At 43.1% G+C, this 288358-nt stretch overlaps 1 protein-coding gene and 3 long non-coding RNA genes across 9 annotated transcripts; 3 read left to right on the forward strand and 1 right to left on the reverse strand.

Moving 5' to 3' along the window:
• The first annotated feature begins 2517 nt into the window (after positions 1-2517).
• Positions 2518-7447, forward strand: LOC114116168 (uncharacterized). Its single transcript, XR_009601555.1, has 2 exons — positions 2518-2571; positions 3678-7447. It is a non-coding gene; the product is annotated as an uncharacterized LOC114116168 (long non-coding RNA).
• Positions 7448-28277: 20830 nt separating this feature from the next.
• LOC105608368 (uncharacterized) lies at positions 28278-33339 on the reverse strand. Its single transcript, XR_006060683.2, has 3 exons — positions 29878-33339; positions 29560-29664; positions 28278-29217 (listed from the first exon to the last, which is right to left on the reverse strand). It is a non-coding gene; the product is annotated as an uncharacterized LOC105608368 (long non-coding RNA).
• A 16756-nt stretch (positions 33340-50095) lies between these two features.
• Positions 50096-57261, forward strand: LOC132660216 (uncharacterized). The gene is made up of 2 exons (XR_009601560.1): positions 50096-55498; positions 56240-57261. It is a non-coding gene; the product is annotated as an uncharacterized LOC132660216 (long non-coding RNA).
• An 8101-nt stretch (positions 57262-65362) lies between these two features.
• QKI (QKI, KH domain containing RNA binding) lies at positions 65363-222910 on the forward strand. Of its 6 annotated transcripts, none has more exons than XM_027972641.3 (8): positions 65363-65791; positions 114125-114267; positions 135074-135190; positions 179737-179880; positions 208422-208509; positions 209813-210112; positions 212916-212990; positions 216946-222910. In XM_027972641.3, exons 1-8 carry the CDS (start codon positions 65650-65652, stop codon positions 216960-216962), a joined length of 1026 nt encoding a protein of 341 aa, XP_027828442.1. In that variant the 5' UTR covers positions 65363-65649; the 3' UTR covers positions 216963-222910. The 6 variants fall into 6 exon arrangements, with proteins under 6 accessions (XP_027828442.1, XP_027828446.1, XP_027828444.1 ...); XM_027972642.2 differs by having other exon boundaries at positions 65452-65791; positions 209837-210112; XM_027972645.3 differs by having other exon boundaries at positions 212127-222910.
• The last annotated feature ends 65448 nt before the right edge of the window (positions 222911-288358 follow it).

Raw genomic sequence — 288358 nt, forward strand, 5'->3', positions numbered from 1 at the left:
TTTCATGGAGCAAACTAAGACCAAATGCCACAGCGAGAGAGTCCAGGCACCGTAATGAAAGGTCCTACACGCAGTAACTAAGGCCTGACACAGCCAGATAAACAAATAAAAGTAGCAAGCAACGCAAACATCAAATATGATTATAATAATGGAGATGCTGGTAAAACTACTGGCAACTAGGAATATACAGAAATTTCCAAGCACAAATTTATTATTTTTGAAGAGAATTTAGTAATTGTTGTCAAGAGCCGTAATAGTCTATAGTTTGGTGCCGTAATTCTATTCCTGAGGATGAGATTATTCTCATTCTTATTCAGAGAGATCTTCCTGACCCAGGGTTCAAACCCTCCTTGTCTCTTGCATCTCCTGCATCAGATTCTGCACCATTCATGCCTCCTGGGAAGCCCTGGACCAGTTTAGCGCCACCCTAATGGCCTCGACTCGATGACACCTACGAAGATCCTATTATGATAAAGCGGCCCTCACGGCACTGGTGGTTAGGGCTTCCATCTGACTTCTGGGGAGACCTCTGAGTCGTAACAAGCAGAGTCTGCCTTTGGCCCCTACTGCAACACGCGGCTCTGGGTTCCCATCCCCATCCTCACCAGAAGTCCTCCTTTCCGTGGGTTCCCTCCCCGCTCTCCAGCCCTCTTCAGAATGGACCCCAGCATGAAGCAGGAGGCAAGATCAGTCTGTGATGGGATAGGATCAGGGTTAGGTCTTACACCAAAAACTGATACACTGGTAATGGAGCTTTCTGCATCTATGAAGGAAGATTGTGTATATGTGGGAATAGGGGGGATGGATGTCAGGGGGTCTTGAAACCATTTCAGGTTTGCTGGCACAGAGGCCACACTGATGCTGGGACGTGGATGTCCCCGGGCTCTGAGCGGCCCTCCCGGCTCTGCTCCGCGCATCAGGCTGGAGGACTCATCCTCTGGGTTGCAGGTCTGGGAACACGAGAGACACAGGCTGGTGGCAACTCTCAGCAGCCGTGAGTCCCGAGCTTGAGGCAGCTCAGACGTCCCTGCTGTGCCTTTCCTGGGACCTAACACTGCAGACATGGCCCTCAGCATCCCAGGCGCCTCCATGGCCAAAGCCTGGCCTCCAGGAAGACCAGAGAGGACAGTCCTCTGCAGGCAGGAGGAGGGAGGGGGTGGGGAGGCCTTGAGTCAGGGTCACCCCCGCCCCGTGCCCCCTCCCCACACCCCTCCCTGTCCTCCTGGAGGCTGGCGGCCCCGCCTAGGGCTCCCCGAGAGTTGGGGTCCCCTGGCCGCGCTGTGCCAACACCCGGGTCTCAGTGGCATGTTGAACATGTCACATCCAAAGCTTCCTAAAAATAAGAGCTGACGTCATGCAGCTCACGGATGGAAAGCTCGAGGTGGAAGGTCAGAAAGAACGCAAACCCCCTGCAGTGGTTTCACTCTTCAGTCTCTGGGGACAGGGAAGACCCCCCCCCCCCCCCCACCACCAACCCACCCACCCACAAGTGCCTGTGATGGTGCCCTTTGACCTCAGAGAGACCCAGGGGGGCTATCACTGTCCACACGGTTCTCAGGGACACTGCCCAGGGAGTTCACAGAGGAAAGGGTCCCCAGCATCGTTCTCCCCACCCCTCGACACGCGGACAGGGGTGGGGTCAGCATCCAGGAGAAGCTTCTGGTGGGTGAAGGCCTGGCACACTGGCTCTCGGAATATTTTATTTTCTGAACCTTAGCACACTGGAAGCTTGTAACATGGCCAAGCGGTTATGAGCTCAAAAGCTTTGCGAGAGATTTCCTCTGAGGACTCGTTAATGTGGTCCTTGAACGCAACCTCGGAATCGGAGTCCCCAGCTGGAGCTCTAAACAGGCCTGCTGAGCCGTTGATAGTGGAGCAGCTCCAGCTGAAGGGCCGCCTTGTCCAGGGCTTCTGCCCGCAAAGCCCGTCGAGAGAAGGGTGCAGGGGAGGAGGGGGACACAGACAGCTTTGGAAAATGTGTTTCCTGGCTTTAAAACCTCAGGGGTGCAGGGCAGGAGTGGACCATACCCAGAGGGAGCCTCATGGAGCGTTTCAGTCACATTCTAATTAATAAGCACTGCAGAGCCACCTCCCAGCTCTTAGCTGGCATAAATCCCATCAGTTAACCCATCCATGGAGAGGAAGGGCTTCCCAGGTGGCACTCGTGGTAAAGAACCCGCCTGCAATTTCAGGAGACGTAAGAGACAAGGGTTCAAACCCTGGGTGGGGGAGATCCCCTGGAGGAGGGCATGGCAACCCGCTCCAGTATTCTTGCCTGGAGGACCCCATGGACAGAGGAGCCTGGCGGGCTGCAGTCCGTGGGGTCACACAGGGTCGGACACAACTGAACTAACTTAGCACGCACGCAGCACGTGTGCAGAGAAGCCTGCCCACCCAAGGTTCTCCGTCAGCTTCACCTGGTGACTCACAGTGGGCTGTGCCCTCCTGCCTAGAGCCCGCCTTTGGGTGACCTTCCGGAAATGTATCTAGTTTAGAGCGGCTTGTAGGGATATTCTGGGGAGACAGCTGTTGATGATCCGAGCCTAGAGGGCGGGCCTGCAGGCAGAGCTGGTGAGTGTGGGCAGAGGAGGGGGGACAGCAGGGGTCCCCAGCAGAAGGCCGCCCAGTTCCCCTGCTGAGTGAAAGGTGGGCGAAGGCTGGCCTCTCCACTGCCGCAGAGGGTGGAGGTGAGGTCAGGCGGGTCCTACTCAGGTATTTCCCAAGATGAAATTTCAGATCCTAAATGATCCTAATTCCTCCTCCCAGGGCTCTGTCACTCACTCAGCAGCAAGTGGTGGCTGCGGACACAGAGCTCAGGGCAGGAGCCCCTACCATCTATTGCAGCGGCACCCCAAACCTTCTCCTGCGGGGCCTTCTTCCCCACTTGGCCAAAGCGTGTTTCCTGAGACTTTTTTCCCACTTTATCCCGAAATGTTGGGGGGCGGGGAAAGGATGAGTAGAATCTTTGGTCAAATAAGATCAGGAAATACTACATATTAAATTTCTCTTTGGGGTTCTATAATGTACATTAGGACATTTTAAAAAATCCAAAAATTTGTACAATAAAGGAACCTATTTAACTTTTACTTAAACCCAATATTTCTGAATTTATTTATTAAGAAAGGATATTTTTCGGGAAACTGGTAGACAGAACAACATCCCCTCAGGGACGTTCATGCCCTGATTCTCAGAACTTATGACGTTGTGACCACATGTGGCAGAAAGGATTTTGCTGATATGATAAAGGTAAGGGTCTTGAGATGGGAAGATTTCCCCAGATTGTCCTGGCGGGCCTGAAAGTGAAAAGTGAAAGTTGCTCAGTTGTGTCAGACTCTTTCCCCATGGAAAGACCCCATGGACTATGCCATCCATGGACTATGCCATCCATGGAATTCTCCAGGCCAGAATACCAGAGTGGGTAACCTTTCCCTTGTCCAGGGGATCTTCCAAACCCCTAGATCGAACCCAGGTCTCCTGCAATGCAGGAGGATTCTTTACCAGCTGAGCTACCTGGTGGACCTAGTCCTGCGAATGAGTCAGAGCATCTGCCCCAGGCCCCTGGCCAGGATCTGGGTGGTTTGCTGGCCATCTTTGTGACCTGGGCTCATAGCACCGTCACTGCAATCTCTGCCTCCATATTCACTTGACTTTTGTGTCCAAACATCCTTTTTCATAAGGACTCTGGCCACATCAGATTAAGGACTACCCAAGGACCTCAGCCAACTCATTGGAAAAGACCCTGATGCTGGGAAAGATCGAAGGCGAGAGGAGAAGAGGGCGAGATGGTGCATCATCAATTCAATGGATTTGAACTCCGGCAAACTTGGAGATGGCTTCCCTGATAGCTCAGCTGGTAAAGAATCTAATGCGGTCATTCCAATGCAATGCGGGAGACCTGGGTTCAATCCCTGGGTTGGGAAGATCCCTTGGAGACAGGAAAGCTTTCCACTCCAGTATTCTGGTCTGGAGAATTCCATAGACTGTATAGTCCATGGGGTCACAAAGAGTTGGACACGACTGAGCGAGTTTCACTTTCTTTTTCAAACTTGGAGATAGTGAGGGACAGGGAGGCCTGACGTGCTGCAGTCCATGGGGTCACAGAGTTGATACGACTTGGCAACTGAACACCAACACACCTGTGATGGGTCTGTTTTCAATCAGTTTTACATGAAAAAAAGAAAAGGATGAGTTGACTCTTTGGTCAAGTGAGGCCCTTGTGCTCAGGGCTTAACTTAACGAAGGGGGTCTCGGGGTACTCAACTCAACCCCTCATGCTTAGTGACAGAATCCTCGCTTCTGCTGAAGTGGCAACATGGCCAGTGAGAATTACTTCTCTTTCCACAAGTCCCTTGATCTGGAAGTGGCTGCAACACCCAGAAAAGGAAGTGCAAGTACAGTTCCTTGGGGAGGGCTGTCGGAAGGACCAGGGCAGCTCTTCACCGGTCGCCTCTTCCCTTCCTGAGCCCAAGGTAACATGGCTGTCCTGCCGCAGTCGGGATAAAAGCCGCGAGTGGAAATGGTGGGCGAGGCTCAGGAGGAGCCGGGGAACCTGGGGGCTTCTGTGAGCCTCTGCTCTCTCCGGATGGACGCCTTGTCACATGAGGTGACAACTTCTCCTTTGTAGGTCAGTGGTTGTCAGCCAGGAGCAGTTTCCCTCCACCCCAGAGAGACCGATGGAGGCATTTGTGGCTCCCACAGCTGGCGAGGGTCCTGCTAGTATCAAGCATGCTATGGATCCAGAAGCCCTCCACCCCGTTCAACAGAGCAGTATCTGCCCCTGAAGTCACAAGGCCAAGGTTTGAGAAAGACAGTTTCAAGTCACCTGGCAGCTTTTTTGTTAGCCCTCATTTAGGAAGTAGTAGGAGACACAGGAAGAAGTTTCCTTACAACAAAAAAAATGGATCCTCTGTTTGGGAAGACTCATTGGGTGTTCCCTCAGAGGATAATTTGGCATCGCAGCCTTGAGTATGGAAAGAACACGCTCGAAGGTCGGATAAGGAGTGGTCCCCATGATGCGGACACAGCACGTGCTCTGAGCCTGAGGGCCTCCATCACTGCGTGGTGTATTTAGGGGTCTCAGGGCATATCTGGGGGGTTAGGAAGAAACCCTTTCCCATGATACACTAGAGATTAAAAGTAAGTGCCCTCCCTCCACACGACCCCAGCAATAGTTACCAAACTCTTTTTCCCCAAGTTTCCAGAGTCCTTTGACACAGATAGTATATATGTTGGACTTTTTCCAGGTTAACAGGTGGACCCATCACTTTAAATTTAAAGGTTCTCCACCTGGAGAAACATCAGAGTTTGAATAACAGTATACTGAGCATATCTTGCTCCTTGGAAGAAAAGTTATGACCAACCCAGACAGCATATTAAAAAGTAGAGACATTACTTTGCCAACAATAGCCAAGGCTATGGTTTTTCCAGTACTCATGTATGGATGAGAGAGTTGGACTATAAGGAAAGTTGAGTGCCAAAGAATTGATGCTTTTGAACTGTGGTGTTGGAGAAGACTCTTGAGAGTCCCTTGATTGCAAGGAGATCCAACCAGTCCATCCTAAAGGAAATCAGTCCTGGGTGTTCATTGGAAGGACTGATGCTGAAGCTGAAACTCCAATACTTTGGCCACCTCACACAAAAGAGTTGACTCATTTGAAAAGACTCTGAGGCTGAGAAAGATTGAAGGCAGAAGAAGGGGATGATAGAGGATGAGATGGTTGGATGGCATCACTGACTCAATGGACATGAGTTTGAGTAAACTCTGGGAGTTGGTGATGGACAGGGAGGCCTAGCGTGCTGCAGTCCATGGGGTCGCAAAGAGTCGGACATGACTGAGAGACTGAACTGAACTGAACTGAGCATATCAGTTGAAAGCAACTATTTACTATTTAAAAATAAGTGCACCCTGAGTCTCACAACACTGAATCTTGGTAATTTGCTCCTTGAGCCCCTCCCCCACTGGGCCCACCCCAGCCACCATCTTCCAATCCCAGCTTCCTTCCGGGCCCCCTAACCCTAGGCCATTGGCCAGCCAGTCAGCCCTCCGGTGTCAGGATTCTTCCCTCGTCCCCTAGCCCCATTCTCACTCCACTCCTTCAAACCCATCTGCCAGTTTGCCAACTGTCGGAGCCCTGCTCATTAACTGACTGGTTAACCTGATAATCTCAGTTCAAACAAAGGTGTTTCCAGCTGGGAGTGGGTTTCTTTCCCAGTGCCCTCTCTCCAGCCCCTGGAGCATGGTTTGTGTTTAAACAGGACCCTTCAAAGGACACAACCTCTCCACCGAGTGGTGGCTGGAGTTTCATTCATCGATGTAGGTCAGAGGGGAAGATAACTTTGATTGAGGAGCTTCTCCAGGACCCACCAAACCTTAATGACAGACCCACGTGTTGAGTGGACTTCCCAGGTAGTTCGGTGGTATAGAACCCGCCTGACAATGCAGTACATGGGCATTTGATCTCCGGGTCAGGAAAATCCCCTGGAGGAAGAAATGGCAACCCACTGCAGTGTTCTTGCCTGGAGAATCCTGTGGACAGAGAAGCCTGGCACACTATAGTCCATGGGGTCACAAAGAGTTGGCACGACTGAGTGCCTGTTGAGCACCTCCCAGTGCCAGACCCCAGGCCGGGCACGCACATGCAGTGCCACATCCTCACAGAGACCAGGAAGGGAGGACAAGTGCCTACATTTGGCAAATTTGGAGAAAGAAGGTCACAGGGATTGACCAGTTTTCTTTCCCAACAAACCCAGGTGTGTCTTTTACCCCAGGCAAGCCCTCCACCCGGCCTTGTGTCCAGTTGGCCTCTTGCTGGATCCCCTTTAGCAGTAAACACATGTGCTTTTGTCCAGCTGTCCAGCCGTCCAGCCCAGGTGGGCTCACAACATCTGCTTCCATGTTGCAGAGGAGGCCTTGGTCCATGGTGAGCCGTCAGCGGTGCCTCCCTTTTTGCTCCCCTTTGACGTGACCTCCTCAGCCGTCCTTCCCAGCTCTCTGCCTGCTGAGACCTGCTAAGATGTTCAGGTGAGACAGAAGCTGATTCGCCAGTGCCCTGTCTCTTCTCCTAGGTTATCCTCACGTTCATGTATGAACTCTGCAGCCCAGAGAAGACTTGACAAAGCTGGGGGGCCACTGTGCCTGTAGGCTCCCCTTCTGGGGGGCCACCACTCAGCCCACCTAAGGAATTACACACAGGGCATGGTCCTGTGTCAGCCAGCCTTCACCAGCACCCCTCATCCCTCCCACCATGCGGACCATCAGAATCAAAGCCCATGGTCAGGCTGGAATCCTGAACTTCTCTCTCCCCCAAAATACCTACCTTGAAAGAAATTTTGCAAATCAAATCATAAGCGCATTAGAGTTAATTATATACTATTAAATTCACTGCTGTGGCAAAGCCTTGGAAAATGAAGAATCTTTTTCTAATTAAAATAAACAAATTTCAGTTCACCTCTTTGCTTTCCTTCTCTGTAACACCCTCTGAGTGAAAATGAGACACAATCCTATACCCAAAAATGTTGCCAAACAAAGGTAAGACATCTAAGAAACATCTGGTGAACCAGAACTCTTGACCCTTTTTAAGCATCTTCAAGAATGGATTTCAGCCTGTACTTTTCTTCCAGAAGATTTCAAGGGTTTGGGGAGCCGGAAGGAGTGGAGGTTTGGAGGGAGGGCGGGGGCGGTGGCTGTTAAGTCACTTCAGTCGTGTCCGACTCTGTGCGACCCCATAGATGGCAGCCCACCAGGCTCCCCCATCCCGGGATTCTCCAGACAAGAACACTGGAGTGGGCTGCCATTTCCTTCTCCAATGCATGAAAGTGAAAGTGAAGTTGCTCAGTTGTGTCCGACTCTTAGCGACCCCATGGACTGCAGCCTACCAGGCTCCTCTGCCCATGGGATTTTTCCAGGCAAGAGTACAGGAGTGGGGTGTCATTGCCTTCTCCGGGGGGCGGTGGGGGTGGACACAAAATAGCTAACGATACACTCTCCATCCTGGGATTGGAAACATGGCTATAGTCAGAATATCTGAAGAATGAACCAGAGTCTTCCCTGAGTCCAGGGGAGATAAGCGTGATAATAAAGCCTGAATATTCAATTCTGCAACTGCGCCTGGGCTCCATTTATGTAATTTGCATAGGAATTTGGGGAATGTGAGGGTGTGAACTATTAGCAACTCCCTATATAATTATTAAGGGACTTTTTTTTTTTTTGCAGAGTCAAAAATTGTTACGGAGCTTAAATTCAGGCTCAGAGGAATATTTCATCAGGTTTTCTTTAAGTTTCAGACCAGTGGAAATCAACTAATAATGGAGCTCACTTTGGCAAAAAGTGATAAGGCTGAGGTTTCTGATTAGAGCTCCAAATGCCTTAAATAGCTCCAGTAATTAATTATTAAGAGAAGTAGCTTTCTTTTCCATGGAGAAGACTAGAGCTGTGAGAAAGGGGGAAATAGAAGATGTCAGTACAGGAACTTTAAGGGCAGCGAGAGCTTTAAATGGGATTCACGTGGGTCAGCATTTCAGGACTGGAGATCCTCCTTGTGAGGAAGTGCCTCCAGGAGACATTTTCACCCTCAAAATGTCATGAGAAAGAAAGTGCTGTTCTTCCTTTCAGCTGAAACTGTTCAGTGCTGGGGGCCAGGAGGGAAATCAGACCCTCATTCTTGTGTTTCCTGGCTGTGGTTCCCAGACACTGGTCTGCCTCACAGAAAACACGTGCCAGACACAGGACAACTGGTCCCGAGGCCGCACTGGAGGGTCTAGACGGTGCCCGAGGGCAGCGCCCAGGGTGTGAAGGGGTGAAGAGCCAACGCAGCCAGCTAGATTCACTTCCTATTTTTTGATTCTTGGAGGCCAACTTTCATTTCCCCAAAGTACATGCCGCATTGGCATGAAGCTCCCAGCCCTGCCACCCCCGTCAGGAGCTGTGCACAGAACCTTGAGGTGTGGTACAGACTTAGAGAGTGGATTTAGAGTGTGCCAAGAGGGAAGGAACGGGGGGAAGGGATAGTTAGGGAGTTTGGGACAGACATGTACACGCTGCTGTATTCAAGACGGATGACCAACAAGGACCTGCTGGGCAGCACAGGGAACTTTGCTCAGTGTTATGTGGCAGCCTGGAAGGGAGGCAGGTTTGGGGGAGACTGGATACATGTATATGCACAGCTGAGTTGCTTTGCTGTCTGCCTGAAACTATGACAACCTTGTTAATCAGCTATGCCTGCTCAGTCGCTGCGACCCTATGGACTGTAGCCCATGAGGCTGCTCAGTGCATTGGATTCCCAGGCCAGAATACCAAAGTGGGTTGCCATGCCCTCCTGCAGACTCTAACTGGTTCTACTCTAATATAAAATAAAAAGTTTAAAAAACAAAACAAAAACAAAATCAAACCCTTGAGATTTGGGACTAAAGGCTTTTAGAAGCACAAAATCCCGCCAGCTCCTGGACCTGAGACCCAGAGGCATTGTCTCCTAGTGGCCACACTTCCGGGAACCTGGCTGGACAGCAGATTCTGGGTGGATGGAGCTAGGACAGCAGGTGTCCTGGGGCTGGTGTGCGCACGTGTGCCGCTCTGCACATCTGTGAGGCACGTGTGCTCTGGGCTTTGTTAGCAAGAATTAAAATCATGACGGCCTTCCGACACCCTCGGGCTCAACGTGTAGCTCTTTTCTTTTTTTCCTGGTTGGCTGCAAATGTGCAGAGGAAGTGAATCTCCACTGCTGATGACCTCATTTCCACTGTTTCTCAATGAGGTGCTGACCTGCCAGGAGGGCGCTTACTCAGCTGGTCACTGGGCTGAGGGGCGTGGAAGGGGCTGCAGGCAGGGAGGGTGGCCACGTCGCCCTGGGCTCTGCTGACCCCAGCCCCACAGGCCTCTGCCCTCAGGAGTGCAGTTGGCTGGGGGCCCTTCCTGAGATGAAGCGGTGAGGGGTAGCTATTCCCAAACATGAAGAGGGCAGGTGGACGGGATCCGCTGGACGGGGCGGGGGCTCTGGTTCTGTGCAGAAATACCAGCGCCGTGATGTTGACAGAGGTTTCCTGTGTTTATGCCGTGGAAATGAATCACCCAACAGAATCAGGAAAACATCTATTATTGATGATGTTGGCCAAACCGGAGCTAACCTGACTGCTTTATCCAGACCCAGTGAGCATGAAAAATGACTTCTATTAAATCAATAGATCAATTCAAAGCCAATAAGTCAAGGCATCCAGAGGTCGATCAAAGCAGTGTTTTAGCACGGGGAGCACAGAGATCAGGTCCGCACAAGGTTGAACATTTCCTACACACCAGGACCACCTACGAGAGAGAGGAAAGTTAAAAATGATACGCTTTTAAATGAACTACACTTCAGTAAAAATTTTTAAAAAATCAATTTTATCTCAATAAAATATTATTTCTTCAATTTTGAAGAAAAATAAGGACAGGCACTGATTTGTAGTTACAGACATTGTATACATGATGCAAAGAGGTGATACACGCCGAGGGCTCTGTAGAGAGCAGCTCTCGCTGATGGTAAAGTGCTTCTCCCTAGCCAAGCCCCGTGCCAGGCATTTTCCGTCTCATCCAGTCCTCCCGCAGCTTGCGTTCAATTTGCAGTTGGTAGTGGCCCCACTTCACACGTGAGGAAGTCGGGGCTCCAGGCAGGGTCTGGGGGCAGCAAAGAGCAGAATGTGGACACACGGAGGCCAGATTCTTGACCAGTTGGGGGGTGCTGTGTGCAGCGGTTCCCTGCTGCGGCCGGGGGCCGAGGGGGAGGAAGTCTGCGCCTCAGGATGCCCCGAGGCCCTCCTCCCTGCCCCTCCACCTCCCCACACGCCCCTCACCTCCCCACCTCCCCACCCCCTCCTCCCTACCTGCCCCCAGCCCCTCACCCAGCCTGCTCACCACAGGCCTCTTGAGGCCTCTGGTCCCAGCCGACTGGACCCGGCCTCTCCAAAGCTGGTGTGTGATCCTCTCCACCACACACTCACATTATCTCACACACATACACACATACATACACGGTCAGACACACATACTGCCTTACACACATACACATGCATAGGCCAATATGCACACACTCACTCTTACAAACACACACTCACACTGTCTCACACACATATACACCTACATACATGAACAGGCACACAGACGCACACTCAGTGCCTCACACACAGACACACACACACTCCATCTCACACACATACACACACAGAGGCCAACACACACCCTGTTTACACACACACACACTGAGACTGTTTCACACATACACGCATACATACATGGACAGGCACACAAGCACACACATCCACTCACACTGCCTTATACATATACACACTCACAAATGTAGGCACACACACGAGCACATGCACACCATCAACACGCACTGTCACACCCCAGCCACGCACCCACAGGGGCTCCCTCTCACAGCAGCCAGGACCCCAGGCCGTCCAGTGAGACCCGGGCGCTTTCCTCCTTGCATCCCTCCCCTCATCCCTGCCCCACGTCGTGGGCTCGGATCGCAGGCAGAGGATTGAGAAACACCATGACTCTCTCATGTGAACACTTGGAAAGGAAAGGACCAACGGGGGCGATGTTGAAATAAGAAAGGGGAGCGGGCTCTGAGGATGGCCCTGGGTAAATCAGAGAGAGACCGACGCATGCTGAGGGCCGGGGGAGCTGGGTGAGTGTGATCAAGAAAGAAACAGAAAGGCTATGACAATTTCTTTCTAAGCTGACATCTGAGAAGAGCAGGGTTTTGAAGAGGGGATTGGGCTTTCTGAGGACAAGCTCTGCTCGGGAACCTAAAAGCTTCTGTGAGAGCATTAGTGAGCTCACAGGCCAGGCAGTGGTGTAGACACTGAGTCTTACGCTCTTCAGCAAGGCCTCTCATGAGGGGCTTTATGGATCTCTGTTTGTGCAGTGGATTCAAACCCATTTGGGTAATCCTCAGGTTGGCAGATGAGACCTCGGGTGAGACAGTTAGACAGAAGCCACAGGGTGGAGGATAAGCCTCAACGAAGATCCAAGCAACATGGGTCCTTGTTGTAGGGAAGGGGCAGGTTGGAGGAGGTGCTTGAAACTGTTGCCCATGTAAAGACAAACTGAAGAAACTAACATTGCTCCTTATTAGACACTCACATGCTCAATCAATACTTCACCAAGCAACATAGAGGGGAAAATTTGCCCAAATAACGCTTTGCCAAACCCATATATAAAAATAAAACATGACGTCCTTAAAAAGACCCTGAACCCAAAGAGCTTATGTTCCAATCAAGTCCTGAAAACAAGAATGGCAGAAACAGAGGAACACATATATTCTTTATCGCTGTTCATAAATGTCAAGGAGTTGCTGAAATAGTTGGAGTGTCTTGGAGTCCCGAGTCCCTGAAGTTTCCAAAGCTTCTTCAGGGAGTGTGATGAGGTGTGGGAGGAACGTGGGTCAGTGTCTGGGAGGGAGGCAGGCAGGCACACCCGGGAGCACACACAGCCCCAGACAAGCAGGGTAGCAGGGGCGGTAACAGAATCTCAAGGGTGGGCGGAGCCAAGGAGGATGTAGTGGAGTTGGGTGGAGCCTCCACTTTGCCTTAGGTAGGAGGGAACACCCGTGAAGATGGTAATTAAGGGAAAAGTCACGGCTGGTCTTCGTCTGGATAAGCACAGTGGAATGCCACAGCCTTGGAAGTGTAGAGTTCTGGAGCTTGCCACACCCACATACCATGGGGTAAAGTCCCAGCTTCGTTGACTGGGGAGAGTCCAGTCATGGGTGGGGGCCATCATGCCCACAAGAAGGGAGCTCTGTGATCAGCCCAAAAGCAGTAGATGATGTTGGACCAACACCATCCAGCAAGCGGTCACTAACAGAATATCAGATCCCTTGTGCTTGCCTGTTGAATACCATTTTAAAGTTATGTATGTGCCTTTCCTTTATTTTTATTTTTAACCATTTGGAGGAGAAGGCATTTTAGATACAGAAAACATGCATAGGTACTAAATTTGGTTGTCATCTTTCCCCAGCCTCCTATGCTCCGTGACAGTCCCCAGTCTTTCCTTATTGCTGATGGCTTGACAGTTTTGAGCATCGCTGGTCAGCTGTTCTGTAGAGTCTCTCCATTTGCTTTTCCTGATGTTTCTTCATGAATAGACCACAGTTAATGGATCTGGGGAGAGGGGAGAGAACACAGAGGTGAAGGGCCGTTCTCATCACAGCGTATCAAGAGCGTGCGCTGCCTCCCTGATGTGTAAATGATGACAGGAACGCAATCACCTAACCCCAGGAGCGCTTGTCAGGCTTGTCCAGGAGGAATGACATTGTCCCCTCCTCCAGAACTCCTTCTTTGTAAACAAGTCACTAAGTCCAGAGGTCTGGGCTGGGGGTGTCTGTGTAAATTATTTGGAGCTGATCTGTAAGGGTGCTCGTCCCTTGCCTCCTGTCTCTGTATATATTTTCTTTATGTCCACACAGACTTGGGTAGGTGCATTTTGGACTTTGCGTTATAATGCAGTACTGTGCTATTTGCTTTTGCTCCCATCAGGACAACTCTGGCTATTCCAGAGCTTTGAGGTGGCCTTGGGTTGACGCATGTGTCCCTTTGACGTGCTCCTGACTTGTGGTGAAGGAAGCACTTCCTCACTTTCTGCGGCTACAACATGGCTCAGGCTCATCTTCCATTTTCCCTGACCCAGTCCTGGAACGAGCCCTTTCTCCCAAAAGCCCGGGTGCTTTTTATCAGAGAACTACATTTCGAAACCAAGTAGTGGACCCTGCGTGGGCTTCCTGCTCCTGGAATGTCCCTATGTCTGGGCCCCCCTCAACCAACAGAGCCGGGAAATGTATGTATGGAAGCTAGCTTGTGTGTGCACACAAGTCTATCAGTGCTTCAGAATCCATCCCTTAGCATCTGTGCTAGGCTGCACCTGAGCTCACCCCGAGGTCTCTGGCCCTAATCTAGCCCCTCTTCCACACCATGTATCCACAACCTCCCATCCCCGCTGGGGAAACCTGGCTTCCGCCACCCACCACCCACCACGTCTCTACTTGATCCCAGTGCACGTGCGAAACTGCTTCAGAGCTGTGAACCCACACCCCGACCGCTCACTTTCATCTATGCTTTTGAAGCACAGAATCTTCACATATTAAACTCCGTGCACAATGAAAGCTTGGAAAAGTAAAGGCCCATGAAAGAGTCAAGATTCATAAAGACATCAGGTGCCAGAATAAGGAATCCAAGCAAAATAGGAATGAACAGAATGCATGAGGGTTTGGAAACAGGTGAGTCGAGAATAGTAGGGACCAGGCTGAACAGCCGTTTGTAGGAGAGGGGACGGCGTGGACTTGTTCAGTTGACCGCAAGCCCGGGGTGTGGACATGCAGCTGAACAAAGCCCATGGCTGGAGCCGGCAGCGCTGAAACAGCTTGTTCCAGCCAAGGCAGGGAAGTGGCTTGGGGCCTTGCACAGGTCAGACTACGCATGCAGGCGCTTCTATCCACCCTCTGCAAGAGTGCCCGGGAGAGCGAACAAGAGGCATGGGGTCATGTTCCTAAAATACTACCAGGGATTAGATGTACCCGGGGCCACTCCAGGGGACAGAACTGAGACCTGCACATCTGAGGATCGCTCCCAAACCCCTGAGACCGAGTGAGGGTGGGGGCAGGCCAGAGCTCCAGGAGGCCAGGGTTCCACACTGGAGGTCATGTCCTGGAAGAAGCTGGAAGGACCGCCCCACTGGGTCGCTCATGACAAAGCTTCGGTGCAAAACTGAAAGTGGAGTTGGAGCAAGGGAAGTCGGAGGTCAGGAGAGCCCAGATCTAGGGCCAGGAGAAAGAGGGGCCAGGAGAGACTGCTCAGGTCAAAGTCGTCTGTGGCTCAGCCCCAGAGCACTGTGTGTGCACAAGGTCACAGAGCAAAATGGACCCCTGGTGAGGACAGCAGAGGAAGGCAGAGTTTTGTGCGATTAGCAGGAAAACTTTCTAACAATGAGGGCTGTCCAAAAATAAAACATAATCCCCATCAAGAGAGACATTCAGACAGACTCAGGCAACATTAGCGGGCCTGGCTGCCAATGACAAACCACAGCAGACCCACTGTGATCACGAGAGATTAGCATGCTGGGAAGAGAGACCTGGGTTCTGTCGGGCTCGGAGGACAGCTGAACCAGGGTGAGCTGGAGGGATCCCTGGGAATGAAAGAACGCCCCTCAGAGGTTAAGGTGTCTGGGAGGAATCGCACATTTAGGGGCCGCAGGGTGCTGAAACGTGCTTGATCGGCATGGTCTTCGGTTTACCTTCTGGTCTTTATTTTGCATCTATATTTTTTATTGGAGTATAACTGCTTTACAGTGTTGTGTTAATTTTTGTTGCACAAGGACATGAATCAGCTATATGTGTCCATATGTCCCTTCCTTCTCAAACCTCCTTCCCACCCTCCTGCATATATATTTTTGATTAAAAAAAAGAAAAGATAATATTTAAAAGGAACCTCCCCCCTGCCCCACTGAATTGAGTCCAGAGGCCCGGATTCTAAACCTGACTCAACACACACTCCCCGCAGGAGTTTAGACTGAATGAGAATTCTCAGATCTCATTCAGCTCCAAATTTTTTCAAAGGGAGAGTTTGTCATTTAAAACAAGGCTATCTAAGTGGTCACTTTATTAAAATGTCATTGAGCCTCTTTTCCAAGTGAGGCTAACCTTTCCTTAACAGTTTTGTTAGCAGAAGGAAAAGGGATTGAAAAGCAAGCATCTGACTTCCCACCAGGGACGCAATTCAAATCGTGGGGAGGAGAAACATGTGAATGGATCCAAAGCTCACAAATAAAGAGGCCAAAAAAAATCAACTTAGATCTATGACAGCACCTCACAACGTGTGCCAGAAAGTGGCAAAAATGTGTGAGAGGTGAGACCAGACGTTGTGTCAGGACGAGTTTAGAAAGGAATACAGCCGCACAAAGGCCAGGGCTATTTTGGTTTGCACATGGAAAGACATCCTGTCATGGGATATTATATTTTGTGTGGGCACCTCGGAGCACAGTGGTAAGAAGGACTTCTGAGGGTTGAAAAGGAAAACAGAAAGCAGAGAATTAGCACACGAGCTCAGAGCCCGATGCCTTGGAGGAGCTCAGCAAATGTTAGTTGGATGAATGACTCAGGAGCTCAGCAAATGCTAGTTGGATGAATAACTCAAAGCTGATGATAGAATGGAGGGGTGCGCATGGGAGGAGATGTTTAGTTTGCAAAAGATGAGTAAATAAGTACATGTCCATGGGGAGAGTAACCCAGTCTGATACTGATATTTATATCCACATGTGTTTGCAAGTCATTTAGGCAAAGGTGTAAGGTCAGCACTTGAAACAAGATTCTGAGCAAAACATGTGGATAAAAGTAAATATAGGAAGAATCACGAACAGAAAGTACACAGTGGTTACCAGGGAAGAGACAAGTTATCTCCCAAAAGGATTGAGGGCAGCCCAGAGCACAGTGGAACGCCATCCCGGGGAAACGAGCAAGTCCACACGGTGAGCATCTGTCCATGAGTCAGGCAGTACTGCGGTACTGCTTCCCGGGCCATTTCTGCATCTCCATCGGTTAGCATGTTTCTCTAGCCCTGGTCATCCCTCTGGCCCACCCAGATCTTGGAGGTCTCACCTGACTCCGCAGTTCTGGGGTTTGGGGAAGACTGTGAGTTATTTAAAATGAAAGAGAAAACTTGGGTTTGGGACATTTTGATCATTCTGTTAGTCCGTCAGCAAGCTTCCTGGGCTTCTAAGGTAGAAACATGGCATTGATAAGAGAGTCTGCAAAAGAAACTCATCCCTTGGAAACTCAAATCAAGACACACATAAAATTCAATATGAAAAGAGGCAGCTTTAAAAAAAAAACGTTGAAATAAAGACAATACAATAAAATGTGGAAAGGAAATAATAAAACAATAAAGAGATACATGAACTGAGTTTTCAATAAGATAAATGATTATTGGGGATGACTGAAGTGAGTTCAGACACAACTTGGGAAGAAGTCTGGAAAGCCTTGGGTGAACACCTCCCAGGACCCAGCGCTCTGTGCGTAATCACCTCTACCCTTGAGCTCCTGGGAGCCAGGGTGGGCAGGATCACCTCCGGTTTGCAGATGGGGCACTGAGCCTCTCAGAAACGAGGTCACTTATCCGAGTTCCCTCGGCTCTGAAGTGGAGGAGACAGAGGCAGTTGCACATGGCCCTCACGGTGCCTGTTCCTCTCGAGCGTCTCCGGGGTCACGTGATGGGTGAAACGATGGTGTAGAACAGAAGTCAGGTTTAAAATGTGTCAGCTTCGGTAACAACAAACCTGAGTGTGGGAAAGCCAGCCTTGAAGAGCTTTCCTGAAAGTGAAAGTGAAGTTGCTCAGTCGTGTCCGACTCTTTGCGACCCCGTGGACTGTAGCCTACCAGGCTTCTCTGTCCATGGGATTCTCCAGGCAAGAATACTGCAGTGGGTTACCATTTCCTTCTCCAGGGGATCTTCCCAACCCAGGGATCGAACCCAGGTCTCCCGCATCGGAGGCAGATGCTTTAACCTCTGAGCCACCAGGGAAGCGAAGAGCTTTCCTGAGCAGGTTACAAAGGCAACACTTCCTCTGGGGCTCTGCCCGTGGAGCGGGCCTCCCTGTCAGTTCAGTTATTTGTTTTTTTTTTTTTTTTTTTTTTTAAATTTTAAAATCTTTAATTCTTACATGCATTCCCAAACATGAACCCCCTCCCACCTCCCTCCCCATAACATCTTTCTGGGTCATCCCCATGCACCAGCCCCAAGCATGCTGCATCCTCAGTTATTTGTTTTTGAAGTAGTTGATTTACCGTGTTGTGTTAGTTTCTGGTGCACAACAAAGTCAGGTGTGTGTGTGTGTGTGTGTGTGTGTGTGTGTGTGTCTGTATATATGAAAAAATGAAAGTGTTAATTACTCAGTTGTGTCTGACTCTTTGTGATCCCATGAACTATAGCCCGCCAAGCTCCTCTCTCCATGGGATTCTCCAGACCAGAATACTGGAGTGGGTTGCCATTCTCTTCTCCAGGGCAATCTTCTCGGCCCTGGGATTGAATCCAGGTCTCCCGCATTGCAGGCAGATTTTTTACCATCTGAGCCACCAGGGAAGCCCACAGATATGAAAACCCCCATATGTATATATATATATTTTATATATATATATAATATATATACATATATACTTTTTTATATTTGTTTCCATCATGGGTTATTGCAAGATGTTGAATAAGTTCCCTTTTATTTACTGTAGGTCCTTGTTTTGTTTTGCTTTTTCAATCTGTTTTATATATAGTGGTATGTGTCTGTTAATCCCAAACTCCTAATTTATCACTCTCCACACCTTTCATCTTTGGTAAATATAAGTTTTTGGTTTGTTTTTTTTTTCTATGTGGGTGGGTCTATTTCTGTTTTGTAAATAAGTTCATTTGTATTATTGTTTTAGATTCCACATATAAGTGATATTGTATGGTATTCATCTTTCTCTTTCTGGCTTACATCACTTAGTATGACAGTCTCTAGATTCTTCCATGTTGCTACAAATGGCCTCATCTCATTCTTTCTATGGCTGAGTAATACTCCATCGTATATGTGTACCACATCTTCTCTATTCATTTATCTGTTGATGGACACTTAAGTTGCTCCCATGTCTTGCTATTGTAAATAGTGCTGCAATCTTTGAGCGTATCTTTTTGAATTAGAGTTTTCTCCAGATAAATGTCAAGGCTCTGTTTTTCACACACTTCCCTTTCACTGCAACATGCTTAAGCAAGGTCAGCCTTAGGACTCAGGGAAAACCCAGTGTGAAATAGCATAGATGTTTCCATCAGACCATAAATCAGTTCCTGGTGGAGAGATGCCTGTCACCCTGGATTCTACTTGCTCTGCTTTCCAAAGATTTGGCCTATAAATCAGAGACCAGGAGCCCACAAGGAAAAATTTAAGAAAGAGTTGTTTTTGTTAATTGTTTGTAAATTGTTTTCTTTATAAATGTGGGACAAGCAGCATAGCCAGACCCCATGGACTATACGAGTAGTATTCCCGCCCACCAAGAGAGAGAAGGAGCGAGGCTCTGGGAGGGGCTGTCCCCTCTCCCCAGCTCCATCATCTTTTCTCTGTTTCCCACAGAGATCTGGGCCACAGGGATGACTGATCCTGAAGACAGAAATTCTATCTTCCCCAAGAGGGAACTTGCCGCATACCCAGGGTTGAGCTGAAGTCACTAGTGAATGGGAATATCATGTTGAAGAGTCATTCTGATTCTGATCATTCTACATATGATTTCACCATTGAAATACCAAGTTCTGGAAGTCAGAAGTGAGTCAAAATGCAGCTCTTGTTATCATGGTTCCCCGGGTGATTCTGCACTTTGGACCCCAAGCTTTGCAGACTCACTGGTCAGAGGCCTGCCCTAGGGGTCACATCCTACTTCCAATCTTTACCATGGGACAAGATGTCCCCTGGAACAAGTGACTTCACTTCTCCAAACCTCTATTCAAGCTCTAAAATCTAGAAATTCTGTTACTTGATCTTCAGAGGACTGACTGTGTGCTAAGTTGCTTCTATCTGACTACATGTCCGACTCTGTGCGACCCTATGGAGTGTAGCCCACCAGGCTCTTCTGTCCATGGGGAGTCTCCAGGCAAGAATACTGGAGTGGGTTGCCATTTCCTCCTCCAGGGGAGAGGACTGACTACAGTGCTCCAAAGGTGGCCCTTCTGCATGAAACATAGACACTGACAATTAAAGATCTCCTTAAACATCTGTCAAATTCATGAATGATTGGACGCTCGAGTGCCACTCAGGGCTCAGAAACCATTTTCCTGAAAACTTTGAAGGAATCATCAAAGGCAAAGTTCAGCAACCAAAAACTGGAGACTTTGATTTATTGTCACCGAACAAGTTGAAAAATCTTAGTAAGAGACACTCGAACCTTTTAAGTATCATCTCGTGGTGATAATGACCTCTCATGCATATTTATGCACTTAGCTCTGTAATAACCACTTGAAAGACTAGGTTTTTCCCCACCCCTGGGGAATGAAGCTATGTGAAAACGTGACAAAATATTCCAAGTTCAAATGTCCAAATATGGAAACCTACAAGATGTTGGAATTTCTCCCCCAAGTAGAAAGCACCTGAGTGTTTATTGACTCAGGGACCATTCAGACACTCAGGTCAGCCTTGAGAATCCTAAAAACTTACCTGCCCCTGCTGCTCAGCATTCTTCCTGGGGAACATAGGCTTGACTCATTGACGTGTAGGTGGGTTAGTCTGGGTTGAGACAGGAATGTTTGGAGACAGGGTAAACTGGCCAGCTGTTGGGTATTTAGCAAAGAATTCCAAAAGGGCTCAGTAGCCAGAGTTGCTCTTCAAAACCTCATTACTGTTGTTCAATGTCATTCATTACCCTCGGAAAGTAAAATCATATGACCCCATTTCCTCAGTAAGTTAATTATTTTATTTCTTTGTATGAGGCAAAAACACTACTTTTATTGTTAATTAATATGCTAAAATTAGGTTATACCATTCTGGACATGCAAAATTGAATTTAGTACTTTCCAATATGTTTTTTAAAAGCTGGTCAAAAATAAATGCCTTCAACATCTTTTCTTTTTCCAACTGAGTATAAATTTCCTTCCTATGAAATTTCATTCCTTCCTGCTGTTCTAAGTGACATAATGCCACTTATTTTCCAAAGGGAGGAAAGAATAAAAATGAGACATTCAGCTAGCATTTTGAAATTCAGATATTTAATAGGCAAGCCCCCCCCCCAAAAAAAAAAAAGAAAAAAAAAAGGAAGGAAGGAAGAAAAGCAAAAATACAACAAAAAGGTATAATCATCCACAAGTTCCAGGACCAAAATAATTAAATGGAACAATAAGGAGAATTATTTATTTGGGGACTAATTTCAGATTTTTCTCTTCCCTGTTGATTAAAGTGAAGGTAGGAAATTCTGAAATTTCTTCTCTTGCAGAGGTGGAGCATGAGAGCCCCATCGGATGCTGGGACACAAAGTGACTTCCTGGTTCCCTCTGTTGTTCTGCTGTAATGAAATCCCCTCTGATATATCTGCCATCGCCCACTGTTAATTACTTTTCTATTTATTTAGTAGACCTACAAGTGGAAGGCAATCTATTGCCAGGGAATTGTTTGACTTCTATGCTAAGTAGACGGCATTCCAATCCAGTGAGGTTGGCAGCAGCCTGAGAGGACTTCTATCTCATTGCCACATTAAATTAGCACCCAGCATGTCCTAGACACAAGAAGGGTATTTTTTTTTTTTCTTCCTTCTCCAGAAGGTTAATAGTCCTTGGGAGTCTATAAACTGGTCCTGGGCATCCTCTGTGGTAGGCCCTGCTTCTGTTTCCCTGGAAATGATAAGAAGGAAGAATTAACTGGAGGGTTCACATGCCTGGAGGCTGGAGTCGGGTGGGACTTCACATAAAGTGTCTAACTCTTAGTATGGACGCAACTCTTTACATCCATCAGGTAAAGTGTCTCGTGGAGAGGAACAGAAGAAGGTTCAAGTCTAAAGAACAAGGATGATTACAAGTCTATGACGTGGCTTTGTTCCTTGGCACCAGCTTTTACCGGGCAGATGCGTGAATTCAGTTCAGTCCCTCAGTTGTGTCCAACTCCTTGTGACCCCATGGACTGCAGCATGACAGGCCTCCCTGTCCATCACCAACTCCCACAGCTTGCTCAAACTCATGTCCATGGAGTCGGTGATGCCATCCAACCATCTCATCCTCTGTCATCCTCTTCTCCTCCCGCCTTTAGTCTTTCTCAGCATCAGGGTCTTTTCCAATGAGTCAGTTCTTCCCATCAGGTGGCCAAAGTATGGCAGTTTCAGCTTCAGCATCAGCCTTTCCAATGAATATTCAGGACTGATTTCCTTTAGGATGGACTGGTTGGATCTCCTTGCTGTCCAAGAGACTCTCCAACACCACAATTCAAAATCATCAGTTCTTCAATGCTCAACTTTCTTTATAGTCCAACTCTCACATCCATACATCACTACTGGGAAAACCATAGTTTTTACTATACAGACCTTTGTCAGCAAAGTAATGTCTCTACTTTTTAATACTCTCTCTAGGTTTGTCATAGCTTTTCTTCCAAGGACTGAGTTATGTGTGAAATACAGCCACATTAATATGGGTCTGATTTTCCTTCAGGCTTCCCTGGTGGTTCAGACAGTATAGAATCTGCCCACAGTGCAGGAGACCTGGGTTCGATCCCTGGGTCGGGAAGATCCCCTGGAGAAGAGAATGGCAACCTACTCCAGTATTCTTGCCTGGAGAATCCCATGGCTAGAGGAGCCTGGTGGACTATAGTCCATGGAGTCGCAAACAGTCCGACATGACTGAGCGACTAACACTCGACCTTCCTTCTCCACACCAGGGTCATCTGGTGGTCAGCTAAGAGGAAACAGAGGCTGGGGGAAGACTGATCTCCGCAATCTGCTTTGGGAGTTTTGGGGGAGCCGAGGGAGAAGCAGATTCCACGGATGTCCTGTTAAAGGCAGTTATTTGAAGCAGGGAAGCACAAGCCCCGCGAAGGAACGGTCCGTCCAGACACCTCTCCGGTAGCCGTGGCGGGTCCTCCCATCCAGGAGCAGAAGGGAAAGCCCGTCTCTATTTCAGTCGCCTCTCACTGTGCACCCTGCTTGTTTCAGTGAGACTGCAAGGGGCCCGGTCCCCTGGGACATTACAGGAGCCGAGAGGAGCGGCCCCGTTAGGGGAGCTGCAGAGGACAGGCTCGCGATTAGAATTCCACTTCCTGTTTCCACCGGGAGACTTCCGTCAGTCAGGTCCCGCCTCAGTGGCAGGCCGCACTCTGTTCCGACGGCTACCTGCGCTGGAGGGACTGCACCCCGTGGAGTGTGGACCCCGGAGGGCACGATCTGAGGAGGGGGCCCTCTCCTGGCCCCCCGGCCCAGGCGCGCTTGCAGCCCCGGAGCCTGCCTCTGGCCTTCCTCCGTCACAGCAGCTTCCTCTCTGGTCCGCTCATCATGGCTGTCATTTCCTGAGACCGTCAACTTCGAGAAGCATGTCCTGACCCTCCAGGGCTCACCCCGGTGACCCCCTGGCTCTGAGACTTGGGAAGGCTCGCCCTGCCCTCCTCACCAGCCTGGAAAACGGGCTCCCATGTCCTACAGGAGAGGTCATTCTGTAGGTACTGGTGTAAGCTCCCGGGACTGGGAGCTGCAGGCATCTCTCTCCTCCAGGCTCCACTGACACCAAACTGGAAGCCTAGTCCATCCACCACCTTCCTTGCTGGGACCCCACTGTCCTTGGGTGTACCTCCTAGCCCAGGCTGAAACCTCCCTGCCCCGATTCAGCTCTGGCTCCGTCCCACGGGCTCGGCAATTAAGTCTATTTTCCACGAAGTCCAGTCAAGACATTGCGAAAGGAGAGCATTCCAGACTACCCTCTGCAGGGCGACCCCACTCCCCAGCACCCCTCTGCACCTTGGTGTCAGGGATACAGACACTGTCTTCTGATGGCAGGGCCACTTTTGTGAGGGTAGGATTGGATCTCTCTCTTTTTTCTTCCCCAGTGGGAGAGTCAGTTATGCCTTGGAGTCTATTAATCTTACAAACAGTTATGGAGCCAAAGAGGCTGAATCGAACGGTTGAGGGTTTAAAGAAGTTGGAGCACCATAGCTATTATTATAATGAAGTTCCCTGATATATAATCATGGGTCTGGGTGACCAGGCACAATTCTTTTAAGTCTGAGAAATTGTAAATGATGCGGAGGAGTTTTTTTATGGTTACCAACCAGCCTCTGACAAAACCAGGTGGGTGAGAAGGGACCTTCTCTTGCCTCCCTGTGGGCGCAAGGTCCCGGAGGGGCCAAGGACAGCAGGACAGGAAGAGGAATGCGCTGCTGGCCCCTCCTACCAAGGCCTGTTCGTTTGTCTGTCTCTTAAATTTGGTTCCGTGGCATGAAAAATAGGATTTATCTTTCTCCACAGATGCCACAAACAGATGCTGAGAACCAGAGACCTTGCAGAGTTAATAAAAGATAAGTTATAAAATCCATAAAACTGTGGAAAGAAATCAGAATTTCAGCAACTTCCAGGGTGCTGGTTTTTTTGTTTTTTGTTTTTTTTTTCCCCAGACTGCTCCTTTGATCAACTATAGGGAGATGGGGGAAGCCAGCCGTGCATTAATTCCATCTGCTGTTTCTCATGGCATGAGTGGGGCCAGAAGAGGGGCCGAGGTCTCAGCGATGCTGGAGCTGAGATAGTGACAGAGTAGAAATGGAGAACAGTGCCCGGGATGGAGACAAAGCTGTCATAATCAATTAGCATTTCACTTTTGTAAAGATCTCGGAGGCGATGGATTCCTTAGATTTTAACGTACGTCTTCAAAGTAATTTTGTAAGCTATTTAAACGATGCTCCCTTTTTACAACTCTACATAATTTGATTATACGAACCATCCTCCAGTCCTTGGATATGCAAATGCAGCGTCAAAATGATTTTTCCCATATTTTGATAGAATTGGAGGTTCATTGCTGTGATAGGAAGTGACAAAGACTGCAACGGGGCGTGGGTAGCCTGCTCATCTGGAACCCTGAGGCCATTCAGATTTTAAACAACCACTTCTTGAGAATCATCCATAAGAATAAACTTTGGAAAACCAAAGACAGGGCAATGATTAGGGTCTGGAGTCTAACTGCTTTAGATCTAATCCTAGAGCTGCCCGGATGCTGAATTTGTGAATTAATCTCTCAGAGCCTCAGTTTTCCCACCTATAACTTGGGAATAATAAGACATAAGCGTGTAGAAATATTAGGAGGATTAGCAATTAGAATGAAAACACCTGGCAGAACTTGGCAAAGACACTCATGACCCAGCCACTGTCATACTCTATTGTTACTACTGTTACTATGACCAAGTGATGAAATCTGGGTTTGTTGGCAGAGTTATTTTTCAAGCAGCCATCAAGTGACATGGCAGTCCTGAGGTGATGTCAGTGGCTGAGCTGCACAGTGATCTTAGGTGAGAGGATAATTGTTTTGCTTCTCGGAGGGCTCATCACCATCCTTGGCACTAGCATAGACTGGCAGATCGCTCATTCACTCAGCACTTCTGTCCCTTCTGTGGATCAGATATTGCGCTGTGTTGAGGATTGAAGAATATAGATTTGGAGCCATAATCCTTGACCTCTAGGGGTTTACAGTCATCATGGAGATTAAGAGGAGATAAACAAAATTATACTGCTAGGGAATCAGCACCCAATGAGGGTGCCAATCACTAAGGCTCAGAAATCAGCAGAAGGATGTCTGGTCCTGCTCCTCTGGCAGGTGGAGGCCAGCTTTGGATGCAATGCAGAGAATCATGCTGCAACAAAGAGTTACCCAGCCCCAAACATCCAGAATGCCCCGCCTGGACCCCCCTCCAGGTGCAGCGATAAAGAATCCATCTGCCAAGGCGGGGGACACAGGTTCCATCCCTGGCCTGGGAAGAGTCCATGTGCCACAAAGCAACTAAGCCTGTGAGGCAGAATTCTGAGCCCACACCCTAGAACCTGTGTGCCCAGCTACTAAAGCCTGGAGCCTGTGGTGTGCAAAAGGTGAAGCCACTGCAAAGAGTAGCCGGGGCCCCATAGCTAGAGAGCAGCTCATGCTTGCTTCAACTAGAGAAAGTCTACAGGCGGGAATGAAGGCCCAGCGCAGTTCAGTTCAGTTCAGTCACTCAGTAGTGTCCGACTCTTTGCGACCCCGTGGACCTGCAGCATGCCAGCCCTCCCTGTCCGTGACCAACTCCCAGTTTACTCAAACTCATGTCCATTGAGTTGGTGATGCCATTGCAGCCCAAAATTAATTAATTAATTTTTAAGAAGAGTGCCCAGTTTGAGATGAGCTCAGGGCCCCGCATGAGCAAGCACCTGGGGGACAAGAGACACAGGGCATCTGGGGAGGACCAGGCAATTTGGTGTAACTGGACCGTTGGGTCCCAGGAGGCCAGTCCCATGTGCAAGGCAGGGGTCCAGTCAGGAAGGACCTCACTGCCAGCATGGGCTAAGGTTGACTCCTGCCTCTATGTGCCTCGAACTTCTCCAGAAGAGCCCCAGAACCAGAGCAAAGTCAACTCAGTCCACCACATTGGAACCAACAGCCTGAAAGAACCAGAATTCTTGTATCATCCTGCAAAGTCAAGGAAGCTTGGTTTCTTTTCACAATGAACATATAAGCGAATGACGTGGTCTTTTCCCCTTGCAAGTTTAAAATCAGTGCTTCAGGACGCCCAAGGCCATCCAGGATGAGAAGCTTGAGAGGACAGGGCTGGCCCTGGAGAATTTTTGAACCAGGGGGGTGACCTGAGCAGACGTAGGGGCTTGGGTCCTTCCCTCACAGGGGGGCTGCCCCAGAACAGGGCTGATGATGCCCACCTCCCTTGAGGGCTGATTCTTGAGCTGACGACATTGAGACCCAAGGTCACGGCTCGTCTGGAGCTGTCTGCCAACAGCAGGGGTGTCAGAGGAGCAGGGTCCATTAGCAGAAGGAACACTGGGCTGAGCCGCTGGGAGCTCCTGCAGACTGCCTGAGCTGCCATGAGCTGGTGACCTAAAGGAAACCACTTGCCCTCTCTGGTCACAGGTAAAGGGAGGAACGTGGGTAAGAGTGCTTGTGGGCTCCAGTGCTCACGTCCCTTGCCTGTTGGCTGCAGGGTGCGCCTTCCTGCTGGCCGCCCCACAGTGGGCCATCTGTTGGGCAGGTCAAGACCTCCTGACCCTACTCACCAAGCAGCATGGTGACGGGCTGGGGGAAGGCCCCGTGGAATCTAGCAGCAGTGGGTTTAATTTTCCACTTTCATAACTTCATTCCTTTGAGTCTTGAGAACTCCTGGGCCTTCAAGAGTCCCTTATTATTATGCAAATCTCCAGGATCCCTTATCAGCTGACATCTTAGGCTGCAGAGAACCCTTTGGCGAGTATTAACAGGAACAAAACTTAGGAGAACGAGAGGGAGAAGCCAGATTGTGTTACAAGAGTATAAATACTGTCCATGTTTTTTCCAAATGTGTTTCCTTCCCTGTTCATTTAGGTAAGGCTTTTTCTCTCTGGTGGAGAAGGGAATGGCACCCACTCCAGTATTCATGCCTGGAGAATCCCATGGACAGAGGAGCCTGGCGGGCCACAGTCCATAGTGGTCGCCAAGAGCCAAACACGACTGAACACAACTCAGCTTTCTCCCTGAAGTCACAAAGTATTTCACAAACCAGAGGTGGATGCTTTCTACCTGCCCGGCGGGCCACAGCTGGACCAGAGGCATGCGAGGAGGGAGGGGAGAGTCTCGGAACTTGGGACCTTTGTCCCCACATCCAGGCAGGTGGTCACGGGCTTGGAAATGCCTTCATTGTTATCTGCACATTCTCGAGTAAATCCTTAACTGCTCCAACCCATCTCCTCATCTGTAATCTCGGTGGTCTCGGTGGAAAGAGATGGTCTCTGCACCTCTGTCAACTCTACCCTCTTACGACCATGAGCGGGGCGCCCAGAGCTCCACAGGAAAAACTGGAAATGTAACCCTGCTGACAAAGAACGGGCCGGGGAGGCAGGGCAGGGAAGTGAAACCGGGGGTGCTCTGTGGGCATCTCAGGGTTGAAGTCGCTGCTTCTGCTCAGTAAACATTGATGAGGAAGAATGGCCCCAAACTGAAAGTTTCCCTGTTGCAGGGAGGGAACCAGAGGTCATGGGTGGGAGCAGGCATGTTGGGGGTGAGAGAGCCAAAGCAAGGCTGGGGGTGTCACTGGACCCTCAGGCGGCAGATCCTGTGTGATTTGCGGCCAATAATGGATGGATTGCCCTAGACTCGCAAGCACGAGGGAAACGCGTTCTTCCCTCTTCTTCTCAGTTCACAGCAGTTATTCTAAAAGTAAGGATGGCACGGTCACAGCGCCAGGCAGGAGCCCAAGCAGGGCCCCTTCGTGTCTCTTGCACGTGCACGTCCCCCCAGCATCACCTCCCAGCCCCCTTCTTCCCTCGGATCCGTCCCCTGGCCTAGCCTGTATCCCCTCTCAGAGCCACCTGATGGATGATCTGGGCTCCAGGTTCTCACTGGAAGGAAGCTGGAGGTGCCAGCAGGGGCAGGCAGGCCCGGGGAGGGGACACAGGAGATACAGGCACAGCCCGGGGCAGACACGGCCCCCAAGGCTGGGCTCTGGTTGAGCTGAGGGTCCGAGAAGCACTCCGGAGGCAGGAGGCGCATTGCAGAACTTCTATCATGTTGAGCATTTGAAAGCCTGTATTCATTACACATAATATAGTCAAAAATTGGTCCAATTTCATGTTTTATTGATTGACACAGAGAAGGATGTGTCTGATCAACACAAGACTCGGGAACCATAAGAAAGATACTTTTTGAGAATTGTCTTTGACGGGATATCGGACCTCATCTCAGCTCCATGGGCTGTTGACCTCACCAGCTCCCGAGGATAAGGACCACTGAGGCCCCAGGGCACACCCAGCTGGGGGCACCGAGCCCTCTCCCAGGGGTTGGGGGGTGGGTGGGAGGAGTCTGGCACCAGAAACGTTCATGGAACAGACTTCCCAAGGCCAGTCCTCAGACCGGGGCTGGCTGGCCCATCAGAGCTGCAAAGTTTAACCTTGTGTGCTGGGCGGGGGTGAGGTGCTGTGCTTCCCATCTTCAGAACAGGACATGGAGCCCCGAGGGGTGAGAAACTTGTCAAATAAGCCTAGGTGGAGCAAGATCCAAACTCAGGCCGCCCAGCTCCGGGCCCACATTCTGAATCACTACACGAGCTGCTCCCTCAGCATGGACCCGGGCTGAGAAGACTCCAGGCTCTTTTGGAACATCCCTGAGGTCAGGGCTAATTTCATAAGAACACTGGGATGTCTTTTCATAGTGTTCGTGTTCATGGGGTTCTCTCAGCAAGAGGGAATGCAGGGGGGTTGCCATTCCCTTCTCCAGTGGACCACCGTTTTTCAGAACTCTCCACTGTGACCCATCCGTCTTGGGTGACCCTGCATGACATGGCCTGTGGCTTCAATGAGCTATGCAAGCCCCTTTGCCAGGACAAGGCTGTGATCCATGAAGGGTAAAGACATCAGTTTGCTGACTAAGGTCCGTATAATCAAAGCTATGGTTTTTCTAGTAGTCATGTATGGATGTGAGTGTTGGACCATGAAGAAGGCTGAGTGCCAACGAATTTATGCTTTTGAGCTGTGGTGCTGGAGAAGATTCTTGAGAGTTCTGCGGAATGCAAGAAGATCAAATCAGTCAATCCTAAAGGAAATCAATGCTGAATACGCATTAGAAGGACTGATTCTGAAGCTGAAGCTCCAATACTTTGGCCACATGATGTGAAGAGACAACTCATTGGAAAAGACCCTGATGCTGGGAAAGACTGAAGGCAGGAGGAGAAGGGGATGAGAGGATGAGATGGTTGGATGGCTTCACCGACTCAATGGACATGAGTTTGAGCAAGCTTCAGGAGATGGTGATGGACAGGGAAGCCTAGCGTGCTGCAGTCCATGGGGTCGCAAAGGGTCGGACACAAGTTTGTGATTGAACAACAACTAGCATGTCACTGACCTTCTTCCTTCTTACTCTCAGGAGCGGACCGTTGAGGCTTCCAGAGGCTGCCTGAGGCATGGTAGCATCTTCACTCTAATGGCCCAGGTGCTTGGGTCCTTGTGTCTGAAAAACATCTGGGGTTTAATTTCTAACAAGGTCAATGTTGCTAGATACTATAACCCACCTGTGTCTCTCTGGGATTTGAGATCTGCTGCTCCATACCAGGCACCCCCAAGGCTTCTTTGCTCCTGCTCCCAGGCCCCACCCAACCCACTCATACCCTGCACACTTTGGCCACCTGCTGCCCACCTGTCCCAGACCCCAGCTCATGCTTACACCGTGGCTGGTTGCTCTCACACTTCACTGGAGCCAGATTCTCCTTGGGGAACCTGAAACTTGACAGTGGAGCAAGCCTGGATGTCACTGGAGCAGGAACAGCAATGACAAATAACAGAAAACGTCAGTTCAATGATACCACTGGCGCTGGACTCTGTGTGGGCAACTGGAGTGGGTTGTTGGGCTGCTGTGTTAATTCTCTGGCCTTCCCAGATGGCTCAGGGGTAAAGACCAATGCAGGAGACAAAAGAGACATGGAGTTGATCCCTCTGTTGGGAAGATTCCCTGGAGGAGGAAATGGCAACCCACTCCACTATTCTTGCCTGGAGAATCCCATGGACAGAAGACCCTGGAGAGCTACAGTCTATGAGGGCGCCAAGAGTCAAGAGTCGGACATGACTGAGAGAATGAGCATGCCCAAATGTTAATTCTCTGAGCTACCCCAGGAACTGTCAAATATCCATTTCTCACTTAAGGTTGCTCGGAAAAAACCTGAAGCTTAACTAATAGGAGACATTGGCTACACCTTTTCTGGATTCCCCAGTTCACCTGCTTCTTATAATCTACTAGCTTGCCTCTGGACCCCTGCAGATGGCAAATCACCCAGCTCCTGCCTGGAACAGCCGTGGGTCCTGCTCATCATGGACCCCCCAGCCAGCCTCAGCAGCACCTTCCTTGTCTCCCCCAGGCCCTTGAAGGAAGTGCCATGCCTCTGGCTTCAGTGTTAAGATGGGGCAAATGGGACTTGTGATCTGACTGGCCTAGCCATCCTTTGGAATATCTTATTCTTTGGGCTCAAACCCCCTTTGAGAAGCTGGGGTGCCTTTCCCCCCTGAGAAGCCCAACTGACAAGCATAAAATCCTCCCCTAGAAATAAACTAGGCCCGAGGCCCTAGGTAGCAAGAGAAACTGTAATTAAAAGAAGATTAACAGACACTAAGAATGATCGAACAGGGAATCCCTGGTGACAGAGTGGATCGAAATTCTCCTGCCAATCTAGGGGACACGGGTTCAATCCCTGGTCTGGGAAGATTCCACACTGTTTTTGTTCAGTCACTCAGTTGTGTCCGGCTCTTTGCAACACCATGGACTACAGCATACCAGGCTTCCTTGTCCTTCACTGTCTCCCAGATCTTGCTCAAACTCATATCCACTGAGTCGGTGGTGCCATCCAACCATCTCATCCTCTGTCCTACCTTCTCCTCCCACCCTCAATCTTTCTCAGCATCAGCGTCCTTTCCAATGAATTAGCTCTTCACATCAGGTGGCCAAAGTATTGGAGTTTCAGCTTTAGCATCAGTCCTTACAATGAATATTCAGGACTGATCTCCTTTAGGATGGACTGGTTGGATGTCCTTGCAGTCCAGGGGACTCTCAAGAGTCTTCTCCAACAGCAGAGTTCAAAAGCATCAATTTTTTGATTCTAGGAGGTGCCCCCAAGAGCTCCTGGAAGCCCTGACTGGCCCACCTTGTACTCCTCAGCCTGTTCTCTCCCCTTCCCACAGCCTCTAGGAGGAGAAATGTCCCGTGTGGTAGGAGTTGCTCTTGGGTTGCTCTGCTGTTTCCAACATTTGGGAATTGCCAGTGGGCTTCCCTGGTGGCTCAGCTGGTAACGAATCTGCCTGCAATGTGGGAGTCCTGGGTTTGATCCCTGGGTTGGGAAGATCCCCTGGAGAAGATAAAGGCTACCCACTCCAGTATTCTGGCCTGGAGAATTCCATGGACTGTATAGTTAGTCCCTGGGATCGCAAAGAGTTGGACATGACTGAATGACTTTCACTTTTTCTTTTCCAGTGAGGTCCACATCTCTCCTATATCACTGGGACTAGTTAATGTGTTTTATTGGTGGACAGATCTTGGCCCATGTGTGTTTCAGCATAAAATAAGGAGGAGTTTCTTCTTTAGATAAACAGTGCCCAAGGGAGGGTCAGAAAAGACCCTGATGCTGGGAAAAATTGAGGGCAGGAGAAGAAGACGGAGATGGAGAATGGAATGATTGGAGAGCATCACGACTCAATGGACATGAGTTTGAGCAAATTCCAGGAGATGGTGAAGGACAGGGAAGCCTGGTGTGCTGCAGTCCATGGGGTCGCAAAGAGTCGGACATGACTTAGCGACTGGGCAACAAAAACAGCAAGGGCCAGAAGAATAGTTCAGTCTTGCAAAGACCAAGAGCAAATGCTGATAAACCTTCAGATCCCAGGCAGTCACTTGATCACTTATGGTTTCCCGTCCTCTTCATTTCTCTGCCTATAAACCAGCTCTCCCTGCCCCGGGTCAGCCAACAGTGGCCACCCTGAATAGCGTCCATCCCAGCTTCCTGACTTGCCTCTCTCAGATCTTGTAAGCAGCAGAAAGTTGGTACCACTACTGCTGGTTTCAAATTCCGGGGGAGAGAAGCTGAGTGGGAGAGACGTGTGGCTGGGACCATTGGACAGAATCACGCGGTGTAAGCCCGAGGGGGAGTGAGGACTTCTCAGAGAAGGGGTCCACGGGTTTGTTGGACCTGGCAAAGTAGCCAGGACTGGCCCGCGATGCCCGCTCCTCTGCAGAAGGCGCAGCCCTTGCAACAAGGTGTCTCCTCGTCTGGACCCTCTGCAGGCACAGAAGACTGCATATACCTGTTTGCCTTTCTTCCTGCATGTCCTCCCACTGGGTTAATACATAACAATTTATCCTTAATCAGTCCTGGGTGTTCATTGGAAGGACTGATGTTGAAGCTGAAGCTCCAATACTTTGGCCACCTGATGCAAAGAGCTGACTCATTTGAAAAGACCATGATGCTGGGAAAGATTGAAGGTGGGAGAAGAAGGGGACAGCAGAGGATGAGATGATTGGATGGCATTACCGACTCGACGGACATGAGTTTGAGTAAGCTCTGGGAGTTGGTGATGGACAGGGAGGCCTGGCGTGCTGCAGTCCATGGGATTCCAAAGAACTGGATATGACTGAGTGACTGAACTGAACTGAATTTATCCTTAAGGGAATGACCTTGACTTACTTGGTTCCATCCACTCCTGTGCGCTTTCGGCAGCCCCAGCTGGATGGAGCATGTTTTAGGAAGAGCCAGCACACCCTTGTAGATCTTCCCTTATAGTTTAGTGGGTAAAGAGTCTGTCTGCAGTGTAGGAGACCCGTGTTTGATCCCTGGGTTGGGAAGATCCCCTAGAGAAGGACATGGCAACCCACTCCAGTATTCTTGCCTGGAGAATCCCATGGACAGAGGAGCCTGGTGGGCTACAGTCCATGGGGTCACAGAGTCAGACACGACTGAGTGACTAGACCACCACCAGCACACGCTGCCTCCAGCTCCACCCCACTTCCTGCCCCGCCTCGGTCCCATCAGACGCAGGGCCCAGCGGGGACAATGCAGGGGGCGCTGAGCCCACCACACTCCCTCTTCGTGGGGGCGCAGGCAGGAGCGATCCCTCTAGGGTGTGTCCTAGGTGTCCATACCTGGACACTCACCTTCATGTTTCTGCCGTATGCCACCAAGGAAGTCAGGACTCGGCGGGGTGCCCAGGGAGACCATCCGTGAGGCCTGGGGACCCTTAAGAGAAACCACATCCGGTTTGCATGTGTGCGAATGCGTGCAGCTGAACACGCAGGCTGAACGTTGAATTCCAAATTCCTAAGGAAGTGAGAGAAGCTACCGCAGCGCACCGGAAAGCGGGAAAGCCTGTGCCCGTGGCCACTCAGGTGGGCCTCTGCCTTCTTCTCTGCCCTGGCTGGCTTCACGGTAGGCTGCCCCCGGAAAATGGAATCTGAAACTGCTTCCCAAGCAAAGGGCGCTGCACCCTGCTAGGTCTGAAAATGAATAATGATGAACCCCGGGGCTTAGTCCTGGTTGGATAAGGATAAATACAATTTAAAATTAGAAATTCGTTTTAAATGGGCTGTTAATTGCTGTTGAGCTTTAAATATTTGAGTTTATTAATTTCTCCCTCACCCCCTGAATTATATTTCAGCAACATTCCCCTGTTATTAGGCTATTAAATCAGACATATCAAAAAGGAAGCATTTATTTATATCTTCAGAGACATGTACATCTAATTAAGATAGTGTTACTGTGCATATTTTATATGGGGCAGATGCCGCCTGTGCTTTGTCTCATCAGCTCTGAAGGGCCTTAATAAGTGTTTGGAAGATTTGACTTGAGCTGGAGGAGGACGATGCCCTATGTCTGTCTGAGCAGTGAATTCTTAAGAACCTTGACCCTGAAAGAACAGAGAACGAGCTGTTCCTAGACACTGTAATCACCCTTTTAAAGAATCCAAAATGGATAAACTAGGGATCTGGAATTAACGTATAAATGTGTGTGTGTGTTAGTCGCTCAGTTGTGTTTGGCCTTTTGTGACCCCGTGGACTGTAGCCCGCCAGGCTCCTCTGCCTGTGGAATTCTCCAGGCAAGAGCACTGAAGCGGCTTGTCATTTCCTTCTCCAGGGGATCTTCTTGACCCAAGGACTGAAGCCGGGTTTCCTGCATCGCAGGTGGATCCTTTACCACCTGAGCCACCCAGGAAGCCCTAACGTGTATATATACTACTCTATATAAAGTAGGTGAACAAAAGGACCTCGTCTATCACACAGGGAGCTATGTCTAATGTCTTATAATAACCTATAGTGGAAACGAATCTGAAAAAGAATATATATATATAATACACACACATATGGGCTCCCCTTGCAGCTCAGCTGGTAAAGAATCCACTTGCCATGTGGGAGAGCTGGGTTCGATCCCTGGGTTGGGAAGATCCCCTGGAGAAGATAAAGGCTACCTACTCCAGTATTCTGGCCTGGAGAATTTCATGGACTGTATAGTCCATGGGGTCGCAAAGAGTTGGACATGACTGACCAACCTGCACTTCGCTTCACACACACACACTCATATGTATTAACTGAATCACTTGGCTACACACCTGAAGCTAACACGACATTGTAAATTAACTCTATTAATTTTTAAATGACTATTGGGGAAAAAAGAGAATCCAAAATAGCAACCTTTGTAAACAAGAGGTTGGAAAATCGGCTGTAATGCCAGAATGAATGTGATGAAACCAGCCAACATCTGGAAAGTACCTAGTGTGTGCCACAAGCTCTTAATGAATCCTTGTCACCCCATGAAATAGTTTTATTCCCATTTTACAGATGAGCAAGACAGAAACTTAGAGATGAAGCTTCCCATGTGGCCCTAGTGGTAAGGAATCCACCCAGCCAATGCAGGAGATTCGGTTTGATCCCTGGGTTGAGATGTTCCTCTGGAGGAGGAAATGGCCACCCACTCCAGTATTCTTGCTGGAGAATCCCATGGACAGAGGAGCCAGATGGGTTACAGTGGGGTGTGGCAAAGAGTCAGACACGGCTGAAGGGACTCAGTACACAATTTGCCCCCAAGAGGCAGAGCCAGGACTAAAGCTAAAACCTGACTGGAACCGGTGCATGCCTTTTTGACTTCACCCCTCTTTGTTGCCAAGAAGACTTAGTCCATTCTAGAACATTCTCAACCAAGGTGATATTACCCCTTCCCCCTACAAGGTGATGAAAATCGGTTCTTGGGAAGCAAGAAATTACACTGGTTTTATGTAAAAGCACAGATACGTATAGAGCACGTGGTCAGGTAAACAGCGCATCTGTGGTACTAAACTTGCAGAACGTGTGTCCAACTCTTTGCAACCCCATCAGCTTAGCCCGCCAGGCTCCTCCGTCCATGCGATTTTCCAGGCAAGAATACTGGAGTGGGTTGCCACATCTTTCTCCCTGGGATCTTCCCGACCCAGGGGTGGAACAAGGGGCTCCTGCGTCTCCTGCACTGGTAAGCGAGTTCTCTACCGCCAGCATCATCTGGGAAGCCCTCCAGGTACACTGGCCACATTTCAAAGGCTCAGTAGCCACAGGTGGTTGCCACCAGGACAATACAGATAAAGAATCTTTCTATCCAACAGAAAGTTCGATGCCACAGAGCTGTCCTAGAGACAGGAAACAGGTACTTTTCTTGCAACAAATTTTCGTTGAGAACCAGCTTTGTGTAGACCCTCTTAGAAGCACAAGAGACGATCAACCCCAAGGTCCTATGCTTGAAGGAGTGCTGCTATTATTCTTCCTACAGGTTTCTGCGGTTTCCTCAGCTCTGGGCCCTGAGATGGGTGTCCACTCAACACCACACGGCCTTTGAACTACGCTGAGAGCGCTGCCGTGTCTGTGGCGATGGTGGTCCCACAGCCCTGAAAGCCAGCGTGGCCGGTGGCCAAGGGACCGCTGGCCTCCCGTGCGCTGGGTGCTGCGGGGTTCTTGCCCCTCCATCACCTCAGAATCTCTCCCCTAGGCGACAAGCCTGGGAGGGGAGTGGCTTTTCCCGCAGTGTGGTTATTCTGTCCACAGAGGGCTAGTTATCATCTAAGAGAAGGCATGTGTCCGTTAGTCCTCTCACAGCCACTAGATAGAAAAGAATCCTGTGCTTTCGAGAATGTTTTGTGACACACTCAAATTTTGATAGAAAGAGAATTAACATTAAGAGAAATCACACATGGAAATCCTTGGACACAAAGAAAAGGCTATAACCCGCAGCCAGGTTTGAACTTCCCTGCCAGAAAATGAAATGTTTTACAAAAGTGATCAGTTTCACTCCATGGGCAGTGAGGTTGTGAATAAGGAAGTCTTTTTTTTTTTTTTTTTTTAAAATAAAAAGGGCTTTTTCTTGTTTTCTTGTCCTCCAGAGTCCAGAACTTTGTTATATTCCCATCAGGAAACCCCAAGAATGAAAGTTACAGTCGACTTGGGATTATTCATGGGTCACCTGGATCGGTTCCATTTCCTGCCGCCAAGTGGGTCTCTGTCCAATTACTCAGTTCAGGCGGCGAGGGAGGTGGGCTTCCCCCTCCTTCCTTCCCCTCTGGCAGTGAGAGGAAAGGAGGGAGAAACAGCAGAGAGAGAGAGAGAGAGAGAGAGAGAGAGAGAGAGAGAGAAGGGGAGGCATCAGCATTTCAAAGCAGAATAACAGACCAGGAATAATTCAATCACCAAACGACCGGAATTGCTAATGCCTGCGAACCTCCGGATAGCTCTATTGTTGGATTTTTTTTTTTTTTTTGGTCAGAAATGTTTCTGAAAGAATTAAGCAATTTGACTTTTTCTAAACTTTTAATTTATGATGTTATTTTATTTGCGATAGCTCCAAGTGAACTGCAAAGGGACTCTGCCATTCATATCCTTGTATCCAAACTCCCCTCCCATCCAGGCTGCCACATAACATTGAGCAGAGTTCCCTGTGCTGTACAATAGGTCCTTGTTGCTTACCTATTTTAAATACAGTAGTGTGTACATGACCTTCCCAAACTCCCTAACTGCCCCATGGCCCCAAGGAACTAAGCAATTTAATGTCTAAGTAACAGGGACCAACATAGTTTTGTCTTTGCATGAGAAGGGTATGTAGTTATAACTCAATGCCACATAGAAGCAATTAGGTTATTCTTGGGGGTTGAGAAGCTTTCTTTTTTTAAGGCCTGCGGTTGGTTTTTAGGATGTGATTAAATGTGTGACCGAAAGCCTGGCCCTGCGCTCGGACTCTGGTTTAGACCGTCATAATGTGCTTCTACTTCCTTTAGGATCGTGGGGCAGCTGGGCACGTATGGAAACGTCCCACAGGAAGCGGAGGGAAGCGGAGGAAGTGTATGGATGGTGAGATAAAGCGTGGAAACTGTCACAAAGCAGCGTTACCCCCTCCCCCCGCACGGGCATGGAGGGCACCGAGCGAGTGGGCCATCACAGCCTCATCCGTAAGGCACAGTGTGGGCTTCCTTGCTGCAGGCTCGCCTCTGCACAAAGGCACTGTGGAGGGGGCTTCACGACGATGGGGGCTGATTCCTATTTGGATAAAGGTAACAGCTGGTGCAGTGGGAAAGAACCCGCCTGCCAATGCAGGAGACGCATGTTCGATCCCTGGGTGGAGAAGATCCCCTGGAGGAGGAAACACAACCCACTTCTGGCATGCTTGCCTGGAGAATCCCCAAGGACAGAGGGCCCTGGTGGGCTACGGTGCATGGGGTCGCAGAGAGCAGGACATGACTTAATGGCTAAACAACAACATGAATAAACCTGGAGTTGACTCTGCATGTGTCGCGGCTTGTCTGGGGTTAGAAAAACCACGGGAGAATGGAATTTCCGGCTCACCTGTGAAGAGCTGCAAAGCAGAGGCCAGAATTAACTTGGGGGTCCCTGGGAACACATGGAGCTCCTAGTAACTGAGCAAGGAGACCCTGACTCGCATCTGGGGGCCCATTGCCTCCCTCCCTCCCTCTGCTCCAGGCAGCTCTGAGGCTCTGCACTGCTCCTTCTGGCTCCGTTAATGCAGCCCCAGATTTCCAACACCTACTTTAATTTATGACATGGTTTGGACACACTCTCCGGCCGTGACCTTGGCCCTCACCCTGGAATATTATTTTCAGCGCTGCCCTCTGGCTCTCCCACTGCGACCACGGGCAGGAGGTGCTCCATCCAGTTTTGGCTGAGAGGGACAAAGGCCCACGGAGAGCAGCCATTTCCCACCCCCATCTTGGGTGGGTGAGGGGCCCAGTTGGGATGGGGCAGAGGGATGAAGCCAGCCATGCTGAGTTCCTACTTTGAGGATGATAATGCCAAAAAAATGCCTTTTTTTTTTTTTTTTTTCAGGTTGCACTTCTTCGAACCTGACACTCACTCAAGTCTCACCTTTGCGGAGACAAAACCTGCACACGTAGTGACTTGAGATGCGTGAAGCTCTGCCTGAGAAGTGCCTACGGATAAGCTCAGGTCACACTTCACCCAAAATAGAGCCACACGCCTGAAGAGAGGGGATTCCCAGGGGGTAAAGGCTCTGCCTGCCAATGCAGGAGATGTAAGAGACGTGGGTTCAACCCCCTCTGGGGTTGGGAAGATCCCCTGGAGGAGGAAATGGCAACCTGCTCCAGTATTCTTGCCTGGAGAATCCCATGGACTGATGAGCCTGGTGGGCTACAGTCCTTGGGGTTGCAAAGAGTCGTGCACAACAAGGCACGCATGCCATCAACATCATCCTGATGCCTAAAGAGAGAGGGTCAAGGGAACAGCAGTCCACCCTTGAGTGTGACGTTTGCTCTAGTCTTCAAGGACATGGTGGACACAGCCCAGGACAGGCAGTGGGGAATAAACAGACGTCCCGCACAGGTGGACAGTACCCACGGGCACCAACACAGAGAAGCTGGGTCCAGCTGACACACCAAGTAACTGAATATGGGATGTAAGTTCCCCATCATGGGGCCAGAAATAAACCCCATGCAACGGGCGACTGCCAGTCAGAACAGTTCCCACGGCAGACGAGAGTCGCCAGAGCAAAACCGCTCAGGAACAGGAAAGCTCTACCAACAGACCCAAAAGGAACAGGAGGATCATTTAAGCCAGCGCGATGTCAAAGAACCTATCTTTGTGTGGTTTTATCCTGCTGCTGTTTTCTCAGGTGATTCTCTAAAACACAGTTGACTACGTATGCATTGTAAATAACGTATCTGTAATTTACATTTTTCTAATTGAAAAAATTTCAGTCATAGCCCCAAGTAAATCATATGCACGGTTTAACAGCAGATGAATAAAACTTTGTGGGGAAACAAAACAAAACAAAACTCTGAAATAGTGCCGTTTCCTAACAAAATACAGTCTGGTTTTGATCCTTGGTCCCGTAGTTCTTTCGTTAAGACTATAAACTGGAATGGTTTAGGTTACAGGCGCCAGAATAACTTGGTTTACCTTTTATTGCTGAGCACTTTCAACTCAGAGGCGCCTTTCAACCTGTTCTGGACTGTGTTGCCCGTGTTGGCCACACGTGGGTTTGACCACGAGCTTCCCCCACCAGCCTAGGGTCCTGCTCACCAGGGGGCGAAGCAAGAAGAACAATGACCCCCTTGGCTTCAGTGTGAGCACGTATCGCTCTGACTGCCTCCGACGCCTCCTCATTTCTGGGGACCCCCCTCTCTTCTTGGGGGAGACTGCTTCTCTCTCACTGCAGCCTTCTGCTTCCATCGGGGACTGGATGTCAGAGGGCGCACCCCCACCCGGGGCCTCTCACCCGACCTGAGTCCTGGGGCGGCTTTCCCTGGGACTTTCCAACTGGCGTCAGGCTGAGGGCGAGGAGGTGGGCAATTTTAGTCAAGTGGCTTTTTTATTTTCTTCTTTTCTTCTCGTAGCAAAATTGTGAGATAGGGGACACAGGAGTTGCTGGTAGCAGTGTGTCCAACCACATGCAGGAAGTCTGTCTGAGGAAAGAAAGACAGTATTCAGTGAGAAAAGAAGAGAGGAAGTCTTGTTAGCATTCTGATTTCTGGCTCCAGGGGTCTGTGAGGCTCGATTGCTTCTTTTCATCCGGGATTTTCCCGATAGCTCAGCAAGTAAAAAAACTAAACAAAACAAAAAACCCACCTTCAATGTAGGAGACTTGGGAGATGCGAGTTCAATCCCTGGGCACGAAGATCCCCTGGAGGAGTAAATGGCAACCCAATTGCGTATTCTTGCCTAGATAATTCCATGGACAGAGGAGTCTGTGTTATTTGAGACTGTCAGTAAAATTTTTTTATCCTTAAACTATTTCCAGTTGAGTTTGTTTCTTAAAAAACCAAAGGAATCGTAACTAACCTATCTGTCTGCAGTGTTACACCACACACATTTGTTATAATCCACTGTCATATCTGAAGGAACAAGACTCAGTGAAGTTATCCCAAACCTTACACTGAGGTGTTGGTATAATTCTGTCATTCCCCAGTATATGTTATTAGGAGCCTATATATGTAATTAATAAAGTTTCACACATACCATGTCCTTTGATTTCTATAACAAGCCCTTGAAATGGGTTGGACTTGGACAAGCATTAGTGTGTTAGCCGCTCAGTTGTGTCTGACTCTGCAATCCCCATGGACTGTAGCCCGCCAGGCTCCTCTGTCCATGGGATTCTCCAGGCAAGAATATTGGAGTGGGTAGTCATTCCCGTCTCCAGAGGATCTTCCTGACCCGGGGATTGAAGCCGGGTCTCCTGCATTGCAGGCAGATTCTTTACCACTGAGCCACCTGGGAATCCCAGGTTACACAAGCCTTGTTAGCCTTAATTTTAGATGAGAAAACTGAAATTCAGAGACAACAGGCAATTTCTCTCCTGTCGGACAATCAGTCAGTGATGGGACAGGGCTTGGACCTGTGCCTTCTGATCTAACATCCAGCGGCCCCTCCAACCACACCTCGCTGCACATCCGCACATTCATCGAGACACACATAGACAGGCATGCACACCAAGGTTCCAGTCAATCAAAACTGAAAACCGAATTCAGCCAAATAACTGTTCCAAGGAATATTTTTTACAATATTAAAAAATATTAATATTTTAAAATATTACTGTTTATAATTATTTGTACTTTTATTTTCTGCCAAAACATTAGTTTAGAAACCTTCTAACTTCTGCAGATCTAACTGTGATAAAATATTTTCCATTATCTTGAGAATTGATAGCATATAAACAGCTTCCCCTGTGTCTCTTTTGGTTTTGATTCCTAATGAAATGTGAAAAAGCAAGATGACACATAAAAGAAAAGCAAAAGATAACTAATTCAGGGATTAACTTTGGAAAAGTTGCAAAATTAGATCGTGTAATTAGTTCACAGTTTAGAAGACTTTGGTGGAATTAGATTTATGCAAATTCCATTCACATAGTTTAGGAAGACGGAATGATTTTGTAGGTGAATTCTGCTTAAAGTTGAGGATTACGTAAGTCTTAGTCCTCATATTCTCTATATATCAACTGGTTTTAACAATCAAGAAGACCCAAGAACAGACATTAAATTATTCACTAGTGGACATGAAAATGGTAGAAGACAGGCCGTAACAAGGCCAAATCATAGCTACTCTTAAAGACGTAAACAATCCTGGAAGGCAAAGTAGCCAAGGTAGGTAAGCGCCAAACTTGATTGCTTTGGTTTTCACATCTTTGTGCAACACGGTACAGGTCTGGAACAAGTAAAAGGCTCCAGGGGATCACTGGTTTTTAAGTTGTATTTTTTTGTTGTTTCAGAAAATGTAACACAAAAAACAGTCAGAGGTGGGATTGCTGTCCTTGCAGGGGTCAGGGAAGGGAACACAGAAGCCCAGGGCGCTGTCAGTCCCTGCACACGATAAGCACTATGGGCCTTTCTCACTTGGAGCATTTACTATTCAACATGGTGCTAGTAGTAAAGAACCCGCCTGCCAATACAGGCGATGTAAGAGACGAGGGTTTGATCCCTGGGTAGGGAAGATCCCCTGGAGGAGGGCATGACAACCCACTCCAGTACTCCTGCCTGCAGTATCCCATGGACAGAGGGGCCTGGCGGGCTAGGGTCCATAGGGTCACAAAGAGCTGGACACAAATGAAGCGACTTAGCACACAGCACATTAGCTGCATTTAACCATATGTTCAAATCTGGAATATGGTAATCGGATCATAACTTCAGACATTAACCCACCAAAATGCCTCCTTGGGTTATGAACATTCAGGTCTAAGATGCAACTATGTAAATGACTAACCAGTATAAATAAACCACCCAACGGAGTTAAGTCAGCTCATCGGGTGCTACAGAGAAAATGCTCACTTTTTTTTTTTTAACCGAATTGATTGGTTGTCTGTCTATATGGCAAAATAAAATGATTATTTCATTGTGCAAATATTTCTTGGACGGTTTCCCCCCTGTTTGCGCAACCAGCTATTTTCAGACGAGTTGGTACATGTACACACTGTCAGAGTGTAGAGGAAGAGACAGGTCAGGGAAGTTTTGAATTTGGCATTTAGCCAGAACACTTTGAATTCAGTCTGGATTCAGGCTCAGCTGTGAAGTGTGTGCCTTGGTGTAGGGCAGTAACAGTTTTAGGTTGCAAAAAACATCGTGATATGTAACAGCTGCCACCCCCAGCGCTTCCATGAAAACAGTGGGCCGGCCTGCCAGTTCACATCATGTGTGAGGACTGTGTGTAAACACTCTGAGACAGGCCGTGTTTTTAGACTTTGCAATGAGTCGGGTGAAGGTTTCGAGGATCAAATATTCGTGAAACAAAACCCACAAACCTGGTGAAATGCGAGACTGGATGCGAGACTGTCGCTTTTAAGATTTCAGTTCCGAGTTAAGACTTCATAGAGATGCTTTCATTTATTCCTTGCTGTTTTAATACAGATTCAGATCAGTTCTGGTTTGAGAAAAGATGATGTTCTGCAATGCTTTTCTATTTGCATGAAACTCCGTGGTAATGAAGCTGAACTGGAGAGAAACAGAGGTTGGATGAAGGAGGCGGGCTCCAAGGTTTTGCGAGGATGAAATGCTAAGAGCTGCCTGTAGTTACTGTGTTATTTAGTTGTATTTTTTAAAAAAATTAAAAATTATAAACTGTTTTCCAAACATATATGCATATATATTTAAATTAATCAAAAACTTCAAATTTTGCCTATATTTCTCCACACATGACCACTTCTCTGACATTTTGCATGCTTTGCTCTGATGCCAGGAGAGGTTTTGTCTCAGGATGATTTGCGCACAGGCTTTCCACCCATCCTTGGACCCCAGCATTTCTGTGACCCTGGAGTAGTTTCCATGAAGTTCCTGGAAGGGATCCTCAACTGATAGACACCACAGAAGCTACCTAACCAGGGACAAACTATTTTTCTTATCAGATTTTATTGCTGATTTCTTATTCCATAATTAATAAATATTTTCTAATTATAGAAAATATTGCTCAGCAAGAATAAAATAATAACAAAATAAAAATTCTTTCTTCTAAAGCAGCGGTCCTCAACCTTTTTGTCATCAGGGACTGGTTTTGTGGAAGACAGTTTTTCCATGCACTGGAGTGGGGAGGGTGGTTTTGAGATGATTCAAGTACATCACATCTATTATGCATTTTATTTATTTATTTATTTAATTTATTTATTTTTTATTACATCACCTCCATCTCAGATCATCAAGCATTAGATCCCAGAAGTTGGGGACCCCTGCTCTAAATCTTCCACATTAGAGATAATATTGCTGTATCTTTGTACATGTATGATTATTTACACAAAATAAATTCCCAGAAATTATGGCCCAAAGGCAAACAAAATTCCATATCTCTTGATTATCTATTATTATTGAAAGACATAGTAGAAATCTTCTATCAATTAATAGTATTATCGTTAGCATTTGAGAAAGCCTTTTTCCTTGGTTTGTTAACAGTGGCTTATATCATTAAGACATATTTTTCAATTTTATGGGCAAAAAATACTTTTCCTTTTCTTGGACACTCTTCTACACTGTACAGGGTTTGTCTTTTAAAGGTTATAACCAACAGGCTATAAAAAAAAAAAAGGAAGAGAATTCCAGAAAACCATCTACTTCCGCTTGTCCTCTATGCTGTTAGATGTTTCCTTTACGTGTTAGTCTCTCTGCCACCACCAGATAAAAAAATAAGTATTCCATTTCACACGAAACCCTGTTCTAGAACATTCTAGCGTATTCTTGTGCATTCTTCTATAGGACACTGTTGCAACGGCCTGAACTTTCCTCCCTTAGTGTATTCTGTGTGTTTAAATACAGCTTTTTTCCCCTCTGCACTGAGGTGAATCCAATACAATAATTTCAGTCAGGACTTAACAACTGATGGCATTCTCTCAGGACACATAAATGTTTTTTTAAAGGCTATAACCAATAGGCTATTAAAAAAAAAAAAAAAAAGAAAGAGAGTTCCAGAAAACCATCTACTTCTGCTTTATTGACTATGCCAAAGCCTTTGACTGTGTGGATCACAACAAACTGTGGAAAATTCTTCAAGAGATGGGAATTCCAGACCATTTGACCTGCCTCCTGAGAAATCTGTATGCAGGTCAGGAAGCAACAGTTAGAACTGGACATGGAACAATAGACTGGTTCCAAATGGGGAAAGGAGTACATCAAGGGTATATTGTCACCCTGCTTATTTAACTTTTATGCAAAGTACATCATGTGAAATGCCAGGCTGGATGAATCACAAGCTGGAATCAAGACTGCTGGGAGAAATATCAATAACCTCAGATATGCAGATGACACTACCCTTATGGCAGAAAGTGAAGAAGAATTAAAGAGCCTCTTGATGAAAGTGAAAAAGGAGACTGAAAAAGCTGGCTTAAAACTAAGCATTCAGAAAACTAAGATCATGGTATCCGGTTTCATCACTTCATGGCAAATAGATGGGGAAACAGTGGAAACAGTGACAGACTTCATTTCTTTGGGCTCCAAAATCACAGCAGATGGTGACTGCAGCCATGAAATTCAAAGAAGATTCCTCCTTAGAAGAAAAGCCATGACCATCCTAGACAGCATATTAAAAAGCAGAGACATTACTCTGCCAACAAAGGTCCATCTTGTCAAGGCTATGGTTTTTCCAATAGTCATGTATGGATGTGAGAGTGGACTATAAAGAAAGCTGAATGCCAAAGAATTGATGCTTTTGAACTGTGGTGTTGGAGACGAATCTGGAGAGTCCCTTGGACTGCAAGGAGATTAAAGCAGTCAATCCTAAAGGAAATCAGTCCTGAATACTCATTGGAAGGACTGATGTTGAAGCTGAAGCTCCAATACTTTGGCCACCTGATGGGAAGAACTGACTGTTTGGAAAAGCCCCTGATGCTGGAAAAGATTGAAGGCAGGAGGAGAAGGGGACAACAGAGGATGAGATGGCTGGATGGCATCACCAACTCAATGGATATGAGTTTGAACAAGCTCCAGGAGTTGGTGATGGACAGGGAGGCCTGGTGTGCTGTAGTCCATGGGGTCGCAAAGAGTCAGACCTGACTGAGCCACTGAACTGAACTGATAACAGATAGGAATTTTAAGAAATTAAATAGACTTGTGAGGGTGTGTTTTCAGTCAAGGGAGCTCTGACTTGGAGACCCTGAACTGACTGCAGGCAGACCACGGCCTTCTGTGGTGGTTGCACAGACAGTCGGCTCTCCTGTTTCTGGTCAAGCTGTGACTCAGATGCTAATCTGAGTCTCAACTGGGTGGTGACTGTGGGAGGCCTCCTTGCGGGGTCTCCTCAGAGCCTCCAGCAGCTTGAAGGATGGGCCTTAGTGGGTTTGAGCCACATACCACCAAGAGGGGTAATGATTCTGTATCTATTTATGCATAAATTAATGAAATTTGTGTGTTTAATTTTTTTGATCAAAGCCATGCAACATCATTTTGAAACATTTCCTGAATATTCACACTGCTTTCCTGAGTTTTATACAAAATGCCCTTCTGAAATACTTTCTAAGCAATGCATTCCCCCTTCCCCCCAGAGGCAATCTGAAACACTTTTGTGACCCTTTCACTAAATTTTTCTTTAAAACCTAGATACAGTTCCTTTAAACTTAGATATAGTCAGGTGCCTATGCCTTCAGAAAAGAAATAAGTGACTATGAAATAATGCTGAGCTGATACAATTCCCTGTCTTTGCATCGGATGAAAGATTGTTAGCAATTTCTCTGTGAACAGTTTTTGTCTTCATTTTTAATGATGAAACTGATTTTAAAGACACCCTGGTTGTAAGCTAAGCTAAGCATACGTAATGCTTAGATCATAACAACAGTTACATAAATAGACCATGGTCAGTTATTATTATATGGACTTCCAATAACCAAGAATCAAGAAATCAGATTTTTTTTTTTAATTTTGTATGGGAGCTAGGAAACCATGTTCTGCATCTTACTCTAAATGTGAAGTAAACAGATAAGCATCCACAATTAACAACTGATTTTCAGTCTATCACGCCAGTGTGTAGTGGAGTCTTCTCTGTGTGGAAAGGGAAGTTGGAGACTCACACTGGGCTCTCTGTCCCTTCCCCTGGAGCTGCAGCCAGGCTGTGAAGGCTGAGACAAGATTTCTCAGCCTTCTTTACACCCTCTGAAGATAACTGACGAGCCAGGTCCAGTACGTCTCAAATTCATCACGAAGTTTCAATAATAACAAACACGACCTTACTCTTTTTATATATTACGACTTACAAATAAATACCAGGTGAGGGCTAATGTTTTTTACAAAAGAAAAAAAAAAAAGTACACTTTTAAACCTAACACCTGAGGCACAAACATTCAAGATGGTTACAGAGCCAGCAGTTGGTGCCAGCAGGGTCTTGACCCTCTGCTCTGGTATTCTGTGTTCACAGGAGGACAGAACAGAAGATGATTAAAGGTTGGAAAGATGGCTGTTCCTGGCAGTGTGGTATTAAGGCCATTAATACGTCTGCATTTCAGCTCCAGTGTGCCCATACATTATTCTATCTATTAAAATATCATAAAGATTCCCTATAATTAAAGATGACTTAGAGTCTAAGCCATAACTAGATGTAATTTCATGCAAACACATTTAGGGTGAATTCATTTTAAAGTAGAATTTAGCTAGTCTAATGAAAACATTATCTACTGGGCACTGAAAAAAAAAAAGAGACATTCTATATGGTCAATGCAATATAAACCCCGACAACCTTCTTACGCATTCATACTCAATTCATCTGTGCTGAAGGAATATGTACAGAGCACTGCCTAAAAGAAAATGTTGGCCAGTTCTTTGTTTTCCAATAAAAGATTTATTTCCAATATGGAAACGTTGTCCTTAATTTTCTTCATCAGTGGGAATAGCCGGGCAGCCCGCCCTCATTTTTCAATCATGTTTTATTTCACATTTGTACCGACTTGACACCACAGTTACATCTGCAACTCCTGAAAGCAAAGATGAAACTTTGTTCCTGCTTTTGTGTTGAGCTGTACAATCTATTTCTCTCCTGGCAACAGATTTTAAATCTCTCTTCCTCCCCCCTCCCTTTTCTTCCTTTTCATGGGAACTGTTTGGTGAGCGCCGACAAAGCGCTGTGTGTGTGTTTTTTTCCCCCTTTGCCTGGTTTCTGTGTCGGTGTGTGCAGGCACGCATTCATTAACGTAATTCCTCAACAGCCAACAAGAGCGCATCATAAACCCGGGAGGAAAAAGCCTCATAAATATTTAGATGCTCCTTCTACCTTCCAAACGAGAGTGAAAAAGCGTCTTTAGCGAGGAGTTGGTCTGGGTTAATCTGCATGTGAATCAAGAAGAGGGACAAAAGGATGAAAAGGTGATGGAAACTCGAATACAAACCCTCTGGTCTCCAGGGGGTCATTCATCTTGTTCACGTCGATACCCTAGCGAGGCTTGGCTTTTTTCTGCGCATGAGCAAACAGAGCGGCTTCCAAAGACAGCTGGCGCAGGGTGTGTGTGCTTTGTTCTGTCTTGTAGTTTTTTAAGCCACGAAATTGCTGGACACTTTATATTTGATTTCTTCATTCTTCTTCGTCGCTGCTATACATAGGAACGATGCCTCTCTCTTTAGTGATGTATGCAAATATACGAGGCAAGAAGTATGCACAAGATTTTTCTGTGTGGCAAAATATACGTGAAGCTTACCACTGTAACATTTTTTTTTTTTAATGTGTACAATCCAATGGCATTGACCACAATCACAGCGTTGTGTAACTGCCACCGCTGTCTATTTCTGGAACTTTTTCATCACCCCAAACAGAAGTTCTGTACACATTAAACAACTCCAGACTCTCCCCTCCCCCAACATGAACAGCATTTTTTTTTTTTTTTTTCCTCTCTTAAACTCTGTCTCTAAAGTCCCCATATAGAGTTAGAACTCCTGGCACTCGATTTGGAAGGGACTTGGGTGTGCAAAGCACGGAAGAATGGAAGGTAAAGATAAAGAAGTGACATAAAACTGGAAAAGTCTTTTCCCTTAAGTGTGATTTCCCTGAGCGAATGAGCTCAAAGCCTGGGAAGGAATATGCGGAAAGAAAAGTTGGGTGCCAAATGGCCTGTCGCTTTCACCAGAATGAAAGAGAATGATAGTGGAAGGTTAGCAGCTTCTGAAAACGCTCCATTTATTTTTCTAAGAAATTGGTTTAAGTAAAATTTTCAAAACAAAATTCAAAGAGAAAACCTTGTACTACCTGATATTATTTGAGACAAAAAGCTGGATTTTATATTTTATAGAATTACTCCACCAAATATTGGGGGGGCACACTACACTTGACTGAAAACTGAAGTGAAGGCCAGGAAGATAACCAGCTGTAAAAGATTCAATTAATTTATGTTGTTATTTCTCATTTTGCAAATCTCTGGAGTTGCAAATATGTTTCTTTAAATGAAAAACATATTTAGGTGTTATTGGTCAAATTCCGTTACAAGGTAACATATTATGTAGGAAGTTTGCAATCCCCACCCCCAAATTCACCACTTATTTTAAGAAATTTTTAATATAAGTTTGGTGTAATTAAAAAAATACATCTTGTAATAACCTATAATGGAAAAGAACTGAAAAACACACACATACGAATTCTTTGTGTGTGTATATATGTATATATAAACTGAATCACTTTTCTGTCCACCTTAAACTAACAGAAAGTTGTCAACCAACTAAACTTAATTTAAAAAAAAAAATTTGGGCAGTCCGATTGAGTTTGTTTTAATGGCATTTTGTTTCTGTAGAACCTAGAGACAGTCTCCCTTAGAATGAGTATGAATTGAGACCACATGAAAGAGACTAATATTCTTCTTTCCTCAGTGGAAGTCATGCTTGTTACTATCACTAATTATTTAAGGAATTTTAATATTTTATATAATGTGAAGATAGGATTATCAAGAGGATTTTCGAGGCCAATGTGGGTGGGGGTTGTTGGAGAGAACTTGCAGTCAGAGGACCCAGGGAACTAGCCGAAGGGGTAACGATGGTAAATTGGGAACTTGCAGTCATTACTATTATTTAATGGCGGAGGGGGGGAAACCAGTTTCCAATTAGCTTAACCAAAAAGGCTCACTGATCAAGGTGACTGGGAAACAGGAGTCAGACAATAACAAAGGCGGGAGCTCAAAGGGTGTAAGGAAGCATTCTGCCGTACTGGCGCGCTCTCCATGTGGGCATCTTTTTTTGATGAGCTCTTTCCATGTAGCAGTTAACACCGTGCCCACTACTTCCCTAAAATATCCTTTCCCACAACCACCAAGAAGTCCTGTTTTCCTAATGCTTCCGGTGGGCATGGTGGTAATGATTGATTAGCCTGCCTCGGTCCGGTGGTTCTGTGGGAAAGGTGGGGAGTCCTGTGTGCCCTGCTGAGGGTGGCAGAGGTATTAAGCCACACCAAAATCACATGCATTTCCCACTCTATGGGGGGGTCTTCACGGAAAGGCGGAGAGGGGGAGAGGAAATATGCTGAGTAGACAGCTATCGCTCCAACAGTTCACTACAAAATCGATCCTTCATTCAGCTCAGTATTCATGAGCTGTATTGGTAAGGACGAGCTGGGATGCTAGCCAAATGCATATTAATTTAACTACAATAAAAATGTCTCCTTTCTAGGTAACAGAATTGTGCAGGTGAAGAGGTCTGTTGAAAGGGCCCTTCTCCAGGCAGTGCTTTTGGGACGCAGACCTTCAAGTGTCCATCTACAGGCCCCAGACGATGGTGGAGGACACCCCTCAGCTCATATTCTAGAGATGAGAACTCAGTCATGTGGCCCATATGTAACTTCAAGAGTGGTGGAAGTGTAGATGAGCTGCGTGCCCAGGAAGAAGAGGAAATCGTTTTGATGAACCGCTACTGATCTCTGCCTCATCAGTCACCACTGTCCTACACATGGGCTGCAAACCAGAGACACGTGTAGTGGCCTAATCCAGGCAGCTACTCAGTTCTTCCTCTGTGCCAGGGGCTGTTTCAGGGGCTCTGCATGTATCACCTCACACCTTCCCCCTCATCAGCCTGAGATGAAGAATCAGTAGCACAAGGGAGGCTGCCAACTTGCCCAAGGTCGCAAAACAAGCAACTGCTGGAACCAGGATCTGATACAAAACAGGCTAAAGACACAGGTGATGTTTGTAAAAGTTGTGCAGGGAAACAGTGGTAGTCCCGAGGCTCCAGAAGGCTCTTTCCTACTGAGTCCACAGGACCGCTGTGGGGGCCTGGATCCCTTTTTTTAATCAGAGCACTTGTTGAACCAGCCAAATTCACACCAGGGCGGGATGAACTGTCAAGGCCACCTGCACAGGTCACCTTCCGACCACCTTTCCATCAGGATCTGCGCACCCTTTCCCTGTCCCGGGCCTCAGGCTGAGTTAGTCGCTCCCTGCTCCACATCCTGAAGGACTTCAATCGTAATCCCATCAAAAGCCCACTGCTTTGTAACTGTTTACTCCTCCCTTTTGCCACCATGTAAATTTCTTGAATGCAGAGACAATGACTCACTTTGTCTCATCAACGATGCGTCGTATCAATGCATGAAACCGAGAAACGTGCCCTAATAGTGGTAACTGGATGTTGACAATAATTCTAATAGCCAAGGTGTGTTGAGAGACGCTTTCTTCCCAGCATGGCTGAGGGCTCCATCATCATTGTCTTCCTTTATCTTCGCAGTAACACTCTGAAAAGTGAAAGTGAAGTCGCTCAGTCGTGTCTGACTCTTTGTGACCCATGGACTGTAGCCTACCTCACTCCTCCATCCATGGAGTGGCCATTTCCTTCTCCAGAGGATCTTCCCAACCCAGGGATCGAACCCGGGTCTCCCGCGTTGTAAGCAGACATTTTACTGTTTGAGCCACCAGGGAAGTCCTAACACTCTGAAGGGGGTATTGTCAGGGTCCTCCTTTTGTAGCCGGGGAGAATGAGCATGGCTGAGCTCATGAGGTCTGCCCAGCCTCACAGCCGAGCTGGAGGTTGTCATCACAGCATCACCCTGCTGGGCCAGCTTTGGTCATGGAGATGCCCCAGAGAAGCAGGGAAGCAAGCACAAGGTCAGTGAAGAGGGTCCAGCGGGTAGCCTGGGGTTTCTGTGTGTGTGTAGGTGGGGCGGTAAGCCTAGATCCCCATGGCCTCCACCAAGAGGGGCTCCGTTAGGCAGACTGAAAGTCAGAACCAGCAGCTTCAAGTCCAGGAGAGAAGCCTTGGAGAGGAAGGAAGACAGGAGACGGTGTGCCTTTGTTGGGGGGTCAGAGAGTGGGCCTGGACTCCCCAGGTGCTAGGGCAGCACCCCCATAATGAGAAGGTGTCCTGGGGACCGCCCCTCTGGGAGAGATTAATAAGCACGTTCCGGAAGTCTCGGAAATGGTTGACCCAGGTCTTCATTGAAATGTAAATGAGGTCAGGCTCTGAACTCCTGGTGGACTTTCCTGAGAGTCTCTTCCAACCTTGTACTTTTCCCGTTTGTAATTTTTACGATGACCTTTCTGTAATGAAGACTCCTTCGTGCTTTTCCTAATTGGTGTTTGTTTTGGAGGCCGAGGGCCCGAGGGGAGGTTGAGGGCTGTGCTGTTCTCTGTGGGCCCCCGGGAGGACGGCCGGAGCTGGTGGAGAAGTAGGGAGGAGCTGGACAGGAGAAGTGAGTGGCCTCGATTCCAGGGGCTGACTGGGAGTAGACAAGGGGACAGGTGGGGCTGAGGGGCCAGCTGGGGACACAGGGGATGGGGTGGGGGGGGAGCTGGTGCTCTTCGGTCACTTCTAGGACTCACTTCTCAGACCCAGGACGCATCCGTATCACAGTGGATTTCACGTCGGTATCAGGCAGGAGCCAGAGCATGCACTTACCTCTTTATTACAAGTGCAGTTGACAGTAAATTAGGAGGGAAAGACACAAGCTTTGCAAATCTCCTTTGAAAGGATTTGGGGATCAGAGACACGGGACAGCTGAAATCACCTGAGGCTTAGCGTCACAAAGCGGGGAGTTCTGTTCTGTTTGCAGAGGCGGGGACAGGGGGGCACCGTTCCACAGGAACTGCTGGACCCTGGATGCTTCTGGCTGCTATGCAGATAAGGCCCAGGCAAAACCAATGATGAGGTTTAATTAGCATGAAGATCTTCCTTTGGACGCTTAGGAGGGAGAACATATAGTGAATGACAGCATTTTTCTTGTTTAGTCTTATGAGGTTGATCACCAATTTAATAACTAGATTCCAATAAGAAATGACAGGTCTGAGGACCCTTTTATTTTCATCTTTTCAGAAATGCTTTCTAATATGTTGCTATCATTAACCAGGACTTTTTCCTCAACAGTGTAGATCTCACCAACATTTTCAGTAACAGCACAGAATCTTAAAGCCCTCTGAGCCACCTCCAACCAATCTGAACTTGAAGGTCTATGGGAAGACCACAGCCACTGGGGCAGTCTGGGATTGAGAGTCGGATGGGCTGAAGACTGGGCCAGCAGGCAAGGACTGGTAGTTTTGTGTTTAGAACTTGAAAAATAAAACTGCTGTTCAGCTCATTTCCTGGCAGATTCGCCTTTTGGAAGTTGTTTCCTCGGTTTCTTTTCTTTCTCATGCAAGTGCCCTTTCCTGCCTTTATAGAATGACGTCGTTAATGAATGTTGCACAAAGTTGAGACTCCTGAAGATGGTTCAAATGAAGGATCAATGACAAATCTTCCACTAAGGATTTTTTTTTTTTTTTAAAGCTGTATTTGTTGGAAACCCAGCAGAGCTTCCCATCTAGAAAATGCAATGATAGACACTGAGAACAAAGTTATGGGATGCACACATCAGAGGGCCAACGTGCATAACTTAAGTCACGAACAGACGATTCTATGACATCGTACCAACAAGTTTCACAATTAAAGTAACTCATGGCACCTCTGAGACCGGGTAGACAGGCAGCTGGGGTGATAGGAAGTGACCCTCTGACCAAGATGACAGAGAAAACAAGAGAAGGCACAGGCAGAAAGGCAAGATATTGAACTTGAGACTGAATGGGGCAGGGGACCCACTGGAGAGAGGGTCTCTGAGCACTGAGCCCAGATCTGTGTCATCTGCAGGACAGCTCAGTGATGTGGTCGAGATTTTGCCTTGGGGAAGTCTGGTCTGAAAATAGGAGACTTAAGTTTTTTGCTGTGGTCTATAGCTTGACCCTCGCTTGGTGCATAATTGTTGTATACTAATTGTATACTAGTTACTAAGCCAGTTTTATAAAACTAGATATCCAGAGGAAGATTCTTATCAAGCCCTTATAACGTCAGGGATCCAGTTATAGCTCAGACTGACTCACACCCCCTAGGAATCTATTGATAATAACTCTGGCCCTCCTGCTAATAAGAAAACATGAGATGCAAATGTAAATTTTGTTCAGCATTAGTATTACAAGGGGCATGCGATTCACTGTGAAGCCAGACTCACAATTACAACACTGTCTATCTGAAAGATTCTTTTTTCAGCCACCTTGATTCATGTGTCCTGGCCTTCACTCTGAAATGATGCGCTGAAACCATTTGGCTACATTTGGCTACCCTGAAAACCTCTTAAGAGAAAGTGTTCGCTCCACTGGTAAACTGCTTGGAGGCTACACACACAGCCTGGGGCTGGGAGGTGACCGATCCATGGGACACTCCAGGCAAGAATACTGGAGCTGGTTGCCATGCCCTTCTCCAGGGGAACTTCCCGACCCAGGGATCGAACCCAGGCCTCCTGCATTGCAGGCAGCTTCTTTCCTCTCTGAGCCACCAGGGAAGCCCTACAGATCCCAGGGCAGTGGGCATCCTGGTCTCAGAGATCTAGTCTGGCTGACGCTGAGGCTCCTGGAGGTTCTCTTGCAGAGGTCAAGTTCACCTCCGGGAACCCAGCGCTGCCACGGTTTTCCAGCTGCTTCACGTGTAATTGAACAGCCTGGCTTGCAGGGGCCACCTGTGAATGTTTGCCTGCTCCCACCCTACTTGGCGATTTTAAGTTCCTCAAAACATGAACTATTTTTTTCCCCTTGATGTCTGATTTAAATAACGAGGGTGGTATTCATTGCTTTGCTTAGCGATGTCTGCTGGGACATAAGGAAGCATGGTTTTGCTTAGAGGGCCGGTGGGGCAGACGCCCCTACTCCTTCACTCAGCTGTGCCTGCTGGTTCGAGCCGCCCATGCTGGGCACTGGAGAAAGCCCCTGACCTGGCCCCGTGCAGTCCAACAGTTGCCCGGACGTCACATTTTAAGCCCTGGGCAGGCTCTCAACTGTCAGTGGAATGGAGGTTGCTGCAGGTACCGTGGGAGCCAGAAGGCAGGATCTTCCCAGGTCCCTCCTCTAACTCCAGCCTGGGGGTGGGGGACTCGAGACAGGGTGGGAGGGGACAGCGCCTCCTCTTCCCCATCTGCCCCACTGCTGCAGAGCTGTTTCTACCAGGTCTGGGAGAGCATGGAGGCCCTGGGCCAGCTCTGGATCTCCCGGGTTGCAGCTGACAACCCAGCCAGCCGGGGATCAAGGCTCCTTTTCATCAGGTTATTGTCCTTTTGCTTCCTAGTGTCAGCAGTCCTGGGAACAGGAAACGGTTTTGTGCAATGGGAAGTGACAGGAAACTGATGACTAACTACTTTTGAGCTTTGCAGATACAGTTTCAACGTACACAGAGATACTGACACACTTTCCGAGACACATGTGCATGGATAAATAAGAGCTAAATCTAGACCTTACTCTGGTCAGTTTTTAAGGCAGTGCTGTTTATTGACAGCTTCCTGTGCTCTTGGGACTCTGCTAGGCCCTTCAGTCCTTCACAGAATCCTGACAACCTCCTCGGGTTCCACGGTCAGCTTTTACAGGGGAGAAGAGAGTCCAAGGCAGCTGACGTCCTTGCTGGTAAGTGCCAGGACGTTCTCGGCTCCTGGTCTAGACGCCTGTCCTCAGCTGCCTCCTCTAAGGGCTGGCAAACTTCAGGCTGAATGTTCTGGGGCATGTTGCACTGCATGGGGGTGAAAGAATTCCTCCAAATCATCCGTGAGAAGAGTGTTCCCATGGCTTGGCAGGTCACTCCGTGGCCGGTATTATGGTATTATGATTTCATATGTTCACTGTGCAGAAGGAAGTACTTCTCAGGTCCCTGCTGGCACCGTCTTGAGTCTAGAGATGAAAGGCCTCTGTACCCCCACCAGGCCCCGAGCTTGCAGCCCGGATAGGGAGATGGCCAGCTCCTCCCATTCTGCTTGGTGTCTGCTCTGAAGCTCCAGCTGAATGGCCAGGCCCTGGTGATTAAGTGAAAGCATGCCTTCCTGAAATCAGGCCTCACACAGGCTGAAATGCAGAGACCTGGTCAGCTGCTGGGGAGGAGAAAGTCAAGTCCGGCCATCGGTGCCTAGAGGTCAAAGAGCCTGGTGTAGGGAAGGACCTGGGGCTTCCGCTCACCAGCAGCCAGGCGGCTGGAGAGGAGGCTGGTCCCCAGGGTGGGTGGTGGATTACCGCTGGCCTATCTGCTGATGGGACAGCTTAGGAGAGCGCCTCTGAACACCGTGAACCCGAGTCTTTCTTCCCTTTCCTCATTTCACAATTTAACAGTTTCGTGTTCTCGATTCCCTCCTTATATTCTCTCTGCTTTCCTGATAGCCTTACCTGGATGGGGAGATGACGGTAGCCCCGCCCACTGTGTGCTACCAAGCCGGCAGGCAACTTCCTGCTCCGACTTCATTCCAGACGACGCTAGAAATACAGGGCACTGGTTTTAGAACTGCGGGCACAAAATGCATTACTCATTTCACCAAGGTATGTTTTATTTCCATCTAGAAATGATGCCTACTGCCAATGGATATGAAGAAAATTTCATTGTAATTAATGCCAGTTATTCAAGTTGGTGGCCCTTGAAGATCTATAAAAGGCAGCTGAGACACAGTTTTACACGTGGATTTGAATAGAGTATTTAGGAAGCAGTAAATGCTGTCATCATCAGCCTGACTTTGGACAGTTCAGCCAGGGTATGTGAATGGCTCTATAGGACTGGGGAGAAAGCCAGGCAGCTGTACTTCTTTGGTGGGAACTATAAAGAGTTCACCATAAAGAGGATGAGTCATCATTTTTCAGCTCTGGAAACCTGTTTCTGAAAGCATTATTTGGTGAAAAGTAGAAAATAAGACTGAAGACTTTGGTATTTCATTGTAACCCAGTAAATATGATTTCTAGAAATCTTCTAATTTTGGATATGTGCTCAAAGAACTTACGCATATTTTAGGAAAAAATCTATGCATTTTAGGTGCAGTTAGTAGAAACTAGCAAACTCAAGCTTAATGGACGTGAAGACATGAAGCAAACAACCTTCCGACATGTAAATAAGCTGACACTAACAGAGATAATATTGAAAATGTCTTTAACAACTGGTATGGCAGGTGCGCAGATGAACTGAGAGCCTGCTGGCCAGGTGGGAGCAGGGTGCCAGGTGTCAGGATCAGGGGATTCTTGGGGGTTCTGGGAGAAGGGCTCGGTCTTGTGGCTAAGAGCTCAGAGCAGTAACTACGCTCTAGGGGGTGCTGAATATCAGTGTTGTTAATAATTACTTTTTTTTTAGTGTATTAAATTTTTGTGAATAATTGCTATTAATTTTATATCTAAATAAAGTTAAAGTGTCTCTGATAAAATATCATTGCTATACAAGTACTTCAATATTAAATCAAGAGGTACCACAGATTCAGGGGACCGTGGATGCTATGGGCCCACTGTCCCAAGTAGTCTGTTTCTTGCGGACTGAGACCATCTCACACTCTAGGAACCATTGCGTCACGTTGCAAAAGCTCTTCCCACAGTGACAGACACTGTGGCCCTTCCCTGTACTTCTGTTTCCTTGGTCACCAAGGGCAAGGATTTTCAGATGCTACTGTTTACTTAGGTAATTATTCTGGGGTGTGAGGAGATTAACAGCTGCTTGCCTTCTCTGGAGCTCAAATATGTCTGTGTTTCTTTTTGTTTGTTTGTTTGATTTATTCAAACAAATAATTATTGAAAGGAGATTACTTGTAAAGTATTTAAAAAGCAGAAAGAGCAACAGGCCTTGAAGTCTACCCTCTAGGAATTTTTACGTTCTCCTAGTATAGGTTTTCCACTAGAAACCCTAGATGCAATTGTTTAGTGTTCTGCTTTTATTAAGTTGTAATATGATTTTAAAAAAGGAGAAGATTTGGTTTTAACCCTTTGGAAATTATAAAAATAAGGCTGTCAGTCAAATGCATTATATTATTTAAGGGAGACAAAAATCCATACATATAATTTTATTTCAATGAGGAGTACAAAATTGGACAGCTAAGATTTTAAAATACATTTCTTTTTTTAAAAAATACATTTCTTATTGCTATTGCAAGACTACCCATCTGTACATGGGGTTATCCTAGGCACAGAAATTAAATGACAACAAAGTACTTGTGGATGTGGATGAAAACGCCTTATACAGAGTCACAGGATTTCAGAACCTCTAAAGACTTGCAAGATCACTCAGTTCAACTCTCAGGGACTGAGCTTCTCCTTCAGTGCCACACAGCTCCTTCGGCTACAACTGATAAAGCCTTTTTATACCCAGCCCAGCATTCCTTTCTCTATGTGACACCAGCAGTATTTCAATTAGACAGAAGAACTTGACATTTGAAAAGCTTGAGTATCACTATTGGTTAGAATACTGAAAAAAGACAGGCAGAGTTAGAAGATGACAGCACTTTAGCTATGAAAAGACAGACTGCTCAGGGCACCCAGATTTAAGTCGTAACAGGGGGCAGCAGGGTGCTGGAGGAAGTCACCCGGGACTTGGAAGGTCTGGTTTGAACATTGTCCCCAGAATTGTCCCCTAGTTGTGTGATGCATCATGTCATTTCGTTAACTCTCTGACCTGCTGGTTTTTCGCTATGAAGTAGGGGTAATACTCAGTTCAGAGCTGCTATGGACTCAGCGAGGTAGTAACTGAAGTGCTTGGGACTCCCTAGGGATTCAGTAAACATCAGCCCTCTGTCTCCCTGGTCCCACTGGGAGCGTGGCTTAGAAAGTACAATACGGAAGAGAAAAACTCTGGAAAAACAGAACCATCTACCATCAGTTGAATTTCAGTAAAGGATAACGGCATTTGACTAAACGGCTGGGACGTTAGTAGGCACACTTCCCATGCTCCTAAAATGTTCACTCACATGAGCTATTTAAAACTTAGTGCAGAAATTAGGAGTTACACAGTATCCGTTCAATATGTCAAAAAAATTTAACCACAGATTCATCCTGAAGGAAGGAGATCCTAAAGAACAACAACACATGAACCCGATCCAGGGAAACACTATGGAAATCGTTGCAATCATAAAACCTTGAATGTCGGAAAGGTGATCAAAACACAGCGAGCATTTAATTGACTACCATAGCCCTATAATTAACAGATAATTGTCTTTTTAGTTAGTGTCTGTCAAAATATGGAATGAAGATTGGATTTCATGGCACAAGGGCCTGCATCTTGGCTGGGAATGGTTTTACCTCTAAAGTTTCCTTCAGGGTCAAATGAGTAGAAACCTGATACTACCAGCTAACATCTAACCCCAGCAGACGTTTAAACTCAGTGTTAGTATTACATCTTCAAGGATCCTGTTAGTGGTTTAAAAGGTGGCACAGTTAACATTAGACGGGAGTAGTGCCTTTTATTTTACAAATGCTATATTTATGCTAGGAGATATAAATATACCTCACTGAAGGAATCCAAATCCACAGTACCATTTTATTGATCTTTTTTTTTGTATTAAAAACAATTCCCAAAGCTCTTCTCTAGGAACACACTAGCTTGTTCTTTACAGAAACTCCTATTGTAAAGTTTGTAAGTCTATACTTTCCCATTTTCAAAGTTTTTCTCTATGCCCTTCCTCAGTTCTGTTGCTCTTCCCCAAGCAAGACAGCAAACTCAGCTCCCCATGCTGCTACTGCTGCTAAGTCACTCCAGTCGTGTCCGACTCTGTGCAACCCCATAGACGGCAGCCCACCAGGCTCCCCCATCCCTGGGATTCTCCAGGCAAGAACACTGGAGTGGGTTGCCATTTCCTTCTCCAATGCATGAAAGTGAAAAGTGAAAGTGAAGTCGCTCAGCTGTACCCCCCTCTTCGTGACCCCATGGACTATAGCCCACCAGGCTCCTCCGTCCATGGGATTTTCCAGGCAAGAGTATTGGAGTGGGGTGCCATTGCCTTCTCCGCCCCACGAAGACTCACTCAGGTACTCATTTCCATTTGTAAGGCACCGTGTCTTAAGCATCCGCACTTTTCATATGTATGTGATATTGGCTCCCAGCTTAGTCTGTAAGCACCTTAGGGTTAATGAGAGGTATTTAGCTATAACGGGAACTCAAATATTTGTTAAGATATTCACGCTTAAAATGTGTCATTTTCAACCTTTTAAACAGCAGCTGGTAAACCATCTCACAATTTAAAAGGATACTCACAAAATCTATTCAGGTGATAAACTTTACAAAGATATTGGGAAAAGTCCATTCCCTTTTTGGACACTCTAAGGATTAAGACTTAAAAACAGAACATTTAGGACAAAAAGCCGTCAGAGGCTGATGCTTAACGTAGAAGAAGCATTTTCCTTCCTGTGAGAACTCCATGGTGCTGATGCAAAAAAAATACTATAACTTTTTATTTTTAAACGTCAAGAATGGCAACAAATAACGCCAGTCAAATTTAAGAGAACAGAAAGTGTTATTTCCACTCATGGTTAATTACTGATAGATATGGGAACATTTTTAGTGTCAATATATTAGATGACATGGGCCTCCAGGGTAGCTCCAGACAGTAAAGAATCTGCCTGGCTTCTCAGGTGGTGCTAGTGGTCAAGAACCCGCCTCCCAACGCAGGAGACGCAAGAGACGTGTGTTTGATCCCTGAGTCGGGAAGGTCCCCTTGAGAAGGAAATGGCAACCCATTCCAGTATCCTTGCCTGGAAAATTCCAGGGACAGAGGAGCCTGGTGGGCCATGGTCCATGGGGCTGCAAAGAGTGGGACACGACTCAGTGATTGAGCAATATTAGATGACATAATTTCTCAGTGAAAAAAAGTTTTATAAGGATCTTCAAATAGGAGCTCACTCACATATATTGTAACTTTCTGTGTAACATACAAATATGTTGTATCTTATTATGAATATCAAAAAGATGTTTTTGTAATAATATAGTCTTTTCACCGGAGAAGGCGATGGCACCCTACTCCAGTACTCTTGCCTGGAAAATCCCATGGACGGAGGAGCCTGGTAGGCTGCAGTCCATGGGGTCACTAAGAGTCGGACACGACTGAGCAACTTCACTTTCACTTTCACCCATTGGAGAAGGAAATGGCAACTCACTCCAGTGTTCTTGCCTGGAGAATCCCAGGGATGGGGGAGCCTGGTGGGCTGCCGTCTATGGGGTTGCACAGAGTTGGACACGACTGAAGCAACTTAGCAGCAGCAGCAGCAGTCTTTTCCACATTAACTTTTAGCTTTTTAAGCTACTGCAAGGCAAGCAATGTATTTCAAGAATTTCTGTTCCTCACTGTACTTGTCATTTGTTGTGTAATTAATGGTATAATACGTACACATCAAATATGTGCCAGGTAGGTAGGAGTCTGAGATAAAAGGAAGAGCTACTGTGGATACTGGTGGACAGTTGGGAGGCCTCACCCTGTCTGGACCCCGTTCTTCCCTGTATGGTCCAGCTACTTACTGCTCTAAAGCACTCTCTCTCTTTCTGAAATCTGGCTATTCACACCCACCCCAGATGTTTGCTCTGCGGATTATAAGAAATAATGTAGGTAAGGGTTTTGCATAGATCCTGGTGCATAACAAGCACTTAATATTTTTTGTAACATATGTTTAATGTGCCTACATGAACATTCAGTCTTGAGGGGTTGGGAGTTCCAAACAGAACAAAGTAAAGTCTTTGCTCTCAAGGAGCTCACAGTGTAGTGGGAGGAGACAAATTTACCCATAGGTAGACAGTGTCATGTACATATGTGAGAGTTGGACCATAAAGAAGGCTGAGTAGGGAAGAAGTGATGCATCTGAGCTGTGGTCTTGGAGAAGACTCTTGAGAATCCCTTGGACGGCAAGGAGATTCCATCAGTCCACCCTAAAGGAAATCAGTCCTGAATATTCATTGGAAGGACTGATGCTGAAGCTCCAATAGCTTGGCCACCTGATGAGAAGAGCAAGCTCATTGGAAAAGACTCTGATGCTGGGAAAGACTGAAGGCAAAAAGAGAACGGGGCAACAGAGGATGAGACAGTTGAATGGTATCACTGACTCAACAAATGTGAGTTTGAACAAGTTCCGGGAGATGGTGAAGGACAGGGAAGCCTGGTGTGCGGTCCATGGGGTCGCAAGGAGTCGGACATAACTGAGACTGAACAGCAACAAAGACAGTGTCAGGTGGAAATAAACGCCATGAAAAGAATTATAAGAGGGGTGGATGCGTAAGCAGAGAGCAAATGGCAGGTGTGCGTGTCTTAAATACACACATACACTATTTTATACAGGGTGGCAAGGGAAGCCTTCTCTTGTAAGTCTTGAGAAAAAGTGTATGGGAGGGCGGTGCTTTGAGATGTGTGCGAAAAACTCAGCAAGGAGAGGAAACACTGAAGCAAAGTCCTGGAGTAGGACTTTGAACAGAAGGGGCTAGGGGCTGGAAGAGCCCAACACAAGGCCACCAAGGCAGCAGGAGGCGAGGGCACCTGGACCCACAGGCCTCTCTGGGCTTTTTTCAACTGTGGCGGGGGACCACTGAAGAACTGTGGGCAGAAAAGTTATCTTCAAATATTTAAAAAGGCAGAACAGAGTAGCTATTGTCAAATGGTATAACCATAAGGGATTTGATACATAAGGAAATGAATACTGTCTATCACTTTTCTCAACTCTGATGTGGTTCATCTCGACTGTAAGTACCAGTTAGTCATATGAAACTGCCGTTTCTATGGGTCAAAAATGGTGGACACCATCGAAAGTTCCCACCTTACTGGACAGGGTTAGTAGAGGGGCACAGAGCACAGGCTTTAGAATACAATATAACTGGATTTGAATTCCACGTCTAGGACTCATGAGCTATAACCCTGGGCAAGTTATTCAATCTCCTTCTTCTTGGGTTTCCCCTTACGTAAAATGGGACTAATAGCATAACCTAAGTTACAAGGCTGAACTAAAAATTAAATGAGATGTACATTCAGCACAAGGCCTGGGAGCTTAATAAAGAAGTGAACAGATTACGCAGACTGAACATTTTACACTAAAGTCAAATGAATAACTTAGTACCAAAACCCTTCGCAACTATCATTCTGCCAGCTACTAAGGAAACACACCTTATCTTAGTTTTTGAAGAGACAACAGCTTTTGATTAAATTACTATACCCTGCATTTAGAATATTCATCCTTTAACAGATAATTAGGTGAATATTCTTGGCAACCCACTCCAGTCTTCTTGCCTGGAGAATCCCTGTGGACAGATGAGCCTGGCAGGGCTACAGTCCATGGGGTTGCAGAGAGTCGGGCAAGACTGAGCCACTAAGCACAGCGCAGTTCGGGTCAGTCTTCTATAGCTCCACTAACAATGATGGGTGTTGGTGAACTTAAAATATTTCAGTTTAATGTTTTCAACTTTGTCTAGCAAAGCAATTCCATTTCCTCTATCGACTTAGCTTGATTTTAAAAGCAAACTCACTTTATGCTTTTAAAATGAATAGGCCAGAAGCTACTTGCCACTCGAGTTTTTGTTTGAAATTCATTTAATAGTTTCAATACAATTCAAAAAGTGTATTCAGATTCCTCAGAATCTGAAACAAAATTTTATAAAAGAAACCAAAACCACCCAACAAACCCAGTTATTTAGAACACGGTAGACATGACTACGGACATGAAAGTATTCCAGCATATGTCACTCATACAATGGTCGGTTTTTGTATACATTATTTTGTATACATTATCAACTGAACATGTCACAAAGGGCTTGCAATAAAACCCAGATGCCATTTGGTGGCTGACCACATTCTGCAAACCCAATTTTTTGAACAGCAGTGTGGCAGAAAATTCCTTCCCAAAGAAATAAAAATGTTTGAAATGTACTCTAACTGCAGGAAAATCCTCCTTGCCCAGTGTACGGTTATTTCTGCATGTGTGCAAATACCAGTGTTGACTTTGCGCTTTTCCAACTCAAGCACCCGCTCCTCGGTCCGTCTCGCCATGGGACACCGAAGCCGTCTGGAAGCACTGCAGACGGCGCTCCCGATCCACTCTGGACTCGGCCCCGGAGGTGCGCGCGCCTCGCCGCAGCGGCTCTCGGGAGGGCTGGGGGCCACGGAAGCGGGCACGTCCTCCACGCCCGGACCCCGCCGCACCGCCCCGGCTACGCCGTCGCGGGGGCCAGAGGCGCCCACGGTTGGGGGAGAACCCGCCGCGCGACCCCCGAGGCCGGAGGCGACCGCGAGGAGCCCGGGGGGTGGCGGGGCTCGCCGTGCGCGCCCACCGTGGAACCCGTCCTGGCGCAGGACAGCCCGGGGGCCGGGAGCGGAGACTACGCTAAGTCGCAGCCTCCGCGGGCCCGACGGCCCGGCCACCGCGCAGTGGTGGTGATGGTGGGGATTCCCCACACCGGGACCCCAGCCCACCCCCGCACGCGGCCCTCCCCCTCCCCCTGCCGGGGCGCGCCCCCTCCCCAGTCCCGCCCCGCCTCACGCAGGCGCGCGGCAGGTCCCGCCCCTTCCCCCCTGGCTCGCGGGGCCCCGGCGGGGGCGGGGCGACCCTCGGAAGGGGCGTGGCCGCCGGCCTCGACGCACGCACGCACGCGCTCTCGGGCCTCACGGCTACGTGTCGGGCCACGTGACGCCCACCCCGAAAGTCCCCCCGTGAAGCAACAGGACGTTAAAAAAAAAAAAGAATTTGTTTTTGGTGGGGTGGGGGCGGGGAGGGTGGCTGAGTGGCTTTTAAAAAACCTATAGTAACGGGGGAAGGGGACGGGGCCGTGCGGCGGCGAGCGCGTCCCGCTGGAAATCCCACTCCCCCTAACGCCACAGCCCGACCGCGCCCGCCAGGAAGAGCCGGCCCGGCGGCGCCCCCTCAGCCCCCACACGCCCCAGTCCAAAACACCGCCGCCGCCCTCTCCTGTCCAGCGGCCCCGCAGCGGCCCCTCCCTCCGCTCTCCCGAAGCGGCGACCCCCCGGCCCGGAGCCCAGGCCGGGCTTCCGTGCGCCGCCTCCGTCACGCCGGCCGCCGCCGTTCCCCTCAGGCCGCCTGAGGGAGACGGCGCGGCGGCGGCGGCGCCTGGGCCGGGGGCCGCGGGGGGCGGCGGGAGGAGGAGCGCGCCGGCCGGGCCCCGCTAACGGCCGCCCTGCGCGGCCCCGCCCGCCGCCCGCCCCCGGCCCTCCCCGCGCCGCCGCCCCTCCCCCCGCGCCGCCGCCGCCGCCGCCGCCGCTGGCAGCGCCGCCTGAACTGAGGCGAACTCCGCCGCCAAGTGAGTGAGGAGGAGGAGGCGGCGAGGAGGAGGAGGAAGAGGAGGAGCGGAGTCAGAGCGCGGCGGCAGCGGCAGCGGAGAGGCGGCCGCGGCGGGGACCAGCCCAGAGAGACCCCGAGCCCGCGGCAGAGGCGGCGGCGGCGGCCGAGCGGGCGCGACCAGCTGAGCGAGCGAGCGGGCGGGCGAGCGGCGGCGGCGGCGGCCCGGCTCCTCCTCGTCCGGCGCCGAGCGGCCCCGCGCCCGCACTCGGCCCGCGGAGACCCGCCTCCCGCCCGCCGGCCTCGTGAGGGACGCGCCGAGCCGGCGGCCGAGGAGCGGCGGCGGCGGGCCGGGAGCGCGTCGGGCCGCGGGCGGAAAGTGCCTGCGGGGGCGGGGAGAGCGCGGCGAGCGCGCGGTCCGGCCGCCCGGGCGCCCGGCGCGGGAGCGGAGCGGAGCGGAGCGGGACGCCGAGTCCCGAGCGGCCGGCGGCCGGGGCTCCCCGCCCCTCCCTCCCTCTCCGGCGGCGGCGGCGGCGGCGGCGGCGGGTGGAGTGAGCTGCGGAGCCTGGAATATGGTGGGGGAAATGGAAACGAAGGAGAAGCCGAAGCCCACCCCAGATTACCTGATGCAGCTGATGAACGACAAGAAGCTCATGAGCAGCCTGCCCAACTTCTGCGGGATCTTCAACCACCTCGAGCGGCTGCTGGACGAAGGTGAGTCCTGCCCGGCCCGGCCCCTCGCGGCCCGCGCCCGGGCGGCGGCCCCTCTCCCCGGGACCCGACGCCCGCTGGAGTGTGGGGAGGGCGGGAAGGTCGCGCGACCGCTGGCGGGGGGACCGTGCACCCGGGGCCGGCGAGGCCCGGGCGGGGCGCACGGAGGCGGCGCCGAGGCCGGGGGGCGCGGGGCGGGCGCGCCGGGGCCGAGGCTCGGGCGGGACCCGCGGGCGGGACGCCCCCCCTCTACCCCGGGCTCCCTCAACCCGGCCCGGCCCTGCGCCGCCGGCTCCCCGGCGGGTGCGCTCGGGGAGGCTGCGGGGCCGCCGGCTCCCGGCCCGGCCTCGAGCTCCGCGACGGCCCCGAGCTCCGCGGGCCTCCTGGGGAGCAGCCCGGCCTCGCCCGCCCCTCGCCTCGCGGGCGCCTGAAGGACACCGGCCTCGGGCCCGCTGCCGGAGGGGCCGTCCCCCCTCCGCCCCCCAACGGAGGTCCTGGCGGTTCTCCGAGTGGGGCTTGTGCTTTTGTTTTTGGAAGTTTGCGCAGCTTGTAAATACTCGAGGGGACCGAGGAGCATGGGGCTGGGTGAATTGAAAGGCATCCCAGAGCGGACCGAAAGTACAGCCGCCGTAGCCGAAGGCGAGAACAAAATGACAGCGGAAAGCACTGTTCTGTCCTTTTGTTTGGGGAAGCGAGCCCCGTCGGGGAGTTTTAAGTTCACTTTCGGGGGGGTTGAACGCGAAATACCGCGAGGACGCGTGCGGGCGGCGTCCGACTTGGAGAGAACTTGGGCGGAGAGCTTTTCCCCGGGGCCGCGGCCGCCTCGGTGTGTAGGACAGGAAGCCGAGGCGCCCGAAAGGGCGAAGACGGAGCAAGCAAAAGTTTGCAGCAGAGCTTCGTCGGCGGAGAGCTGCGAGGAGCGAGGACCTCCGAGGACGTGCGTTCTGGCCGACTCGAAGAGGGCTCGACCGAGGTTCGCCGGCGCGGCCGGGCCGGAGCGTACCCGTCCGGGGGCGTTTCCGTGGCCGCCAGGAGAAAGGCGGCCACCACGAAGGGGGTCATTTTTGAAAATCGAGTAGCGTGGAGTTTCTTTTTTTTTTTTTCTGCTTAGAAGCATCTCTGGGAGGACTGTTTGAAGAAAACGGAAAACTGCTGCATAGCGATGAACATTGGATTGTAGGTTTTTCGCAAGGATTTTGAGAGATTTGTACAACAGACCTGGGAGAAAGGAATCTGAAGGTTGGGGAGTTGGAATGTCACGCAAGAACAAAAGACCGGAAATATCTGCGGGATAAAAGGTGGTTGAAGAAGCATCCCAGGAGCTTTGGTTACCATGAAAGTCTCAGAAACAACTCGAAAGCTACAAAACTGTTGGATATTACTGTGGACTGTTTTTTTTTTTTTTATTTTTGGTGTGTGTGCTTATATGTTAAATATACAGCAGTAGATAGATCTCATTGAGATGAGTTTTTTCCACCCCGTAGTTGAAACAGCAAATCTGTTCACATCAAATTGTTCCGGGGAAAACTTGAGCTGTGCCTTTAAGGAGTTCTGCTTTTCCTATTTGTGTTGGCATTTGAAAGATTGTGGAGGCAGAAAACTTTCTGGAATGTCAAAAAAAAAAAAAAAAATAATTGCTGGAACTCTTAAATTGAGTATTTCCAATTGTGGGCGCTAAGGGGCGCCAGTTATTTTTTTAAGCATAAGAGATGTTTGGAGCAAAATGTGTAACATTGTCAGTTACCTGACCTATATTAAATTTAGTTGAAACTTAAATCATAGGTCATTTTGTCATTCTGTGTCTATATATATATTTGAAAATACTTCGGAACAATTTTATCACATTTCATGTGATTTCATGAATTCCACATGTGCTATGGAAGTAATAACGCTATTTTTTCTTGGCATATTTTGATGCATTTAAAGTTTTAGTAGTATTCGTAAAAGCTTTTGTTAAGCTTTTTCTTTAAGCCTAGTTGTATAGAAGAAATCCTTTATAGTCATTAAAATGAAAACAGGCTTTGATTATATTAGGGTTAAAGTTAAGTTGCAGTCTGAATTAAAATGTTGGATTCAGTAAGACAGCATAGGAGATTATAAAAAGTTTGCAAATGTTTTCTCCTCATTTGTACTACTTGAAGTAAATAATTTGAGTTTCTCTGACTAGTTTTGAAAGATTTCTCATTTGTAGTGTTATGTTGGCCTGAAATCTCTAAATGGTAATTGAAGTTCGTTCTAACCTCTGGCGTGATAATTTTTAATCTTCTAAATCTAGAATTCCAATTATGTCCATTATTTCTAACAAAGGTTTGTTTGTTCATTTCTCTCTGTTTGGAAATAGTAATCGTTTGAGTTTTAAATGTTGTAAACCACTGGTTGAGGAGGAAACAGTCTGAGTAATATGTATATTTTATTTTTATTATGGTTTGCTTCATCTCTTTCTCAGTCTCTGTTGAGTTTTAGCCTTTTTAACTCCTCAGCATGAAGAATGCTCCTGTATAGTGGCTAGGATGTTTAAAAAGGGACAGCATAATGACTAGGAAGTTTGATTGTTTTTTATCAGACCAGTACAAACAGGGAGGAAAAGGGGTTATTCCTTAGTGTGGAATAAGCTGCTTCCTGTAATTGTTAGCCTTTTTATGAACTTAATTTGACTTAAGAAAAATATTGGTTTCTGAAGTTCATCACGTTTTTATCTGTGCTGGATGATTTGATTCTCAAATTTGGCAAGTTGTCCTTTACTCCTTTGTGGCCTATCATTGTGCAGAACAAATCTGCTTGTTTGTGGTTAGGAATTATAACTTTCTTTGTCCATATGATTGAAGAATTCTTTTTAAATTTAGTTAAAACTAAATTTTATTTCAGTGATTAATCAAGATATTGCATTTACTGACAGTAGTATCTTCTGATAATTGGAAGTTTTGAATGAGTAGCAATTTTATTTTGAAATATTTTTCAAAAGCATTGAAAATTTTTTCTGGTCAGTTTGAGAATATTTATTTGGCCAGTTACACATTGGGGATTTCTGTGTTCTAGATTTCGTTTGGTTGATTAAAACTTGAATGCTTTAGAGTGAGCATTTTAATTTTATGCCAAGTTAACCTTTAGTTTATATTTTGACTGTGGACTGTGAACAATCTTTTTTTGTTTACTGTGTTGGTTTTTTTTTTGTTGTTGTGGGGCAAGGTGTCAGATTTTTCTCTGAAGTAACTTAATTTAGCATGGTTGCTTTCTTAGGTTGTTGAATGCATTCTAGGTTGGACCAGTCTCATGAAAGACATAGCATCAGTTGATAATTCTTATATTTAGTCTTCCATTGAGATAGAGACGATCACAGGTAGGTTTGAGGTTTTAAAGTGTTAAACTGCTCTTCCTTTAAAGAGAAGTTTTCCACTGAACCGCTGTGGAACTATTCATGGGAAAGAATAGGTTTTTTTTTTTTTTTTTTCTCGTGGGGTGGGGGGAACCCTTCCCTTGTGAAAGTGAGACTTAAGCAGAAACAGTATTTGAATGCAAATTCTGTTTTAATAAATTATTGCAATTTAGAATTGAGACAACATAAAAGTAAAAATAAAATCACTCCACTTAAAAATCCCAAATAGAGGGAAATGGAGATCTAGAGATATTAAAATTAGATTTTGAGTTTTCAATTTTAGGCAGATATGAAAATTAATGTGAATATATGGTATAGTTTTTGAGGAAGCCTAGCCTAAATCTTTTTATTGCGAATAACTGAAAAAGTACTGCGTGGTTCAGAAGAAGCAAACATGTTAGAGTCCACATTAGTGATCTGAAAAATTTGTGTTCACTTTCTCATGTTCTTTTTTGAGGTTGAGGGGTGAGGAGAGATGTAAATTTTCTTTTTGACCTCAATTTATTTTTTCTCACTTGTATCCTCTTCCTTGAAAATGAGGGCAAAAAAATACATAAAACTTGCTTTTCTAGTTAAACATTTTCCAGTATTAAGTGTTTGTTTCCATTCGTTATGCATTCATTATTGAATGTATATTTTTAGTTTTCCTACACTTTATTTTTTTTGAGAAATCTTGCTCAGTTTAGAAACTACATGGTTATTTATTTATTTTTTTGTATTGAGAGGAATTTTGTTATATAAGTTTATTATAGTTGGTTGTTTTTTTTCCCCCGAGGAAGCATTGTTGACGATAATCAGTATCTGTGACAAACTGATTTTAAGTTGAAGTAATTAATTTGTTCTTTAGGAGCCAAGGTTGTGTTTCTGTATGCACGGACCTTTGCATTATTAGTAATGAGAAGGAAGCTAGTTTTCGTAATCAGTTTTCTCCATTATTCTTTTTTCTTCTCACCCAGGAGGTGTCAGCAGCTATAATAAGGTAATAACGGAAATGATAATTTGTATCATGGGTCATTTATTCAACATTTGTTCAATACTTTTGAAGCTTAACTTCTCTGTAGACAGAGTGTGTATATAAAATACTTGTATGTACTATGATGCAGGTGACTTCTTTTTCTTAACTTTATCCAATTTACATGATTTTGTAGTAAATCTGTACTCTCAAGGCTGTAATGTACTTGAGTTAATAGAAATAGGTCTCATTTGCTAGTGTTTGGTATGAGCACCTTTTCTTAAATGGCTTTGAGAATATCAAGTGAAAACAAGTTAATTTTATCTTTTTAAAGCTTTGTACACATCTTATTCCTGTTGTTATCCCCGTACTAGTCACAATCCTGACGTTGAAATGCATCTGGTTTTCATAAGAACAGATGGTTTTTGGCTTCCTTCTTAAGGGAAATAGATTACTGCAACAAAAGACATGAAGTGAACCCTCCTTCTCTTTCCTGAGCATGATTCAGGTGCTCCTTTTTTGAGGCCAGTAGAAGGTTTTTGTTTCGTTTTTTGACTTTTTTTTTTGGGTATTAAAGATAATTACACCAGTGTGATTATAAGGGGAACAGTTTATAATCTCACTTGAACCACATTTTATTTTACTTAAGAATTTAATGCTGTTAATATACTTTAATTTATAATGATGCAGTTATAAATAAAACTTGGCCTTACTCTGTTGGAGATGTTGGAAGTGCTATGCTATTGTTAAGTTTTAGTTTTTGATTACTTAAAAGTTGGAGCCCACTGAGCAATTTTCTGTTACTTACATGTAAGCTATTGTGAGATATGTAAGGATCTATTTTAGGGTCAGCGGAAGGGGTCAATGCTTGGGCCATGTGAAGAAGTCATAGTTAAAATTATGTGCTGATTTTTTATTTACATGATTGACAGGACTTTGTCATTTTCTCTGACCCCTCTTTTTTTTGACATTGACAGTTCAATGTGAATTCTAAGTGCAAAAATGTATTTTTCTCTTAGTGAGAACTTTTAGGAAATGCTTATCCTTTTTTTGAATTGGCATTTCAGTGTTGGGACTCAAAATAGCTAGGTTGTTTGATGCCCAAGTAAGATTTTTACAGGTTTATTTTCATTTAATAGAAAGCAAAAATAGCATTAATCTTTTCATAGTGAGTACAGTTTGTTTTGTTAGTGTGACTCTTAGGAAATTTGACTATAAATATGATCCTCCGGCCTGTGTTACGTACTACTCTCTATATAGTTATCAATATACTTAACATGGTAGCATCATCTCTTCTTTTGCCTGTCGCTGGTTTGTAGCGTCATATCTCTCTTTTGTTAGAAATAGTTTCTTAAAATTGGCCACCTCACAGCCTGCATATGTGTGATCTCAGATATTTGTTGAATTAATAAATAGGTTCACACTTTAAATTCTTTTTTCATTTCTAGTTTCTTTAAAATACAGGATTAAGCACTTTGTTTTAGGTAATTAGAAAAAAAAAGGTACACGTTTTTCTTAAAAATGGTATTTTTTAGAAATCTTAAAATATTTTTTGCAGTATTTGCCTTCAAGGAGCTTAATTTTATTTTACTACCATTGGTATGAATGAAAATTAGGAAGATAAAATTGCTTTACTTAAGCAGCAGTTTCTAGCCAGTCTTATAAAAAGTGTATCAGTCCATAGGCAGAAGAGATGTGTCAGTGTTCAGCTCAGCTTGTGCATGTTTTGGCATTTATGGAATTATATAGGTGAACCTTCCCCTAGGCGGTTACCTATAAAGGCAACATTCAGCAGATGTGGATGTCTCGTACTCTGTGCAAAGCACAGTGCGTATGAAAGATTTCTTTTCCCTAAGCTCTGCTGTGATGTGCTCAGGATAAATAAGGACTATTTGAATGGTTTTCGTTTAGAGGAAAGCTGAGTGTAAACATATGTGGCCGTTACAGTAATTTAACACAAATAGCAGTTTTTAAGACACAGGTGTTTATTGAAGCTAAGTTAAAGTGTCATTACTTAGAAGACTGATATATTGTAAATTTCAGTTAACTGAAATTTAATTCTCTTAAAAGGAGTCTACTTCTTTGCTTTATCTGTAACAGTGTTTAAATCTGTCAAGAGTTTAACAAATAGCTTGTCGAAGTTAAGTGATTTATCCAAAATTCTTGTAATTAACAAGGTGATGACTGTACTTAATGTTCTCAACATTTCCTCAGTTTCTTGAAGCAGAAACTCATTTCAAAACTAGCAATCCTGTCAAGTCTAATAAACAGAATTGTGTTAATGTTCATGCTGTTGTTTCATATATTGATTCTAACCTACATATTTTATTAAACTTAGTTTTGAGGTTGGTGAAATGATTCAATTTACTTTCAGCATTTCTGTCACATTATTTTTGTTAAAGCAGGATTTATCAATTTGGATGCTGTTTAAGGAGGTTGCAGTCTCAGAAACACGTGAAAGTGCAGTTAAGTCCACTAGACGTCCTGTGCTATGCGGCCGTGGTTGTAAGGAAAGGGTGTATGTGTGTGCGTGTGTCCAAGCCTGCCTGTGTATAAAGGGAGCCACGCAGTGGATGTGAGCTGACCTTGAAATCCTTGCGCCTGGGTGCTGCAATGGTGAAGTTCAGAGCAAGGAAGTTTTTCAAAGTAAAAATCTGTCTGGCCTCAGGATTGGAATGATTATATATCAACAGTGGAAAAGAGAGTGGGTATTAAATATCTTGCTTTTGACTTTAGTGCAGGACAAGTTGTTGTAAAGATGGGGCATGATCACCTGGTCATTTGCAGATTCTTGGAGGAAAAATACACTACATACATATATTTATTACATTAAACAGAAAGCACTGGTAAAAAGCAAACCTTTATGCAGTTTTTACTTGAAACTTTTCCGTTAACTCAATCTCATAATATTGTACAGGATCTGAAAATTCATTTACAAAGAGTGTTTGAAGAGGCTTATATGTGGAAAAAACTGGGAGAAATATGAAACATGTCTTCTTAGATGTAGTTGAGTGTAAGGCGTGCTAAAGTGATGCCAGAAGATGATGGAATTTCAGAGCTACCAGGAACTGTGAGTTGGGGGATGAGGTCTTCATTTCACAGGTGCAGAGACTGAGTTAGGGAGCCTTGTGACTGGTCCAGATCCCACAGCAGGGTGGGGGGTCTGTGCGTTGACCGTGCTACTGCTGACAAGGAACAGAGGAAGAGAAATGCTGATGCCTTGGGTTGTGGACATGACGGGGAAAAAAAAATGAGGGTTTTCCTGATTCTGTGAAATGTTGGGCTTCAGCAGAATGCTGGTCATAGTTTTGGAGCTAGAATACACACACACACACACACACATTATTCAGTGGTGGATCTTTATGATGATTGAAGGGCGAATAAGAAAGTAAACACATTTTTAGAGAATTTCAACTCATTCACTTAAACTGATTAGTAGCCGAAGGATAGAGCTTTAGCTCTTAAAGTAACATGGTACAAATAAATCTAGTGAATATCGACTATTGTTTCTACTCTTTTTATTACTGTAAATTCCTATTTTTGAAAACTACTCGAGGAAACTTGTGTCAAAGTTTATACTCAGTTCTGTTCAGTTCAGTCGCTCAGTCGTGTCCGACTCTTTGCGACCCCGTGAATCGAAGCACGCCAGGCCTCCCTGTCCATCACCACTTCCCGGAGTTCACTCAGACTCACGTCCATCGAGTCCGTGATGCCATCCAGCCATCTCATCCTCTGTCGTCCCCTTCTCCTCCTGCCCCCAATCCCTCCCAGCATCAGAGTCTTTTCCAATGACTCAACTCTTTGCATGAGGTGGCCAAAGTACTGGAGTTTCAGCTTTAGCATCAGTCCTTCCGAAGAACACCTATTGTTGGGCAGTTCAAATCAGGACTATACAAACTTGTATCAGTTTCAGATTAGCATAGGGTGGTTACAAGCATAGGTAGGCAACTCTAATGGCAGCCAAAAGGTGGATGATAATAAATCCCATGGAAATAGAGCTGCCCTAGATAGCCCCTGCATCCTGTTCCCGAGGCCCACATCTGGTGTTTTCACTGTTTCCAGTAGATGCGAAAGAATTGAGTATAAACCATCGTTACTTACCTGTATTACGGTAATGTGTCAACTCTGATAGAATGGATAAAAAGAAATAAAAATTTCAAACTAAGACCATATATAAGTTACTCTGAAACTAACTGCCCGTGAAAGAGTCAGACACGGCGAGCGACTGAACTGCACTGAGTCCTTCATTAGTTTCGCTCCTGCTGTCGCTGTTGTTGCAGTGGTGCCCCCATTGTTAGAACAGGTGTTCAGGGCCCCCATTGTTAGAACAGGTGTTCAGGGCCCCCATTGTTAGAACAGGTGTTCAGGGCTCCCATTGTTAGAACAGCTGTTCAGGGCCCCCATTGTTAGAACAGCTGTTCAGGGCCCCCATTGTTAGAACAGGTGTTCAGGGCCCCCATTGTTAGAACAGGTGTTCAGGGCTCCCATTGTTAGAACAGCTGTTCAGGGCCCCCATTGTTAGAACAGGTGTTCAGGGCTCCCATTGTTAGAACAGCTGTTCAGGGCCCCCATTGTTAGAACAGCTGTTCAGGGCCCCCATTGTTAGAACAGGTGTTCAGGGCCCCCATTGTTAGAACAGCTGTTCAGGGCCCCCATTGTTAGAACAGCTGTTCAGGGCCCCCATTGTTAGAACAGGTGTTCAGGGCCCCCATTGTTAGAACAGGTGTTCAGGTGTTGACTGTGTGTGGGCCTGTGTGCACACATGTGCCAGCGTGAACATGGAGATGAATTTGTGTTTCTGTCCATATGCTAATGAGACTTACGTTGCAAAGTAGTAACAGTTCTTTGGCTAATAGACTTGGAAATCTGTTCATGACTTTACAGCTAACTGATTAGTTTGGTGATCTTCAAGATCTGTAACCTTTTTGAATCTTAGTTTCTAAGTGGAATTATCAGCTACACTGGTAATTTCAAAATGCTCAGAGGATGGGGAGACTATTAAATGCAAAAGAGTTTCTTAGGCTATAAGGCAGCATCATCTAACTTCTGTCAACATTTTCAGGTTGTTTTTCATAGGATGGGCAACCAGATAAGCAAAGCAGTTCGTAGAGAATGAGAGAAGACAACAAAAAAGAGAAGGGTAAATTATCCAAATGAGTATCAGCTAGTTTTTGTGTTTAGGAGAGTCATTCACTACTAGCATTCTGGAAGTTCAGAAGTCGCTTTATGCTGAAGTGTCTAATAAGGATTTTTTAAGAAGTGGAACTTGAGTTGGTATTAATAGGTGAATGGTATTATTAGTTGGTTTTTAATGAGGTGCATGGGAGGGTAAAGGATGTTCCAGCAGAAGGGAAAAAGTGAAGTAGTATCAAAACAGTAGTGATGGGAGGTTGAAAGACTTGGCATAAAAGTGTGTTTCGAGGATGTTGAGATGACAGATGCATGAAGAGAAGCATTGAGAAGGAAGAGACAGCAGAGCCAGGAAACCAGCTTACAGCTGTATTGTGATGGGCTCTGAACGCTGGGGTGAATGTTCAGGTTTTACCGTCTTGTAAGGAACCATTGATGACTTGGGTTGTATCAGGATGACATGATGAAATCTCTGGGGATAAACTAGCAAGAGTGTATAGAACAAATAGATTTAAGGAAGTAGACTTTGGACACTGTGGAGAATTAAGACAGTAGGGAATTTGGAAAGAATCTTATATTTTCTCCAGATAGTTAAGAAAAAATGGTTTTTGATTTTTCTGTTTTAGTTTTAACTTTTTAGAGTTTTTTAAAATGGTGTTTTAACTGAAAATAAACACAATGCAAATTATTGTTTTCTTTACTTGTAAGTTACTGTGTTCATAGTGAAGTATTGAGAGCACATGGGGTCATGTTTTTACCCGTCAGTCCAGGTTTTGGTTACTTAGAGTTGAACTTCGATTTCTGTGTGAATTAAAGAGAATTAAAGAAACTCTTGGTTTGGGAATCTTGGGACTTTTGGACATAGTTTGACTTAAAATTTTTGTTTCAACTGTACTTAGCTAATACTGTTAAATATATGTGTTTCATCAAGTACAGTGAAGACTTTCTGGGAACTTGACTGCTTATGTCCATTTTAGTGTGTGTATGTGTGTGTGTGTGTGTGTGTGTGTGTGTGTGTGTGTGTTGCTTACTTGTATCCAGCTCTTTGCCACCCCATGGACTATAGCCTGCCAGGCTTCTCTTCTGTGGCATTTCCCAGGCAAGAATGTTAGAGTGGGTTGCCATTTTCTTCTCTGGGGATCTTCCCAACCCAGGGACTGAACCCAGGTCTCCAGACAGATTCTTTATTGTCTGAGCCACCAGGGAAGCCCACACTTTAATTTATTTAAGGTAAGCTAGAGATTTTGGCATTCTATCTCTAAATAATTGTATATCTCTTTAAAAACAAGTTTTCTACATAGTAAATTCACACCGAACAAAATGGATTAATCCTACAGTTCATGTAATACGCAATCTGTTTTCAGATCCCCTTGTGTGCCAAGTTGGTTTGATCCTGTCAGACTCTTTGCAACCCCATGGACTCTGTAGCCTGTCGGATGCTCTGTTGATGAGATTTCCCGGGCAAGAATACTGTAGTGGGTTGCCATTTCCTTCTCCAGGGGAACTTCCCAACTCAGGGATCGAACCCCATCTCCTGCATTGGCTACGTCTTGGGCACTGCAGGCATATTTTACTGCTGAGCCACCAGAGAAGCCCCTCAAATTTCCTTTTATCTCCAGAATATTCTTTATAACTGAACTGGCTTGTGGAAATCAGAATCTGACTCAGAATCACTCAGTGAATCTGATTGTTAGAGCTTGAAGCCTTAAATCTAGAACCATCTCTTTCTGTCTTTTCTTTTATGACACTGATGTAACTTGCTTGTTACTGAGCTTGTTTTTTTATGTCTTCTTTATCTATTACTTTGGAATTCTGAGCTAAAGATGGACAGGTTCAAGTATAACACCATGGGTGTCCCTTCCCCCTGGGGACCCAGTTTTGGTTCTGCCGTGAGGGAACCTAGAATATGTTCCCAATGGAAGAGTTAGATAGATTCTTATTAAATAATTAATTCTTATTAAGTGTTGGTTGGTTTTGAAAGTAAAGTGTTGGTTTGCTAGCTAACTCAGAAGATGACTAAAGAGTTTTTTCTGTGTTTCATGATAATTATTAAGGGCTCAAGGATCTTAATAAACTCACTGCAATTAATATTCTTTTTGATGTTCAAGTTGTCACAATTTTGGCCTGTGATAATCTTAACTGGCTTTTGTGTCTTTTAAAAAATCTTCCTTGTTTTCTGGGACAGTTTGATGCCCCAAACTCCCTTGCCCCACAGCTAGAATTAACCCTTTCTGCAAGTTTTTTTTTTTTTTTAAGTGGAAATGGTATAGAGATGCGAATTTAGTCCTTGAGCATATTGGTTGCTGTCAGGGTGAGCGTACTTCCAAGCCATTGGCCATTTTCTGTGAACAGAGCTCAACAGTTAATGAGTTCATGTTTGTACTTTCAGTTCAGTTTTAACGTTTATTTAATTTTATAATCGTATCTTTCTTTTTCTGCCAACACCAAAATAATGTAGTTTCTGACAGTGACAGAATTTCCAATTTACTTTATGCTACAATGTAAAGAACATACTTTCAAAATAATATTGCTAGTAATTGTAAAACTACTGATACAACATTTTAAATATATTTTAGACATGTTACAAATTATAGATACAACCAGTGATCTCTTATTCTTCCAATTGATATAATTTTCTTCTTTCCTTCTTTGGCTTTATTCAATTTGTAGTAAGTATTTTTTCCTACCAAATCTTGTTTTTGAGCTTTTGATGTTGTCAGTTATTAGCTAAGTTCTTTTGCTGTTTTACTGACTGTTTCTATTAGTTTTTACCTCATGTCCAGCAGAAATTATGAGAGAATATATTTTATAATCAGGTTGGTGAGTGTGTGTATTTATGGAGATATGTTCCAGAGAGACAGAGAACTTAAAGATAACCTAAAAGGAAAAAGATGGTGCTGTTCAGCTTACTGCTTTGTATCTTAAGCCTAAGGATAGAGAGAGGAGAGAACGTAGCAGGCAAAGTGTTTGAATTCAGTGAATTTTTCTGAATAATGTTGGTAAAAGAATAAGGATCGGTCTAAGCTTTTAAGGTTCTATGAGTTAGAGGGAAAAAAAATCCCTAGGTAGAAATTAGTATTAAATTTTATTTTTAAGTAGTTGCAAAATCTCTACTGCAGAGTTTTTGTCCTTAGGAACTTTGGTAGTAAGAAAGTTCTGTTCCAGCAGATGGAGATATTAGTACACAAAAGACAGTGTTTAGTGATTAAAATGTGTTGAAAGATAACTCTTTTGCCAGAATAGGGAATTTTTCTTCCTTAAATTCTAACAGAAGAGTTGTTCAGGAATATGACGAATATTAGTTGCTGAATTTAATTTGGGGTAGTACTTAAATCAGTTGTGATATTTTTTTAAAGAGTTTTTTTTAAGAGACTATATGTTACTATGTTGACTATATAAAATATGAATGGTTTAGGACATCGGATTGATTACAGCAATATTCTCAAATATTCTCTGCCTTTACAACTTCTTTGTTTGAATAGTTTTGGTTTGTTTTGGAAAGGGACTGTGTCAAGTCTGTTTAAACATATTGTTTGTATGTTACCTTCGCAATTCTAAAATCTTTACCAGGAGATTTATTTCTGTTTATTAATCTAGGTATTAAAAAAAAAATGTGTGCCATAGTTTCCTATTACATGTTGTATAAAGAGAAAGTTCTTTTGGAGATTGTAGTTTTATTATAGTAATAAAAAATTATCAGCAGTAAAAGGTAATTTTGTCTCACTTTATTATCGTTTATGGCATTCCTTATCAGCTTTTTTTTGGTTGGGTGAGTATTATATATTTTGCTTTGAAATGGCTTGCAATTTTAAGTTCCTTCTTAGGAACTTTTTGATTTGTGGAAATATGTTTTATTATTAGTTGCTGCATTTAAATTATGTTTCTAGTTCTTATACTGAACATTTTTTTTTTTTTTTTCAATTGCCAAGTCAGTTGTAAAATACCGTTTTTCCTTCCATTACTTGAAGTTGAACTCGGCCATGAGAGAAGAAGGATGGATCTGTTTTCTTTGTTAATATTTGGAGGACCAAGAAGAAGAGGTCTACTGTGGTGCCTTTGTAGAGTGGATAATAGCTTGCATTTACCCTCCTTGCCAACTTTTGCTCTTTTTTGTTATTCCTGAAATGTAGAGAATTGAAGATACAAACTTTTTTTGGGGGCCTTGTGGCATGGCTTGCAGGATTTTAGCTACCCTAAGGCTGTATATTGTCACCCTGCTTATTTAACTTCTATGCAGAGTACATCATGAGAAATGCTGGGCTGGAAGAAGCACAAGCTGGAATCAAGATTGCTGGGAGAAATATCAATAATCTCAGATATGCAGATGATACCACCCTTATGGCAGAAAGTGAAGAGGAACTAAAAAAAGGCCTCTTGATGAAAGAGGAGAGTGAAGAAGTTGGCTTAAAGCTCAACATTCAGAAAACGAAGTTCATGGCATCTGGTCCCATCACTTCATGGGAATTAGATGGGGAAACAGTGGAAACAGTGTCAGACTTTATTTTTTTGGACTCCAAAATCACTGCAGATGGTGACTGCAGCCATGAAATTAAAAGACGCTTACTCCTTGGAAGGAAAGTTATGGCCAACCTGGATAGCATATTAAAAGCAGAGACATTATTTTGCCAACAAAGGTCTGTCTAGTCAAGGCTATGGTTTTACCAGTAGACATGTATGGATGTGAGAGTTGGACTGTGAAGAAGGCTGAGTGCCGAAGAATTGATGCTTTTGAACTGTGGTGTTGGAGAAGACTCTTGAGAGTCCCTTGGACTGCAAGGAGATACAACCAGTCCATCCTAAAGGAGATCAGTCCTGGGTGTTCATTGGACGGACTGATGCTAAAGCTGAAACTCCAGTATTTTGGCCACCTTATGCGGGGAGCTGACTTATTGGAAAAGACTGATGCTGGGAGGGATTGGGGACAGGAGGAGAAGGGAATGACACAGGATGAGATGGCTGGATGGCATCACGGACTTGATGGACCTGAGTTTGAGTGAAGTCCGGGAGTTGGCGATGGACAGGGAGGCCTGGCGTGCTGCAATTCATGGGGTCACAAGGAGTCGGACACAACTGAGCAACTGAACTGAACCAGGAATTTAACCTGGGCTCTCAGATCGAATGTGCTGAGTCCTAACCACTGGACCACCAGCAAATTCCTGAAAATGCACAGCTTAATTCACCTTTCACATTAAGGTGTCCTGTGGTCTCTGAATCCTTGGAAGGTTGGTATTGTGAAGGCAGAGAAGTATCCTAGCATGCTGTCTTTGAACCTTAATGTGAATTATTATTTTTTTGAAATAAATTATGTCATGAGCATTTTCCCCTCCCATTTTGTATCATTTATCAATACAGTTTTTATGGTAACAGTTCATCTTAAAAGGTATATTATAATTTATCAACTCTTTACTATCGTACATATCATTTTGCTTTCAGGAAGCTTGCATGATGATACATCAGTGGTTTCAGAAGTTTAGTACTTACTGTTTAAGAAGCCTTAGGTTACCGCTGCTGCTGCTGCTGCTGCTAAGTCACTTCAGTCATGTCTGACTCTGTGCGACCCCATAGACGGCAGCCCACTGGGCTCACCCATCCCTGGGATTCTCTAGGCAAGAATACTGGAGTGGGTTGCCATTTCCTTCTCCAGTGCATGAAAGTGAAAAGTGAAAGTGATTGCTCAGTCATGTCTGACTCTTAGCGACCCCATGGACTGCAGTCTCCCAGGCTCCTCCATCCATGGGATTTTCCAGGCAAGAATACTGGAGTGGGGTGCCATTGCCTTCTCCACCTTCGGTTACTAAGTGTTGTAATTCTTTTATTTTTGTAATGTGTACTTGGAAAGCAGTGTTTTATGTTGCATTCCAGTAGGAAGTGATTGCTATTATGTGACATGCAATTTTTGAGCAATGTCAGTTGCAAATTTCACATAGTAGCTTTTAATGACAACATATTTATTTGAAGTTTTTTATTCTATTTGCAAATATTTGAATGCATACTATGTGTGGCACCTTAGGAAAAATACAACAAAGCTTCACATTCATTCCATACCTTCAAGTTGTTTGAGTAGTAGGGTAGGTCAGTCAGTTCATTCGCTCAGTCGTGTCCTACTCTCTGCGACCCCATGGACTGCAGCACGCCAGGCCTCCCTGTACGTCACCAATTCCTGGAGTTTACTCAAACTCATGTCCATCGAGTTGGTGATGCCATCCAACCATCTCATCCTCTGTTGTCCCCTTCTCCTGCTTTCAGTCTTTCCCAGCATCAGAGTCTTTTCTAAGGAGTCAGTTCTTTGCATCAGTTGGCCGAAGTATTGGGAGTTTCAGCTTCAGCGTCAGTCCTTCCAGTGAATAGTCAGGATTGATTTCCTTTAGGACTGACAATCTGCAGTGATTTTGGAGCCCAAGAAAGTAAAGTCTGTCATTGTTTCCTTTGTTTCCCCATCTGTTTGTAGGGTAGAAAGAAAGTGAAAGTTGCTCAGTTGTGTCTGATTCTTTGTGACCCCATGGACTATAGAGTCCATGGAATTCTCCAAGCCAGAATACTGAAATGGGTAGCCTTTCCTTTCTCCCTGGGATCTTCGTAACCCATGGAATGAACCCAGGTCTCCCACATTGCAGGCGGATTCTTTACCAGCTGAGCCACAAGAGAAGCTCCTTTATAGGGTAGGTGGCATGAAATAAAAGTAATAAAATTGGAACTTCCATGGCCATCTGGTGGTTAAGACTTTGTGCTTCCACTTCACGGAGCGTGGGATTCATCCTTGCTTAGGTAACTAAGATCCTATAAGCCTCACAGCCCATCTCCCCCAGCTTAAAAAAAAAATATATATATATATATATATATATATAAAGTGATATAAACAAGAGAGGACTAAAGACTGTTGTTAAAGAGGTAGCTAGGACATGCCAAGTAGGATCAGTCCTCTACTGTAGATAAGCTTAAGTGCTTATTTAACTTATATGCAGAGTATATCATGAGAAACGCTGGACTGGAAGAAGCACAAGCTGGAATCAAGATTGCCAGGAGAAATATCAATAACCTCAGATATGCAGATGACACCACCCTTACAGCAGAAAGTGAAGAGGAGCTAAAAAGCCTCTTGATGAAAGTGAGAGAGGAGAGCGAAAAAGCTGGCTTAAAGCTCAACATTGAGAAAACGAAGATCATGGCATCCGGTCCCATCACTTCATGGGAAATAGATGTGGAAACAGTGTCAGACTTTATTTTTTTGGGTTCCAAAATCACTGCAGATGGTGACTGCAGCCATGAAATTAAAAGACTCTTACTCCTTGGAAGAAAAGTTATGACCAACCTAGATAGTATATTCAAAAGCAGAGACATTACTTTGCCGACTAAGGTCCGTCTAGTCAAGGCTATGGTTTTCCTGTGGTCATGTATGGATGTGAGAGTTGGACTGTGAAGAAGGCTGAGTGCCGAAGAATTGATGCTTTTGAACTGTGGTGTTGGAGAAGACTCTTGAGAGTCCCTTGGACTGCAAGGAGATCCAACCAGTCCATTCTGAAGGAGATCAGCCCTGGGATTTCTTTGGAAGGAAAGATGCTAAAGCTGAAACTCCAGTACTTTGGCCACCTCATTGGAAGAGTTGACTCATTGGAAAAGACTCTGATGCTGGGAGGGATTGGGGGCAGGAGGAGAAGGGGACGACAGAGGATGAGATGGCTGGATGGCATCACGGACTCGATGGACGTGAGTCTGAGTGAACTTCAGGAGATGGTGATGGACAGGGAGGCCTGGTGTGCTGCGATTCATGGGGTCGCAAAGAGTCGGACACGACTGAGCGACTGAACTGAACTGAAACAAGAGAGGACTAAAGACTGTTGTTAAAGAGGTAGCTAGGCCATGCCAAGTAGGATCAGTTCTCTACTGTAGATAAGCTTAAGTGCCTGGAGTTTAGCTTCTGTCCTGTTGATAGTGAGAGACCCATTTAAGGTTTTTTCCTTTTATATCTTAGGATTTTTTCTTCTCTTTCATATGTCTCCATATTCATGTCCAGTGTGTGTTAATGTGATAGATTGCTATGCTTGCTACGTATTTTCATATTCTTGAATTTACCCCCTTCCCACCCCGATTCCAATATTTTGCCACTTGAGTTCAGTCACTCAGTCGTGTCTTTGCAACCCCATGGACTGCAGCACACCAGGCTTCCCTGACCATCACCAACTCTTGGAGCTTACTCAGACTCATGTCCACGGAGTCAGTGATGCCATCCGACCATCTCATCTTCTGTCGTCTCCTTCTCCTGACGTCAATCTTTCTCAGCATCAAGGTCTTTTCAAATGAGTCAGTTCTTCCCATCAGGTGGCCAAAGTTTTGGAGTTTCAGCTTCAGCATCAGTCCTTCCAGTGACTGTTCAGGACTGATTTCCTTCAGGATTGACTGGTTTGATCTCCTTGCAGTCCAAGGGACTCTCAGGAGTTTTCTCCAACACCACAGTTCAAAAGCATCAATTCTTCCATGCTCAGCTTTCTTTATAGTCCAACTCTCACATCCATACCTGACTGCTGGAAAAACCATAGCTTTGACCAGATGGACCTTTGTTGACAAAGTAATGTCTCTGCTTTTTAATATGCTGTCTAGTTTGGTCATAACTTTTCTTCCAAGGAGTAAGCATCTTTGAATTTCATGGCTGCAGTAACCATCTGCAGTGATTTTGGAATCCCCCCAAAATAAAGTCAGCCACTATTTCCACTGTTTCCTCATCTATTTGCCGTGAAGTGATGGGACTGGATGCCATGACCTTCGTTTCTTGAAAGTTGAGTTTTAAGCCAGCCTTTTCACTCTCCTCTTTCACTTTCATCAAGAGGCTCTTTAGTTCCTCTTCACTTTCTGCCCTAAAGGTGTTGTCATCTGCATATCTGAGTTTATTGATATTTCTCCCGGCAGTCTTGATTCCAGCTTGTGCTGCATTCAACCCAGCATTTTGCATGATGTACTCTGCATATAAGTTAAATAAGCAGGGTGACAGTACACAGCCTTGACCTAGTCCTTTCCCATTTTGGAACCAGTCTGTTGTTCCATGACCAGTTGTAACTGTTGCTTCCTGACCTGCATACAGATTTCTCAGGAGGCAGGTCACGTGGTCTGGTATTCCCATCTCTTTCAGAATTTTCCACTGTTTATTGTGATCCACATAGTCAAAGGCTTTGGCGTAATCAATAAAGCAGAAGTAGATGTTTTTCTGGAACTTGGTTGCTTTTTTGATGATCCAAGGGATGTTGGCAATTTCATCTCAGGTTCGTCTGCCTTTTCTAAATCCAGCTTGAACATGTGGAATTTTATGGTTCGTGTACTGTTGAAGCCTGGCTTGGAGAATTTTGAGCATCACTTTGCTAGTGTGTGAGATGAGTACAGTTGGGTAGTAGTTTGGACATTCTTTGGGATTGGAATGAAAACTGACTGTTTCCAGTCCTGGACCATTGCTGAGTTTTCCAAATTTTTCTGGCATATTGAGTATAGCACTTTCACAGCATCATCTTTTAAGGTTTGAAATAGCTCAACTGGAATTCCATCACTTCTGCTAGGTATGTTTGTAGTGATACTTCCTAAGGCCCACTTGGCTTCGCTTTCCAGGATATCTGGCTCTAGGTGAGTGATCACACTCTTGTCATTATCTGGGTCACGAAGATTTTTTTGTAGCGTTCTTCTGTGTATTGTTGCCACCTCTTAATATCTCTTGCTTCTGTTAGGTCCAGACCATTTCTGTCCTTTAGTGTGCCCATTTTGCATGAAATGTTCCCTTGGTATCTTTTAATTTTCTTGAAGAGATCTCTAGTCTTTCTATTTCTCTATTGTTTTCCTCTATTTCTTTGCATTGATCACTGAGGAAGGCTTTCTTATCTTTCCTTGCTATTCTTTGGAACTCTGCATTCAAATAGGTATATTTTTCCTTTTCTCCTTTGCCTTTCACTTCTTTTCATAATTATTTTTTTGTAAGGCCTCCTCAGACAACCGTTTTGCCTTCTTGCATTTCTTTTTCTGGGGAATGGTCTTGATCCCTGCCTCCTGTACAGTGTCACGAACCTCTGTCCATAGTTCTTCAGGCACTCTATGTCTATCAGATCTAGTCCCTTGAATCTATTTCTCACTTCCACTGTTTAATTGTAAGGGATTTGATTTAGGTCATATCTGAATGGTTTAGTGGTTTTCCTTACTTTCTTCAGTTTCAGTCTGAATTTGGCAATAAGGCAGTAAGGATCTAAGCTACAGTCAGCTCCTGGTCTTGTTTTTGCTGACTGTATAGAGCTTCTCCATCTTTGGCTACAAAGAATATAATCAGTCTGATTTCAGTATTGACCATCTGGTGATGCCCATGTGTAGAGTCTTCTCTTGTATGTTCTTTTGTGGTTTTTGCCACTGTGCATACCTGCTTTGGCTTTTTGTTTTGTTTCCTTTGGATTTACTTACCCCTTTATTCTGATGCTTTTTAGTTACTGTGCGTGTGTCTGTTGGCTGTTGTTTGGGGTTCAGGTGCAGGGAGGAGGACATGGCATTAGTGAATGTGCGGCTTCTAGAATGGCGAGGTGCCAGCCTGTCTTGGTCTGCCTGTGTGGTGTGGGTTTTCCCTCACGTCTGGCTTTCATTGTCCTCCCCATTTGCTTCGGCTGTAATGGCTTGAGAGGTTGCACTCTCATGTTGGAGGGGAGATGTGGAAGATATGATAATTTAATTGTGGTTTGTGAGAGGCTTTAGGAAAGTGTTTTGGAGGCCTGTTTCTTATAATGCTGGCTTCTTCAGGTGGTCTGAGAATCGGATTCTGTAGTCGAAGAAGTGCTACATATTCTTTTGTGAATTCAGTATGTGTTGATACATTAAATATACAGGACCTGCAACCAAGAATTTTCTGAAATTGGGTAAAAGAATGATTTTTTTTTTCTTCTTGAAACAAAAGGTCTGAGGATACATTATGGGAAATACTAGAAAGAGGATTATAAAGACCTGTGTATCTGGAGAGAGAAAAGTTTACATAATAATTGGGAATCTTGATTTTGAATGAGCATGCTGATTCAAGTCAGATCAAAGTACCCTTTGAAAAGACAGTAAAACTTCATTTAGTTTAGGACTATTTCAGTTTCCATTTTGAAGCAAGAAAAGTGTCCTTTCTGGCTTTATATAACAACTGAGACAGAGGGTTTCAATAGTGAATTTTATTTGAATCAGTGTATGTTACTTCAATAACAGTGTAGATTTGCTATTTAAAAAAGCTAAAGTCCTGAAAGTAAAAACAGAATTTTGACAATTTAAATAACAGAGTAAAACATGTTTTGAAATAGATATGCATATAGAAATATGTTGGTGTACTAATATATGACTGGCTCAAGTGTAAAATTTGTAAATTTGGGAACTACTGACTTTTAAGGTGAAGAAGAAGTGTTAAATTTTAAAAAGAAAAATATTTGGATTGTTTAATGAACATTGAGATGCAGTGATGTAATAGTTTTTTGAGGTCTGTGAATCAGTAACCTGTTGAGTGTTTTCTGGGATTTCAATTTTAATCTATGCATATAAGATGGTAGCTCGCTGTGTTGTTCCAGTAGTTACTCAGTCTTATAAAATGACTTTTTGATGACATTTATAGTTTGCAGCAGCCTTTCAAAAGGGGGAAATACAAGGGTTGGATTTCACTTAGAAGGCCTGAAGGATTTTTATTAAAAAAATTTTGTCCTTGTTCAAAGAAAAACACTATAATTCAGATTTTAAAGCTGAAATGAATATTAGAGATCACAGTTCCATCCTTTCATTGTATAGTATGTAAATACATTTCATTTACAAAGGATATGAAGACATTTGACAGACTAGAAGCTACTGGTTTCAGAAGTGATAGCTCATTTGGCTCTTGTGGCAGAAGTATATCAGTAAGTTATGTTAAGTTATATTACTAGAAGGTACTTTTGGGCCTGATGCCCTCTGTGGAGAATTATATCATATTATCAGACTGATAATTTGCATAAGGTGACTCCCTTCTGATGTGAGTAGTCTTAATTATTTTAAATTTCATTTTATTACTTGAAATATCTGCCTACTGTGTTTTAGCTTTTCCTCTAAAGAGTAAAGCTAAGCATCTCACACAGGGATGTTGTCATTAAACTGATGTTAAGTCAGAAGGTTCTCCTAAGTTTGTTGTAGTCTCCTTCAGCATTCTCTTGCAGGCTGAATCTAGGTCTGGGAACAGTTCAGTGTGTATTTGCATAAGAACTTTCACCGTCCATATTTTATACAAATCTTTTAAAGTAATTTGTTAAAGCTATTCCCCCTTGCTGTGCCCCCCGCTTTCGTTATAGAACATATGTCCTTTGAACAATATGATAAAGTCCAAGATAGCGATAAGGGAAAGTGGGAAAGCCATGTGGTATGTTCTGAATACTCGGTTCAGAGTCACTGCCATTGCTATGCTAATACTTAGGCGCATTTGCATTGATGTTCTGTAGAGGTTGAAAGAGGTGTCTGTAAGAAACTTACCTAAGTTAAAAACCTGAAGAGTCAGAGAGTAGAGGGATGGGTAAATGGATCAGTTAGAGAATGCTAGTAATGAAGGAAGGTGCAAGTAAGATCTGAGTTAGGAAATCCTAGGCTTCTGTTTCGGTTATAGGAAAATGGACAGTTGTCCCTTGAGCAAAACAGCTGTCAATTCCATGGGACATTTACGTGGACATTTTTCAACAGTAGTTACTACAGTATGGCAGAGTCCATGGGTGACTGGATCCTCAGTTGTGGAGAAACTGGCTGCGGAGGGCCAACACAAGTCAGTACTGGGTTATTCATCTCTCTATTCAAGGGTCAGTTTTGTTTATTTTACAGAGTGGTAGGGAGTGTGAGAAGTTAAAATCTTTCACTTTGTAAATTAGGTCTCTTTTGATTGTTAACATTATTTGTTGAATAGCAAGTATAAATAGCCTGATAGTATAAAAGTGAATCAGAACAAATGGTATAAATATGAACCAGAAAAGGCATATACCTTAAATTTTTAAATGTTTCCTAAAAAGAGACATACTTTGTTATGTACACATACATATATATTTATATAATAAATGAAATCTTCATGAAATAATAATTTTTATTACCTATGGTATAATGTAGTATTTTTGTGTTCTATTCCATTTAAAAAATACTGGTTTTGACTAATACTGTAAATTTAGTGGATTGTGATCTGTGTGATTTTAGGAAAACTTATGTTGACTCTTGCTGTAATTTAATTTTCAGTACACTTAAAAAAAATCTAGTACTTTGCTGGAGATGCAAAGATGAATAAGGCATAGTCCAGTTTTTAAGGAGACATACAATGGAATGGAGATAGAAATGAACTGAGAAGTACAGTACGGTGCTTTAACTGCTGAGGCAAAGGTATGCACAGGTTAAGATGGAGAGGGACCACATTTCCTAGCAGGAAAATGAAACTTTTTTCTAGGTTCACATTGTGCGTGCGTGTTGCTAATTTGCTCAGTCCTGTCCAACTCATTGTGACCCCCATGGGCTGTAGCCCGCCAGGCTCCTCTGTCCATGGAATTCTCCAGGCAAGAATACTGGAGTGGGTTGCCATGCCCTCCTCCAGGGGATCTTTCTGACCCAGGGATGGTTTGAACCCCGGTCTCTTACGTCTCCTGCATTGGCAGGTGCAGTTATGTCTCCACCACCGAGCCACCTGAAAGTCCAGGTTCCCTATGTATGAGCTGATAATTTCTCTTACTACAAGCTTCACTTAATGTGAAATTTAGTTCTGTTTTTTCCCTGTAAATTCTAAAATGAATACTGTCAAATTAACTTGAAAATAAGAGATTTCTGAGCTTTTGGTGTATAGGCAAAGTTTGTAAATGTTAATTTTATAGATAATATTTAAAAAAATTTAAATCTCACAAGTGAGTAGTATTGTCCTAAATACGACATGGTGAGTAATTATAATGCCATTATTTTGGAAAGATTTTTATTTCTTTTTTTCCTTTGAAGTTTATGATGTGACTTATTAAGAAGGTAAAGTTAGATGGAAGTGTTTTATAAACAGATATATCTTATAATTATCTTTGACCGTTGGTTATTTGCCCAGATAGTGAAAGTTAAACTACAGTACAAACCATGAACTTTTAAATGATAGAGTAAAGATGGATACTTAATTATGCAACACTTGAAAAACCATTTTGTCTCTGTATTGGAATTTGAAAATATTCTGTATATTGACTTTTGTGGTTAATTGATTTGCAATAACATTGATTGTGAAAGTTAGGAAATTGGTTGCCTTTTATTTTAAAAACTGAAACCATGGCATTCCTGTAGAATTGTGTTGTTTTTGTGGGTTACACGGCTGTTTTGGGTCCTTCGTGAGTGACAGGCCACTGCACCTGGTGGAGGGCACTAGTGTCTATGGGGCTGTGGTGGTTGCCTTAGGATGAATTCATTGTTAGCAGTGAAAAATGTTTTCCTTACAGTTCTTGTGCAGCAGGCCATGGAGTAAAGCACATTTTTATAATAAAGGTGATGAATTTAATCGCAGACTGGCAGCCAAATGGAAATTGCAGACCTTGATACTGGGAGAAAATTGCCTATAAAGCAACTCTTGAGAGAACAGGCTTTAAATTTATCCACCCATTTCGACATTGAGGAGAACATAGGAATCACAGGATATTTCGCTTGGTCTGTTTAGTTCAGATGAATGACACTTGAGTGTTCTCTTTAAGAGTCAGAGATATTTGGTTTAAAGTTGCTTATGCTTTATACATGAAGCCTTTAACGCATTTTTGTATTTAGTTAAAATTCTAAAATATTGCTGGCTTTTTATGTATCAGCACATTGGTAAGAAAGTGAAGTCGCTCAGTTGTGTCTGACTCTTTGTGACCCCGTGGACTGTAGCCCACCAGGCTCCTCTGTCCATGGGATTTTCCAGGCAAGAATACTGGAGTAGGTTGCCATTTTTTTCTCCAGGGGATCTTCCCAGCCCAGAGATTGAACCTGGGTCTCCTGTGTTGCAGGCAGATGCTTTACATTCTGAGCCACCAAGAAAGCCCACACATTGCTAAGTGTAATGAATTGAAATCCATTTACCACACTTACTGTCATATGCCATGTAATTCATATTTCTGCCATTTATATGGTGGAGTACAATCTTAAAGGATGAAGAATAATATGGGTTTATAAGTACTACATTGGGCCTCTCTGGTGGCTCAGTAAAGAATTTGCCTGCAATGTGGGAGACCTGGCTTGGGAAGACCCCTGGAGGATGGCATAGGAAGCCACTCCAGTATTCTTGCCTGGAGAATCCCCATGGACAGGGGAGCCTGGCGGGCTGCAGTCCAAGGGGTTGCAAAGAGTTGGACATGACTGAGCAACTAAGCACATAAGTAACATTGAATTGATAGAATGTCTGTCATATAAACTGTCAGTCTTTACTATTTTATATTTAAACAGCTTATATTATAAAATTTAAGCACAGAATGGTAGAATTTCTATTATGGGAAATCTGGACTTTGTCGTTTTTTAAGTAATTAATGATTGTCGTTTCTTAGGAATAGCTTAACCCTTGATCCAAATGCAGTATTTAGAGTGTTTAACCTTGAATCTTGGTTTTATTGTTGCATGTATTTTGAGGTGTGCTTTCCCCCCATGGTACACATATGGTTAACAGATATGCGTCCAAATTTAGAGAATTATTTGTACTATTGAAGAGTGAGGCCTGTCAGAGGATGGTAAATGTTTAGAATGTAAAAGGCCACTGGAAAATATAAAAATATGTCTTAATATACTTACGGAAATCACTGGGTTCCGGGGGGAAATAAGAATTAACCTCTAGGAGGTTATCAAATTTTGCTTGGTTATACAACCCTGTTCTGATAGATTTTATTTTCTGGGTAGTATGGTACATTATATCGTAAGAGTATGGCTATAATAAGTGTGTGTTCTCTTTGTGTGTGTGTGTGTGTGTGTGTGTGTGTAGCAGAGTTTTATTAAAGTATGCAAAAGGACAGAGAGGCTTCTGACATAGACATCAGAAGGGGGACGGAGAGCGCCCCCCCTCACTGTAGTCTTATCAGTGTGTTTTCTTTAGGTGTAGAATTATAGAAGTGTTTACTCTTAAAGTAAATACGGAAATTTAATATATTTTGATAGAGCAAGAATAGAAGGAAGAAAAAAGTCTTAGAAATTTTGTTTTTAGGCAACAGCTTATTAAAGTTGTGCAGATGAGACTGAGGGTAAGAAAACAAGAAATAGGAGTGTTGTTTTTTCTTGTTAAAACAGGTGCCATCAAGTGTACCTTTGCCACTGGACGTAGTTTCATTTAAATTACTTTAGTGGTAGATTGATCGTAATAACATCCATATGAGAAGTAAGCTTCCATGAATGTTGAAGGTGGTAGAGTGTTTAACCATCTCTGAAGTTTGCAAAGTTTAAAATAAATCTTCTCTCTTCTCTTACCTGTGATATATGCTGATCTTTGGTTTATTTGGTGGAAGTAAACTGTGATAGACCCTAAAGATACTATTTGTGCTGTACATTTGTGAGAGAAGTGTATTTTAATTCTTCTTCTCCTGGTCCAGTAAATTAGTATATGGAAAATTGTATTTTCAGTTTCAGAAAAAACTATAAAGTTTCATGCACTTAACTACAGGATAAAGTTAGAATAAGATGTATGGACCATATACAACTTGTGTACATATATAATATGTTTGTTGATGTAGTTCAAAAATATATTTTGTACATATATTTGTATCTAAAAATATAGTGTATGTATATAACATACATGGCTTCAGTGATATATAAGCATTGTGTATGTATTTGCCCACGTGTGTATATATGTGTGTACATACCTGTATACTTACAGTACTTCTTTGAAACTGTACTATTTGTCTGTGGTAGGCTGTATAATTAGTTGTAAGCTGACCTTGAACTCAATTTCCGTAGACATTGATGATGGTTTATTTTTTAAAAAAGCTTTTGTTTGTCTTACTGCTGTGCTTCCATTCACATATAAATCCATTATTGTGACAAAGGTAGTCGCAGTTTAGCTCAAGATTATCTATTATAATCATATTTTATATTATATTTATATATAATACATATTTACATTGTATTTGTAATTTATATAATTATAACATACTATATATAAACATATATTATATATATATTATTATAATACAATAGATTACCTATTATAAAGGTAGCCACAGCTTAGTTCAGGATTGTCTATGTCAGAGTCTGAAATACCTGAAGCATCTAAGATTATGAGTTCCAGGTGGATTTTAGAATTATGTGTTTGAAAAGTCATGTCACTGAATTAGCTCAAAATTGCAAGTTTGTCAGTAGAGTGAAGTAAGGGGAGTGTCCACAGTAATACTGTGGTTTCAAGACGACAGTGTAAGATATGATCCTTTTATGCTGTGTTGTTTTTGCGTATATGACTATTTTAAGGTATTAAGTTGTAGTTACATAAAGATATATTACAAACTAGAATGTCTCCTCAACTTCCTTCCCTCAAATTATTCATTTGATGTTAAAATAATCTTAAAGCTCCTGAGAAGTGGTTAAACCTAAACAAGTCAGATTCTGGAGCAAACCCTTTTTTAAAGAGAGTATGGTGGGGAAGGTGCTGTAGAGGACGGTCACTCCCAGTATTCAAGAGTCATTTTTATAAGCCAAGTGTACTGTGGGGTTTGTGTTCAAGTAGTTTGTAAGATTTTCCGATTATATGTTTGACTGTTTGAGGAAGAGCTTAGTAAAAATGAATTGGAAAAATTAAGATGTTGCTTTATTACTCTGTCTCCTTTTGCCATTTGTGGTGAATTAACCGGTAAGAAATCATTTGCGAACAGTATTTGGTAGGTGCCTTTTCTAGGTAACTTTTATGCCTATAGCTTCTGCAAAGAGATCAATTACAGATTTTATGTAACAGGTACTCGTCAGATCAGCAAACACTGTCTTTCAGACCCACCTGTCAGGATACAGCATTTCCAGAGTATATCATTTTGCATCACAGTCATCCTTGACAGTGATGATGATACAGACATGCTTAGCATCAGGCACCTCTTCCCTCCCCCCTCCCTTCCCTCCCTCCTTCTCTGCCTCTCTCTCTCCCTTTCTATTATCTCCTTTAATCTTCCCAGCAATCCTGTGGAGCTTCTAATAACTTCATTTTATAGATGATGAAATGGAGGCTGAGACACTATAATTTTTTTCCCCAAAGATTGCACTTTCAACAATTTTTCTATTCATCATAGATTTTTATTTACAAGTCTTTAGTCAGCTATTCTGTAAATTTCTTAAAAAGTAAAGTTTAATCTAACTTGTTTAGGTTAATCCTGGATAAAGACCTACAGAAGCAAAGTTTTTCCCTTTAGGTTGTCCTTAAGAGACAACTTTATACGCACATCACATTATCTTCAGTTCAGTTTATTCATGTCCGACTCTTTGCGACCCCATGAATCGCAGCACGCCAGGCCTCCCTGTCCATCACCACCTCGTGGAGTTCACTCAGACTCATGTCCATTGAGTCCGTGATGCCATCCAGCCATCTCATCCTCTGTCGTCCCCTTCTCCTCCTGCCCCCAATCCCTCCCAGCATCAGAGTCTTTTTTAATGAGTCAACTCTTCGCATGAGGTGGGCAAAGTACTGGAGTTTCAGCTTTAGTATAATTCCTTCCAAAGAAATCCCAGGGCTGATCTCCTTCAGAATGGACTGGTTGGATCTCCTTGCAGTCCAAGGGACTCTCAAGAGTCTTCTCCAACACCACAGTTCAAAAGCATCAATTCTTCGGCGCTCAGCCTTCTTCACAGTCCAACTCTCACATCCATACATGACGATAGGAAAAATCATAGCCTTGACTAGACGGACCTTAGTCGGCAAAGTAATGTCTCTGCTTTTGAATATGCTATCTAGGTTGGTCATAACTTTTCTTCCAAGGAGTAAGCGTCTTTTAATTTCATGGCTGCAGTCACCATCTGCAGTGATTTTGGAGCCCCCCAAAATAAAATCTGACACTGTTTCCACTGTTTCCTCCTCTATTTCCACATGAAGTGATGGGACCGGATGCCATGATCTTCATTTTCTGAATGTTGAGCTTTAAGCCAACTTTTTCACTCTCCACTTTCACTTTCATCAAGAGGCGTTTTAGTTCCTCTTCACTTTCTGCCATAAGGGTGGTGTCATCTCCATATCTGAGGTTATTGGTATTTCTCCTGGCAGTCTTGATTCCAGCTTGTGTTTCTTCCAGTCCAGTGTTTCTCATGAGGTACTCTGCATATAAGTTAAATAAGCAGGGTGACAATATACAGCCTTGATGTACTCCTTTTCCTATTTGGAACCAGTCTGTTGTTCCATGTCCAGTTCCATGTCCATGTTGCTTTCTGACCTGCATATAGATTTCTCAAGAGGCAGGTCAGGTGGTCTGGTATTCCCATCTCTTTCAGAATTTTCCACAGTTTATTGTGATCCACACAGTCAAAGGTGTAGTCAATAAAGCGGAAGTAGATGTTTTTCTGGAACTTGGTTGCTTTTTCGATGATCCAGCGGATGTTGGCAATTTGATCTCTGGTTCCTCTGCCTTTTCTAAAACCAGCTTGAGTATCTGGACATTCACGGTTCACGTATTGCTGAAGCCTGGCTTGGAGAATTTGAGCATCACTTTACTAGCGTGTGAGATGAGTGCAATTGTGCGGTAATTTGAGCTACAACTCTAAGGAATATAGTGGTGTGTTGACTGTGTAAATAGCTTGCTTGGCTTGAAATTGTCATTCTTTTCATAAGAAAAGAACACTATACAACATGTTCAGAATGCAGGAACTATATTAAGTTTCTTTCAAAACTTGTTCCATTTAATATTGACCTTTTGAAAGTGGGTTTACTTTTAAAGTCTTGATACTCTGATATCTTACTGAAGGTTCCTACCAGTGTCCCCAGGCACCTGTGAATTGACCAGGTGTTGAGAACTTACATGGGCTTCCCTCATAGTTCAGTTGGTAACAAATCTGTCTGCAATGCAGAAGACCCCGAATCAATTCCTGGGTTGGAAAGATCTGCTGGAGAAGGGATAGGCTACCCACTCCAGTATTTTTGGGCTTCCCTTATGGCTCAGCTGGTAAAGAATCTGCCCGCAAGGCGGGAGACCTGGGTTTGATCCCTGGGTTGGGAACATATGGCCTCCTCCACCTTGTTGTTTAGTTGCTAAGTTGTGTCCGACTCTTTGCAACCCCGTGGACTGAGCACCCTAGACTTCCCTGTCCTTCATTGTCTCCTGGAGTTTCCTCAGATTCATGTCCATTGAGTTGGTGATGCTATCAACCATCTCATCCTCTGCTGTCCCTTTCTCCTTTTGCTTTCATCTTTTCCAGCATCAGGATCTTTTCCAGTGAATTGGCTCTTTGCATCAGGTACTTTAAAAAAGGTATATTGAGGGGTTTTAGTGTACATCTTATCCTTTTCTTGTCAATGAAATTATTAGTCTTCAAAGGGATTTGGCTTTAAACCACTATTAGGGTTTTCCTCTTTAATGACGGAATTTCACTTATTTTTCAGTGTGATAAGGGTGGTACAGTGTAATTAGAAATAAAGTTGTTTTTTCGATTTTGGTTTATATAAGTAATTTTCCACTTGTCCCTATCAAGGCAGGCTTTGGTAAAGACAGAACTTTGTTCTTAGAAATTCTGATCATTATGAACTTTGCATGGGGAAAAATACATATAGTTTTCAAGGAACAAATACTGAATTTGAATGGTAACTTGCATATCTTCAAACCTTAGCATGGCTACTCTATAATAAATAACTCTAAAATAAACAACCTCTGTATTTGGGGAAGTTTTTGAGTAAATGAAGTACCTAGAGCAAGAAAAACAGAACCACTTGCCTGAATAATCATAGATATTACTAAAACTAAGTCAGAAAACTAAGATTTTGGGGAAAAAATCCTTAAGTGGGACAGAAGAATATATTTTAAGCTTTTTTCATGTATCACATCCATCAACATAATTATCATAATAGTGATATACATATTCATGCTTTTTCACTTTTATTCTCCTTTTCTTCATAATGATTAAGGTGGGAGTTTAGGTATCTAGAATCCAGTTTTCCTTGTTTGGTCTTTTCCCACTTATTCAGTCGCTCAGTCATGTTGGACTCTCTGCAACCCCATGAACTGCAGCACGCCAGGCTTCCCTGTCCTCCACTGTCTCCCAGAGTTTGTTCAAGTTTACGTCCTTTGAGTTGGTGATGCTCTCTAACCATCTCATCCTCTCCTGCCCTGTTCTTTTGCCTTCAATCTTTCTGACTATAGAACCAAATGCAACCATAGAACTCTGGCTTACTTTCCAAAAAGTGCTTTGTCTATTGTTCAGGCCCAGGTATTTATATCCCAGGACACTCAGCCGCATCCATCAGTCAGTTCTAGCACTCTGTAATCTGTTTATGTAGAAACCAGTTCTTACTGTTGGATTGCCCAGACCATGTTGCTTACAGTGTGTCCCCGACATGGTGCCTTTCCCGTAGAATGATGAGTTGTAGTCAGTCAGGAATAGCTTCTTGAGCATCTTTTATGTGTCAGATACTCTACAAATGTTCACATAAGTGAAATAATTTTTCCTAACTCAGAAGCTTAGGTCTAGATGTCTCTATCTTAGATGTCCTTAGAGATGAAAGTCACTGTAGGCCATGGAAAGCTTGCATGATTTGTTGGAGGATATGCAGCCAGTTCCTGGCAGAGCTTAAACGAGAATCTCTTCCTTTGACTTTCATTTGGACTGTACCATTCTTCCTGTCCTTAGTTATTATTGCATCTATATTTCTCTATGTTTCCCTCCATATCTCTGATTTGTACCCTCGTCACCATCTTTTTTTCCCCCCTTTTCTGTCTGGCTCCTCCTGTCTGCCATCACTGCTTTTCCCATTATTCTAGGCCATTTGGTGACTATTAAATCAGCCAAATTTAATTTTGGGAGATGGAGCAGTAAGGTATGGAGACAGACCTGAGTTTGAATACTGACTTTAACTTTAAAGTTATGTGATATTTGGTGAAAGTATTTAATCCTCAAATCCCAGTCCCTGAACTATGAAGTGGAGATGAGAATAGTGTGTATGTGTAAGCAAATCCCCCTACCCAGACTGGAGTCATAAGGTGCTGTCCAGCAGGGCAGACTTTGTAGGGAGATGCATCCTTCGGAAAGGATCTGATCTCATGACTCTCCTCTCCTCCCACCATGAGGGAACTCGGTTTCGTCCCCAGTGCCTTCGTGCTGTGGCATTCCAGGCAGCCCTGGAGAAGGTCTGGATAACGGGAAATAGAGACCGAGCAGCAGCTGGCTAATTTGTTTACAGAGGAGAGTTTATTTTAAACTCTCTCCTGTAGGGGGGTGATGCTTCTTTGTCTAGTTTCTGGTAGGCTCCCTTGTCCTGGGGGTTTTGTCAGCGTGTCTACTCTTGGGAGCCCAGTCTCGAGCAGAATGTGAAGCACAGAGGAAGTAGGAGCTCCCAATCATATTTAGATTCTTGTGCATTTTATCTCTCATTTGATGTAAAAATACAGTAGAAGAATTTAACATTGGTGTAGTAAACGTGTTACTAAGCAAGTGCTGCTGTCGGTGGTGGTTTAGTCGTTAGGTCGTGTCTGACTCTTTGTGACCCCATGGACTGTAGCCCACCAGGCTCCTCTGTCCATGGGATTCTCCAGCAAGAATACTGGAGTGGGTAACCATTCCCTTCTCCAGTGAATTCTCCTGATCCAAGGATTGAACCTGCTTCTCCTGCTTGGCAGGCAGATTCTTTACTACTGAGCCACCTGGAATGCCCAAGCTAATGCTAGATTCTCACAAATCCAGAGTAGAGAGAGCTCATTAGAGAAGGTGAATACGTTCCTGTACTGTAGAAAGAAGAGGAATAAGTTGTCAGCATATAACCTATTGATGCTTTAGTGAAGTTTCAGGAATGTTTTGTAGCTTTGTATGCCAAGAGCCCTAGTGAGGTTTGCTCAATCTCTTGTTTTTTCCAAGGATTTAGATGTTGGGAATATAGCAAATGGCAAAAATAAAGCTATTTGCCCTCCCAGGGTTTACATTTCTTTTGTGGGAGACAGGCAGTAGGCAGTATATACTTTTATGGTATATTAGACAGTATGAGTTAGAGGGATACATTGAACAGGATAAAGTGAATCAGAGTGTTCTGGGTGGATTGGCAAACTGCAGTTTATTAAGAGAGATTGGGGTGTGCCTCATTGAGAAATTAACGTTGGAGCAGAGATTTAAAGGAGGTAATGGCGTGAGCTGTAGTGCTGTCTGAGGAAAATGATGTTCTAAGGGGAGAGAAGAGTCCGCGCAGAACCGAGGCCAGAACCAGCGTCTCTTTGTGTGGGCGCAGCTGCGGCTGTGAGTCCGGACGGTGGCTTTGTCAGGAGAGGAGGGCGGAAAGGTTGAAGGGGTGGGGGGGGGGGGCAGCACGGTGATTGAGCCGGGAAATCCCAGCAGGGCTCCTATAGACCTGGTCTGGCCTAGGACGTCTCTGAGGTCTAATTATTTATAATGTTACCTGACTTTTTCACTTGTCCTCCTTGCTTGAGTGTACATTGGAGTTTTCAGAGGCTGTGTGATACTGCAGCCGGTGTAATTGAGAAGAAGCTAGGAGAATCCCACTGTCTCCTTTAAGAAAGACATTTAAACCATTTGAAGAAGTATAAAACAATGCCTCTCCTCACTATTTTGTTGGAAAACAGTATTTTCGTGGACATTAGCTTTCTAGGCTCCTGTGGTAATATTTTAAGCATGGGGTCCTGAGACCCAAAATTTTGAGAACAGCTCCACTAGAGAGTTTTGAGCAGAGGAGTGACAGTTCCCTTGTATTAGTATAGGCTAGCTCTGGAAAACAGAGAACAGATTGACAGGGGCAGAGGAGGAAGCTGGGAGACCAGTTAGGTTATTTTAGTAGTCACAGTGGGAAATGCTTGAGGCTGGAACGAGGTGGTGAAAAGTGGGGTTCTGTAAATATTTTAAAAGGTGAGCATATAGTACTTGCTGGTGAATTGGATATGATGTGTGAGTGAACGGACTTGCCGCTTTCTGAGGTCAGGAGGGAAACGTCTGAGGAAGGCAGATACGGAATCTGATTCTGAATGTGTCAGGGCGCGTGTGTAGGAGGTGGTTAGAGACGGGTGTCTGGCGCTCAAGGAGAGAGTTCGGCTGGAATGTCCTCCACCTCCACTAGGTTTTGTTGGGTGGTGTCAGTAATGTTTTTATATGATAGCACTGTAGCTTCCATTGCATGTGCGTGCTGAGTCGCTTCAGTTGTGTCCAGCTTTGCAACCCTATAGACTTGTAGCCCACCAGGCTCCTTTGTCCATGGGATTCTCCAGGAAATGACACTGGAGTGGGTTGCCATTTCCTCCTCCAGGGGATCTTCCCAACCCAGGGATTGAACCCATGTCTCTTACCTCTTCTGCATTGGCGGGCAGGTTCTTTACCACTACTGCCACCTGAGAAGGTTCCATTATAATGAGTTAAAGCTGTATGATCTCAAAAAGCATGCTGTATTCTGCATTTTAAAAGTTCACATTAAAACTGCTTTCCAAAAAAATAAATAAAAAAATTAAAAAATAAAACTGCTTTCCAAGAATATTATGTAATAGTAGAATGTGCACTTTGAGTTAGTAAAACTTGTATTAGTAATTATGTCAGTGGTATATATAGCTTTACTTAGATTTTCTGAGTCTAGTTCTTTGTAAAGTTAAACAACTTTGGTTTAAAGAAAGGGAATCATATTGTTTACCATATTAATGTTTTTAATACCCATTACGTTGACATTTGAATATGTTGCTCGTGTTACAAAGATGGAAGTTTTATTCTAATTCAGTTTTGATGCTTGATATAAAAGAACCTTTTTGAATATTGCATATAGTAGATTTTTTATTAAGGCTTAAAAAACTCTCCTTAGCTTTTCCATCGTATGAGGCATTTCTCTCATATATGGGCTGCTGCAGCACGTGTGAATGTCGTGTGACGTTCATTTGCTTTAGTTTGTGGGAGTAGGGGGATGCACAGGTAAATGTAAGCATGTTGCATTATTACCCATCTGAGGCTTTTCCTGCATTGAGCTTAGGTGGAGTTTAGAATACAATTTAAAAAGCTAATTAAAAATCTAATTGTTCCCTAGGAAAAGCAATTCATCTTTCCCCCTTAAACAGACATAATTCCTTTGAAATTTGGGGAAGTTTTGTTTCATTTTCACTCTGATTTAACAAATTCCTTTTAAAGCCCTCGGAGACTTGGAGTTTGAAGAGGCTAAAACACACAGAGATGGACACCTTCTCACCTTCTCAAATACAACTGTGGTAGAGCCTGCTCACCCAAGGGTTTGGTGCTTTATAGGAATGTCATTTAAACTGAGTCTTGGTGCCTAGGAGTTTAAGACATTTTGGAATGTGTAATTCTGACAAGAGTAGGATTGTTTGCGCTTCTTAGTTGGTCATTGAATTTATTATTAGTTATTTCTTGTGATGTATTGATACAGAGAGAGCACAGAATGGAGTTCTCAAGGATGCACCCCTAAACAATTTTGGAGCTGGCAAAAGCTATACATGTGATCTGGTCTAACCTCATTTCACACAGGAGGAAACTGAGACCCAGAGGTTAAGGTCAAAGCCACACAGCTACAGATTGCAGGAAATCAGAAATAAAATCCAGGTTGTATAAACTCAAGGTCAGTGTTTTTTCTCCTATTGCATGTAGTTCTTAGACTCTCTTTCTACAGAAGTGAAAGTTGCTCAGTCGTGTCTGACTCTTTGTGACCCCACGGACTGTAGCCTGCCGGACTCCTCTGTCCATGGATTCTCCAGGCAACAATACTGGAGTGGGGTTCCCTTCTCCAAGGGATCTTCCCAGATCTCCCATATTGCAGGCGGATTCTTTACCATCTGAGCTACCAGAGAAGCCCATTTCTATAGAAAGGTCATCGTTTATGGATTGTAGTCTTTTTCCTTGTTCTTAAAGAGCATTTAAAGTACATATGTTTTTTAAGCAATATCTGATAAATTTAAAGAGATTATTTTAAAATTTTTAGTTACTTTGAATTAAAGATGATATTGAGATCCTCAGTGTTATTGCTAAACAGGTGTTTTCTTTTTCTTTTTTTTTTAGACACTAGAAAAGTAAGACGTTTGTATGGCTTTCATTCTCTCCCACAGCTATCCTCCTCCGTTAGAATAAGTAACTTCGAAGGCTAAAACAAACAGTTTTCTTAAAAAATGAGTTTAGACTTACAGAGAAACAGAAAAAATAGTGCAGAGGTTAATGTTAAGTCACATGACTAGGAAATTAACATTGATTCGAGATGATTTACTTATTTGCAGATACTTACTCAGATTTCACTAGTGTGTCTATAGGTGTGCTTTTCCTGGTCCAGGATCCAATCAGACATCCCACATTGCATTTGGTGGTGATGTCTCTTTAGTTTCCTCCATTCTATGACAGCGTCACATTCTTCATGATTCTTTTCGTGACACTTTGGAAGGCAGCTGAACATTGAAGAACATTCTTGACCTTGGACTTGTCTGAGTTCAGGCAGTTTGGACCAGAAAACCACAGAAGTGCTGTTGGAGCCTTCCAAGCACATCACACCAGAGCATGTCTGTCTTTTGATATTGACCGTCATCCGGTTAAGGTGGTGGCTGCCAGGTTCCTCCACTGTGCAGTTTTCTTTTTTCCTTTGTAATTAGTACATGTCTTGTGGGAAGATACTCTGAAACTGCAGATAGCCTGTTTCTCATACTTTCGTTCACCCATTTTAACACCCATTGAATAGTTTTCTTGCTTGCAGTAATTATTACTCTGGTGATTATCTATGATGATTTTTCTTATCTGTCTTTCCTACTATATTATTGAAATTCTACAAGGAAAACCTGTCTTTTCTCCCACTTACATTATTCAGTTATTTATATCAGTATAAATGGATTATGGATTATAATCCATTATTATAAGTAAAAGCTTCTTAGAAATGTAGTTTTGAAAAGTTAATATATAGAGATGATTCAGAATTCAAAGGCCTATTAAGAAAGTATATGGTGAAAAATCTCTCCTCCACTCCTGTATCATGGTTACCCATTTTCATTGCCATGAGTTTATTTTTATTCTTCCAGAAATACTCAAAAGGGTTGGGGAAAGAGTTCTTAGTAAAAATTGCTAGAGTCTCAAGTATTACTCGGAGAAGGCAATGGCACCCCACTCCAGTACTCTTGCCTGGAAAATCCCATGGATGGAGGAACCTGGTAGGCTGCAGTCCAAGGGGTCACTGAGGGTCGAACACGACTGAGCGACTTCACTTTCACTTTTCACTTTCATGCATTGGAGAAGAAAAATGGCAACCCACTCCAGTGTCGTTGCCTGGAGAATCCCAGGGGCAGGGGAGCCTGGTGGGCTGCCGTCTATGGGGTCGCACAGAGTCGGACACGACTGATGCGACTTAGCAGTAGCAGCAGCAAGTATTACTATTTATCTGGATTCTGATAACACCTACCATTTTACCATTACATATTCTGCAGATATTCATGGAGAGATATTTCTTAACTAGATTTCTTAACTTTTGGATTTAAATTTTAATAACAACAAAAATTAATATAAATACTGGTTTCTCCTGCATATTCTAAAAAATAAATGACCAGAAGGCAATATTTTTATTAAATAATACTTGATATGTAATAGGTGAAACTCACCAGATTTAAAAGTAACCTCCAAACAAAATTTAATTTAAATAAGGTTCCGGTTTTTTTCAGTTGATTTTTATTCACTTAAAAAATGCTTTCCCATTTTTCAGTTAATGTATCCATTTATTCATTTATAATTGTCACTTTTCTGGGAACCGAGGCCTAGATTTCATTCATAAAACTGCTTTCTTTTAACGTGGAGTGAAAGAGGAGGGCTGCAAAGACTCTTGGTAGTTGCTAGTAAACAGTGAACATGCTGGACTATGCCTATTACAGTATGGCTGTAGCAATAAATCCAAAATTGGCTTGTTCCGCTTTGTTATTTTATATTTCTAATTGTTAATACCATCTCTTAAAGTGAGTTTTAAGGGCTTCTTGTTCCAGAAGTCCTTTCAGTTCAGTTCAGTTCAGTTGCTCAGTCGTTTCCAACTGTTTGCAACCCCATGAATCACAGCACGCCAGGCCTCCCTGTCCATCACCAACCCCGGAGTTCACTCAAACTCATGTCCATTGAGTCGGGGATGCCATCCAGCCATCTCATCCTCGGTCGTCCCCTTCTCCTCCTGCCCCCAATCCCAATCCCTCCCAGCATCAGAGTCTTTTCCAATGAGTCAACTCTTCACATGAGGTGGTCAACGTATTCAGCTTCAGCATCATTCCTTCCAAAGAACACCCAGGACTGATCTCCTTAAGATGGATTGGTTGGATCTCCTTGCAGTCCAAGGGACTCTCAAGAGTCTTCACCAGCACCACAGTTCAAAAGCATCAATTCTTTGGTGCTCAGCCTTCTTCACAGTCCAACGCTCACATCCATACATGACCACTGGGAAAACCATAGCCTTGACTAGACGGACCTTTGTTGGCAAAGTAATGTCTCTGCTTTTGAATATGCTATCTAGGTTGGTCATAACTTTGCTTCCAGGGAGTAAGCGTCTTTTAATTTCATGGCTGCAATCACCATCTGCAGTGATTTTGGAGCCCAAAAAAGTAAAGTCTGACACTGTTTCCACTGTTTCCTCATCTAATTCCCATGAAGTGATGCGACCAGGTGCCATGATCTTCGTTTTCTGAATGTTGAGCTTTAAGCCAACTTTTTCACTCTCCTCTTTCACTTTCATCAAGAGGCTTTTTAGTTCCTCTTCACTTTTATGAAACCCTAAATAAAAGTTGCTTGCGCTATCTGTGATCTTGGGCAAATTCTTTAATTTCTGAACCTTTTCTTCCTTCCTGCTTTCCATCCCCCCCCCCTTTTTTTTTGAAAATGTGTATCATAGTAAATACTATCTTAGATTCTGGGAGGATCCCATGATAATTCATGTACCAAATTTTAGCATGGTGAGGTGCTCATGTTTACAAAAATAATGTAAGTATTTGTGGTTTATTTTTAGACTTGAGAGTCAATAACTTAATCCTCATTATAATTTTATATGGGGAATCCTATTCTGCATTTTGATTTAAATTAGATTCTACCATCCTAATGAAAATAACTACTATTTTATAAGTGTTACTATTGTGAAAAAAATTTGTGAAGTAACATGAAAACTAAATTGTCCCTGTAAACTCACCTCCCAGAGATGACTGCTCTTAGTCGTTGTTATATCCTTTTGTTGACTTCTGTGTGTCTGTCTGAAAATTCACATACTTCAGTTGTGATCATATATAGACTCTCTTTTCTGTAACCTTTGAAAGGGCCTTTCCAGGGAAATGCAGCTACTGTTAAACACCTTTCATTATACATAACTGCTGCTGAGAACAGTCAGGGAACTAGGACGGACTGTTTCATATTTTTATGTGAAATTTACCAACAATTTTGAACAGTTAATTTTTGGCAGTTTAAAGGAGGGCTGCTGAATTTCATTTGTCATTTTTCTTTTTGTATTTCCAGTTCTGGATTGATTAAAGAGAAAAAAGGGCCCCATCTATAGCATTGGCAGTAGCTTGATTCCTGCCCCACAGCCCGCTGGTTTCAGTGTAGTTGCCTCAAATTTAAATCAGATATATTTGGTTGAATAAGCAAAATGTGTTCCATTAAATAGTGCATATTATTTTCTAGTAGCTGGCTTCTTAATTCATTTCTTTTCTTTACCTTGTGGCTATGGCTTTTTAAAATTAGAACAGTGAAGTTATATTATTCTGTGGGTTTTGCTGCACTTAAAATATCTTTAAAACTCCCTGTATTTAGTAAACCCTGAATTAGAGGTCTGTTTTTTTAGAAGAGATGTTTGTTGCCCCTAAGTGTACAGGGCGCATAACAGCCACCTCGTTGTGTGTTGGCAGGTGTCCTTTAGTTATAAGTAGACTTTTAATATTATTATAAGATTTAATGAATTTCATGTGAATAGAGACTGCTGATTTGTTAATTAAGAGCTAAAACAACTAAAATCTTACTTTGCCCTTTGTCTCACTGTACCAGTTTAGTGTCCAGCAAGAGATGGATGGAGGTAGTGAAGAAATCATTGATCCCATTTAAACTTCATTTGGAATGATCAAAGCTGTCATTTTAATTTTGTTTATAAAATTTATACTGTGTACCTCAAAGCATGTATATATTTATAAATAATTGACTACTGAATAAATTAAGGGAAAATGTTAAATTAAACAGCTTTAATGATCAGATGATACAGTAACCTTTTCTTTCTGTATTTTAGCTCCAGTTATATTAATTATAATATAGATAATATTTTTGATGAATTTAAGTGTAAAGGTCAAAGTAAAGCATGTAGATGTCCAAATAAAGTATCTATGTCTATCATATCAGCATAGCCAGTTGCTGGGCAGTTGCAGTCGTGTCGAACTCTTTAAGACCCCATGGACTGCAGCACGCCAGGCTTCCCTGTCCTTCGCTGCCTCCAGGAGTTTGCCCAAGTTTGTGGCCATTGAGTTGATGATGCCACCCAATCATCTCATCCTCTGTCGTCCCCTTCTCCTGCCTTCTCTCTTTCCCAGCATCAGGGTCTTTTCCAATGAGTGGCCAAAGTATTGGATCTTCAGCTTCAACATCAGTCCTTCCAGTGAATATTCAGGGTTGATTTCCTTTAGGATTAACTGGTTTTATCTCCGTGTAGTCCAAGGGACTCTTCAAGTGTCTTCTCCAGAACCACAGTTCGAAAGCATCAGTTCTTCAGTGCTCAGCGTTCTTTATGGTCCAGCTCTCACATCCATATGTGACTACTGGTAAAACCATAACTTTGACTAGACCTTTGTCGGCAAAGTAATATCTCTGTTTTTTAATACACTGTCTAGGTTGTCATACCCTTTCTTCCAAGGAGCAAGCATCTTTTAATTTCATGGCTGCAGTCACCATCTGCAGTGATTTTGGAGCCCAAGAAAATAGTCTGTCACTGTTTCCATTGTTTCCCCATCTATATGCCATGAAGTGATGGGACTGGATGCCATGATATTCGTTTTTTGAATGGTGAATTTTAAGCCAGCTTTTTAACTCTCCTCTTTTCACCTTCATCAAGAGATTATTTAGTTCCTTTTTGCTTTTTGCCTTAAGGGTAGTACCATCTGCATATCTGAGGTTATTGATATTTCTCCCAGTTTGTAATCCAGCTTGTGATTCAGCCAACTCAGCATTTCACACGATGTACTCTGCATATTCCTGTGTGTGTTGGAGAAGACTCTTGAGAGTACTTTGGACTGCAAGGAGATCAACCAGTCCATCCTAAAGGAAATCAGTCACAGGTGTTCATTGGAAGGGCTGGTGTTGAATCTGAAACTCCCATATTTTGGCCACCTGGCTCATTTGAAAAGACCCTGATGTTGGGAAAGATTGAAGGCAGGAGAAGGGGACGACAGAGGATGAGATGGCTGAATGGCATCACCGACTCAATGGGCATGAGTTTGGGTAACCTCCAGGAGTTGGTGATGGACAGGGAGGTCTGGCATGCTGCGATTCATGGGGTCTCAAAGAGTCGGACACGACTGAGCAACTGAACTGAATTGAACTCTGCATATAAGTTAAATAAACGGGGTGACAGTATGCAGCCTTGACATACTCCTTTCCCAGTTTTCAACCAGTCTGTTCCATGTTTGGTTGTAACTGTTGCTTCTTGACCTTCATAGACATTTCTCAGGAGGCGGGTCAGGTGGTCTGGTATTCCCATTGAAGAATTTCCCACAGTTTCTTGTGATCCACACAGTCAAAGGCTTTGGCATAGTCAATGAAGCAGAAGTAAATGTTTTTCTGGAACTCTCTTGCCTTTTTTGTGATCCAGTGATGTTGGCAGTTGGATGTTTGGTTTCTCTGCCCTTTCTAAATCCAGCTTGTACATCTGGAAGTTCTCAGTTATCATACTGTTGGAGCCTAGCTTGGGGGATTTTGAGCATGACCTTGCTAGCATGTGAAACGTGTGCAGTTGTACAGTAGTTTGAGCATTCTTTGGTATTACTCTTTGGTAGTCAATGAACACTGACCTTTCCAGTCCTGTGGCCACTGCTGAGTTTTCCAAATTTGCTGGCATGTTGCATGCAGCACTTTCACAGCATCATCTTTTAGAATTTGAATAGCTCAGCAGGAATTCCTTAGCTAGTTGAGCAATTAGAATTAGCTGTCATAACATTAAGTTTAACATGTCATTTGTATCAGATTTTGTTCAGTGTTTTGAAAAGTCATCCTTAAAAATAAAAATATTTCTTTTTGGCTGTGCAGGTAGGTCTTAGCTGTGGTCTGGGGACTTAGCTGCCCCTTGGCATATGGGATCTAGTTTCCTGACCAGGGATCAAGCTTGCATCCCCTGCATTGTAAGACAGATTATTAATGACTGTACCACTAGGGATGTCCCTCTGAAAAGTTACCTTTTAATCTGTATTGTTACAGATTCTTAAAATAATTTTTTAATCCTTTTTAAAATTTATATCATTAGAATTTTTTTTTCCTTCACTACTGAGGTGGTAAATTTTTTATATTTCCTAATCTTGTCTTAATTCTAAATCAGAAAGTAAAATAGGGCTATATTTTATTCTCTATCTAGTTTTTCAATTTTACAGCATTGAATTTATACATAGCATTTTGTACTGATCTTTGGAAATGACTACTTAATTTTGTAATTTAGATTTCTCAGCCTGTATTTTTCTGTTCTCCAGTATTTTTTTTCCATGTTTTTATTTCTGACACCCTACTCTTCCACAGAGTGGTTAGCTGTTAGTTTGATAATTCAGATTTTAGGAGCATGTGCTGCATCACTATGTATAGAACAGATGACTGATGGGAGTCTGCTCAGTAGCACAGGAAACTCTGCTGAGCACCCTGTGGCCCCTAAATGGGATGGAAGTCTGTAAGAAAAGTGGGCATATGTATGCTTACGACTGATTTACTCTGCTGCACAGCAGAGACTAACACCACATTGTAAAGTGACTATACTTCAGAAAAATTTAAAGCTGTGCAGAATTGTAAGGTGGCAGTGGATGGGATGCACGCACAGTGGTTCAGATACAGTAAAGGTGGTGGTAATGGAAAAGCAAAAAGCCAAAGTTAGTTAAGGCTTAATGAAACAAGAATGATTTTAAAACAAAGCTTTTAGTTAAATCCATAGGTGAATTAGGGGAAAGGGAAATGACTCAAGGCCAACGAGGTGTTCAGTCGCTCAGTCGTGTCCGACTCTTTGCGACCCCATGAATCGCAGCACGCCAGGCCTCCCTGTCCATCACCAACTCCTGGAATTGCACTCAAACTCAGGTGCATTGAGTCGGTGATGCCATCCAGCCATCTCATCCTCTTTCGTCCCCTTTTCCTCCTGCCTCCAATCCCTCCCAGCATCAGTCTTTTCCAGTGAGTCAACTCTTCTCATGAGGTGCTGGAGTTTCAGCTTTAGCATCATTCCTTCCAAAGAACACCCAGGGCTGATCTCCTTCAGAATGGACTGGTTGGATCTCCTTGCAGTCCGAGGGACTCTCAAGAGTCTTCTCCAACACCACAGTTCAAAAGCATCAATTCTTCGGTGCTCAGCTTTCTTCACAGTCCAACTCTCGCATCCATACAGGTTGCATAAAACAGAACTGTGTAATAACTGCTTTTCCTCTTAGGAGCATAGTTCACTGACTGATAATTGAGCTTTAGTTTGGGAAAGGAAAATATTGGGAAGATTAAAGCAGAGACATATGAAGAGACAAAGCAGTACAGCCAAAGCAGATTTTCAGGACTGGATTAAAAAATAGTTTTTAAGGTATTGGAATTTGAAAAAAAAATGTGATGACTGAATATCAATTCAAGAAAACACGGAAAATGAGAGGAGTCTGACTGCTAAAAAGGTTAATACGTCCCAAAGCTGAAAAAATTATATTCTCAACTTGTTAGCACAGCCTTTAGATTCCAGAAGTGATTGTTTCCTGTTTAGCTCTGGTGGATCCAAAGGAAGATTCCAGTTCTAGTGTAGCTTGACATGTCGTCAAATAGTTGATAAAGTGTGCCTGAAGTTTTAATATCCAGTTTAGAGAAACACGTGTGGTATGAAATTGCCGTTTGTTGGATCCTTGCCTCACAGAATAGTTATCCCTTAGGAATGTCAACTGATAGATTATCATCAGTCTGAAGGTATTAGTCTGGTAGAAAGCAACCATGAAAAAATGTTAGTTTGTCTCCTGCTGTCTAAGGAAACAGCCCTAGAAGTATGGAATGGTTGAAACTTAGCTTTGACCTTGTCAGCAGTGCACTGTGCTCGCCAAAGCAATTAAGGTATTCTTGAAGGTGCAAAGGAAGCTGAGTGTTTGAGACTGGAGGTAGGCAGCCTCAGGCTGCATACTCACTGGTGGTCACGGAAGGATTTGTGTGGTACAGGGTTTTCCATTTTAAAAGAGACAGACAAATTAGTTACATCTAAATGAGTAAGAGTATGAAACTATGTCATATAGCTTAGAGAAGAGGACACTTAGATTTCAGAACTTTTTTATGAGCTTTGGATTGTTGAGTGGGGGTGAGTGGGAGAAATTTCAGGAAAGAGAAAATTCAGTAAATTTATAACATTTAAGAACTTAATTTAGAGATGTCTAAAACAAGTTTTCTTGATATTGGGGCTATTTTGGGGTAATTATAAGTAGTAGGAATTTGTATACTCGGTGAGTAAGCAAATGGCTCTGAACTTTTACTTCTCTAAACCACTGTGGTAGTTTGATGAAGGTAGTGTGGAGATGGGGACATTAATATAATTATATCTTGTAATGTTTGATGCAGCAAAAGAATGTATAAAGCATACTAATAATGAGGCTTTTGTATGTTTCATAAATGAACACCTGTGAGCCCACCACTTACAGACGAATTAGAGCATTACCCATGCCCATACCTATGACAAGTTTCTGTAATATTTTACCTTTGATTATATCAGCTTGATAGGATAGCATTAACAAAAGCTCTTGCTAGCCTTAAAGAAAGAAATGCTTTGGAGGCAGCTTTTAAAACCATTGGAGTTATGGGGAAGATAATAAATGAGTTTTTGCCTAGTGAGGTTGGAAACCAGTGGATTCAGTCACCATCATTCGATAAGCAACCTTTAATTATATGAAGTACAGGCTACCCACTCCAGTATTCTTGGGCTTCCCTGATAAACTTTTGGTGAAGAATTTGCCTGCAATGCAAGAGACCCTGGTTCGATTCCTGGGTTGGGAAGGTCCCCTGGAGAAGAGATGGGCTACCCACTGCAGTGTTCTTGGGCTTCCCTGGTGGCTCAGCTGGTAAAGAACCCATCTGCAATGCGGGAGACCTGGATCGATCCCTGGGTTGGGAAGATCCCTTGGAGAAGGGAAAGGCTACCCACTCCAGTATTGTGGCCTGGAGAATCCCATGGAGTGAATATAGTCCATGGGGTCGCAAAGAGTAGGACACGACTGAGCACCCTTCACTTACACTTTTCACAGACACCGAGAGGTTAAGTAAGAGACTCTAAAATGACACAGTGACTGTTAGAACTGGCATCAGAGCTTGCTCTGTCTTGAGTGTCCTAAGTAATGTGCCGAGAAATGCTCATGATTTTCTGGCTAGAAAGGTGCTATTGATAAAGGTGTAGTACTCAGCTGGTTGGACTCCACAGTGAAAATTCTAAATATCTTGTGAACTCAAACTGTCTTAGTCATCTTTTCATTTCTATTAGTGCTGTCTTGTATGTAATTTCTTTTCTATTATTAAATTAAGTGATATATTTTAGAAAGTGAAATTAATATAAAATTTCATTGTAATTTTGCTTCACATACTCCTGTCATTAGAAAACAATGTCAGAGTTCTGTCCTCTTGACTTCTTTCTTGATCCTAATGCCCTGTCTGTAGCAGAGTTGATGATGCCTGTTTTGTGTCTAATCCGTATCTCTTACTTACTGTTGTTCTACCTTAGAGTACCTCTGTATTCATATGCCTCCCATATTAGACTAAATTTTTTGAGAGCTGGGACCATGACTTGTTTAACGTCAATGCCCTAGAACCTGGCTCATTCCTCTCTCCATTCACCCATCCATCAATACTGATTTAGTGAGTATTAATTGAGGACCGACTGTATTCCCAGCCACTATTGTAAGAACCAAGGCTATAGGTAACAAAATTGCATGGAACTTTTAAGGTATTAAATAATCACGAAAGAGTTTCTAGAAATACAGCTTAAGTGGTAAATGTATCTTTTCTTTCATTATATCATCTGGTCAGATAGATATATGTTACTGGGTTTTTTTTTGTATATTGTTTTTAAATCTTGTCATCTGAATTTTTTAATTTATAATTGATTATTTCAACTTTTCTAAGATAAATTTGTCTAGCTGAAAATCACTTTTTCCTCTTCAGCCAACTGTATTACTATGTTAATAGATTAAAAACATATTGAAGAATTCTTGCTTTCATGGTGTAAAATCCACCTTGTCTTAGTGCATTATGCCAGTGATGTTTGTGCATTGAGGATGTTTGCATCTCTGTCTATAAGCAGATTTTATCTATGGTTTCCTTTTATGCTATTGTCAGCTTTTTATTTGAGTGTTATTAGCTTCATAAAGAGAAGGCAGTGGCAACCCACTCCAGTGCTCTTGCCTGGAAAATCCCATGGGTGGAGGAGCCTGGTAGGCTACAGTCCATGGGGCTGCGAAGAGTCGGACACGACTGAGCGACTTCACTTTCACTTTTCACTTTCATGCCTTGGAGAAGGAAATGGCAACCCACTCCAGTGTTCTTGCCTGGAGAATCCCAGGGATGGGGGAGCCTGGCCGGCTGCTGTCTCTGGAGTTGCACAGAGTTGGACACAATTGAAGTGACTTAGCAGCAGCAGCTTCATAATAAGAATTGGGCAGCTTCTGAAGAGGAAATTTTAATGGAATAAACTAATGTTGGAAGTGCTTCTACATAGAGACCTGGACTGAAGGATTGATGTGCAGTTTTAATTAGATGAATTTTTTCTCATGTCCTCCATTTAATTATGTGCTATAATTACATAATTATTTAAACAACCATTTATATTTAAATTGTTGGTCACTAGAAATTTGATTTGAGAATTGCTGTCATATGCTAATTTTAAGATAAACACTGATTTGATACTGGACATCTTTGGGGAAGATTTCCTTATGAAAGCAAAAGTATAAAAAAGAACTTAAAGAAAATGTTGCCCTTATAATGTAGTTAAATACAAGGTACCTTCTTTTGATTTTCTTTTACAAAAGTTCACTTGCTATAAGAGATAAACATTTGGTAAACTTTGACAGGCAAATTGTTAAGAGATAAGATTGCCATCACTGAAGCAGAAAATGTACGGTAGTGCAAAATTTTCACCGGTTGGACTAATATAGCTGGGTAAAAACATCTTTGATCATGCCTTTTTACTGAAGTGGATTTTATTTAACTGGAAGCAATTTAAATAACTAGTTAAGAAAATTAAAGTGTGCATTGCTTTTGATAGTTCCTTAATAGCAATAAATTGAAATTCAATGTTTGGAAGGCATACAAATACAACAGGAGTGGTAAATGTATCTCTCTTTCCAGGTGAAGTTATATTTTTTGTGTATTTATGTATTCTTTAACCTAATCATCTTATCCAAATTTTCTTATTAATAATTACTTCTTTGGGGATCTTACTTTTAAGTATCAATACTAATGGACCCAAGCCTCTTCCCAAAGGAAGACATAGTCTGTGTCATTGAGAGCTGGTTACAGAAACATTCAGCTAAATTAATAATGACAACTGTTCTTAGTGTATTGCAGTAGGTAGGGGCCTGTCCTTTAGCATATTGTAAAAGCTACATAAAGAACTCTTGAAAGAATTGATTTCCTTGTATAGGACTTGATCCATTAAAATAGATTTCTCATTTTTTTTAAGAAGTCATATTTATACTTGAGAACTGTCATGATAATTGTTTTAAAAAATTACTGACTTTAGGTATCTCTGGTTTCTTGTATTTCATTCATTAACTCAGTGTAGTTTGATCACCATACCATCTTTTCCTCACAGCTTCTGGATCAGCATTGACTTAGTGGTCACATCCAAGGCGCCCTCGTTTTGCTCTTCACCTGACCATGCTCTGAGGCGTTTGGTCCTGTCGATTAGCCTGTCCTTGGCTCTGCCACTTGTTAGCTTCTTAGATGCCTCTCTTCCCTAGTTCTCCTGTCTACCTCCATTACTCCTTGGTTTGGAGCTGCGTTTCCTACTCCTTAAATGTTGCTTTTCCTAGGGTCATTCAGTTCTTTCTTCTCCCAGTCCCCTCTTAAGACATCTTTTCTGTTCTCGTAGCTTTAACCAGTACGTTTGTGTGTCACACTCGGACTTCTGAATCTCTGTATCTATTGGACATCTCTGTTTGGATATTCCAGAGATACTTAAAATATCTAAGGAAGTGGTCCAGGTTGAATTTCATTCAGATAGATTATTTCTGAACTATAAAGGAGCCTTTGGCATTAGTGTTGTCTGATAGGCATTCTTGGGGAGGTATTTGGCTGAAGCTATCATTTGTTTAGGCATGTAGAAATTAGGTAAAATAACTGGTTTGTATTATAGTGAATAAGAGCTTGGGCTCTGAAGTTATTTTTAATAAAATTTATTATTTGGTGTAAACTTGGTTTCTGGTAGAGTTTACTTAAGACTGTAGTTTGGTTATACGCAGACTTAATCCAGAGAATGACAGTATAGGTCAACAACTCTTGACTTCTTTTAAGTTTTAACACTTAATCAATGAAATCCTCCCTTACCCTCTTATTTATTTTTTTCCTGGACTAGTAAGAATATTTTTTTGTCTAACACATTTAAAATTTTTACTTTTAACAGAAATTAGCAGAGTACGGAAAGACATGTACAATGACACATTAAATGGCAGTACAGAGAAAAGGAGTGCAGAATTGCCTGATGCTGTGGGACCTATTGTTCAGTTACAAGAGAAACTTTATGTGCCTGTAAAAGAATACCCAGATGTAAGTATATTTTGTTTATATTCAATGTTTTGTTTTGCTTTTTTCCTGATTCACATTCTTTGGAAAGAGAGAGATCTGGTGGTAAGCACTGGCAGCTGCTTTAAAAAAATTTCACACGAGGGACCAGATGTGTGAATAATTTAAAATTATTAAAATATATATATATTTGTTTGGATGTTGCTGTGTCACTTTGGAAATGCACATAGTAAAGACTTAGTCCTAGATTTCAGATTGAGGCAAGAATTATGGAAGAGCTTTGGCTTGAATGTCAGAAAGCACCAAGTACAACTTAGTGCTTGCCTTTGGCCTAGCCTCCGAAGCTGCATCACCCTCTCAGCAAAGTGAGGGACTAGGCTCTGATAGCTAAGGTTCTTGCGGTGCTGAAATTTTTATCATAACCACTATTTATAATTTTTTTCATCTTCGTTCCTTGCTCAGCTATTCTGAGTATCCTGTCCTGGATAGCCTCCTTATAATCTACAATTAATTTATAAAAGGCGCAAAACTCTTTGCCTTTTGTTACAAAGCCCTACATGATACGGTACCTTCTACCTCTAACCTCATCTGAAATGATTTTTCTTCTTCCTCAACACCCTGTAGTCACATGGGCTGTTAAGAATAGGTCTATTCCCAGCCCAAGAACCTTTATGTTTTCTCTGCATTGATCTTAACTGGCTGGCTTCTTCTTGTCATTAAGATTTTAGCTTAAAAGTCACTTTAGAGAGGCCTCCTCTGCCCATTTAATATAAAAGCAATCTGGTTACTCATTATTTCACATACGTCTCTATTTTTCTGCAATAGCATTTATTATCTAGTTGTTTTTTTTTTTAATTTTCTTGTCTCACCCCAGCAGAATATAAGGTACTTAAGAACTTGTCTTTGTTATTTACTTCTGTATTCTCAGTGCATGTAATATTGGCACGTAATAGGCAAACAGTAGCTACTGAATATATTGAGGCAAATCGATGTCTTTTTGCTGAGCTTCAGAGGACTTTTCTGAAAGGAAGTACAAGAAGGAATTGATATTGTAAAGTCAGAAATGTGATGTGCAGTCTAAGATGCATTATGTGGATACTATCATAGTTTGGAGATTAGAAATGAATGTCGAGTTGATAGGGAAAAAATGTTGATATTACATAAGGTGCATTTCTATTAATAATACAGTTTTCTTACAAGTTAATATATTTGCTCTTTTTTAAATAAGTATTTTTGTTACAAATATATAAACAATTCTGGATGATTTAGGCAAAAAGGAGTTTGTTGGAAGATAATTGGGTGTAGTACTAAGGGTTAAAGGAATAGCTGGAGAACAAAGCTGTATATAAGACAGGAACCAGGGCAGGTTTGAGATCCTCAGTAGTGGAAGTTTAGACCTTCCCTGTTGAGAGCCTTGCTCTTTTTCTATTTTTAACTTCCATTTAATAATCTTGTGGTAGTTCATACATATACATGTATAAATTCTCCTTCAAACTCCGATTCCATCCAGGCTGCCAGGTAACATTGAGCAGCATTCCATGTGCTACATAATTTGGCATCATGCCTCTCAGATTTTATTCAAACTTCATATTCTTTGGAGAGATAATGTATTTTGGGCCAGTTTGCCATGAGTAAGGCCTGGGATTAACTGACATAACCTAGACCACCCTGGGTATTGGATTATTTTTAGGGATGGTAAGTTGTGATTTGGGCAGCTGTCCATCCCGGTTGGCGTCTACTACTTCTGTATTTCATGATCTCTTTAAAAGACAGTGACCTTCTCGTCTGCTTGTCTAAAGGATGAAGAGCCAGCAGTGGTCTTTAGCATGGACTATGCAAGACAGCAACCTTCTTGTCTGCTTGTCTAAAGGATGGAGACCCAGCAGTGGTCTTTAGCATGGACTGTGCAAGACAGCGACCTTGTTGTCTGCTTGTCTAAAGGATGGAGACCCAGCAGTGGTCTTTAGCGTGGGCTGCGCAAGAGCATGAGACCGTGTTAGAGAATGCAACCTTAACTCGCCCGATCCGCGTTCTTAGAGAAATGCTGTGCATGGAGTGATGCTTACATTGCATTACTAAAAGACACAAGTCCTGTGTAATCCTCTAAGTCAGAAGAGATGTGTTTTATGTTGTGGATCCAAAGGGAGGCACCTTTTTCCTATATACCTGTCCTTTTCCACCAGTTGAGATTCACTGTCACGGTCAACTTCAGTTGCTGACAGGTGTGTTGGAGCGAAACAATGTCTAGTTCACTGATTCTCAAAATGTGGTCCTGGGACTATAGTATCCACACCTCCTGGGAACTTGTAAATGTTCAAACCTCAGCCCAGACTAGTTGAATCAGCAGCTCTGGGCCAAAGCTCAGCAGTCTGCCTTCCAGGCCACGTGGATGATACCATGTATGCTGAAGCTTGGGAAGCACTGCTCTCGTTTGTGTAGGTTGTCATCCTAAGCCAGACTCACAGGTTGTCATGTAGGGTCCTTTTACCAGGCTTTGTTTCAGGAGGCAGATGGGGGCAGTGAACTCTTGAGGAGCAGGCATTGCAGTAGTACAGACAGACAAGAAACAAGAGGATGTTTTCTTTAGGTCCTGTCAATGCTGTGGGAAAAAGGAGATGCACAGTGGCTATGTGTTTGGTTAAGGAATCTCTTATGAGATGAAGGGAGTGCAGAGACATGAGTAGAGTGATGGGGGGAGGGCGTTCAGATCATCTGGGGAAAGGACGTTTCAGGCAGAGGGATCAGCAGTTCAGTGCACGCTTGGGAAGTGTGGTGAGATTCAAGGGTAGAAAGTTAGCAGAGTGCCTATCCTGTAGAGATTTTGGATACTACTGAATGTGAAATGGAAAGCTGCGGAGTGCTGTGGGCTCAGTTAGGTCTTAGTAGCTTATTTCTGGCTTCTGTGTGGAGAGAGGCTGTGGATGATACTGACAGCAGCAAGGCCAGCTGGGGGCAGAGGAGGAACTTGAAGAGGAGGACTTCTACATACTCAGATCCTACATAATTGATAACTTAAGAGCCAGTAGGATTTGCTGGCAGATTGGGTATGGAGGGTGAGGGAAAACTCAGAGGAGTAGCTCGCAGGTTTTGATTGGTTGAAGTAATAGTCACCAATTCCTGAGGAAAGACTGAGGGAAGAGCAGGTTTGGGGGTGGGGCTTCACATTTCTGACTTAGAGCTGAGTTTGAATTCAGACATCCATATGTAGGCGTGTCAGTGAGGCAGGTGGTGTATGAGTTCTGGGTAATTACTGGCACCCAAAAATATCTGTTTTATCAAAGCTTTTTAAATTTGAAATTCAGTGGTTTATAGGAGAGGAATAGATACAAGCCATTTTGGTCCTCCAGACCAGTTTTTTAATACCTTGAGTTTAAATTTCCTTTAAGAGGATTTCGCAGAGTTGGAGTCTGTGTGTAGTTTCTCTTTAAGGTTATCAATACATACCAAATGAATAGTAACTAACTATGCTGTAGTCTGTACTAGGAACTGTATCTCATCATTAAAAAAAATAATTAAAATGAAACAAGAGTGTCAAATTTTGGCAGTATAGAAAATATTTTTATTTCAGAATTATGAATTAGGTATTGGTCACAATAAAACAAGTATGTGTTTTTCTTGTTCCCGTTTTTCTTAATATATCTTAGAGATCATTGCATATGCGTTTGTCCTACCTCCTTGTGTGTGAGGAATTGATTTTTTGAGTGAACTTATGCTCTCGGACTTGAAAATGCTTTCATTAAAGCTGCAAAGGAGCAGTGTAGTACAGTGGTCCAAACGTGTGAACTCAGCCTCCTGGCTGGCCCTAATGCTTGTGTGGTGCTTTGGGCAAATCCAGTCATTATCTTCTTCGTCTCTGTATAGAGGTAGTCTCTCACAGGCTTGTGAGGACTTATGAGTGAATTAGTACATGTGAGACATTTGGAAAGTGCCATAATGCTGTGTACCTACATAATGCTGTGTTGCCAGGATATAAGCTCCAGCAGGGTGGTGATGTTGTCCTTTTCTATAGTCTCACTGCCTGGGATAATGTCCAGTAAACGGTAGCTGTACGATAAGTATTTGTTGTGTGTATCTGTATGAAAATTTCAGTGTTTTAAATATTGCTGAACTTTGAAAAAAAAGTTGCCTTTTAAGTTTACATATAGCAACTTATTTATAAAAGTAAGTGTAAACTTGGAGATACTGTTTTGGGTTTGGCTGTGTGTAACTCTGGGACTGATAAGAGAAGGAAGCCTTAGATTCGGTGTTTGAGAAATGAGATTGTGCTGTATTATGTCCATAGTGTTTTTTGAATCAGTGGCTTAATGGTGTGGGAATGAGAAGATAATATGAGTAGCTTGTTGAAAATTTTTAACAAATATAACTTGTAGTATTTATCCTTATTAATAAAGTGGATTGTATTGCATCTCTGCTAGTATTAAGCATATCCTGGAGGTGGGGATATTAGTTCAGTAAAGAAAACTGCTGGATACAGTTGAGGTAATAGTGGGCTTTTGAGTCAGGTTTTGAATCGTGGCTTACTCCTTTAGTGGCTGTATTTGTCAACAATTGCCACAGCAGTGCTCTATGTGAGCTGTCCTAAAACTCAGTGGCTTAAAATAACAAGTATTGATTTCTGTGCTCTTTATTTAGTCTACACTGTGTGGGCTGGAGTTCTGCTGATTGGGTTTAGCCAGCTTGGCCTGTATGTTACCTTTATGTTCCTGTTGGCTCCGCCCAAAGGGGCAGCAGCTGCTTGGACAAGCTCTTCTCCTGGCAGGTCACGGGAGTGTCAGAGCCGAGCCAAATTGCTTAAACACGTGAAAGACCTCTGCTCTTTCTCCCTCAGCCAACATTCCCTTAGCTTGATGGTTGTCAACTGTGGATTGATCTTGCCCTTCGGGGGCATTGGGCAATTTCTGGAGTTATTTTTGGTTGTCACAACTTGAAAGGAGTACTAATGGCATCTAGTAGGTAGGTGCCATGGATGCACTTAGACATCCTACAATGCACGAGACAGCCCCAACGACAAAGAATTCTCCTGCCCCACATGTCAGCAGTGCTGAGGCTGATAGACTGTGTCATCAAGTCACTCCGTCCGCATGAGAAGGGACTGGAAATTGAGACTATCACACTGACTTTGAGCCCATGTTAACTTTAGAATGTTTCCTTATTTATAAGATCATCATAGAATTATTTAAGAGTAATGAAGATAACAAATATATGATATCTGATAGAGCACTCAGTAAGGTTCTTGTGATCATGAGTAAGGAAAAAAATCCCCATCCTTGAAGGAGCCCACAGTGTTGTATGAAAGAGAAAAGCTGTTGCATTAAATCCTTTAAGACTATCATACTTTCATAAAAGGACAAACAGAAATGAAGATTAAAGTTATACATAGGCCATCATAGTGTTGGTTTGGCCAGTTGTTAAGGAGGGACTTCTTTGAATCCATGACGATCTTATAAACAGTACGTGAATGGAGTTAATGCTGGTTGATAAAAGATGTTGCGTTTCAGTGAGTCCGGGATAATTGTGCCATTAAAGTTGCTGGTCATCGTTTCTGTGCTCTGAGAAGTGGCCTTATAGGGAGTGCCAGAGTGGTAGAGCGAGTTCCAGTGCTGGCAGGGGCTGGCTGTCAGGTGCCCGGTTAGCCTAGTGTGTATGTGAGCAGATAGATTGCAGAACTGTTTCGGGCATGATTAAGTTGTAGTGAGACTTTTCCCAGAAACTTTTTATGAAGATAATTTGACTTTGTGATGTTTTAAAAATGGGTCTTAATTTTGAACAGTTACAGCCTTGAAAGGTCTGTCTTGGATCTAAGCTGTCATGAGGGCATATATTGTCAATGTGTTTACGCAGATTGTAAGATGGGTAAATGCCCTTTCAAATATTTTTTCCAGTTTGTAGGACTTCAACATGGCAACGCTAATTAATAATGTGGGTTTTATAATGTTTTTCACGGTACTCTCTATGGAAAGTGAAAGTGGTTCAGTTGTGTCTGACTCTTTGCGACCCCGTGGACTATACAGTCCATGGAATTCTCCAGGCCAGAATACTGGAGTGGGTAGCCTTTCCCTTCTCCAGGGGATCTTCCCAACCCAGGGACAGAACCCAGGTCTCCCACGTTGCGTGTGGATTCTTTACCAGCTGAGCCACAAAGGAAGCCCAAGAATACTGGAGTGGTAGCCTCACCCTTCTCCAGCGGCTTTTCCTGACCCAGGAATCGACCCGGGGTCTAGCTCCTAATAATAATCTGTGTTAATGGTGGAACATAATTTTTAAATTCCTTTTATTTCTCCTGGGCTTGGAGATAAAAATCTGGCTAGTCATAGCTTCTGAGTTGGTATGGAGTTATTGGTCAGGTTCGGTTTCCTAAGATTGTCACCTGCAGAATGGCTGCTGAGCTGACTTTTGTTTTGGAGGAATTATGAGAGGAAAAAAGAGACCAATGCAGTTGGTTATCTTTACTTAAGCCTTTGTTCTTTGACTGTTGTGGCTTTCTTGTTGTGTTGAAAGATTCGATATAAACTACTTTGGTCTTTCATTGTTCTGAGAAACTGATGGACAGTAAGTAAAAATTTAACGATCGGCCAAGTCTCTATTTTCAATGCCTAGGTTAAACCTTGATATTTGGCAGGATATGATCTAAATTACAAGTGAAAATAAAAACATCTGCACATCTCTCTTTGATATGTTATACAAGAACCTCTTAAGGATAGATTGTTGATCTGAAGAAGGTTAGATAATATATTTTTATTGAATGGTGTGAAATGTTTCAGATTACATATTAACCTATTGGAGTTTGTAATTTAGCAGTACAATTTGATAACATAGAGCATGTCTTTAAGTTTTAGGAAGAGACTATTATTGTTGACTTAGAACTTTAAACAGATGAGTTCAGTGAAGGTCAGTTTCATGACATTTGGTTTTTAAGTTTCATTTTTATTTTACTTTGCAAGGATATTTCAAAGGCCTGCTGTGTACCAGATATTTAATAGGCTCTTTGTGGTCTGAGATATACTAAATTTCTTAGGATGCTAATAGAAATTATTCCAAGAAAGATTTCAAGACAGTCTGAAAACTAGTTTTTTTTTGGTTTAAATTTTTTCAAAGTTTAATGATTTTTTTAAAGTAATCTCGTCTTAAAATAGGAATGCTTTCTTTTGTAAGTAACATTTTGATATTAAAAAGGACTAGTGTGTAGAAGAACAAGCTTAAAGATGGAGTTAGTTTTTAGGGAAGAATAATTACTTGTAAGCAAATGTTTTCCAAACTCAGTTGAGATAGAAAATTTTCCCTGTGATTTATCTTATCCAAAAAGAGATTGTTAGGATCTACTTGGTTAAGATTACTGTGACAGAGATCTTAAGGAATTAGATGGGTAACCTCATCACCTGCGTTAACCTCCATATCTCTAATATTCTCACCGAAGTAATCAAAGGAATAGAAAAATTAGAGAGAAACCTGCTCCTCAGGGCTATTGGGTGTTAGATGTTAAAGGAAAGGTCAAGGTGCTGATCTTTTTTGGCCCATTTTGGGAGAACAGTGTCTCCTGGGAGTGAGTGAAACAGTCAATAACAGAATATTCTTAATCCTTACCCTGTCCCCTCCAAAGCTGGTAAAAATGAAATGGGGTGTGGAGTAGTCTACGATAACCCCTTGAGCTTGGCCACCCGTTTTTGTGCCTGCTTAACATAGGTGATCTAAGTTTATTTTGTGAGTGAATGAACTCATTATTTATACCTTCTTTTGGTTTGAGTTTGAGCAGAAAACTACTGTAGCTTTTGGTGGAATTTGGCTTAACTTTTGGGCTTCCCAGCTGGTGCTGGTGAACCCGCCTGCCAGTGGCAGGAGACGTAAGTGCTGCAGTTTCACCCTGCGGACGTTGAAATAGAACTTGTTTAAGGATTAGCCATAGAATTAAATCTAATTATTTCTTTGGTAAAGTATGTTATATGTGTTAGTAAACTCATCCCTGTAGAACAAAATAGTTTATAATAAATTAGGAAATTCCTGAAATCTAAGTTTTGATTGCAGTGCGTGTGTGGCTCAGTCACTTCAGTTCTTTGTGACTGTGATCCTGTGGACCATAGCCTGCAGGCTCCTCAATCCATGGGATTCTCCGGACAAGAGTACTGGAGTGGGTTGCCCATGCCTTCCTCCGGGGGATCTACCTGACCCAGGCATGGAACCCCGGGTCTCCTGCATCACAGGCAGATGCTTTACCGCTGAGCCGCTGGGGAGACCCTACGAGGCTGCTCTATCCATGGGTTTTCCCAGGCAAGAATACTAGAGTGGGTAACCATTCCCTTCTCCAGGGGATCTTCCTGACTCAGGGATCGAACCCTGGTTTGCTGCGTTACAGGCAGATTATTTAACCGTCTGAGCCACCAGGAAGCTTTTCTTAAATTCAAAAACAATATCAATAAGTAGCCTGCTTACCATGAACTTGCCCATCTCCATGTTTCATATTGATATGATAATTTTTTCTTCATTACTTGGTAAGGAATTGATTGAGTTTAAAAAATTTATCACTGTTGTATTGCTTGGGGTTATAGAACAGTGATTATTACTTTTTTGCCTTTTTATTTGTAAGATTATTAAGAGCAGTACAAATTTGCAGTTTTAAGGACAGATTAAACAAAATAAAAAAGCAAAATTTGAGAAATGAGTAGAAACATGAAGGCTACAGAAGAGATATGAGTATAAAACTGTAAAATTTTGACATCATTCAGCAGCAAGGGCCTGAAGGATGGCAGTGACAGTTGGAACAAAGACAAGGGAACAGATTAAATTTAACATCTTAGATTTCGTAGTCTGTTACGTGTGGAGGATAATATTGTAGAGGAACCAAGAGTAAGAGATGGTAAACGTACTGTATTAATAGAATTTAATAATTGAAAATCACTTAGAATAATTCAAAATCACTGTAAACTGAGTTTGTTCTTAACAATTTAAGAACATTGAAGCAAGGGTAATGTAAGTTGCCAGTAAGTCAAATGTAACTAAAATTTATGCCCCAGAAGAGCAGGTTTCTTTAAGAGCTGAATTAGTACTTTTGGAGCAGTTATGAGAGTGATATTTATGCAGCAAAATTTAAGAAACCAGTTTCAAAGAGCCTTAGGCTATATTCATAATCAATACATGGTCAAGATTACTAAATATTTGATATCCCAGACTTATCTTCTGGGTCTGAGGTAACACTTGTAAGCTCAGTCTTGATTCAAATAAGTGTACTGTTCTCTGTGTGTGTGTCTTGTGCTGAAGTTTATGCATATTTGCCATTGAATCATGTGGATGAAGTAATGATCATGTACAAGTTTTCATTCATGTGAAAGGTTGGTTACGGTACACGGGATGTGGATGTTGATCCTAGTCAGTAACAGACAGATGAGGATATTGAAAAGGGGTGGTCATCTGAAAGGAGTATGGTAATGGTATGTTCTGTGGTGTATGTGGAAAATAAATTAACATTTGGGCTCATCGTGAAAGTAAACTTAAATCTGAAGAGGTTTTTTCTAGACTTTGTGCTAAACGTTTTGAGCTACCCATGAACACCTGGTAGAATCAGGGTATTTAGAAGAGAGGCTTTACGCTATACTGCTGAAGTGTCTGGACTCTAGATGTTCTAGGATGGGGACTACTTTTGTAACCTCAGATGTATTAAATGGAGATGATAATGGTAACTACCTTCTAGTGTTGTTGTGAGGATTAAGTGACTTAATGCAGGTAAGTCTTCCCTGATAGCTCAGTGGATAAAGAATCCACCTGCAATGCAGGAGACCCTGGTTTGATTCCTGGGTTGTGAAGATCCACTGGAGAAGGGATAAGCTACCCACTCCAGTATTCTTGGGCTTCCTTCGTGGCTCAGCTGGTAAAGAATCTGCCTGCAATGTGGGAGACCTGGGTTTGATCCCAGGTTGGGAAGATCCCCAATGGCTACCCATTCCAGTATTCTGGCCTGGAGAATTCCGTGGACTATACAGTCCATGGGATCACAAAGAGTCTGGCACGACTGAGCCACCTTCACTTCCTTTCACTTTTCAGTGTGGCTAAAGTGCCAAGCATCAAAGTTCACTTTTAAAGAACACTCATAGTAGAACATACTTCATAGTACTCAACATCTAAGAAATGTTGAATGACATAGTCCTTGCGCTTATGATGCTTCCATATTGAAGCATTGTTAGAGAGAGACCTGCTTCTCAGTGCTATTGGGTGTTAGATGTTACAGGAAAGGTCAAGGTGCTGATCGCTTTTCGTCCTGTTTTGGGAGAGCAGTGTCTCCTGGGAGTGAATGAAGCCGTCAGTAACAGAATCTTCTTAATCCTAGCCCTCTCCCCTCCAAAGCTGGTGAATGAAATGGGCTCTGGAGTAGTCCATGGTCAGACCAGTGGAGCCTGGCCACCCGTTTTTGTGGGTGGGAAATAACAGTTGTTTCTGTGACATCATTAACTCTCATTTGAATTTTATTCTGAAAACAGTCAGGCTTCCATTTAATAAGTTTTGGGGATGTGTGAGCCTTCCTGTGCTGCCTGTGTTCGTTTCTTCTCTGTGCTGTATGTCGTGTAAGGCACTGTGGATTCACATACACACACGTACGTGCGGTGCTGGTTTCTGATTTCAAAGAATGCCCTGTAAAAGACATGCAGATTATTGCAGACGGTGAGACAGGAGGGCTTTAAGAGGTGGGCCCTCACTTAGGGGAAAACAGCCGTCTCTAGGAGTTAGCAACCAAGGAAGTCACTGAAGGACTACTTGAGCTTAATACTATGAAATGAGAATTTGACGTGTTTGGTGAGAAGAAAAGAGAAAGAAAGGTATTACAGGGAACAAAAATTCAAAGTCCCCGCTGTTTTAGAAAACAACATGTTTCTGAACAGGAGGCTAAAGATAAAGGTTTGAAAAGTAACCAGGGATTTTTCAGAAGGCCTCGTGTGTGTTTGGGCCTTACACTTTCAAAGGTACTGTCTTCTGTTTGTGTCATCAACCCTTGTTGGCTTTCATTGCCTTCATATCTTTTATTTTAATTGATAATTTCTTGTTTTTCTAAGTACGTGTTATTTAGCTTCCTGAATAATCATCATCTTATTAACCTGAGTTTGTTTTGAATGGTTTCCTCCTTTTTGCAAATTATATTTATACTCAAAAGAGAAAGACTTGACATGATTTAGGTTATCCAGATTCATATGCTATAAATTTAATGTTTTGGTTGTTATTGGTTACTTTTCTTCACTTTTACATCTGTTGGTGTAACTGCTGCTTCTTATATGTCCTGTGCCACCAACAGACGTGTATGAAGGATACGAATGGTTTGCAGAATGGTTCCTGTAGTAATTATGTTCCTTAAGAAGATATATTTGGCTGTTTATCTGGGATTAACATGAAGATAGAGAAGGGATAAGACATCTGTCTTTCCAAAAGTACATGACATTTTGATATATTCATTTTTTTTTAAATAGAAGACTTTCGTTGATTTTTTTTTTCCCGCTAAACTCTATCTGGCCATACTAGTTTCAGTTGGTATAGTTCTGACATGAATATTGATTGGTGTTTTCATTTACGTTAGTGAGTAGATGAAAGTGAAAATCACGAGACGTATGTCGAAACTTTATTGTTCATAAATGTCCAGGCAGTTTATTTGCTAAATTGGATAATGACTTCAGATATTGGAAGAAGGCTATGCTATTCACAGTGGACTTTAGATGCAGCAAACTTTTAAATTTAACCCTCGTTGTTAACCTTTCCTCCTTTACCATCATCAGCTTAGTCAATGAAACTATAAAATCAAATCAAACAAGATATTCTGGTATTTTTAATTAAAAACAGTTATATTGCTAAGTAGTCATAACTCTTCTCTCATCTTACATACTTGCATAAGATGGCTTACTAGTGTTGACTACATTAGAAGTGGTCCATTTTTATCTGCCGAACAGAAGACTTTATCAAGAAATACACATTTGTGTGTATGTGTTTGATACTTACTATGTTGCTTACATGATACGATGTAACGTTTATAAACATCTAAGTTAAAATTGGAAAAGACCCTGCGGAGGAGAAGGGGACGACAGAAAATAAGGTGCTTGGATGGTATCACCAACTCGATGGACATGAGTTTGAGCAAGCTCCAGGAGTTGGTGATGGGGCAGGGAGGCCTGATGTGCTGCAGTCCTTCGGGTCACAAAGAGTAGGACGTGACTAAGCAACTGAACTGAAGTTAAAATCACCTTAGCTATACTAGACAAAATATTTAAAAACAGAGCATCAGTTTATTGTGCGAAAGGCAATCCAAAGAAGTGCATCATCTTTTTAAAATTGTTTTTCCAAAAATTTAAGCAGAAATTAAACATGTCTTAGAAGCATTTCACTGAAACGAATGCTTTTGGAAATCATTTTTTAATATGCTTTAATAGTGTGCCACAAAAGATTTTATCTTTGATTGTATATTTCTTAAAAGGTTAGTGGAAAGATTTACTATAATACTTTATGTTCTGTCATTGAGAGAATAATTTCTATTTAAAATTAAGTCAGTAGCATCAAATAGCATTAGACATGATGTTGACCTCTTCTTTAGAAATTAACATGCCACTTGAGGGCGATATAATTGGTAAGCCACAGAAAAGTCTGTACTTACACAGTAGGGTTAATGAATGTCTTTCTTTTTTTTTCCCCTCTTCTTTCTTTCCCTTCTTTCGGCCTTTAAATTTTGCGGTTAGCTTAGGCTGTTTGAAATGGTTTTCTTTAAATGTGTTATGACATTGTTTTAATTGAATGAAGCTGCAGAACTAGCATGATAAATCAACACAGAATGAATTTTAATGCAAGGCAAACAATATTAACTTGGAAATTGGTTGCAGTAGACAAAGCAGCTGCTGTGATTAATTTTTTTCATTCTCTACTTACACCATTTTGAGAAGGATGACCTTGATGGTTTCGATTATATTTGAGTCCCAGTGGTATGCACTTGAACACATATGAGCTGTTTTTTGCTGGTTGTGGTGCAATAGAGATTGGTTCATTTTAGGATCAGGAAAATTTTGTTACGGATTTAATGTTTGACTGGCTTTAAAACATTTTTTATTTAGTAAATAATAATTGGAAGTATTAGTTAGCTGTAGCAGAAAACCTTTTCTGTGTAAGCTGTGGTTTTAGCAAAAGAGATTTAATATATGAAAAGAAAGAATGTGCCAAAGATGGCCTCTTTTGGGTTTGTGTATCAGGAATGGAGCCAACCACTTTAACAGGGCACAAATTCAAAAGTTACATATATTTTTACCCTGTACTGCCTGAAATTAGTTACTTCTAGATCTACTTAGATTTAAAGGCAGCCTCTTTAAAAATTTCATGGACTTCTCTGTTAAGTACTAAGGGTAATTCAGACGAGCTGAACAATTTCAGTAAAATAGGACATAGGGAAAAAAACAAACAAAAAACAGACATCTGCTTGAATTGCATCAGAGACCTAGCAAGATTGTGAAGAACTGCTAATTCAGGATTCTTGGGAGGACAGAGAATCAAGGTTGGATGTAAGCCTGGCTTTGTGAAACTGCTTCTCCTCTAGGTGTGTTTGCTGAACCTGGAGAGGACAGTAGAGAAGCTAAGCTTTGGGGCACAATAGGTCTAACCTATGTAAGCTCCTTCCCATCTCCAGTCTGTGCTTCGGGTAGGAATCTGATGGGTGTGCATTCAGGGGTAAGAGGGAACTAATTTCCTAGGCCTTTACAGACTTTGCATGTCAGCATCAAACTTGTGTCAACCTCAATAAGCAAAATTGTATTGAGATGATCTTAGGTTGCTAGTTAACAATAGGTGCCTGGCAGAAGCTGACATATATTCCGTCTGGAGAAAGATAACATCACCTTAGGCTTTATATTATTTCTGTAAGCTGTTTAGTAAATACATTGTCTGGCACACACTAGAAACCAAGCAAACACAAAGAATACAAGATGATGTTCAGAAAAATCTGAAGAAACAAGACAAAAGAAGCACATTCATCAAAACTCTAGATATTAGAATTATTAGATCCGGACTTTATAAAAGTTATGCTTATTGTGTGTATGGAGACAAAAGACAAGTTGGAGAAATATGGCAGAGTTATGGGAGCTATGAAAGAAGAGTCAAACTGAATATGTCAGAGAAAGAGAAAGTATAAAAGAAAAATTAAACTGAAAAATTCCTTAACTGGGATTAATCGATTTAACAGAAGACTCAAAGCTTTTGAAGAGGAAATTAATGAACTGAAAATTACCTCAGTTGAAAATTCAGTATGAAAATAAATTTAAATTTAGAAAATAAATGTTAATATCTTATAAATATCTTTATATCTTAATATATGTAAGCTTAAGGGCAAAAGGTACTGCTGGAGAAAAGACCACTTCATAATGACAGAAGAATATAATTTTGTATATACCAACAACACAGTTTCTAATTGTGTAAAGCAAATAGAACTGAAAGAAATAGACAAAAGTTAGTCACAGAGGAGTTTGCCTGCTTTTTTTCCTAAGATTTTTTGGACATGGATCATTTTTAAAGTCTTTCGTGAATTTGTTACAACATTGCTTCTGTTCTAATATTCTGGCTTTTTGGCTCCAAGGCATGTGGGATCCTAGCCCCCTAGACAGGGAGCAGACTTGCACTCCCTGCATTGGAAGACAAAGTCCCAACCACTGGACTGCCAAGGAAGTCTCATGAACACCCATGGACTATTTAGAAAAATCGATTATGTACTGTGCTTAAAAGTCTGAACAAGTATTCAGTTCAGTTCAGTTGCTCAGTCGTGTCCAACTCTGCAACCCCATGAACCGCAGCACACCAGGCCTCCCTGTCCATCACCAAGAGTTTACACAAACTCATGCAGGGGCACCCCACTCCACCACTCTTGCCTGGAAAATCCCATGGACGGAGGAACCTGGTAGGCTGCAGTCCATGGGGTCTCGAAGAGTCAGACACGACTGAGCGACTTCACTTTCACTTTTCACTTTGATGCATTGGAGAAGGAAATGGCAACCCACTCCAGTGCTCTTGCCTGGAGAATCCCAGGGACGGGGGAGCCTGATGAGCTGCCGTCTGTGGGGTCACACAGAGTCGGACACGACTGAAGCGACTTAGCAGCAGCAGCATGTGCAGCGAGTCAGTGATGCCATCCAACCATCTCATCCTCTGTCATCCCCTTCTCCTCCTGCCCTCAGTCTTTCCCAGCATCAGGGTCTTTTCCAGTGAGTCAGCTCTTCGCATGAGGTGTCCAAAGTATTGGATTTTCAGCTTCAGCATCAGTCCTTCCAGTGAACACCCAGGATGGATCTCCTTTAGAATGGACTGGCTGGATCTCCTTGCAGTCCAAGGGACTCTCAAGAGTCTTCTCCAACACCACAGTTCAAAAGCATCAATTCTTTGGTGCTCAGCTTTCCTTATAGTCCAACTCTCACATCCATACATGACCACTGGAGAAAACCACAGCCTTGACTAGACGGACCTTTGTTGGCAAAGTAGTATCTCTGCTTTTTAATACGCTATCTAGGTTGGTCATAACTTTCCTTCCAAGGAGTAAGCGTCTTTTAATTTCATGGCTGCAATCACCATCTGCAGTGATTTTGGAGCCCCCAAAAATAAAGTCTGACACTGTTTCCACTGTTTCCCCATCTATTTCCCATGAAGTGATGGGACCGGATGTCATGATCTTCGTTTTCTGAATGTTGAGCTTTAAGCCAACTTTTTCACTCTTCTGTTTCACTTTCATCAAAAGGCTTTTTAGTTCCTCTTCACTTTCAGCTGTAAGGGTGGTGTCATCTGCATATCTGAGGTTATTGATATTTCAGCTTAGAGGAATACTTAAAGCTTTAAATGTATATTTATTAGAAAAGAAGAAAGGGTACAATAAGCTGAGCATTCGTTTCATAATATCGGGAAAAGTACAGCAGATTAAACGTAAAAGAAGTAGAAGGAAGGAAGTAATAGAGGTAAGAGTAGAAATTAATTTAAGACCCCGGAAAACCATCACAAAATGAAGAAAATCAATGTATTGGCTGCCTACTACTGCATTTTAATGAACTGCCCCAGAAACTTACGTTAAAACAACTACCACTTATTTAGCTCCTGCTTCTCTTGTGCATGCTAGTTGTTTTCGTTTAGGCTGGGCTCACCACAGCAGTTTTTCTGATCAGCACCTGCAGTCAGCTGCGGGTTAGCCAGGCCCCTCTGCTCTTAATAGTTACCTGGGTGTGGGCTGGCATGGATGGCGACTAGATGGCTTGTCTTTCATTCTCAAGTGGGTTAGTCTGAGACTGTTACATGGGAATAATAGGGCCTAAGAGAGGAAGTACACATAAGACTGAGACTTGGGCTTTTAAAACACACATTATTCTTTTCATACAGTGTATTGGAAAGCCAGTCACCATGCCAACCCCAGATGCAAGAGGTGAGAGGAGCTGCAGAGTTACACTGCAGATGGCATAGGTTAGGGATGCACGGGCAATTGTAGTCGTTCTTGAATGACCTGTCTACAAATTTAATTTACATTTATTTTCATCAGTCTACCCCTGTCAACAATAGAAAAGGTACATTCTTTGTAAAGACTGGAATACTGATCAAGAGAAAGGACGACATAGATAGCCAGTCAGAATTGAAGTGGGACCATTGTTACAGATCCTGTACATACTAAGACGAAAAGTCTATGAAAGCTTTATATCAACAAATTGAAAGTTTAAACTATACTGACATATTTTTAGATAAATACAAGTTACCAAAATTGACATATGAAGGAATAGGAAATCTAAAGTAACTGAATCCATAATTGAAAACCGGAACAGAGAAAAAAATGCTCTAGACCCAGGTGCCTTCACCACTGATTTCTCTTCAGTATTTAAAGAAGAAATAGTACAAGTTAGCTTCTATAAGCCATTCCAAAGAGCTGAAAAAGGGGGACTACATCCCAACACATTGAGTCCAGAATAATCTTGATGCCTAAACCCTAAGAAACATATTATGGAAAAGTACAAGCCACTTCCATTTGTGAATGTAAATTTAAAAAATAAAATTGTCACCAAATTGCTAACAAACTGAACCTAGTGATCTATAATAAAAGATAATGCATCATGATCAAGTTTATTGTAGAACTATAAGTGTGATTTAACATTTGTTAATGAATTGTAATCCATTGTATTACCAGAATAAAGGAGAAATATTATGATTGTCTCGATGGTGAAAAAATGTGATACATTTAAACATCCATTCATGACTAAAAATAAAAACTCTTAATGAATTAGGGAGTAGAATGGAATTTTCTTAATATGCTGAAGTATACACAGATTACTTCAGACTTCATAGTGAACTATTGAGAATTTATTCTTGGAATGAATCAAGGATAATACACTTGATTTGACTTTGAACCCATGATGTGCTGGCCAGTGCTGTAAGGATGGCCAGAAAAAGAAATTAAAAATAGGATTGACAGTTATGTATTTTTTCTTTTCTCGTATTTGCAAGTGATATGAATCTTTACCAAAAGAATCCAAAAGAACCTACAGAAAAATTAGAATGAAGAAAGAAGAAACAGGGTTGCTGGGTATACTGTATGATACAAAAAGATAAATCATGATTTCACATGTAAAGAAACATATGAAATAAAAATATGATTTACAGTAGCAAAAATGAAGCCCCAAATGTCTTGGAATAAATCAAACAAAAACAAATAAAGGCACACTAAGAAAGCTTTGTATTCTTGAGAGAAATCAGAATGACAAAATTACACTATATTCATGATCCTGAAGATTGTTATAACATCCCAGTAAAAACTATCGCTAGTATCATTTTAGAAATTGACCAGCTATTTCCGAAATCTGTATAGAGGCACAAAGACTGAGACATCTTTGAAAGAGGAGCAATGTGAACTAACATGCTGTCTTGCGCATTAAGATTTTGAAAATAAAGTTACATTAAATGACAGTGAGATACTAAGCCAAGTAGCTTAATAGAGAACCCAGAAGTAGACCCATATGTATAAGCATGTATAGGTGTTGCTTACAAGAAGAAATGACGCTGCGCTGTAGAGCAGGGGAAAGGACGGTCTCTTCAGCAACATGCGGCGGCCACCGGAGGGAACAGAAGAAGAGAAGGTTGTTCTCACATCATGGACATCACTTCCTGGCACACTGTAGACATAGATAAGAAAGTCATAACAGTAAAGCTTCTGCAAGTTAATACAGAGGGTATCTTGATGACCTTGGGATGGGGAAAGACTACCTTTAAACAGGACACAGAAAATATTGTTAAGGGAAGACATGAGCTGCATTAAAATTATATATAATTTAATTCAATTCAGTCTGCTTAAATTAAGTCATCTTAAGACACCATTAAAGATGAAAATGGTAAGCCACAGGAAGGGAAAAGTCATTTGCCACACCTGTGACCACAAAGTAGAAATCAATAAGACAGCAAAACAACCCAATAGAATAGTCTGAAAACTTCACATGTGCTTCAAAAAATACACATCTGATGACCAACAGCCTAAGCATTGAAATGTATCAGAGCAAAGTCCTCTCCTCTTGGGACTGTAACTGTGTATGACCGATTTAGGAAGTAGTTTAGTGCTGTCTGCTGCTTGAGGGGAATTTTCTGGGAGATGGTGAAGGACAGGGAAGCCTGGCATGCTGCAGTCCATGGGGTGGCAGAGTAGGACACGACTAAGCCACTGAACGACAGTCTCCTTTAGCAGCAGTCTTTTCCCTAATGGGACAGTCCTTGGTCCTGCTTCTTTAGTTTGTACACTCTTGCATGCAAGAGCCTTCCTCAAGTTAGAGCATTCCTCAAGTCTTTGGTGAACTTTGTCTATACATACGTAAGTATGAAGCACAGCATGTGAATTAGAAGCTCGTATTCTTGGACTGGGCTAGCTCATTGCAGGGTTCCGTGGGAGCTGATCACCTGAAGCTGTGTCAGCCTTTGAGAACGGAGCCAAATGCTGCAGTGTGAGAGTCTTCTTCGGGCATCTTTTCTAGAGATGAAAACTCAAGCCTGATACCTCCAAGTTAGATGCCTGGCAGTTGCTACTCTTCGAGCAGGCTTTGGTCAGTTGTTCTGTGTATCATTTCCACCTTTTCTTTCTGGTTTTCTGCAGAACTCAGTGCGTGAGTTTCTGGTCTCTCTGGAGTTCTGTAGGGCAGGTTTGCCATTTGATCATATCCCCTTCCGTGGACAGTCTGAGCTTACTTGTTGATTGAGGGCCTGAGGCTTCCTAAAGTGAATTTGTAGTAGACGTCATAGACTCTGACCCGCCGTGTGGCGGGCTTGGTATTGGACGTTTCATGTATATTGTGCTGTACACACGTGCAGTTCCTCTTCACAGCACTTCCAGGAAGCGTGTCTCCATCACATGACTGAGGCTTGTTTTATATGACTTCCCAATTCTTAATTATTGCTTAGTATTGGAGCTTGAATACCAGTTGGGGTCTGTTTGCTTTCCAAGTGTGAGCGTGTAATCATAGTACAGTACTTCAAGTACAGTACAGTACTTAAGTTTATTTAGATTGGGAATATGGGAGGAGGGCTCTTGACTGGATGACTGCAAGAGTTTAGTTGGGTGAAGAGGTAGATTAAGTCCTATATGCCAAAAACTAGGCAAGGTGAAGGGTTTTATTTGAATGTAAAGACATGGTTCAGGCAGGTTTCAGAATTTGGAATCTTGTATAGCTGGGTCAAGGACCTGAGAGTCTTTGCTTGGGGTGGAAGAACTGATGTCATAATCCCCTAGGGAGTAGGACTTTCTTCCATCCTCAAACGTGTACACGCACATCTTTCACTTGGGAATCACTTCTCTAAGATGTGGCCGTGCTGGTGAGTAGCTGAGGAAGCAGGCGGCCTCTGGAGCACAGAAGACAGAGGAAGTGCCCTCGCTGCTTAAGCCCCGAGAGCAGTGACTGCTGGCACACTAGTGTTATGGAGTGACAGCTAACAGTGGGGATAAAATGCAGGAGAAAGTGGGAAGCGTAGGTATCAGTAACCTGCTTGAATAAGTAGATAAAAACCACCCATGGATGGTTTTGTGGAACTGATGATATTCATTTTTTTTGTCTTTTATATAGATGACATATTAATGAGGAAAATTTACTTTCCAGTGTTCACAGTCAATCTTTTCCTCTCATTGGCCTTTAAAAAAAATTTAACTTCTATGTGTGAATATTAGAAGTTTCTGTGGAAGGATGATAATTATTTATACAGTTATTTCTTATCACTGTCCTTTTTGTGATAAGAGTTAAGGTTCTTTGTCAAAGTAGTAGTATGAACTAAAGGTAGAGATGGAAAATAGGAAAATAAGGATGCAGATACAAAATTATGCAAGGATTGTGGGAAAAAGTGTAGACTCTTATGTCTTAAAGAGTATAGTGGGAAATCCAACTTTAGCCATCAGTGTTCTGGCAGCCAGCCCCAAAATACAATGCTCTCTGAACAGTCGCTGAAGTATAACTTAGATCAGTAAGATAGGAATTTCCCCCAGGGATTTCTGTATAAAAGGCAGCCACTGTTTAACATAGTAAATAGCTCCTGGAACCCTGTCATAGGAGGGATTTGCTGAACTTTTCATGTGACTTGTTTAGAGTGTGCATGTCGATGGGCAGTTGAATACAGCACCTGTTTTAGGTAGATTCTGCTGTTCCTAATCCATGATTTGTATTAATGCACATGAAAATTTCAAGCTAAACCATAAACTGCTGTCATTACACCCCCAAACTTGGCAAGAAATTGATGATTTTATTTCAACTTAGTATTTCTAAAAATTTAATTAGAGAAAGTTAAGTATATACTTTTAAAATGACTTTATGTGAATAATGCACAATGTTGGGTTTTTTTTTCCCCCCAGTTTAATTTTGTTGGGAGAATCCTTGGACCTAGAGGACTTACTGCTAAACAGCTTGAAGCAGAAACAGGATGTAAGATCATGGTCCGAGGCAAAGGCTCAATGAGGGATAAAAAGAAGGTAAGTCCTTGAAAATGGGGCCATCCTTTATGTGAATAATGTACTTATACTTTTGAATTTTAATAACGAAATATCTAGATCTTAAAGCACTATATGTTATTTCATGTCAGAAAATTTTTAACTTTTTAAAGGTGGTGTCGTAATTTTCTCCTTTTGATTATCATTACTTTTCATTTAGCCAGCTAATATCAGTTAATCCATCATATTCATGTTCGTTTTTTCACTTGAGAAGCTGCCAGTTTGGAAGTAGACTATTCAGTGTTGTATGTATTAAAGATGTAACTGAAACTTTGAAAAATCTAAAATGTTTCTCTTGATGAGATTTAAATGAGAAGAATCAAATGAATTACTGTGGATTTGTGTCATCTCATCAGGAGAGTGAGTAAGCGTGGAGGAAGGCTTATAACTAGCCATATGGGAGTCATTTTGGTTTTCACCAGCATTTCACGTTGAGTTCGTTTTCCAGCTGTTTAAAGTTTATTGTTGTTGTTTTCTGCTTTTCTTCTTTTTGCCACTTCTTATTTTTCTAGTTTAATTGATGAACACCTGGTTACCTGCTTTAAATACTGTTTTTTCAGAAGGTTTTATTTGCTGGTTTCCTTTTATCCAGTGATGCTATGGAGGCAGAATACTTAGAATTCTATCTGTGTGAAAAACGTTTGATTTTTTAAGAATAGCATAGGTTTTGATTGCCAAAGATTAAATGTATTGTTAGGAAGGGTTTGTTGTGTGTTTGGTTTTTAAATACATTGCCTTGAAAAAGACATCAAGTGATGGAGTTGTGGGCAGCTTTGCTAGAGCGTGTTGAGCATTGAATCCCTCTGTGGAGCTTACAGAGTGAACGCCAGACCTGTAAGGTACTCTGACTTCATGCTGACTTCTTTCTGAGCTCTCGCCTCATTTCATTTAAACTTTCCCATTAGCTGACTGGGTCTCAATCATTTTCTCTCCTTACAGGTAAATAATGACTTAGTAGTTAAGCTGAGCAGAGAGGCCCTCAATAATATTAATTATGTGTAAATTTTATTTTAAGCTGTTCTTGTCAGATGAGTATAAAGATATTTTGAGGCAAGCATGTGAGTTCTCCCTGAGCATATTTAGCAGTTGTATTTAAAACTGTCTTTTTCACTAGAATCTTAAAATAGCTTAATCACTTTGTGACTCAGCTGAGGGGCAGTCTTGTATTGCCATGCAGTTTTGGTTCCCATGTTTGCACTTGTGGTTGCTTTGCATTAAGCAGTGCTGATTTAATAGCCTAGGTACAGTAAGACAAGCTCTCACCAACTGAAGGACAAGTATTCACCAAAACATTAGTGTATTCATCAGTTAAACAAGTTGTTGTATCAGTTAACAAAGCCTGTTTTGCCCTCTCCTCAGCCTCTTGTCGATTCTGTAGTACCAGCCCTCCATTCACACAGACACTGAGGAGTCGAGCTTGGAACCCTGTAATGAGACATCGCGAGCTCTGTTTTCAGTCAAGTTGAACTTGGAGCCTGAAGAACAGTTTTCTGCCATCATTTTGGCATACATTAGAGTGGCTAAGAGTGTAACCTCTATAACTATCCTGCTTTCATTTGACTCTTGCTTCTATCACTTAGCAGCTTTGTGATTTTAGCAAATGACTTCATCTCTTGGTGCCATGTGAAGTGGGAGTTGTAAGGTCACTCTGATGGCTGTGAGGATTACAGAAGTTGGTGAGCACTTAGCATAGTGCTTTGACACAGTAATCAATCAGTTACTGTTAATGATTGCTCTTTAATAAATTTTGTTTACATTGTTAGTACATTTCCTGTTTAAACTCTTACATTGTATCATGGGGGAGTACTACAATTTTTTAAGCTTTGGGAATGACAATACTTTGTTGTTGCTTTGTGACCTTTGAATATCCCATATCCTCACAGCTTTTTTGTTGTGGTTCTCTGATGACTGGTGTGTCCATATTCTGTCTTGTCTACTTTGTTCTTAAGCACAAAGAGAAGTGGTTAGCACATTGTATTTTTTTAATGTGTATTGTTGCCTAATGAAATAAAAAAAGTTTACAGATTGTACATAATGCATGAAAACAATGATAGATTAAGACACCAACAACATTTTGACTGCAGATTGCATTTTTAGTTAAGTGCTATAGAAAGTGAAAAGTGAAGTCGCTCAGTCGTGCCTGACTCTTTGCGATCCCATGGACAGTAGCCTGCACCAAGCTCTTCTGTCCATGGGATTTTCAAGGCAAGAGTACTGAAGTGGGTTGCCATTTCCTTCTCCAGGGAATCTTCCCAACCCAGGGATTGAACCCAGGTCTCTCGCATTGTAGACAGACACTTTACCGTCTGAGCCGCCAGGGAAGTCCATTAAATGCTATAGATGGAGAGTGCTATAGCACTCTGTATCTCTGTTAAGTGCTATAGATGAATATACTTTGGGAATATCCAGCTAATTTGAATGGCTACTGTATGTTTGATACTACGGTGAAGAATTTATGTGTAGATTTATAATGCCAAGGGTGTCTTCTGTAATATTAATTTAAATCTATGCATACTAAATTGTCAACCATGTCATTTTGGTTTACTCTGCTCTGCTCATTGAGTTCTTGAAAATGTTAATAGAAGTTAAGTCAAAATGGAAGGTACTATCACTTGTTGCTTGGCTATTATTTTGGGGAAAGAAAAAAAAAACATGAAAAATATATGGAGACCAAAAAATACCGAAGTAAATAATAAGGCTGATTGAAGCATATTCCATGTGTTTAAAGGAAAACTAAACTTTTTCGTGCAGAATTGTCAGTTTATGTAAAAGCTAAGAAAGCTAGAAAATCTTAATTTGTTGACTATCCATGGTATTAATGATGGAATGCTGTTTGCTGATTTGTCAGTAATGACATACCATGTCTGTTTCATGGAGTGTTTCTCTGCTCTTTGATGAGTACTTGACATAGAGTAGACACTGGAAAAAAAACATCTGAGGAGGGATGAATGTGTAGGTAGTAAATGAAAGACATAGATGTTCTCTTCTCCTTTACCCTCCCCAAAGTTTTTATGAATAGAGAAAATGATAAATTCTATTTGTTTTCAGTTCTTTGGGAAAGATAGGCAGTGCTATATCATCCTAAGCTGTTGGTTGTAAGCAGGGGAATGAATGCTAGTTTATATTTTTCATTTTCCTGGATTGCTGTTACTTCAGAATTATTGATGGGCCCAGCAACATTGTCATTGTATAGAAATACCCAGAGGAATGGTACTGAGTAATTGCAGGAGCCTAAGGACAGAGCTTCACGCACACTTGGTAACTGACTGGGGAGCTGTGCTTGTCTGTCTGCCTCCCACTCCCCCTGAAAATGTTCGTGCGTGAGGCGTCTGCTGCTGTGGCGGCTCAGTCCTGTCCAGCTCTCTGCGACCCCATGGACTGCAGCACGCCAGGCTCCTGTCCTCCACTCTCTCCTGGAGTTTGCTCAGATCCGTGTCCATGGCATCAGTGATGCTGTCCAACCATCTCATCCTCTGCTGCCTCCTCCTCCTGCCCTCAGTCTTTCTCAGCATCAGCGTCTTTTCCAGTGAGTCGACTCTTCTCATCAGGTGGCCAAAGTACTGAAGCTTCAGCATTAGTCCTTCCAATGAATATTCAGAATTGATTTCCTTTAGAATTGACTGGTTTGATCTCCTTGCAGTCCAAGGGACTCTCAAGAGTTTTCTCCACCACCACAGTTCGAAAGCATCAGTTCTTTGGTGCTCAGCCTTCTTTATGGCCCAACTGTCACATCCATACAGGACTACTGGACGCAACAAAGCTGTGATCCATGGAAGGGGTGAGATGTCTACAGTTGATCAGTCGGATGTTGGGTCTTCTGAAAATGTCCAGTAGGACTCAGCAGTTCTGGTTAGAGCTCTTTGCTTGAAATGGAGGGATGTGCACTCAGGGAATCAGAAGGCCATTCAAGGGCTGCTAATAGCAGTGGCCAGATGGTATTAACCACATTTACGATCTGTTCAGTGTCATATTCAGACCTTCAAAAATCTCAACAGATAATTTTTACTCTTCTAACAGGAATGAAGACTTAAAAAAGGTCAAGTAACTTATCCAGTCCCTTACTTCTAACTGTTAATTACACTCAGTATAAACATGTATCTTGCTGGACATTGACGTTCAGCTCTATGATCCATTCTCTTCAGAATATGAACTTTGAATTTAAAATAAGATAAATCTGTTATACAGTTTTAATTTAGAATTTAATATATTTCCCAAATATATTTGACCACAGTCTGTCCATTCTGAGAGATGTCTAAACTTCTTGAGGAACTACGGTGTTGTATGGACCGTGATCTCTGAAGTGTTATTAGAGGGACATACTACACACTTGCAAACATAGGTAGAATTGCATAACTTCTTTATTTGCCACTTTTCATATGCTTACACACTTTTCTCCTATTCTTACGGTTCATAGATGGTTTACCTAGTTAATATGTGATATTGTTAGAAAAGTTTAAAAGTGTATATGATCAGAGAAAAAGTGTAGCGAGGCACCTGATCCTGTTGCTTTAGAGACTCCTCTTGGTGACCGTTCTGATGTGTCTAGTAGAGCATTCTTCCTGTGTTAGTATATACGCTTTCACACGTGGTGTAGAAAGTGAGTCTTCCTATTCTTGATGCTTTGTAATTAGCATTTCCTGCAGTTCTGTATTCTGTTCTGTCAGTTTAATTGACAACTAATCGAGCTTTATAGTGTCTGAGACTTTGTGCTGTGCGATAAGAAAACTTAAAAGATAGCTTAAGGCAATATTTGCAGTATATGCAAAAATTAATTTGCTTGTATGGGGGAAACTTAGACTTTTGTTTTTATGAAGGATGTTATTGCTTTCTCAACACTTTGAAAATGATCAAATTGATACAGTGTTTTTGGTTTCACATACTGAAGTGGTTGTGATAGCCAGTGACATAACATCAGGTACAGACATGGTCTGGACAGCGCACTGGATCAATCTTGCTGGTGCTAGACTTCTGACAGCCTGGAGCGTGAGTGTAGTCTATCAGAACAGCAGCAGCCGGGGAAGCAGCTTTGGCCGCGGCAGACTGTCGGCCATGCTCACTCGGCCCCTAGTGCCGCGCTGCCCGTCCCTCCCACGCGTGCCTGCTGTTCCCGGCCCTCCTCACCCCTCTGTCTGCCACACGGTCTGGGGAGCAAGTTCTGGACATCATCCCAAGCTGGAGACACTGTATGAGGTGTTTATAAAATAGGAGGGCTCTTCAGCGCTATCATATTTGTGTGTTTTTTTTCATCACCAGAACAATTTCTTTGTGTTGTTAAATGTCTGGTCAGTGTTCCTAGTGCCCCTCTTGTCTCATAAATGTGCTTTTAAGAGAAGCTTAAATGGTGTCCGTGTGAGGGGCTTACACATTGCATTTGATTGGTAGATCTGTTAAGCCATTCTCGCCCTGGCCCCCATTGCTCTTGTGTAGTTTATTGGTAAAGGGTCTGAGTTGCTTGTACCGAAGAGTTCCCGTGGCCTTTGCTGGCTGTATTTTCATGTCCGTGTTTAACACCTATCTCTGTCCCCTGTAGTTTTGGCAGTTTGGTAGTGAGAAAGGTTTAATAAGGGTTAGTTCTCCTGCCCTCCCTTCCTCATTTCCTTTCTTCCTTTTGAAAGAAAATTTTGTAAGTAAATGTTGTTGTGGTACCGAGCATCGTTTTCCTTTGATTTTAGCAATCATTGTTGATTGTTTTTCAGACCTTTCACTTCCGTAGGAACTGCAAAACAGTTATTACCCTGTTTCTTTGCTATTATTAGTTACATTTAATTTTATAGGAAAGGCTGGATAAATGTTCTTTTTTTTTTTTTGACTCAGTCCCTTATTTACTAGGTTTAGAATAGTGAATTGGTTCCTAGGAATCCTCCAGAGGTGTAGAATTTGTTTTTTTGTTTTGTTTTTATTTGAATATCATTATAAATGCATTTAAACAGTTTTGATTTATTTCAGTTCATTGCACCACGGTTTGAAGGCATCAGTTCTTCGGCGCTCAGCCTTTTTTATTGTCCAGCTCTCACACCCATACATGACCACTGGAAAAACCACAGCTTTGACTATACAGACCTTTTGTTGGCAAAGTAATATCTCTGCTTTTTAATATGCTGTCTAGGTTTGTCATTGCTTTTCTTCCAGGGAGCAAGCGTCTTTTAATCTCATGGCTGCAGTCACTCTCCACAGTGATTTTGGAGCCCAAGAAAATAAAGTCTGTCACTGTTGCCATTGTTTCCCCATCTAGCCATGAAGTGATGGGACCAGATGCCATGATCTTTGTTTTTTGAATGTTGAGTTTTACATTATATTGTTTATATTGTAGTAAACTTGTGGTTGGGCACAAGAAACGAATTATTGTTTTAAATGTTTTCAAGAAGAAAAGTGCTATAATTTTCTATTAGTTTACATAGCCTTTCTCAGCTAGGGTTCCTCATCTTAGAAGTTCTTCAGTTTCACTAAGAGTGGTTTATAATGAGTACCATTCTAGATAGGAGAGAAGTGAACTATATATAATTTATGCCTGGGGCCAGGCACTGGGTACTTGATTCCCTTGTGGAGTCCTTAGTTGAGAAAGACTGTACCCTGTGAGAAATATTTTTTATTCTCTATTTTATATTCCTGCCTTACGACCTGCCCTTGGTACCTTCAACTCAATGTGTTGAGAGTAGGAATTTTTTTGGATTCTGTCTTAAAAATGTTACTTTCATAAACTGCATGCTTAGAAACTTTCATGATCTGATTTGAATAGTGCGTGTGTGCTAAGTTAGTTCAGTCAGGTCTGACTCTGTGACCCTATGGACCATAGCCTGCCTAGCTGCTCTGTCCAAGGGACACTGGGCAAGAACTGGGCAAGACAGGGCAAGAACACTGGAGTGGGCTGCCATTCCCTTTTCCAGCTGAATAGTAGTATTTAGCTAAGAGTAATTATGAAAATTACAGTATTAAATATCTATTTGGAAGGAACCTTATTAAAGCTATGAAGTCTAATACTTACGCATATTTAATTCTGTGATATTTTAGTTCCTGTGGTACACATGGTTGTCACTCAGTTTTCTCAACCCCTCACCGTAGTCAGTACCTTTTCAGGCAGTAAGTAGTTTTGAATGCCTGTGAATTTTGTCCTTGAAGATCTTTTACCCTGAGAGACTGATAGGTTGGTGGTAGACTAATGCACAGTGCGATGTAGACAACGGTTGTTATGCTTTGTGCAGTGGCAAGCCACGGAAGTGATGAGTTCTTTTACAGGTTGAGGACTTCAGGGAAAGCTGGAGAAGATTGGACTGGAGTAGGAATTGACAGGGCAGATGAGTGGAGTGGTGTTCTGCTTGGCATGTTGCTGTGGAAGCTGCAAGGTTTAGTGGGAAAAGTGGTGTTGGAGACAGGCTTGGATCTGAGGATATAGGGCCTTGAATACTATATTAAAGTGTTTTTCTTTGGAAAGCAGTGTATTGGCACTCATATTTTTAAAGTAAGAAGTTATATGAGACATTGATTTTTAGAGAATGTGGCTGTAGACAGGATGGTGTGGGAAGGAGAGATCAGAGGCCATGGATAGAGAGCCAGGCCTCAGACAGCAGGACGTAGAGTCCTGTGTGTGCTGGAAAGCTTTGACACTCAGAGCCTCTGATCCTAACTCTACTCTGCATACAATACAGAATAATCTCTTAACTTTAGGGCCTTTGGCATACTTAATGTCCCGTGTCTCAGAGGTGTCCTGCGCTACCTATATAAACTAATACCCTAGGAACTTCAGTCCTCCTCCACTTTTTTTTTCTTGTTAATGTCATGGAACAGGGCACTGAATTCAGCCTCAAAAGTGATTGATTTGTTTCTTTTTAAAGAGAAAGGAAAGCCTGCATTTCTGGAAGAATTTAAATCAGTACTTTTCAAATTATCTGTCACAAAAGGCCATTACAACAAAATTGTAATTTATCATAGACCGTATCTTTTGTGAAATTATTATACAGTGAAATTAATTATCAGAGAAACAATTTTAAAAGACAATTTTCATCCTGTTTAAAACTTTATGTCAGCGGAGAAAAGTATCTGGTCAGAATGCTGTTAAAAGTTTCTATAATACCCCAAGAACTGTAGTGCACAAGGCTCCTCTGTCCGTGGGATTTTCCAGGCAAGAATACTGAAGTTGGTTGCCATTTCCTTCAGGGGATATTCCCGACCCAAGGACCGAACATGAGTCTTCCACATGTGTCTCCTGCGTTGCAGGCGGATTCTTCAACACTGAGCCACCAGGGAAGCCCTGATGGGCAGAAGTATCCAGTCAGAGTGCAATAGAAGTTTCTGAACACTTGATTCTGCCCTGGGAGGCTGCACTCAGGGCAGCACTGGCTTAGCTGTCGCTTTCTGGGTGATGGCTCTAGCAGGCCTTCAGGGCTGGGGAGGGGCCCTTTGCTGTCCTCTCCTCTGCTTTTCTTCTTTCTTCTCATACCCTCATTTTTACTGTGAGTGTTTTTTAAAACAAATTTCATTTTGGAATATAAAATTTCATATGGAATGTTTAGTTCTGTTTCTGGTTACATGTTCATTTTGGACTTAAGCAACTTAGCTTTAAGGTAGTATAAAGCAGTACAATGCAAATTAAATATTTATTTCAGATTGGATAGTATTTCAGTACATTTTTATAAAATAAAGTCATTCCTTTGCCTTTATTAATTGCTGAGAAAGATCAGGAAGATTTGAAATAAAAATTTTGCTACTGTTTTTTAAAGTACAGTTTTTTTTTCTTTTTAATTTGTAACACTCTTTAAGGGATAAAAAGATGGATCCAGTGAAAGTAAACCTGTTTTCATTACTAAAGTAACTCTTGAAGTAACCTGTAAAACTTAAGCTAATTACTCTGCTATAGATCTAATACCACGATGAATTAATTGTCCATGTCTAATGAAATGAGACATGAGTTTCAGTGAATGGAAGAGTCTGTTTTATCACTGGATGCTGTTAATGAGCCTTTTAAAATTAAGTCTTGATTGGATTGTAGTCAATTTAGCTAAGGAATCTTTGAGTATCTTATAGTATATTGTGTATAAAGAAGTTTTTTTTCCCTCAGAAAGTTCAGTTCTCTGTGAACAGAATTAGTAGTGGAATGTTGCTTACCATTATGCTACATCAGTTGATTTTCTTTTTCAAAAAAACCCTTTAACAAAGAAATTCAATGGAAAATTTTTGTCAGTTATACTAGTGACAAATTATTAGACAATTTAATAAGCATAGTGAGCTATCTTACTCTATCCTACTTTTATTTTTCTTCTTCAGTTATGAAAGATAACAATTTAAATAAATTATAATGTTGCTCTTTGAATTGTAAAGTGTTTTTCTTTTTAAATCATGTGTACTTGTTGACTCTTTGACTTTTAAAGGCATGTATAGTTGTAATTCAGAAGTTGTCATAGGACCAGGATGATATCATAGTCTTTGGGTCCAGGAAATTTTAAACTTATGATTCTTCATTTTGAAAATTATTTATTACTTAGAAAAGAGAAAATAGAAACTACAGCAGGTAGTTAGGACTGCTTTTAAAAGGTCTTAATAAGTTTTTATCTTAAGTTTTTGCTTAATTCAAATACCTGTGCTGCTGCTGCTGCTAAGTTACTTTAGTCTTGTCTGACTCTGTGCGACCCCAGAGATGGCAGCCCACCAGGCTCCCCCTGTCCCTGGGATTCTCCAGGCAAGAACACTGGAGTGGGTTGCCATTGCTTTCTCCCCAAATACCTATAAAGTATAGTAAATATAAATTACTAATCACTTCACATAAATACTAAAAAAGTTTTCATTCTGATATGAAGGGAGTTTTGTAACGTTTCACCTTTGTAACTAATAAGATTAATTTCTGACTAGTTACCTTCTCATTCTTGGATATTTGGCAAGGGTATTAAAAAAAAAATGAAGTTGTGTCCCTCAGTTCAGTTCAGTTGCTCAGTTGTGTCTGACTCTTTGTGACCGCATGGACTGCAGCATGCCAGGCTTCCGTGTCCACCATCAGCTCCCAGAGCTTGCTCAGACTCATGTCCATGGAGTCAGTGATGCCATTGTGTCCCTAGCACATTATATTAGTTTACCCCGTATTGATGATATTAACTTTCATGATTTGGTTAAAATGGTGTCAATCATATTTTTTCATTGTAGAGATACTCTTCCCTCTTTTAAATGAACTGGTTTTAGGGGAGTACTTTGATACTTTGTAAATATCCTGCTCCCAAGAAAATTTTGCCCAGTCATTTTAGTGTTGGTTAATGACCTATCCAAATTCCTTATTACTGTAGTGCAGTGTTTGCAAAACTGTTATTTTTCTGTCATTCCCTTTACATTTATTAGTTGACATTGAATTGTAAGAAAGATCCTGCCTGCCTGTCATTTCTGATAGGTTCAGATCTCTTTCTGTGTGTGCACGTTTCCCCAGTCCCTGTGTGGACTTAGATGTCCACTGAATTCCAGACAGCTTACCCAACATGTGAACTTGGTGAATGGGCGGGGTGGCTGGTGAAAGCAGTGCTTAGCTGGTGGGGGGCTGCTGGTGAGAGTGCAGCTCTCATTGTTCCTGTGAATTTGTTCATTAACTGTCACACAGCCCTGTGAGGTAGCTGCTGTTGTCCTACTGGTAAGACCAGGGAGGAACTGGAGGCACGGGAGAGGTTCTCTTCACCTGGCTAGTGAGCTGCCTAGTCAAAATTTGAACCCAGGCTGAGTGCAGGAATCTAATCCTTACGTTGCCATCTTTTGATCGCCTTATTTCCATTCTTCCTCTCTGTCTCCCTCTGGCAACCAGAGTGATTTTTAAGAAGTAATCCTGCAGTATATTTTTCTGTGTTCAGTGAGAGTCAGGTCTTCACTGTGGGTGACGATGCCTTGCTTGGTCATGAGTCCTGCTCCTGTCCAGGCTGCTTTTCTCTTTGCTGCCTCTGTGCCAACTGTGTGGCTCACAACAAACTGGAAAATTCTTCAAGAGATGGGAATACCAGACCACCTGACCTGCCTCCTGAGAAATCTGTATGCAGGTCAAGAAACAACAGTTAGAACCGGGCATGGAACAAGGACTGGTTCCAAATTGGGAAAGGAGTATACATCAAGGATCGTGCTTATTTAACTTATATGCAGAATACATCATGGGAAATGCTGGGCTTGATGAAGCACAAGCTGGATTCAAGATTGCTGGAAGAAATATCTCAGATATGCATAATATCTCAGATATGCAGATGACACCACCTTTAATGGCAGAAAGCAAAGAGGAACTAAAGAGCCTCTTGATGAAAGTGAAAGAGGAGAGTGAAAAAGTTGGCTTAAAACTCAACATTCAGAAAACGAAGATCATGGCATCTAGTCCCATCATTTCATGGCAAATAGATGGGAAACAATGGAAACAGTGTCAGACTTTATTTTCTTGGGCTCCAAAATCATTGCCAGTGGTGGCTGCAGCCGTGAAATTCAAAGATGCTTGCTCCTTGGAAGAAAAGCTGTGACAAACCTAGACAGCATATTAAAAAGCAGAGACATTACTTTACCAACACAGGTCCGTCTAGTCAAAGCTATGGTTTTTCCATTAGTCATGTATGGATGTGAGAGTTGGACCATAAAGAAAGCTGAGCACCAAAGAATTGATGCTTTTGAAGTGTGGCTTTGGAGAAGACTCTTGAGAGTCCCTTGGACTGCAAGGAGATCAAACTAGTCAATCCTAAAGGAAATCAGTCCTGAATATTCATTGGAGGTACTGATGCTGAAGCTGAAACTCCAATATTTTGGCCACCTGATGTGAAGAACTGACTGGTTGGAAAAGACCCTGGTGCTGGGAAAGATTGAAGATACGAGGAGAGGGGGACACCAGAGGATGAGATGGTTAGATGGCGTAACCGGCTAATTGTTTTTTCTCCCCTTAAGTAATATGCACAGTGTCTACTAATCTTTCAGGGAAGTCACTTTTTCTGTTATTGCTAATATCCTGTGTACTTATATATGTATGTGTCTTTCTGTCTGGGTATATGCAAGGTTGTAGTACTCTATGTCAGGAAATAAAGTAAAAGTTCTTACCCACTGCCAAGCAGTTCAGTGTACTGTGTCCATTACCTGATTTACCTTTAGTTACTATAAACTTTAAAATTTGATTATTTAAGTTGTATAGATAATTTATACAATAAAAATAATTTTACCTATCAACTTTTAGAATTCTAATTATGTATAGGGCACTTTCTTTTTACTTGTTGATACAAAACAGAGTGAGATTTTTGTGTTCAGGCTGTCTTAACTATTTGCTCAGGTCTTTCACTTAACCTTCAGTAGGTGCTCACAGGTGTTGAGCAGCATCTTGCGTCACACATGTGGTGGCCGAGGGCTTAGGGCTTTAATGTACTTTTCATAGCAGGCTATAGTAATTACCAGCCTGGTGTGCTGCGCTCCACGGGGCCACAGAGTCAGACACGACTGAGAGACGCAGCTGGTTGATAATGATCGGAAGAAAACAACAAAGTCACCATGGAAACCAGTACATGAAATTTGTTTAGAGTATTATACATTTGTAGAACTAACTGATGAAAGAATTCTAAATTAAAAATAATTATGATGTATTTGGTATGAGGGTAGAAATCAGTTGGTAGGAAATAAACATCATCCTAATACAGTGTCTCTCATAGAGGCTTTTTCCACATGGAGGGTTTTCCTGTGGACAGGGTCTAGAGGCACGTAAGTACCCCACAGTGATCTTTTGTGTCCTCTGTCACCACCGGTTAGAGGATACCTGCTGGGAACTTCTGCAGTTGAGTTCAAGGTGCTCGCCTGCCTCACTTGCCTCAAGGCTCATTTAACTAGAACTTGCTTTAAGGTGTACCCCAAAGCATATCATCATTTTCCATTAGGGTTTCCCAGGTGGCTCAGATGATAAAGAATCTGCCTGCAGTGCAGGAAAGTCAGGTTTGATCCCTGGGTCAGGAAGATCCCCTGGAGAAGAAAATGGCAACCCACTCCAGTATTCTTGCCTGGAGAATCCCATGGACAGAGGAGCCTGGTGGGCTGCAGTCCATGGGGTCACAAAGACAGGAATGAGTAGCTAACAGTTTCGCTTTCTTTCCTCATTAAACTAGTCTTAGTTTGGGGTTTTCCTGATAGCTCAGTTGGTAAAGAATCTGCCTGCAATGCAGGAGACCCCGGTTCAATTCCTGCGTCAGGAAGATCGCCTGGAGAAGGGATAGGCTACCCAGTTCAGTATTCTGGCCTGGAGAATTTTAATCTATGTATTTCTTTTTAAGTCAAGTGCCTAGACCTGTGCTCTCAAGAGGGTAGCCATTGGCCATCTATGGTTATTACAATGAAAGCTGAATGAGAGAACAGCTGAGCTGCAGTGTCACACAGTCACGTTGAAGTGCTCAGTATGGACCTGTGACAAGTGGCTGCACTTTTGGACAGCAGATACAAATCACTGTTACAGGAGTTCTTTTGGTTAATGCTGCTTTAGGCAGAAATGTGTATACAAAATATAGAGAAACAAAAAGTTGGGAACAAATTATTCCTGTTTTTAGCTTCGTATTTTGAAATAATATTAAATTTTACAAAAAGAATACAAAGATCCTGCCCCATATACTTTTCATCATTCACCAATTTTTGATGTTTACCAGTTCAGTTCTCTCAGGCCTCAATGTTCATGTACCTCACTTCCCTTCCCTGTTTTTCTCTCTCCCTTCCCCTTTAAGTTGGAATAATTCTTTCTCTTTTCCTGATCTGGATTATTTTGGGAAAATAAGTTTTTATTATTAAAAATACTTAAGAGATGATTGTGAATGTTTGGCAAGTTTGTATATTTTTCTATTGCAAAATAAACCAGATTCTAAGGATGCTCATTTTGTTTTTTAGGTTTTTCTTTCCATTGCCATTGATATAATTTGTGTTTAATTAGGTTCATTCGGGAGTCACTGATTTCCATGCTTTTTCCCTTTCTGAAAATCTCTTTTTACTTGTTTTAAGAAGTACTAAAATAATTCAGAAATATGCTGATGTTTGAGCTCTTAACTTGTATCCATAATCCCCTAGATGCATGATTTATTTTGGGCCAATATACAGTATATGAATCAGCCAGTGATAAGCAAAACCTAGGCTGGACATAGCAAGTGATGAGTTTTATGGCAGTAAAGATAATGAATACTGTCACTGACATCACTTTTGAGCAGTTCTCCTTAGATGGAATGATTGGTTGAAGAAAACACTTAATTAAGCTGTCAAGGAAGATCAGGACCCATTGTGACGTAAGTGCCAGGCTTGATGAAAAGTCTGAGAAGCAGTGATAATGGTATCAGCATGCTCAAAAAGAAAGTCTTGTCTCATTGCCATCACCAACAAGGCATGTTTAATTTAGCCTTAAATGGCAAAGGAATAGAGCCAAGTCCATTATCTCCTTCATATAATAGTGTTTTCAGTTTCATTTTCTGATCTGCTCAACAAATCAGACCATTCCCAACTGCCCCACACACATTTATTCACTTTTTTTTAATCTAGAAAATTATTTCTTCTTTTCAAAATTTGTTAACATTTAATCAGTATTTTTTTATTTTCTACTTTGGGCCATACCCAAAACTGTGGGCGGGGGGAGGGGTGGTTCCCATGTAACAAAACTAGAGAGAAAGACAGAAAATAAATGGTGAAGAAATGAATGAGCTAACATAGATAGTGATAAGCGCTGTGAAGAGACTGGCATGAGATGGTGTGACTGGTCTGGAATGCTTGTGACTCGAGTGGCCAAGAAAAGGCTGTGTGAAGAGGCATGTAGCATGTGACGGGACAGGGAAATGAGAGCGAGCGTGAAGGCACTCAGAGGAGAATACTGGGAGACGGTCAGCAACAGCAAGGTCAGGTCCGCGTGGGAAGGAAATGGGAGCGCGCACCTTCCGTGTGGGCAGGGGGAGGGATTTGGATTTTATTGCAAGAGCAGTGGGAAGGCAATGGAGTGCTTTAAGCTGGGTGCTGTGACCTGGAGCCTTGAGAGTGGGTTTGCAAAGGGACATGTGTAGAGAAGATGGAAAGAGCTGAAGCAGGGGATGTGAGAGTGAACTCCTGCAGTTTTAGGTCTGAGTTCCTCAGTGAAGTGTGAGCAAATTAGTGCCCATGAGAAAACTATGTTGTCTTACCACAGAATTTCAGTTAGCCAGTTTCCTGAAGTTGCCATAGCATAGGAGCATCACATAGAAAATGCAGAAGAAACACTTTAAAAATTTACTTAAATACAAACAACTGTCAAGACTTAAATTTACAAAAAAGAGGAAGAAAGAGAAAGCCAACAACACTTTATAAGTTAGTTGAATAGGACTTAAGGTTAAGAAGCAAAGTTGTAATTTAAAACCTGTAAGTAAAATTAATTGCCTGGGTAGTAAGTAAGTATAGTTTGCAAGAACGTAAGTGGCCATTTTATCCAATCATACCCAGACATAGGTAACGGCTGTTGATCTGTAGGTGTAAATGTTTCCCTTCTCCCCAGTATACATGATTCTTTACCGTACTAACGCTTACATACAGCTTTAATGTAAACCTATTAAGTGAAATGAAAGTGGTTTTCTCAGTCAAGTGTTTGGAATATTGAGGAGTAATAGGTATCATTTAACAGAAAGTTTTAAATGGTGCATTTAAACAATTTGTTGACCAGCGTTGAATAACCCTAAACGGACAGTGTGAAGTAGGGTGTTCTTTTGGTCACTTAGCATGCCTTCCCACTCAGCTCATGAACTAGATTGTAGAGAGATTTATTCCCTAGGATGTTAATGTTTTTAACATTAAAGAGAAACTCAAGGCATTTGAGGCAGAGATTTTTTTAGACAATAGTTGTTTAATGAGTTGCTTGTATATACAAGAGAAAAGAATAGGCCTGATTGCTCACTATCTGATGTTTGGAAAAGTATTTTCCTGGATCTTATTTATTTGCATATCTAATTGCTGTGTAATCAAAACTAAGTGAACTGTAGCTACTTGAAACTCTAAAATGAAAGGCAGTCATCTGTGTGGAGGGGGTGCTTGCATGCAGGCTAGCCTGAATATTAGCATTAAAGGCTTCTTGTGTTTAATTATAGGTGTCTGACTGAGCAGTAAATGTATGCTTGTGTAATAAAGAAGTGAATGTGACCCTGAAACATGAGCTCTTTTATTTGGTAACAGATCCTTGGCTTTGAGAGAACTTAGCACCCTTTGTGTATTTTGGTGATAAAGGATTGTGCCAGAATCGTTGTTAATTACCTACTTTGTTTGATATAGAAAGTAGTGATTTCACACTTTTCTTCCTACCAGTGACAGCACTCAATTAAAATGGGTATTAAAGCAGCTGTAATGCCCTAGGTTATCTACTGGGAAGACATGAGGTAAAGAAAATTAACTTGACTTTTTCCCAGCTGCTTGTTGGCAGCTTTGTTTTTTGGTAAATGGAAAGTAACTAGAATAGAAAACTGTTTGCTCCAGGATGTACCCTATATCCATTTATAGACTAACATTATTTCTTGCTGCCTCATAAGCTGATTATTAAATTAAGAGGGAGATTCTTAAATGTAATTTGGGGGTAGCCACTGATTATCAGTTAAAGCTCTCTGTATATTTTAACTTGTTTGAACTTCTAAATCTAGGACAAGTTTAAGGCTCTTTTTTTTTTAAAGTTTCCTTATTGTCCAATCAGTAAATTCCCTGTAAGTGTGTGTGGCATCAATTGACGTTTCTATCGTGGGTCTCTAATCAGTGTAATTTGGATAATGAATCACTACTAAGGATGGCTGTGGGGAGACTGCAGGTAATGTGTGTGAAGGATGCACAAGCATACGAACACCCTTTGGGCATGGTTTGAGGCTGCTCTACTCAGTGCCATTTCTTTTAATGTTTTTTGTCTATTTGAAAAACTGTAAATACATTACAGTAAACTTCCAGTGTGTTACGTTTTTCTGTGCTTGGCCTGCTGTTGTATACTTCCAGCCAGTGAATGCTAGTATAGTGGAACACATACTTACTTACATAACATGCTTCTCATTGAGCATAACATTATATCAGAGTAGTCTCAGCCAGTTGAATGTTCTACATTATGTGTGGTTTTACTCTGCTCTGAAAAGGAATCCCAGATTCTGGCTGACCCCTGAATCACATATGTGCAAAACAGATTTAAAGGATCTCAGCTGAAGATCTGAACTGGGGCCAGACCAAGCACCTTAGAAAGTTTGCAGTTACGAATTGTCAACCACCGTGGCCCCATTGGCTTCCCTGTGGCTCAGATGGTCAGGTGTCTGCTTGCAACGTGGGAGGCTTGGGTTTGATCCCTGGGTTGCGAAGATCCCCTGGAGAAGGCAGTGGCAACCCACTCCAGTACTCTTACCTGGAAAATCCCATGGATGGAGGAGCCTGATGGGCTACGTTCCCTGGGGTCGCAAAGAGTCGGACATGACTGAGCAGCTTCACTTTAGCCTTACTTTTTCTCACTTGGCCCCATTGGTGTTTATGAAACTTTACACATGACAACTGGGGAATTCACATTTTTTTCAAGTGCACATGTGCACTCACCTGGATAAAAACATGGTAGGCCATAAGGTGATAAAGATTGAAATTATATAGAGGATGAGCTCTGCCCAAAATGAAATTAAACCCCAAATATTTTTATATTGAATACACATCTGTATAATCCATTGGTCAAGAGAGATGCCCCAGGAGAAAATAGAAAATATTTTTAATTAAATGATAATGAAAATACAACATAAAATTTAAAGTATGAAGCTGAAGCATTGTTTACAGGGAATTTATATCTCTAAAAGTTTATATTTTTAAAAATTCAGTTACCTGGTTTTCTACCTCATTAAAAATATAAAAATATACTGAACTAAAATCAATAGGTAGAAAGAAGAAAATAAAAGAAAATAAATTACTGAAATAGAAAATGGACAATAGAAAAAAACTTTTTAGAAAAGATTAGTAAAATAGAGCTCTAGCTAGATGATTTGAAACAAAAGAGTGAAGACACTAATTACCAATATCTGTAATAAAATAGAGGGCTTCCCATGTGGTGCTAGTGGTAAAGAACCCACCTGCCAACACAGGAGACCTAGAGATGTGGGTTTGATCCTTGGGTTGGGAACATTCCCTGGAGAAGGGCATGGCACCTCACTCCAGTATTCTTGCCTGGAGAATCCCGTGGACATAGGAGCCTGGTAGGCTACGGTCAATAGGGTCGCAAAGAGTCAGACACAACTGAAGCAGCTTAGCGTGCCATGCATGCACATAATAAAATAGGGAACATCACTATAGATCCTACAGATATTAAGAGACTTTTAAGGAGTATTATGGGCAACTTTAAGCCATTAAACGTGACAACCTAGATGAAAAGTCTTTGAAAAACATAAACTATTACAAAGAAGTAACAGAAAATTTGAATACATTAAAGAGACTGATACTGATTAAAGAGACTGAATTTATAATCGGAAATATCCCTAAAAGAAAATATAAAGCCCAGGTACTCCACTAAAGGATTGTTATCAAACTTTTAAGAAATAGCATGAATCCTATATGAGTTTTTTCATAAAAGATACAGGAATACTTAATTTTAACTTTAATTACCGTAAATTGGTAATTACTAGCTTTAGCATGATACCACCACACACAAAAAAATAAGAATATAGGTTTATAACTTTAACATCTGTGAATTGGTCAGTGTCATTCATTGTGTTAATATGGTAAAATGTTATATGATTATTGCAATCAGTTCAGTTCAGTTGCTCAGTTGTGTCCGACTCCCCATGAACCACAGCACACCAGGCCTCACTATCCATCACCAACTGCTGGATGCTACCCAAACCCATGTCCATTGAGTTGGTGATGTCATCCAACCATCTCATCCTTTTGTCGTCCCCTTCTCCTCCTGCCTTCGGTCTTTCCCAGCATCTGGGTCTTCTCAAATGAGTCAGCTCTTCACATCAGGAGTATTGGAGTTTCAACTTCAGCATCAGTCCTTCCAATGTGATCTCCTTTAGGATGGACTGGTTGGATCTCCTAGCAGCCCAAGGGACTCTGTCAAGAGTCTTCTCCAACACCAGGGTTCAAAAGCATCAATTCTTCGGCGCTCAGTTTTCTTTATAGTCCAACTCTCACATCCATACATGACCACTGAAAAAACCACAGCCTTGACTAGATGGACCTTTGTTGACAAGTAATGTCTCTGCTTTTTAATATGCTGGCTAGGTTGGTCATAACTTTCCTTCCAGGGAATAAGCATCTTTTAATTTCATTGCTGCATTGAACAAAATTCAGTATACTTCCATGATAAAACCATCTAGCAAACTAAAATTAGAAGGGCATTTCCTGTTTGATAAAGACCAAATATGAAACTAGAGCAACATCATATTTAACATGAAGACGCAATGCATTTCTCCTAAGATTATGAACAAGTCAGAGATGTTTGCTTTCATTATTTCCATTCCAGTTTGTACCAAGCGATAGTCTTAGCAAGTTTAGTAAGTCAAGAAAAAGGAATTAAAAGGCATACAGACTGGAAAGATGTGAAACTCTTTTTCCAGACTGCCTGATTGCTTATGTAGAAAATTCTAAGGTTTTTAAAGGTTGAGTCGAGCAAGATGAGATCTTGATCTTAAATTTGCATATACCAGATAGCATAGCTTGAAAATACATGAAGTAAAAATGATCAGAACTAAAAGAAAAACACTAACCCACAATTATAATTTTACCATCACTCTAAATACCTGATGGAATAAGCATGCAAACTTAGGAATATAGAGGATCTGAACAACACAACTAGCAGACTTGACCTAATCAACAACAAAAAAAGAACTTTGTACCCAACAGTGCCATAATTCATTCTTTTAAAGTATTTGTGAAACATTTTGCCAATAAAGAAAGCCTTAGCTAAGTTTGGAGGTCTGACATTATTCACAGTATGTTTAACCACAATGGAATTGATATGGAAATCAGCTGGAAATTTAAAACTAAGTGTTGATTGTAAATACATTATATGTAAGGATTTAAAAATAACAGTGAAATAGATCAAAATGAAAGTGAAAGTTGCTCAGTCCTGTTGGACTCTTTGCCACCAGATGGACTATACAGTCCATGGAATTCTCCAGGCCAGAGTACTGGAGTAGGTAGCCTATCCCTTCTCCAGGGGATCTTCCCAACCCAGGGATCAAACCCATATCTCCCACATTGCAGGCGGATTCTTTACTAGCTGAGCCACCAGGGAAGCCCCAGAATCCTGGAGTGGGTAGCCTTACCCTTTTCCAGGGGATCTTCCCAACCCAGGAATCGAACCGGGGTCTCCTGCCTTGCATGCGGAGTCTTTACCACCTGAGTTACCACGGAAGCCCCTTATCAAAGCAAAATTTAATAAACAGAAAACATACTGAACAGAAAACTTTAACTAAAATGTGTTTCTTTGAAAATTCACAGAGTAGATAAACTTATATAAAAGCAATTAAGAAAAAAGAAACAGAACTAAATTTGATGTCATTAATTGTAGCACTATTATTTTCTGTATCAGCAAGGGAGAAAGAGCAAGCAAATAAACTGAAAACTTATTGTTCATGTAGAAGTTGTTGTGTGTAGACTTAGTTCTTTTTTACTCTGTTCTGTGGTATATGTTAGGGAAATATAAGTGAAATTATTAAGTGCATTTTTAAGACCTTCTCAGAGAGTTCTGTCTCACTTTTTCACTCAGTCATACTGTATGGAACTCTAGTCCAGGAATGTCAGTGATGTAGCATTTTTAAGGAGTGCTTCATTATTCTTCCCTATAGTTTTCCCCAAGGTACTGAGAGTTTTAATACACACTCTCGTCAAGGAAAGCAAAGTCTGAGGTTTTTATCCTACTTGTAATCTGACAAGTTAACTTGCCAGCATATTTTTGAGGATTCTGGTGGAAGACTCAAGACTCCTGAATCAGAGGCCACACTTCATTATTCACAGCGAAAGCAGCAGCAGACTATCAGCGTATTTGCACTGATTCCCTGAGCCTCAGTTCCCAGCCTAACATCTGTACTCTTAGAGTGCTGCTTTGCTGAAGAGGGGCCAAGGTCCCAGCACTTGTGAACAAGCAGCAGACAGTAGTCTTCTATGCCAGGATTCAAGATGGGATCTCCTTGTCCTGCTTATTACCTGTGCTCGGTTTGAGGAGATAGATGAGATTTGCACCCTTGCATGGGAATATGTGGGGATGTTCCAGGCTTGGAACCTCTCTCCCCCAAGAGAGGTCACGCAGGGACAGCTGTGTCTTGCTGACAAGCTTACAGTGTTATTAAGACACTGCAGGTTTCAAAGATGTTAAAATATTTTTTAAAAAGATTGTCAGAATGGATGATGTACAATAGATTAATGTTAAGAGTGGAAGTGAGGGTCAAATAAGAAATATTGGAGATATTTTTTAAATCGAGGAAAATTCAGTGGACACCTTTAGAGTTAAAATTTGAAAATGTGCTAACTAAAATTCTATATTTCATAAGTTTTTTCTAAGACAGTTTTAATAGTAAAATCTAATAAATTCTTTTTTCTTACTAGAAAGTAATGAAAGTTGTGTGTGTATGTATGTGGAACTGAATTGACTGGTTTTAAAGTTGTGAGGCTAGCAAAAGTGACCTTTGGTACCTGGGACGGTTCGAAAAGGAAAATAAAATGGAGAAGTGCCTTGAGTACGTTTAATTTCTGTCATTTTACTAATTGTGTATGTTACTGAGCTGGTAGACTAGTGGAATTAGAGTAAGAGCTGTTTTAGTTTAATACGTGTGTGTATATTGTGGAAAGAGGGCTCCCCAGGTGGAGCTAGTGGTGAAGAACACGCCTGCCAATGCAGGAGACGTCGCGCCTTAGCATTGCACACCGTGAAAAGAAGGGGCAGACACAGGGGAACGGCCCTTGAGAAGTGGAGATAGAACTGCTCAACAGTGATGTTAGGAAAGTTGCGTTTGCATATGCCAAAAGAAACTCAGAAGAATTAACCACATAAAAATTAAGAGCAAAAGGGTTAACAGAAGAAACTGTAGGAGAATATATTTGTGACTTTAGAGTAAGAAAGGAACACAGAGAAGAAAACTCCAATAAATATGAATCCATTGGGGGAAAAATCTTCTTATGCCAAAGACACAGTGAACTGTTAAAGGACAAGCCACCAAAGTATTTGTATTCGGGATATACAAATAATTCATTCAAAAACAGAAATAAGACCACAAATCCAGTAGATAACTGGGCAAAATGTGTGACATGACAACTCAGAGCAGGAAACTACAATCAGCAGTGAACCCGTGGGAAGATACTTTGCTACGTTAACACTTAGAGGGATGCATGTTATAGTGAGAGTGATATTTATACCGTTTGATGCCCACTGAGTTATCAAAGTTATCAAAATTCCTACATGACTCTCGTGGAGAAGAAAGTGGCAACCCACTTGGACAGAGGAGCCTGACAGGTTACAGTTCGTAGGGTCGCAAGAGCTGGACACAACTTAGCAACTACGCCACCACCGCCTGACTGTGGAATGTGGAGAAGCACAAGCTGACTCAGGGCGGTGGGAAGTGTATATTGAGACAGCTGTGCTGGAGAGCAGTCTGGCAGTGTCTGTCTGGCAGTGGGTGTTTATTTTTAAGATCTTGTGTTTCAAATTTTGTTATTTGTCAGTTCCTTAAGAAACGCTGAAAGGAGTACATGTATTCTGGAAGATGTGTGTTTATGCATCATTGTTTATAGTGATAAAAATACTGGAAAACATTAATGGGGAGATGGAAGTTCTGGTTTCCCTATGTAATAGAATATTATGTGGTAATGAAGAGGATCAAACATGCTTGATTTCACATAAACTCAATCTTGAAATTATGATGTTAAAAAAAGAGCAGAGTTTTTAATCTTATTCTGGGTACTTTTCTGGTTTAGTGTTGAGAAGCATATTGATGTATTCTTAGTGCATTGGGCAGTTTGAAAATGGAGCCGTATCGCATGATGACGCGATGGCATTATCACTTATGTGAGACGGGATTGCAAGAGGCTTTCTGTCTCACTTACTAAACTATTAAGAGACACTTTAACTATTGAATACTTAATATTTTGGGGAGTGGGGGAGATCGGTAATTAGGTACTGTTTTCTGTTTGAGATATAAAATTAGTCTAGCAATTGATGTTTAGTACGTAACCAAAGTTTCTTACTTTGCTTTTTAATCTCTCAAATCTGTCACCTCACTGCAACCTAATCTATTTATTTATGTAGGAAATTGTTTTCTAAGACTATCCTCTTAAGATTAAATACCAGTAAACTAAATTCATCATGTTCCTGAAAGTTAAGGTAAAAATGAGAATAATCTTTCAGTAGGTTATTAATGTTACAGGCTCTTTGTAGAAAGTTAAAAATATGTATGCATACCCACAACACACATACATTCTACTCTGTTTCTGTTGCTTGAAGGTCTTTTTTGGGTAAAGCAGAGGATTTCTAAAATTTCATCTTGCATTGTTATATTTAATTAAGGGGAAGGAGGGGGGCTTGTGGCCCTTTTGATATACTTTAATGCCTTGATTAAAATGTGGCTTCCCTCATAGCTCAGTTGGTAAAGAATCTACCTGCAGTGCAGGAGACCTAGGTTCAATTCCTGGGTTGGGAAGATCCCCTGGAGAGGAAATGGCAACCCACTCCAGTATTCTTGCCTGGAGAGTCCCATGGACAGAGGAGCCTGGCAGGCTATAGTCCATGGGGTCGCAAAGAGTCGGACACGACTTAGCGACTAAACCACCGCCAATGCCTTGATGACTTATTTAAGAAGTCTTTTCATTTTCCCTGTCCTAACTCCTTTCCATCATGTTTACTGAGTAAAGATTAATCAAGCAGATTTAGTAAAGAAATTGTTTTTTCACATCAAAAATAATTCTCTCTTAGCATTGTGGGTTTGTTACCAGCACAGGTTCATGTACCCATTGCATTGAGGCCAGATGAACCGAAATGTCAGTGTTTGGAGCAGAGAAAGGCTTATTGCAGAGGCAAGCAAGAAGAATAAGTGGCTTAAAAACCCTGTACTCCCTGATGGTTCTGGGAGAGGTTCTTCTAGGCACAGTGTGGGGGTGTGTGACTTTCTTCTGATTGGCTGGTGGTGAGGTGACAGGGTGGCCTTCCAGCCATCTAATGGTCAGCTTAGATTTGCATCCCCCACGTGGAGGGGGTGCCTTTGTTCCCAAAGAGAAACTCAGATACTGTTCTGTGTATTGCATCCCTTAAGGAAGAGCCAGGACCCTGCCCCAAGGCTGTACTGCGGTTGTTCCCTGAGTGCTCTTCCTACTTTCTGCATCCCCTCTGCTCCCTCATTAGCATCTGTTTGAACCTGCCCTTTGGAACTCTGGGAAGGCCGAGGAGGCTGAATAAAACAGGCTGGTATTGCCTATAAACAAGAAACCTGGGGCCACGAAAAGACTTTAGTACCTCTGAGTACCCTTTAGAGTCCTGTCAGATTTTAGGCTTGGTCCAAATTCTGGAATAAGCTTTAATATTTTTTGGCTTAAAAATACTCTTTAAACCTATTTTGATTACTTTGAAACACATGTTTGCCAGTGGTTAGCCTCTTTACATTCATACCAAAATTATGGTTTTGGTGGGGCTACTTTAAATTTTATTGTATAGTTTTTGTGAAGGTGAAACTTTAATAACAGTATAAGTCAAGGGTTAACCAGAAGAGTGGCAGGACACACACAGATTTATGATGAGAAGTTGATGTTTACACCCGAGCAGTCCTAGTTCCAGTACTCTTTCCTGGAATATCCCATGGACGGAGGAGCTAGGTAGGCTGCAGTCCACAGGGTCTCACAGAGTCGGACTCGACTGAAGCGACTTAGCAGCAGTCCTAGTCCAGAGTCCAGAGCCCATAGTCAGGAAGGACAATCTATGGGGAAGGGAGAGCAGTTGTAGACCCATTTGGTGTTTGGAGTAACTTTAAGTTTAGAAAAGGCCTCATCCCCAAAAGTTCCATGTGAATAATTTAGGCCCGCCTAGGATAATCTCCCTTTTGAATAAAGTTGACTGGGTAATGGCTTTAATTACATACATTGGACTCATTGCAGAACAGATTCCTGCTTGGTTGGATAGCGGAGAAAAGGTGTATATATGCCACCAAATGGCCATTGCTTCCCTTTTGTTCTCTAAGATCTTGGGAAGGAATGTACTTTTGTTCACTCTAACTGGAAACACACTAGAACCCAGACAACTAACTGTTCTTAAATAGTAGCTTTGCTTGACATTAAAGACTAATTCCATAGATGAGCAAGGAATATGGGTTTATGTTGGAAGATATGTGGAAGACACACAGCTATTTCTAGGTGGCTAGGGTCAGAAAACTAAGGTCATGGCTCCTGGTCCCATCACCTCCTGGCGAATAGATGGGGAAACAGTGGAAACAGTGGCTGACTTTATTTTTCTGGGCTCCAAAATCACTGCAGATGGTGATTGCAGCCATGAAATTAAAAGATGCTTACTCCTTGGAAGGAAAGTTATTACCAACCTAGACAGCATATTGAAAAGCAGAGACATGACTTTGTCAACAAAGGTCCATCTAGTCAAGGCTATAGTTTTTCCTGTGGTCATGTATGGATGTGAGAGTTGGACTATAAAGAAGGCTGAGTGCTGAAGAATTGATGCTTTTGAACTGTGGTGTTGGAGAAGATTCTTGAGAGTCCCTTGGACTGCAGGGAGATCTAACCAGTCTATTCTAAAGGAAATCAGTCCTGAATATTCATTGGAAGGACTGATGTTGAAGCTGAAACTCCAATACCTGGCCACCTGATGCGAAGAGCTGAATCATTTGAGAAGACCCTGATGCTGGGAAAGATTGAGGGCAAGGGGAGAAGGAGATGACAGAGGATGAGATGGTTGGATGGCATCGCTGACTTGATGGACATGGGTTTGGGTGGACTCCGGGAGTCGGTGATGGACAGGGAGGCCTGGTGTGCTGCGGTTCATGGGGTTGCGAAGAGTCGGACAGGACTGAGCAGCTGAACTGAACTGAGGATCAGTCAGGAGTCACCTGGTCCATTTGTGGTCTGTATTTAGTTTATACTTAATAATAGATAGGTTTACCTGCCTCTGGTAACTTTTTCTTTCTTTTTCTCCCTGGCATTGATTTTATATGTTCAATGTATAAACCTCTTTTAACACTTAATGTGAAGGAAAGTGGTAATTCAGAAGATTTTTATCTAAGCAAGTTTATTAGAATTCAAGTAATCTAGAGAGATGTCTAATTCTTACCTCAAATTGAAAAAGAAGTAGAAAGTGACTTGAGAATCCCATTTCCAGGAAAACAGGTCACATCAACTGAAAATTAATTCATTTCTTGATTCTGAAGCTCCAGTACTTTGGCCACCTCATGCAAAGAGTTAACTCATTGGAAAAGACTGATGCTGGGAGGGATTGGGGGCAGGAGGAGAAGGGGATGACCGAGGATGAGATGGCTGGATGGCATCACGGACTCGATGGACGTGAGTCTGGGTGAACTCTGTGAGATGGTGATGGACAGGGAGGCCTGGTGTGCTGCGATTCATGGGGTCGCAAAGAGTTGGACACAACTGAGCGACTGAACTGAACTGATTCCTTTATCCAGCAGACTTAATAGTTGTGTATGTGTATGTGGTGGGTTATATGCTAAGTTCTAAAGATACAGTCAAATACAAAGATACAGTGCCTGCCATTTTATAGGCAGGATGAACAGGTATAGGTTTTATTCAGAAGGGGCTCAGAGAAGCATGGTTGGAAAATACTGTTTTGCATAGAAATAATGTTTTGCTGGTTGGCTTAACTAGAGTACCTACAGACCTATGAAGTTTTGAAGTTTCCTGGGTATGTTTTTCAAAATGATTGCAAACTAGTTGAATAGAGTATCTTATACTTTAGTGGCAGGAAGGTCTTTATTACTGTTGCTCTCGCCCTTAAAGGATATGAGCAAGGGATATAAATTCAGGTTGTTAACTGTTAACAGTAAGGTTAGATCTGTACATGAATATCAATTGTTTGCAGTTCATGAGCTGCTAACTTTGAGGTATAGGGTTCCATTTGTTGTATCATAGCTTCTATTAACCGCAGAAAAGAAAATCAGTTGTTCTTGTAGCATGGAACAATTAGGAAAAAACACTCTTTTTCAGAGAAGGTAAAGGTAAATCAATTTGTAAATACATTTTTTTCATAGGACGTCAATTTTGTATTTTGTCAAGACTCAGTGAGGTAAGCCTGGGAAGGTGGCAACAATTCAGCTGTTTCCAACTCTCCCAGATGCACCCTCTCCCAGTAGGTGTTTGTAGAAGCTTGCATTTATAATGACTGTGTGCATTTATTTATTTATTTAGTATTTATTCTTCCTCTTAGCGTGAAAGTAGTCGTCAGACTTTGGTTTGTGTTCTACTCTACAGATAAACTTAGCTGAACTGAACTCCCTTTGTTGGATAGAGTTGATGTTATTGAACACAGCATTTCCTCTCCCATTTTCCACCAGACTTTTCACTAGCTAAACATTTGAGTATGAAACGTACTGTTAGGATTTGTCGGGCAAGAGTCCTAATCCTGAGTAGAAACCTAACCCACAGTAGAAATGAAAAGATGAAATACATAGACATGCAGAGTTGCCTTCTCAAACCCTGCCGGTGGTAACAGTCCGATGACTGGGACTGCGAGAGAGGTTCAGAATGAAAGCGCTTCTGACGCAGCTTCACACAGACGGAACCTTGGGCACCCCTGGTGGCTCAGCTGGGAAGGAATTTGCCTGCAGTGTGGGAGACCTGGGTTGGATCTCTGTGTTGGGAAGATCCCCTGCAGGAGGGATGGCAGCCCACTCCAGGATTCCAGCCTGGGAGAACCCACAGGCCGTGCAGTCCATGGGGTCGCAGAGGGACACAACTAAGCGCCTGTCGCTAAGAAGAGAGAGGGCTCTTTGATGCTTCTGGGGGCCTAGTGGAGAGAGGACGCAAGAGAAAGAGTCAGATTTGCATGCAGTTCTGGATCTTTTACTTCAATCTGTGACCGTTTTCCAAAAGATGTTTTCTCAATTATAATGATTACTATTAACATTATTTAAATTGAACTTTGTTCTCAAACTTGGCCACTGCTGCTGCTGCTAAGTCGCTTCAGTTGTGTCCAACTCTGTGTGACCCCATAGATGGCAGCCCACCAGGCTCCTCCATCCCTGGGGTTCTCCAGGTAAGAACACTGCAGTGGGTTGCCGTTGCCTTCTCCAAAACTTAGCCGCAGTAATTGTCAATCCATAAGCATTGCAGTGATTTCATATGGATGTTACAAAGTCTGTCTTAGGCCTGGGCAGATGTTTTCCATTGCATTCATACTTCATTTAGATGGCACATAACATCCATTACCTCCATTCCTTAATTAAGAGGAAGTGGAGCCAAGGATATTGTGAAAGAGAGTAGACTTGGGTGTCTTATCCAAGCACATTTTATTGTGTTTAGTTATCAGTGGACAAGTAATGTACTCTTCCTTGCTCAGTGAAAATACTTTCCTTGGTCACAAATGAAACATATATATACACATATGTAAATGTATGTACATGTATATTTTAATTGAAGTATTGTTTATTTACAGTATTGTGTTGGTTTCAGGTGTACAGCAAAGTGATTCAGTGCTAGTAGATTCTGTTTCAGATTGTTTTCCATTATAGCTTATTGCAAGATGTTGAATATAGTTCCTGTGCTACGTAGTCAGTCCTTGTTTATTTTATTTATAGTAGTTTGTATGTTTTCCTTCCCCACCCTTTTCTTCTTTGGTAACTATAAGTGTGTCTTCTATGTCTGTGAGTCTGTTTTTGTTTTGTAAGTAAGTTCACTTGTAGCTTTTTTTTTTTTTTTTAGATTCCATGTATAAGTCATATCATACAATATTTATCTTTCTCAGTCTGACTTCATTTAGTATGGTGATTTCTGGATCCATCCATATTGCTGCAAATGGCAACACTGCATTCTTTTTTTATGGCTGCCAACAAAGGTCCATCTAGTCAAGGCTATGGTTTCTCCAGTGGTCATGTATGGATGTGAGAGTTGGACTGTGAAGAAAGCTGAGCGCTGAAAAATTGCTGCTTTTCAACTGTGGTGCTGGAGAAGACTCTTGAGAGTCCCTTGGACTGCAAGAAGATCCAACCAGTCCATCCTAAAGGAGATCAGTCCTGGGTGTTCTTGGAAGGACTGATGCTGAGGCTGAAACTCCAATACTATGGCCACCTCATGTGAAGAGTTGACTCTTTGGAGAAGACTCTGATGCTGGGAGGGATTGGGGGCAGGAGGAGAAGGAGATAACAGAGGATGAGATGGCTGGATGGCATCACCGACTCAATGCACATGAGTTTGAGTGAACTCCGGGAGTTGGTGATGGACAGGGAGGCCTGGCGTGCTGTGGGGTCGCAAAGAGTCGGACACGACTGAGCGACTGAACTGAATATTTGTGAGTGTGTGTATCCCACATCTTTATCCATTCATCTGTTGATGGACATTTAAGTTGCTTCCATGTCTTGGGTATTATAAATAGTGCTGGTATGAACATTGGGGTGCATGTATCCTTTCAAATTAGAGTTTTTATCTTTTCAAGATACAAGCTCAGAAGTGGGGTTGCTTGATATATAATAACTATTTTTAGATTTTTGAGGAACCTCCATATTCTCATGGTGACTGCTCCAGTTTACATTCCCACCAACACTAGGAGGCCTTCCTTTTCTGCTCGTCCTCTCCAGCATTTATTACTTGTAGTCTTTTTGGTGATGGCTATTTTGACCAGTGTGAGGTGATAGCTCCTTAAAGTTTTGATTTGTGTTTCTCTAATAATTACTGATGTTGAGCGTCTTTTCATGTGCCTGTTGGCCATCTCGTTGTCGTCTTTGGAGAAATGTCAATATAGGGCTCCTGCCCATCTTGTGATTCGGTTGTTTGGTTTGGATTTTTTCTTTTTATATTAAGCTGTATGAGCTGTTTGTATATTTTGGAAATTAAGCCCTTGTTGGTCACATTATTTTTGAATATTTTCTTCCGTTCCATAGGTTGTCTTTTCATTTTGTTTATGGTTTCCTTTGCTTAACAAAAGTTTGTAGGTTTAATTGAGTCCCATTTGTTTATTTTTGCTTTTATTCTGATGGAACATATTTTAAAGCTGTTATTAAGATTTTTGAAGCAAATAGTATTTGATTATACACTTATATAGATGTCAATTGATAACAGGGAGAGGAATATAAGAATTTCACTTAGTTCTGTATCTCTGAAACTTGAGCATGTTTGAAATGATTTCAAATAAGAAAACAAAGCATTTGAACTTATATTTATTTTTTTATTTTTTGTTCTACTAAGAGATTATTCCTTTTTTGGGTGATAAAATTGAATTAGGTAATTAGCACAAATTATAATAATAACAATAAAATCATTGAGCACTGATTATAACACTGGATAATGTGTAAAATATATGAAAAGTGATTTGCAGTGCTGAAAAATCTTCTGTATAACAGGCCAGGTTTTAGTTGGCAAAAGCTCGAGATTTTTAAGAACGTTTTTAGGGAAATTATAAATGTTGGCTGCATAATTGTAATTATTGAAGGAAAGCATTCATGTTATTATTTTTGCCTAGTAAAATCCCTATTGAATGAAAAAAGAAGGTAAGACACAGTTTTAAAACTGACCCTCTTTTAGCTTGACCACCACCTTGGGCTTCCCTTGTAGCTCAGATAGTAAAGAATGTGCCTGCAATGTGGGAGACCCTGGTTCGATCCCTGGGTTGGGAAGATCCCCTGGAAAAGGCAATGGCTACTCAGTGCAGTATTCTTGCCTGGAGAATCCCATGGACAGAGGAGCCTGTTAGGCTGCAGCCCATTGAGTCACAAAAGAGTCAGACATGACTGAGTGACTAACACTTTCACTTTCACCACCTATTAGATGCAAATGTTTGAAGTGGTGTTCTGTTCTGTTAATTGTGTTCATACTTACATTCATACTCCATTGAAACCCATTGAAATCAGGCTAACAACATCATTGAAGGATAGTTACGATGTTTTTAATTTATTAAACATCTTTGACATGTCACAGTCTTACTCTGGGTTGGTTATATTTCAGAAGTACCCACAGGAAGTGAAAGTTATTCAGTATCTTTAAAAGGAAAATTTTGTTCTGTACTAATGAGCCGTATGACTTTTATGGTGATGTCTTGTTAATGAAATTATACTAAAGGATTATAAGAAAGATGTCACTTCTTATATTTTGTTAACCAAATTTTAATAAAGATTATAAGAAGAGTCTTGAATTTTTATAGATTTGGAGTGATAGGCAATATAATGTGGGAGGAACATGAAACCCTGGATTCACCTGGTTCTTTCAGTTAAGTGACTACCCCGGACTTCTCTAGTGACTCAGACATAAAGAATCCGCCTGCAACGTGGGAGACCTGGGTTCAACCCCTGGGTTAGGAAGATCCTCTGGAGAAGGGAGCGACTACCCACTCCAGTATTCTGGACTTGGAGACCTCCATGGACAGAGGAGTCTGCTGGGCTATAGTCCATGCGGTCGCAGAGTCAGACAGGACTGAGCAACTTTCACTTTCAATTAAGTGAAGTTCACTTGCTTTTTATCCACTGAGAAGTGTAGGTGTGTGAAAGAATACACTTCGAAAATACAAGGAAAAGAAAAAAAAGAACTCTGCTCATAATACTTTAGCTATTTGGACAATTCAGTATTGTGTTTTTGATCATCATCAGACATTATATCATCCAAATTATTAGCCAAGAAGTGCAGAGGTCTGCATTTCACAGTAATTTTACCTGGCTGTGTATTAGAAGTGTTTATAGAGCTTTTTAAAAGCGTAGATGTTTCCAGCACATCCTTACAATAATTTCTGAGATGTGTGGTGGGTTCCTGTCTATGTTTATTTTAGTTGAAATAAGAAAGATAACCATAAGATACTTAAATATACTAAATAATGTTAAATTTACAAACATTTTGGATAAACACACAGACTCATAACCATGGGTTTTATTTACTAATTCTGATCTTAATTCCAGAACTTTTCAAGGGTGACAGTATCTACCCAGAAAAGAATTATGATATTCCAGGTATTTGAGGGTGGGTACCTATTTTTTTTAATTGTCTAAAATATAGGAGGAATTGTTTGTTGATTCCTAATTTATTACTTGTTTTCTTTCTTTCTTTTTTTTTTTTTTTTTTACTGTGACTTTAATTTAGAGTCTTTTGTAATTGAGGAACTGGTTCTTTCCCGAAGGTTGTTTATGTTAACATAATATCAGGAAGGAAGTCCTGCAGTGGAGTTAAGGGAAACCCCTGTTATCTGAAGAGCCATCTTTAAGAAGACCTAGGGAAGGAATAGGAATAGTGGGAGTCGCACAGCAGAAGTATGAGGTGCTGTGAGCTAGTCACTGCCTTCACCATCGTTTTTCTCATTCAGTCCTAGCAGCCCTGTAACCTTTACAAATGAGGAAGTAAAGTTTCCTGACATGGTTATCGCACACCCTAGCTCAGTCATGCTTCTTTCTGCTTCTGTAGCATAGTGCGCCGTGATGCCTGTCACTCGTCTCGGTGGTAAGTAGTTACTGCGTTACTACTTACTTCATGCCTTTCTTCTTTGCTAGCTTCTAAGCTTTTCAAGGGTGAGCATGTTTGTCCAGTTGCCTGTTGTAAACCTTGTGCACTAGGAAAGTATCTTCTGTGTAGTAGAAAAACTTAGTAAGTATTTATTGAAAAAATCAGTGGATGTATGAGTGAGTCAGTCCAGGTTATTACTGAGATAACTGAAATACGGTCCTGAAGTAAGGCTTGCGTTCAGGCTGTGTTCTCTCCTCACTGTATTATGTGCCTTGTTCACTTCTGTGGGTAGAGAATGTTTTATTCCAGACATTTCTGCAGTGCTTCTTGTTGTTGATTAGTTGCCGAGTTACGTCTAACTAGTTGGACACAACTCCATGGACTGTAGCCCTGCAGGCCCTCCGTGCCATTTTCCAGGTAAGAATACTGGAGTGATTGCCATTTCCTTCTCCAGGGAATCCCGACCCAGGGATTGAACCCATGTCTCCTGCGTTGGCAGGTGGACTTTTTACTGCTGAGCCACCAGGGAAGCTTCTTCAATGCATATTACTATATACAAAACCTTTTGCCTGATATGTTAGGGAAGTGACTTCTAATACAGACGAACAGTAGTTTAGCATGTGTTGAGTAAAGAAAAGACACAATCGTGGTAAACAAGCCTAGTATGAATTTAATGACGCACTTTAAATGACTTTGTATTGTGTTTATTATGATAGCATGCATATATGTTGAGAAACTAGTAGTATGTTTGTATGTGATACAGCGTTTAGTTTATAGAATATATATACATATAAAAAAAGACAAATGCAGATAAATATTTGAGGAGGAGTTGCTGTTCAGTGGCTGAGTCATATCCAACTGTTTGTGACCTCATAGACTACAGCATGTCAGGCTCCTCTGTCCTCCACTATCTCCCAGAGTTTGCTCAAATTCATGTTCATTGAATATTTGAGAGACCTGATTAAAACTATCATAAAAGAGGTACAAATTCATATCTGTGCAGAGGTGTAAGAACAGAAAAATATTAAGCTACTGCTTAAATATCAAACTCTTATTTAGGCATTTAAAAATGCACTGGGCAGGAAAAGGGGACGACAGAGGATGAGACGGTTGGATGCATTCCTGACTCAATGGATATGAATTTGAGCGAACTCTGGAGATAGTGAAGGACAGGAAAGCCTGGCCACGGGGTCAGAAAGAGTTGCACATGACTTAGCAACTGGAAAACATCACAGATGCATTGTGCATAAATTTTTTAAAAAGACACCTGTCTTGCTCTCTTGAGGCTTATTACTTTATATTGGATGCGGAGGACTGTATTACAACATTAAGTATTATTCTATAAATGCATAAAGTTCTATGGAAGGAAGCAAAGTGCAGGAGATGAATTCTAATAGAGGGAGTGACTTAGGAAAATATTACTAAAGAAGTAGTATTTGAACTTACTCTTCCAGTTATTTAATTTTTGTTAAAAAATTAACTTACTGCTATTAGTCTCTTTGTGTAGAGCTGGTGGACAAATCATGGCTTATTCCTATTTCTGGGGAAACTGGGTCGTCCTCCTTTATATGTTGTTTCAAATCTAAAGCTTACACAGAAGGCAGTCCAGCCCTGTGATCAGCTGAGCTCTTCTCCAGTCTGCAACTCCAGAGATTACAGGTGGACCTTTATTAAGCTTCTTTATCCTAAAAACTGTATTTTGAAACAATCTCATGTTTTGTTTAATATATATTTTATTGACAGAATTAATTTTCTTAAGCTAGTACTCTTTATCCCCAAAAGTTTCAGTTTTTTTTTTTTTAAATTATAACTTTAGTCATGCTATTTTATTTGCTATTGTACAGTCACCCCTACTCCATATTCCTAGGTCATTCCCTGTAATTTTCTATTACTCTTTGATTTTATTATTTTCTTCACTTTTTATTTTACTCTTTGATTTTAAATAGCAGCCTGTTCATACCATGGTAACATCACTTAGGAAAAGCTGGCAACTATTCTATGTGCTGTACAAACATAACACAGTTAGAACTTACCTCTGTTTTATAGATGAGACCAAGGTTCAAATATTTTGCCCAAGTTTAATCTTGGTAATACCATGAATTCCTAGGAATATCATCAAATGGATATAAAAATCATATTTTAAAGTAATATTCTAAACAAATAAGAGGCTTCCCTGTGGCTAGGACGGTAAAGACTCTGCCTGCAGTGCACGAAACCTGGATTTGATCCCTGGGTCGGAAAGATGCCCTGGAGAAGGGAATGGCAACCCACTCCAGTATTCTTACCTTGATAGTTCCGTGGGCAGAGGAACCTGGTGGACTACAGTTCATGGGGTTGCAAAGTCAGACACGGCTGAGCAACTGATACTATCACTGCTAAACAAATAATTGTTTTGTTTTGAATATCTGTAGAATTTACTTTCTGAATATTTTCCCTCAGGAAACAGCAGCTTTGTGATAGGGAACCAGGTGTTGCCACTTACTCACTGTGTCCTTAGAGCGATCGTCCAGCATAGACCTGGGAATGATCTTTGTTTAGGGCAGCAAGTTATCCTGTAGGTAGTTTTATCAAAATGTTCATCTTGTTTCTTGTTACAGTTTTGTGTGAAATAATTTTAATCTTTTTTCATTGTTCTTTAAATATTACAGTTGTTAACCTTTCTTGTCTTCTTACTATACTGTTAGTTGTAAAATCTTTAGGGCAGAAGTGTATAATGAGAAGTTTAGCCGAGTGACATTGAGTAAGTCAGATTTCTGCCCTTTAGTTTATGTCATTTTCAAGTGAGAAACAGGTATTATAATAATATCTACTACCTCTACTAAGGTTTAAAAAGTTTTTTAACTTTATGGATATAAAATGCTCACTACAAAGCACTATATATATTATTTTTCATCATCATAATATTAGCTATGACTGCATTTTTGTATCATGCTTGCTCTGTGAGCTTGGTTTGATATTGAGTATTTATGCGGCACTTATTATGGTCAGTGCTAAGAGATAGGAGTAGAGTCTGATTCCAGATTTCTTGGAGCTTTTTAGATAGTAATATACATAAGACTTGAAATGTTGAAGGCGGGAGGAAAAGGGGATGGCAGAGGATGAGGTGGTTGGATGGCATCACTAACACAATGGACATGCATTTGAGTAAACTCTGGGAATTGGTGATGGACAGGGAGGCCTGGCGTGCTGCAGTCCATGGGGTCTCAAAGAGTCAAACAGGACTGAGCGACTGAACTGATAGTAAGACTTCAGTCAAAAGAACAAATGATAAGATGTTTCCTATACTCCCATTTTGTCTGAGAGGACCTGGAAAATTTTTCATTCAAAGGCGATTTCTGAAATGGAGTTTTGCTGATTTTGGAAATAAAATGGATATGAGTAGAAATGGTAATCTTTAACTTTTAATTTTCTTTCCTTGATTTGCTGTCAATAAGTAAATACTTCAATTTAAAACATCACATTTTAAGACAAATGGTTGTTTTTCTATGCCTTTAATAATCTTTATGTCTGCTAGATGGGGGAAGGAATAAATCCAGTACAAGGTTCCACATGTGGACAGTGAAAGGCTTCTGTTAATGCTGTGTGGGAGCATTTCATGCCTCCATGGACAGTAACTGCTTGTATGTGAGTGATCGTTAGCAGCAGAAACGTAACCCAAAGTTTCCAAAAGGATTTCCAGCCAGTTCCTCAGTCTTTTTTTTTAAGCATTAGGCAGCCACTGATATATAAACTTGGGGAAAATGAAATTAAAAATCACCTGGTCATTTTTGTCCTTCTGTAAGAAACTGTTTGTATATGTTTAGTTCAGTCTTTCCAGCCTGACCTGTGGCATCATCAAGATCATATTTAGCTTTCCAAATGGGCATGGATACTATAAACAGCTCAGCTCTAGTGAAAGTTTACTGATTTTGGTCATGATGGGGACAGACTGGTATTACTTGGCCATAACTAGTGATACTTAAGTTTGGTCTTGACACATGGTAATTACAGTTAAATTAGAGGAATTAATATATGAGAATTGGAATGAGGACTTACTTAACCTGACACTTTTTTGAATTTAGCAAGTTGTTTCACTATGCTAAATTTAATAAAGCCTTTTTAGAATACCTACTGCCTATAAAGACATTCCTAGATAATGATTTCAACAAACTGAATAAAAGTATTCTAATCTCTATATATTATTAGAAAATAACTTGCTTTGAGAACATGATTCCTGTTTGACTCAAGTTAAAAATTTTCTTGAAGTCAACTTTATAACCGGAGTGAGTCAGTGAGCAATTATATATAATATACGTCAATAAATGTTCCTCAGTGTACATCTCTTAAACTGATTTAAGATTGTATGTACGACTGGAGATAGTTATCTGTTAGGCTTCATCACTTGGCTTAAAATGGATTATTCGTAAATGGGTTATTGAAACCTTTATTTGTTTAAATACAGAGCACTTTCCAGAGTTCCTTTCTAGGAGATTTTGGGTATGGACTTCCATATTAAGAGCGCAGTAGGGAGAGAGGTCTTGTGCTCATTTGCCTGACTATGAATGTATAATTAAAAGAGTCTGTCAGCAGGGGTTGGGGCAGTCATTGTGTTCTGATGCTTCATGTTATACGATTACTTTGTTGTTCAAACAGATATTGTAGTTAGAGCATAATTTTAAATTTCAGAGGTCAGTGACTCTGAGATTTTTTTTTTTTTGGTTTTGTTTTTAATCAAAAACAAAAGTAGTTTCTCAGGTTTGGAGGAATTTTTTTTACTGAATATTTTTATATCACTGTATACAGCAAGTGAAATGGGTGATGTTTTATTCAAAAGTAATGCTTAAAGCTTATTTCACGACGGTGATTTAATCAGCCCTAACTTAGGAATGACATTGGGTGTATATGTGTGCATTGTATATTAAGACCAAATTTTCATCTTCCTCTATTGAAAACTGTAATGATTAGAAGAATTCTGTGTAAGTGGCCACAGGTTTATCATTTTTGTATATTTGTGTCATTGAAATTTCTCTCCTCTAGGAGAAAAGCGTATTTGTCTCAGTGTAAGAAATCTGTTTTACCAGGTATTCTCTGCTATTTATTGATACTGTGTGTGACTCAATCAGGAATTCATTGATGGAGAAAGAGCATATGACTTGGAATTAGGGGGGAAGAACATGAAATACATTTACCAAGTCATCTCTGTTAATCTGTTTCTTTATCTGCATCCAAATTCTCTACCAGCTCTAAAATTCTATGAGAACAAGTTGTGCTTAAAATACATGCCCCCCACCCAAATGTTTAAAGGTAAAATGGTAAGAGTAGAAAAAATTCTTAAGTGTCAAGACTTCAGTGTTCTGTGTCTTTCACTAATTTATGACTCTTTCCCTAATTCGTGGCGCTTTCCCTAATTTTAAGGCTGTTTGCCTAGTTTTAGGGCTCTCGTGTAGGCGCTGTCATGCTCTAGGAGGCGTAGCAGGCTCTGAAGCTCTCCCTGTAGAGCCTGTGTGTGTGTGTGGCTGGGGCAGGCCTTTCTGCCCTAACTTCCTCCTGACCTGTGAGGGAGGGAGGGGACTGGGACCGCACTCTCAGGACTGCTGGGAAGACTGAGTGAGGGGACATGTTTGTTTTGCTCAGTGTGGCACTTGGCAAACAGGAAGGTAGGTAGTATCATCATCATTTTCATTCCTGAATTTCTTTGTCATCACATGAGAGACTCAGAGCTACTTGAAATGTATTTTTTGATAGTGGACTTGCCAAGAATATAAACCATAATAAAGTATTATTGATAATTGTGTCAATCGGCTTCATAGTCAGGTGTGAATGGTATTATAGAATCGTTTTATAGATTACTGAACTTTAATTTACAGTATAAATTAAGATGCATTCCATTTCCTTGAATGCTGTCTTGTCATTTCAGACTACCTTAAATAAAAAAACCAGGATCAGTGGTTTGAGCTTTGTTCTTACTTGTACACATTGTAATTGTTTATAAATAACTTGCCTTTGCTGTCATTTTGCTTTATTATATTAAGATGTATAAATTTAGTCTTGCAGTTTCAAAAAGACTGACCTTTTTTTTGTATTCTTCTGATATGTTGTAACAAGGTAATATTGAACTGATAGAATAAAGGAAAAGCGCTGTCTTCTGTGGGATATGAAAATCATACCTCATGAACATTATCTTAGAAAATCTGAGTGACTTGACTAGAAGAAAAGTAAGAGACCAAGAATAAAAGTTAGGGGTGTAAGGATTTTCAAATGTTAGCTTGCTACTTAAGTAGGAGGTCAAATAGAAGCAGGCCCAGAGACAGACAAATGGTCAAGGGAAACTAGAGCCTTATTTGGGCAGACACAGCAGTAACGAATACAGCGAAACAGTGTGATTTTAGTGATGCTCACCAACAATGAAAGCTCAGTTGTTTACTTTAGTAAATCTAATAGCTCAAGACGGTGCACAGATAACTGTCAGTTTTAGTACTACACAAGTAGAGTAGTACTATAAAAAAGGATGAAAGTGAGTATTAAAACATTCTGGACATGGGTGATCAATGGCATAAAGTTTGTGGGTATGAGAATCCATGTTTGTGAATAGGCCGGCTTGTTGACAACCTGGAGAAAATGTAATCAGGAAATGGTGCCTGAAGTTAGTGTGGATTGAAGTGCATGGGTGAAGGCACAGCAGCTCTCTGTCAGGACCAAAGGAAGCTTGTAACTGTGTTTCAGACTTCCCACAAAACCAGTTAGTTGGTCTTTGTTATGATATGAAGTAGTAAAAATTCACACTGAACTCAGAAAGCTCATTCAGGATCAATAGTAGCTGAGATGTAACTGTGGACTAGTTTGGAGAAGAGAATTAGCTGGACATGTTGAGTGCTTTACAGACACTGACATACACTTGACAGCGGGCAGTTGAATTTGGAGGTCTAGAAGTAAGGAATGTACTGGAAGTATAAATTTGGGAATATGTGGATACATAAAATGCCATATTGTTGTATATTGCTGAAGATTTGGTGGCAAGTTATATGAAATTCTTTGGGTGATTATAAAACAGAACTTATGATAATTTTCAATGAGCTACTTTTTCCGCATCAGTTTCTCAGCTGTTTATCCCTGAAATACGATTAAAATATGACTGTAAAAAGAAATTAATGCCTCAACCACAGTTTCTAAGAGATACACCACCTTTGGTGTATCTCCATTTTGCCATCAGTCCTCTCTGCTTCATTGCATCCCTTTTTTTGGTCCCAAATTACGAAAGTGAGAGATTTTGGGAGTGGATTCTTAACTACAGGTACACTAGGGTATAGGAGTAGACACTGTAATTTTACTTTCTCTCTTGTTTGCTATAGTGAAAGAGAACCTTTATGAGTATCTTTTATTGACTTGCCAATCCCAGATTGCCTTTGTTATCTGTTTGAGAAACAGAAAGAGAAATTATATTTGTATTGAATAATGACTTGGCTCAAATTCACTGTTGACAGAATTTACTTCACTCTTCCTGAGTTAGAATGGATTACAATTGTATAAAGGTGGCTTCTGCATAGAATAATCTTAAAACCTCTTTAAAAATGAGTTTAATATGCTCATGGATTAAAAGTATGCGATTCTATAAAGCCTGATGTAGAAAATACCTTCTCTCCTTTCTAACAGCCACCACTGCTCACAGGCACTTACTGCTGTTTAAAGAGATTCTTTTGGGATTCATTCTCTACTGCTGCATTTTGTGCTCACCTTACCCCAAGTTGATTTTTTGTTGTTGTTTTGTTTTGATCTCACTTTTTCATTGTGATGAGAAGTTATTGGGCCCTTTACATTTGGAAACTGTTATCAGTTCTGTTTTAAAATATGTATTATGTTGATGATTTTTCTCCCTTCTGCTTCCTTTTTCTTTTTTCATGGTGCGACATCAGCCATTCATTATTGTGACCTCTCGTGTTAGTTCCCTAATCTTTCTGTTATTTCCAGCCATTTTCCACCTCTGTCTTTACTTTTTACTTGGAAGGAAAATTCACCTTTTATCTTTACGCAGCTCTGTCTTGTGTTTTTTTTTGTTTGTTTCTACTGTCATATTTAAGTTTCAAGAATTCCTTTTTATGTTTTGAATTCCTTTAATAGCATTTTTTACTTGTTTCCAGGATGCAGTGTCTTTCCTTAACTCCGAGGACTTCTGAGTTTTTCTCCTTGCCCAGTGATGGCTTTCTCCAGGCAGCTTCTGTAGTTGGGTTGGCCATGCTTCCCAGAGAAGCCTTCTGTCTCTGGCCCTCAGTGTGCGGGCTGGGGTAGAGTGAGAGAGGGCTAGACACCTGAGCCTTCAGTGTTCTCAAGGGTCCTGTTACCTGCCCCTCAAAACCCAGTTCCAGAATATGGAACTCTTTAGGGATACATTTCTAGTCTGCAGCTAGAAATTAGGAAGTGCTGGATTGCCAGCTATTTAAGGAATGGGGATGTGGAGATTGAGCTGTTCCTTAATGAGAAGTTAGCCAGTTTTCCAGTCTCAGCTCCACCCTTACACCACTTCCACCACTGCCGATTTCCTGAGGCTTCATGGAGGCGCTAAGAGTATTAAGTGAATTTCTTCTTGGCCTGGGTCAGCTAAGACCCTGACTACTTAGCCATCTGCTTTCTAATATAGTTTCCAAATTGTTTCCTTTCCCATTTTCTTCTTTCTTATAAGTTAGTTCATGCATTTAAAACAATACAGTGTTTCAGAAGAATTTTAGGAGTGAAAGTACACAACTCCATTAGTTTCACGTTTTTTGTCTCTTAGTGTTTTAGAAACCATAAGAAACATTAGGATAAGTATAACTTTCTTTTATTTTTATAGTTTTAACTGGTACTTAAATTGTTGAATTTATTAAGAGTATCATTTACCAAATGCAGTTTTCATTCTTAGACCTTTCTAAAGTATTTTGGATTATAAGTGTTGCTCAGTTGTTGTTGTATTCGTATCTGTATACATTAATAACACACACATAGATATGCTTTCCTAGTGTCTTTGTCTACTAATTATAACATTATGTCAGTCCTCGGTAGTTTTTTTTTTTTTTTTTTTTCCTTATATGTATCCTTTTCTCTTCCTTTGCCTGTTAATTTCCAATAAGATGCCACATAGTGTGAAATTTAGGGTTTCCCATGTGGCTCATTGGTGGAGAATTCGCCTGCCAATGCAGGAGCCATAGGAGATGCAGGTTCAATCTCTGGGTCAAGGAGGTCCCCTGGAGAAGGAAAGCAACCCACCCCAGTGATCTTGCCTGGAGAATCCCATGGACGGAGGAGCTGGGCGGGCTATAGTCGATGAAGTCACAAGAGAATTGGACACAACTGAGTGACTAAGCTCACACAGTGTGGATTTTACCTTGTTGGGTGGATATTTCATATTCCTATACCTGTTTTTGGACTTTGTTCTAGGACACAGTTAAATTGGAGACAGTTGGATCCTTTTAGGTCTTGCTTTGAGTATTTATTTAGGCACTGCTGGCACGGTACTGCTCAGACAGCTGACTGATTATTTTCCACTCCTGAGGCAAGACCTCTGTGTACTTGTCCCAGTGTCTTGTGTATCATAAAGTTTTCTACCTTGAATCCTTTGATTGGTTCTTTTTCTGGTCTCTGGTATTTCCTCCCACATATGTGCTGAGCAGTGTTCAGTTGAATACTTGTGCAGATCTCCACTCTCAAAGTGAAGTGAAAGTCGCTCAGTCGTGTCCAACTGTTTGTGACCCCATGGACTTTAGCCTGCCAGGCTCCTCTGTTTATGGTACTTTCCAGGCCCAGAATCCTGGAGTGGGTAGCCGTTCCCTTCTCCAGGGCATCTTCCCAACCCAGGGATCGAATCCAGGTCTCCCGCGTTGCAGGCAGACTCTTTACTGTCTGTGCCACTAGGGAGGCCCCCACTCTCTGTGCAGCTCCTTTTTCCAGTACTGGTTTAGGTGAGCTCTAGCTGCTGTGCCCTCCCGGGTCTCAGAGGTTAGTCTTCTCCACTCAGAGAGGCAGGCTGGCACCCTTCCCAGGGCTGCAGCCTCGAACTTCCCAGGCCAGGAAGCCTGGACAATCGTGGGACTTCCTGCCTTGGCTTCCCATCCTCAACCTCACTATCCTCCTGCTCTTGGGTTGTTTTTAGACATGAGAGTGAATCTTGTTGATGTTACTTTATCTTGGCCCAAAGCAGACATTCCTCATTTGTATGGATGTGGAGATACTTTTAGGTTCATTAAAACATAAACACACAGAACTTGATCACTTCTATAAAAACTTCTATGAAAAGTTGAAAAAATTGATCAGATATAAATTTCAGTGAGACGATATTGTCAGTGTTTTACAACATAAAAATTAAACTCTGGATTTTAAAATTGCTTTTTATTGTTACAGTAGAGGTATGTCTGCACACTTTGTATTTGGCACACGGATAGCCGCGAGGTGCCCAGTCCCTTGACTCACTAACTCCTTGAGTCTCTCAGTTTTTCATGGTGTCCCCTTGGCAAAAAGAAACGCTGGAGTTTTTCTTCCCATTTTTAAATGGTTACTTCCAAACAGCTTAGTTTAGCAAAACAACTTAAATTGAAATTTTTGTTTAAATTCTATTTGTAAACAACCACATTATTTATTATTGTATTTGTTTTCCTCTTGGATACTGTTCAGATTCTCAAACTGGACACTCCCACCCTCTTCCTGTTCCACACTGATTTTGCATGGGCATGGCTTTTTATTACAGCAACCACTAAAAACTTAGCATTGCAAAGACAAGACATCATCAAAAGGAATGTAGCATGGTCTAATATTGATAAAGACAAATATTGTAAACTCACAGGTTGCGTGGTGTCTGACAGACATCAACTCTTGCTATTCCCCTTGAAGCCCTGAGTACTCTCGGTGCTTGGTGAGCGAGCTGCACTGTCTCCTTGAATTCACTCCTTGGGGGCACACAGGGGGCCGACCACAGGCTGGTGTGCTTTGCTTGGTTTTCCATTTCCCCTCACAACACTTGGGTGCGTTTTCACACGCAACAATAGTAATAGAAAATAAAGAGAAGCATAAACTTTTAAGAACTCATTTTTATCCTTATTGTCTTGAGTTGCATATATTTCTTTTCCCTGGCATGGCCTCTGCAAACATGTGAGTTATGGTAGAAAACTGTTTGTTTTAATAAACAGTTTATTTTTCTTTGATTGGAAGAATTCAGTAAATAGTATTCCCAAGTCAGTAAATAGAATACTTAAAGATGAGACTTCAAAAAAGGTATTGTTCATTGTCTGTGTGTGGTACATTGCACTGAACCATATGCATTCATTTATACCATTTTGATATTCACGTTGTTATTGTTTTTAATTAATAAAGTTATATTTATGAAATACTTACAAATATATTTGTATATTATCTCTAAAGCTTAAGGCAAGAAGCAATTCTGAAATGATTATATTTTAGCTGAAAGGGAAATACGGCCAATCTTTCCTGTAGCTTGACAGTGTTTTCCACCTGGGGATCACTCGGTCATCTGAAGACACCGGGGAAATGAAATATAGATGTTCTCTGCTAAAACTAGTGTTTATGATGGTATAGTTAAAAGAGTGACTGTACAGCTCACTGTTTTTAAAGTAAGGTCTGATAGAACTACAGTTAAAAGTATCATCACATTTATTCCTTGTTATTATTTTATAATGAAATGGTTCCATAATCACTACTTGAAATGCTTAAAACAAATGGCATTTGTCTACACAGTAATGTCTGTTGGCAAAATACTTTTCCTGTTCTTAAATTCAGCCAGTGTTACTAAAAGCAGTTGCAACAAAATGGGAAAACCGCTGAATTTGAGAATGAAGATGTTGATTCAGTTCCTAAATTTGGCAAGTTACTAGCCACATGGCCTTGTCAGGTGAACTTGCCTAAATTTACCTCAGTGACCTTTCATTTACTCATAGCAAAACCATGCAAGCATAGCTTAATGATTGCAGCAGGTCATTATTATGGATGGAAAGATGTGCTGTCTCTTTGAAAAGAAAATTTTGTAATCGTGTGCTTTGTGAATTTTTTAGGAGGAGCAAAATCGAGGCAAGCCTAATTGGGAGCATCTCAATGAAGATTTACATGTACTGATCACTGTGGAAGATGCTCAAAACAGAGCAGAGATCAAACTGAAGAGAGCCGTTGAGGAAGTGAAGAAATTACTGGTACCTGCAGTAAGTAATAATTTCCAAATCTTAGATTTAGGCCCAAGATCTTTTTCAGTTAATTTTTAAATTATTACAATGTTTATGTTAATAAAGAATAGGTTATTATTTGTTCAGAATTTTATTTAAGCACAAAATATAAAAAAAATGTATAAGTCATTTGCTATAGAATAAGAGACAGACACTGCTACATTTCTTAAATGGGAAAGTCTGCTACCTGTTTATTTTTTTGTGAAGGAAATGTGAATGGAGCAAACCGAATCAGTGGCCTGTTTTTCAAAAGTGTGGCTGCCTTTGCATCACTCTGTTACAGGGTGAAAATGTAGGTCCATCATCAGGTAGGGCTGGTGAAAGCTTTGTCTCTCTTTTAGATCAGTTTCTCATTGCAAACAAGAAGCAAGTGTACACGAAGTCTGTACAAGTTAATACTTCTGTTGGGTGGTCTGTGTTAGTAGGAGTGCATTATTTGTGTTGCCTATGGATTCCGTGGGCTTCCCAGGTGGCACAGTGGTAAAGAACTCACTTAACAATGCAGGAGACACGAGAGACCCGGATTCCATCCCTGGGTCAGATCAGGAATATCCCCTAGAGTAGGAAATGGCAACCCACTCCAGTGTTCTTGCCTGGGAAATTCCGGTATCCTTGTACCTATATTCCTTGTGACTTGATTGTAATTTTTCTAATTTTGATAATTTGAATATGTTTCCATCAGTTTACATAACACCACACATAACTTACTGTTCAGAGTTCAAACCTTTTAAATTCAAATTGGGATTTCAAAACAGCCTTACCTTCCCACCACCCAATACCCACCCCCACCCCACCCCCTTCTCCCAGGAAGCACAGGAACTCAGACAAGCTTTAGCATTTTTTAATTTCACTGCAAAAGTATTGTAATAGGGGTTTTGAGATGATCACACTTAATCTGTAGAGTTGTAGTACTTTACCTTACAAAATTGTTTATCCTGGATAATACTGTTGTTTTTATTTCAAATGTTTCTTTGATTTGAATAATTAGTTTGTTTTAGTCTGTTTTGTTTCTTCAATCACAAAATAAGCCATACATAACTAGAGAAAAGTAATTTCTTCAGTTACATACAGTGTAACCAGCCTGGCAAGTCTTATGTGTTACTACGAAATTTCTACTAAAGATGTTCTTCTTATCATAGGTACAGTTAATTAGTTGTTCAATCTCGTTTCCATAAATCTGAACTATATACCTCCTTTAGATTCTTGAGATCTTCAGTGTACTTTTATAAATACAGTGTAACATTTTGTGGAAATCAAATCATCTTCATTGACAGATAAGGACTATTGATCAGGGCCCTGATTGTGCTCCTCTTTGGGGACTCAGGTCATCCTTAGCAGAAAAGAACTATTGATGTAAATCTGCCTCCACTGTATTTCTTGAAGACAAATTCTTGCCAACCCAGTTAAAATAAATCTCTTTTCACTTTTAGTCTTAACCCACTCAATTGATTTTCAGAAATCAGTAAGAGTGATTTTTTGTGTTTGTTTGAAAAAACTGTATAAAGATAATCAATGATTGGACACATCACTCCTGGAAGCAGGGTAACCAGTGAGTTACCTTCTCTGAAACTCCTTGTTGTGCGCTGAAGAAGTGGCTCTTAATTGTAAACAAGTATAGGTAGCTGTGAAAACTTGAAAAGTTAGAGAAGGAAAATGTTTGTGAAATAATTAATTTTATGATTTTACTAAGCATATAGATAGAACATTAAGCAGAGGTTTTATAGGAAGATATAATGATAGCCTTTTTATTTTAACTGGCTCCTGTGAGAAAATTAGTTACTTGAAATTGTTAGGCACTTGTAATTCTTATTTGTGGTTTGTGTTTTTATGTAGCTTGTTAGTTACAAAATTAGTTGGGTTAACAAAACTACAGTTTGCATGCTTCTTAAGGAGTTTTCCAGAGCGGACTTCGTTCTAGCCGACTGTCCAGGCTGGGGCGTGCTGGCCGCCTCTGTGCCATTAGGCCTCCTTGCAGTGTGCTGCTGCACGCCCTCCTTTACAGCCTTGTTTCTTTAAGCGTCTGTGAGAGAGTTACTGATTTAATCCAACCCTTCGATAAAATACTATTTTGTAATTAGACAAACGGTGTTTTAATAGATCAGTCGCTAATTTTATATACGTAGACCTTAGGCTTTTAGATATGTGTGCTGAACTGGTTTATTGTAATTAGAAAACAGATGACATTTTAGTGCTTGTTTTTTTATTCAGATAATAATTCTCACACTTTCTGTGAGCCTTTCAAAATAAACGAGGCTGTTAAATTTCTTGGCTGAACTTACAGTTTTTGCTTAGCATTTACCTAATGTGCTTACAAATACACAGTATTTTGGGAAATTATGATCTCTTATCTTTATATGTTCAAATCACTTTAACATAGATTTGATCCTTACAGAGAGCTTGTGTATTAAATTAATTTACTCATTTTCTATCATCAGATGTTTTCATTTCCTTTATTCTGACTGCACTGATTACTGTAATGTGCTATAAATTTCTATTCAAGTACCAACCAGGCCCAACCCTGCTTAGCCTCTGAGATCATACAAGATTGGGCACGTTTAGGGTGGTATGGCTGTAGACTAAATTTCCATTTCTTTTTGCCTTTTTAAAGAGAATATCTAAACCTACTTTTAATTATATTTGGTCTTAGTATCCTCATGTATATATTATGACAATTGATTAATAATTGTACAGGGCCTTGTTAACCATTTTAAGAACTTTGGCTTTTGGTCTAGAATGGGTGGGCTTCCCTGGTGGCTTAGATGGTAAAGAATCTGCCTGCAATGTGGGAAACCTGGGTTGGGAAGATCCCCTGGAGGAGGGCATGGCAACCCACTCCAGTCTCCTTGCCTAGAGAATCCCATGGACAGAGGAGCCTGGAGGGCTACAATCCATGGGGTCGCAAAGAGACAGGACTGAGCCCTCTAAGCACTAGAATGGGTAAAACCATTGGAGTACTTAAGGAGAAGGGATGACATGATCTGATTAATATTTAGTAAGGGTTACTGGTCTGCTCTGTTTAAAACAGAATAAATCACACAGGGTGAAAGAAAGGAAGCTCTCATAGGAGTTCACAAATTAAGGCCCATGGGCCAAAACCAGCCCCCTACCTGGGTTTGAATAGCCCGTGAGCTTAGCATGGTTTCTACATTTTTTAATGACCAGGGAGAAAAAATCAGAAGAATAATATTTGAAGAAGAATAATACTTCATGAAATGTGAAAATTATATGAAATTCAAATTGCATTGTCTAACAGGTTTTATTGAGGCACAGCCATGCTTATGCTTCTTCGTTTACATATTGTCTGTGGCTGCATCTGAGCTCCAGTGGTGAGTTGAGTAACTGCTACAGAGACCATATGCCCAGAAAAGCCATTTACTGTCTGGTTTATTACAGAAAAGTTTGCCAGTTCCTGGACTCTTGCATTAATTCAGATGAGAGGTGATGATGGGTTGGGTCGGTATAGCCACAGAAGTGAGTCATGGTCTCATTTCTAAGCATGTTTTTAGAGTGAGACTGGCAGGATTTGCTAATGGATCATCTGTGGGATGTTAGAAAGCAAGGCGTCAGGCATGATACCAAGATTTTTAGCCTGAACAACCGAAAGGATGCAATTGATGTTACTGTGATGAAGGGTCTGTTAGGAATAGACTCTGAAGAGGTTACTTGGAACTCAGTTTTGAGTCTGGTAAATTTAAGATTCCAATAGCTATCCAAGTGTAGCTCTTCTAGTATTCTATTTGGATTAACAAATATTTATTCCAGGTTGACTGTATTTTAGAGCATTAGGGGTATAGACAATTATTTAAAGCAAGATGTTTAATGTTAAGACAGTGGCAATTCCCTATCTATATTTCATAAGATACTTTTCATAGGTATTCTGGATAAAAGAAACCCTTAAATATAAGTATTGTGAATCTCTGGTAGAAACCATTTCCAAATTTAATTGACCATCAAAATTTTTTTCTGAGAGTGTATTCGCCATCTAGTGTTACAGAGATACTTGTTTGAGGAATGATCTATAAACTCATGAGTCTGATTTAAATACATAAGAGCAGTCTTTTTAACTCTGAAGCATAGTCATTTTGAAGACATGAAAAAAGGGCTTTTCTTCAGGAACTTTTTCTCTTTTACACAAATAAAAACTCATTAATTTTAAATGTACAGTTTGACCCTTGACAACTGTATATATTTACAACCACTATTACAGTCAAGGTTTCCATTACCCCAAAAAGTTTTCTCTTAGCCCTTTTGCCATCAATTCAGATTAACGAATTACCGTCACAGTCAAGTTAGCACCCATCATCTCATATACTCATTGTTTTTTTGTGTGTGATCCACTTTTGGCAAATTTCAGGTGTACAGGGTGTTAATTAAATGTAACCACTATACTGTGCCTTAAATCCCCAGAACTCACTCATCTCATAACTGAGAGTTTGTGCCATTTGATGGACATCACCTCTTCCGTAGCCCCTGGCAACCAACATTCTACTCTCTGATTGTGTGAATTTGCCTCTTTTAAATCAGTTTGCTTTTTCTAGATCTCCTTTCTTTGTGCTTTCATGCAGCTTGGCTCTTTTGCTTTTCATCCATACTGTCGCATGTATCAGTGGGCTGTCCCTTTTTATTGATAATTAGCATTCCATTGAATACATAAGCCATAGGTTGTTCCTCCTTTCACTTGTAGTTTTAATTTTTATTTCTGTGAATACAGATGATATGGAGCATCTTTTAATATGCTTCTTGAGAATTCGTATATTTTCTTCGATGAAGTATCTTTAAATCTTTTTATCATTCTTCTTGGCTTGTCTTTTTTTTTAGTGTTGAAGCAATTCTTTATGTGTTGAAAATGAATCCTTTATTGGACAAATATTCAGATCTGTGACTTGTGTTTTTCTTTTGGTTTTGTGGAAAGGCTTTTCATTACAAATCCCATTTCATTCATATTAATAAATATTGAACTTAGTTTATTTCCCTGTTCTTACATTTCTCAAGGAGTCTGTCTTTGTCGTCTGAGCTGGTAAATCTCTCACCATGAAGCTAGTCACAAGGCTCTGTCTTTTTTTATTTTTTTTAATTTTTTTTTAAGGCTCTGTGTTTTAAGGTCTACTCTGTTCATGTAGGTCATGTGAGCTGTACACGCACACATGTGCACACGTCAAAACTGCCGTTTCAGTGCCTTCAAGGAGAACACGCTAGGATACACACACATTATTACAGCGAATGGAGGCCTTTACAGTCTTTCAGTAATTCAGGGGAAAAACAAGACCTGAACATTATCTACCACCTTCATCTAAATGGGGCTCCCTGAGAGCTCAGTTGATGAAGAACCCGCCTGCAATGTAGGAGACCCCAGTTCCATTCCTGGGTCAGGAAGATCCCCTGGAGAAGGGATAGGCTTCCCACTCCAGGATTCTTGGGCTTCCCTTGTGGCTCAGCTGATAAAGAATTTGCCTACAGTGCGGGAGACTTGGGTTTGATCCCTGGGTTGGGAAGATCCCCCGGAGGAGGGAGAGCCCTACCCACTCCAGTATTCTGGCCTGGAGAATTCCACGGACTATACAGTCCGTGGGGTCGCAAAGAATCGGACATGACTAAGTGACTTTCACTCACTTCATTGAAATGACGTTTATAAAACAGGTAAACGACTACCACAGAATACATGTGCGTTTTAAGTGTAAAAGGGATATTCACCGAAACAGACAATATGATGGAATATTACAAAAATGTACTCTAATTCAGAGAGAATAAAATCTTAACAGAAAGCATTTTTGGAAACAGAATTCAGTTACCAGTCAGTCACAATAAGATAAATTTAAAAGTCCCAAATATTGGGAAACATTTGGAAATAACTCATAAGTCAAAGAAGAAATCATGAAATAACATGGGAAATACTGTGACGTGAATGGTAATAAAAATACCACATAATTTTATATTTTGGATTCCGTTAAAGCACTATTCAGAGAAAATATTTTCAGCATAAGTAAAAGGTCTCAAAAGTATAAAAGAAAGGTCGTAAGTCACTAATACTCCACCTTTAAGAATCTGTGAAAATAAAATTAAAAACAAATCAAGTAGAAAGAAGACAAAAAAAGCAGAAATCAGTGAAACAGAAAAGGAACAAATAGAGAAAATCAGCAAAACCAAACACTTGCGTGTAGCACTAAAAGATGAATGAGACTGAGTGCAGCTCTAGGGAGGCAGTGGCCTTGGAGACGGCACAGTCTGCTCCCAGAGTGCAAGTCCTAAGCTGGACTGTCAGTCTAGTTCTTGACCAGAGGGTCAGTAATTGAAGTCTGCGGTATCGTTGGCCTCCTTTTCATGTGACTGGGAAAGAAGGATTAAAAGATCCAGCTGTAATGCACTCGCCCCTTGATAGAGCTGTAATGTGAGAGACCGTCTCTCATGTACGGAGGGTGTTGCTGCTGTTTTCTGCCTTGCACAACCATTTTAATCTGAATGGGAAATCTGTCTAGGGACCCAGAGTACAGTAATTAGCAGTCTCTTCAGAGTGTCAGAGCAGACTTACCATTGTAATGGTTTAGCTGCAGGATAAAAGGATTGATTGGGTCTTCCTGTCTGCCAAACTAAATGAGTTGCCATGGGAATTTTTAAATGTGAGAGGCGTTTATGTAAAACAATTTGGCGGGTTTGAATAAACTCATAAATTACAGGTTTGAAAGGAACCAGTCCTTGCTTCCTCTTATATAGGCAAGACTGTACTGAAGGCTGAGAGCTTCTTACATTCTTCATGAGAATAAGCTGATCCCTGCTGCCATGTGGATGATCCTGTTATTAAGGCTTATATTTTCACTAAGTACAGTACAGTAAACAAATTTAAGGAAAGATATTTTGTTCCAGATCTCTGGAGAAAAAAGTGAAAATTGTAAACATAAGTTTGTCTTCCTAAGTTAAATATATCTTCAAGTAATGCTGTTAAGTGCTTTGTTTTAATAAACATTAATATAAGATTATTAGTATAAGATTATTGCTTAGGGCATATAATAAAGAGGTATCTTTACACTTCTCATATTTGTCACACAAAGATGAACATTTAAAGCTTTTTGGAAAACAGATGAGGTACTCATACTTGTAAATAGGATTATTTAGGTTGCATGTCAATAACTTGCAGAGAGAGCTTTGTCTTTCCCTGCCTCTCCACAGATCTGGGTTTTAGTGTAATGACTTTTTAGTGAGGAAATGTTGCCTTAAACACGTCAGGTGATGAATATCACTCTAAGCTTGTATAACCTCATTCGTCCTCAAGGTATCAGTAATAGTGATAGTTCTTGCATTTGGTGCTTTATATCTGCTCTCCAGAAAAAACATTCAGTGAAATTTAGGTATTTAAAATTTTTAAATGTGAGTCTTATTCACGCAGTGAATAAGATCCTCTGGATGATCGGGGGAAGTCTGTTAACATCTTCAAGCCACAAGATTATAGTTTTGTAAGGAAAGGGAAAAATTGGTTGCTGCTAAATAACCTTCGTGGCCTGAAATTGTAGATGCAAGTTACACATGATGATGGTTTAATTCAGATGAGAAAGTATAAAATAAATATTTTTAAAGTATAATAAATGAATTTTATAGTTTCATCTTTACTAAAGATATATTAATATATCAAAGTAGTCATCTGAATCTGATTTTGTGTTTCTGGGATTGTTGTTAAACCTTAATTAAACTAGACTCAACTATAAGTAAGACTTTCTAAAAATCTTATTTAAATGTGAAATACAAAGACCATCATGGAAGTGCTAGAAATCCTGGAATCACAATGGCGTGACATAATACAGGCTGAGTGTAAGGCTCTCTGATGGGAGTCGGTGTATACTTCTTGATAAACATGGTGAGAGAGAAAAGTTCTTTCAGGAATTGAAATGTGCTGTTTTTTGTTTTTGTTTTTTTTTTTGCAGAGTGGAACTACTGAATACATTTTAATTAGGATTTTACATCAGTTTCCCTGTATGCCCCACTCACATTGTTAGCTGTGCTGTTTGTTTATTCTGCATTAGACCAGCTACAGGAACATTGTTCCAGCTAGAGTTTTCAAAAATAATTAAAGCACTGTATCTTTGGATAGATAGCAATCTCAGTTTCAGTTGCTCAGTTGTGTCCAACTCTTTGCAACCCCATGGACTGCAGCGCCCCAGGCCTCCCTGTCCATCAGCAGCTCACGGAGCTTGCTCAAACTCAGGTCCATTGAGTCCGTGATGCCATCCAACAGTCTCAAACTCTGTCGTCCCCTTCTCCTCCTGCCTTCAGTCTTTCCCAGCATCGTGGTCTCTTCTAAGCAGTCATTTCTTCTCATCAGGTGCCAAAGTATTGGAGTTTCAGCTTCAGCATCAGTCCTTCCAAAGAATATTCAGGGCTGATTTCCTTTAGGACTGACTAGTTGGATCTCCTTGCAGTCCAAGGGACTCTCAAAAATCTTCTCCAACACCACAGTTTAAAAGCATAAATTCTTGAGTGCTCGACTTTCTTCATAGTCCAGCTGTCACACCCATACATGACTGCTGGAGAAACCATAGCTTGGACTAGACAGACCTTTGTTGACAAAGTAATGTCTCTGCTTTTTAATATGCTATCTAGGTTTGTCATAACTTTTCTGCCAAGGAGTAAGCGTCCTGTAATTTCATGGCTGCAGTTACCATCTGCAGTGATTTTGGAGCCCAAGAAAATAAAGTCTGTCACTGTTTTCCACTGTTTCCACATCTGTTTGCCATGAATGAAGTGATGGGACCAGATGCCATGATCTTCGTTTTCTGAATGTTGAGTTTGAAGCCAACTTTTTCACTCTCCTCTTTCACTTTCATCAAGAGGCTCTTTAGTAGTTCTTCACTTTCTGCCATAAGTGTGGTGTTCATCTGCGTAACTGAACTTATTGATATTTTTCCTGGCAATCTTGATTCCAGCTTGTGCTTCATCCAGTACAGCATTTCTCATGATGTGCTCTGCATATAAGTTAAATAAGCAGGGTGACAAGATACAGCCTTGACATACTCCTTTCCCAGTTTGGAACCGATGCGTTCGTTGTTGCGTATCCAGTTCTAACTGTTGCTTCTTGACCTGCATACAGATTTCTCAGGAGGCAGGTCATACAGTCTGTACAAACAGATTAGAAAAGCATGACAAAGTATAGATTTTAAGACTTCAGTCACTGTCACTCACTGTCACTGAGCTCTCTTTACTCCCCATCCAGCCTTAATGTTGTCTGGCAGTGGGGTCAGGCTTTTTAAACAGAGGGGCTTTTCCTCAGACTTGAAGCTTCACTTGCTTCTAGGTGATGATAATAAAATGTGTCTTATGTACAAAGTCTCATAAATAAACACTGAAGAAACACCCTCCTTTTTATTCTTAGAAGGATTTGTTGAGGGATAGGTTTTCTAAGTATAGATTCTATGGGAGTTGACTGTTTAGATAGCTTAAAACAAGGGATTCTAGGCTTAGAGTAATAGGACAGTGTATGTTTACTCTCTAAGAAATATTTTTACAGTTTATATAGGAAGTCCTTCCATTTTAATCTCTTGTTCCATGCATCCCTCAGAATTTGCCTGTTGAATCTCTTATGTAACATTTTACACTTGCTTGAACCCACTTATTTTTAAATTTTAATGTTTTTATTCCATAATTAAATATGCCACTCACTGGCTGGGATAGTGCATTTTAGTTTTTTATCTGTTTCCCTATTAAATGTATGATATTCTACGCTGATCTCTAAAACTAATATAAAATATATTTTATTAAAGAATTTAAATTATTTAATAGAAAAATAGGTGAGTAATGTCTCAGTGTGTCTTTGGTTCAGTTGTTTTCATATATCCCTTTAATTTGTTTGCATGCACTTCTGATGGCTGGTGAGTAGCATCATGCTCCTTTTATAGGTGAAGCGTTTGTAATCCATTCACTCTGTACAGTGTACACTGAAATTGAATTGGCAAAAATGTTAAGAAAACCAAACACCCTGTATTTTATTTAATTACTCTTTATTTTTTTGATCCTTCTACTCAGTTTTTCTTGACAACATTTCAAATGTTTTAGTGTTACAGTATTTCTAAGTAAAATTCAGGTAGCTACCATTGAGAGATTTAAGAAGTATATTAATGATTCAGATGAGCATTTTAGTATTAAGATCGTTTCAGATAAATTTACTTCATAGCTCATGGCTTGAATTGCCTTCTATATTTTTGATAACTGAATTTTGAAAATTTAATTTCAAAAGTGATACTTTTTAACAAGCTTTCTCCTTTATGGGAATTTCTCTGAAGCCTATATTTATGTTGCAGAATTATGTAAGTTGATGTGTTTTGTTTTTTATTTTCTTAATTTTTAATGCCTTTGTGGAAAAAATAATCTTTAATGTACATTAAAATCATTTAGGTGTATTAAAATCAAATATAAATTCAATTGTTTTTATAAGTTATACCATTAAACTGACATGGCATCTGTTTTTTTTTTTTTTTATTAAACATCTTTATCGAACATAGTATCTCCAAATAAGTTAGCAGATTCGTGAATTCACTTACATTGTGATACTGTTTTATGAATTCTGTGAGTGATGACAGTATGCTCTGTTTAAATGAAATTCCTTGATTATTAAATTTAGCACCTGTGGAATTACAACATACTTGTTATAATTTTTTTATATTAAAAAACTTAGTGGCTGTCAAAAGCAATTCATTTCACAAACTTATTGAGAAACTGCTATTTACCAGGCTCAAAACCAGAAAGGTTTAGATTTAGTAATATTCATGAGAATAGGACAGAACTAATTAGTTTCCTAATTACCTTTTTGATCACTCGATAGTTCTCAGAAATGTCATGCTCTCACTAAAAGTGAATACTTTTTCAGAGTGATCTCTCCAGTTTGCTCTTCTTGGGCAGTCTCATGCAGTCTCATCAGTAACCGCGTCCCCGAGGACCACTGCCATGGTGATCGTTTTTTATTATGCTTTTGATCTTCAACTCCGGATCACCAGTGTTTTCAACACCTCCCTGTGGATGACGTATTGGCATCTCAAACATAACATGTCCAGACCTAAAATCACATCATTCCGTGTCCTCCTCACACAGTGATTGCTCCATCGTGTTCTCTGTGGATGGCATTAGTTGCCTGGAAGTCAGATGTCCTTCATTTCCCCTCTGCTTACCTGCAGACCCCCTCCTTCCCATCTGCTTTATCACCAGATTCTGATCCTGCCTCTTAATAGCACATGACTCTTATCTTCTCTGCTTTTTCTCCTGGGCTAGATCTCTGCTGCTCCCTCAAGTTGCAGCTGACTTCCCTTTCCCATACCTCTGTGTGACCGTGTGCACTGGAAAAGCCTGTTTAGGACACTGTTTAGGAAGATGTGTGCATCTTCTGGAATGAAGTGGGGAGTAAATAAATGCAGTTCATCTTCATGGTATTTATCCAAAAGAAATAAGGAGAGCAGTTTATAGCAGTGTTCTTTATAAAACAGAAGGTTAATGTTGAGCCGTGGGGAACCGTTCAGTACCACCCGACACACATACGGTTGGTTTTATTCTCTAACCATCTCTCACTTCTATTCTTAACTCTGCATCCCCACTGGAATTATCTCAATTCAGACATCATTATGTGTTGCTTCGATTAGGAACCTATAATTGCCTCTTAATCTTTATGATCTTGCTGTATTTTTCGAAATATTCTCCTTACTGAAGCTAAAGTGATGCTTCTAAAATAGAAACCTAATCATGACTCTCCTTAGGTTAAAACACTTGAATGACTTCTAATTATTCCAAGGAGTAGGTCCAATTGCTTGAGCATGACTTGCAAACTGTTATTATCCTTTCCAGCTTCATTATTTATTTCATACACTTGATTCTAAATTTTTGAACATGTTCTTTTTTTCAGAACCAACTTCATTCTTTCTTCTCTTTAACTCTTTCCTTTGAGTCTCAAATTGTGTATTGATACCCTAAAGCCTTCCCTCCCCTGTTCATCACCAACCCAAATTTAATTCAGCACTCTAGCACTGTGTTTCTGGAAAGTCCTTATCGTCACTGTGTTTTAATTGCTTAATTTTATGTTTCCGGCTCCTTTCCCCACTCCTCCACCCCACCCCCACCACCAGTTGTCTCAAGGGCAAACTATTTGTTAGGTAAAAACTGTCCAAGAGATAATGTTTCAGTAAACATTTATGTAATGAATATAATTTTATTTAAGAATTTCAAGAACCATAATATAAAAAAATTTGCTGGAATATTTCATTAAAATAGTAAGATATAAAATTGAATAGCAAATATGAAAGGAAAAATTCCATTCATAGTGAAACCTACATAGGAATAATAATGTTTTCCTTAAAAAAGCAAAATGGCTGTCTGGGGAGGCCTTACAAATAGCTGTGAAAAGAAGAGAAGCGAAAAGCAAAGGAGAAAAGGAAAGCTATAAGCATCTGAATGCAGAGTTCCAAAGAATAGCAAGAAGAGATAAGAAAGCCGCCTTCTGCGATCATGCAAAGAAATAGAGGAAAACAACAGAATAGGAAACACTAGAGATCTCTTCAAGAAAATTAGAGACACCAAGGGAACATTCCATGCAAAGATGGGCTCGATAAAGGACAGAAGTGGTATGGACCTAACAGAAGCAGAAGATATTAAGAAGAGGTGACAAGAATACACAGAAGAACTGTACAAAAAGGATCTTCACGACCCAGATAACCATGATGGTGTGATCACTCACCTAGAGCCAGACATCTTGGAATGTGAAGTCAAGTGGGCCTTAGAAAGCAACACTACGAACAAAGCTAGTGGAGGTGATGGAATTCCAGTTGAGCTCTTTCAAATCCTGAAAGATGATGCTGTCAAAGTGCTGCACTCAATATGCCAGCAAATTTGGAAAACTCAGCAGTGGCCACAGGACTGGAAAAGGTCAGTTTTCATTCCAATTCCAAAGAAAGGCAACGCAAAAGGATGCTCAAACTACCGCACAGTTGTACTCATCTCACACGCTAGTAAAGTAATGCTCAAAATTCTCCAAGCCAGGCTTCAGCAATACGTGAACCGTGAACTCCCTGTTGTTCAAGCTGGTTTTGGAAAAGGCAGAGGAACCAGTGATCAAATTGCCAACATCTGCTGGATCATGGAAAAAGCAAGAGAGTCCCAGAAAAACATCTGTTTCTGCTTTATTGACTATGCCAAAGCCTTTGACTGTGTGGATCACAATAAACTGTGGAAAATTCTGAAAGAGATGGGAATACCAGACCACCTAACCTGCCTTTCTTGAGAAATCTGTATGCAGGTCAGGAAGCAACAGTTAGAACTGGACATGGAACAACAGACTGGTTCCGAATAGGAAAAGGAGTACGTCAAGGCTGTATATTGTCACCCTGCTTATTTAACTTATATGCAGAGTACATCATGAGAAATGCCGGACTGGAAAAACACAAGCTGGAATCAAGATTGCCGGGAGAATTATCAATAACCTCAGATATGCAGATGACACCACCCTTATGGCAGAGGTGAAGAGGAGCTAAAAAGCCTCTTGATGAAAGTGAGAGAGGAGAGTGAAAAAGTTGGCTTACAGGTCAACATTCAGAAAACAAAGATCATGGCATCCGGTCCCATCACTTCATGGGAAATAGATGGGGAAACAGTGGAAACAGTGTCAGACTTTATTTGGGGGGGGGCTCCAAAATCACTGCAGATGGTGACTGCAGCCATGAAATTAAAAGATGCTTACTCCTTGGAAGAAAAGTTATGCTCAACCTAGATAGTATATTCAAAAGCAGAAACATTACTTGGCCGACTAAGGTCCGTCTAGTCAAGGCTATGGTTTTTCCAGTGGTCATGTATGGATGTGAGAGTTGGACTATGAAGAAGGCTGAGTGTCGAAGAATTGATGCTTTTGAACTGTGGTGTTGGAGAAGACTCTTGAGAGTCCCTTGGACTGCAAGGAGATCCAGCCAGTCCATTCTGAAGGAGATCAGCCCTGGGTGTTCTTTGGAAGGACTGATCCTGAAGCTGAAACTCCAGTACTTTGGCCACCTCATGCGAAGAGTTGACTCATTGGAAAAGACTCTGATGCTGGGAGGGATTGGGGGCAGGAGGACAAGGGGACCACAGAGGATGAGATGGCTGGATGGCATCACTGACTCGATGGCCGTGAGTTTGAGTGAACTCTGGGAGTTGTTGATGGACAGGGAGGCCTGGCATGCTGCAATTCACGGGGTCGCAAAGAGTTGGACATGACTGAGCTGAACTGATGGATAATTTTAAATTACAATTTTAAAGCAATATAGAAGCACCTAGATTTTGTCTGACTTTTTGCGACCCCATTGCCAGGCTCCTTTTTCCATGGAATTCTCCAGGCAGGAATACTGGAGTGGATTGTTTTCCCCTTCTCCAGGGGATCTTCCTTACCCAGGGATCAAACCCAGGTCTGCTGCATTGCAGGCAGATTCTTTACTGCAGAGCCACCAGGGAAGCCCAAATTTGAAAAGACAATTTGTTTGTAAGTCTCAATCATTTCAGTGTTTTCTGCATACAGTTCTTGGGCATATCCTAGTAAATAGAGTAATGATCCTGCTAAGATATTACTGTTTTTGCCTTCCTTGGTGGAATATCATTGGTACTTTTTTCAAAATAAATCAGTTCAGTGTGTATGGAAAGCAGTCGGTGAGGCAGATGCCTTTCTTCCCTTTTTGTTTTTGTTTCATTTTGCTTTTGTATGCTCCATGAGGCATGCAGGATCTTCTTGCCCAGACCAGGAAGGGAACCTGTGCCCCCTGCAATGGAAGCAGAGTCCTAACCACCAGACTGGGAGGGAACTTGGTGCCTCCCTTCCTTGATAAACTCATCAGGTGTCATAGGGAATTCCTTGGCAACCTGAGCAGACTTGTTCCCATCCAGGTGCTCCTGTTGATACTACAGTACAGTTCAGTCGCTTAGTCATGTCCTACTCTCTGCGACCCCATGGACTGCAGCACGCCAGGTTTCCCTGTCCATCACCAACTCCCGGAGCTTGCTCAAACTCACGTCCATTGAGTCACTGATGCCATCCAACCATCTCATCCTCTGTCATCCCCTTTTTCTCCTGCCTTTAATCTTTCCCGGCATCAGGGTCTTTTCCAATGAGTCAGTTCTTCGCATCAGGTGGCCAAAGTATTAAGAGTTTCAGCTTCAGCATCAGTCCTTCCAGTGAATATTCAGGACTGATCTCCTTTAGGATTGACTGGTTTGATCTCCTTGCAGTCCACGGGCCTCTCACGAGTCTTCTCCGTATGTGCAGTTTAAATATTCATCCAAGCCCTTGTGGCTTCTCAGGCGCCGATAGTGATGGAGAGTCCCCCTGCCGGTGCAGCAGGTGCAGGAGATGCAGGCTCGGTCTCTGCGGTGGGAAGATTCCCTGGAGTAGGAGATGTTGGCCCACTCCGTATTCTAGTCTGGAAAATTCCATGGACAGAGGAGCCAGGCAGGCTACAGTTCCTGGGGTCACAAAGAGTCGGACAGGACTGAACGACTGACAGCGTTAGGTCACAGCACACAGCTGTCCTCTGCGACTTAGAGTAAGATCTGTGTGCTCTTTGAAGAAAATAACTCCTGGGTTCTTACAACGCTTTTCAGCATTTATCATTTTTTTTCACTAGTTTTCAGTTTTGTTTCTGTTAGTAATTTTGTGTTACTAACTTATCAGTTCATTATTGGATATGGTGTGATTCTTACTATTCATAAAACACCTTAGAATAGCAGCCAAGCCCCAAATGGAAGAGCCCAAACCCAAAATGACTGCATAATCAGCTTGCTTAAGCAGAGTGGATTTATTGTTGTTCAGTCACTAAGTCGTGTCCAGCTCTTTGCCGCCCCATGGACCGCGGCTTGCTAGACTTCCCTGTCCTTCACCATCTCCTGAAGTTTGCTCAACTCGTGTCCGTCGTGTCGATGATGGCCATCCAACCATCTCATCCTTTCACCCTCTTCTTTACCTGCAGTCTTTTGCAGCAGAGTCTTTTCCAGTGAGTCGGCTCTTCTCATCAGGTGGCCAAACTGTTGGAGCTTCAGCTTCAGTATCAGTCTTTCCAATGAATATTAAGGGTTCATTTCCTTTAGGGTTGACTGATTTAATCTCATGCTGTCCAAGGGACTCTGAAGAGTCTTTTCCAACACTGCAGTTCTCCAGCAGTAGCCCTTATTTATGGTCCAGCTCTGTACATGACAGTGACTGTAGCCATGAAATCAAGACACTTGCTCCTTGGAAGAAAAGCTATCACCAACCTAGACAGCATATTAAAAAGAAGAGACATTACTTTGCCAACAAAGGTCTGTCTAGTCAAAGCTGTGGTTTTTCCAGTATGTACGGATGTGAGAGTTGGACCCCTTAAGAAAGCTGAGTGTGGAAAAATTAATTTTGAACTGTGGTGTTGGAGAAGACTCTTGAGAGTCCCTTGGACTGCAGGGTGATCAAAACCAGTCCATCCTAAAGGAAATCAGTCCTGAACATTTGTTGGAAAGACAGATGCTGACACTGCAGCTCCACTAATGTGAAGAACTGACTCCTTGGAAAAGACCCTGAGGATGGGAAAGATTGAAGGCAGGAGGAGAAAGGGACAACAGAGGATGAGATGGTTGGATAGCATCACTGACGCGATGGACATGAGTTTGAGCAAGCTCCAGGAGTTGGTGATGGACAGGGAAGCCTGGTGTGCTGCATGCAGTCCATGGGGTCACAAAGAGTTCGACACAACTGAACTGAACTATACATGACTACTGGCAAAACCATAGCTTTTATTATATGGACCTTTGTCACCCTGCTTATTTAACTTATATGCAGAGTACATCATGAGAAACACTGGACTGAAAGAAACACAAGCTGGAATCAAGATTGCTGGGAGAAATGTCAGTCACCTCAGATGTGCAGATGACACCACCCTTATGGCAGAAAGTGAAGAGGAACTAAAAGCCTCTTGATGAAAGTGAAAGAAGAGAGCGAAAAAGTTGGCTTACAGGTCAACATTCAGGAAACGAAGATAATGGCATCCGGTCCCATCACTTCATGGGAAATAGATGGGAAACAGTGGAAACAGTGTCAGACTTTATTTTGGGGGGGCTCCAAAATCACTGCAGATGGTGACTGCAGCCATGAAATTAAGACTCCTTGGAAGAAAAGTTATGCTCAACCTAAATAGTATATTCAAAAGCAGAAACATTACTTTGCCGACTAAGGTCCGTCTAGTCAAGGCTATGGTTTTTCCTGTGGTCATGTATGGATGTGAGAGTTGGACTGTGAAGAAGGCTGAGTGCCGAAGAATTGATGCTTTTGAACTGTGGTGTTGGAGAAGACTCTTGAGAGTCCCTTGGACTGCAAGGAGATCCAACCAGTCCATTCTAAAGGAGATCAGCCCTGGGATTTCTTTGGAAGGAATGATGCTAAAGCTGAAGCTCCAGTACTTTGGCCACCTCATGCGAAGAGTTGACTCATTGGAAAAGACTCTAATGCCGGGAGGGATTGGGGGCAGGAGGAGAAGGGGACGACAGAGGATGAGATGGGACGACAGAGGATGAGATGGCCGGATGGCATCACAGACTCGATGGATGTGAGTCTGAGTGAACTCCGTGAGATGGTGATGGACAGGGAGGCCTGGCATGCTGCGATTCACAGGGTCGCAAAGAGTCGGACGCAACTGAACTGAACTGTCATCAAAGTGATGTCTCTGCTTTTTAACATGCTATCTAGGTTTGTCATAGCTTTTCTTCCAAGGAGCAAGCACCTTTTAATTTCATGGCTTCAGTCACCATCCTCAGTGATTTTGGAGCCCAAGTGAATAAAATCTGCCACTGTTTCCACTTTTTCCCCATCTATTTGCCCTTAAGCAATGGGACCAGATGCCATGATCTTAGTTTTATGAATGTTGAGTTTTAAGTCAGCTTTTTCACTCTCCTGTTTCACCTTCGTTAGGAGGCTATTTTGCCTCTTTGCTTTCTGCTGCTAGAATGGTATCAGCTGCATATCTGAAGTCGTTGATATCTCCTGGCAATCTTGATTCTAGCTTTTGCTTTATCCAGCCCAGCATTTCACATGATGTACTGTGCATATAAGTTAAATAAACAGGGTGACAGTATGCAGCCCTGATAAGCTCCTTTCTCACTTTTGAACCAATTTGTTGTTCCATGTCCTGTCCTAACTGTTACTTTTTTGACCTGCATACAGGTTTCTCAGGAGACAGGTGAGGTGGTCTGGTATTACCATCTCTTTAAGAATTTTTTAGTTTGTTGTGATCCACACAAAGGCTTTCATGTAATCAGTGAAGCTGAAGTAGATGTTTTTCTAGAATCCCCTTGCTTTTTCCTGATTTATCTCATGCCTACTTTAAAATGAGGTTTTTAGATTGCTTTATAAGTTTCCACTTAGGAAGTAGAGTATTTGCAAATTACTTCAGAAGTGAAATATTTTTCATTCCCAGAGGAATGTGTTGTTTCCAAGTTTTTATTTTATATTATTTGAATCTTCAGTTGTGGCTGAAGCCAACCCTGCTTCCTCACTTTCGTTGGATGGCTGAGTGTAAGAGTATTTTACACTCAGAGTAAGAGTGCTTTATTTAGGTAGTTCCTATCTTTTGTTTAATTTTACCCTAAAGTGCAGCCAGTGAAAGAGATAACAGCTGTCTTGTATACCTTACGGAGTAATTAAGAGGACTAAGCCAGATAACAAAGGTTAAATTCTCTGTAAACACTTAAAATAGAAAAGGTTACTCAAATTTCAGGGGAAACAAATCTTCAAAAAATGAACTGATGAACTTGATAATTTTTTTCTGACCAAGGGAAACTGTTAAGTGCCTCCATAATCTGAAAGAGAACTACAGTGCCAGCGGCGCCCTGATCTGCCGCCACTGCCTTTGCTCCTGCCGTGCCTCTAAGAGGTCAGGTGGCCGCTTGGCATCTGAGGACACCCACCGTCTCTCTGCTGTCCTGCTCTGCTCTCCCCTGGCCTTGAGTTTGCTCAGAGTTCTAGTCAACTGTGTGTAATGAAGGTGTACCTTATGAAGCAACAAAGGAAAAACATTAAGGTGGGAATCAACCAAAATTAAGGACCTCACCGTAATGACTATATCCAAAAGTATTCAGTTTTTGAATATAAGGAAAACTGGTAGTGCTGACTTCAGGTTGCTCTAAGGACCATGTGGCTTTCTGCATCTGCTCTCATTGAGGTCATTAGACTGTGCTTGATGACTCAGAAATAGGATGAATATCTCCTCGTAAGAAATGGGTTACTTAAAAGAATTCCTGTAGATGAGAAAACCGAGTGGCAGATTTTGTCACTGTACCGTTGTGTGTATTCTAGGCAGTCCATAGTCATCGCCGGTCCTTGCAGAGATTTGTGATCTTCCCCACGCTGGTCACCTGGTCTCCATTACACTCGCGTGTCAGCTTCTGTCGCAGAATAGTGTTTCCTGCTTCTCCTGTATACCTCTCACAACAAACAGAGTTTCGGACCACTGTTTTCAGGTTCCCACTCTTTGCCTTCTGCTATAGAATACGGCTGTCTTAAGTTCAGTTTATAGCCATCCTACAGCACCAACCATATGGTTTGATAAAGTCCACCTAAAATACAGTCAACCTTAGGGTTTTGGTTCTTTTTTTTTTCCTATAAAGGTGTGGCTCTACTGATACTAGTATGCTGCTTGAGTTGCAGGTCATAGAAATCTTTCAGAAGGTTGTCATTTATGTTAAGCTTACTATAAAAAGTAATATTTCAAATTATGCAATATTTGATATAGAAAGGAATAAATGCTTTCTAATGAGACATGGCTCTTCTGAGGCTGTCAGTACTTTTAGATGAATCTGTAGCTTGTTAAAAAAAAAGACAATGCATTATCCCAAGACAAAAGTATTTGTTAGTCTTATATAGTAGTTTATGGAGCTTTGTGTATATGTCTTTGTCAGTGAGTGTTTGAGTGCTTTAAGCTTTTCTGATGAAATAAAATGCCTCATGCTCTCTCAGTATCTTACTTTGCTTTATCAGTGTTAAGTTGTTGCTGCTCAGCCAGGGATTGTGGTTAAATGGGAGAATGTGTAATAAATGGGAACTAGAAAAATATATGTAGGATTTTTTTCCCCCCTAAACTGTGTCTCTTAACATTTTGACCCACAAATTTTTCAGAGGAACAGTCTTTTTTGCCCTTATTTGAACTAAGGACTTGCTTTGTAAAAGACAATCAGTCTGTATTACCCAGGTGAACTCTTTTTGATATTGAGTTTCTGTTATGATTCTGGAAATTTCTCTGATGTGCTTCAGTTTGTGAACATCATTCTTTTGGTGTGTTGGACTGGTTAGCAGAGTATCTGCATCCTAGCAGGTACTCAGTTGCCTCTGTTAACTGGACACTGGGAAAAGGAAGGGCATGGAATTAGGTAGATTGCTGGGAGAAATATCAATCACCTCAGATATGCAGATGACACCACCCTTACGGCAGAAAGTGAAGAGGAACTAAAAAGCCTCTTGATGAAAGTGAAAGAGGAGAGCGAAAAAGTTGGCTTCAAGCTCAACATTCAGAAAACGAAGATCGTGGCATCTGGTCCCATCACTTCATGGGAAATAGATGGAGAAACAGTGGAAACAGTGTCAGACTTTATTTTTGGGGGGCTCCAAAATCACTGCAGATGGTGACTGCAGCCATGAAATTAAAAGATGCTTACTCCTTGGAAGAAAAGTTACGACCAACCTAGATAGCATATTGAAAAGCAGAAACATTACTTTGCTGACTCAGGTCCGTCTAGTCAAGGCTATGGTTTTTCCTGTGGTCATGTATGGATGTGAGAGTTGGACTGTGAAGAAGGCTGAGTGCCGAAGAACTGATGCGTTTGAACTGTGGTGTTGGAGAAGACTCTTGAGAGTCCCTTGGACTGCAAGGAGATCCAACCAGTCCATTCTAAAGGAGATCAACCCTGGGATTTCTTTGGAAGGAATTATACTAAAGCTGAAACTCCAGTACTTTGGCCACCTCATGTGAAGAGTTGACTCATTGGAAAAGACTCTGATGCTGGGAGGGATTGGGGGCAGGAGGAAAAGGGAATGACAGAGAATGAGATGACTGGATGGCATCACGGACTCGATGGACGTGAGTTTGATAAACTCCGTGAGATGGTGATGGACAGGGAGGCCTGGCGTGCTTCGATTCATGGGGTCGCAGAGAGTCGGATACGACTGAGTGAATGAACTGAACTGAAAATAATCTAAAGAAATAGTTAGCAGATCATCTGCTTAAATTTTTGACACAAAATAAAGTTGGTGACATAAAAAGGAAAGGCAGTTGATGTGACCATAAGTGTCAGATGGGGAAATTCAGATTCTCTGAAGTAGTGCTGGAGAGCCTCCTCTTCAATCAGGTAAACAAACCACACTAGATCTTTCAACAGAGAGAATAAAGTAATCTGTTAAATGGGTGTTGAAGACTAAAACAGGAGAAAGGAGACAGAGTGTAATACAGTTTTAGAAGCTCTAGGAATTTACTATTATCCCAGGACTGGGAGATAAAAGAGAGAGAATGGTGTTGTTATCACCATATTACCATCACAGAAGTGGAGAGAGTTCTGTGCAGAGGCAGGATCTCTGACAGAGCCACCCCTTGGCTGACACAGAAGCTCAGCAGCTCACAAGAGTGCGCACACTGGTTGTGCCTGAGGGGTGGGGCTGCTCCATGAGGCTGGTTCTAGAAGTGCTGGGGAAGAACTCTGGAGCCTGGGCGGAGCTGCCCCCGACAAGGTGCAGGGCTGAGAGCAGCTGGCACAGGAGGGCCGCCCCTTCCGCCCTCAGCCAGCACTTTGGCCTCCTTTCAATGCTGCTCAGGGTGTCTCAGTTGTGGGCGCCTAACTCACCAGCTGGCCTGGAAGACACAGAACTACGTAGAGTCCTAGACCTGGCCTTTGGAAGCGTATAACAGGTCAGCTTGAAATTTAATAGTTTCTGTGTCATCTTGGAGAAAAATACTGTGAAAATGGAGTGGGAGGTAATTTTTCTGCTAGCTCTTTATATACTAAGTTAGGAAGTAGACCTCAGATTTGTATTAGCCATCTCCTTGACATCTCCACTGGGGTGTTTAAGCATTTCAAGTTTCGTATTTGCAAACAGAACTTTTGACTCCATCTCCCTTCGCCTTTAAAGCTAAATATCGTTCTTTAGTGTCCCCTTTTCCCTCCTCCACTCTATGCAGTCGTCAAGTCCTGTCAGTTCAACCCTCTGTCAGGGCTGGTACCTGCCCCCAGCCCCGCCCAACCACCCAGTTCCTCTGTTCCTGGACTGGGTTAAAGCTGATGGCTGGGTTTCTCCAGTCATACTGGAGCCCCAAACCATCCATTCACAAAATACCGAAGCAAGCCTTTTGAGACAGGCACTGTGACGTCACTGCCCTGTGTAAAGCCCTCTATTTAAATTTAAGTTAGTCAGGTTCTTTGTCAGACTTTTTAGCTGACAGAAGCAGATGCAGGTAATGATGGGTATTAATTCTTTATAAACTTCGTCACTCGTTCTCTTTATTACTTGTTCAGCCCTGTTCTCCTAGTGAATTAAGTTATGTACTTTTTATTTAATGCTTGGAAAACCTTTTCTACTCATTATTTCAAATTTATAGAAAAGTAAGAATCAGTCTTTAAAAATGTATTGAGAAGGTTCATATTTGTGAGGCATTGCAGGCTAGAAGACTGGTTTATTGGCTGTGCGTTGATTCATAGCTACAAATCATGAAATTTTCTTAAAAAAAAAAATGAAAAAATAGAAGAGATACCTTCTTCCTCGTGGCCGTATGTGATTGATTACCTCAAAAGGAGTAGCATTAATTTAGAAATGTTTAGGAAAGGCTGAACTCTGGAGAGCCAGTGATCTGCCTGGGCTGCAAGAAGAGGCACATACAGCATGCTTCTGGACCAGGCCTCCTCTCGCTTAGAGGCAGAAAAGCACGGAGTATATTCCAGGAGACAGTGGACAGACGATTTCAACCAGTGCAAAACATTTGGAAAAAGGGCTGCTTTTAGAAGTTACTCAGCACCTTGAATGCTAAGCTGGAAAGTTTGGGCTTTTATTACAAGCAGTAGTTCAAATTATTGTGCTAGTTGACATTTTAATTAGTTGGAAATATTCACATGTTTGTTTTAGCTCTCTGTTGTAAGTAATTACATTATATTCATTTTTCTTATGTGAATTCTTTGATGAATTCAAAAGATACTTCCACTTGAAGTCACCATAAATTACATTGCAGAAGGTATAATGAGGACTTTGGATCAGGTACTCTGGTTGAAAGCCAGTTTTGCATTGTGACATTTGGTAAGCTACCTAACCTTTCTGAGCTTTGGGGATAATGAAGTACCAGTGCTGTAGATCTGTTATGAAACATAAATGCTTAGATGATGAGGATTTAACATCTAATTCTAATAAGGTAGAACATTGTATAAATTGTTCTACTTTAAAATGTTACTCTGATCTGATGTTAACCATGAACTATTTTGAGCACTTTAACATAGCTGTTATATATAGCTGATAACATAGCTGTATGTTAAGTAATATATGCATAAGTTATATATATTTGTATAGACCCATAGTTTGTCATCCTTAATTGCAGAACCCAAAAAGTTCAGAGAAGCATGTCTATAATCTGTTTTTATCCCACTGAGTTCAAGTAATCTTTATATAGTGTTTTACATGTAAAATACATTTACTCCATGACCCAGCAATTCCACTTCTAGGTAATTATCCAAGAGAATTGAAAACTTAAGTTTTCCCACAAAAGCCTTGTACAGGAATTTTCATAGCAGCTTTATTCACAGTACCCCCAAAACTAGAGCACCCAAATGTCCATAGTCATGTCTGGAGACACACAGCATCATGTTCTGTGAGTGCAGAGTGGGTGGGAGTGCTGAGGATGCAGGAGAGGCTGGTTCTGGACTGTTCCGCCAGGAGACATTGGGGCAGCCTGCCCCACATGACGCGATGCAGTGTGTACCGTAATGCGTCACTCGTGTCGGCGGCCCCCGGTGACTGTGTCACCATGGTGCGCGGCACTGACACCACCTAGTGAACACGGGGCTGCACTGGTTTTCATTCTCTGCTGTCGTCTCTAGATGGGTTTTGTTTGTTTGTTTCCTACACCCTGCAAACGTGCATGCACACACGTGTATACGCACGCCCTACACATGCACACATGCATTTCTCCCATCATCTTTTTCTTTGTCTTTCTCCCAAGTTTGACAGTGCATCACCAGCTAATGAGTATGGTTAAATCGTTACCCAAAAGAAACTGTTCAGTGAAAACATGTGTTCAAGCACCTCTTCTTTCTACAGCACTGCTTGTGAAGGGTTGTGACTCGTTTTTTTCATCTTTATTTCTGCCTAATATTCAGACATTTTCAAATACGTAGCACTTTTTCACTGTGGAAGATGACTGAAGGTGTACTTACTGTCTTTATGTTTAAATAAGGTATAGTTTATATACTTGTAGTATTCTGTTGCTGTTGTTCAGTCACTCTTTGTGACCCCATGGACTGCAGCACGCCAGGCTTCCCTGTCCATCACCAACTCCTGGAGCTTGCTCATTCTCATGTCCATTGAGTCATGTCCCTCCAACCATCTCGTCCTCTGTCACCCCCTTCTCCTCCTGCCCTCAATCTTTCCCAGCATCAGGGTCTTCTCCAGTGAGTTGGCTCTTCACATCAAGGTCTAAAGTATTGGAGCTTCAGCTTCAGCATCACTCCTTCCAATGATTATTCAGGGTTTATTTCCATTAGGATGGACTGGTTTGGTCTCCTTGCTCTCCAGGGGACTCTCAGCAGTCTTCTCCAGCACCATAGTTGGAAAGCATCAATTCTTTGACACTCACCCTTCTTTATGGTCCAACTCTCATATCTGTACATGCCTACTGGAAAAATCATAGCTTTGGCTGTATAGACCTTTGTTGGAAAAGTGAAGTCTCTGCTTTTGAATACACTGTCTAGATTTATCATAGCTTTTCTTCCAAGGAGTGAGTGTCTTTTAATTAGGTTTAAATCGGAAACAACTTACATTTTAATTTTCAGTATTGTTAGCTTTCAGTAGACAAGTTAAAGCAGTTTTATCATAGTTTATTTATAATTCTTCTCTTCCAGTGATAGTGCTAACTTATTTTTCTTTAGCAGGTAATTGTTACAGCTTTCAAGTAAATCACATTACTACTTTTTTTTAAATTTATCTGTTCACGTTCATAGGAATCAGGAAGAGTAGTTCCACAGAGTGCAGGTATCTTCTTCACCTTCTGTGACTGCAAGTAGGTTTCTGACAAGTCATCAGTGGCACACTAAACATTGTTCATGATGTTTCCACTTATCTTAAACTTTTTTTGTAGTTTGTTAAAAGCCCCCTTAGCAGTTCTTTTTATTACAAATTATGGTACTCAGTTTGCTGTTACAGTGCCAGGGACAGTTTTATATAATAAGAAAGGGCTGAGAAGTTTGTTACCTGCTCGTTTCTTGAATCAAGAAGGACCAACGTTACATCAGAAAAACGTATCATTGGGTTTCTTTCCTTTTAAAATGTTAAGTCCTGGGAGTATCACATGTGAAATGTGCGAGCAGCACGTAGTTCCATTTCTACCGCTTCTGTGTGGGTGAACCGCATTGTTCTATGGCTTAAGTTTATTCTGTAGGATTTAAACATTTGAGATTTCTAAATAAAGTGCCAAAGCCTTTGACTGTGTGGATCACAATAAACTGTGGAAAATTCTGAAAGAGATGGGAATACAGACCACCTGACCTGCCTCTTGAGAAATCTGTATGCAGGTCAGGAAGCAACAGTTAGAACTGGACATGGAACAACAGACTGGTTCCAGATAGGAAAAGGAATAGGTCAAGGCTGTATATTGTCACCCTGCTTATTTAACTTCTATGCAGAGTACATCATGAGAAACGCTGGATTGGAAGAAACACAAGCTGGAATCAAGATTGCCGGGAGAAATATCAGTAACCTCAGATAATGCAGATGACACCACCCTTAGGGCAGAAAGTGAAGAGGAACTAAAAGCCTCTTGATGAAAGTGAAAGAGGAGAGTGAAAAAGTTGGCTTACAGGTCAACATTCAGAAAACAAAGATCATGGCATCCGGTCCCATCACTTCATGGGAAATAGATGGGGAAACAGTGGAAACAGTGTCAGACTTTATTTGGGGGGGCTCCAGAATCACTGCAGATGGTGACTGCAGCCATGAAATTAAAAGACGCTTACTCTTTGGAAGAAAAGTTATGACCAACCTAGATAGTATATTCAAAAGCAGAAACATTACTTTGCCGACTAAGGTCCGTCTAGTCAAGGCTATGGTTTTTCCTGTGGTCATGTATGGATGTGAGAGTTGGACTGTGAAGAAAGCTGAGTGCCGAAGAACTGATGCGTTTGAACTGTGGTGTTGGAGAAGACTCTTGAGAGTCCCTTGGACTGCAAGGAGATCCAGCCAGTCCATTCTGAAGAAGATCAACCCTGGGATTTCTTTGGAAGGAATGATACTAAAGCTGAAACTCCAGTACTTTGGCCACCTCATACAAAGAGCTGACTCACTGGAAAAGACTCTGATGCTGGGAGGGATTAGGGGCAGGAGGAGAAGGGGACAACCGAGGATGAGATGGCTGGATGGCATCACTGACTCGATGGACATGAGTCTGAGTGAACTCCGTGAGATGGTGATGGACAGGGAGGCCTGGCGTGCTGCGATTCATGGGGTCGCAGAGAGTTGGACACGACTGAGCAACTGAACTGAAATAAAGTTAAAGATATCTCATAGAGATCATTTAAAAATAACTCCTAGCAAATGACTTGGGGAGATGAGGTGGATCAGGAAGATAGGCAGTGATAAATGAGAACTAGGCTTTGCACTCAGGGAGCGTGCTCGTTTCTTGGTAGTTGTGGTATACAACAAACTGGAACTCAAAGCAGAAACATATGCTCTAGGGATGACCCTCTGAGAAGGCAGCATTTAGGTTGAAGTCTGCAAGGTAAAGTAGGATTTGAGAAGAGGGGTGAGGGGTAGTGTGGAGTGCAGAGAAGCAGTCAAGATGGAGGCAGTAGGAGGAGGCATAGAGATGAATAACAGGAAGTGATTTGGTTTGATTTATGCCATAAGATAATAGATAGTAGGAGATTCGTTGATTGAACTTGAGAAGATTTTTGGGATCAGACCGTAAGTAGCTTAAATGTATTATTATTGTTAGCTAGTAAGAGACTACAAGGGTTTTAAGACATGAACCTGTCAAGAAACATTAAGATGAAAGTTGTGATTTGGGCAGTTAACTGGGCATTGTGCATAGATTGATTGGAGAACAGATACTCTTAACACATTATAGTAGCTTTGGTAATAAACCAATAAGGCCGAGAGCAAGAGTGATAGCAGTAAATGAGGAGGGTGGGGCAAGTCCAAGGTTAAGGAAATGGCCTAACGGTTTGATGTCAGAGACATCCCTGGTTTTTGCCTGGTGTGTACTTAATAATGTTAGTAGTGCTGCTTTTTGCTGGGAAGTTTACATGGCTTGGACAATGTATCAGATGATCTTAAAGACTGATTTGCTTTAGAATTGATAGGTTTGCTAATTGAGGGGAGAAAGGGATGTAATAAGAAACTAGTATGTAGACCAGATTTTTAGAAATTCTTAGGGTTATGATTTTGTTAAATTTTCTTCTTTTGGAGAATTAAAATTTCCTTACCTGAATACCACAGTTGAATCTTACATGTTTAAAATCCCAGTTTATTTTTTATTTTTTGTATTTTAATGAAGATTTAGACTCTTTAAAATGTTAGATACTGTAGAGGCTATACTATATTTAATTTACCTAACATTTTCATTGATCCCATTTAAAAGTAAAGCTTTTTCAGTGATTGTTAATACATCAGTGTAGCTTATGTATGGAGAAGGCGATGGCACCCCACTCCAGCACTCTTGCCTGGAAAATCACATGGACGGCGGATCCTGGTGGGCTGCCGTCTGTGGGGTCGTGTCTGACTCTTTGTGACCCCGTGTCCTCTAGCCTACCTGACCCCGTGGACTCTAGCCTACCAGGCTCCTCTGTCCATGGGATTCTCCAGGCAAGAATACTGGAGTGGGTTGCCATCTCCTTCTCCAGGGTATCTGCCCAACCCAGGGATTGAACCCGGGTCTCCCGCATTGCAGGCAGGTGCTTTAACCTCTGAGCCACCAGGGAAGCCTTACGTAAGAAGTGTCCAAATAGAAATGGAGCTGGTGGCAGTTGAGAGCATCGCGGGTTAATATCCCATTAGTGAATGGGCTTTAGCATGTAGCGCCTTTTGTCTCCCCTGGAGAAGGAAATGGCAACCCACTCCAGCGTTCTTGCCTGCAGAATCCCATGGACAGAGGAGCCTGGCAGGCTATGACTGAGTGACTGAGCACGCACGCACGCGCTCACTCACCTTTTGTTTCCTGGATCTTTTTTTCCTAGTTGAGACTGGTGGCTGTAGTCAAGTGACACCTATTCTAAGGTTTTTACAGATACGGCTGTAATGTGTATGGACCGTTTCAGGTGCTTAGTGCTCTTGTCTTCTCCACGTATAGGCAGAGGGAGAAGACAGCCTGAAGAAGATGCAGCTGATGGAGCTTGCGATTCTCAACGGCACCTACAGAGATGCCAACATTAAATCACGTAAGACCAGAGCGTACAGCTGTCTTAGCTGTTTTGTCTGAAGACCCCCCTCTCCTTTTGGCAGCACAATACACCAACAGTTAAAGTGAATTGTCACTTGATATGGGACTCACTGTTCCATTTTTACTGTTTTCAAGAATGAGGGCACTCCCTTGATTTTATTTTACATCAGCATGCCTAAGTTTTTAGTTTATAACCTTTTCTTTTATTCTTTTCAATGAAATTTCAGCTTCTGAATTCAAGAGTTTCAAAAAAAGTTTTGTTAAGTACAGATTTAAGACTTCTAGTTTATTTTGTTACATTTATGCAAAGGAGAAGTTTTTTCTAAAAACTAAAAGCTAATTTGGAATATATATGAATGCAGTGATTCTTCTGTTGAATTCTGTTCTTTCACCTTGCTTGCATGGTTTTCCTCCAGTATTTTTTTTCTCTATTGATTTCATACATGAGTTCACAGAGAGCAGTAGATGATACTATTTTTAATCCTGTTTTCCCCTTAATGTGTATTGTGCATGCTTTCGTAAACTGTAAGAGGATTGCTTTTTTATATTTAAAATGAAATAGTGTGAAATTTATATTTTGAAACAATCTAAGTTTTATTCATCATTCATATGAACATAATATTTAAATTACAGGTATAGAATTTTAAAGACATAGCCTGCTTTCCAAAATATAGACACCCTAGTGTGTTTAGAGTGATTACTTTTTATAAATGGTTGGCTTTAATTTACTCATGAAAATGAGTATATCATTGATAGTCATGTGTTTAGGAATGTGAGGTTTTTTTTTTGTATTTTCTATGAAGAAGTTAATCACTACAAATACAGAAAATTAATAACTGTTGGTTGTTTTGGCTAAGTTAATACAATGAAAATTATTCTTTACTCTTTAGAAATATACTAAAACTGTATTTCTGTGGACTCCAGTTACAGAGTATTTTTAACATCATTTAATGCAAGTGTTTTCTTGTGCTTCTGCATGTACCTTTAGTCTCATGAGATCTTAAAAATATAGACATACCAAATACATGAAGAAAATATAACCTGTTTTAATGGTCTCATTCTGTTTTTTCCCCAGTGGCTTTTTAAATTTTGCACAGTATTCTTAATCACATTGGGGAAGGGGAAGCTGTTTCGCATTTGATTGGTGTGCTTTGGCATTTTTGTGTGATCAGCGCGTGTACTAATGATTTCCTTTTATTTTTCTTCTTTTCTGCTTTTTTCTTTTTCCTCCTTCCCTCTCATTTTCCGTGTTTTACACTGCTGTCTCTGTACTTCCTTCTAAATTTCTTTGCTTACTGTAGCAGCCCTTGCCTTTTCTCTTGCAGCGACGGCCCAGGCTGCTCCGAGGATTATCACTGGGCCTGCGCCCGTGCTCCCACCAGCTGCCCTGCGCACTCCGACGCCGGCTGGCCCTACCATAATGCCTTTGATCAGACAGATACAGACCGCTGTCATGCCAAACGGAACTCCTCACCCTACTGCTGCAATAGTTCCTCCAGGGCCCGAGGCTGGGCTAATCTACACACCCTACGAATACCCCTACACGTTGGCACCAGCTACATCAATCCTTGAGTATCCTATTGAACCTAGTGGTGTATTAGGTAAGTTGTTCTCCCTGTATGGTTAACAGCATTTTTTTCTTCATCACTTTTGCTGCCCCAGACTTTGAAATGATATATCCATTTTAGAGAGGCAAGACAAGCTTCCACTGGAAAGACTGAGAATTATTTCAGCCTCTTAGAAGGGTTCCCCCTTTCAATAATTGTACCTGAAATTTATTCAGATGCACTCTGGTGACTGACAGTCACTTTGGTTGGGTAAATTTGCAATGAACATTTTAAACAGAAAATGCTTTTCACGTTTGACATCACCAAGGTCGTTCTGAGTGTTAGATCCCACCCAGAGGCCTTTCCCTCCATCAGCTCCACCACCCAGAGTTTTTAGATGGCTTTTGTGTTGGAAATTTATTTGTCTGCTACATTTTCAATTTTTGTGTGAAAGTCTTTTGAGACATTTTAAACCTGATGTGTGTTTTCTGATATTTGTGGTCACTTAAAATATGAAAGGGACAAGATAAATAGTTGCATTCTTCAAGTTTCTTCAGTTTTTCTCTTTTGAAGTCCTAGTTAATATTAAAGATAAGAGACGTTCTTAGTTTCAGTAGTACAGTATGGAATTGATAAGTAATACCTGATAAGTGATGATAAGTGATTATAAGTGATAATCACTGATAAGTGATTCAATAATCACTGAATTAGAATCACAATTGAGGCAAAAATTAAGATCATGCTGTAAACACTCAGTTTTACATAAACAAAAAGTGGTGTGCTTGAAAAAGACATTACTGACGCCTTTTTTTTATAGAGTGGATTGAAATGCCAGTCATGCCTGATATTTCAGCCCATTGACTGCTGGATGAAGGACTAGAGCAGCAGCTGTTCTAACACGACCAGTCAATGTGGACACACTGTTTCTGCGCTGCCCCTTTGTTTTACCAGACAGAATTTGAGTTCTTTTTTCTTGAATTGTACATGACTTTGGTGCTGCGTGCATGCTGTTGACTTTTAGGACTTTGATCTTTTAAAGTTATTTTTTCCCCCAGTATTAATATTGATTTATCAAAATTTGAAAGTTTTTAATGAACCTGGACACTAAGATTGAAACTTGAGAATTCATTGTTCAATTAAAAAAAGCCACAGTGCTCTGTATGTTATCTGTGTGCGCATGCACCCAGGTGCGTTCTGTTTCATGAGCAAATACATTTTATTGTACGTTTTCCGTTTATCTCTAATCATTGTAAAAAGTATTATAGGTCAGAATCATACAATAGAACTGTTTCTGAGAGGCTTGTTTCTGTTGCACATTTCTTGAAGCATTTTTAAATAACATGTAACCTGTAACCTGTTCACGTTTTCCTTTCTGTTAACGCTCTGCCCTGTGGCCCCATGCTGCTCCTTTCCCCAGAGCTCCTCTCTGCTGCACGCACAGCGTCTGTTCGAGGAGTTTGACTGTTGCTTCCCGCAGGGCTGGCACTCTGAGCCACCAGCTGCTGTTCCAGCACTCTCAATGCAAGATCTCACTGATTTTGCCTCAGCGAATTACGCTTATATAAGATTAGTTTTTCCAAAAAGGAAAAAGGGGTGATGGACCAGTTTACTGCTTAGAAACAGCAAGAGGCACTGCAGTAAAATTTCCCATTTTAAAGCAATCTGCTTTTGTTGTGTTGGAAAATTTTTATTTATAATACTTATTAGACTGACAAAATTGAAAGTAAAATACACAGATACCTAATTGACATGCATAAGGTGAATAATAATGAGCGCTAAATGACAAGATTCCATTATCAGTTTTATTTCTCACTTTGCCACCTAAGCAGTGAAACATGATATTGACCACTTGGAGAACTGAGAAAATGAATTTCAAGTTGCTATGTTATAATCAACTTGCACACAGATAACATGCATGCTATATATCAAGTCTCACATGAGTATTTTGAAATAAGCAGTGCCCTTCAAAACAGATGCAGACATATGTGTTGGTGGTAGTGAGGAGATTGGTATTAGCCTCAAATCTTCATTGATGACTAATTTTTAATTCCCTTCCTTTTATCTTTAGGTATGGCTTTCCCAACGAAAGGCTAAGAATTCAAGAACGGTCTTAACTGAACCCTCATCAGATCTGAATTTAACAAATGCTTAGTCTCAGCAGCCTCCAGGGGGGTGGGAGGGAAGCTTAGCCTAGCAGTCAGTGACTTACTTGCACTTTTTGCACACTGATAGAAAATAAAAGTATGTTATTAATTGGTTTAGTCTGTAATCTTACAAAGTAACGGTAATTTATAAAGGCGTGCATAGTAGTATACTGACTGCTAAGTGTACGATACTGTTTGCTTTACTAATCACCTAATTCATTGCAGTTCATACTTAATGACTCGAAGTTTAGAACCACAATCTGTAGGCTTTAAGAATTGCATTTAAACCTTCTTAAGTGATAGACTCTGGAAGTGTGGTCTTAAGGTTAGCAAATAATTGTCAGTATTAAACATGGCATTATTTAAGTAGTCCTGCTGCAAGAAAGGCACTTCAGTGAATATGTGACTAGTAAAGCCTAACTATGTTTGGATCTAATAGAGTTCATGAAATCTGTAACTTGGGATTATAAATGAATGGATAAAATAGGTTAAGGCCAAGATGATTGAAATGAATGCAATATTAATAGATGCATATATACGCAACATTTAATGGTTAATTTTAAGACTACTGTGCCTTAACGTGTTTCCTAAAACAAAACTTTTGTAGTAAATGAACATTTGAAATCCATTGTGATAAACCTGCTGTTAATGTTTGTTTTCTTTTCCCTTGTGAATGTTTTCTAACTTTGTCTTGGTAATTGCAATTTAACTAGGTGCGGTGGCTACTAAAGTTCGAAGGCACGATATGCGTGTCCATCCTTACCAAAGGATTGTGACCGCAGACCGAGGTTAGTTTAGTTCTGCAGTTCTTGTTTATGAGAAATGCGTTGGGTGTTCATAAAGTTTGCGACACCACACCTGATGGAAAAACGTCACTGCTTGCCTGCCATCGTTTCTTTTCCTTTTCTAAATTAATTCATAATAATTAAAAGATTTAAGGGTTGGGTTTTTTGGATGTTTTCTTTTCCTCCCTTCATGTTTTAATTTATTAAATTCTATTTTAGTATGTACAATGATTTATTTCTACTAAAATGTAAATTAGTCCATCTGGGGAGCTATTAAATTCTGATGTTGCCTTATTTTTCAGGAATAATTTTTGCCCAAATTTACCTTTTAGTTGTTCTGAAATTTTGGGTTGGTTTTGCAAAAAGAACTAAGCAGATGGTGCTTTAATGAGAGAAGTAAAGGAATATATTCCTCCTGTGTCCTTTTGGAGAAAACTGAAGATTTAGTTTTCATTTTCCTTTTTAATAAGATACTTGAACCCCACTGTATACATATAAGGATATACATGTCAGGTCCCTAGCTGAAATCAACAAGGGCCTGTGAAGATGACTTTGATGAAGTTGGATTTTTTAATAAATGAGAAAATCGTTTCCCTTTTATTCTTACATTCTTGTCCCAAAATGGATCCTTTGATTCCTGTCATTTGCTGCTAAAGGTATTATCTGAAGATAGACTGTCTCTTGAGATTTTGTGGTGATGTGAATCCAGCTGTTTGAAAGTCCTTTTTTGACTAACCCGTGACTGGAAAATAAGTCTTCATTTTTCTCCTTTTCCACATGTATAAATTGTGTCCTATATATGCCCTTGGACCCTTCTATAAAATTATTTATGTTTATTGAGGAGTGACGATTTTGGTTTATTGACATTGTTTTCTGAGTTTGTCGTTACAAGGTAGCAATCCAAAACAAGATTTTAAAAAAGGATTTTTTTTTTTGAAAACTTTTATTATGGCACATCTTTACCTACTAATTAATTTGATCAAAAGGTCTCTAATATTAGTGGTGGAAAGTGATGTATTTACGCCCCAATCCTACATTTTCTATGAACTTGAGAAAGACCTAACCTGTCAGTTTCACAGAGTTAATACTGATGGACGCAAATGTTGTCCACATCAGAATAAAATACCTTTCCAAAGACATGGATATTTATTTAGCATCATACATAATTAAAGAGTTTTAAGACTTTTAACTAACACATATATTACTCATAGAGATTACTGAATAAACAGACCCCCCCCCCCCAGGTCAGTGGTTATCTATGAAGATAATATAAATGTAAGTACGTCATGCACCACAGGAAATAAATGACCCTTTTTGTGTCAGAAAGTCTCCTAGTGAAGGAGGAAATTTTTTAAAAAAATCTTTAACTTTTCAATTTAAGGAAATTGAATAATTCCACAAAGAATTGGAAGTTTTTTACATTGTTAATGTCTAAAAAAACAGTTTTAAAGACTATTTTAAAGTAGTTTTTATTCTGTTAACCTTTCCCTGCATGCCCTTTTTAAGAGATTTCTCATAATTTTATTTTAACACAATTATTGGTCTACTCCACACTCCAGTGCCTTGAGACAGTTGAAAATACTAGAAAGATTATACTGTATTTGAAATTGACAGCACATTCCATGAGAAGCTCTTTTGTAGTTTATGTGTTTTTGTTAGTCCTGTCACTGTTTTTATTCAAAATGCAATGTCAGCAAACCGAAATGCTCTTTTTTTCTTTTCTTTTTTTAAATAACAGATACTTGTATACTGCTGTTACTATCACTGTATATGCACTCACTGGGTCTAAGGGAGAGCTCTGAAGTCCTTCACTTAAATTATTTTATGATACTACTGTTTTCTCTATTTTTGAGTTTTTTTTTAATGATTATTTTTTAATCTTTTGAAGGGAAGATTATAAGTATTCATTTATGCACGGAAACTCAGCCCTTAGACATATAACCATGTAATTCTTCATGAGCATTTAGAGTACTGCATGGTTGACAGACATCTAGTTCTTCACTAAAAATAACCCCCCGTACACGTATTTCAAAACTGAATATGAAGCCTATAAAAGACCAACTGACTTTTTAGTTGTAATGAACCGTAAGTGGTTTTGCACGGTTGACACGCCTGTGTGTACTGCAGGCCAGGACTCGGCAGAGGACATATTCTAGGTTTACTGGTCTATATAGAAACAGTAGTTGGCTTGTTTATATTCCACACTCAAAAAGGCATAATCAGAAGGTTTCTAAATAATGATTTTGCAAAAACCATCATTTACATAATTTGTATAAAAAGCTTAATACAATTTTAATCAAAATTTTAAGTAATTTTAAAAATGCTTTAAGATTCTATATTTCTGGAGTACCTATGAAGTGATATGACTACATCATGTGAAATATTTATTTTCTTCTTTAACGTTGGAGTAGCAGTTTTTATTTTAATTAAATAAAATTCCAATTTTTTTCAACAAATTCAGGGAAGATTTGGTCACATTGAAGATACAGTATTTTTGTAGTATTTATAAGCTGTCCTATGTGATAGACTTTTAGAAAGCATTTTTTTTAATATGAAGGTAAACCAGTCCATTATATAGATTCTTTAAACTCTGTGAACATTACACCTTCTAGGTTTTGATTTATCAAGTGGCACAGAATCTGCCTTTGCACTGAATATCTTTTCATTCACATCTCCTCTGCCTTAGTCACAGTGGCAACAGTACAGAAAATTCTCTCAAACCTCAGAATATAGTAGAAATAATTAAAGCTGTTGAATGAGTCTTAAAAATCATACTACTGTTAAGTGGACCAAGTTTGGTGAAGCAGAATGTGACAGAGGTTGATTAAGGAAGGAGCAACTCAAGGACATTGGGAACGATAACTTTTCCACTTGAGAACTACTTTATGTTTTACTGTAATTTTTTTTTAAATTTTTTTGTTCTGTTTGTTATTTTGCAAAAGAAAATAGTATTTACAGGTGGCTTCTTTTAAAATATAAAATATAAAGCAGGAATGTATATGAAATGTCAGATTTTATTGTATTTGCAGAGTATTAGCTTTGAAATTGAATAAAGAAAGCTGTTTGTAGTTTTAAAATGCCTTATTGGTATCAATTAGAAAATTTCTTCTATTTTTTGATGTACTTAGAGCTTTTTGAGTATAGAATTTTAAATGGCAGGATTTTACAGTGTTTACATGCAAGTGCATTTTATAAGTGTTCTATATGTGTAAAATAGTATTTCCAACTGGAAAGTGTTGGCCGGCGCAGAAGGCCTGGCCCTTTTCTGGTTCCCATGATGTTGCCCACACTGCTAGACTACAGTTTAGTGTTGCTTTGTATCATGAGGCCAAGAAATTCCATGTTGTTTGTAAATAGAATAATTGAAAAAGCAATAAACATTTATTGAACAAAAGAAACTTTGTTTGGCCCAGAGTTTATGTTGAACCAGATTATTCATAGAAATTTAAATTTCTTTAGATTCATTTCTGTTAATCATTGATTATTAATAATCACATCCATCATTAATAGTTGCTTTAATGCTTGCATCTGAGAGAATACTAATGCTTAATAGCAGTCAGATACTGATAGCTGCACTGACTGTTCCAGAAATCTGTATACCAAACCTATTCATTGATGTTGTTTTCCAGTTTCCTTCATTGACTGCTACTAACTATTAGTTGTTAGTTGTATTTTATTTCTATTTTTCCTGTTAACAGTGTTGTTTTTTTTTTTTTTTTTTTTGTGGGAGTGGGCTCTCCTTCATTTGTTCAAATCATGATATGGAATTGTCATGATTTTTATTGTATTCTGTAGATGATGTCAATCAGTTTGTCAGAATTAAACATGCTTTTTTTTTTTATTAGTTGTGATTAGTTTTTCATGTTGTCATTAAGCCGTCACTAGCTGAAACTAATCTCTTCTCTATCTTTTCTTTTCTTTTTTTTTTTTTTTTTGTTTTTTGTTTCTAACCACCCAGCCGCCACCGGCAACTAACCTATGACCTTCTGACCTCTGAACTCTTCACCCAATGATGACCTGACCATGCCTGCCTGCTGATCAGTTAACTGGTAATCGCCTTTGCTTGCCTGTCGTCAGTGCAGCGAGCTGAGGCACTTGTCCGTTCGTCTTACCATCTAACCAAACAAAAGACAAAGAAATCGTTGTCCTCCAACTCAGCTTTTGTTTGTTTTGTTTTTTCTTTTTCTGTTTGGGTGAAAGTGGTTCTAGAACCTGCACTGAATAGTAGTAAAGCAATAAGGCCCAATTCATCCCACAGCACTGATCATCTTTTAATGTCCCACCCCAAGCGAACGGTAAGAAGGCCTCACTTCAGAAGGGGAGACAGATGGCCCTTAACTACTCAGTGACAGAGGCAGTTACTGTGAGAGACTCTAGGAACCTCTCTCCATAGCGAGTCGAAGCTCTGAATGTACTGTGCTGATGCATCATGCATGAACCTGTGGTCAGGGACGTCATTGGTGAAGCGATCTCAAAAAGTATTCAAAATTTGATATGCTCTTTAGTCACTACAGTGCCCTCAAAGGGCAGAAGTTGCAGCCTTTTTTATATTGCCTGCCAAAATTTGAAGTATTAGAAGTGTGCCATGAGAGAAAACTTAACAAGGAATTTTGGAAAGTAATGCAAAGAACAAAACTGCAACACTATTTTTAAAAAGATAAATATCTGAGTTAAAATTACTGAACCTTTATTTTACACCTCCTTTAAAAAATATATGAGAACAAGGTACATGCATTATGTGTCACATTACTGGGCAAACTGTTCAAATATTTTTTTTAAACCTCCCTGTATAGAAAAAAATCATTAAGGATGTAAAAGCCATGCTTGCCTATTTGCTGTATACATGTAATGAAATTGTAGATAAAGTGTAGTGCATTGAAACAAATGAACAAAAAAAGTAGATACTTTTACTATACAAGGGTGCTGGTGCAGAAAAAATATATATATTTTTGGAAATGTAGCATTTTATACTTTCAGGTGTTATAAAAAAAAGAAAAAGAACAAAGAAACCCTTTATTTCATTAAATGATTTTTTCTGGTGGTTGTCAAGAAACAAAAGACCAAAAGAGCCTTTTTGTCTTTCTTTTTTATTTTTTAAGTATTGGAATAAGTCTAAAGAAAAGAAAGTGCCTTATTTTCCTTCATGGTCATTTAGTCAAGTGTCTTGTAAGATCAGCTCCTCCCTCAGAATACAAGTCAATGCCTGTCACTCAGTCGCCCAGTATGTGAAAGAAGATGTGAGGGGAGACACATGAGTTGATGGTTTGAATTTAATGATTTTTGCCACATTACCTTGATATCAGTTTGCCAAATCTGATACTGTGAAAAAATTTGATAACTTTTCTAATTCCTAACAAGTGAGTTTAAAAGCATCCTTTTAAAATAAAAATTGAGTGCTTTTGGTAATTGGTATACTTAATGTTAGCCCAGAGGATTCTGAAATAAAATTTACATGTGATCAGAACACCATTTCATAGACAAAATTAGAACTTTATTTGGTGGGCGTGTTGTTGGGTTTTTTCTTATTAATCGGTGGTAATAGTATACACAGTAGTCTTTTTCGCAAAAATGAATCTGATTTTCATTCTGGATAACAGTGTTTCTAAATGACCTAAATTTAAATCAGACGCATTTCTACCGAACCAGATCACTTGTGTAGTCCATCTCTGCTGGTTTTAGTGGCCTAAGCCACCACCACACCCACCCACACACACACACGAACACACACACGCCCCCAGCCCCCATCTAACATTAAAGGAATGTGGGAAACCAGCATCATGGTGCGCATTACACTTAGCTACATGTGACATGAACTTGCAGCTCCTCCAGACGCTCAGTCAGGTTTGTAGCTGAAGTGCTTTGTGCACAGAGCTCTGCTTCTGAACTCTGGCTTGCAGATCTAAATGGTCTGTAAGTGATCATTAAATGCCCAGTACCAGATGTGGCAAATGGCAAGTGGCCGTAGGTCCCCAGTTCATCAACTCCTGCCCTCTACATACTTCACAGCTTCACAGTCAGAGGTCAGCGGTAAGCTCAGTAAGCACCTTCGCGGTGACCTCCATCATCTTGTCTCACTCGGAAACCGTTTTCAGTTTATTTACTATGCAATAGACATTGGTGGTTCTGTATCCAGCTAGCTTTGGTTAGCGCGCCACTGCTTGTCTTTCTGTTACACATCCAGTTGTTCTGACTTATTTTACCATATGTGCTGTGCCATTTTGATTTTTATTTTGTTTGGTTGGTTGAATAAATTTGCGACACTCAAACACTTGAGGTGATAGTTTAAAAACGATACCAGTATTTGATCCAGTTTCATCTCAACTGTGTTATACCTGGACATTTTAGATGTTTATCAAAGGTCTTTTATGGGGAAGAAAGTAAATGTATGAAATAAATGCGTGACATTTATGAGTAATGTTGGCTCTGAACAAACGTTTGAAAACTTAGTTGATAAAATTTTGGATCAACTGAAAAAAAGCATGACTTTTGAAATCTCTGAATGCCTTGGTTCTCAGTATTATCATTCTTTATTGAATTTCTTTCTTATTAAAATACGTAGTTTTTAAGACTTTTTTTTCTGACAGTATTATGTAATTTTTTAGCGCGGGTAGATGGGAGTGTCGCTTGTATGTTACCGTACAGCTGACATGTATTTTTGTCTATTCTTTATTATCTCAGTAGTTCCATGCTGTGTATGTACCATAACCAACCTATTGCCTATGAGAAACATGTAAGATAATGTATTTACAGCCATTGTTACAAGTTTATAATGTATTTTTCTATCTTGTTTTATATGTATGTTATATAACATTCAAAAAGAATTTTTTTCTTGATTGAGAAAAGGATACAAAATGCAAAATCCACAATTTTGATAACTGAAAATTGCCAATTGTTTTGCAGTACTTTATTATATTGGGTGTCTTGTCTTTCTTGGGCTTTTAGTTAGCTAATGAATGAATACATTAGACACTTTTGGGTTTTAGTTGGGATTTTACATAGCTTGCATTTTAATTCTTTGGTTCTTTGCTGTTTCTATTAACCCATAGCATTATTTTAATAAATGTTATAATATCAACCTACTAACTCTGGACTATGTCTGTTTATTAACCTTTACATGTTTAATTAAAATAAACAAATAAAGACAAAAGAATGTAAAGTCTTGAATTACTGGACTAACCCTGAAGGAAGTGACCACAGATAACATGGCGTGACTTGTTTTTGTGTTGTTTGTCAGCTGACGATTCCGCACACTGCTGTTAAAACGGCTTTGGTTATCCTGGCCTTTTACCTTGGGGGGAGGTGCCAGTAGAGACGGGAACAAAGTAGTGTTGGTTTGAGGCGTTCTTCTAGTCTTGCCACCTGCCTTTCAACTTCTGCATTACTAATTCCACACTTTCTTATTTTTCCTTCTCCAAAATAATCACTGTCTGCTCACAGCGTAAAGAGTAAAGAGATTTATCATAATGATATACCCAAGAAACCAGTTTGATTCTTTGTTGAACCATTTTTAAAATTTCTATACGTAGATAATCTGGTGGTCACATTATAAAGCACAGCATCTGGTGACGTTTTACCTTTCTTCAAATTGGTGTTTTAATTGGACGTTTTTCCAGTATACAGTTACAAACTGTTTTGGCTAGCTGCTCCCGTTAAGGAAAGCCAAAGGTAGAGTGGCTCCATGTCTCAGGCCAGCCCGGCGTCGCCGTTCATGACGACCTCAGACGCAGGCCCCTCAGCACAAGGCCAGACGGCATCGCTGAGCTTTCTCTCTCGCCCTGTTCCACAGTACAGTCAGAGTACTTCAGTACAAGAAGTCTGAGGGGGAGGAACAGTGCGTTTGAAAAGTAGTATATTATTGTGGTTTGCATGGGAGGTAATTTAAGGAGATTAATTAACTTACCTTCATGCTTTTCTTAGCTGCAGCCTAGGTGAACTGACCTCTACTTACCGATTTCTTTTAACTCTTGAGGTGGATTTATGTTTCACAGATACTGGTATTTCCTTTTCTGTGAAATGGTCCTCCTGGATAATAAAAATTCTCAGGACGAATTTTTGCATTTGCAAATAATGCCTTATTTTTGTAAATTGCTTTTTATTTATTTTAAAGTTCTAAAATTTGGGTCTGAAATGAGTCACATTGTTCCAGAAGACATAACCACGCCAATATGGTATTAACCAGACTGTCAAAACACAGTCCCATAGTAGATACACATACGTGAAATAGAATAGTGAGGGTATCAGGTTTAATCATAACTGAGATGGTTCTTTCGATCAAACAAATATATTGTTTCTCTGATGGGGAGGGGGCAATCTATTATTGTTAGGTAGACAGCTTTAATATGCTACTATCTTTTAAAAGTTCACATTGTCATACAATTAATATATATCGTTTTGTAAAAATTTGAAGATAACTTTCAAGCTGCTAGTATACAAGTCATCATGGTACCATGTCACTGAAGTTGATGAAGAATTTCTATGTATTGTATTCTACATTTTCTGAAGCCTGTGAATGCAGTCTCATCTCATTTTCAGTTAAGAGTACTTTTATGTATAATTATGTTGTATTGCCACCTTTTATGTTGGAAAAGTCCAGTTTTAAAATGCAAAAATGACAAAACCCATTTTTATACAGGCTATAATAGTATTAAACTTGAAATCGCCAAATTGTTAGAATGATAAAATACCAGAGTCAGCTTATTTTTCTATACTACTGGTATTTGACAAAGCAATTGGAAGTTAAGCTTTCAGTCGAGAAGTTGGTAAAGTTATGTACTTGCAGTCACGCGTCTTTTTCTTTGGGAAAATAGAGCATGAAAGTTGATATTCACCAACACACTAGTACACTCTGTGTGGGAGAGCCCACCCCAGGGGAGGTCAAAGCACCCTGTCTATAAAGCCAAGATACGCGAATGTTCACACAAGATAAGAGGTGGTTAAGGTTTCTCAATAAATACTGAGTAAATGTAAAGGGCTGTAAGTTTTTTAGTATACCAAAAGCAGACAGTAGGGGTAATTTAAATTACATTGATTTGCTCATTACCAAATCAACACTCTTCTATACCAGCTAACTTTTATAAATGACAGTCTAAAGTTTCTCCATTTTGAGGGGGAGGGGTTTGTGTGTTTGAAATAAGATGTCTGTCATGTCTTGGTAACAATTAGCAATTGTAGGGTTACCAGCAAGTGATTTTTAGTGGAATGAAATGTATTCCTGGATTATAATCCATTATTTAATAGCAAAAATTATCCAGAGAACTTTTTAGACTCATAAAGTTTCTAAGTAAATATAATTTTTAAACATTGTCAAAAGTTTCTTACTGTTTTGTTTAAAATGGAAAAATAATTCATTTTATAGATAATTTTAGAAATATTCATATGATACACACATGTAATTTTATCTGTGGTTTCTCTTAACATATTACCTAAGTTGAAATGCCTTTGCTGTGAAGACACATAACAAAATTATATGCCTCCCTGGTGCTCAATGCTGAATCAAACTGGTTCACCCGAGTGTAGTCCTCTCCTCTCTGTGTTTCTGCTGCACTAATTGCAGGGGGTTGGGAGAGAAGGAGGAGCAATCAGTTCACAGGGGAAGTGGTCGGTAGGCACAGCAAAGAGCACAACGTGGACTTCTCACTGCTTGCAATTTTGCTGTCCCTTCATGGCAAAAGACACCGCGTTGCAGATAAAGCACAGCTCCCAGAGTAAAAAATACATGTCTTTTTGAAAGTGCTATTATTGAGAAATTTTGATTACCAAATACATCGTTTATGGCTTAAATTGTAGTGGTGTGTATGAAACATTTAGAACTTGTGGAAATTGTATATACAGAGAAAAGTTGAAATAGGTCTTTCCAAATCGTATGTGAATGGAGAACCACGTATGACTGTACATGACGTGCAATAAACCAACTGGAAAAAGTGCATGTGCTTCATCCTCTCAAGCCGACTGCAGCTGAAACGCTGCTTGCTCATGCCCTTCCCCAGACTCACGTGTGTAAACATGCTCGTGTCCCATGCCCCTCCCCAGACCCACACGTGTAAATGTGCTCATGTCCCATGTCCCTAAACCCCACACGTGTGTAAATCCAAACCCCACGTGTATAAACATGCTCATGTCCCTTCCCAAAACCCACATGTGTAAATGTGAAAGTAGAGAGTGCACGTCACAATTGAGCTTCCACTGATGCATTTAACCCTATTGAGGAGGAAATAGAAGAACCTGACATTCTGGAGCAACATTACCCCTGACGTCAGTGACTAGATAAAGGAAGTCACTGAGTTATTTAGCTGCAGTGTTGCTCAGTTCAGTGTGCATCCAAATGCTTGTTTCTAACTCAGAAATGCAGGTGCGGTTGTAAGCAGTTTTGCTTTTGTTCTGGTGGCCCTGTGGCACCTTACTGCCCTGACCAGGGATGGAACCCTTGGGCCCCACACTGGAAGTGCAGAGGCTCACCCTCTAGACTGCCCAGGGACGTCCTCATATATCGTTTTTAGGTGTAAGAAGAAAAGAGTGCTGACCAAATTTTGATCTGTGGACCATGTGTCCAGGATTAATGTCACCAGTTTCTTGAGCACGGAAGAATTGGTTAAAAAGAAAGAAAGAAATCAGTGATGTGAAACCTTTTCTCAGAGATCTTACCTCGACATCTAAGTTTTAGGACTCCCTGCACCTTAAATTCCCAATCCTCGCTATTCATGAATGTGTTCACTGGGATTCTTTTCCCCGTTTCTGATCATTCACTAGAGCCTCTTGTCTTCCTGGGCAGGCTTCCCTTCACACGCTTCTGAGAGCAGCTGTCAGAGGTAGGACCCGAGCCCAGGGTCCACACCAGCCGCCCACAGGTGGCGTTTAGCCTGGCCGACGCGGGGTTGCTGTTGCTTTAGTCACCTGCCAGCTTCAAAGCCGTAATAGACATTTTTTTAAACCCTCTTCATAAAGTCGACCCTTCAGAGACCAGATTACCTAGAAAACTGGCCTGCATGTGCTTCAGACAGCTGTCAGGTGAAACGAGTTCCACTACCTCTTTTGAACCCAGGTCCTGCTGGTTAGTCGCGCCGCTGCCTCCGTATGGCCCGGAGTGTGTATATATATAAGGGTCACACCTGGGCTCTTGGAGGCCACACTTCATCTTGGTTTAGCCTTCTCACCTCCCTGTAGACACCAGTGCTTCCCCTTCACATTCAGAATGGTAATTCCAACCCTAGCTTCTCAAAGGGTATAATTTAAAACAAGTTTTCAAGTTTTCCTCCTGAAAGATCAGATTCTATTTAAAGATGGCTTTCATATTTCATCTATTAATATTTAGGGAGCAATTCCTGTTGCGTGAAGGGACAGGATGAATTTGGGTTTCCTTCCAGATGTCACTTTTTCTATATATAATTATCTACTACCTCTTAGTAGGAGCTCTTTTTGGTCTTGTTAGAAAGCAGTTAAGCTAATCGAACATTCAAAAAATATACCACACCTAAAAGAAAACATGAGTGTTAGTAAGTTCGTGTTTTTCCAGAAGTAGTACATTAAAATCCGAGTCTGCAGTGATGTACTGTTTTGTGGAGCAGGGAGAGAGGAGAGCCCACGACACAGGGGCCTGTTTTTATGGTCTCTGCAGTGGTTCCTGTTCAAGGGAGCATCTCAAAGTGAGGATGAAAAGTTTTAACTCCTGTGGTTCTGATTTCTTCGTGTATACCCTGGTTACTTAGCTGAATACCAAGGAGAACTAGGGGGAAGTGATTACAGGTGAAATATTCGAAGAAAATACTCTCAAATTAATCCAGAAGTATTTTACAGAACTATTCGAGTTGATACTAAAAATGCCATAATCACTCATTTAACTTCAAACACCTATCAGTGCTAGGGGAGGGATGAAGTGCCTTGCCTATGCTCGAAACCTGAATTTTAAAAACCTCTTGTCACTGTTTTAAGAGATTTAGCCTAAAAATTGCAACAGACTAACAGTGCAGGTGAGAAGGTGTCTTGAACACTTTCAAGTAAATTAGATAAATGATACTTTTGCCCAGTGATTTTTCACTTAGGTGAAAGAACATTGGAAAAACTATTCAGAAGTTAAACTTACTCTAAATTTCTAGATGGTGAGAAAATGGAAAACTTGATATTAGTGCGTGGAGCGCTGTACATGTGAGAACACCAGTGCTAGGAATTCTGAGAAGCTAAGGTCTAAATCAGTATGCCAGGGAAGAAACTGCATCAACAAGTCAAACGCCCCACCCTAAACTCGAACATTTTTTAAGCACCAGTTTGTGGGGCTATTAGCAGGAACATCGGTTTTTAAGTCAAAGGAAAAAAATTAAGAAACTGGGAACATATGTTATCACATCTGAAAGCACTCTGTCATCACTCACTGTTGGTTTCAAGATGAATTAAATCTCTCAGCTCCTGGAGCTTGTCATGAAAGCAACCTGACATAGCTAAGACACAAAGGGGAAAAAATGCCATTTATATGTCTGTGTCTTCCAAAGAACATTGCATTTTCATTGAATTCTACATGAGTCTGTGTAACAAAGACTGTTCTGTGCAAAGGGAAAACCACTGATGTGAACTCTTTCAGTTACCTGTACTAATAAACACCAAGAAAGCCTTGTAAATACCTTAACTCCTTCAGAGGTGTTAACCCAAATTCTAAATTGCTTGTTATCCTCTTCTGCTAAAGATTGCCCGCCTCCACCATGCTAGAGGATTTATAGCAAAGAAAAGCTGTTGAATCAAAGTATAGATTAGTATCTGAACTAAAACTAATGAGAAGTCATTGGCGGGAGGTGCAGCTTGTTTTAATTAGTGAAATACACGTGTAATATTTTTATCTACAGGACTCCACATCTGAGTAAACGTGCAGCAAGCTGTGGCTGGAAAGCATGTCATTAAGGGAAATATTGGGAAGCTCAATCTTTTCCTTACCGCCGTCTCCCCCAAATTCAAAGAGAGGTTCTCCTTTCTTCAAGACCCCATTGGACAGAGCTGGTGGAAAAACAAAACGTAAATTTAAAAATAATGCAGACTTGAAGGATGGAGCTGGTTACCACACCAACTCCCATTTCTTAAGTGTTTTTGTTCATCTGCGATCCCACTAGACCCAAAGGTGATGATGAGACAATGCAGGCTGTGAGTTCTGTCTCTTTGCAGGTTCCTAGCCGAGGATTTGAGTAAGAGGGTCGAAATGAGCCACCTCTAGGAGAATCCTGTCCTGGGGACAAGGAATGCCTCGGGTTTGGATGCCCAGGAGGCTCTCTGCCCACTCCTTTTCAGTCTGAGTTACCCTGTCTCCCCTATGAACGTTTCTGAAGAGTCGGAACTCTGTAGAACTGCCGTAATGAAGTTAAAATTCAGAAATAGCGGGGAGAGAAGTTGTCGGGCTGTATGTTAGAAAGGGATTGTTGTAGTACCAAGCTGTATACCAGTGGCTTTAACTATCAGATAAAAGACACTGGGAAGTGTCCCAGCAGGAATCGTGTCTGTCTGGCACCCTGTGTTACTCATATTGATGAATTATCAGCCCCACAGTCAACTTCTGAGCCCTTACCTGGATGGGACACATGGTGTATGTCAGATGCAACAATCAATCAGTACATGATTCAATAAACTCAGGAACATGCAGTGAACAAAAATCACCGTTTATCTGTATATTGGAATGCATGAAAACCAAAGAGCTATGCATCAAACTTGTGTTGCCCATATATGGTAAAGCCATGTAATAGGATAGATTAATGGTTTAAAACCAAACACATTTCAACTGCCCATGTCCTTTCAAAAATGCCCCCTTGGTGACCAGTTTGGGAGATTTTGCTGTCATTATTCTTGTTACTCATAAGCCTCAAGTATGTGGTCTGGGTAGACAGCAAAGATAGGAAGTTTCAATAGAAAACATCAGTTTATTGCACAGGTTATTTTTAGCCTCTTTCTGCAATAAAGTTTATCAAAATTTTCTACCACGCATTAGTTATGCTCTTCAAACAAAGCAGGTCTAAGAAATTGTTAAGAAACGTGTGAGGCCGTAAATTCAAAACCGTAGGGACAAGTGTATACTGTGTATGTTGCTGTGCATTTAATTTGGTTGGTCAGTGCAGTTGCTCGCTCTCCACAGGTGCACTGTGGAACTTGGCCACAAGCATCCAACTGTCTAAAAACCTGGTGTATTGCAAAGCAGATTCAAAACATGTAACCTGCTCCTTGGGAGTTTGTGTGGTTTGTCAAAAGGTATTTTAAAACCGTATGTCCATTATCCAAATTAAGGATTTCGATTCTGCATGTACAGTATACTATGCCAAGTTATTTTAGAACGTGTGTGTTTTCAGAGATACTTCGCTTTATTGAGGCTGCTTCATCAGTTATTTTTCCATGTTTCTTCCATCACAGAAAATGTCACAAATAAATAGACATCATTTTATCTTCTCAATTTAATGCCCTGGTGATTGTGGCGAATAGTTTTGTCTTATTTTGTTTTCAATAGACTTTATTTTTTAAAGCAGCTTTAGGTTCACAGCAAAATTGAGCAGATGGTACAGAGGCTTCCCATATATTCCCATGCCTGTCATTTGTTAGAACTGGTGAACTTGCGATGACATGTCATAATCACCCAAGTCCATGGATGATGCTACAGTTTACTCAACACTGTACTTTCAATGAGTTTGGACAAATGTATACACCATCAAGGTATCATAGGGCTTCCCAGGTGGCTCAGTGGTACAGAATACGCCTGCCAGTGGAGGAGACTCGGGTTCAACCCCTGGGTCAGGAAGACCCCCTGGAGAAGGAAATGGCAACCCACTCCACTATTCTTGCCTGGAGAATCCCACGGACAGAGTCCATGTGGTCGCAAAGGGTCACCCACGACTTAGTGACGAAACAATACCAGAGTGTTTTCACTGCCTTAATAAGACTTCTGTGCTCCCTCTATTCATCCCTTCTCCAACCCCTGATTGTTTAATGTCTCCACAGTTTTGCCGTTTCCAGAATGCCTTGTAGTTGGAATCGTGCAGTAAGTAGCCTTTTCAGACTGGCTGCTTTCCCTTAGTTACGTGCATTTAGTTCCTCCGTGTCCTCATGACTTGATGGCTCGTTTCTTCTTAGTTCCGAGTACTATTCCACTGTCTGAATGGGCCGTAGCTGATATATTACGTTACTGAAGGGCATCTCAGTTACTCCCATGCTTTGGCAATTAAGACACTGCTATCAGCATGTGTGTGCAGGTTTTTGTGTGGCCCCAGTTCCTTTGAGTAACTGCCAAAGAGCGCCATTCCTGGGTCATGTGGTAAGAGGACACTGAGTTTTGTAATAAAACTCCAAACTGTCTTCCAAAGTAGCTGTATCCTTTTGCATTCAGAATTTAACTGGAGGAAGCTGATTAAGAAGGTTAATGTATGGACGCCTGAAAGTGAAAGTCGCTCAGTCATATCCGACTCTTTGTGACCACATGGACTATACTGTCCATGGATTTCTCCAGGCCAGAATACTGGAGTGTGTATTCTTTCTCTTCTCCAGGGGGTCTTCCCAACCCAGGAACCGAACCAGGGTCTCCTGCATAGCAGGCAGATTCTTTACCAACTGAGCAATCAGGGAAGAAGCCCGTATAGGTAGATAGATACAGATACATAGATATGTAAGAATTTTGAGGGTGAACTGGTCAGTTACTTTGTTTCAGTAGACAAATCCAATTTGGAATCCATGCAGATTTATTAAAATCACAAATCTAAGTGAAAGAAGAGCTCCCAAAATTCCAAAGCCATTTTATTCACTCAGAAAGTACTTACAAGCGGTAACGACTGTGCCGAATACTCTGCCTGTCCTCCTTGAAGGCAAGAAGACACAGCCCTTGCTTTAAAGCAGCCCACAGCCTAGGACAGGGGAAGACAAAATCACGTAATGTAAGAATAGTATGTTAATTATCCAGCCTACAGGTCCACCGGCATTCCAAGCCCTAGTTCTATGCGGAACATCTAGTAAAGATATGATTCTCTTTCGTGAAGAGGGAAGCAAAGCAAACGTTTATGGTTAAAGATGGTTGGATTTGAGTAGCAAGTCTTGCTTCCTGGTGTAGCCAGATCTGAAGTAACCTCAGTTCCTCAAAGCCCATCTTATTGAATTATTATTCAATAAAAAACATCTTCAAAAGCCACTTCATTTTGGCTGTTCAGTCTTCTGGGAAGTAAGCTATTTGTCCTCCTCCTCTGGCTCCTTGTTGGAAAGGTGTTTCTTAGACCCCAGCGCCCAGCAGCTCATGCCCTAACCCTCCGTGTCCCAGGGAACAGGGGTCTCCTCTGGATCCGAAGGCAAGCCCTTATGTGACGTAGCCCCACCCCAGGCAGGATGCTTACGGCCCTGTACTCCTCATTCCAGCACCAAGCGCAGAAATCCCTCCTGTTCCCAGGGGATATGTGAACAGCAGTATCAGCATTAAACAGCTCTCCTCGAATCCCTTTCCTAGGGTCCTTGTCTAAGAAGAGGCATTTTGTGTAACCATGGCAGCCTAGCTTTTAATCTCAAGACAGTCTGGACTTTCAGAATAAGAGTCTTTTGTTTTGTTTTGTTTTGTTTAAGATCCTTTTGCTGAATCTGTTTTATGAAAGCAGCGTCAAATAGGGGTGGAAATACACCTAGAGTGATCTTGAAGATAGAAGCGCCACGCAGGGTGTACTGTCAGTTTGTATCTCCTTGCACTTAATTGTGATTAGATCCTAAGTGCTTAATAAATATGTGCAGAGTGGATAAACGCCACCATACGCCCCATTTCCAAAGGTGACGGCTGAGGCCTTGAAACTGGTGTGGGAGCCAGTGGACGCGCTGGTGGACCCCCTGTGATGGCTCCGAGCCAGGGGCGTGGAGGCGGGCCATCACTGGTTCTAAAGTAAGCTGGGCCCGCCCGTGGATGGTGGTGCCAACGGGCCAGGACCATCCCGTGCCGTCTCCTCCATCTGCAGGACTTACACAGTGCTCTCCACTCACGTTCTGGTCTTCAGGGCTGCCCTTGCTCATGGTTTTAAGCAAACACCTAAGTCATAGACAGGATCCGGAGAGCAGTTTATTAAAGTTTCCCTATAGGGCCTCCCCTGGTGGTTCAGATGGTAAAGTGTCTGCCTACAATGTGGGAGACCCGAGTTCGATCCCCAGGTTGGGAAGATCCTCTGGAGAAGGGAAAGGCACCCGACTCCAGTACTCTTGCCTGGAAAATCCCAAGGACGGAGGAGCCTGGTAGGCTATAATCCATGGGGTCGCAAAGAGTTGGACACGACTGAGTGACTAAACTTTCTAAACTTTAACTCAGAAATGGCCTAGCATCCTTTTATAAGCATCATACATAAAAAGAATTAGAGAAAAACAATGGACCAAAGCCCCTTAGAAGCAAAAGCCACTTTGTGGTCACACAGACTCACACCCTACTGCTTGCAGATGAGGAAACACACCCAGAGACAGACCTGGAAACAATATTCCTAAACTCATACACTGACGTGATGGAACTGGGAATGGGACGCTTGGTTGGTTTGAACCTCTGCAGTATTCCAAGAAGGAGTGGCCCCTTTCAGAGCTGCTGCTGCTGCTAAGTCACTTCAGTCGTGCCCAACTCGGTGCGACCCCAAAGACGGCAGCCCACCAGGCTCCCCTGGCCCTGAGATTCTCCAGGCAAGAACACTGGGGTGGGTTGCCATTTCCTTCTCCAATGCGTGGAAGTGAAAATGAAGTCGCTCAGTCGTGTCTGACTCTTAGCGACACCATGGACTGTAGCCCACCAGGCTCCTCCGTCCATGGGATTCTCCAGGCAAGAGTACTGGAGTGGGTGCCATTGCCTTCTCTGCTTTCAGAGCTAGAACCATCCAAATCTAAAGGCATAGTTTTCTCATGGGTCTTCACAGGATATAAACATCTGTACTGTGAGAGAGCCTCAATCTTCTCACCATTTCCAGTGGCATTTGCTGAAAACAAAACTGATAACCTAGGAACCACATTTTCCTTGCTTGCGTCTGACGGAATCCCACCATGACAGGCAACCCCGGCGCCCGGCCCAGGGCTGAGGGGGAGAGGGGAGGAGATACATATGTGGACGATTCTGGCCACCAGCTCTCCTGGGTCCCCAATGGGCTTGGCAGGTGAGGGGCTTGACGGTGGTGTCTGGACAAGCAGTCCCGAAGCTTGGAACCCCCAGCCCCTAGGGTCTGGAGTCCTGAGATGGCCTCTTCCCATCATCCCCACCTCCAGCTTATGCCAGAATCCATGCAACTGTACACGTGTGTGCGTGCTGAGTGGCTTCAGTCGCATCCGACTGTGCAGCCCTCCAGATGGTAGTACCCTTTCCACCAAGCTTCCAAACCTGATGAACCCCTCTCTGTCCCCACCCCGGCCCGTTTGAGACACCCCATGCCCCTTCATCTGCGGAGAGGAGAGAGGAGGAAGAGAAAGTGATGTGTCTGGAGGCCTGGTTTGGGCCCAAGACCCTGGGGGTCAGGTTGGCTCCCCAGCACGGGGCTTCCCACAGTTTTTCCATTAGGACACATTTAGAAAACCATGGAATAGGTGACTGGAGCAATGGATGAAGCTGCTGACAGTCTGAACCAGACCCTGGTTCAGGAGTTCCCAGATGAGCGGACGATACCTTGGATGCATTTCGAATCCCACTTTGCTGCACAGCAGAAACTGACCCAGCAGTGGAAAACAAATATACTTCAATTAAAAAATAATTAAAAATAAAATAAAATCCACTCCCTTTATGCCAAGGGTAGGGGATAGGGTAAGAAGCTTTCACTTTGGGGGAAGTCGCAGTATGATGTCAAATGTGGCAGCCCACTCAAATGAATGAGCTTCAGAGAGACAAAATTTAACAGCTGGGAAACTAGGTCTGTCAGCTCACCTGTTGTCTTCTACATGGCCATGTCACCTTTCACTATTTGAAATTTATCTTGACTTTCTATTACCAAATACTATTATAGTCTGTTTATTTTTCCTATCAAAACATAAGCTATTATCTACAAGACATGGGTTTTGGTCTTCCTGAATTCTTTTTCTCCATCACTGGTCTCCTATTTCTGAGCCGGAGCAGAATATTTTACCAAGCTGTGACCTCTGGGAAGCTATTTTGCACCGCCGTCCATGTTGGTGAAGAAGCCATAGAGGACTCGAGACTTAGAACGTGCTGAGTGGGATAAAAACTAGCTTTGTCCTCGCCTTGACCTGGGGCGGTCACGTTCACATTATCGGGAACTGAGAGTTCTCTGGATCTGCTAATAGTTTGAGCCTCAGCTGCTTTTAATCTCCTATTGAAGAGACATGTGAGTCACTAATGGAAGATTTCCACTTGGTTTCAATGATTCTGAAATCAAGTTGTTGTTTTTTTCTTTTCTCCTTTTTCCTCTCCCAGAGTAACCTGAGTCAGATTTACCATTTAATTTTGTGGGATTTCAGTTTCCTTGAAGTGAGCACAATTTGATTTATTTCCCACAGATTTTAGTTCCCTGTGGATCTTGTGATCCTACAGCGTGGCCAGCAGGGTGGTTCTTAACTATAGAAAATGTTCTGTAGACGCTGGCGCTTTACTTCTTAAGGAGCTGTTCTCGTTAATATCTTCATCAGAAAGCTGTCAGCTGGTGGGGCGTGTGTATTTGTAAAGTTCTTACACCTGACGTGGGTTTCTCCAAACTGTAGAGTTCACCACTGAAATATCTACCATTAGAAAACCACACCACATCTAGATTGAACCCTAGTCTATCTACAAACTCTTAGATGCTTCTGGTGGCCCAGGGTAAAGAATCTGCCTGCAGTACAGGAGACACGGGTTCGATCCCTGGGTTGGGAGGATCCCCTGGAGGAGGAAATGGTAACCCACTCCAGTATTCTCGCCTGGAGAATCCCATGGACATAGGAGCCTGGTGGGCTACCGTCCATGGGGTTGCAACGAGTTGGACACGTCTGAGCACTCACACATCTATAAACTCATGTTTATTTAACCTAAAAAGTGTTGATAGCGGCAGTCCCCAGTCTTTTTGGAACCAGGGGCCAGTTTTGTGGAAGATAATTTTTCCACAGACCAGGCTTGAGGGAGGTAGAGATGGTTTTGTGATGTTTCCAGCATATCACATTTATTTGCACTTTATTTCTATTAGGATTACATCAGCTCCACCTCAGACCATCAGGCGTTAGATCCCAGAGGATGGGGACCCCTCATTTATAGCAGTAATTACTAGTGAATGCAAAGGCCTCATCCTCTATAACAAAACCTAAAAAAAAACAAAAAAAAACAAAAAAAAAACACCTACTGCTAATATTTGAAATGATGCACCGAAGACTAAAACTACTCACCCAAACACGTGTCTGACAATTGCTGCCTTAAAATGTGAGTTCTTGGGCTTCTAAAGGGAGTTAGTTCTGCGGTTGTTTTCACCACAGTAATCAATTGGTGGTCTTGACTTACTTTCATGGATAAATCCTTGGAAAGTGTAGACTTAGATCAGGACTCTCGGAGAAGGGAAATAACCCAGTGTTAACCACTTGTCCGTCATTGTGGAGGGCACGGCGCAGACTGAGGGGCTCCAGTCCGCACGGGGTGCCTGGGGAGGGGGCGAGGCAGGCTGAGAGGACGCTGAGGGCGGCTCTGCTCTTCGACCGGCCGGGCCGCACCCAGGAAACCTGGGAGCCGCAGCTAGGATTTTGGAGAAAGTCTCGCTCTTAGGCATCCCTTTGGGAGGCGTGTGAGGGGACTTGCAAGCCTCTTTCTCCACGTGATGCTTGATTTCTCCTTGGGACAGGGGGGGAGGAAAGGCACCCGGGTCTGGCAAGTCCCGGATCCAGTCTCTTCACCTGGGGCCTGCCCTACAGGGGCTGTTTGTTGTTTAGTCGCTAAGTTATGTCCGACTCTTTGTGACCCTATGGACTGTAGCCCGCCAGGCTCCTCTGTCCGTGGGATTTCCCAGGCAAGGATACTGGAGTGGGTTGCCATTTCCTCCTCCAGGGGAATCTTCCTGACCCAGGGGTCGAACCTGAGTCTCCTGCATTGCAGGTGGATTCTTTACCTCTGTGACTGGGAAAGTCCCCGCTCTTTCCCCCCCCTGGCCCATGGTGTGCTTTTGAGCTACTTGTATTTTCTCAAATGTTAACAGAAGTGTTCTTGCCTGGAGAATCCCAGGGACGGGGGAGCCTGGTGGGCTGCTGTCTCTGGGGTCACACAGAGTTGGACACAACTGAAGTGACTTAGCATCAGCAGCAGCAGCAGCAGTAATGTGACTTTCCCCATCCCTCTTTCAAGGAATGAGGCCCTTGTTGCCCTTGTGATCGTTGTAAAGGGATTTTAGGGTGAAGAGGGTCTGAGTGTGTCACCAACTCGCCTCCAGGGGGCTGGGGACAGACCTGGGGAAACCCTGCCTTGCTGACCTGCAGGGTCACCCCAGCGTCCTCCCCAGTTTGTACAGACTCACAGTCATGCCCAAGAGTGATGTGAACCGCAGCCCAGGTGGAGAAAGGAGGAGGGTTTTCTGTGGCTGAAGAGCAGCCCATTCTCGCATGCCATAGCAGAGGATTGAGCTCTTACTTTTTAAAAGGATGTGATTTTTTTTTTTTTTTTGAGTTAGAATGTACTTGTCAGTCACTTGGAATCTCCAATTAGAGTCTGATGCCTGTAAGGTTTTATATAAATATCTTTCTTATATCAAAGCAGTTCCATTCATTGGCATGACATGGGCCATCTGGGTCTGTGGTAACTTCCCACATCTGGTGATTTTGGACAGGTTACTGAAACCTCGCATCTCCGATTTCTTATCTATAAAATGGACGAGCAGTGCCCACCTCACGGGGCCCTTCAGAGGATTCAATGAGCTAATGAATCGAAGCTTCTGAGCACGGGGCCTGGGGCTGCTATATTATCAGCAAGTGCGTGTCATTTTTGCTTTGTGTGTTTCCTGGTGCCACGTGCAGACATGTATTTAAACTATTTGGAGCCACTGGGAGAGGCGTTTCCTACCGCATGAAAGTCTGGAAAGTCGGGCACCCAGGCCCTCCGGGAGTGCTGAGCACCGTGTGCGCACATAGTCTACCTGGCTTCAAATAACTGTCACCTTTTATAAGCAGACCCGGGGTTTCCGAGCAGAGCCCAGCTAAAGTCCTCCCCCGGCTGTGACAGTTTAATAGGGAGCTCAGCTCGGTGCTCTGTGATGACCCAGAGCGGTGGGGTGAGGGCACGGGAGAGAGGCGATATATGTACGTGTAGAGCTGACCTGTGTTGTTCCACAGTGGAAACACACACAACATTTTAAAGCAAGTATACGCCAATTAAAACATAAAACAAAATGAAAACATTGCTATACTTTGCAGAAAAACATAAAAAGGCCATGAGACCAAGGCGGTTCTAGTAGCTTGGCAGCCTACGTAAGCAACCCTAAAGCCTGTAATGCCTCAAAGTAAGAACACTGAGGCCTGAGGCGCGCCAGCTGCACACCACCATCGACTTTCCCAAAGAAGGCAGCTTCTTAAATGTTCACCAGATAATTTCCTTCCCTTGCCTTCAAGCCTCTTTGTAGAGGTCTTGGCCCTACCTCCTGTCAATGGAGCACTGCTATCCCCTTCTAATCTGTGTTGCTTGACTCAAATCAACTTCTGCTCAAATAAACTTTCAACATTTAAAAAATGATAAAGTGAATAAAATTCAACTCACACAAAAATGAATTACTGAAGTAAAAACTTCTACATGCATAGAAAGATACAGTAAGAAAAAAAAAAAGAAAACAAAAGCTTCTCAGCAGAAGGAAAAAATTAACAACAAAAGCAAAGAACCCACAAAGCAGAGGATAATTAACACTGTCTTTCAAAATGGATTTTGAGAGAAAGACATCCCTGTAAAGCAACTGCAACTCTGAAAGAACATTGCAGATCACAATTGTTTAAAAATTCAGAGACAGATGGGACTCAGGGGAAATTTTGGAAAAAATGCCAAATCATTTCATATTGCAAGGTACACAAGGGAGAATGAATATCATGGAAATAAAAATAATAAAAGGGAAGCAAATAAAAAGGAAGAAAATTGATTAAAGGAACTAGAAAACAAATCGACTAAACACAAGCAAAAGTTGTTACGGAACCAGGCTCCTTTGCCAGGAGCACAGGCCAAACGCTGACAGGCCAGCAGAGAAAGGACTTTCTCATGAGGCCGCCTGGCAAGGAGAGGCAGGAACAAATCCCAGATCCGCGTCCTAAAGGCAGCAGCTCGGGCTATCGGTCAGAGAAGGCTGAGGCATGGGGAGCATGGGGAACCTGGGGTTGGAAACCAAAGAAAGGTGAGGTGATTGTTAGCTGCAGGGATCTTCAGGAGACTCACATCTTAGTATTTTCTGAGGGTGGCGTTTTTGGCCCTCTGACATCAGAAGGTCCCTGAGCAGACACTCACACGGGCCTGGTTACAGGCTTGATTGTCCCAACCGTTCTGAACAGACATGTCAGTTCAGAGCTGAACACAGCTGATTTCAAGTTTCTGAAACACAGCCCTGGCGAATATCTTATTGTTTAGGCTACTAGATGCTTGGAGGACTCGCCAGTGTTTTATATCAACAATCGAAGCCACATTGAGCGTGAGACAGGTTACAGGTCTGATCGATCTAACGATTACTCTCGGTTTCAAAGAGACGCAGTATTTGTACAATTGATATGCGCAGGATATAAAGCAATAAAATAGGAAAGACATTCTTAAACTATCATTAAAGAAAACTTCTCTGATTTTTTTCATGGTGTAAAGTGCCCCTAGTGTTTCTATGGGAGCGATCTATACCTGAGAATAGGCAAGACAAAGGAGATAGGGAGGCAGGACGCGAGCCACCTTCTAGTGGGTTTAAGAGTCAGGGTACTCAGATCTGTCTTAGACCTGCTTGGAATGTGTGTCAGCGGAAGGGACAGCAGGCCCTGGGACATGAATAAACTTTCAATTATATGAGAAATTAATTCACAACAAGGTGGTGTTTCAATTCAGTGGGCAAAGAATAGATTACTTAATACACATTGTTCTGGCATAGACAGCCACCAATTTGTAAGAAAATAAAAATCCATGAGACTCTTATCTTGTCGTTCGTAGCCAAGTCATGTCTGACTCTTCCCAACCCCATGGACTGTAGCACGCCAGGCTTCCCTGTCCCTCACCATCTCCTAGAGTTTGCCCAAGTTCATGTCCATCGAGTCGGTGATGCCATCCAACCAACTCATCCTCTGTCACTCCCTTCTCTTCCTGCCCTCAATCTTTCCCAGCATCAGGGTCTTGCCCAGTGAGTAGGCTCATCACATCAGGTGGCCAAAGTATTGGAGCTTTAGCTTCAGCACCAGTTCTTTCAATGAACATTCAGGGTTCATTTCCTTTAGGATTCAAAAAACTAACATCATGACATCTGGTCCCATCACTTCATGGCAAATGGATGGGGAAACAATGGAAACAGTGACAGACTTTATTTTTGGGGGGCTCCAAAATCACAGCAGATGGTGACTGCAGCCATGAAATTAAAAGACACTTGCTCCTTGGAAGGAAAGTTATGACCAACCCAGACAGCATATTAAAAAGCAGAGACATTACTTTGCCAACAAAGGTCTGTCTAGTCAAAGCTTGGTTTTCCCAGTAGTCATGCGTGGATGTGAAAGTTGGACTATAAGGAAAGCTGAGTGCTGAAGAATTGATGCTTTTGAACTGTGGTGTTGGAGAAGACCCTTGAGAGTCCCTTGGACTGCAAGGACATCCAAGCAGTCCATCCTAAAAGAAATCAGTCCTGAATATTCATTGGAAGGACTGATGCTGAAGCTGAAACTCCAATATTTTGGCCACCTGATGCAAAGAACTGACTCCTTAGAAAAGACCCTGATGCTGGGTAAGATTGAAGGCAGAAGGAGAAAGGCATGGACAGAGAATGAGACGGCTGGATGGCATCACCAACTCAATGGACATGAGTTTGAGCAAGCTCTGGGAGTTGGTGATGGACAGGGAAGCCTGGCATGCTGCAGTCCATGGGGTCACAAAGGGTCATACATGACTGAGTGACTGAATTGATACTGATACTTCCTTTAGGGTTGACTGGTTTGATCTCCTTGCTGTCCAAGTGCCTCTCAAGAGTCTTCTCTAGAACTACAGTTTGATCAAAATATACTCTATGTTAATTAAATATTCAATTAAAAATAAAAAAACAGTATAACACTTCAAGAAAAATAAACAATTATATTTACAGTCTGGGGTGAGAGATTCTTTTTGGCAACCTGGAAACAATATAATGATAGGCTGAGACACTATCTAGAAGCCAGAAAGTTTTGTATGGGAAAAGAAAAGGCAAGCATACTTAAAAATGAACAGAAATATAGGCATTGTTGAAAGTAAAAGTGAAAAGTGAAAGGGTCAGGCACTCAGTCATGTCTGACTCTTTTGTGACCCCAGGGACTGTAGCCCACCAGGCTCCTCTGTCCATGGGATTCTCCAGGCAAGAATACTGGAGTGGGTTGCCCTGCCCTCCTCCAGGGGAGCTTCCCGACCCAGGTCTCCTGCATTGCAGACCGATTCTACCATCTGAGCCACCAGGGAAGCCCATCGGGCATGGCAGAGAAGGTAGAAATTCACAATTGCTTTGGAAAACAAACTGGGAATATTTAATAGAAAATACACTGACCCTTTAACGCAGCAGTCCCACTCCCGAGAATTCAGCTCATAGAAACAATGCGCTGGGCCTTAAGAATATTTTCAGCAGACATTTACCGCAATGTTGCTCACAGAGGCAAAACCGGATGTAGACGCAGAGCCAGGGAAACGGTTACATAAGGTACAGCACAATCAGAGTATTAGGCAGCTGTCCCAAAAATAATAACTAGAATGATACAGAATCGTGGGAACTGTACCATATATCATTGTATGTGAAAAGAGAAGCTATATAATATGATCTCTCTTTCATTAGAAAAATACCTGACCCCTTTGTGATCTCTGTATAGGTACGTGCATACCATAAGTATGGGTGAGTATGATTACCTGAACCCTGAGGAAAATATTTAAAAGCCTGTGATGTCATTGACACCATGCGGTGGAGACCTCTGTGGCCCCCAGCTTGCTGCGTGGATATTCCTCCACCTGTGACTTGACCATCACACCACATATCTTAGCTTTTGGCACATCTCAGCTCAACAGCTTCTGTGTTCACTGGGGTAACACATGCTGCTACAAATGAGAAACCAAGGCATCTAAGAATTCAAATTAGGTAGACGTTTACTTCCTGCTCAAGGTAAGTGTTCAAGGCTGACTAATTGCTCTCCTTCAAGAGGTAATTTGGGGAAACAGGTCACTGGAGAGCTGGTGACTTATTATACTACAGCAAAACATTTGGGAAAACTATGCCTGTGGGTTATTTTTCCCTGATAGCTCAGTTGGTACAGAAGCTGCCTGCAATGTGGGAGACCCCGGTTCGATTTCTGGGTCAGGAAGATCCGCTGGAGAAGGGATAGGCTACCCACTCCAGTATTCTGGCCTGGAGAATTCCATGGACTGTATACCATGAACTTCCAACTTCAAGCTGGATTTAGAAAAGGCAGAGGAACCAGAGATCAAATTGCCAACATCCACTGGATCATCAAAAAAGCAAGAGAGTTCCAGAAAAACATCTACTTCTGCTTTACTGACTACGCCAAAGCCATTACTTTGCCAACAAAGGTCTGTCTAGTCGAAGCTTGGTTTTCCCAGTAGTCATGCGTGGATGTGAAAGTTGGACTATAAAGAAAGCTGAGTGCTGAAGAATTGATGCTTTTGAACTGTGGTGCTGGAGAAGACTCTTGAGAGTCCTTTGGACTGCAAGGAAGTCCAACCAGTCCATCCTAAAGGAGATCAGTCCTGGGTGTTCACTGGAGGGACTGATGCTGAAGCTAAAACTCCAATACTTTGGCCCCCTGGTGCAAAGAACTGACTCATTTGAAAAGACCCTGATGCTGGGAAATACTGAAGGCGGGAGGAGAAGGGGATGACAGAGGATGAGATGGTTGGATGGCATCACTGAGATGATGGACCTGAGTTTGAGTAAGCTCCGGGAGTTGGTGATGGACAGGGAGGCCGTGCCTGTGGCCGTCCTTGGGGTCACAAAGAGTCGGACATGACTGAGTGACTGTCCCTTGCTTTCCTCACCCCTGCAGCACCGGGAAGGCAGACCGCACACCTGCCCAGCCAGCAGCTCCAGGAAAAGGACCGTGTCCTGACTTCCCCACTGGTGCAGGTGGCCCGCGTGTCCTGGCTCACGGCCGCCGCCCCCATCCACAAGTCGTCGGCACAGTTTTACTCTCCTCCCTGACCTCTCCTTTCTTAGTCACGTTTCTCCCTGACTCTGACCCTCTTGCCCCTTTCTTATAAAGACCCTGCGACTACACTAGGCCCACTTGGCTAACCCACGAGCATCTCCCCATCCATGCCAAGGCCCTTAATTAATAACATCTGTAAAGTCCCTCTTGTAAGGTAACATACTCGTGAGTTTCAGAGTATCACTCATGTGATACCTATGTTAATATTATTAACATCTTTGGGGGGGAAATATTATTCTCTCACCAAGGAGGGCAAAGAGAGAAAGGAAAGGAAAAGCAAAAAAAAAGAAGCCAAAGCACCAAGCACTGGCATACTACGCAAAATTATGGTTTTTGTTGAGCATAAACAAGCAACTTTTATTATTTTTAAGAAAATATTTAAAGATAATTTTTATTAGCATACAGTTGATTCAACAAGCAAGCTTTAAAGAGGAAACAATATTTGAAATAAAATCATGGAGGAAGAGGCAGAGAGCGAGGTGGCAGAGAGTAGGAGTAGAAAGTGGAGACGCCAGTTTTCGAGGTACCGTTTAAGCTGGTGTATCCATTCATGCCTCCGGGCAGGCAAAGGTATTTCCTAAGAAATCATTTCAGAATTCGATTTTACTTCTGGCCGTAGGAGTTTCCGTTCCCTTGTCGGGACCAGAAAAGCAAATGAGGGCGTGAATGGAGGTTTTCATTTATAAAACGGCCCCCGGGTGCTGCCTTTTAAGGACAGAAACCTGTGACTCTCTCTTCATTATAGAGTCACAATCCCTTTTCCTTTTTCTCCTGGACTGGTGTTCACGGGACCGTCCATCCACCTGAGAGCCAAGCCGGGCTTCATACAGTTCCTGTGTTGGTAGATGCTGGGGAGACCCTTGAGAAAGCCAGGTAACTGTTAAAGCGGTATTGAGGGGAAAAAAAGCACCTAAAATAAAGTTGTTAGAGAGAGCATCCCTTGGAGAGGAATGAGCTGAAATTAGATGTGATACCTATTTTTATCTTCTTGAAATTCACTTTTGGAACCAAGAGTGAGGGTTACACCGTGAGCTTTCTTTCTTTCGTTTCTAAGGAGTTTTAGGAATAACCATGTCTTTTTCTTCCTTATCTTGCTCTCACACTTAATACTGGATATATCCTCATGGAGGCCGCCAGGGAGCGGATGGCAGCACGTGGGCATCCCAGAAAAGGAGGGGTGGGGCACGGGCAGTGACCGGGGAGTGGGCACAGCAAGGGGCATGCGGGGAGTCAGATGCGGATCAAGATGTCAGCGCAGCTCCAGTCTGTGATGCCCAAGAAGGCCAGATCCCACCCCGACACGCAGACCCTCCCAGAGCAAGTTAGCAACGCAACTCAGACCCTGCCTTTCCTTCTCAACCCGGGCCGCTATGCCCACCCACCTGCTGTCCATCCGGAGGACCACGTGGGTTTGCAGGTGAAGACGGGCTGGGGCTGGCAGGGGAGGCTCAGTGATGATCAGTTTCGTCCACCACGCTTGCAGCCCTCACTCTGCAGAAAGCAAAGAGACAGCTGAATCCAACATGGATGCAGTCCCCGCCGTCGGCAACTGCTGTCCACAGGCCTTTAGAACTGTGGCTGGCTCCAGAAGGTGTTAGAGCTGAACCATCATTTCTGTTGGTCACAGGGGTTGCGAGTGTGTAATAAGATTCCAGAGCTCACGTTTTGCATGAAGCACTTAGGAGCCAGGATGAAGCTGGTTTATAGTTCTGATGTGGGGCTTCAGTGAAAGATAGTTTGTAATAAAGGGTGGAGCAAAGGCTGTTGAGACAACGTCAGTTCATGGTCTGATTCGCTGGGGCAGCCTGGGGGGAGTTCCTGTTGTCAAGAGAGAGGGAGGGAGAGAGAGAGGGACACAGAGAGATAGATGGACAGAGGGACAGAGAGACAGACGGACAGAGGGGGAGAGGAGAGACGTAGGCAGAGCGCCGGTCTTACTGGGGAGGCCTGAAGGGGTCCTGTCTGGAGCTCAGGGCCCCTGCACCCCAGGCCCACGTCCTCTTCCCAGAAAGGCCCTCCCTTTGGGGAGATTTGCTCCAGCGGCCTGGTGGGCGTCCTGGAGGCAGGGGCCTGAGGGGAGCCCCCCGGACTTCGGAGAGGGAAGGACGCTCTGCTTGCTCACTGGCAAATGGTTGTCTCTTCTTTTCTATGAGGCACGCAGGAAACCTCTGAGCTGCAGAAAAGCCTCAGAAAAGGTGACTCGCCGCCCCCCAAGCGCCAGGAGCCCTGAGTCCCCGCAGGACCAGGTTTCCACCCCCGGCCACGGCCCGCCTTCCCTCCGCGCCAGCCTCTGCCCGCGGGCGGCGAGTCAGACGGTCCGCAGACACCGACGTCTCCGCGGGTGGAGTTTCTCAAGAGGTTTCTCAAGAGGCAGGTCAAGTAATCTGGTATTCTCATGTCTTTCAGAAAATTTTCCACAGTTTGTTGTAATCCACACAGTCAAAGGCTTTGGCATAGTCAATAAAGCAGCTGCTACTGCTGCTAAGTCTCTTTAGTTGTGTCCGACCCTGTGTGATCCCATAGACAGCAGCCCACCAGGCTCCTCTGCCCCTCGGATTCTCTAGGCAAGAATACTGGAGTAGGTTGCCATTTCCTTCTCCAATGCAATAAAGCAGAAATAGATGTTTTTCTGGAACTCTCTTGCTTTTTTGATGACCCAGTGGATGTTGGCAATTTGATCTCTGGTTCCTCTGCCTTTTCTAAAACCAGCTTGAACATCTGGAAGTTCACCGTTCACATATTGTTGAAGCCTGGCTTGGAGAATTTTGAGCATTACTTTGCTAGCGTGTGAGATGAGTGCAATTGTGTGGTAGTTTGAGCATTCTTTGGCATTGCCTTTCTTTGGGATTGGAATGAAAACGGACCTTTTCCAGTCCTGTGGCCACTGCTGAGTTTTCCAAATGTGTTGGCACATTGAGTGCAGCACTTTCACAGCATCATCTTTTAGGATTTGAAATAGCTCAGCTGGAATTCCATCACCTCCACTAGCTTTGTTTGTAGTGATGCTTCCGAAGGCCCACTTGACTTCCCATTCCAGGATGTCTGGCTCTAGGTGAGTGTGAGTGATCACACCGTCGTGGTTGTCCGGGGCGTGAAGCTCTTTTCTGTACAGCTCCTCTGTGTGTCCTTCCACCTCTTCTTAGTATCTTCTGCTTCCGTTAGGGTTCTGTTAACTCTCTGGTGGTTTCTTTTAACACTTGGAGTAACAGGAGTAAGAGCAAGGGCAGGCCTTTGCTGAGACTCCATATGGAACCTCACCTGGGCCCACCTCGGCCCACCTGCACCCTCACCCGGACCTGTCTGCCCCCACCTGGAACCTCACCTGGATCCACCTGGGCTCACCTGGAACCTCCTCTGGACCCTCACCTGGAACCTCACCTGGGCCCACCTGGACCCGCTCCCCTCTCCACCAGCCGGCTCTACACCCCTTGGCTCCCCTGTGCCTCTGCGGGGCCACATCCCCTCCCCTGGGACTTCTACCGCCAAAACTTAGACCAGAACCTTCTCTTGGGGCTCCCTCCTCGCCATTCAGCCTCAGAGCTCCTATGCCCTCCTTCCTGTGTCTAAGGCAGCCTTTGAAGCAAGCCCCGCCTCACCGCCCAGTGAGGCCTCAGAGCACTCCCCTCTGTCTTATTCCTGACTTGCTCGTTCCCTGGGTCTCTTCCCACTGGGACATCAGCATCGGTAGAGCAGGGCCTTGCTCGGCTGCACCCTGGGGCGCTCCCGTCCGGGAACTGCAGGTGAGCTGCCGGGATCCCTGTGTCCTCCATTCACGGCTGCCTCCCTGCCGTGAACCTGAGTCCTCCCACCTGTACACGACATGCACTGCTCAGCGCAGGTGTTAGAAGACGTGTACAGGTGGGAGATGGGGCTCTTCTTTAGGTGCCTCCTGAATTACCTGGAAGGACATGGCTCCTCACAGTGGGCATCTTATCCAGGCTGCTGGAAAGGCCACAGCCACGGACTGGCCCCACCTGACATGAGGGCCAGGTGTCAGTAGGTTGTGTTGTATTGAGGAGGATGCTGACTTTATTCTCCAAATTGGGAGCTGAGAGCTGGGGAAGTGGGCAGACCGGTATGACCTACTGCAAATCTGCCAACATCCAGGGGGCAGTGAGCTTGGACATGCTTTGTGGATGGTGAGCAGAGCCTGGCGGTAACCACACTGAGAGCTTTGTTCCAAGACCACTGTCTGTTGCTATTTTCACCATCTCCTGGCCAGCAGTCCACTTACGCCTGCAAGGACGTGGTGAGCTGGGGGTGGGGGCTGGGGGCGCCCCGGGCTCCAGGCTCCCCGCAGCATCACTTAAAGCAATCACATTAATGGGGATTTCATGTTAGCAGAGTGAAGGGCTGATGCGAAACCACAGTGTCTGGGCAGGAAGCGGCCAATTGCTATCTGGGCACAAGCGCCCATTTCATTAAGTCTGCTGCTGTGAAGCCAAATGAAAGCTTATAAAGTTAATTGAGTAAAACACTGAGAAACTGGCATCTTATCCTAAGGTTGCAGCGACTAGTGGGTCCTGCGGGAATCACTAAGACATTGTTTTGAAGGAAATGATTTATAAGGATTTCCTTCAATATTTAAAGACATAAATGAAAGTTCTAGGGGCCTGTCTGGTAGTTCTGTGGCAGTTCCAGACCAAAATATACCCTGATAGGCTTTAAAAATGCATTTTCTTTGGTATATCACTGAATAATAAAACCTCAGGGTTTTTTTTTTGTTTTTGTTTTAAATCCAGGTCTCTGCCCTCCTATTTGCTTATATCATAATAATTTTACTATTAATTTACATTTATTAACATCAGTGCAGGCACAATATTTTGTGTGTGAGTGGAACCAGCAGATGAAAGTATTGTTGAAGTAAAAGTTAATCTATGTCTGTCCTTCTCTTTTCCCTTCCCCGGTGCAAGGAAGGCAGTGAATGCTGGGATGTCTTCAGGGAACCAGGGGTCCTGGATTGTTCATACGGGTCAAGGCTCTGCCTGATCCCCTCCCCTGAAACCCTCTATCCACTCGGCTAGCTTCTTAGTTTTGTGGCTCCTAAAATCCTCTTGCTGCAGCACCCACTGCTGTGGAGTAGTTTGTTGTTGTCATTGTTTAGCAGCTCAGTCGTGTCTGACTCTTTGCGACCCCAGGGACTGTAGCCCACCAGGCTCCTCTGTCCATGGGATTTCCCAGGCAAGAGTACTGGAGTGGGGTGCCATGCCCTCCTCCAGGGGAATCTTCCCAACTCAGGGATGAAACTTCTTCTCCTGACTCATCAAGCAGGTCCTTTACCATTGAGCCGCCTGGGAGTAAAGTTTAGTTTTTCATTAAGATGGAAATTCCCCAGGAGGGGACACATTTTGAGCATTTGTTGCTGTTGTTCAGTCGCTCAGTCGTGTCTGACTCTTTGTGACCCCATGGGCTGCAGCACGCCAGGCTTCCCTGTCCTTCACCATCTCTCAGAACTTGCTCACACTCATGTCCATTGAGTCGGTGATGCCATCCAACCATCTCATCCTCTGTCATCCCCTTCTCCTCCTGCCTTCAGTCTTTCCCAGCATCAGGGTCTTTCCCAATTGGTTCTTCACATCAGGGTCTAAAGTATTGGAGCTTCAGCTTCAGCATCAGTTCTTCCAACATCTAGGACTGATCTCCTTTAGGATGGACTGGTTGGATGTCCTTGCAGTCCAAGGGACTCTCAAGAGTCTTCTCCAACACCGCAGTTCAAAAGCATCAATTCTTCGGTGCTCAGCTTTCTTTATGGTCCAACTCTCACATCCATACATGACTACTAGAAGAACCATAGCTTTGACTAGACAGACCTTTGTTGGGAAAGTAACGTCTCTGCTTTTAAATATGCTGTGTAGGTTGGTCATAGCTTTTCTTCCAAGGAGCAAGCATCTTTTAATTTCATGGCTGCAGTCACCATTTGCAGTGATTTTGGAGCCCAGAAAGTAAAGACTGTCACTGTTTCCATTGTTTTGAGGCTTATCTTCACCATGTATCCATGGATCATTCCTATGACAGACTTTAGCAGAGGGGGCAGATGGCTGCTGAGGTGGGGAAATGCTGCAGAAAGGTAAGGCGGGATCCAGCCTGGCTCAAAACTGCGTGGCTGCAAAGTTGCCCGTGGCCAGGCCCATCCGACTGCCTCTCACGTGTCTTTGTCTGCACGTCCAGACTTTGTTGAACTTTCACCCTGAAGCTTCAGCCACAGGATAACATCCCTTTGAAACTGCATCTTCTGTTTCAACATGTTTTGATTTGAATCACCTTTTCGTCATTTTGTCTCATTTGTGTTGTTTTCTTACAAAAGTCAAATAATTTTTCCGTCTTCATGCATGATAGGCACTAAGATTATTTAGCTGCATAAGTTAATAACAGTCTGCCATCCAGAAAACTAGTTTGCATTTCATTTGCCGAGAAGATTTTAATAATTAAACGCAATCAATAGTGGGATTATCATTCCAGCAAATATGGGAATCTGAAAGAGACGCTGTCAATTTGCGCTTAGTGCTAGCTCCATGGATTCCGTTAATGGCTCTCATTTTAACAAGCTTAATCATTTTTATAGGTTTGTCTCTGATTCCATCTCCTTTCCCTGTTTTATTGCTTGGCTTGTGTAAAGGCTTCCGTAATTTAGTTAACAGGAGGCGGGAGGGAGACTTTGTATTTCCTACTTGATATTGACATTAGATAAGACCCTTCGGAGACCTTTTAATCATTCATATCGTGTGTGGGCTATACTTATATTTTTAAAGGCCTGTTTAGTCAAAGAAAAATGGGAAGTTCCACCATCTTAAATTCCAGACTTGTTTGTTCTCCGCTAAGCATTCATTTCCTCCTGTCCCTTTGGTTCTTGGGTAAAGGCCAAGGGAGGCAGCAAGCTTCTGCGGCCTGCCCCGTGGAGACGGTGACGCCCGCAGTGCTTGTGTTTAGCACCCAGAGACTCTGCTGATTTCCCCAGGCCGGTTTTCACGCCAACACAGCGGTGCAACCCTGGTCACCTCTGTCTGAACCATAATTCTGTGAGGGTCTCTGCTCCTCTCCCGGAATGTAGCTGGTCCTCCCTTTGGGCGGGACTGCCATAGACGGCGACTGGTGTTAGAGACGGGCGGACAGGAGCCTAGCCCCCAGCGTGGCCCCTCACGCTCACCATCACTGGTGTGCCCTGAGATGCAGGAGGAGGAGGAGGAGGGTCCCTCCCCTCTTCCCCCACCCCCACCCCTTCACCCCCATCTTCTTCCCTCCCTCTTTCTCCTCTCTCTCAGGCTCAGGACCTCTGCAGGCATAGCTGGAGGCCCAGGGCAGTGCCCCGAGGGCTAGGGGAAGCCTGGTGGGCTAGCCCAGTCTGGGCAGTGTGTCCCGGGGGGGCTTGTCTGGGGGCTATGTCATGGAATGTTCCCCAGCCCCTGTGGGACGGTGACCCCTTTGTCCTGCTGGGGTAGCCAGCCTGGCACTGAATTTCAGGGTCAGTGACTAGAGAGGATGCGCCTGGGACCCTGCCTGGAACTCAGCCTTCCTGGGACCGCTCTGAACTTTCCAGTCACCAGGAGAGCGTGAGGCTGGTCTGCACCTTTATAAACAGCTTCTTGTTGTTTCTACTTATGTTGTTGTTGTTGCTCAGTCGTTAAGTCATGTCCAACTCTTTGCAACCATCTCCTGGAGTGTGTTCTCACCATCTAAAGTGAGAAAACGAAGATCATGGCATCCGGTCCCATCACTTCATGGCAAATAGATGGGGAAACAGTAACAGACTTTATTTTCTTGGGCTCCAAAATCACTACAGATGGTGACTTGCTCCCTGGTAGAAAAGTTATGACCAAACTAGACAACATATTAAAAAGCAGAGACATTACTTTTCCAACAAAGGTCCGTCTAGTCAAGGCTATAGTTTTTCTGTGGTCATGTATGGATAGGAGAGCTGGACCATAAAGAAAGCTGAGTGCCAAAGAATTGATGCTTGTGAACTGTGGTGTTGGAGAAGACTCTTAAGAGTCCCTTGAAAAAAAAAAAAAAAGAGTCCCTTGGACTGCAAGGACATCCAACCAGTCCATCCTAAAGTAGATCAGACCTGAATATTCATTGGAAGGACTGATGTTGAAGCTGAAACTCCAATACTTTGTCCACCTAATGCAAAGAACTGACTCACTAGAAAAGACCCTGATGCTGGGACAGATGGAAGGCGAGAGGGGAGGGGGATGCCAGGGGATGAGATGGTTGGATGGCATCACCAACTCGATGGACATGAGTTTGAGTAAGCTCCGGGAGTTGGCGATGGACAGGGAGGCCTGGCGTGCTGCAGTCCATGGGGTCGCAGAGAGGTGGACACGACTGAGCTACTGCATTGACTGCCTGAGGAAGCCCGTGTTGTCCTTCCCACTTGAATCCTCGCTTCCAGTGTTCAGCCAAGAGCCAGTGGCCCAGGGGCAGGCGGCCTACAGGTGCGGAGGGCTGCGGTTGTGGGTGGATCCCTGGAGGAGCATCCACCCCAGTCCTCCCTGGGGGGAGGCAGCCAGGCAGGACTGTGGCCTCTCTCACTGCATCGCATGCACCACGATATGCAAATCTTTAATAATCAGGATGTCACGCACTAGTGAAGACAAGAAAAAAAGCCCCTCTGAGAACCAGACTTCAGCGTCCTGACTCCGTGAATTGCTGTCGGCTCTGCATGGCACTGGGGAACCTGGGGGCTCACTCGGAGGAGCCTGTGGCTGTGGGCTTCGTGAGGTGCCTGTCTACAGGGGTTCATCTGCTTGGGGGGGCAGGCGGGCCCCAGCGGCCTTTCCAGGGCAGCTGTGGGCTGGAGGTGATGGATGGGCAGAGGAGGGGTCACTTCTACAAAAATAAAATTAAAAAGTGGACAGAGTGGAAGCTGCTTTTTCTCATTTTATAGACACATGGCGGGGGTGGGGGGTGGGTTGAAGACTCACTTTGTGGACCCTGACCCCCATCTGGGGGCCCCGGGGAGGGTGTCTCCTGCAGCATCAGACTCCCTTCGGGGATGAAGACTTTATCGAATTTCTGTCCAATGTCTTCTGCCTCAGGGAAGGAGGTGGGGCGGGGGGAGAGGACAGAGTGTCACACATGGAGCCAAGTGAGGTAACAGCAAGCTGTTCTTTTTGTCTCGAATGGAAAACTGTGTCTGAGCTGGAACGAGACTAGTGTCCACTCTGGAGCTGGCATATGAACTCACATCACACTTTCTGGGGGCCGAGCCGCTAGGTCTCTGCGTCCGTCAGCAGCTCACCCCCCGGGACCAGTGGCCCCGCGCTTCCCTAGAAGGATTGAGAATGAGGAGCATAAAAACACACACGCCAAGATGGAGTCACAAAAACGCAACAAACACTCAAGACAGACGAAAAAGTTCCTCCCTGATCCCATAAACAGGGGCTCCCCATGGCTCAGGCACAGTCCATGCGGTCGCACAGAGTGGGACACGGCTGAAGCGACTAAGCAGCCGCAGCAGAGCATGAGAAAGATGTGCGATACGCAAGATGTTAATTGGAAGAATTGCCAAAAAGAAAAAGCAGGGTATGTCCCTCTGGGGGTTGATGCTGGTGTGAGTTTTCCAGGTAGGACAACAAAATCACAGATCTCAAATGCTCCTTGAAGCCACCTCCCACCAGGTTGGGTTTATTTCCTGGGGCTTCTGTGACAAATCACCAAGCACGGTGGCTTAGAAAGTAGAAATTTATCCTCTCATAGTTCTGGAGGCGGAAAGTCTGAAATTGAGTTGCAAGCGGGGCACACTCCCTCCAAAGTCTAGAAGCAGATCATCTCTGCCTCTTATAGCTTCCAAAGATTCCAAGTGTTCCTTAGCTGGCAGCCACCTCACTCAAACCTCCGTCTCCCTTATCATTGGCTTTCAGTTCAGTTCAGTCGCTCAGTCATACCCGACTCTTTGCGACCCCATGAATTGCAGCACGCCAGGCCTCCCTGTCCATCACCAACTCCCAGAGTTCACTCAGACTCACGTCCATTGAGTCTGTGATGCCATCCAACCATCTCATCCTCTGTCGTCCCCTTCTCCTCTTGCCCCCAATCCCTCCCAGCATCAGAGTTTTTTCCAATGAGTCAACTCTTTGCATGAGGTGGCCAAAGTACTGGAGTTTCAGCTTCAGCATCATTCCCTCCAAAGAAATCCCAGGACTGATCTCCTTTAGGATGGACTGGTTGGATCTCCTTGCAGTCCAAGGGACTCTCAAGAGTCTTCTCCAGTACCACAGTTCAAAAGCATCAATTCTTCAGCACTCCGCTTTCTTCACAGTCCAACTCTCAGATCCATACATGACCACTGGAAAAACCATAGCCTTGACTAGACAGACCTTAGTCAGCAAAGTAATGTCTCTGCTTTTGAATATGCTATCTAGGTTGGTCATAGCTTTTCTTCCAAGGAGTAAGTGTCTTTTAATTTCATGGCTGCGGTCACCATCTGCAGTGATTTTGGAGCCCCCCAAAATAAAGTCTGACACTGTTTCCACTTTTTCCCCATCTATTTCCCATGAAGTGATGGGACCAGATGCCATGATCTTCATTTTCTGAATGTTGAGCTTTAAGCCAACTTTTTCACTCTCCACTTTCACTTTCATCAAGAGGCTTTTTAGTTCCTCTTCACTTTCTGCCATAAGGGTGGTGTCATCTTTAGGCCCCACCTAAAATCAGTCCTGAATATTCATTGGAAGGACTGATGCTGAAGTTGAAGCTCCAATACTTTGGCCACCTGATGTGAAGAAGTGACTGATTGGAAAAGACCCTGATGCTGGGAAAGATTGAAGGCAAGAGGAGAAAGGGGTGCCAGAGGATGAGATGGTTGGATGGCATCACCGACTCAATAGACATGAGTTTGAGCAGGCTGGTGATGACAGGCCTGGTGTGCTGCAGTCCGTGGGGTTGCAAAGAGTCGGACACGACTGAATGACGGAAGTGAGCTGAGGCCCCACCTGCACAGTGCAGGATCTGCTCATCTGTCTTCTACCGCCTTTCTGAGGTGTAATGGACACATACCCTTGGCACATGTAAGAAAGTGTCAATAGCATGCACTCATGCATTTCAAAGTGGCCACCACGGGGTAGCTAATACCCCCGTCATGTCGTATGCTTACTGTTTCTCTTTTTGTGGGGAGAATATTTAAGATCTGCTCTCTTAGGAACTTCCAAGTATTTAGTACTACTGTCTTAAATTGTTGTGATGTATGGTATTAAGATACTGGATTGTTAACGATAACCACCATGCTGTAGGTGAGATGCCCAGAACTTATTCATGTTTTTGCTGAAAGTTTGTCCTCTTTGACCAACATCTCCTCTTTGCCTCCACCCTTCAGCCCTTGGTAACCACCACTGTATTCTCTGTTTTGATGATTTCAGGATTTTTACATTCCACATCTAAGTGATATCATACACTATTTGTCCTTGTCTCTCTGACTTACTCCACAGCCTAATGCCCTCAAAGCCCATCCATGTTGTCACAAATGGTAAAATTTTGTCCTTTCTCATGACTGCATGATGCCCCGTTGTTGCATGTATATCTCTCACATCTTCATCTATTCAAGAGACACTTAGGTTGCTTCCATATCTTGGCTATTGTGAATAGTATTACGGTGAACATGAAGATACAGATATCTCAAGGAGATCCTGTTTTCATTTCCTTCAGCTGCGTGCCCAGAAGCAGGACTGCTGAATCCCATAGTTCCAATTTTAGTTTTATGAGAAACTTCCATACTGTTTTCCATAGCAGCTGTGCCAATTTACACGCACACCGATAGTGCAGGCGTGCTCCCTTTTCTCCGTATCCGGGCCAACGCTTGTCATCGCTTGTCCTTTGGATGATAGCCCTTGTGATAGGTATGAGGTGGTGCCTCGCTGTGGTTTTGATCTGCATTTTCCTAATAACTGGGGATGTTGAGCACCTTTTCACGTACCTGTTGGCCATCAGTATGTCTTTGGGAAAATGTCTGTTCAGTTTCTTTGCTCATTTTTAATCAGATTTCTTATTATTATTGAGTTGTATAGGATAGTCTCAAGATCTTTAACTTAATTACATCTGCAAAAACTCTTTTTCCAAATAAAATCACACTGAAAGGTTCTGGGGATTAGAAAACAGGCATATCTTTCGGAGGACCACCCTCCAACCTCCTGCACAGATATAACTGAATGGTATTTATTTCAGAATAGCAAGTAACAGAAATCACAGCTCAAAACTAGCTTAGACAACAAGGAAGACCATGAGCTCAGTAACTGGAGCTACAGAGAACCCAGGTGTGGTACAGGCCAGCAGAGAAGACTTCTCAGAGCCACCCGAAACCAAGAGAGACTCCAGTCCCTACCCGCCTCCTCCTGGTGTCTGGTCGAGGTCTCCCGGCCTGAAGGGGTGGAGCCTGGGCCGAGCAGTCATTCCCTCCCGGGCCCCAACCTGCCCCCGTGACACAGACAAACCATGGTCTATGTCAGTTCACGTGACCACATCCTGAGCCCAAAGCCTGAAAGGGGCTAAAAATGGAAAGAAAAAAAAAAACAAAACCAACCATCCAAAACAAATAATTCCATTTAACTCCTTTCCAGCTGATGCTGAGGTTTTTCTCTTTAAAACCATAGATGTTTTGGTAGGAAATAATTCCCAGCTTTAGTATCCTATAGCCAGAACCCGTGTATCCTAATTATGGTAAAACTGAAATCGATGAAGAGCAGTCTCCTTCAGCAAATTTGCTCACTACTTGCTGTGAACCGAGTGGAAATACATCAAATCAGCCTACATTCAGCAACCTCATCAACCTCGAGTGAGATTTCTGCAGCAAGAAAATGACTATTAAGAAAGTTAGAACTATGCAATGACCAATTTGATTTATTTCCCCTTATACTGATTGATTTTTTTAAATGGAACTACAAGACAGCGTGAGTTTGATGGTATAGGTTATTGTTCATGGAATATTCTCTGCCAGCCCTTTCTGCTGCAGGAAAGAATTCTGACCATTTAGTGGACCTCAGCCCTGCAACCTCTCCTCTTGACTTCAGCGGATGTGAAGCAACCAGTCTTACACCCACTGCATTAGCCTGCCTTGTGTTGAGCTGATCCTCCAGGAGAACACCCTTCCACTGTCTGGCCCAGCCCAGCCCCCATGCAGACCTGTACATGAAAGCGAAAGTGAAAGTCCCTCAGTCATGTCTGACTCTTTGTGACCCCGTAGACTATACACTCCATGGAATTCTCCAGGCCAGAATACTGGGGGGGGGGCGGGGGGGGTAGCCTTTCCCTTCTCCAGGGGATCTTCCTGACCCAGGAATCGAACCAGGGTCTCCTGCATTGCAGGTGGGTTCTTTACCAACTGAGCTATCAGGGAAGCCTGAGAGAGCATGGAATACATGTGAAATAGACATGGGCCACGGAAACAGTGGCGTTCAGGGAGCCTCCTCACATGTATGTATTATAGCTGAAACTGATGAAGAAATGCCTATCTGTGTCTCTTCTGCAAAGTCAGAAAAGTCACCCCAGCTATAAGAACATCTCTGCTCGCCAGGTGAGCCATATAGAAAATCTGGGCTCTGACACATGGGAAATTTCAGAGTTATTTCCCCTCAAAGGAAATGAGAGGTTGTCATCTGTCTGAAGACCAAATTCAGAGTCAGGAGAAACAACACCCTTTGTGAACACCCAGTGAAAGTGAAAAGTGAAACTGTTAGTCGCTCAGTTGTGTCTGACTCTTTGGGACTGTAGCCCACCAGGCTCCTCCGTCCAAGGAATTCTCCAGGCAAGAATACTGGAGTGGGTTGCCATGCCCTCCTCCAGGGGATCTTCCAGACCCAGGGATGAAAGCTGGGGCTCCTGCATTGCAGGGGACTCTTTAGCACTGAGCCCCCGGGGAAGCCTTTCTCCTACTCTGCCTTTCTCTAAACAACCCTGTGGAATTTTGAGGCTTTGCTTGCCAAATCTCTTCAGTCGTATCCGACTCTTTAAGACCCCATCCATGGATGGCAGCGCACCAGGCTCCTCTGTCCATGGGATTTCCCAAGGCAAGAATGCTGGAGTGGGTTGCCATTTCCTCCTCCAGGGCATCTTCCTGACCCAGGGATCGAACCCACCTCTCTTATGTCTCCTGCATTGGTAGGCGGGTTCTTCACCGCTAGCACCACGTGGGAAGCCCCTTTGAGGTTTTGGAGACACATACTCTAAAACTTGACGGGCTGAGGGTTTTGATTGCATCTTTGGCAGCCCATTCATAAGAAGAAGGTATGAGCTGGTCCAAAAGCGGAAAAAAGGTCTACAAAATCTATGGCATTATTATTCAGAGGAGATTTTTCTGGTAGAGTTATGTCTACATTTTTTCAATAAATTAATTTTACAGACTTTTAAGGGGTAGCTTTTAGATGAATGGATATATTACTTGAATTTAAATTCAGCCTATTAAGTCATCAATTACGTTGTTGTTGCAACATCGTGTCTTTAATGTTAATGACACACACAAATAAAAAGGAAACAACACAAGAAAGCTATTCGCTTTACTGTTTGGGGTGAGCTGAGCCAAGTGCTTAATAAGATTTACCCTTTGCAGTCAGAGCCAGGGCTGCCAGAAAGGAGAACACGCAGAAGAGACCGACTCTCCTAACGGGAGTCATTTCGCAGAGCGACAACACGGAAGACGCAGCCGTGGCCGCCGAGTCGGGAAGGGCACAGCCTCCTTGGCTGTATCCGCCTCCACTCTGCTCTTCTTCCATTTCTCTGATCTACGAATCCATCCCTCTGGTTCCTATTCCGACTCCTTTGCTCCTACTTTTATTTACTTCCTTGTTTCATTCTTTAAATACAACCCAATTCCACTGAGTGTTTGCTCTAACCCCCCAAAACTGGAAACCTGGCTTTCTCTGATCACAGCTCCTTATTTCCTCTCTCTAGCTCTGTATTGTGATCTTTAACTCAAACTCTGGAGTGCTAACAGTGGAAACAGTGTCAGACTTTATTTTTCTGGGCTCCAAAATCACTGCAGATGGTGACAGCAGCCATGAAATTCAAAGACACTTGCTCCTTGGAAGAAAAGCTATGACCAAACTAGACAGCATATTAAAAAGCAGAGACATTACTTTTCCAACAAAGGTCCGTCTAGTCAAAGCTATGGTTTTTCCAGTAGTCATGTACAGATGTGAGAGTTGGACTATAAAGAAAACTGAGTGCCAAAGAATTGATGCTTTTCAACTGTGGTGTTGGTGAAGATTCTTGAGAGTCCCTTGGACTGCAAGGATATCCAACTAGTCCATCCTAAAGGAAATCAGTCCTGAATATTCACTGAAAAGACTGATGCTGACGCTGAGACTCCAATACTTCGGCCCCCTGGTGCAAAGAACTGACTCATTTGAAAAGACCCTGATGCTGGGAAAGATTGAAGGCAGGAGGAGAAAGGGACGACAGAGGATGAGATGGTTGGGTGGCATCACAGACTCAATGGGCATGAGTTTGAGTAAACTCCAGGAGTTGGTGATGGACAGGGAGGCCTGGCGTGCTGCAGTCCATGGTGTCGCAAAGAGTCAGGCACGACTGAACAGAACTGAACTGAACTGATGGAGTGCTTTTGTGCAAATTAAAAAAATGGTATCCTACTTTGGAAAATGGTTCTCTTCTGCTTGGTCACAGACCACAAGCTCAGTACGTCAACAAGATGCCAGCGTGGGTTTCCACCCGCTTTGGGTGGACCTCCCTTTGGGTGAACTTCTGTGCAGTGAGGAAATGGCACAGTCACGTGGACCCCCAGTGCTAGCTGCCTCGCTGTCCCCCTTCTCAGCCCCCCAGGCTGTGCTGGTCCTCACTAGTCTGTCTACCACTAGCCCCCTTGGTAAATCTTCCAAATAAGCTCTCGTGCTGCCTTGGATCCCTGTTCCTCCTGGTCCTTTCCTGGGCCACACTCAGAGAATGTGGGTTTGATATGCCACTGGGTCCTTGGCCTGGCATCCGGAGCTGGTAGGATGGTGCTACCATTCACAGGCGTCCTTGGCCAAGAGCCTGGAAAGTATGGAGCAGATGAATGCACTGTTTCCTTTCAATCAGTCCATTAATCAGTCTCACAACACTCTCTGTCGGCTGCTGTGCTTTGCAGAGAAAGTTGTTCATCTCGGACGACTAACATCAACTCAGATTCATGCAATAGGACTCAGTGCTGCTGGGAGCTGCTTCTGGCCATCTTGAACGGCTTCTTCCCATAGGTCCCACAGAACGAACTGCAAAACCACCATCCTTCTCAAACTCCCACTTGAGTGTCCGTTTTGGGGAACAGAATGTCTTCCCTTCCACCTTACTGAATCACCTGTGAAAACTCGTGGCCGTTTGGGTTTTCCCAGCTTCTCATTCTGTTTTCTTTCCGTCTTCTCTCAAACTCACCTTGTCCTTCACGCCTCAGTAAAAGAGGTGTCTTTTCTTCTCTCCCAGGCTCCACTCTGACCATTAATCAAAGCGTTGGCCATCTCCTCTGCAAATCCACTTTGCCAGCTTGGCCTTTGCCATGTCCTACAGCTATAATTCTCTTCTTGCTCCTTTGCTTCCTTTCCTTAGACCTGGCAGCCCAATTCTAATCCTTACCACCTCTTACGTGGGGTTATTTCATCAACTTCACAACAGCGTCCCTCGTCCAGATGCCCCCCTTTCAACCTTTACCCAGGCTGCTAGGTTAGTCCTTTAAAACTGTCGCCTCTGACTGTAGCACTTCCCCTCCACATAAAGCCATCCAAGGTCTATCGGTAGGCCACGCAGAATCAATTCCAAACCCCTTAGCCTGGGCTTCAAGGGTCCACATACTCTGGGTTCAGTGGAAAACTACAGCTTCAATTTCTATAATTCAGGCTACCCACTTTTACTACAGTAAATGAAGATATTTTCTTTTCTGCAATCATCAATGGTTTGAGTCTCTGGTTTTACTCAAGAGCATGTGTTATATTAAATGGTTTTCAAATTTATTGCCAGCTTTCTACAGACTGTTTTGTCAATTTTTTTTAAAGTATAAATGCTACCTATATAATAATTTTACTTCTAAGAAGTTATTCTAAGGAAATAATTGTGGATGAATACAAGCTTTAGGTAACACTTTCAATATGTGTATCTCTTTTTACACTGTAACCTTGTTCCTAATGTTGTTAACAATTATTAAATTTATCCTTAGCATGTATGTGTGTTACAGAATAAGAATAATATTATAACTAACAAAAGATAGAGACAGCAATTCAGGATGACTTTCAGATGTTTTTGGCCTTAGGATATACCTTATTAAAGATATAATCAAACTGTTGTCCTTTAAGGTTATTATAATAGTTCTTCTGTGTGGATAAGGTACCATTTTGGATATTCTTTTGGCTTATTTTCATGTTTTTGAGAGATATTTTTATTTTTAAATTAACTTTGCTTTCTAAAATTTATAAAACATCATGTCAACTTAAAAGCTAAACCATCGCCTCAGGAGTGTTCAGTAAGATCTGCCTTCTCCCCTTGGCCCCTCGCTCCCTTTTTAGTTACACAAAGCAGCATCCTCGTGGCGCTCTGCTGCAGCTTGGCTTTTTCCCTCGGCCGTTTGTCCTAAATGAGGGTCACCGCATAACCGCAAAGAGAGGGTCCCTGTTCTTTCGGTAGCTGCACAGTTTTCTGTTACCTTCAAGTTTAATCAGGCCTATTCCCTATCGATGGGCCGTTATGTTGTCAGCCGTCTTTGCTATTATGAACAGCACTAAGGAAACAGCCATATGAATATGCCATTTTGAGTTTTTGCCAGCGTATCTTCGGTACAGGCACCTGCATATGGAATTAATGGTTCAAAAGGATGATGCATATGTAATTTCATCAACTCCTGCCAAATCTCTTTCTACTGGGACTGAATTGTATTCATTCCCACAGCAACGTATAAGAGGGCCCCTGTGTGTGGTAAACTTCTGGACTTTTGCTAATTTAACTGATGAAAAATAGCATCTCGGTGTAGTTTTAATGAGGAATTCTCTTATTATGAGCAAGGTTGAGCATCTTTTCCTAAATGCATAATTTGTGTGTCTTTCCAACGAACTGACTTTTCATATCGCATGCCATTTTTCTGTTAGGGCACACTGTTATTTTTTTAGATGACTGCAAATTCTTTTTTATTTAATTAACTTCTATTTACTTGGCTGAATTCGAGTCTTGGTTGCAGCACGTGGGGTCTTTGTTGTATCACGTGGGGTCTTTTGTTACAGCACACAGGTTCAGGAGCTGTGGCACATGGCCTCAGTTGCTCTAGGGCACGTGGGATCTTATTTCCCCAAGATCAAACCCACATCCCTTCATTGCAAAGCAGCTTCGTCACCACTGGACCACCAGGAAGTCTCCACACTGTCACTGTTAAGGAGGAACGCTGTTTTGGGCTCCCTGGTGGCTCAGTGGCCAAGAACCTGCCTGCAGTGCAGGAGCCACAGGAGATGTGGGTTTGATCCCTGGGTCGGGAAGTTCCTCTGGAGGAGGGCATGGCACCCCACTCCAGTGTTCTTGCCTGGAGAATCCCATGGATGGAGGAGCCTGGTGGGCTGCAGTCCACAGCATTGTAAAGAGTTGGACACGACTGAAGCGACTTAGTACCAGCACATGCATAGCCTTCAAAACAGAATCATCATCTTTACATACTTACCATTTTTCTTTAAAAAAATTTCCATCACGCTAGGAGTCCACAACCGTCAATTAGATCTGCTGCTGCTGCCGCGTTGCAGTCATGGCCAACTCTGTGCGACCCCACAGACGGCAGCCCACCAGGCTCCCCCGTCCCTGGGATTCTCCAGGCAAGAACACTGGAGTGGGTTGCCATTGCCTTCTCCAATGCATGAAAGTGAAAAATGAAAGTGAAGGTGCTCAGTTGTATCCGACTCTTGGCGACCACATGGACTACAGCCTACCAGGCTCCTCCACCCATGGGATTCTCCAGGCAAGAGTACTGGAGTGGGGTGCCATTGCTTTCTCCGTCAATTAGACCTACTGACTAGTATTTCATGGTGTCAATGTCCACCCCACTCCCCCCCAGCCAAAGGCCATCAGGAACACACACCTGAGCTTGAACAAGTTGGGTTGATGACTTGCTGTTCTGAATAGCAATGTCCATCACTGAGAACCGTGGGGCTTCAGTAAGATGGTGTTAAAGAGCACGTAATGGGTTTGGGCTTTAGTTGGGTGATTTGGGGGAGGAGTTAAGCTTTGCTCTGGTTTGGACACAGCCAGGAAGTGGTGGTAATTCTACGACTGGGTCTTGGAATAAATTTATCCACAGGGAAGGCTAGGTCAAGGCCAGGCTACCTCTGGTAAAGAACAGTCATTCATTCAGCCAGGATGAGGGTGTCTGGGATTGTGTGGCCTGGACGCCGTGGGTGGTTTGTCTCTGTTTAAGCATGACTGCTAGTGGTCTTACTCTTGTCTTCGTCCATCACGGTCTGATGTGACATTTTGTGAAGTGGTCTGTGCTCACTGGGAGAGCACTGAAGGCTGCCAAGCCGGCTTGCAGCAGCACTGTCATGCAGATAACAGAGTCAGGCCAGGCCTTGGATCCCGGGACTGCTTTTCTGTGTCCCACGGGGCGCCAGAGCAGAGCCTCAGGCCCTGTAGAGGCAGGTGACCTACCTCATGATGATCAGTGATGGAAACTCTGAGGGATTGAGAGTACTCGTATTTAGGTGTTTATTTCATGTGGCATTGTGTAATACCTCATCACATGGTCCTGAGATTCTATTCTGGGCCAGGGTCCAGAACTATGGTCTTCTTTCTGGCTTAGCCTCTCAGTGTCCAGAAGGTCTTGTTAAAAATGATGGAACCTCGGGTAGGGGAAAAGACCTTGATGCTGGGAAAGATTGAAGGCAAAAGGAGAAGGGGACGGCAGAGGATGAGATGGTTAGATAGCATCACTGACTCAATGGACATGAATCTGAGCAAACTGGGGGAGTCAGTGGAAGACAGGGAAGCCTGGTGTGCTGCAGTCCTTAGGGTCACAAAGAGTCAGACACGACTTAGCGGCTGAACAACAGCAGCAACAGGGTAGGGGGGTCTGGCTCTGAGAGGAGGAATTTTGACTCAGGGAAGAAGGCACAGGAGGATGAGTCGGGGAGGATGAGCGGCCCAGGGATGGGGGTGATCAGCTCCAGGACTGGCAACTGGAAAGATTCAGAGTGGTCCCACTCTTCTCCAGTTTTTCTTAAGATTCCCATTTCTCAGTCCTCTCACCTCAAACAGGACTTCTAGAAGTGGATGGCTCTGGGGTAAACGCAAGTGGATAATAAACAAGAGGACAGAGAGTTGGCCACATTTGGCGTATTAAAGCTAAAAATCATCAAGCTGTGTTAGGAGCGATTAACAGGGAGGGCATGGCTGTAACACTTCAGAAAGTGCACACCTGGGTTGGATCAGAAATTCTAAGGCAACATCTAAGTCTCTTGAAAATCTCAAAATGCAAATGATTCACGTTTTAAAAATAACATATTAGGCCAACAAGAAAATAGGTATTTAAGTAATTAGAAATAGCACTACATATCTGAATATTGAAAGCAGGTTTGCAACCACCTGGAAAGCTTTATTGCTTTTCTGAATTTCACCATTTTCATTTGCAAGAGATCCTTCTCTTAAGTTGTGATGATGATTGGATGTGATAATGTGGTTTCACAGCATCTGGTACACTTCCTGACACATAGCAAAGACCCACTAAATCATCGTCAACTGTAATAATAATGAATCTGTATTTTCTGCCTTAAAATATTTTGTGCACCTCTATCAAGTTGATATTACTTTCTCTTCATAAAGCATTTTTAAGTTATAATTTGAAGGTCATAAGTGCGCTTGTCTACACCGCCAGAATGCAAAAAGTTGAAAATAATTAGGTTGTATGAGTCTTTGCAAGGAGATCCAACCGGTCCATCCTAAAGGAGATCAGTCCTGGGTGTTTTCTTGGAAGGACTGATGTTGAAGCTGAAACTCCAATACTTTGGCCACCTGATGAGAAGAACTGACTCATTGGAAGAGACCCTGATGCTGGGAAAGATTGAGGGTGGGAGGAGAAGAGGATGACAGATGATGAGATGGTTGGATGGCATCACTGACTCAATGGGCACGAGTTTGAGTGAACTCTGGGAGTTGGTGATGGACAGGGAGGCCTGGCATGCTGCAATCCATGGGGTCACAAAGAGTCAGACACAACTGAGAGACTGAACAGAACTGAGGGGTCTTTGAAACCATGGGGAGGCTGCAAGCTCTCTCCTTCTTGCGGAAGAAGTTGCAACCTGCCCAGCTGCCCGTGGACCAGTGTGTTTGTGATGATCTGTTACAGCAGCAGTAAGAAACTAATACACCACCTTCCATGATGCGGGCCCCGTGCTGGACCCTGAGCATAAAGAGTGGCAGCGATGTGGCCCTGCATCAGTGGGCTCAGGCACACTCCGGTGAGAGGGGGCAGGCGGTCGCCCCATGGCACGGTGACTGTTTCGGTCCACATCTTCTTGCTCAGCCCGGTCCTGTCTACATGGTGACAGCCCCTCAACCCGTGGGGAGGGAGCGGCTGGAAAACCGCTGAGCTCAGTGAGAGTAGTGGTTGTTTGGAATCACCCAATTCTCCCTTCTTCCACTCCAGCAAATTACATTACTGCCTCCAGGAGGGCGGGTGTGCCCTTGGCCTTGGGGAGCTTGTCACCTGTCGGAGGATGGACAGCCCCTCCTTGTCGGTTACGGATGCTCTGGCCCTAAATTGCTTGGCCTTGGTTTTGTCGTCATGGCATTGATGGGAGGAGGAGCAGAAGGCGCAGCTTAGCATCAGGACAAGAGGCTGAGTGGGAAATGCTGACTTTGGGGAAAGGAGACAAGCAGGTCAGCGGCAAAGCCCTGCTTAAGAACCCAAAGCAGAAGCGGCAGAAACCACTGGATCCCAATTCGAGCCGCGCTGGGTGGAGGTGACGGCAGCAGGGACGCTGAGCACTCCCGTTCCGCTGGCAAGGGCTTTGTCCTGAAGGCCAAGAAGGGCGAGGGTTCCCTTTACTATGTTGCAGCCACTTTCCAGGCCAAGCCCGAGGTCAAGCCATCCGCCTGTTCACTCCATCTGTGTGGATCGGGTGGCTTCTTCAGGGACAGGAAACAGAGAAATCAATACATCACTGTTCGAGGATCCCTGGCTGCCATGTGTGGGCCTTGGAGCCTGAGCTGAGCTCCCGGACGGAGGCGTGGTTCCCAGCCAATTCACCACAATTGTCATTTGGGCTCAGGTACAGCCTCAGCTCTCATTACCCCTCAGTTACCAGGTGGTCACCACCTTGCAGGAATACGCAGCAAAGGGTGCCTTTTTCTTGGCTCCTTGTGGCTGTGCCTTTTAGGGTCGAGACGGGAGGGGCAGATACAGAGCTGGCTGGTGGGTGTGCATCCCAGCAGAGGGCTTCATACTTCCAACGTGTGTGAGGGCGCTTACTCCTTGGAAGGAAAGTTATGACCAACCTGCTGCTGCTGCTGCTGCTAAGGCGTTTCAGTCGTGTCCGACTCTGTGCGACCCCACAGACGGCAGCCCACCAGGCTCCCCCATCCCTGGAATTCTCCAGGCAAGAACACTGGAGTGGGTTGCCATTTCCTTCTCCAATGCATGAAAGTGAAAAGTGAAAGTGAAGTCGCTCAGTCATGTCCGACTCTTCACAACCCCATGGACTGCAGCCCACCAGGCTCCTCTGTCAATGGGATTTTCCAGGCAAGAGTACTGGAGTAGGGTGCCATTGCTTTCTCCGTATGTCCAACCTAGACAGCGTATTACAAAGCAGAGACACTACTTTGTCAACAAAGGTCTGTCTAGTCAAGGCTATGGTTTTTCCAGTAGTCATGTATGGATGTGAGAGTTGGACCATAAAGAAAGCTGAACATCAAAGAATTGATGCTTTTGAATGGTGGTGTTGGTGAAGACTCTTGAGAGTCCCTTGGACTGCAAGGAAATTCAACCAGTCCATCCTAAAGGAAATCAGTCCTGAATGTTCATTGTAGGGACTGATGTTGAAGCTGAAACTCCAATACTTTGGCCACCTGATGCGAAGAACTGACTCATTTGAAAAGATCCTGATGCTGGGAAAGATTGAGGGCAGGAGGAGAAGGGGACAACAGAGGATGAGATGGTTGGATGGCATCAATGGACATGGGTTTGGGTGGACTCCAGGAGTTGGTGATGGACAGGGAGGCCTGGTGTGCTGCAGTCCATGGGGTCGTAAAGAGTCGTGTCCACGACTGAGCGACTGAATGGAACTGAACTGAACTGCGCCTCTCCCCGTGGCTTAGCCACAGACTCCACTTGCCCTCATCGCTGCTCCTGAAAACCATCTGTGGACATTTCCTCTAATGCCTTGTGTTGAAGGATGACCAAGCATTCTCTTTCCTGTGTTTCCAAGTTTTCAAAAGCTTCCTTCTTTGACGGCCTCAGATTTGAGTTAATTGGGCTGCTGCTGCACCATATATGCACTCTTTTTGTTTTTCCAGACGTCTATCTTATTTTTTTTCCCCTCAGCAACCAGATTACATTCGCCCGTTCATGTATTCAATCATTATTGTGACTTGATGATCATGTGCTTGACATTTTCACATTCCAAGGGGGGAGAAATCACATGTGAAGGAGTCAGCAAACATGTAATTTAAGGGAGGAAGAGGTGCCCAGAGGGAAACGTGTCAGGACAAAGGGGATGGAGACACTAGGCACCAGGAGGGGAAGCCGTGGACATAAGGCGTCGGGAGGCCTCTCTGCGCGAAGGGAGAGCTTCGTGGGCAGAGGCGTGTGGGACCCTGCAGGGACTCAGCACGCAGGGAGGAAGGTGATGCCCACTGGGTACTCCAATAGGCCCCATGCCCCGCTCCCACAGAGAAGGTCCACCTGCCTGGCGAGGGGACTTAGGACCCCACAATGCTCAGCTAACGGAAAATCCCCCCGCCCCTGCACAGTCTTGTGTAAATTATCAATATATTTGCAGCGAAGGTAGATTTTGCTGGAGAAGGTGCTTGAATTTTCCAGAGTTGCTTCTGTTTCCAGGTTATTTTGTAGATGGAGACCAAGTCTGATTCAGGTCTTCTCTTACGAACACAGTTGATGACTTACCTTCTGAAGCACTTTAGCTTCAGATGACTTAGCTGAAGCACCCACCTCAGATGGCGAATATTAAAGATGCTGCTTTAGAGCTGAAGTCTTGACTCAGCTGAACTGAGTTGAGATGTCTGGCGGTGTTCGATGCGGCCACCCCAGGGGGCAGGATGAGCGGAATGCCACGATCCCATAATACGCCCACAGTAACCAAAGCAGGCATTCACCAAATAATGGGTTCTTCATATTTTGCACACAGATTGCACTGTCAGAGCAGCGAGAGCGTAATATACGAAAAGGAGCAATCTTTCCAGGTAATGTAGGGAAAAATGTAATTTTGCAACACTTGATAAAGCAGGAGGCTAGAAATTGAGATTGAGGGAGAATGTTGTTTTCTGTTTAAAGAGCATGAATACTATTTTCGGAGGAAATATCTGGCTTTCCTTTTTTTCTTTCATTTTTAAGAGTTAAAAATATAAAAATTTAAAATGTAGGGGTGTGTTTTCAGGTCCTGTTATAAGCAGGGTAGAGAATGAAAAAGGTGATTTAAATCCTAGTGGCTAAATTTTGCTTTTTTTTTTTTATGAGTGACTCATAAACTATCTTGCTGAGAAAAACTGAATGAAGAGAAGGTAATTCTTCATCTTAGGGGACATTTGAAATTATTTTTAAAGAAAATAGCACATAGGCAAGGTCTTGGTTATCTATTGCTATGTAACAAATTACCCCAAAGGTGAGTGAGTCAGTGAATTCGCTCAGTTGTGTCTGACTCTTTGTGACCGCATGGACTGTAGCTCACCAGGCTTCTCCGTCCATGGGAGTTTCCAGGCAAAAATACTGGAGTGGGTTGCCATTTCCTTCTCCAACCCCAAAGGTAATGGAGGGCTTCTGAAGGTTAGGAATTGAATGCAGCTTGGTGCCTTGTCCCTGAGTCCCTGAGGCGGCCACAGGGTGTCAGCCGGGGCTGCTGTCTCATCCGGCGGCTCAGGAGGCATGGGAGGGTCCAGTTCCAGGCCTAGGACACAGGTGCTGGGAGGATGCAGGCCCTCACAGGCTGTTGGCTGGAGCTTGTCCTCAGCCTCGCCTGCCTCTCCTAACAGCAGCACGTGACAAGGCCACCAGCATCCCTCAGAGAGAGCGTGAGAGGGCAAGACATGGGCTGCAAGACAGAAGTCACAGTCTCCTCAAAGCCTAAGCTCAGAGGTGCCATCCCACGCCTGCTGTTTTCTGTTCACAAGAGCTTTCCCCAAACCGCAGCCCACTCCCGTTGCTGAAGCAGAGGTACGTGAAGTGAGGCCATGTCAGCCCACCGGAGGCCATGAGCTCACCTTGGGCAGAAGGATGTTTTGTTAGTTAAGGAAGCCGAAGAAGGGAGGAGGGGGGTCTTTGTGGGATTCTGGGGTTCGGGGCTGAGCTTTAGGTTGACCACACCCTGAATACAATAGGGAGTCTCAAAGAGCAAGTCTTCTCCTCTGCCCTGGCTTTTCCCAGGCCCTGGGCGTGGCCCCGTCCTCGCCTGCCGGCGGAGCCTGGTACCGGCGCCGTGTTACTGCCCAGGTTCTGCTCCTGCGGCTCTCGTGAGAGCCAGTGACCGAGGAGCCATTGAATTTTAGGTTATAGACTCGGGTGACTGAGAAAAGTATGCTATTTACTTTTTCTAAAACATAATTCCTTTCTGTTTTTCTAAATCTCAGTCTGTTCCTAGATTTCCTGCTGCGTGGTCTTTCATCCTACTTTAAACCGGGCAGCTTTTCATCTGTTGTCATCATTTGTTTCGTCTGTGGACTTTGACCAAGTCGGGGGCTGGTGTACAGTGTCTGAGCGCATCCTCAGCGCAGTCAGCGCATCCCCCGCAATCAGCGCATCCCCTGCAGTCAGCGTATCCTCAGCGCAGTCAGCGCAGCCTCAGTGTAGTCAGCGTATCCCCCGCCATCAGCGCTCCTCCGCAGTCAGAGTATCTGCCGTAGTCAGCTACTTCCCGCGCAGTCAGCCCCACGTGGCAGGTGTTCTGATCAGCTCTGTGCAGATGAGGAAACCAAAGCTGAGGCAGAGGAAGCAACCTGGCCGGGTCCTCCCTGCGGGGAAGGTGGGGAGCTGGGATTTGAAGCCTTGGCTGTTTCCTTCCAGAGCTTCCACTTCTCTTCTCTTGCTGACCCTCTCCTTTAAATAATGACCATTTGCACACGCACCATATTTCCTTTCCAGAATATAAACTTCTGAGGGGAGGGACCTGAATACAGCAGACGATCAATAGATAATTTTTTTGAATTGAATAATTAAACATATAGGAATTGAGTAATGTGAGTGATGAAGTCTAAAAACAAGTGTTTTATGTTGGGGCAGAAAGATTTTTTTTTTTTTAAGCGTAGGTTCTAGAAAAACCTGATATTTGTTAAAAAAAAAAAAGTTTTAGTTCTTAGGAATGTAAATTCATGACCTACCACAGACAGCACTGTACTTCTGATAAGCAGTGTTTGTTCCAACAAGAGTGGTTTAGTGCTATGAATTATTTAATTTCTCCTTTAACATGGAAAATAATTCAGATCTGATCTCCTCTTTTGAAAATGTCAAGTGTGATACTGAACCGATTTCTTAGCGTCTCTGCTGGTGGGAACCTGGTATCACTTCCTGGGCGGTCCATTCTAGACAGGCCCAGGGGCTTAATGCCCCTTCAAAGTCAACTAAGGAATGTTTCTGCGGAGAAACTAAGAGATGGAATGGAGGTGGGATGAGAAGTTTACTGTGCTCAGTATCTGGACATTGGAAACACCAGCCAGTGGTTTATTGAGTAAGAGCAGGGTCCCCAGCGTCTCAGGAACAGAGAGCACTTGGGAGATGTGGTGCCATCCTCGTGGAGGCTGGAGACCTGAGATATAGGCGGCACCTCGTGTCGGGAGGCCTGTCACGGGCCCAGGCGATTTTACCCTCCTCCTGACTCTTCAGCCTATTTTACAGATTAGTGAACTAAGTCTCAGAGGTTAGGTAACTTCCTCGAGGCTCAGGAGAAAGCCAGAATTTGCATCCAGACTCAGTGGATATCTACGTGAGCACACTCCGGGAAATAGTGGGGGACAGGGAAGCCTGGTGTGTCCGTGAGGTCACAGAGAGTCGGACGCCACTTAGCAAGTGAACAACAACAACAGTTCTGATGTTAGAAGTACATGTGCTCGTTTTCAGTAGTACAAGTGTGTTGTTTGACTAACTTCAAAATCTTGACATGATCCAGTGCTCCAGAGAGAAGTTCCATGTTAATTCCATGGAACACGCACTCGCTGTCGCTCAGCCTCCTTCGACGGGGCTGGAAAGCTGGGCCTGTGGGATGAACTAGGCGTCTAGGTCATGACCTGGGGGCGTGAACAGAGAGCGATGCACTCAGTTAACTTGCTTCTGCCATGAAATGACTCCCCTCCACCAAAGATACTGCCTAGGTCCAACATGTCGTTTATGTCAGGGCATGTCTGATGAACCCTTAGAAATGTGGGGTCAGGAGGAGCCTGACATTCCCACTGGGCCCGCGAGGAGGCTCGGGGCACCCCCATGCTTCATTCATCCTCAGTTTGGAATTGACTCACACACAACCGCTGCGTACGTGGGAAAACCACCTGACTGGGTGTGTATTTTCCTGCTTTCCTTGAATAGCTTCAGATCATTTCATTTCCAAATGGGGATTTGCTGTAAGCCTTTCCAAATCTCCCCTTGGAAGTATGTGGGTGTTGAAATATAAATGTGAGCACATAAATATTTCACTCTGTGCACAGACCTCCTCCCACTCTCCGTGTGTAATGAGGCCAGCCCAGGTGGCAGCGTCAACATCCTGTGTCCACAGGCATCCGACAGAGCAGGCGCTGGCAACCGCAGCACGTGGGCCCAACCCGGCCCACTTCATTGTTTAATAAATACAATTTAACTTGAAAGACAGCCACACACATCTTGTTTCTCTAGTGTCTATGGCTGCTTTTGTGTTAAAATGACAGATTTGAATAGTTGTGACAGAAACCTTATAGATGGCCTCCAAATTCCCAAAACATTTACAATGTGACCCTTTATTAAAGAAAGATAAAAGTTTGCTGACTCCTGAAATAAGATGCAAAATAACATAATATTATAGAAATTCATGTTTAGCTTCAGCTGACCTTCCTAGCTGAGTTGGTAAAGAATTCACCTGCAATGCAGGAGGCCCCAGTTCGATTCCTGGGTTGGGAAGATCCACTGGAGAAGGGATAGGCTACCCACTCCAGGATTCTTGGGCTTCCCTGCTGGCTCAGCTGGTAAAGAATCTGCCTGCAATGCGGCAGACCTGGGTTCAATCCCTGGGGTTGGGAAGATCCCGTGGAGAAGGGAAAGGCTCCCCACTCCAGTATTCTGGCCTGGGGAATTCAGTCCACGAGGTCGCAAGAGTCAGACACAACTGAGCAATTTTCACTTCAGCTGACCTGTGTAGGGCTTTCCTGGTACCTCAGATTGTAAAGAATCTTCCTGCAATGCAGGAGACCTGGGCTTAATCCCTGAGTTGGGGTTGCAAGAGTTGGACACAAGTGAGCGACTAAACCACCAGCATGTAGATAACAGGGGAGCACTTTTGGGGGGTGCTGTGACCACATGCAGGGGTCCCCAGCCTCCAAGATCTAATGCCTGATGATTTGAGGCGGAGCTGATGTAATAATAATAGTAATAAAATATATAATAAATGTCATGTGTTTGAATCATCCTGAAACCATCCCTCCCTTGCCCGGTCTGTGGAAAAATTATCTTCCATGAAACTGGTGCCTGGTGCTGAAAAGGTTGGGGACCGCTGACGTGGGGATTAGTAAAGACTTCTACTAAAACCCACTGCATCTCCCGCATAGTGTAGTGAAGAGTCTGGGTTCCAGAGTCAGAGTGGGTCCCAGTAGGAGTCTTCTCACTAGATGTGTGCCTTTAGGAGGCTGCTTTTCCTCTCCAAAATACCTAAGCAGTTGAGACGGTCAGAAGAAATAACAGAAGTGAATTTCCCTATGCTATTTTGTGGGAGGTTTGGTTTCAGAGTTTTGTTTAGCCCTTGAACTATGATAGTTTTCATTCAAAAACAGTGTGTCTAGGAGTCGTTTTAATCCAACCCCTTGCTACACCCTTCCTTGGCCCATCCTCATGTAGATTTTGGGAGTAGTTTGTTAAATTACATATTCATTATAACTTTCAACCCACATTATATCTGTGGGAGAAAATTATACTCCACTCACTCTGAAACTTGAAGGAGAATTTTCAATATAGATTCTGAAGCCATTGAAGGAAAAATACTGGAGAGTTGAACCAAGACTGTATGTAATTAGAATACTTTTATTTTTTACAACACTTGAGTTGGCCAAATAATTTTCTTTTTTCCTACTTTGCCTTTGTGGACCTATCCTTAGTTAGCTAAACTCATAGAAAGTCACCGAGATGAGAAAACTTTGTATTACAATAAAATTTAAATGAATTTTCAGAACGGATTGAATACAAGAACCTGCAAAGATTTATGGCTATTATTTCAAACATCATGGAAATTAGACTTAATTATCTGTGCAATTTGCTGGAAATAGCATTTTAGCATTTTTGATCAAGTATATGTCATTATTTTAAAAATAGAAATGTACCAAGCTGCTTGTAAAAAAATTTCCCCAAAAGCATAATTGCTAAATTGCCCATTTGAAAGAGCCTGTCTTTTTCCTTTCCTCATCGCAAAGAATTTTGTCACCCCTGCCTCTTAAATTGGCAAAGAAGTCCTTTGTGTCTGTTTGCTTCCTTTCTTGACCATGATGGTTCTGAGGGCCAGCTGGGCTCTTGTGAATATCCAGAATATTCCCATGGAGGGAAAAGGGAAGCTATTCCCTTTTCAGGAAGTTTTAGACTTTGAAAGGACCTAAAGAAAGGGAAAGTGTTAGTTGCTCAGTCATGTCTGACTCTTTGCAACATCATGGACTGTTGCGTACCAGGCTCCTCGGTCCATGGAATTCTCCAGGCAAGAATACGGGAGTGGATTGCCATTCCCTTCTCCAGGGGACTGAAGTCCCTGTCTCCTGCATTCCAGGCGATTCTTTACCATCTGAGCCACGGGGCAAGAGTTGAAAGGACCTAGGTGGAAGGCTTTTTACTGCTCAGCTTCTCCTTGGGGAAAAGTAACCTGGTATTTTCTCCGTGTGCCTCTGTCTACATCGCACAGAGGAAATTTGAAATTTATCAAGTTAATGAGCTCAGGTATTTCAGCCGAGTAATCGGGCTCGCAGTCTATGCTTTTAACAGCTCCTTTCCATCAGGGTGACAGTGTTAAGTGTGTGGAGCTTCCCCGGAGGCTGTGATTTGTTCCTCACACCTGGCCCCTTCACGGGACCCTGCATCACACAGGTAAGATGCGGCCGCTTCCCGGGGCTGCGTTGACAGAACGACCTCTCTTTGTGAACGAAACCACCCTGGCCTGGTGGTGCCCTCAGACTCAATTTCTCCACGTTTGCTCTGGGATCCACCTGGAAGCTCCCCCGACCCCTCTTGAATCTAGCCAATAGCTCGGTGTGCCGTCTGCCCCCATGCCTGCGCGTGCACCCTCTTACTCCAGGGCTGGTTTTTTGCTTGGTTCTGTTTACTGCCCACTCGGCCACTTGTCCCCGACTCTCGCTGGCCCCTGGCATCCAAATGTCCCTGTGTAGGAAGAAAAGGGCACCACGTCCAATGCCTGGAGACCTTCGGTTCCACCCAGAGAGGGTCACAGAGCCTTGGTGTGCACTGACCTTTTGGCAGGACCTCTTGAAAAGCAGCTCCATGTGGAAGGCCAGGGCTGATCCAACTTTGAGACAGAAGAGACCCACTTCTTGGATTTAGATGTGCCAGGAAAGCAGAGCCACTTTAAGAGCTGAGAGCCCTCAGAATTGAGGTGTTTAAGATGAGTGTGGGCCGAGAACCAAGGGCAGAGCCTTGAGGAGCCGAGCTGCTCCGGACACAGGTCTGTCTCCAGTCCAGGGCCCGGGGTTGAGGTCTGAGTCTTTCAGTGTGTGTGTCTGTGTGTCTGTGTGTGTCTGTGTGTCTGTGTGTGTGTCTGTGTGTGCCTCTGTGTGTGTGTCTGGGTGTATGTGTTTCTCTGTGTATGTGTCTATGTGTGTGTGTGTCTGTGTGTATGTATCTGTGTGTGTGTGTATATGTGTATGTGTCTGTGTATGTGTCTGCATGTCTGTGTGTGTCTCTGTGTGTGTCTGTGTCTATGTCTCTGTCTCTGTGTCACGTGTGTGTCTGTATGTATGTATCTGCATGTGTGTGTGTGTGAGTCTGTGTGTATCTCTGTGTGTGTGTCTGTGTGTGTCTGTGTCTCTGTGTGTGAGAGAGACATGGAGTCAAGGAGAAGGAGAGATCAAGACAGAAGTGCCTGCGGGGAGGGAGGGAGAAGGTGAGAGATGCAGTCAGCCCATCCAGGTAGAGCTGCCTCTTCAGGAAGAGAGTTCCTATTCCTCCCCTCCAGGACCTGTGACTCTCCATCCCCCGGGTGCTCCCCTGCCCCGGGTGCTCCCCTGCCCCGGGTGCTCCCCTGACCTGGGTGCTCCCCTGCCCCGGGTGCTCCCCTGTCCCCCAGGTGCTCCCCTGCCCTGGTGCTCCCCTGTCCCCCAGGTGCTCCCCTGCCCTGGTGCTCCCCTGTCCCCCACATGCTCCCCTGTCCCCCAGGCACTCCCCTGTCTCCAGGGTGCTCCCCTGTCCCGGGTGCTCCCCTGACCTGGGTGCTCCCCTGCCACTGCGGCCTCATGGTGATGTGCTCTGACCAGCAGACACAGGGGGAACGGCAGGTGACTTCTGCCTGGGCTTTCAGGGGCTCAGGGCCTCCGCTTCCTCTCAGGAGGCTGCACCCCGCCCCAGCTGCCCTGGGGAGACAGGGCTGCAGAAAGGCTGGGCGTCAGCTCAGCTGCATGATTCCAGGTGTGCTGGCGACGTTGTCCTGCCCAGGCTAACCATCCCCTCCACACAGATGCACAAATGAGCACGGGGAAGCAGCCTGGTCAGATTTCTCAGAAACGTGACAAATAATAAGCCAGCGTTGTTTTGAGTCCATGAGTTCTGGGATCGTTCCTTAGGCAGCAGATGCTCAGTCAAGCTGCTTTTCACAAATGCTGTAAGATATTTTGGGGTCTACCTCCACTTCTTTGGGGGAACACAAGGTGCCTCCGACGTGCTCAAAGGATTTATTATCCTAGCAGCTGGCAAGGGAATTCCCCTTAAGAAGAGAATATTCTTGGCAAGTAGGGTGGTGCTGGGGATGGGTGAGACTTCGAGAGCTGCTCTGGGGGAGAGAGAACCAGGATGTGAAGGTAACATAACTTCTGTCCATGAGACACACACAGGGGCCTGGGGGTTCGGGGGAAGGTGGGGAAGGCTGGAGCCGAGCATTGCTTTGCTGTTGTTCAGTTGCTCAATCGTGTCCGGCTCTGCGACCCCATGGACTGCAGCCAGGCTTCCCTGTCCTTCACTGTCTCCCAGAGTTTACCCAAACTCATGTCCAATGAGTCAGTGATGCCATCCAACCATCTCATCCTCTGTCGTCCCCTTCTCCTCGCGCCTTCAGTCTTTCCAAGAATCAGGCTCTTTTCCAGTGAGTCAGCTCTTCACACGAGGTGGCCAAAGTATTGGAGCATGACTTCGGTGGGGGGCGTTTGCACAAATATCTGAGGGGCTCTGATTGGAGCCATCAGTTGATTTGCTGCAGACAATGCACTTCCATGCTTTACACACAAGAGCCCACGGGGGCCTTTACTCGGAGGCTCAGGGATGTCTGGATTATCTGCGGCTTCAGTACCCTGAGGACCTGAGAGAGTCTCACATGCCATAGGTGTTGGTGAGGTCGCTGGTGGGGAAGTGGGTTCTCTGGGCACCCCAGGGAGGTTAAGCAGTCTCAGTAAGAGGTCCGAGCAGCCAGCCAGGAAACTGGTGGACTCCGAGCCTGTGGGTGTCTTGGTTCAAACCTGTGTGATGAGTCTGGAGAAAACCAGGACCAACCTGAGGTGAGGACCACACTGGGGAACTGGGATCTGCTCTCGAGAAAAGGTTAGGGGACCTGACCAGGGAGGTGAAAGACTCAAACTACAAAACATTGATGAAGGAGATTACAGGTGATCAAAAACAATGAAAGCTATCCCATGCTCTTGCATTAGAAGAACTGATATTGTTAAAATGGCCCTGCTATCCAAAGCAATCCACAGGGTTAATGTGATCCCTATCAAATTACCCATGATGTTTTTCACAGAACTAGAACAAATCATCCTAAGATTTATATGCAACCATAAAAGACCTAGGATTGCCAAAGTAGTCCTGAGGAAAAGAACAAACCAGAAAGCATAACCCTCCCAGACCGAAGACAATACTGCAAAGCTACAGTAGTCAAAATAGCATGGCATTAACACAAAAACAGACATGGCTGAATGGAACAGAATAGACAGCCCAGGAGGAAGCCTGCACACCTATGATCAATTAATCTGTGACAAAGGAGGCAAGAATAGACAATGGAGAAAAGATAGATAGTCTCTTTAGCAAGTGGTCTTGGGAAAGCCGGACAGCTGCAGGTAAATCAATAAAGTTAAAACACATCCTCACACCACACACAAAAAATAAATTTAAAATGGCTTGGAGACAACTGTAAGACATGGCGGTATAACAGTCCTAGATGAGAAAGTAGGCAGAACGTTCTCTGAAATTGTACCAGTGCTTTCTCAGGTCCGTCTCCCAAGGCAACAGAAATGAGTAAGAGTAAAAATGAACAAATGGGACCTTATCAAACTTGTAAGTTTTTGAACAGGAAAGGAAACTATAAGATGAAAAGACAACCTATGGACTGGGAGAAAATATTTGCAAATAGTACAACCAACAAGAACTTAATTTCCAAAATATATGAATAGCTCATACAGATCACTACCAAAAAAACAGATGATGCAATCAAAAAATGGGCAGAAGACATAAATAGATATTTCTCCAAAGAAGACACACAGATGATCAACAGGAACATGAAAAGATGCTCAACGTCGCTGCTTATTAGAGAAATGCAAATCAAAACTACAATGAGGTATCATCCCACACCAGTGAGAATGGCCATCGTTAAAATCTCTACAAATAATAAATGCTGCAGAGGGTGTGGAGAAAAGGGAACCCTTCCGCACTGTTGGTGGGAATGAAAACTGGTATAGCCACTGCGGAGATCAGTGTAGAGTATGGAGGTTCCTTAAAAACCTAAAAATAGAGCTACTGTATGATTCAGCCATCTCACTTTGGGCATATTTCCAGAAAAGACAAAAACTCGGTATCAAAAAGATATATGCAGCCCAGTGGGCATAGAGGTACTGTTTATGATAGCCGAGACACAGCAACGTAAACGCCCACTGACAGGCAAATGGACCAAGAAGGTGTGGTGTATACGCATCCCGGAATATTCCTCAGCTGTAGGAAGAATGGAACAATGCCATTTGCGGCAACGTGGATGGACCTAGAGATGATCATACCGAGTAAATTGGACAGAGAAAGGCAAGTATTGTGTGACATCATTTGTACATGGAATCCAAAAAAATGACAGAAATGAGCTTATTTAGAAAACAGAGCCGCAGACACAGAATACAAACTTGTGGTCACCAGAGTGCATAGCGGGGTGGGGTGGGAGAAGCTGGGCCTTTGGGATGAACATACACGGACTACTATATGCAAAACAGATAAACAGCAAGGACTTCCTGTGCAGCCCAAGGAGCTATATTCAGTACCTTGCAATAACCTATAATGGAAAAGACTCTGGAAAAGTATATGTATAGATACATATAACTGAGTCACTTTGCTACACACCAGAAACCAACAAGAGACTCAGTTCAGTTCAGTTCAGTTCAGTGGCTCAGTGTGTCCGACTCTTTGCGACCCCATGAATCGCAGCACGCCAGCCTCCCTGTCCATCACCAACTCCCGGAGTTCACTCAGACTCATGTCCATCGAGTCAGTGATGCCATCCAGCCTTCTCATCCTTTGTCGTCCCCTTCTCCTCCTGCCCCCAATCCCTCCCAGTGTCAGAGTCTTTTCCAATGAGTCAACTCAAAGGCTAGACAAGACTATTTGCTCAGTCGTGTCTGACTCTTTGCGGACCTGTGGACAGTAGCCCACCAGGCTCCTCCGTCCATGGGATTCTCCAGGCAAGAATACTAGAGTGGGTTGCTGTTTCCTTCTCCAGGGGATCTTCGTGACCCAGGGATCAAACCCGGGTCTCCCGCATGGCAGGCAGATGACGCTTTAACCTCTGAGCCCCCAGGGAATCCCAGAAAACACAACGCTGTAAATCATCTGTACTTTTAAGGAAGGAGAAGAGCCAGGAAAAAATCGTCATCCTGCTAGTGAGACTGTGGCTCTAAGCTCTGCTTTAGTGAGAACGGGGAGCTCAGATGCTTGCCTGTGCGGGAGAGCCAGGGATGCGAAGGCTCTCAGTGGGTATCCCTGCGTTTAGATGAATGGTGAGCGGATGGGAGACGGGACTCTGCAGGGCTGTTAATTTCCAGGGAGAGAATTTCCAGTGTGGTTTTCTGGCTGACTCAGCAGATCAAAGTACTTTCAAGTTAACTTTTTTTTTTAAAGGGTGCTCCAATTAAGTAAATAACCACTTACTAACATTCTTCTGAATAACTTTATGCAACTATATTAGTTTTGGTTATTAAAAAAAAAAGACCACAGCTCGAGCAGCTAACAACAGAAGAGATCATCAGCTGGGCGTTTCTGTGCCCGGGAGGTCAGGGCGGGGGCGTCTGCTTCCTTAGCTCAGGGTCTCCAGAGGCTGCGCTCAAGGTGTCCGCTGGGGCTGGGGTCTCTTCCAAGGCGCTTCTAAACTCTCGTGTCCTTGGCAGAATTTACTCCTCACAGCTGCTGCTGGGGGGCTGTCCTCAGCTTCCTGAGGCCCCCGTGGGTGGTTGATAGCATGGGCGTTTGCTTCTCTGCAGGCCCGACAGCAGGATTGAGTCCCTATGGTGTCTTCTTCTTTCAAAAGCCCACAAGGAACAATCTTTTGATCACCAAACACCAGGGATTGGTAACCTCACTGCAGAGCGATACCCTGTACGTCCACAGGCCCCAGCACACCAAAGGGATGTGCACACCGGGGGTGGAGTGGGGACTGTCTCAGAGCCCTGCCCCCACAGTATCTGTGTTTTTCAGCAACTCCCTCCCGCCTCTGGAGGACCTATCACAGGCTGTGCTCCTCTCCTCGAATTGTCCTGCCTGGATGGGGACCTCCCTACTTGACTTGGATTTGCACAAGCAGCAAAGCCAACTTCTCTGTTCCTCTGACCGCAGGGCTGAGGGTCTGCGTCTACCCTCCCCCACAGAAACGAGGGTAAAGAGAAAAGATTTCCTCTCTTCTTTGGTTTTCCAGGGAAAGTGAAAGTCGCTCAGTCGTGTCTGACTCTTTGCCACGCCATGGACTATCCAGTCCCTGGAATTCTCCAGGCCAGAATACTGGAGTGGGTAGCCTTTCCCTTCTCCAGGGGATCTTCCCAACCCAGGGATCGAACCCAGGTCTCCTGCATGGCAGGTGGATTCTTAACCAGCTGAGCCACCAGGGAAGCCCAAGAATCCTGGAGTGGGTAGCCTACCTTTTCTCCAGCAGATCTTCCTGACCCAGGAACTGAACCAGGGTCTCCTGCATGGCAGCTGGATTCTTTACCAACTGAGCTATCAGGGTTTTCCAGAATATATTTTAATTCAATTAAGTTGAAAGGGAAGAACTGGAGTACATCAGGAGAACCAGAAAAAATAATGTACCAGTGTCTCACATTTAGAAATCAGATTTTAAGTGACAGGAAAGGTCTGTCCTCCATGGAGCATTTTCACAGAGATGGTGTTCACTAGACACGTGCCTGTCTTCCGTGCCAGCCCAGCTTCATGGAGAAACCAGCTTGATGATCAATGGGAAACCAAGGGTCAGTGGGCTTGCATTGTGTTAGATTCTCTCGAGGTGTCCAGATGGAGGTTTTCCTCTCCTCTGCTTTGTTCTCAGATGCACTCTGCTCATTCAGAGCACGACTAAAATCAACCTCTGCGGTGTTTCTGCAGCCAGCGTTCTGTGCACGGAGGTGACTCAACAAGGTAATTAATGCCAACACGAAACCATCAGCGTGTGTGGGTGATCAAGTCTAAATAATTCAGAAAGCAACACCCGATGTGTCTGGCATGTTTACACACAGACTCTCACCTGGTTTGCCTTTAGAGCAGCTTCCAGATTCCAGGTCGGGTGGTAGAGGATGAATAATGAGAATGTTACTCATGCCCCGAGAGCATGGCATTTGCAAATCACATCATCGTTTTGCTCTTAAGAAAATACCACATGATTCTGTTTTGACATATTTTATTTTCAGGAAGAAGAGCAGTTTATGTAGACAGGCTCCCCTCAGAGCGCCTACAGAGGATGGAGCCTTATCACATAAATAATTGAGGCATGAGTATTGTCACAGGTATAAATCAAAAGGGCACATTATGCTTCCAGATTTGCCGGTGCTTGCAAATGTATGTTGAGCTTAGTAAGCTGGTGCATCACCTGCAGGGCTATTCAGATGGCTTCAACCTCACTAGCTCTTGGAGCTCGTCAACCAACCTAGAAGCTGTGACTTCGTTGGCTGGTGTGACACAGGCTGAGCTTTACCGTGCACACGGTGAGGGAATCCACTGAAAAGCTGTGCTCTAGACCAGTGGTTTCCTGACCCGAAGGTGCAGGAGACTCACCTGGGGAATTAAAACACAGATGGTGCGGCCACTCCCCAGTTCCTGATTCATTGCCTTTCTGACAAGGTCCCAATGATGCTGACCACACTGTAGATTAGAAGCAGTGCACCAGAAAAACAGAGGGTTTCTCGTGGAAGGAAAGCTGGACTTTGCCTTAAGAAATCACTTTGATGGAGCCGTTTGGTTGACAATTTCAGCTAGTTCTGACTCAAAAGGAGTTAGCACAGAGGAGTAAAGAAAAGGGAAAATGAAGTTGCTGTGTGTAAAGCAGGTTTGTCGGTGAATGGCAACCAGAGAGCAGACTCAGGGCTCTGATGATGAGAAAGGATGAAAGAATGGGGATTCGGTCTAGAGTAACATAGTGGCTTCCCTGGTAGCTCAGCTGGTAAAGAATCTGCCTGCAATGCAGGAGATACCGGTTTGCTTCCTGGGTCAGTAAGACTCCCTGGAGAAGGGACAGGCCACTCACTCCAGTATTCTTGCCTGGAAAATTCCATGGACAGAGGAGCCTGGTGGGCTACAGTCCATGGGGTCGCAAAGAGTCTGGCATGGTGGCAGGCTGAGCAGAGACAAGGCTCAAAAAGAATGTCCTGATAGGGAAGGGTCAATGATCCTCAGAAACACCGGAGTCTGTTCTGAAGTCTGGTGTTCAGTTGGCAGTGGCCTGTGGACCTGTGGCGTGCTAGAGTCCCTGAGAGCTGCTTAGAAATGCCCAGCTGGGGGGCTTCCCTGGTGGTCCAGCCACTTAAACGCCACACTCCCAATCCAGGGGGCCCAGGTTCCATCCCTGGTCAGGGAACCAGATCCCGCATGCTGCAATCAAGAGTCTGCATGCCCCCAAAGACCCTGCAAAGAAGACAGAAGATCCTGTGTACCGCAACTAAGACCTTGCACAATCAAAAAAATAAAACAAAGAGAAAAGCAATGCAGACTTGCAGGCTCCACCCCAGACTGACAGAATCAAAATCTGGAATTCAACAAGATCCCCAGGCAATGTAGGGCTTCCCAGGCGGTGCTAGAGGGAAAGAACCCGCCGAGGCAGGAGACACAGGAGATGTGGGTTTGATCCCTGGGTCAGGAAGATCCTCTTGGGAAGGGAATGGCAACCCACTCCTGTATTCTTGCCTGGAGAATCCCAGGGACAGAGGAGCGGGGCAGGCTATGGTCCACAGTGTTGCAAAGAGTCAGACGTGACTGAAGCGACTCAGCACACACACCAAGTCATGTGATTGCATGTGGAGGTTTGAGAAACCCCAAAGCAGAACTGCCCCGAGTTTACGATGTCAGCACCTCCTGGGACACATTTAACATACAGATTCCAGGGCCCCATGCACCCCTGAGTCAGGGTGTCCAGAGAGAGGCCTGAGAAACTGCGTTCAGCACGAAGGTGAGCTCGTTCTTATGATGAAGAAAGTCAGGGAGGACAACTTAAGGGAATGAGGGAGAGATATGTCCTTGCTTGGAGTGAACAGAGGTAGGGATGGGACAGGAGCAGGCAGGGGTAAAAAGTGAGCAGGCAAGGAGAGCTCATAACAAACGTGATGGGGAAATGCAATGTCGCTGCCAGGAACCCTCAGACTGACCTGCTAATATCCAGAAGGCCTCTGGTTTCCTCTAGACCAACTGCCCTCAAATGGGTGGGGACTTGGTCCATCAGGCCCAAGAGGATTATTGGTTCATCAGGGACATTCAGCAATGTCTAGAGACGTTTTTGGTTGTCACACATCAGGGTGTTATGCAAATAAGTTCATTTTGCCCCGACCCGTAACAGCCCAAATGGCTGAGACACTTTGCAGCAAAGAGAGTTTATTCCTAAGAAAGTCAAGTGAGGAGGCTTTGTAACTAGTCACAGATTTATCTCCCCAAAGGCCAGGGGCTTGGGGTGTTGGCGGGATGAAGAATAAAGAGGCAGGTGGTCTGATGCATGGGGAAAGGTGATTGGAAAAAGGCGTCCCCGCTGTTCTGCGCAGGCGTAACTAGGCTCCAGCCCTCTGCAGGTGTAAAGATGGTGTAAAGATGTCAGTAAGATCTGACGGTGGTTTTCTGCCCTGCAATCTCAAAAAGTCACAGAGCAGACACTCGCAGATACCCAGTTCCAGGGTCAGTGGTCCTATCCACTCTTAACCAGCTCAGCAGCTGATTTCAAGTTCCTGGAAAACAACTCAGGCAAACAGCTTATTGTCTAGGCCACGTGCTGCTTGGAGGCCATGCCTTAAAACAACCCTGCGAAGGCAGGTGAAATGGATTTAACCCATTGTGTCAAGAACTGCTGCTGGCATTTAGCAGGTAGCAGGCAGGACGTTATTAACCATCCAGCAAGGCACAGGCCCTGTATTATCCACCTCTGGGTCTCCGAGGTGCTGAGGCTGGAATCCTGGTCTAGGGCAGCAGTTCTCAGTGGGACCCCAAGCCAGCAGCCGCAGCATCACCTGGGAACATGGGGTCTGCTCAGACGTGCACACTTGGGGGTCTGCACGTCAGATGCTCCAGTCGGGGCCCAGTGATCTGTTTTAGCAAACATTCCAGGTGATTCTGATGCAAGCTGCAGTCTGAGAACAATGGTACAGCTCACAACACACACACACACACACACACACACACACACACACACACTGCACCTCATCACACGAAAGGGTAGCCCTTGAAGGCTTCCCCACCGGAGGACACCTGAGTCTGTGTTTCTGAAAGAGTGGTCCGCACTCCGATTTCCTGGCGTGCCATCAAAATGCAGGGGCCTGGCCCCACCTCGGACCTGGACACGCACAGCCCTTTCCCCGGTCACCCCCCCCTCCCCCAGACCCTGAGTGGTTCATCCATTCTTTCAAAGTTCAAGAAGCATTGCCTTGGACTCCTCACTCACGTGAAGGTCACAGTTTCCTCCATTTCCTTCTCTGGCTGCAAATGATTTTCTTTTTTTTTCCCCATGTGGAAGCTGTACTTGATATTCAATTTAGCCTGATTTCATGGGTAGGTCACGGTGGATATACACACCCCCAGAGCTCCCAGCCCGCGCCTTGGTGGGGAGGCCCCAGAGGCCTGGGTGGCTGCGGCTGGCACGCTGACATCTGCGTGGGGTCCGTGCCTACTCATCCTTCAACCAGGAGAGCCCTGGCTTCTGGGGAAACAAAGGTTTCATTCTGCCAAAAGGAGAGAACTCCCCAGCTTTCCTCACACCCTGGCACACGGAGAACGAGCTGTGGATGCGTGGAGGGATCAGCTGGGGGGCCTCGGACCCCTGACCGGCTGCTCAGAGACCCAAGGGCACCCAGCAGGGGCCGCTTGTGAGGCGGGGGTCAGTGTGTCCGGGGGGAGATCATGAGCCCCACTCTGAAAGTGGTCCCCTCCCCTAGGCCGAGGCCAGCCCCGGGCTCTCTGATTCTGCTGACAGACTCCTCGTCTGGGAAGCTGTGTGTCTTTTGCTTGTGAGGACCTAGTACTCACCCAGACGTGTTTGGGGATTTCCCCGATAACATGGCCAGGTTTGGATTGCTCTGGGTTGCTCCAGATGCTCTAGATGCTTCTCCAGCATCTCGTTTGATTTCAGTTCAGTTCAGTTCAGTTGCTTTTGAACTGTGGTGTTGGAGAAGACTCTTGAGAGTCCCTTGGACTGCAAGGAGATCCAACCAATCCACCCTAAAGGAGATCAGACCTGGGTGTTTATTGAAAGGACTGATGTTGAAGCTGAAACTCCAATCCTTTGGCCACTTGATGAGAAGAACTGACTCACTGGAAAAGATCCTGATGCTGGGAAAGATTGAAGGCAGGAGGAGAAGGGGATGACAGAGGATGAGATGGTTGGATGGCATCACTGACTCAATGAACATGGCTTTGGGTAAACTCCGGGAGTTGGTGATGGACAGGGAGGCCTGGCATGCTGCGGTTTATGGGGTAGCAAAGAGTTGAACATGACTGAGCGACTGAACTGAACTGAACTAGTTTGATTTAGCATCGGTTTATTGGACATCACAGTCTGGCAGATCAGAGTCATGTGACTGCAGCAATGCTGTAAAACACCGCAGGAACAAATCTCCATTCTCCTGATGAGAAACGGAGGCCTCGGAGAAGGGAAGTGAGTTACCCAAGGTCACCTGCTCACAGCACAGTGGGGGGTGGGGTGGGGGTTACCCCTTCTCCTCCTGCCCACCTCCCATCACCCCCAGAGGGAAGACACAGTCAGGCTGGGAGGCCAGTTGCCTGGTGAGTGGATGCAGCCACTGGTCCCAACCGCTTCAGCCTGATAATCAACTCCAGGGCCACTTAAATGCTTTTCAGGAAATGTGACTGGAGGCTTAACTGTGTGCAAAGCTCTGTATGAGAAATAAAATGAATGTCAGGGAGAAGCCGGGTGTTTTATCAGGTCAGTCCATGTTCTGGTTTTAATCTTAATATTTCAAAAATTTGAAACTTCACTGCACAGGAGATATATTTTCAACCACAACAAGGACAATATCGGAGAACATGAATCATTTCCGTGTAATTTTTCAGGAGCAGGAGGTCACCAGAGCTGTCCGCCCCTCTTGCTACGTGGCACACTGCTGGATTGCAGCTATCAGCTTCCCTGGTGATTGGGCTCTGTAGCCACGCTGCCAAGTTCTTGCCACTTCCAGGCCTGCCCTTGAAACATCCCTGCAAGAGAGGCTTGCTCATCCCCCCCGCCTCTGAGGGCTAGACCGGGTGACTTTGAAGCCGTGAGTTGAAGATGGCAGAGCTAACGCCAATCAACAGGGGCCAGCCAGTCACGAGGTTTTCACAACAAAACTAAAGCATCGCTTGCCATGATGGGGTTGGGGGAAGCCTGCCCTTCCGCCTGCTGTGGGCTTCTTCCAGGGAGCCAGCAGCCAGGCACGGCCCATGCAATGTCCCAGACAAGAGCGGACCCTCCTCAGGCTGGGTCCTGGCTCTGGTCCATTAACTGAGAGGCCCTGTGAGTCGTTAGCTGTTGTGAATTATGTTTATGCTTTTGTGAAGGGAGACACGCTCTCTGCCTTCATTTAGGACCCTTTCATTTAGGTTACTTGCTGGCCACTTGATGAGAAGAGCCGACTCACTGGAAAAGACCCTGATGCTGGGAAAGATTGAGCGCAGGAGGACAAGGGGACGACAGAGGATGAGATGGTTGGATGGCAGGGCCGACTCAATGGAGATGAGCTTGAGTAAACTCTAGGAGATAGTGAGGGACAGGGAAGCCTGGCATGCTGCAGTCCATGGGGTTGCAAAGATTCGGACACAACTGAGCGACTGGACGACAACTTGCTGGACCTTCGAGCATCTGAATTTTCAACTCTTGTTATTACCCATATGGATCCTTTTATTGTGAATGCAGTAGCTTAGAATTTATAAAATGGAACAGTGACTGTTCAAAGAGTCAGTTGGAAGAGGAGCCATGAACTTTCAGGGACAGGATGCATTATTGTATCTGCTCATTGTTATTCAGCTGCTCAAAGTCTTAAAACATTTTGGGATTAGTTGCTAACGCTTAAAAGCCAGGAAATTTTACACAAAAATTTTATTTTCCCACTTTTCTAGAAAAGTCAGAGGACTAGTGAGCCAATATCCCTACATGGCCATGACTGGCTGGAGCTGGGTCACAGCTTCCCTTAGACCCACCCCAGGGCCTCTATCTGACAGCCGGACCACTCCATTTAGGTTACTTGCTGGCCCTAAGAGCATCTGAATTTTCAACTCTCGTACGACCCCCATGGATAATTTTGTAATGAACACAGTAGCTTGGAATTTATATAGTAAAACCTATGTTAAAATACAAAGAGCACAACCTGTAGCGTCTGTCTCAGTGAATTGAGCTCAATTAGAATGCATTACAAACCCACAGTTGAACATCTCCCAGCAACAGCCAAAAATGACAGGCAAAGATGCTGCTTTGCAGGGGAGACTGAAGGGGAGACCCCCAATTATTTGGCATCCTCTGGGTCTAGGTCCTTGGGTTCAGGGTCCTTGGTTGACCTAAGCTCATCCTATGAGCCTTAAACTCCTTTGAGAGAATACTGTCTCACCCAACCCTAGGAAAGCTGAGAAACCCACTTGGATGTCCCGTTACCATCTATCTCTCTGGCCCATGGTTTTCTCCAGCTTCTGCTAGGCCAAAGAGCAAGCAGTCATCACTGACATTCTAAATGCCTATTATGTTTAGGGAAGGACACTCAAATCCTACATTCTCAGCTCTTCTAATGAGGTCAGTGGTGCCATGCTAAATTGCTTCAGTCTTGTCCGACTCCGTGAGACCCCATGGACTGTAGTTCACCAGGCTCCTCTGTCCATGGGATTGTCCATGGGATTCTCCAGGCAAGAATACTGGAGTGGGTTGCCATGCCCTCCTCCATGGGATCTTCCTGACCCAGGGATCGAAACCACGTCTCTTAAGTCTCCCGTATTGGCAGGAGGGTTCTTTACCACTAGCGCCACCTGGGAAGCAGGGGTGTCGTCATCCCTAGAGCACCATGAGAACCACTGCCGTACACGCAGCGCAACACCCTCCAGCCTAAGGGTGTTAGAAGTAGGGGTTTCCCCGGAAAGAGTTAATAGCCCTAGCATAGAGCTCACCATCCGGGACTGACTCCAGCGGCCCCACAGGGGAAAACAGCTTGCAAAGCAGTTAGAGCCTGAAAGGCAGGAGAACAAAATTTGAGAAATGGATCCTCGAGAACAGTTATGTTTAAAGCAGAGCGGAGGTGGAACGGCCCCGGTATTGGGAGGAACGGCCCCGGTATTGGGAGAACCATCCCTGCCACTCCAAATACAGCTAGAGGCTTGTTTTTGTGAAAATGAAGACCCTCCCTATGCACGAACAGAAAACAAGATGAAAACATTGGTATACGGGGAGTCGACGAGTGGATTCCAAGCCGTTTATTTCAATTCAATTTCATTCAAGAGATCAGTAGTCACTTATTGTTCTCCCAGGTTCGGAAAAAGTCTGTGTTTCATATTTTCCCCCTGGTTATGAATAAAAAGTCACTAAGCAGGAAAATATGAAAAAAAAATTCTTCTCGTGACAGAAAAACGTTCCGGAGTCGTTTGTGCGTGTCCTTCTCGGGTGTTGTGTGCGGGGTAGGGAAGGAGGTCGCGTTGCGTGACCGGGGGTCGTGGTAGATAGAGGCTGAGCAGGCACCACCAGCAAAGCCACACGGGTGCTGCCCTGAGGGGGACTCAAAGTGGCTGACCCAGCAAAACTGCAGAGTAATCCTCCTTTTATGCGCTGTGCCGGGCAGTCTGTGGAAAACATGCTGTGCAAATAGGGCTTTTCATTGAAGAGTCCACCGGGAGGTCAGAAGAAGGTCACCAAGGTGGTCTAAATTTGGAAAAAAAGAACCACGAGGAAAGGGAAAGATGGTGCAAAGAGCTGCAGCAGCAGCAGCATCCCCCGGGGGCCTTAGAAACGCAAGTGCACCCCCAGTCTCCAGAGTCAGACAGACTCGCCAGCCTGACCCCCAGCACTCCGGTTTGTAATGAGCTCTCCAGGTCATCCTGAGGCAGGCTAAGCTTTGAGCGCAGGAGGGGAAGGGGCCCAGACCTCACAGGCAGGAGAAGAGAAGGTGCAGGGGACCAAGAGCACCCATATGTCTCTGCCTCAGACTTCTTTCCCTCATCTTCCAATCTTTTCCCTTTCAGGTCCCTGGCCAACCAGCCAGGCCACCCACAATTGCCTGCAACTTCATTTCCCAGGTGGCTCGCCTGCCAATGCAGGAGGCGTAAGAGACTCAGGTTCCATCCCTGGGTTGGGAAGATCCCCTGGAGGAGGGCATGGCAACCCACTGCAGTATTCTTGGGCTTTCCTGGTGGCTCAGATGGTAAAGGATTTGTTTGCAAGGTGGGAGACTCAGGTTTGATCCCTAGGCTGGGAAGATCCCCTGGAGAAGGGAATGACAACCCACTCCAGTATTCTTGTCTGCAGAATCCCATGGACAGAGGAGCCTGGCGCGCTACAGTCCAGGGGGTAGTAGGGTTGGACATGCCTGAGCGACAACATTTTCATTCATTTATCGTCTCATCTCAGAGAACTTCTCTTGAGACCCCAACGAATCAGGTGCATTGCCCAAGGCTCTGACCATCAGGAGAGCTTTCCCTCAACAATAGCTTTTAAGGACACCCCGATTGTTGACACGAATCCACACACCTAGCTGACTCAACCGTAAACCAAGTTCCTCCTCTGGGCTCAGGCATGGCTGGAGGAACAGGTCCTGGTGTGACCTGGGTGACCTCACGCAGCTGTCTTGTCCTTCTGGGTCTACTTGTGTTGGAACACACACGTACTACTTTAGTCTTGCAACAGATCATACTGAAAAGCTCTTTTTATTTCCCCTCGTATCGTTGGTGCTTCTCTGCAGTGGTGACTGACGGCCAGGACACCCAATCACTGGCTCCCCTTCCCTTGTTCTTGGTGGTCCTCACACCCGCCCCTGCTGGTATAACACACCCCCACTGACCTGCTGTGAGTTACAACCCTTTGTGATCAGCACATATGAGTGCTGGAGAGTTGAAGAGAAATTATTCACTCTTAAAAGAAAACACATAATTTCAAGAGTTACTTACTGGGTGTCATCTCTACAAATCCATAATGATGAAAAGAATTTATGCTGAAATCTTTTGTCTTATTTATTTTAGGTTTATCTCTTCAAAGCTCAGACTTTCTTATGTCAGAGTCTGGTTCTGCCATAGCAGAATAGAATAAAATCTTAGCTTCCACACTTTAAAAAATACACAACGTTCCTTAAATAAAAATGAACTGTTACAAGACAGATGCTACTTTGAAGAATAGAATTGATGGTAATTTTACCTTTTAATATGACTTCGCAGGTGGACAGTGGTAGACAGTCTGCCCACCAATGCAGAAGGTGCAGGTTCAATCCCTGGGTGGGGAAGATCCCCTGCAGACGGAAATGGAAACCTACTTTGCTCTTCTTGCCTGGAGAATTCCATGGACAGAGGAGCCTGGCGGGCTACAGTCCATGGAGTCGCAAAGAGTCAGACAGGACTGAGTGACTGAGCACACACACCTTCTGATATAAATAAGGAATCTTCTCCTCAATTCTATTTTTAACATTTAATGGTATTATTTAAGATCATAGTACCTTAACCAGTAACATACTTTTCTTTCATTTTCAGAAAAAAAAAAAATCTTTCTTATTCCCCTGAAGGAACCCTGAAATAAATAGAAATGAGGCCAAGACATAATTTCCCTGATTCACTCACTCGGCATTTAAAATTCCACTAACTCCCAATAGTATGTGTTTGAATATGTTCCTGTGTTCATTCCATTTTTAAAAAGGTGAACTGATTGCCTTTGAGGCTAGAGCAACACTGAAAATGAACTCTTCTTAGGCAGGAAGTTTACTTGGAACCCAAGATAAATGTTGAAGTTATTCTTTGCTTCTTTGCTACTTGACTACCCCCCCAAGTTCTGATTTAATGATATCCTTGTTTACAACTTGAGTTGGCCTCTTTGACCGACCCCTGCAAAGGTGCAAATGACCTGACTCTTAGCAAGACAAGATTGCAAGCGCAGAGGGAACTGCTTCCCTCCCACCCCTGGTTCCTGTGCTCCGTCTTGTAAAGCTGTGCTGAAAAGGGCAATGAGCGACACCACATCTCAGTGGGTCACAGGGTCCTGAGGCCAGATTTCTGCTCTGCTTTGGGGAGGCGGGGTGGGGTGTTGCTGGGGCTGCAGTCAGCAGTGCCTGGAGGGAAGAAGCATCGTCCTGCAGCAGCTCCAGAAATTCCCATTTGGTGGGTGGGGGTAGGGGGGACAGGAAGAAGCAAGGACACGTTTTTGAAACTGTCTCATACAGTAATGTGTCAGCTGCTTAGCTGTGTCCCACTCTGTGCGACCCCATGGTCTGTAGCCCGCCAGGCTCCTCTGTCCATGGGCTTCTGCCAGGCAAGAACACTGGAGTGGGTTGCTGTGCCCTCCTCCAGGGGCTCTTCCTGACCCAGGGAAGGACCTTAGGTCTCCCGCACTGCAGGCAGATTCTTTACCAACAGAACCACCAGGGAAGTCCGTCTCACGTGGGGAGTACAGTATTTTGGTTTTGGTGCCGTGCTGACTGGAGGGGATTTGCAAGTGTTGCTGGAGACTCATGGGGTTCCCCTCTCCTAATGACATCACATTTGATGCCCCAGAGACTGGGATCCAATGAAGAAAAGTCCCAGAGAGGCAGCTGAATCTGAAGCCTCTGACTCCTGCCCAGAGTCAGATTGCCTCTCTCAGGCTCAGGCCAAGAGAGGCGAGGTGCAGACCTGCTTTTGTCCTTGAGGGTGAGGGAAGCTTAGCAGAAAATCAGCTTCTTTCCGTATCTCTGAATCTCCTCCCGTTGCTATGCCTGTTGTAACT

The sequence above is a fragment of the Ovis aries genome, chromosome 8 (genome assembly GCF_016772045.2).
Source record: "Ovis aries strain OAR_USU_Benz2616 breed Rambouillet chromosome 8, ARS-UI_Ramb_v3.0, whole genome shotgun sequence".
In the NCBI taxonomy this organism is placed as follows: domain Eukaryota; kingdom Metazoa; phylum Chordata; class Mammalia; order Artiodactyla; family Bovidae; genus Ovis; species Ovis aries.

Bases quoted from the DNA above. Each gene is read 5' to 3' on its own strand.
- QKI (XM_027972641.3), top strand. From the start codon at position 65,650: ATGGTGGGGGAAATGGAAACGAAGGAGAAGCCGAAGCCCACCCCAGAT. The intron at 65,792-114,124 runs GTGAGTCCTGCC...TACTTTTAACAG, and splicing joins CGAGCGGCTGCTGGACGAAG to AAATTAGCAGAGTACGGAAA. The intron at 114,268-135,073 runs GTAAGTATATTT...TTTTCCCCCCAG, and splicing joins CTGTAAAAGAATACCCAGAT to TTTAATTTTGTTGGGAGAAT.